Source organism: Ambystoma mexicanum, chromosome 3p (assembly GCF_040938575.1).
Source record: "Ambystoma mexicanum isolate Mex_15411 chromosome 3p, UKY_AmexF1_1, whole genome shotgun sequence".
In the NCBI taxonomy this organism is placed as follows: Eukaryota; Metazoa; Chordata; class Amphibia; order Caudata; family Ambystomatidae; genus Ambystoma; species Ambystoma mexicanum.
The window spans coordinates 653,711,843-654,000,200 of NC_090925.1; positions in this window are offsets into that span (position 1 = coordinate 653,711,843).

The following is a 288,358-nucleotide window of genomic DNA, read 5'->3' on the forward strand; positions in this document are numbered from 1 at the left end:
ACTTGTGTTTTAAGCTTTCCCCTTGGCGGCCAGGTAGGTGCACCCACACATGTGATGTACCGTTTTCATCGGGACACCTGTGGGAACGTGTGACAGTAGGACATGTGTTGTTGGGGGCGTGTTTCGATGGGTGCATCGAGCAAAATGTGCGGAAAAAGCGTTTTTTTCACCCACATTTCGGACTTTGAGGGGCATTTTTTTCACCACATTTCTGAATTTGCGGGGCTGTCTGGGTAATACATTCTAGGGCGATGTGCGCAAATCATACCTCTGCGGATTCCCACGGGTGTCCTCTTTTTGGAAATGCATGGGGTTCCCTGTTTTCCTCGGTGGCTTGGACACCCGAGGCCCATATCTGTATGTTGTGCCGGTGGGCAGAATGTCTGAGATTTCGCTCTGAAAACAGACTTGGGGTTATTTGTGTTTTAAGCTTTCCCCTTGGCGGCCAGGTAGGTGCACCCACACATGTGAGGTACTGTTTTCATCGGGACACATGTGGGTACGTGTGACGGTAGGCCATTTGTTGTTGGGGGCGTGTTTCGATGGTGCACCGAGCGAAATGTGCGGAAAAAGTTTTTTTTTCACCACATTTCGGACTTTGCAGGCCTGTCTGGGTAATAAAATCTGGGCCAATGTGCGCAAATCATACCTCTGCGGATTCCCACGGGTGTCCTCTTTTCGGAAATGCATGGGGTTCCCTGTTTTCCTCGGTGGCTTGGACACCCGAGGCCCATATCTTCATGTTGTGCCGGTCAGCAGAATGTCTGAGATTTCGCTCTGAAAACAGACTTGGGGTTACTTGTGTTTTAGGCTTTCCCCTTGGTGGCCAGGTAGGTGCACCCACAAATGTGAGGTACCGTTTTCATTGGGACACCTGTGGGAACGCGGGACGGTAGGCCATGTGTTGTTGGGGGCGTGCTTCGATGAGTGCGCCGAGAGAAATATACGGAAAAAGCGTTTTTTTCACCACATTTCAGAATTTGCGGGGCGGTCTGGTTAATAAATTCTGGGGCGATGTGCGCAAATCATACCTCTGCAGATTCCCACGGGTGTCCTCTTTTTGGAAATTCATGGGGTTCCCTGTTTTCCTCGGTGGCTTGGACACCCGAGGCCCATATCTGTATGTTGTGCCGGTTGGCAGAATGTCTGAGATTTCGCTCTGAAAACAGACTTGGGGTTACTTGTGTTTTAGGCTTTCCCCTTGACGGCCAGGTAGGTGCACCCACACATGTGAGGTACCATTTTCATTGGGACACCAGTGGGAACATGTGACGGTAGGCCATGTGTTGTTGGGGGCGTGTTTCGATGGGTGCGTCGAGCGAAATGTGCGGAAAAAGCGTTTTTTCCCCCCACATTTCAGAATTTTTGGGGCTGTCTGGGTAATAAATTCTGGGGCGATGTGCGCAAATCATACCTCTGCGGATTCCCGTGGGTGTCCTCTTTTCGGAAATGCATGGGGTTCCCTGTTTTCCTCGTTGGCTTGGACACCCGAGGCCCATATCTGTATGTTGTGCAGGTCGGCAGAATGTCTGAGATTTCGCTCTGAAAACAGACTTGGGGTTACTTGTGTTTTAGGCTTTCCCCTTGGCGGCCAGGTAGGTGCACCCACACATGTGAGGTACCGTTTTCATTGGGACACCTGGTGGAACGCGATACAGTAGGCCATGTATTGTTAGGGGCGTGTTTCGATGGGTGCGTCAAGTGAAATGTTCGGAAAAAGCATTTTTTTCCCCCACATTTCAGACTTTGCGGGGCTGTCTGGGTAATAAATTCTGGGGCGATGTGCGCAAATCATACCTCTGCGGATTCCCAGTGGTGTCCTCTTTTCGGAAATGCATGGGGTTCCATGTTTTCCTCAGTGGCTTGGACACCCGAGGCCCATATCTGTATGTTGTGCCGGTCGGCAGAATGTCTGAGATTTCGCTCTCAAAACAGACTTGGGGTTACTTGTGTTTTAGGCTTTCCCCTTGGCGGCCAGGTAGGTGCACCCACACATGTAAGGTACCGTTTTCATCGGGACACCTGTGGGAACGCGGGACGGTAGGCCATGTGTTGTTGGGGGCGTGTTTATGATGGGTGCGCCGAGCGAAATGTGCGGAAAAAGCGTTTTTTCCCCCCACATTTCGGATTTTGCGGGCCTGTCTGGGTAATAAATTCTGGGGCGATGTGCGCAAATCATACCTCTGCGGATTCCCACGGGTGTCCTCTTTTCGGAAATGCATGGGGTTCCCTGTTTTCCTCAGTGGCTTGGACACCCGAGGCCCATATCTGTATCTTGTGCCCGTCGGCAGAATGTCTGAGATTTCGCTCTGAAAACAGACTTGGGGTTACTTGTGTTTTAGGCTTTCCCCTTGGCGGCCAGGTAGGTGCACCCACACATGTGAGGTACCGTTTTCATCGGGACACCAGTGGGAACGCGGGACAGTAGGCCATGTGTTGTTGGGGGCGTGTTTCAATGGGTTCGCTGAGCGAAATGTGCGGAAAAAGCATTTTTTTCACCACATTTCAGACTTTGCAGGACTGTCTGGGTTATAAATTCTGGGGCGATTTGCGCAAATCATACCTCTGCGGATTCCCACGGGTGTCCTCTTTTTGGAAATGCATGGGGTTCCCTGTTTTCCTCGGTGGCTTGGACACCCGAGGCCCATATCTGTATGTTATGCCGGTCGGCAGAATGTCTGAGATTTCGCTCTGAAAACAGACTTGGGGTTACTTGTGTTTTAGGCTTGCCCCTTGGCACCCAGGTAGGTGCACCCACACATGTGAGGTACCGTTTTCATCGGGACACCTGTGGGAATGGGGGACGGTAGGCCATGTGTTGTTGGGGGTGTGTTTCGATGGGTGCGCTGAGCGAAATGTGCGGAAAAAGCATTTTTTTCCCCACATTTTGGAATTTGCGGGGCTTTCTGGGTAATAAAATCTGGGCCGATGTGCGCAAATCATACCTCTACGGATTCCCACGGGTGTCCTCAATTTGGAAATGCATGGGGTTCCCTGTTTTCCTTGGTGGCTTGGACACCCGAGGCCCATATATGTATGTTGTGCCGGTCGGCAGAATGTCTGAGATTTCGCTCTGAAAACAGACTTGGGGTTACTTGTGTTTTAGGCTTTCCCCTTGGCGGCCAGGTAGGTGCACCCACACATGTGAGGTACCGTTTTCATCGGGACACCTGTGGGAACGCGTGACAGTAGGCCATGTGTTGTTGGGGGCGTGTTTCGATGGGTGCGTCAAGTGAAATGTGCGGAAAAAACGTTTTTTTCCCCCACATTTCGGACTTTGCGGGGCTGTCTGGGTAATACATTCTGGGGCGATGTGCGTAAATCATACCTCTGCGGATTCCCACGGGTGTCCTCTTTTCGGAAATGCATGGGGGTTCCTGTTTTTCTTGGTGGCTGAAACACCCCAGGCCTAAATCTGTCGGTTGCCTCCCCAAACCCTCTGTGGGTGATAGCAGTGGTTTAGCCTTATTCCTTCACAACCAGGTAGGTCCACCCACACATGTGAGGTACCGTTTTCATCGGGACACCAGTGGGAACGCAGGACGGTAGGCCATGTGTTGTTGGGGGCGTGTTTCGATGGGTGCGCCAAGCGAAATGTGCCGAAAAAGCCTTTTTTTCACCACATTTCGGAATTTGCGGGGCTGTCTGGGTAATAAATTCTGGGCCGATGTGCACAAATCATACCTCTGCGGATTCCCACGGGTGTCCTTTTTTTGGAAATGCAAGGGGTTCCCTGTTTTCCTTGGTGGCTTGGACACCCGAGGCCTATATCTGTATGTTGTGCCGGTCGGCAGAATGTCTGAGATTCCGCTCTGAAAACAGACTTGGGGTTACTTGTGTTTTAGGCTTTCCCCTTGGCGCCCAGGTAGGTGCACCCACACATGTGAGGTACCGTTTTCATCAGGACACCTGTGGGAATGCGGGACTGTAGGCCATGTGTTGTTGGGGGCGTTTTTCGATGGGTGCGCTGAGCGAAATGTGCGGAAAAAGCATTTTTTCCCCCACATTTTGGAATTTGCGGGTCTGTCTGGGTAATAAAATCTGGGCCGATGTACGCAAATCATACCTCTGCGGATTCCCACGGGTGTCCTCTTTTCAGAAATGCATGGGGTTCCCTATTTTCCTCAGTGGCTTGGACACCCGAGGCCCATATCTGTATGTTGTGCCAGTCGGCAGAATGTCTGAGACTTCGCTCTGAAAACAGACTTGGGGTTACTTGTGTTTTAGGCTTTCCCCTTGGCGGCCAGGTAGGTGCACCCATACATGTGAGGTACCGTTTTCATCGGGATACCTGTGGGAACGCGGGACGGTAGGCCATGTGTTGTTGGGGGCATGTTTATGATGGGTGCGCCGAGCGAAATGTGCGGAAAAAGCATTTTTTTCACCCACATTTCGGATTTTGCGGGCCTGTCTGGGTAATTAATTCTGGGGCGATGTGCGTAAATCATACCTCTGTGGATTCCCACGGGTGTCTTCTTTTTGGAAATGCATGGGGGTTCCTATTTTTCTTGGTGGCTGAAACACCCCAGGCCTAAATCTGTCGGTTGCCTCCCCAAACCCTCTGGGGGGGATAGCAGTGGTTTAGCCTTATTCCTTCACAACCAGGTAGGTGCACCCGCACATGTGAGGTACAGTTTTCATCGGGACACCAGTGGGAACGCGGGACAGTAAGCCATGTGTTGTTGGGGGCGTGTTTCGATGGGTGCGCCGAGCGAAATGTGCGGAAAGTGCATTTTTTTCACCACATTTCGGACTTTGCGGGGCTGTCTGGGTAATAAATTCTGGGGCGATGTGCGCAAATCATACCTCTGCAGATTCCCACGGGTGTCATCTTTTTGGAAATGCATGGGGTTCCCTGTTTTCCTCGGTGGCTTGGACATCCGAGGCCCATATCTGTATGTTGTGCCGGTCGGCAGAATGTCTGAGATTCCGTTCTGAAAACAGACTTGGGGTTCCTTGTGTTTTAGGCTTTCCCCTTAGCGGCCAGGTAGGTGTACCCACACATGTGAGGTACCGTTTTCATCGGGACACCTGTGGGAATGCGTGACAGTAGGCCATGTGTTGTTGGGGCCGTGTTTTGATGGGTGCGTCGCGCGAAATGTGCGGAAAAAGCATTTTTTTCACCCACATTTCGGATTTTGCGGGGCTCTCTGGGTAATAAATTCTGGGGCGATGTGCTCAAATCATACCTCTGCAGATTCCCACGGGTGTCATCTTTTTGGAAATGCACGGGGTTCCCTGTTTTCCTCGGTGGTTTGGACACCCGAGGCCCATATCTGTATGTTGTGCCGGTCGGCAGAATGTCTGAGATTTCGCTCTGAAAACAGACTTGGGGTTACTTGTGTTTTAGGCTTTCCCCTTGGCGGCCAGGTAGGTGCACCCACACATGTGAGGTACCGTTTTCATCGGGACACCTGTGGGAACGCGGGACGGTAGGCCATGTGTTGTTGGGGGCGTGTTTATGATGGGTGCGCCGAGCGAAATATGCAGAAAAAGCGTTTTTTTCTCCCACATTTCGGACTTTGCGGTGCTGCCTGGGTAATACATTCTGGGCCGATGTGCGCAAATCATACCTCAGCGGATTCCCACTGGTGTCCTCTTTTCAGAAATGCATGGGGTTCCCTGTTTTTCTCGGTGGCTTGGACACCCGAGGCCCATATCTGTATGTTGTGCCGGTCGGCAGAATGTCTGAGATTTCGCTCTGAAAACAGACTTGGGGTTACTTGTGTTTTAAGCTTTCCCCTTGGCGGCCAGGTAGGTGCACCCACACATGTGATGTACCGTTTTCATCGGGACACCTGTGGGAACGTGTGACAGTAGGACATGTGTTGTTGGGGGCGTGTTTCGATGGGTGCATCGAGCAAAATGTGCGGAAAAAGCGTTTTTTTCACCCACATTTCGGACTTTGTGGGGCATTTTTTTCACCACATTTCTGAATTTGCGGGGCTGTCTGGGTAATACATTCTAGGGCGATGTGCGCAAATCATACCTCTGCGGATTCCCACGGGTGTCCTCTTTTTGGAAATGCATGGGGTTCCCTGTTTTCCTCGGTGGCTTGGACACCCGAGGCCCATATCTGTATGTTGTGCCGGTGGGCAGAATGTCTGAGATTTCGCTCTGAAAACAGACTTGGGGTTATTTGTGTTTTAAGCTTTCCCCTTGGCGGCCAGGTAGGTGCACCCACACATGTGAGGTACTGTTTTCATCGGGACACATGTGGGTACGTGTGACGGTAGGCCATTTGTTGTTGGGGGCGTGTTTCGATGGTGCACCGAGCGAAATGTGCGGAAAAAGTTTTTTTTTCACCACATTTCGGACTTTGCAGGCCTGTCTGGGTAATAAAATCTGGGCCAATGTGCGCAAATCATACCTCTGCGGATTCCCACGGGTGTCCTCTTTTCGGAAATGCATGGGGTTCCCTGTTTTCCTCGGTGGCTTGGACACCCGAGGCCCATATCTTCATGTTGTGCCGGTCGGCAGAATGTCTGAGATTTCGCTCTGAAAACAGACTTGGGGTTACTTGTGTTTTAGGCTTTCCCCTTGGTGGCCAGGTAGGTGCACCCACAAATGTGAGGTACCGTTTTCATTGGGACACCTGTGGGAACGCGGGACGGTAGGCCATGTGTTGTTGGGGGCGTGCTTCGATGAGTGCGCCGAGAGAAATATACGGAAAAAGCGTTTTTTTCACCACATTTCAGAATTTGCGGGGCTGTCTGGTTAATAAATTCTGGGGCGATGTGCGCAAATCATACCTCTGCAGATTCCCACGGGTGTCCTCTTTTTGGAAATTCATGGGGTTCCCTGTTTTCCTCGGTGGCTTGGACACCCGAGGCCCATATCTGTATGTTGTGCCGGTTGGCAGAATGTCTGAGATTTCGCTCTGAAAACAGACTTGGGGTTACTTGTGTTTTAGGCTTTCCCCTTGACGGCCAGGTAGGTGCACCCACACATGTGAGGTACCATTTTCATTGGGACACCAGTGGGAACATGTGACGGTAGGCCATGTGTTGTTGGGGGCGTGTTTCGATGGGTGCGTCGAGCGAAATGTGCGGAAAAAGCGTTTTTTCCCCCCACATTTCAGAATTTTTGGGGCTGTCTGGGTAATAAATTCTGGGGCGATGTGCGCAAATCATACCTCTGCGGATTCCCGTGGGTGTCCTCTTTTCGGAAATGCATGGGGTTCCCTGTTTTCCTCGTTGGCTTGGACACCCGAGGCCCATATCTGTATGTTGTGCAGGTCGGCAGAATGTCTGAGATTTCGCTCTGAAAACAGACTTGGGGTTACTTGTGTTTTAGGCTTTCTCCTTGGCGGCCAGGTAGGTGCACCCACACATGTGAGGTACCGTTTTCATTGGGACACCTGGTGGAACGCGAGACAGTAGGCCATGTATTGTTAGGGGCGTGTTTCGATGGGTGCGTCAAGTGAAATGTTCGGAAAAAGCATTTTTTTCCCCCACATTTCAGACTTTGCGGGGCTGTCTGGGTAATAAATTCTGGGGCGATGTGCGCAAATCATACCTCTGCGGATTCCCAGTGGTGTCCTCTTTTCGGAAATGCATGGGGTTCCCTGTTTTCCTCAGTGGCTTGGACACCCGAGGCCCATATCTGTATGTTGTGCCGGTCGGCAGAATGTCTGAGATTTCGCTCTCAAAACAGACTTGGGGTTACTTGTGTTTTAGGCTTTCCCCTTGGCGGCCAGGTAGGTGCACCCACACATGTAAGGTACCGTTTTCATCGGGACACCTGTGGGAACGCGGGACGGTAGGCCATGTGTTGTTGGGGGCGTGTTTATGATGGGTGTGCCGAGCGAAATGTGCGGAAAAAGCATTTTTTCCCCCCACATTTCGGATTTTGCGGGCCTGTCTGGGTAATAAATTCTGGGGCGATGTGCGTAAATCATACCTCTGCGGATTTCCACGGGTGTCTTCTTTTTGGAAATGCATGGGGGTTCCTGTTTTTCTTGGTGGCTGAAACACCCCAGGCCTAAATCTGTCGGTTGCCTCCCCAAACCCTCTGGGGGGGATAGCAGTGGTTTAGCCTTATTCCTTCACAACCAGGTAGGTGCACCCACACATGTGAGGTACCGTTTTCATCGGGACACCAGTGGGAACGCGGGACAGTAGGCCATGTGTTGTTGGGGGCGTGTTTCGATGGGTGCGCCGAGCGAAATGTGCCGAAAAAGCATTTTTTTCACCACATTTCGGATTTTGCGGGGCTGTCTGGGTAATAAATTCTGGGCCGATGTGCACAAATCATACCTATGCGGATTCCCACGGGTGTCCTCTTTTTGGAAATGCAAGGGGTTCCCTGTTTTCCTCGGTGGCTTGGACACCCGAGGCCTATATCTGTATGTTGTGCCGGTCGGCAGTATGTCTGAGATTCCGCTCTGAAAACAGACTTGGGGTTACTTGTGTTTTAGGCTTTCCCTTTGGCGCCCAGGTAGGTGCACCCACACATGTGAGGTACCGTTTTCATCGGGACACCTGTGGGAATGCGGGACTGTAGGCCATGTGTTGTTGGGGGCGTTTTTCGATGGGTGCACTGAGCGAAATGTGCGGAAAAAGCGTTTTTTCCCCCACATTTTGGAATTTGCGGGGCTGTCTGGGTAATAAAATCTGGGCCGATGTACGCAAATCATACCTCTGCGGATTCCCACGGGTGTCCTCTTTTCGGAAATGCATGGGGTTCCCAGTTTTCCTTGGTGGCTTGGACTCCCGAGGCCCATATCTGTATGTTGTGCCGGTCGGCAGAATGTCTGATATTTCGCTCTGAAAAAAGACTTGGGGTTACTTGTGTTTTAGGCTTTCCCCTTAGCGGCCTGGTAGGTGCACCCACACATGTGAGGTACCGTTTTCATCGGGACACCTGTGGGAACGCGAGACAGTAGGCCATGTATTGTTAGGGGCGTGTTTCGATGGGTGGGTCAAGTGAAATATGCAGAAAAAGCATTTTTTTCCCCCACATTTCGGACTTTGAGGGGCTGTCTGGGTAATAAATTCTGGGGCGATGTACGCAAATCATACCTCTGCGGATTCCCACGGGTGTCCTCTTTTCAGAAATGCATGGGGTTCCCTATTTTCCTCAGTGGCTTGGACACCCGAGGCCCATATCTGTATGTTGTGCCAGTCGGCAGAATGTCTGAGATTTCTCTCTGAAAACAGACTTGGGGTTACTTGTGTTTTAGGCTTTCCCCTTGGCGGCCAGATAGGTGCACCCATACATGTGAGGTACCGTTTTCATCGGGATACCTGTGGGAACGTGGGACAGTAGGCCATGTGTTGTTGGGGGCGTGTTTATGATGGGTGCGCCGAGCGAATTGTGCTGAAAAAGCGTTTTTTCCCCCCACATTTCGGAATTTGCGGGCCTGTCTGGGTAATAAATTCTGGGGCGATGTGCGTAAATCATACCTCTGCGGATTCCCACGGGTGTCTTCTTTTTGGAAATGCATGGGGGTTCCTGTTTTTCTTGGTGGCTGAAACACCCCTGGCCTAAATCTGTCGGTTGCCTCCCCTAACCCTCTGGTGGGGAGAGCAGTGGTTTAGCCTTATTCCTTCACAACCAGGTAGGTGCACCCACACATGTGAGGTACCGTTTTCATTGGGACACCAGTGGGAACGCGGGACAGTAGGCCATGTGTTGTTGGGGGCGTGTTTCGATGGGTGCGCCGAGCGAAATGTGCCGAAAAAGCATTTTTTTCACCACATTTCGGATTTTGCGGGGCTGTCTGGGTAATAAATTCTGGGCCGATGTGCACAAATCATACCTCTGCGGATTCCCACGGGTGTCCTCTTTTTGGAAATGCATGGGGTTCCCTGTTTTCCTCTGTGGCTTGGACACCCGAGGCCTATATCTGTATGTTGTGCCGGTCGGCAGAATGTCTGAGATTTCGCTCTGAAAACAGACTTGGGGTTACTTGTGTTTTAGGCTTTCCCCTTGGCGGCCAGGTAGGTGCATGTTAGGGAGAATTCTCTGTTTAGGCTGAATTTCCCTACCTAGTGAGTCCCCCAGCAGCTTTGCTGGATTTCTGGGGTTTAATTTTTTTCTCCTGCCAAGAGTGAGACTCTTTTACCCTCACTCTTGGACATGTTGAAGTGTGTTTTCTTGGTTAAACCTTGTGTTGAATGGGCTATGGGGTCTTTTACTCCATAGGGCCTCATGTATTTTTGTGATGTGGGTCACACAGCACCCTCTGTGCCGTGACCCAGGGGTGTCCTAGGGACTCCCCAACATAGACTCCATACCCTGGGACTGACTACTGTCTCCCAGGGCATGTAAAGTCACCAAAGACTTTGCTAGTCTTGAATCCTGAACAGAACCAGTACAAACCATCATATTGTGGACGTACTGGCTGGGGCAATTCGATTGCCCCAGGGTCTGTTAGTCGAGGGGGCACGTCTCCGTCCCCCCTGATCGAGTTTTGGCTGGTGGCAGTGGAAACTACTTTTTATATTCGACCGCGAATATTTTCCTATGGGATTTCCCATTGTTTTAGGCTAACACATTTAATTATTTATTTACGGTAGCCTTAAACATACCGCCGGTTTATATATTTATTTTTATAACTCCGGTTGGGACTTTTTGCCAAAACTTGATTCTAAAATGGCGTTGGTGTTCGCCTCTGTAACTCTGACCCAAAGTGGAGCCCTTTGTTCCACTTTTGGCGGGCTTCTCCACAGAAGCCCTCCAAAGTGGTGCCACTCTGTCTGGGGTACTTAGGAGGGGTGGAGGGGGATTTAGGCACCCTGGACTGAGTTACCTTGGTAACTCAAGTCGCACTCCGTCCTGATTGGCCCAAGTGGTGAGCCGCCCGGCTCACCACTTAGCATGTTTGAGTGACAGCTAGGCTGGGTGAATGGGGGCTTGCTGCATAAAAGCAGGGCTTTGGGGACTGGGACTTCAGAAGTCGCCACAGGACCAAGAATCCGACGAGGGAAGAGCTGAGCCGACCTGCTTCGACGACACCACCCGGTGGAGCCCTGCTGAACCGTCTCACCACTTTTTCCCGACGACCGAGGAGAACTCTTAACGGAGTGGCTCCTTCCCTTGACTGGTGGGGACAACCAGTTTTCGCCTTCTTTCCGTTCTTTGAGGTATCTCGTGGCCGCCTTGCCTGTGCCAAGCACCCCGGCAACCGGAATACCACACTTTACCCCCATACCGCGAAAGTCGGTACCAACCCTTTAACCGGAGGACTCCGCGGCTGGTTTCTTCCCGGGCAGTGCAACGACCCTCCTCTTCTGCGCTTCAGCGAGAACTTCTTCTCCCCTGACCGACGTCGAGCCCTGCTGCCACTGCCTGGAACAACTGCCCCCGCTGGAGGATCCTTTCCGCTTAAGGTACTGTGTTCCGCCTGGCTTCCCTTGCTACCGACTGTACGGGGTAGATTTAGTCCCCGGCTTTCGAACCTGGGAGTGCCTGGGACACTTTTGCTAAACTTTCTGAGCCACTCTAAACTCTTTTTGACTCTTTGCAAGACTTTGAATCTCTAACTAACAGTGTGATCTTGAGCACATTTTCGCTCCGGCTACTCTAAGAGTGGGCCCTGCCTAGTGACTTTTGCTCACCTGTGACTTTGTGCTTCTTTAAGCCTATTGCAAGTGTTCTGGACCTGAGAGTGGTGTGTTTAACCCATTTCTGCTTTTTCTCTCCCTTTCTTGGAAACTACTAGAGTGTCATCTAACGTTAAGCACTCACCTCTGTTTTAATTAAGTGGTGTTAACCTAGAGTTGTCTAGATAGGAGAAAGGATTGAATCTACTTTCAGTATAACTGTGTTTGAAGTTTTTACTATATTTTTTGCTAGAGTGTTTTTAACTTATGTGTATTTTAAATAAATAACTATATACTTTTGAAACCAAGCTCTGGTCAGTGTTTGCTTGTGCTATTGTATTTTGGTACATATTGTGTATACTTTACATACTGCCTAACTCTTCTTGAGAGAAGTCTGACTGCTCAGCCACAGCTACCAGGTAAATCTGGGTGGTACAGACTGCTACCAAAGGGGTTTACTGCTCTACCTGTAGTCTTAAATCTTTTGCAGTGTTCCCCAAGGGAACTGCACAGGTTTCTGCCTAACACTGGTGTACAGCGGTGGGATTTGTATTGAGTATACATTTTATTGTGCTTTAGATACCTTAGTGCAACTAACCACAAAGCTTAGCACTGAAAAAGTAAAACCTCTAACATGTCAGTTATAGAAAGCTATAGTCAAGAGTCCCTTGCAGCCAAAACTGCTGATTGTTTAAGAGTGCTCTGTAAACATAAGGATCTCCTGACTAAGGGCAAGAAAATGGAGCTGATTGAAAGATTGTTAGCTAACCAAAGTCTGGGTGATGGTTCAGAGGAACCTACCACTCCAGCAACTGTAGATGACAGTATTGAAGTTAACATGGAGCAAAATGTTGATGATTCTGAGGAAGAGTCAGAAGAGGAGGGTGAGGCTGTTGTAACTGTCCCCCCTAGGCCTCTGCCTGCTCTACCTGCTGTACCTACTGGACCTTTACCAGGTCCCACATTTAGTCCTCAGTACTTTGAACTGGAGAAAATGAAGCTAGAATTAGAGTATAAGAAACTTAATGCTCAAACTGACAAAGAACTAAGGCTAAGGGAAATGGAGCTCAAGTATGACTTAGAAATGAAGAAATTATCTGTTGAGAATGTTTCTCTCTCTGGCTCCTCTAGAAGTTCCAGTCCTAAAAGACCCCGGATGCCTAAAGAATTGGTTGGTATGTATGAGCCTAAGTTGGATGTGTTGGATTGGTTGTCTCTGTTTGAATATAATCATGGGCTCCAGAACATCACAGGAAATGACTTACTCACCTGGTTGTTCTCTAGGCTTCCCCCTGTTGCAACTGATGTGGTAATGGAGATGGGGGAGGAGGATAGGAAGGACTATGAATGTGTGAAACTAGCTTTAATAGCTAGGTTTGGGAAGACCCCTTCCCAGTATCTTAAGAGGTTTAGGAACCTCAAAAAGCATGATGGTACCCCTTGGGCTACCTGGGTGAGTGACTGTTTGAAAAACTTAGAGGGATGGATTAAGGGTTACAAGGTGAACACTTATGAAGGTATGAAGAATTTGTTTATGTTGGAGACTATTTATGATGCCTGCTCTCCTGAGCTCAGACAGCACTTGGCTGATTCCAGGGAATTAGATTCCCGGAAACTAGCTAAGGCTGCTGACTTGTGGGTTGCCAACAGGGCCACTCACAAAGATTCTGGGGTAACTCAGAAGAAGGATGGGGAGAAACAGCCTAAAAAAAACTCCAAAGAGAATTCTAATAATTCCTATCCCAAAGAGGGCCCCAAACCACAAAATAACCAGGGTAAGCCACATGGGAAACCTAGTCAGGCTACTGTACCTTCTGGCCACAAGCCAGAAGGAGGTCAGAACAAGCCACCCTTCCAGAGAGCATTTGGACAATGCTATGTCTGTCAGGGTACTGACCATATCAAAGGAGATCCCAAGTGCAAGGGTAAACCTGCAGGGATCAGCACAGTCTCCTTAGCCTTCACTCCTGAGGATGAAGTACAGATGGCTAGTGCCCACTTTGAACTCTTTGCTGAAGAACCCTTGGGTCTTCAAGCAACTGTAAACTTAGAGCCTATGGGTCTGGTTAGTCCCCAGAATAGGGTTGTGTATAACTCCCTACCTGTTAACTCTAAGGTGTATTATGTGGACAGTGTTCTTGTCAATGGCCAGGATACTCCTGCCAGGAGAGACACTGGGGCCAGCAGAACAGTAGTGGATGAAAGCTTCTTTCAACCTGAGGATGTGGCCAAAGCACCCAAAGGTCCCACTAAGATGTCTGGAGGCCCTGTCCAAATGGTTCCTATTCTACCAGCCCTCATTCAATGTAACAACATGACAGTAAGGATCCCTGTCAGTGTTCAGACTGAGGTACCTGGGAAGGCCCTGTTAGGGAATGACCTAAGCACTCTAGGAGTAGTGTCACATACCCCCAGGCCTCCCAGTATGGAGAAGCAGAACTTAACCAAATTGGCTAGACAGGCTACCTTGAAGGACCCTTCTAAGCCTGTGGGACCCTCTACTGAGAACCCCACTACAAGCCCTGGTGTTAGTAAGTTGACCTCTAACCCAGGCACATTTCCGGATAGTATGCTAGGAACATGGGCGCCCCAACCAAGCTCCAACATTGTTCCCCTAGTCTCAGAGTCTCTGACTCCCCCTGCTTCTGAGGAAGAGGTGGATAGACCAACTAGGCCCCTATCTGGACCTGAGAGAACTGGTAATTCTCAGTGCTGGTGGAAAACCAGAAAAGAAAAGTCTAAGGCCAAAAACCTTCAGACTGTTGGACCTTCTACTGAAGACCCCAACTCAAATCCTAATATTAGGGGGGAAACTCCTAAAATAGGTAAGGGTAGATCTAAGAGGAAGGGGAAGCAGGTACCTTGCCTAACCCCAACCCCTCCAACCAAGAGGCCTAAGACCCAACCTGCTCCCACAAGAGAGGTGGTGAGGAACCTTGGAGGCCCCTCTAGATCTAAGGGAATCCTTTATAAGGACCCCTTGAAAAAGCCTAACATAGGTTCAGAAGTTGTACCAACTTCTGAGGGACTGGTCAACCAGATCCCCTATAACAAAAAGACTGATGTTCCTCAAAGGGTCTGTAGGTCCTTTAGCTTACAAAAGAAAACCTTTGAGTTCTCCATTGAACATAGGTCAAGGTGTCACCATCAAAATGCTGATGGACTCTCTAGGATGTATATCATCGACTAGAGGTATGAGGTTCATCCAGGAGTGGATTAAATCCTCCTGTCCCTTAGTCTGGGGGGGGCGAGTGTTAGGGAGAATTCTCTGTTTAGGCTGAATTTCCCTACCTAGTGAGTCCCCCAGCAGCTTTGCTGGATTTCTGGGGTTTAATTTTTTTCTCCTGCCAAGAGTGAGACTCTTTTACCCTCACTCTTGGACATGTTGAAGTGTGTTTTCTTGGTTAAACCTTGTGTTGAATGGGCTATGGGGTCTTTTACTCCATAGGGCCTCATGTATTTTTGTGATGTGGGTCACACAGCACCCTCTGTGCCGTGACCCAGGGGTGTCCTAGGGACTCCCCAACATAGACTCCATACCCTGGGACTGACTACTGTCTCCCAGGGCATGTAAAGTCACCAAAGACTTTGCTAGTCTTGAATCCTGAACAGAACCAGTACAAACCATCATATTGTGGACGTACTGGCTGGGGCAATTCGATTGCCCCAGGGTCTGTTAGTCGAGGGGGCACGTCTCCGTCCCCCCTGATCGAGTTTTGGCTGGTGGCAGTGGAAACTACTTTTTATATTCGACCGCGAATATTTTCCTATGGGATTTCCCATTGTTTTAGGCTAACACATTTAATTATTTATTTACGGTAGCCTTAAACATACCGCCGGTTTATATATTTATTTTTATAACTCCGGTTGGGACTTTTTGCCAAAACTTGATTCTAAAATGGCGTTGGTGTTCGCCTCTGTAACTCTGACCCAAAGTGGAGCCCTTTGTTCCACTTTTGGCGGGCTTCTCCACAGAAGCCCTCCAAAGTGGTGCCACTCTGTCTGGGGTACTTAGGAGGGGTGGAGGGGGATTTAGGCACCCTGGACTGAGTTACCTTGGTAACTCAAGTCGCACTCCGTCCTGATTGGCCCAAGTGGTGAGCCGCCCGGCTCACCACTTAGCATGTTTGAGTGACAGCTAGGCTGGGTGAATGGGGGCTTGCTGCATAAAAGCAGGGCTTTGGGGACTGGGACTTCAGAAGTCGCCACAGGACCAAGAATCCGACGAGGGAAGAGCTGAGCCGACCTGCTTCGACGACACCACCCGGTGGAGCCCTGCTGAACCGTCTCACCACTTTTTCCCGACGACCGAGGAGAACTCTTAACGGAGTGGCTCCTTCCCTTGACTGGTGGGGACAACCAGTTTTCGCCTTCTTTCCGTTCTTTGAGGTATCTCGTGGCCGCCTTGCCTGTGCCAAGCACCCCGGCAACCGGAATACCACACTTTACCCCCATACCGCGAAAGTCGGTACCAACCCTTTAACCGGAGGACTCCGCGGCTGGTTTCTTCCCGGGCAGTGCAACGACCCTCCTCTTCTGCGCTTCAGCGAGAACTTCTTCTCCCCTGACCGACGTCGAGCCCTGCTGCCACTGCCTGGAACAACTGCCCCCGCTGGAGGATCCTTTCCGCTTAAGGTACTGTGTTCCGCCTGGCTTCCCTTGCTACCGACTGTACGGGGTAGATTTAGTCCCCGGCTTTCGAACCTGGGAGTGCCTGGGACACTTTTGCTAAACTTTCTGAGCCACTCTAAACTCTTTTTGACTCTTTGCAAGACTTTGAATCTCTAACTAACAGTGTGATCTTGAGCACATTTTCGCTCCGGCTACTCTAAGAGTGGGCCCTGCCTAGTGACTTTTGCTCACCTGTGACTTTGTGCTTCTTTAAGCCTATTGCAAGTGTTCTGGACCTGAGAGTGGTGTGTTTAACCCATTTCTGCTTTTTCTCTCCCTTTCTTGGAAACTACTAGAGTGTCATCTAACGTTAAGCACTCACCTCTGTTTTAATTAAGTGGTGTTAACCTAGAGTTGTCTAGATAGGAGAAAGGATTGAATCTACTTTCAGTATAACTGTGTTTGAAGTTTTTACTATATTTTTTGCTAGAGTGTTTTTAACTTATGTGTATTTTAAATAAATAACTATATACTTTTGAAACCAAGCTCTGGTCAGTGTTTGCTTGTGCTATTGTATTTTGGTACATATTGTGTATACTTTACATACTGCCTAACTCTTCTTGAGAGAAGTCTGACTGCTCAGCCACAGCTACCAGGTAAATCTGGGTGGTACAGACTGCTACCAAAGGGGTTTACTGCTCTACCTGTAGTCTTAAATCTTTTGCAGTGTTCCCCAAGGGAACTGCACAGGTTTCTGCCTAACAGTGCACCCATACATGTGAGGTACCGTTTTCATCGGGATACCTGTGGGAACGCGGGATGGTAGGCCATGTGTTGTTGGGGGCATGTTTATGATGGGTGCGCCGAGCGAAATGTGCGGAAAAAGCATTTTTTTCCCCCACATTTCGGATTTTGCGGGCCTGTCTGGGTAATAAATTCTGGGGCGATGTGCGTAAATCATACCTCTGCGGATTCCCACGGGTGTCTTCTCTTTGGAAATGCATGGGGGTTCCTGTTTTTCTTGGTGGCTGAAACACCCCAGGCCTAAATCTGTCGGTTGCCTCCCCAAACCCTCTGGGGGGGATAGCAGTGGTTTAGCCTTATTCCTTCACAACCAGGTAGGTGCACCCACACATGTGAGGTACAGTTTTCATCGGGACACCAGTGGGAACGCGGGACAGTAAGCCATGTGTTGTTGGGGGCGTGTTTCGATGGGTGCGCCGAGCGAAATGTGCGGAAAAAGCATTTTTTTCACCACATTTCGGACTTTGCGGGGCTGTCTGGGTAATAAATTCTGGGGCGATGTGTGCAAATTATACCTCTGCAGATTCCCACGGGTGTCATCTTTTTGGAAATGCATGGGGTTCCCTGTTTTCCTCGGTGGCTTGGACATCCGAGGCCCATATCTGTATGTTGTGCCGGTCGGCAGAATGTCTGAGATTCCGCTCTGAAAACAGACTTGGGGTTCCTTGTGTTTTAGGCTTACCCCTTAGCGGCCAGGTAGGTGTACCCACACATGTGAGGTACCGTTTTCATCGGGACACCTGTGGGAATGCGTGACAGTAGGCCATGTGTTGTTGGGGCCGTGGTTTGATGGGTGCGTCGCGCGAAATGTGCGGAAAAAGCATTTTTTTCACACACATTTCGGATTTTGCGGGGCTCTCTGGGTAATAAATTCTGGGGCGATGTGCTCAAATCATACCTCTGCAGATTCCCACGGGTGTCATCTTTTTGGAAATGCATGGGGTTCCCTGTTTTCCTCAGTGGCTTGGACACCCGAGGCCCATATCTGTATGTTGTGCCGGTCGGCAGAATGTCTGAGATTTCGCTCTGAAAACAGACTTGGGGTTACTTGTGTTTTAGGCTTTCCCCTTGGCGGCCAGGTAGGTGCACCCACACATGTGAGGTACCGTTTTCATCGGGACACCTGTGGGAACGCGGGACGGTAGGCCATGTGTTGTTGGGGGCGTGTTTATGATGGGTGCGCCGAGCGAAATATGCAGAAAAAGCGTTTTTTTCTCCCACATTTCGGACTTTGCGGTGCTGCCTGGGTAATACATTCTGGGCCGATGTGCGCAAATCATACCTCAGCGGATTCCCACTGGTGTCCTCTTTTCAGAAATGCATGGGGTTCCCTGTTTTCCTCGGTGGCTTGGACACCCGAGGCCCATATCTGTATGTTGTGCCGGTCGGCAGAATGTCTGAGATTTCGCTCTGAAAACAGACTTGGGGTTACTTGTGTTTTAAGCTTTCCCCTTGGCGGCCAGGTAGGTGCACCCACACATGTGATGTACCGTTTTCATCGGGACACCTGTGGGAATGTGTGACAGTAGGCCATGTGTTGTTGGGGGCGTGTTTTGATGGGTGCGTCGAGCAAAATGGTCGGAAAAAGCGTTTTTTTCCCCCACATTTCGGACTTTGCAGAGCTGTCTGGGTAATAAATTCTGGGGCGATGTGCGTAAATCATATCTCTGCGGATTCCCACGGGTGTCCTCTTTTTGGAAATGCATGGGGTTCCCTGTTTTCCTCGGTGGCTTGGACACCCGAGGCCCATATCTGTATGTTGTGCCGGTCGGCAGAATGTCTGAGATTTCACTCTGAAAACAGACTTGGGGTTACTTGTGTTTTAGGCTTTCCCCTTGGCGGCCAGGTAGGTGCACCCACACATGTGAGGTACTGTTTTCATCGGGACACATGTGGGAACGTGTGACGGTAGGCCATGTGTTGTTGGGGGCGTGTTTTGATGGTGCACCGAGCGAAATGTGCGGAAAAAGCTTTTTTTTCACCACATTTCGGACTTTGCAGGCCTGTCTGGGTAATAAAATCTGGGCCAATGTGCGCAAATCATACCTCTGCGGATTCCCACGGGTGTCTTCTTTTCGGAAATGCATGGGGTTCCCTGTTTTCCTCGGTGGCTTGGACACCCGAGGCCCATATCTGTATGTTGTGCCGGTGGGTAGAATGTCTGAGATTTCGCTCTGAAAACAGACTTGGGGTTATTTGTGTTTTAAGCTTTCCCCTTGGCGGCCAGGTAGGTGCACCCACACATGTGAGGTACTGTTTTCATCGGGACACATGTGGGAACGTGTGACGGTAGGCCATGTGTTGTTGGGGGCGTGTTTCGATGGTGCACCGAGCGAAATGTGCGGAAAAAGCTTTTTTTTCACCACATTTCGGACTTTGCAGGCCTGTCTGGGTAATAAAATCTGGGCCAATGTGCGCAAATCATACCTCTGCGGATTCCCACGGGTGTCCTCTTTTCGGAAATGCATGGGGTTCCCTGTTTTCCTCGGTGGCTTGGACACCCGAGGCGCATATCTGTATGTTGTGCCGGTCGGCAGAATGTCTGAGATTTCGCTCTGAAAACAGACTTGGGGTTACTTGTGTTTTAGGCTTTCCCCTTGGCGGCCAGGTAGGTGCACCCACACATGTGAGGTACCGTTTTCATCGGGACACCTGTGGGAACGCGGGACCGTAGGCCATGTGTTGTTGGGGGCGTGTTTATGATGGGTGCGCCGAGCGAAATATGCAGAAAAAGCGTTTTTTTCTCCCACATTTCGGACTTTGCGGGGCTGCCTGGGTAATACATTCTGGGCCGATGTGCGCAAATCATACCTCAGCGGATTCCCACTGGTGTCCTCTTTTCAGAAATGCATGGGATTCCCTGTTTTCCTCGGTGGCTTGGACACCCGAGGCCCATATCTGTATGTTGTGCCGGTCAGCAGAATGTCTGAGATTTCGCTCTGAAAACAGACTTGGGGTTACTTGTGTTTTAGGCTTTCCCCTTGGCGGCCAGGTAGGTGCACCCACACATGTGAGGTACCGTTTTCATCGGGACACCTGTGGGAACGCGGGACGGTAGGCCATGTGTTGTTGGGGGCGTGTTTATGATGGGTGCGCCGAGCGAAATATGCAGAAAAAGCGTTTTTTTCTCCCACATTTCGGACTTTGCGGTGCTGCCTGGGTAATACATTCTGGGCCGATGTGCGCAAATCATACCTCAGCGGATTCCCACTGGTGTCCTCTTTTCAGAAATGCATGGGGTTCCCTGTTTTCCTCGGTGGCTTGGACACCCGAGGCCCATATCTGTATGTTGTGCCGGTCGGCAGAATGTCTGAGATTTCGCTCTGAAAACAGACTTGGGGTTACTTGTGTTTTAAGCTTTCCCCTTGGCGGCCAGGTAGGTGCACCCACACATGTGATGTACCGTTTTCATCGGGACACCTGTGGGAATGTGTGACAGTAGGCCATGTGTTGTTGGGGGCGTGTTTCGATGGGTGCGTCGAGCAAAATGGTCGGAAAAAGCGTTTTTTTCCCCCACATTTCGGACTTTGCAGAGCTGTCTGGGTAATAAATTCTGGGGCGATGTGCGTAAATCATAGCTCTGCGGATTCCCACGGGTGTCCTCTTTTTGGAAATGCATGGGGTTCCCTGTTTTCCTCGGTGGCTTGGACACCCGAGGCCCATATCTGTATGTTGTGCCGGTCGGCAGAATGTCTGAGATTTCACTCTGAAAACAGACTTGGGGTTACTTGTGTTTTAGGCTTTCCCCTTGGCGGCCAGGTAGGTGCACCCACACATGTGAGGTACTGTTTTCATCGGGACACATGTGGGAACGTGTGACGGTAGGCCATGTGTTGTTGGGGGCGTGTTTCGATGGTGCACCGAGCGAAATGTGCGGAAAAAGCTTTTTTTTCACCACATTTCGGACTTTGCAGGCCTGTCTGGGTAATAAAATCTGGGCCAATGTGCGCAAATCATACCTCTGCGGATTCCCACGGGTGTCTTCTTTTCGGAAATGCATGGGGTTCCCTGTTTTCCTCGGTGGCTTGGACACCCGAGGCCCATATCTGTATGTTGTGCCGGTGGGCAGAATGTCTGAGATTTCGCTCTGAAAACAGACTTGGGGTTATTTGTGTTTTAAGCTTTCCCCTTGGCGGCCAGGTAGGTGCACCCACACATGTGAGGTACTGTTTTCATCGGGACACATGTGGGAACGTGTGACGGTAGGCCATGTGTTGTTGGGGGCGTGTTTCGATGGTGCACCGAGCGAAATGTGCGGAAAAAGCTTTTTTTCCCCCACATTTCCGACTTTGCGAGGCTGTCTGGGTAGTAAAATCTGGGCCGATGTGCGCAAATCATACGTCTGCGGATTCCCACGGGTGTCCTCTTTTCGGAAATGCATGGGGTTCCCTGTTTTCCTCGGTGGCTTGGACACCCGAGGCCCATATCTGTATGTTGTGCCGGTCGGCAGAATGTCTGATATTTCGCTCTGAAAAAAGACTTGGGGTTACTGGTGTTTTAGGCTTTCCCCTTAGCGGCCAGGTAGGTGCACCCACACATGTGAGGTACCGTTTTCATCGGGACACCTGTGGGAAAGCGAGACAGTAGGCCATGTGTTGTTAGGGGCGTGTTTTGATGGGTGCGTCAAGTGAAATGTGCGGAAAAAGCATTTTTTTCCCCCACATTTTGGACTTTGCGGAGCTGTCTGGGTAATAAATTCTGGGGCGATGTGCGCAAATCATACCTCTGCGGATTCCCACGGGTGTCCTCTTTTCAGAAATGCATGGGGTTACCTGTTTTCCTCAGTGGCTTGGTCACCCGAGGCCCATATCTGTATGTTGTGCCTGTCGGCAGAATGTCTGAGATTTCGCTCTGAAAACAGACTTGGTGTTACTTGTGTTTTAGGCTTTCCCCTTGGCGGCCAGGTAGGTGCACCCACACATGTAAGGTACCGTTTTCATCGGGACACCTGTGGGAACGCGGGACGGTAGGCCATGTATTGTTGGGGGCGTGTTTATGATGGGTGCGCAGAGCGAAATGTGCGGAAAAAGCATTTTTTTGCCCCCACATTTCAGATTTTGCGGGCCTGTCTGGGTAATAAATTCTGGGGCGATGTGCATAAAACATACCTCTGCGGATTCCCACGGGTGTCTTCTTTTTGGAAATGCATGGGGGTTCCTGTTTTTCTTGGTGGCTGAAACACCCCAGGCCTAAATCTGTCGGTTGCCTCCCCAAACCCTCTGGGGGGGATAGCAGTGGTTTAGCCTTATTCCTTCATAACCAGGCAGGTGCACCTACACATGTGAGGTACCGTTTTCATCGGGACACCAATGGGAACGCGGGACAGTAGGCCATGTGTTGTTGGGGGCGTGTTTCGATGGGTGCGCCGAGCGAAATGTGCGGAAAAAGTATTTTGTTCACCACATTTCGGACTTTGCGGGGCTGTCTGGGTAATAAATTGTGGGCCGATGTGCACAAATCATACCTCTGCGGATTCCCACGCGTGTCCTCTTTTTGGAAATGCATGGGGTTCCCTGTTTTCCTCTGTGGCTTGGACACCCGAGGCCTATATCTGTATGTTGTGGCGGTCGGCAGAATGTCTGAGATTTCGCTCTGAAAACAGACTTGGGGTTACTTGTGTTTTAGGCTTTCCCCTTGGCGCCCAGGTAGGTGCACCCACACATGTGAGGTACCGTTTTCATCGGGACACCTGTGGGAATGCGGGACGGTAGGCCATGTGTTGTTGGGGGCGTTTTTCGATGGGTGCGCTGAGCGAAATGTGCGGAAAAAGCTTTTTTTTCCCCACATTTTGGAATTTGCTGGGCTGTCTGGGTAATAAAATCTGGGCCGATGTACGCAAATCATACCTCTGCGGATTCCCACGGGTGTCCTCTTTTCGGAACTGCATGGGGTTCCCAGTTTTCCTTGGTGGCTTGGACTCCCGAGGCCCATATCTGTATGTTGTGCCGGTCGGCAGAATGTCTGATATTTCGCTCTGAAAAAAGACTTGGGGTTACTTGTGTTTTAGGCTTTCCCCTTAGCGGCCAGGTAGGTGCACCCACACATGTGAGGTACCGTTTTCATCGGGACACCTGTGGGAACGCGAGACAGTAGGCCATGTATTGTTACCGGTGTGTTTTGATGGGTGCGTCAAGTGAAATGTGCGGAAAAAGCATTTTTTTCCCCCACATTTCGGACTTTGCGGGGCTGTCTGGGTAATAAATTCTGGGGCGATGTGCGCAAATCATACCTCTGCGGATTCCCACGGGTGTCCTCTTTCCAGAAATGCATGGGGTTCCCTATTTTCCTCAGTGGCTTGGACACCCGAGGTCCATATCTGTATGTTGTGCTGGTCGGCAGAATGTCTGAGATTTCGCTCTGAAAACAGACTTGGGGTTACTTGTGTTTTGGGCTTTCCCCTTGGCGGCCAGGTAGGTGCACCCATACATGTGAGGTACCGTTTTCATCGGGACACCTGTGGGAACGCGGGACGGTAGACCATGTGTTGTTGGGGGTGTGTTTATGATGGGTGCGCCGAGCGAAATGTGCGGAAAAAGCATTTTTTTCCCCCACATTTCGGATTTTGCGGGCCTGTCTGGGTAATAAATTCTGGGGCGATGTGCGTAAATTATACCTCTGCGGATTCCCACGGGTGTCTTCTTTTTGGAAATGCATGGGAGTTCCTGTTTTTCTTGGTGGCTGAAACACCCCAGGCCTAAATCTGTCAGTTGCCTCCCCAAACCCTCTCAGGGGGATAGCAGTGGTTTAGCCTTATTCCTTCACAACCAGGGAGGTGCACCCACACATGTGAGGTACCGTTTTCATCGGGTGACCAGTGGTAACGCGGGACAGTAAGCCATGTGTTGTTAGGGGCGTGTTTCGATGGATGCGCCGAGCGAAATGTGCGGAAAAAGCATTTTTTTCACCACATTTCGGACTTTGGGGGGCTGTCTGGGTAATAAATTCTGGGGTGATGTGCTCAAATCATACCTCTGCGGATTCCCACGGGTGTCCTCTTTTTGGAAATGCATGGGGTTCCCTGTTTTCCTCGGTGGCTTGGACACCCGAGGCCCATATCTGTATGTTGTGCCGGTCGGCAGAATGTCTGAGATTCCGCTCTGAAATCAGAGTTGGGGTTCCTTGTGTTTTAGGCTTTCCCCTTAGCGGCCAGGTAGGTGCACCCACACATGTGAGGTACCGTTTTCATCGGGACACAGCGGGGAATGCGTGACAGTAGGCCATATGTTGTTGGGGCCGTGTTTTGATGGGTGCGTCGCGCAAAATGTGCGGAAAAAGCATTTTTTTCACCCACATTTCGTATTTTGCGGGGCTGTCTGGGTAATAAATTCAGGGCCGATGTGCACAAATCATACCTCTGCGGATTCCCACAGGTGTCCTCTTTTGGGAAATGCATGGGGTTCCCTGTTTTCCTCGGTGGCTTGGACACCCGAGGCCTATATCTGTATGTTGTGCCGGTCGGCAGAATGTCTGAGATTTCGCTCTGAAAACAGACTTAGGGTTACTTGTGTTTTAGGCTTTCCCCTTGGCGCCCAGGTAGGTGCACCCACACATGTGAGGTACCGTTTTCATCGGGACACCTGTGGGAATGCGGGACGGTAGGCCATGTGTTGTTGGGGGTGTGTTTCGATGGGTGCGCTGAGCGAAATGTGCGGAAAAAGCATTTATTTCCCCACATTTTGGAATTTGCGGGGCTTTCTGGGTAATAAAATCTGGGCCGATGTGCGCAAATCATACCTCTGTGGATTCCCACGGGTGTCCTCTTTTCGGAAATGAATGGGGTTCCCAGTTTTCCTTGGTGGCTTGGACTCCCAAGGCCCATATCTGTAGGTTGTGCCGGTCGGCAGAATGTCTGATATTTCGCTCTGAAAAAAGACTTGGGGTTACTTGTGTTTTAGGCTTTCCACTTAGCGGCCAGGTAGGTGCACCCACACATGTTAGGTACCGTTTTCATCAGGACACATGTGGGAACGCGGGACAGTAGGCCATGTGTTGTTGGGGGCGTGTTTCAATGGGTGCGTCAAGTGAAATGTGCGGAAAAAGCGTTTTTCCCCCCACATTTCGGACTTTGCGGGGCTGTCTGGGTAATACATTCTGGGGCGATGTGCGCAAATCATACCTCTGCGGATTCCCACAGGTGTCCTCTTTTCGGAAATGCATGGGGTTCCCTGTTTTCCTCGGTGGCTTGGACACCCGAGGCCCATATCTGTATGTTGTGCCGGTCGGCAGAATGTCTGAGATTCCGCTCTGAAAACAGACTTGGGGTTACTTGTGTTTTAGGCTTTCCCCTTGGCGCCCAGGTACGTGCACCCACACATGTGAGGTACCATTTTCATCGGGACACCTGTGGGAATGCGGGACGGTAGGCCATGTGTTGTTGGGGGCGTTTTTCGTTGGGTGCGCTGAGCGAAATGTGCGGAAAAAGCGTTTTTTTCCCCACATTTTGGAATTTGCAGGGCTGTCTGGGTAATAAAATCTGGGCCGATGTACGCAAATCATACCTCTGCGGATTCCCACGGGTGTCCTCTTTTCGGAAATGCATGGGGTTCCCAGTTTTCCTTGGTGGCTTGGACTCCCGAGGCCCATATCTGTATGTTGTGCCGGTCGGCAGAATGTCTGATATTTCGCTCTGAAAAAAGACTTGGGGTTACTTGTGTTTTAGGCTTTCCCCTTAGTGGCCAGGTAGGTGCACCCACACATGTGAGGTACCGTTTTCATCGGGACACCTGTGGGAAAGCGAGACAGTAGGCCATGTATTGTTAGGGGCGTGTTTTGATGGGTGCGTCAAGTGAAATGTGCGGAAAAAGCGTTTTTTTCCCCCACATTTCGGACTTTGCGGGGCTGTCTGGGTAATAAATTCTGGGGCGATGTGCGCAAATCATACCTATGCGGATTCCCACGGGTGTCCTATTTTCAGAAATGCATGGGGTTCCCTATTTTCCTCAGTGGCTCGGACACCCGAGGTCCATATCTGTATGTTGTGCCGGTCGGCAGAATGTCTGAGATTTCGCTCTGAAAACAGACTTGGGGTTACTTGTGTTTTAGGCTTTCCCCTTGGCGGCCAGGTAGGTGCACCCATACATGTGAGGTACCGTTTTCATCGGGACACCTGTGGGAATGCGGGACGGTAGGCCATGTGTTGTTGGGGGCGTGTTTATGATGGGTGCGCCGAGCGAAATGTGCGGAAAAAGCATTTTTTCCCCCACATTTCGGATTTTGCGGGCCTGTCTGGGTAATAAATTCTGGGGCGATGTGCGTAAATTATACCTCTGCGGATTCCCACGGGTGTCTTCTTTTTGGAAATGCATGGGAGTTCCTGTTTTTCTTGGTGGCTGAAACACCCGAGGCCTAAATCTGTCGGTTGCCTCCCCAAACCCTCTGGGGGGGATAGCAGTGGTTTAGCCTTATTCCTTCACAACCAGGGAGGTGCACCCACACATTTGAGGTACCGTTTTCATAGGGACACCAGTGGGAACGCGGGACAGTAAGCCATGTGTTTTTAGGGGCGTGTTTCGATGGATGCGCCGAGCGAAATGTGCGGAAAAAGCATTTTTTTCACCACATTTTGGACTTTGGGGGGCTGTCTGGGTAATAAATTCTGTGGCGATGTGCGCAAATCATACCTCTGTGGATTCCCACGGGTGTCCTCTTTTTGGAAATGCATGGGGTTCCCTGTTTTCCTCGGTGGCTTGGACACCCGAGGCCCATATCTGTATGTTGTGCCGGTCGGCAGAATGTCTGAGATTTCGCTCTGAAAACAGACTTGGGGTTACTTGAGTTTTAGGCTTTCCCCTTGGCGCCCAGGTAGGTGCACCCACACATGTGAGGTACCGTTTCATCGGGACACCTGTGGGAATGCGGGACGGTAGGCCATGTGTTGTTGGGGGTGTGTTTCGATGGGTGCGCTGAGCGAAATGTGCGGAAAAAACGTTTTTTTCCCCACATTTTGGAATTTGCGGGGCTGTCTGGGTAATAAAATCTGGGCCGATGTGCGCAAATCATACCTCTGTGGATTCCCACGGGTGTCCTCTTTTCGGAAATGAATGGGGTTCCCAGTTTTCCTTGGTGGCTTGGACTCCCAAGGCCCATATCTGTATGTTGTGCCGGTCGGCAGAATGTCTGATATTTCGCTCTGAAAAAAGACTTGGGGTTACTTGTGTTTTAGGCTTTCCCCTTAGCGGCCAGGTAGGTGCACCCACACATGTGAGGTACCGTTTTCATCAGGACACCTGTGGGAACGCGGGACAGTAGGCCATGTGTTGTTGGGGGCGTGTTTCGATGGGTGCGTCAAGTGAAATGTGCGGAAAAAGCGTTTTCCCCCCACATTTTGGACTTTGCGGGGCTGTCTGGGTAATACATTCTGGGGCGATGTGCGCAAATCATACCTCTGCGGATTCCCACGGGTGTCCTCTTTTCGGAAATGCATGGGGTTCCCTGTTTTCCTCGGTGGCTTGGACACCCGAGGCCCATATCTGTATGTTGTGCCGGTCGGCAGAATGTCTGAGATTTCGCTCTGAAAACAGACTTGGGGTTACTTGTGTTTTAGGCTTTCCCCTTGGCGCCCAGGTAGGTGCACCCACACATGTGAGGTACCGTTTCATCGGGACACCTGTGGGAATGCGGGACGGTAGGCCATGTGTTGTTGGGGGTGTGTTTCGATGGGTGCGCTGAGCGAAATGTGCGGAAAAAACGTTTTTTTCCCCACATTTTGGAATTTGCGGGGCTGTCTGGGTAATAAAATCTGGGCCGATGTGCGCAAATCATACCTCTGTGGATTCCCACGGGTGTCCTCTTTTCGGAAATGAATGGGGTTCCCAGTTTTCCTTGGTGGCTTGGACTCCCAAGGCCCATATCTGTATGTTGTGCCGGTCGGCAGAATGTCTGATATTTCGCTCTGAAAAAAGACTTGGGGTTACTTGTGTTTTAGGCTTTCCCCTTAGCGGCCAGGTAGGTGCACCCACACATGTGAGGTACCGTTTTCATCAGGACACCTGTGGGAACGCGGGACAGTAGGCCATGTGTTGTTGGGGGCGTGTTTCGATGGGTGCGTCAAGTGAAATGTGCGGAAAAAGCGTTTTCCCCCCACATTTTGGACTTTGCGGGGCTGTCTGGGTAATACATTCTGGGGCGATGTGCGCAAATCATACCTCTGCGGATTCCCACGGGTGTCCTCTTTTCGGAAATGCATGGGGTTCCCTGTTTTCCTCGGTGGCTTGGACACCCGAGGCCCATATCTGTATGTTGTGCCGGTCGGCAGAATGTCTGAGATTTCGCTCTGAAAACAGACTTGGGGTTACTTGTGTTTTAGGCTTTCCCCTTGGCGCCCAGGTACGTGCACCCACACATGTGAGGTACCGTTTTCATCGGGACCCCTGTGGGAATGCGGGACGGTAGGCCATGTGTTGTTGGGGGCGTTTTTTGTTGGGTGCGCTGAGCGAAATGTGCGGAAAAAGCGTTTTTTTCCCCACATTTTGGAATTTGCGGGGCTGTCTAGGTAATAAAATCTGGGCCGATGTACGCAAATCATACCTCTGCGGATTCCCACGGGTGTCCTCTTTTCGGAAATGCATGGGGTTCCCAGTTTTCCTTGGTGGCTTGGACTCCCGAGGCCCATATCTGTATGTTGTGCCGGTCGGCAGAATGTCTGATATTTGGCTCTGAAAAAAGACTTGTGGTTACTTGTGTTTTAGGCTTTCCCCTTAGCGGCCAGGTAGGTGCACCCACACATGTGAGGTACCGTTTTCATCGGGACACCTGTGGGAACGCGAGACAGTAGGCCATGTATTGTTAGGGGCGTGTTTTGATGGGTGCGTCAAGTGAAATGTGCGGAAAAAGCGTTTTTTTCCCCCACATTTCGGACTTTGCGGGGCTGTCTGGGTAATAAATTCTGGGGCGATGTGCGCAAATCATACCTCTGCGGATTCCCACGGGTGTCCTCTTTTCAGAAATGCATGGGGTTCCCTATTTTCCTCAGTGGCTCGGACACCCGAGGTCCATATCTGTATGTTGTGCCGGTCGGCAGAATGTCTGAGATTTCGCTCTGAAAACAGACTTGGGGTTACTTGTGTTTTAGGCTTTCCCCTTGGCGGCCAGGTAGGTGCACCCATACATGTGAGGTACCGTTTTCATCGGGACACTTGTGGGAACGCGGGACGGTAGGCCATGTGTTGTTGGGGGCGTGTTTATGATGGGTGCGCCGAGCGAAATGTGCGGAAAAAGCATTTTTTCCCCCACATTTCGGATTTTGCGGGCCTGTCTGGGTAATAAATTCTGGGGCGATGTGCGTAAATTATACCTCTGCGGATTCCCACGGGTGTCTTCTTTTTGGAAATGCATGGGAGTTCCTGTTTTTCTTGGTGGCTGAAACACCCGAGGCCTAAATCTGTCGGTTGCCTCCCCAAACCCTCTGGGGGGATAGCAGTGGTTTAGCCTTATTCCTTCACAACCAGGGAGGTGCACCCACACATATGAGGTACCGTTTTCATAGGGACACCAGTGGGAACGCGGGACAGTAAGCCATGTGTTTTTAGGGGCGTGTTTCGATGGATGCGCCGAGCGAAATGTGCGGAAAAAGCATTTTTTTCACCACATTTTGGACTTTGGGGGGCTGTCTGGGTAATAAATTCTGGGGCGATGTGTGCAAATCATACCTCTGCGGATTCCCATGGGTGTCCTCTTTTTGGAAATGCATGGGGTTCCCTGTTTTCCTCAGTGGCTTGGACACCCGAGGCCCATATCTGTATGTTGTGCCGGTCGGCAGAATGTCTGAGATTCCGCTCTGAAAACAGACTTGGGGTTCCTTGTGTTTTAGGCTTTCCCCTTAGCGGCCAGGTAGGTGCACCCACACATGTGAGGTACCGTTTTCATCGGGACACCGGTGGGAATGCGTGACAGTAGGCCATGTGTTGTTGGGACCGTGTTTTGATGGGTGCGTCACGCAAAATGTGCGGAAAAAACATTTTTTTCACCCACATTTCGGATTTTGCGGGGCTGTCTGAGTAATAAATTCTGGGCCGATGTGCACAAATCATACCTCTGCGGATTCCCACGGGGGTCCTCTTTTTGGAAATGCATGGGGTTCCCTGTTTTCCTCAGTGGCTTGGACACCCGAGGCCTATATCTGTATGTTGTGCCGGTCGGCAGAATGTCTGAGATTTCGCTCTGAAAACAGACTTGGGGTTACTTGTGTTTTAGGCTTTCCCCTTGGCGCCCAGGTAGGTGCACCCACACATGTGAGGTACCGTTTTCATCGGGACACCTGTGGGAATGCGGGATGGTAGGCCATGTGTTGTTGGGGGTGTGTTTCGATGGGTGCGCTGAGCGAAATGTGCGGAAAAAGCGTTTTTTTCCCCACATTTTGGAATTTGCGGGGCTGTCTGGGTAATAAAATCTGGGCCGATGTGCGCAAATCATACCTCTGTGGATTACCACGGGTGTCCTCTTTTCGGAAATGAATGGGGTTCCCAGTTTTCCTTGGTGGCTTGGACTCCCGAGGCCCATATCTGTATGTTGTGCCGGTCGGCAGAATGTCTGATATTTCGCTCTATAAAAAGACTTGGGGTTACTTGTGTTTTAGGCTTTCCCCTTAGCGGCCAGGTGGGTGCACCCACACATGTGAGGTACTGTTTTCATCAGGACACCTGTGGGAACGCGGGACAGTAGGCCATGTGTTGTTGGGGGAGTGTTTCGATGGGTGCGCTTAGCAATATGTTTGCAAAAAGCGTTTTTTTCCCCCACATTTCCACTTTGCGGGGCTGTCTGGGTAATAAATTCTGGGCCGATGTGCGGAAATCATACCTCTACGGATTCCCACGGATGTCCTCATTTTGGAAATGCATGGGGTTCCCTGTTTTCCTTGGTGGGTTGGACACCCGAGGCCCATATATGTATGTTGTGTCGGTCGGCAGAATGTCTGAGATTTCGCTCTGAAAACAGACTTGGGGTTACTTGTGTTTTAGGCTTTCCCCTTGGCGGCCAGGTAGGTGCACCCACACATGTGAGGTACCGTTTTCATCGGGACACCTGTGGGAACGCGTGACAATAGGCCATGTGTTGTTGGGGGCGTGTTTCGATGGGTGCGTCAAGTGAAATGTGCGGAAAAAGCGTTTTTTCCCCCACATTTCGGACTTTGCGGGGCTGTCTGGGTAATACATTCTGGGGCGATGTGCGCAAATCATACCTCTGCGGATTCACACGGGTGTCCTCTTTTCAGAAATGCATGGGGTTCCCTGTTTCCCTCGGTGGCTTGGACACCCGAGGCCCATATCTGTATGTTGTGCCGGTCGGCAGAATGTCTGAGATTTCGCTCTGAAAACAGACTTGGGGTTACTTGTGTTCTAGGCTTTCCCCTTGGCGGCCAGGTAGGTGCACCCACACATGTGAGGTACCGTTTTCATCGGGACACATGTAGGAACGTGTGACAGTAGGCAATGTGTTGTTGGGGGCGTGTTTCGATGGGTGCGTCAAGTGAAATGTGCGGAAAAAGCATTTTTTTCCTCCACATTTCGGACTTTGCGGGGCTGTCTAGGTAATAAATTCTGGGGCATGCTAAGTGCATCTGGTCAGGCCGTGAGCGTAAAACTCCTGTGTATCATGGCTCAGTGTTTGGCTTTTGGTATTGCTTGTTTTGTAAAACACTACAAAAAATGTATGCTCTCCTAACTGCAAGAGTCGGGGGAATGTAGCGGAGCATTGCTTTTCTCAAAATTCATAGAAGCCAGTGCGGTACCAAGCCAACCATGTCCAACACATACCTTTTTTTTCAGTCATTTTCCCGCTTTTCCCCCATTCGATGGCAGTTTCCCCTACCTAGTTGTTGCCTGACCTATGCAAATCACCCCTTCCTAAACTTGGAATTTTGTCTACTTTTCAGAAATATATGCCATTTTGTCCTCCAATTGGGCTTTCCTGCGCTTTTCTTCCATTCCGTCCATTCATGTCCAATTGGCAAAAATGGCCAAAATCGCCTACCTCTCACAAAATGGTTGATAACCACATCAAAATATTTTTTTGCCATTTCCACTCAACCTGTTTCTGAAAGCCAGGGAATTGGGGAACTCTGCACAGCAAACCATTTGTTCCTAGCTCTTACAAGGAAAAAACCACAGGCTTCTTTGTACATCAGTTATTTGGCATTTTTTGAAAAAACCCAAAATTTTCGCCCTTTTTGCTTATTTTCTCTCGCCCCTCTACAGTGTTACGACTGCCTACATGTGGGAAAAAAAGGAGCCAAATTTGGCCGAGATATCTCATGTAACAAAAAAGTTACAAGCCATTGAATGGCCACATACCAAAATCACCAAAAAAGGCCCTGGCACTGGGGAGAAATACCCATGGCACTTAAAGGGTTAAGGTGGTAGTGACAGGATTTTGAGACGTTGTTGACTTGGCGTGAGAGAGTTAGGTCAGAATCTAGGACACATCCAAGATTTTTTATATTGTATATTGTGTGTTTAATTAAAGTATAAATATTTTTGTAGAGTCTTGATTGGACATTTCTTTATTTTGTACTGTTATACATCGCTGTTTGGATTGCTACTGAACAACATTCACACTCCACTCCTCTTGAGAGTATAGCCTCCCCTTAGCACATATTCCCACAAAAGGCAAATGAGGTATATGTCTTAATTGTGCCTGTTTTATCTTTATGTTTGTGTTGGCTCTTGGTTTGTAGAAATCTGAGGAATGAGTAGGTGCTTTAGCCCCTACTCATCCTTGTACTCCTGCGTTGTAGAAGTCAGTTTTACAAAGCTCCATCTCAGACTCCGGTGCCAGGTCTTGTAACACAGCAAAGGTGCATAGAGTTGGAATTGGTTATTATTACAATGCACCATATACAATGATATTGTTGGGAGCCTGGGAACATTTTATGGCAATAATTTAGGTTAGCTGAGTTGTTTTCCAGGTCATTGCCAACAACCAACAGGCATTGTGACCTTTCATGAAAGTGACATTTTTCTATGGCTTGAAGGAAAGGTAGCAGACCATTCAACAAGACAGACATTTAGATTCCCTTTTGTATGACAGTACCAGCAGAATTCAAACATCCACCTTGCCTCCAGAGCACACCAAAATCTTGCACATACAATGAGTGTTCCTTCAAACAGAATACATTGTAGCAGTTGTTGGGATGCAGGGGCAACACCCAAAGCATGCAGGGAAGTAAAAGTTGCAGGAATTCTATTAGCATGAAGATTTGGTAATTTCTATAGTCTTTCTGTTATTTGTTGCAGCATCTCTGTCCACTTTTGAATTGCATTTGGTTTTACCACATTTTGGCGAGCACTAGGTTATCGAGTACATGGTGGAATGATGGTCAGCAACAGATATTTTTAACTATATCTAGAATGCACCTCCTCCATCACCAGAGGAGATTTTAGCCAGCATCATTAAGTGTGTTTTGTTTTTGTGCATTTAAGAGAGATTTGTAAGCTGTTGAAGTGCATGGCAAAATGGTCAGGCATTGCTAATATGAAGTTGGCATGGTAGTGGTTTAAATTAGCATAAGGGCTTTTTGCATCAGTAGCTAGAGTTGTGCCTTCTTAAAATTAGGCCCTGTTAAAATTAGTAGGTCTTTGTATGTGTGGCATTTGGCCACAGTTCTGAGCTAAGGTCTTTTCATTTAATTAAATTGTATTCCTGATTCCCCCATCAAGCGTTCAGCATGCGAAGGTCTCTGGAGGAAGGGTGAGATGCATTGCACACATATTAGTTATTTTATTTTGGAACCATTTTATTCAATGTTTCCATCAAACAAGTATACACACAATAACTTCAACATAAACAACCGAAACCTCCATAAATTCAACAATGATTAAACCTACCCACCACCCCCAATCAAACAAATTACAATATAAACTCCATATCTAAGAACTAGCAGGGAAAAAATAATAAAACATACTTCCTCATACCTTATAGAATTTATAGAACACAATAATCTGATATAAATAATTTCAGTTAATATATACATACATACGCATATGTTATGTTATCTTATGTTATTTTGCATTTATATAGCACCTTATGTACCATTGGTATGGTCTCAAGGTGCTCTTGGGTTGAACGCCCTCGGGTCCGAAGTTCAAGTCTGTAAAGAGAGGTAGAGGGAGTCAAAAGGCACGTGTGAGCACCAGTTATGTGTGCAGCTGGTGAGGTATTCGTGTTATAGCTGCTTCTTAATGGAAGGTGTGGTGGTTGAGGGATCAACAGTATGTGTTTGTTCTGGCAGGTTGTTATCCAGACCCATACTGGCTGCATTAGGCCTGAGGAGAACACCTAGGCAGGAAGGTATATAACCAGCAGTGTTTAGATAGGGTGATGGGAAGTATGAGGCAGAATGATCATATGAGAACAGCTATACTGAATGGTGTCATAGTATCACTGTGTTCTAGATCAGTGGTGGTGTAAGGAAGAGAGTAAGCATGGAGATTTGATAAGGTGGTTTATCTTAGGTGCTTGCGGTCGGCTCCAAAGGTTCCATGTATGCTCACTCCAAAGGTTCCATGTATGCCATCCGTTCCATGTACTCAGACTGTTCTATGCGTTTACGACCGTTTCAGGCGCTTAAAGCCATTCGTATGAGTCAACCGCAAAACGCGCTCATCCGGACTACACACTCATCCACTCAATATACTTGTCCGTTCTACGCACTCATCACTCTACGCATTCATCCGCTCTACGCACTCATCGCTTTACACATTCACCTGCTCTGTGCACTGACCCGCTCTATTTAATCACACGCTCTATTTACTCATCAGCTCTATGCACTCACCGGTACTATACAATCCTACTCTCTAGGCACTCATTCCCTCTAGGCACTCATCCCCTCTAGGCACTCATCCCCTCAAGGCAATCATCCCCTCAAGGCACTCATCCACTCTACGCACTCATCCACTCTACACACTCATCCACTCTGTGCATTCATCCACTCTGTGCATTCGTCCACTCTGTGCATTTGTCCACTCTGTGCATTCATTCACTCTGTGCATTCATTCACTCTGTGCCTTCATCCACTCTGTGCACTCGTCGGCTCTAGGCACTCATCCGCTTTACACACTCATCCGCTCCATGCATTCACCCTCTGTACGCACTCTACGCACTCACCCTCTCTACGCACTCATCATCTCTACGCACTCACCCTCTCCAGACTCATCCGTTCTAGGGACTCTTCAGCTCTACACATTCACCCGCTCCACGCAATCATCGGCTTTATAGACTCATCCATTCTACGCAATCATCCGTTCTACACAATCATCCGCTCAATGCAATCATCCGTTTTTTTACACACTCATCCGCTCTCCGCATTCATCCGCTCTACGCACTCATCTGCTCTCCGCACTCATTAGTTCTAGGGACTTATCCGCTCTGAGCATTCACCTAGTCTTTTGCACTCAACCATTCTACGCAATCATCTGATATACACAATCATCCGTTCTATGCAGTCATCCGTTCAACGCACTCATCTGCTCTAGGCGCTCAACCGTTCTGTGCAATCTTCCTCTCAATGCGCTCATCCGTTCTAGGCACTCAACTGCTCTACGGCTTCATTCATTATACGCATTAACCCGCTCTACGTACTCATTCGCTCTACGCACTCATCACCTCTACGCACTCATCACCTCTATGCTCTTATCACCTCTACGCACTCATCACTTCTGCGCACTCATCCCCTCTGCGCACTCATCACCTCTACGCACTCATCACCTCTACGCACTCCTCACCTCTACACACTCATCACCTCTACGCATTCCTCACCTCTACACACTCATCACCTCTACGCATTGATTCAATCTACGCACTCACTGACTCAACGCACCCATTTGCTCTATGCACCCATCCGTTCAAGCACTGATCCGCACTAGACACTCATTCGCTCAATGAGTTCGCAAATTCACTCTACACACACATTGGTTGCACCCACACATCCGCTCTACATACTCATCCGCTCTACACACTCATCCGCTCTACACACTCATCCGCTCTACACACACATCCGCTCTACACACTCATCCGCTCTGCACACTCATCCGTTCTACAAACTCATCAGATCTACACATTCATCCGCTCTACACACTCATCCGCTCTACACACTCATCCGCTCTACACACTCATCTGCTCTGCACACTCATCTGCTCTGCACAATCATCCGCTCTGCACACTCATCCACTCTACACACTCATCCGCTCTGCACACTCATCCGCTCCGCACACTCATCTGCTCTGTATGCTCATCCGCTCTGCAAACTCATCCGTTCTACACACTCATCTGCACAGCGCAGCGTTCAATGCACTCATCCACTCCACCTACTTCATCCGCTCCATTCACTTCATTCAGTAATCCTACATTATCGGTTCAGTCGATGTCACTTGTTGTACCCATTCAATTTCTTTGAGTTCTCGATCATTCCCATGCCCTACACCTATCTCATCCATTCGAATGGTCTATTTTCTACTTTCCTTTCATATCATTCACTCACAGAAGCCTTGCCATCTGTCTCTCCACTGATCTCTCTTTACAATTTATCTTATTTTTTTTATTTGTTTTTACCCTTTCATTGCTTTGATCTGGTTTATTTATTGCATTCTGTGTGTCCTTTTTACATTACATTAGAGGTTATTAGTTTTTGATTTCTCACTTTGTTCGTGATGTTGTATTGCGATTTGTTTTAGTGTTAATTAAATCTAGTCGTCTGGGTTAGTTGACAAGTTGATCTCTGCTTTATTCCTCACGTCCACAGTGATCCTTTTGTACATTACATTTGTTTGTTTATTTCATTAATTTCAGCTGCATTGCTGTCTTCATACAACTTATTCTTTTTGTTTACTTTACAGGTATGATCGTTTTTACTCAATCTATTTGGTTTGTCCTTTTTAGCTAATCGGTAGAGGTTATTAGTTTACGATTTCTTGCTCGGAATCTTGATACCGCATTGATATTTATGGTCAAGTATTTTGGAAGCGTCATTGAGGTACTGTTATCGAGTTGAGTGAGATTGAGTTTGGGGTCGAGTTTAGGGGAAAAGCCAGGTTTTCGCAATTTGCGGAAAGACATAAGGTCTTCAGTGAGTCGGATGTGGCGCGGGAGTGCGTTCCACAGCGTGGGGGCCAAGGCCGAGAAAGATGATCCACCTAACCTGACTGTGTATGACTAGGAGGCCTGCTGTGCTAGATCTTAGAGTACGTGCAGGGTGATAGGGTTTTGGGTTGTCTTGAAGATATTGTGGTCTGGTTTTGTGCAGTGCTCAGTGAGAAATGCATAAGGTTTTGAAAGTCACCCTTCGGGCGACCGGAAGCCAATGCAGGGTTTTGAGGGCTGGGGAAATGTGGCCTCTCGGGCCAAGCGCTAGTAGCAATTTGGCTGCAGCGTTTTGTGCTCTTTGTAGTTTAGTCAGTTGGTATGCATGGACTCCAAGTTAGAGGGGGTTAGCGTAGTCCAGTCTTGATATAACAATTGACTGGACAGCAGAGTGTCGGTTTTGAAAGGAGAGGTACGGAAAAAAGCGCTTAAGAGTCTTAAGGTGGTAGTGACAGGACTTTGAGATGTTGTTAACTTGGCGCAAGCATGTTAGGTCAGAATCTCGGACACATCCACGGTTTTTTATATTGTATATTGTGTGTTTAATTAAAGTATACCTATTTTTGTAGAGTCTTGATTGGACATTTCTTTATTTTGTACTGTTATACTTCGTTGTTTGGATTGCTACTGAACAACATTCACACTCCTCTTGAGTGTATAGCCTCCCCTTAGCGCATATTCCCACAAAAGACAAAGGAGGTATATGTCTTAACTGTTCCTGTTTTATCGAAATGTTTGTGTTGGCTCTTGGTTTGTTGAAATGTGAGAAATGAGTAGGTGCTTTAGTCCCTACTCATCCTTGTACTCCTGCAGGGTAGAAGTCAGTTTTACAAAGGTCCATCTCAGACTCCGGTGCCAGGTCTTGTAGCACAGCTAAGGAGCATAGAGTTGGAATTGGTTATTATTACACTGCACCATATACAATGATATTGTTGGGAGCCTGGGAACATTTTATGGCAATAATTTAGGTTTGCTGAGTTGTTTGCCAGGTCATTGCCAACAACCATCAGACGTTGTGACCTTTCATGATAGTGACATTTTTCTATGGCTTGAAGGGAGGGTAGCAGAGCATTCAACAAGACAGACATTTAGATTCCCTTTTGTATGGCAGTACCAGCAGAATTCAAACATCCACTTTGCCTCCAGAGCACACCAAAATCTTGCACATACCATGAGTGTTCCTTGAAACAGAATGCATTGTAGCAATTGTTGGGATGCAGGGGCAACACCCAAAGCATGCAGGGAAGTAAAAGTTGCAGGAATTCTATTAGCATGAAGATTTGGTAATTTCTATAGTCTTTCTGTTATTTGTTGCAGCATCTCTGTCCACTTTTGAATTGCATTTGGTTTTACCACATTTTGGCGAGCACTAGGTTATCGAGTACATGGTGGAATGATGGTCAGCAACAGATATTTTTAACTATATCTAGAATGCACCTCCTCCATCACCAGAGGAGATTTTAGCCAGCATCATTAAGTGTGTTTTGTTTTTGTGCATTTAAGAGAGATTTGTAAGCTGTTGAAGTGCATGGCAAAATGGTCAGGCATTGCTAATATGAAGTTGGCATGGTAGTGGTTTAAATTAGCATAAGGGCTTTTTGCATCAGTAGCTAGAGTTGTGCCTTCTTAAAATTAGGCCCTGTTAAAATTAGTAGGTCTTTGTATGTGTGGCATTTGGCCACAGTTCTGAGCTAAGGTCTTTTCATTTAATTAAATTGTATTCCTGATTCCCCCATCAAGCGTTCAGCATGCCAAGGTCTCTGGAGGAAGGGTGAGATGCATTGCACACGTATTAGTTATTTTGTTTTGGAACCATTTTATTCCATTTTTCCATCAAACAAGTATACACAGAATAACTTCAACATAAACAACCGAAACCTCCATAAATTCAACAATGATTAAACCTACCCACCACCCCCAATCAAACAAATTACAATATAAACTCCATATCTGAGAACTAGGAGGGAAAAATTAATAAAACATACTTCCTTATACCTTGTAGAATTTATAGAACACAATAATCTGATAAAAATAATTTCAGTTAATATATACATACATACGCATATGTTATGTTATTTAGCATTTATATAGCGCCTTATGTACCATTGGTATGGTCTCAAGGCGCTGGTAGGTTGAACGCCCTCGGGAACCGAAGTTCAAGTCAGTAAAGAGAGGTAGAGGGGGTCAAAAGGCATGTGTGAGCACCAGTTATGTGTGCAGCTGGTGAGGTATTTGTGTGACAGCTGCTTCTTAGCGGTAGGTGTGGTGGTTGAGGGATCAATAGTATGTGTTTGTTCTGGCAGGTTGTTATCCAGACCGATACTGGCTGTGTTATGCCTGATGAGAACACCTAGGCTGGAAGGTGTATTATCAGCAGTGTTTAGATAGGGTAATGGGAAGTATGAGGTAGAATGATGGTATGAGAACAGCTATACCGAATGGTGTCATAGTATCACTGAGTTCTAGGTGAGTGGTGGTGTAAGGAAGAGAGTAAGCGTGGAGATGTGGTAAGGTGGGTTATCTTAGGTGCTTGCAGTCACCTCCAAAGGTTCCATGTATGCTCACTCCATAGGTTCCATGTATGCCATCCGTTCCATGTACACAGACTTTTCTATGCGTTTATGACCGTTTCAGGCGCTTAAAGCCATTCGTATCAGTCAACCGCATTACGCGCTCATCCGGACTACACACTCATCCACTCACAATATACTCGTCTGCTCTACGCACTCATCACTCTACGCATTCACCTGCACTATGCACTGACCCACTCTATTTACTCACACGCTCTATTTACTCATCAGTTCTATGCACTCACCGGTACTATGCAATCCTATGCTGTAGGCACTCATTCCCTTTCAAGCACTCATCCCCTCTAGGCACTCATCCCCTCAAGGCACTCATCCACTCTACGCACTCATCCACTCTACACACTCATCCACTCTGTGCATTCATCCACTCTGTGCATTCATCCATTCTGTGCATTCTTCCACTCTGTGCATTCATTTATTCTGTGCATTCATTGACTCTGTGCCTTCATCCACTCTGTGCATTCATTTATTCTGTGCATTCATTGACTCTGTGCCTTCATCCACTCTGTGCACTCGTCGGCTCTAAGCACTCATCCGCTTTACACACTCATCCGCCTTACGTATTCACCCTCTCTATGCACTCTATGCACACTCCCTCTCTACGCACTCATCGTCTCTATGCACTCACCCTCTGTTAGGGAGAATTCTCTGGTTAGGCTGAATTTCCCTACCTAGTGAGTCCCCCAGCAGCTTTGCTGGATTTCTGGGGTTTAATTTTTTTCTCCTGCCAAGAGTGAGACTCTTTTACCCTCACTCTTGGACATGTTGAAGTGTGTTTTCTTGGTTAAACCTTGTGTTGAATGGGCTATGGGGTCTTTTACTCCATAGGGCCTCATGTATTTTTGTGATGTGGGTCACACAGCACCCTCTGTGCCGTGACCCAGGGGTGTCCTAGGGACTCCCCAACATAGACTCCATACCCTGGGACTGACTACTGTCTCCCAGGGCATGTAAAGTCACCAAAGACTTTGCTAGTCTTGAATCCTGAACAGAACCAGTACAAACCATCATATTGTGGACGTACTGGCTGGGGCAATTCGATTGCCCCAGGGTCTGTTAGTCGAGGGGGCACGTCTCCGTCCCCCCTGATCGAGTTTTGGCTGGTGGCAGTGGAAACTACTTTTTATATTCGACCGCGAATATTTCCCTATGGGATTTCCCATTGTTTTAGGCTAACACATTTAATTATTTATTTACGGTAGCCTTAAACATACCGCCGGTTTATATATTTATTTTTATAACTCCGGTTGGGACTTTTTGCCAAAACTTGATTCTAAAATGGCGTTGGTGTTCGCCTCTGTAACTCTGACCCAAAGTGGAGCCCTTTGTTCCACTTTTGGCGGGCTTCTCCACAGAAGCCCTCCAAAGTGGTGCCACTCTGTCTGGGGTACTTAGGAGGGGTGGAGGGGGATTTAGGCACCCTGGACTGAGTTACCTTGGTAACTCAAGTCGCACTCCGTCCTGATTGGCCCAAGTGGTGAGCCGCCCGGCTCACCACTTAGCATGTTTGAGTGACAGCTAGGCTGGGTGAATGGGGGTTTGCTGCATAAAAGCAGGGCTTTGGGGACTGGGACTTCAGAAGTCGCCACAGGACCAAGAATCCGACGAGGGAAGAGCTGAGCCGACCTGCTTCGACGACACCACCCGGTGGAGCCCTGCTGAACCGTCTCACCACTTTTTCCCGACGACCGAGGAGAACTCTTAACGGAGTGGCTCCTTCCCTTGACTGGTGGGGACAACCAGTTTTCGCCTTCTTTCCGTCCTTTTGAGGTATCTCGTGGCCGCCTTGCCTGTGCCAAGCACCCCGGCATCCGGAATACCACACTTTACCCCCATACCGCGAAAGTCGGTACCAACCCTTTAACCGGAGGACTCCGCGGCTGGTTTCTTCCCGGGCAGTGCTACGACCTTTCTCTTCTGCTCTTCAGCGAGATATTCTTCTCCCCTGACCGACGTCGAGCCTTGCTGTCGCTGCCTGGAACAACTGCCCCCGCTGGAGGATCCTTTCCGCTTAAGGTACTGTGTTCCGCCTGGCTTCCCTTGCTACCGACTGTACGGGGTAGATTTAGTCCCCGGCTTTCGAACCTGGGAGTGCCTGGGACACTTTGGCTAAACTTTCTGAGCCACTCTAAACTCTTTTTGACTCTTTGCAAGACTTTGAATCTCTAACTAACAGTGTGATCTTGGGCACATTTTCGCTCCGGCTACTCTAAGAGTGGGCCCTGCCTAGTGACTTTTGCTCACCTGTGACTTTATTCTTCTTTAAGCCTATTGCAAGTGTTCTGGACCTTAGAGTGGTGTGTCTAACCTATTTCTGCTTTTTCTCTCCCTTTCTTGGAAACTACTAGAGTGTCATCTAACGTTAAGCACTCACCTCTGTTTTAATTAAGTGGTGTTAACCTAGAGTTGTCTAGATAGGAGAAAGGATTGAATTTACTTTCAGTATAACTGTGTTGAAGTGCTTTTACTATATCTTTGCTAGAGTGTTTTTAACTTATGTGTATTTTAAATAAATAACTATATACTTTTGAAACCAAGCTCTGGTCAGTGTTTGCTTGTGCTATTGTGTTTTGGTACATATTGTGTATACTTTACATACTGCCTAACTCTTCTTGAGAGAAGTCTGACTGCTCAGCCACAGCTACCAGGTAAATCTGGGTGGTACAGACTGCTACCAAAGGGGTTTACTGCTCTACCTGTAGTCTTAAATCTTTTGCAGTGTTCCCCAAGGGAACTGCACAGGTTTCTGCCTAACACTGGTTGCAACTGATGTGGTAATGGAGATGGGGGAGGAGGATAGGAAGGACTATGAATGTGTGAAACTAGCTTTGATAGCTAGGTTTGGGAAGACCCCTTCCCAGTATCTTAAGAGGTTTAGGAGCCTCAAAAAGCATGATGGTACCCCTTGGGCTACCTGGGTGAATGAATGTTTGAAAAACTTAGAGGGATGGATTAAGGGTTACAAGGTGAACACTTATGAAGGTATGAAGAATTTGTTTATGTTGGAGACTATTTATGATGCCTGCTCTCCTGAGCTCAGACAACACTTGGCTGATTCCAGGGAATTAGATTCCCGGAAGCTAGCTAAGGCTGCTGACTTGTGGGTTGCCAACAGGGCCACTCACAAGGATTCTGGGGTAACTCAGAAGAAGGATGGGGAAAAACAGTCTAAGAAGGACTCCAAAGAGAATTCTAATACTACAAATTCCAAAGAGGGCCCCAAACAAAACTATAAGGGTAAGCCACAAGGGAAACCAAATCAGGCTAGTGTACCTTCTGGTCCCAGACCAGAAGGAGGTCAGAACAAGCCTCCATTCCAGCGAGCCTTTGGCTCATGCTTTGTTTGTAAGGCTACTGACCATGTGAAAGGAGATCCCAGATGTAAGGGTAAACCTTCAGGGGTCCAGCTTGCCTCCTTAGCCTTCGCTCCAGAAGAGGAAGTACATATGGCAAGTGGAAACTTTCTATTACTAGCTGATGAACCCACTGGAGTCTCAGCTAGTGTTTCTTTAGTCTCTCTGGGGTTGTGGGAGCAACAGAATTTAGATGTCTATAACTCTATCCCAGATAATACTAAAGAGTATTATAAGGACAGTGTCCAGGTGAATGGTCAGGAGACTCCTGCCATTAGGGACACTGGAGCCAGCATAACTGTGGTGGATGAATCATTTTTCAAGGCAGAGGATGTTGCTAAGGCACCCAAATGCCTCACCAAGTTAGCTGGTGGGCCTGTGCAGATGTGTCCCCAGTTACCAGTTCTCATCCAATGTAATGATATGGCTGTAAAAATACCTGTCAGTGTACAATGTGAAGTGCCAGGTAGGGTTCTGTTGGGTAATGACCTCAAAGCTCTTGGAGTTGTATCTCATACCCCCAGACCCCCTAGCAAAAGGTTTCAGGAACTCACAAAACCTGCAAGGGAGAAAACCCTGAGAGGGTTATCTCAGGAGATGATGACAGAAATCACTCCTCTACCACTGGAGCAACTTACTGCAGTAACTACCAGATCAGGAGCAAAGGGGCAACCCAAGACTCCTAGGAAAAAGCCAGCAGCAAGCACTCCAGTGCTTCCAACAAGGACTTCCCCTAGGTTGTCCAAAGTTACACCTGTAACTCCCCCTCCAGCTGAGGCTGAGAGAGAGGTACAACCCTGTGTGGTTGAGCTAGACTCTGAGGAAGAGCTAGAAGGAGGCCCCAACCTTATTGGAGATTTGGACCCTGAGGACCATCCTGAGCTGCAGTCTTTACTGGCAGAAGGTGGGCCTAGCAGGGCAGCTTTTCGTAAGGGGCAAAGAGAATGTCCAACTCTGGAGGGTCTCCGCCACCAGGCAGCTTCTCAAGCTGATGGGCAAGAGCCTGGGAAGTATAGGTTGCACTGGGAAGATGGCCTCTTCTACAGTGAACCCACTGAGTCTGAACCTGGAGACTACAAACGCCTTGTAGTCCCACAAGAAAACAGACAACAGTTCTTACAACTAGCCCATGAGATACCTTTGGCTGGCCACTTGAGTTTCAAGAAGACCAAGGAAAGGCTCTCACTCTACTTTTATTGGCCAAAGATGGGGGCTGAAGTAGATAGATATTGTAAGAGCTGCCATACCTGCCAGACTTCTGGTAAGGTTGGTTCCAAGAATGTGGCACCTTTAGTGCCTCTCCCAGTTGTGGGAGTCCCATTTGAGAGGGTAGGGATTGACATTGTTGGTCCCCTTGATCCTCCAACCTCCTCAGGCAACAGGTTTATCCTTGTTGTAGTAGACCATGCTACTAGATACCCTGAGGCCATTCCTATGAGGACTGTTACAGCTCCGGCTGTGGCTAAGGCCCTCCTTGGTATTTTTACCAGGGTTGGGTTTCCTAAGGAGGTAATCTCTGACAGGGGGTCAAACTTTATGTCCCACTACATGAAGGCCATGTGGAAAACCTGTGGAGTTACCTACAAGTTCTCAACCGCCTACCACCCTCAGACAAACGGGTTGGTTGAAAGGTTTAACAGAACCATGAAGAGCATGATAGGTGCTTTAGAAGAACCCCTTAAGAAAAAGTGGGACCTTCTACTGCCATGCCTTCTCTTTGCTTATAGAGAAGTCCCTCAGGAGGGAGTAGGTTATTCTCCCTTTGAGCTTCTCTATGGCCATCCAGTCAGAGGTCCATTGGCCCTGATTAAGGAGGGGTTGGAAGGTGCTCCTCCCCTCAAGCCAGTCAGAGTGACTGACTATGTGATAGGTCTCCGGAGGAGAATGTCACACATGATGGCAGAAGCAAGTGACAACTTGAAAGCTGGTCAAGCCCTGGTCAAACATTGGCACGACCAGAAGGCTAACATGGTTGAGTTTACTCAAGACCAGCTAGTTCTAGTTATGCTCCCAACAAGGCAGAGGGCCTTGCAAGACAAATGGATGGGACCCTTCAAGGTTGTGGGAAAACTTGGAGAGGTCAACTATCTGGTGGATCTGGGCAGACCCAGGGAAGCTCCTAGAGTCTTCCACACCAACCGACTAAAAGCCTACATCTCCAGACCTGATGTAGGAGCCTTGCTCCTAGCTTCAGCTGCAGAGGAGGAAGAGAGTGAATCTCTCCCTGATCTCCTCAGAGGTGTACCTTTAGATGAAAAAGTTGAAGGAGTCAATCTCTCTTCAGACCTGACACCTGAGCAACAAGAGGAGTGCAAATCTATGTTAAATCAGTTTGCCTCCCTGTTCTCACTGTCACCAGGCTTGACCCCTTGGGGCCAGCATGAGATACTCACTGGTGACTGTCTGCCAGTCAAAAGCAGAGGATACAGAATGTCGGAACATATCAGAGCCCACATCAAAGGAGAGGTCAAGAAGATGCTTGATCTCGGGGTAATAGAGCCCTCTACTAGTCCATGGTCTAGCCCAGTTGTGTTAGTACCAAAGGCAGGATCCAAAGACTTGAGATTCTGTGTGGACTATAGAGCTCTAAATGCAGTCACCAAGACTGATGCCCACCCTTTGCCCAGGACAGATGAGTTGGTGGATAAACTTGGTGCAGCCAAGTACCTCAGCACATTTGACCTGACGTCAGGCTATTGGCAAATAGCCCTGACAGACCATGCCAAGGAGAAAACTGCATTTTCGACCCCAGTTGGCTTGTACCAGTTTAAGGTCATGCCTTTTGGACTAAAAAATGCACCTGCCACATTCCAAAGGATGGTGAACCAGGTTCTGGCTGGGATGGAAGATTTCTGCATGGCATACTTGGATGACATTGCAGTCTTCAGCCACTCCTGGGAAGAACATGTAAACCACCTAGGACATGTGTTGCAGGCTCTGAAACAGGCCCATTTGACAATCAAAGCCAGTAAGTGCCAGATTGGTCAAAGTAAAGTGGTCTACCTTGGACATGAGGTAGGAGGTGGAGAAATAAGGCCTTTGCCCAGCAAGATTGAAGCTGTGCAAAATTGGACAACACCAACTACTCAAACCCAAGTGAGAGCTTTTCTAGGCCTCACTGGGTATTACAGGAATTTCATTGAGAACTATGGGACCATAGCTTCTCCACTGAATGTAATCTCCTCTCCCAAATTCCCTAAGAAGGTAAAATGGAATGAGGAGTGCAATCAGGCCTTTGAAAAACTGAAGAGAGCTCTTTGCCAGGCTCCAGTATTGAGAGCTCCTGACTACCACCAACCTTTCATTGTACAAACTGATGCTTCCAATGTAGGTATAGGTGCAGTTCTAAGCCAACTGGATGAGAAGGGTAGGGAGCACCCCATTTGCTTCATCAGTAGGAAACTGAAGGATCCTGAGACAAGGTGGGCAACTATCGAAAGAGAATGCTTTGCTATTGTGTGGGCACTGAAGAAGTTTAGGCCATACTTGTATGGTTCTACTTTTGTTATTCAGACTGACCACCAACCCTTGAGATGGTTAATGCAAATGAAAGGGGAAAATCCAAAACTATTGAGATGGTCAATCTGCCTGCAAGGGTTTGATTTCACCATTGAGCACAGGTCAGGGTGTCACCATCAAAATGCTGATGGACTCTCTAGGATGTATATCATCGACTAGAGGTATGAGGTTCATCCAGGAGTGGATTAAATCCTCCTGTCCCTTAGTCTGGGGGGGGCGAGTGTTAGGGAGAATTCTCTGGTTAGGCTGAATTTCCCTACCTAGTGAGTCCCCCAGCAGCTTTGCTGGATTTCTGGGGTTTAATTTTTTTCTCCTGCCAAGAGTGAGACTCTTTTACCCTCACTCTTGGACATGTTGAAGTGTGTTTTCTTGGTTAAACCTTGTGTTGAATGGGCTATGGGGTCTTTTACTCCATAGGGCCTCATGTATTTTTGTGATGTGGGTCACACAGCACCCTCTGTGCCGTGACCCAGGGGTGTCCTAGGGACTCCCCAACATAGACTCCATACCCTGGGACTGACTACTGTCTCCCAGGGCATGTAAAGTCACCAAAGACTTTGCTAGTCTTGAATCCTGAACAGAACCAGTACAAACCATCATATTGTGGACGTACTGGCTGGGGCAATTCGATTGCCCCAGGGTCTGTTAGTCGAGGGGGCACGTCTCCGTCCCCCCTGATCGAGTTTTGGCTGGTGGCAGTGGAAACTACTTTTTATATTCGACCGCGAATATTTCCCTATGGGATTTCCCATTGTTTTAGGCTAACACATTTAATTATTTATTTACGGTAGCCTTAAACATACCGCCGGTTTATATATTTATTTTTATAACTCCGGTTGGGACTTTTTGCCAAAACTTGATTCTAAAATGGCGTTGGTGTTCGCCTCTGTAACTCTGACCCAAAGTGGAGCCCTTTGTTCCACTTTTGGCGGGCTTCTCCACAGAAGCCCTCCAAAGTGGTGCCACTCTGTCTGGGGTACTTAGGAGGGGTGGAGGGGGATTTAGGCACCCTGGACTGAGTTACCTTGGTAACTCAAGTCGCACTCCGTCCTGATTGGCCCAAGTGGTGAGCCGCCCGGCTCACCACTTAGCATGTTTGAGTGACAGCTAGGCTGGGTGAATGGGGGTTTGCTGCATAAAAGCAGGGCTTTGGGGACTGGGACTTCAGAAGTCGCCACAGGACCAAGAATCCGACGAGGGAAGAGCTGAGCCGACCTGCTTCGACGACACCACCCGGTGGAGCCCTGCTGAACCGTCTCACCACTTTTTCCCGACGACCGAGGAGAACTCTTAACGGAGTGGCTCCTTCCCTTGACTGGTGGGGACAACCAGTTTTCGCCTTCTTTCCGTCCTTTTGAGGTATCTCGTGGCCGCCTTGCCTGTGCCAAGCACCCCGGCATCCGGAATACCACACTTTACCCCCATACCGCGAAAGTCGGTACCAACCCTTTAACCGGAGGACTCCGCGGCTGGTTTCTTCCCGGGCAGTGCTACGACCTTTCTCTTCTGCTCTTCAGCGAGATATTCTTCTCCCCTGACCGACGTCGAGCCTTGCTGTCGCTGCCTGGAACAACTGCCCCCGCTGGAGGATCCTTTCCGCTTAAGGTACTGTGTTCCGCCTGGCTTCCCTTGCTACCGACTGTACGGGGTAGATTTAGTCCCCGGCTTTCGAACCTGGGAGTGCCTGGGACACTTTGGCTAAACTTTCTGAGCCACTCTAAACTCTTTTTGACTCTTTGCAAGACTTTGAATCTCTAACTAACAGTGTGATCTTGGGCACATTTTCGCTCCGGCTACTCTAAGAGTGGGCCCTGCCTAGTGACTTTTGCTCACCTGTGACTTTATTCTTCTTTAAGCCTATTGCAAGTGTTCTGGACCTTAGAGTGGTGTGTCTAACCTATTTCTGCTTTTTCTCTCCCTTTCTTGGAAACTACTAGAGTGTCATCTAACGTTAAGCACTCACCTCTGTTTTAATTAAGTGGTGTTAACCTAGAGTTGTCTAGATAGGAGAAAGGATTGAATTTACTTTCAGTATAACTGTGTTGAAGTGCTTTTACTATATCTTTGCTAGAGTGTTTTTAACTTATGTGTATTTTAAATAAATAACTATATACTTTTGAAACCAAGCTCTGGTCAGTGTTTGCTTGTGCTATTGTGTTTTGGTACATATTGTGTATACTTTACATACTGCCTAACTCTTCTTGAGAGAAGTCTGACTGCTCAGCCACAGCTACCAGGTAAATCTGGGTGGTACAGACTGCTACCAAAGGGGTTTACTGCTCTACCTGTAGTCTTAAATCTTTTGCAGTGTTCCCCAAGGGAACTGCACAGGTTTCTGCCTAACACCCTCTCTATGCACTCACCCTCTCTATGCACTCACCCTCTCCAGACTCATCCGTTCTAGGGACTCTTCCGCTCTACACATTCACCTGCGCCACGCAATCATCGACTTTACAGATTCATCCGTTCTATGCAATCATCCGTTCTACACAATCATCCGCTCTATGCAATCGACCGTTTTACGCACTCATCCGCTCTCCGCATTCATCCGCTCTACGCACTCATCTGCTCTCCGCACTCATTCGTTCTAGGGACTTATCCGCTCTGCGCATTCACCCGCTCTTACGCACTGAACCATTCTACGCAATCATCTGCTCTACGCAATCATCCGTTCTATTCAGTCATCCGTTCAATGCACTCATCTGCTCTAGGCGCTCAACCGTTCTGCGCAATCTTCCTCTCTACGCGCTGATCCATTCTAGGCACTCAACTGCTCTACGGCTTCATCCGTTTTATGCATTAACCTGCTCTACGTACTCATTCGCTGTACACACTCATCTGCTCCCGGCACTCATCGCCTCTATGCACTCATCATCTCTACGCACTCATCACCTCTATGCACTCATCACTTCTGCGTACTCATCACCTCTGCACACTCATCACCTCTATGCACTCCTCACCTCTACGCACACCTCACCTCTACACACTCATCACGTCTACGCATTAATTCAATCTACGCACTCGTCGGCTCTATGCACCCATTTTCTCCATGCACCCCTTCATTCTGGCACTGATCCGCACTAGACAGTCATTCGCTCAAAGCGCTCAACCACTCTACACACCCACCCGCTCTACACACACACATCGGTTCCACACACACATCTGCTCTACATACTCATCCGCTCTACACACTCATCCGCTCTACACACACATCCGCTCTACACACACATCCGCTCTACACACTCATCCGCTCTGCACACTCATCTGCTCTTCACACACATCCGCTCTACACACACATCCGCTCTACACACTCATCCACTCTGCACACTCATCCGTTCTACACACTCATCTGCACAGCGCAGCGTTCAATCCACTGATCTGATCCACCTACTTCATCCACTCTATTCACTTCATTCAGTAATCCTACATTATCGATTCAGTCGATGTCACTTGTTGTATCCATTCAATTCGTTTCGAGTTCTCGATCAGTCCCATGCCCTAAACCCGTCTCATCCATTCGAATCGTCTATTTTCTACTTTCCATTCATATCATTCACTCACAAAAGCCATGCCATCTGACACTCCACTGATCTCTCTTTACAATTTATCTTATTTTTTTTTTTTTTTTACCCTTTCATTGCTTTGATCTGGTTTATTTATTGCATTCTGTGTGTCCTTTTTAGATTACATTAGAGGTTATTAGTTTTTGATTTCTCACTTTGTTCGTGATATTGTATTGCTCTTTGTTTTAGTGTTAATTAAATCTAGTCATCTGGGTTAGTTGACAAGTTGATCTCTACTTTATTCCTCACGTCCCAGTGATCCTTTTGTCCATTACATTTATTTATTTATTTCATTAATTTCAGCCGCATTGCTGTCTTCATACAACTTATTCTTTTTGTTTACTTTAAAGATATGATCGTTTTTACTCAATCTATTTGGTTTGTCCTTTTTTAGCTAATCAGTAGAGATTATTCGTTTACGATTTCTTGCTCGGAATCATGATACCGCATTGGTATTTATGGTCAAGTATTTTGGCAGCGTTATTGAGTTTGGTTAGATTGAGTTCGGGGTCGAGTTTAGGGGAAAAGCCAGGTTTTCAGCAATTTGCTGAAAGACATAAGGTCTTCAGTGAGTTGGATGTGAGGCGTGAGTGCGTTCCACAGCGTGGGAGCCAAGGCTGAGAAAGATGATCTGCCTAACCTGACTGACTATGACTAGGAGGCCTGCTGTGCTAGATCTTAGAGTATGTTCAGGGTGATAGGGTTTTAGGTTGTCTTGAAGATATTGTGGTCTGGTTTTGTGCAGTGCTCGGTGGGAATTGCATAAGGTTTTGAAATTCACCCTTCAGGCGACCGGAAGCCAGTGCAGGGTTTTGAGGGAAATGTGCTCTCTCGGGCCAAGCGCTGGTAGCTGTTTGGCTGCAGCGTTTTGTGCTCTTTGTAGTTTAGTCCGTTGGTATGCGTGGACTCCAAGGTAGAGGGCGTTAGCATAGTCCAGTCTTGATATAACAACTGACTGGACAGCGGAGTGTCGGTTTGGAAAGGAGAGGTACGGAAAAATGCGCTTAAGAGTCTTAAGGTGGTAGTGACAGGACTTTGAGATGTTGTTGACTTGGCGCGAGAGTGTTACGTTAGAATCTAGGACACATCCAAGGTTTTTTACTGATTTGGATGGGGTCAGTGAGTTGCCCATGGCCGATGGCCAGGGTAGTGGGTGTGGAAGAAGTTTGGTGTTGCCACATATCATGATTTTGGTTTTCGATGGGTTTAGCAAGAGGTGGTTTGTGGTCATCCAGAGCTCCATGTCGAGGAGGCAGGAAGCGAGGTCAGGTCGGCAGTTGGGGTTTGACTTCAGGAGTTTCAGAATTAGCTGAGTGTCATCGGCGTAGTTGTAGCACAGGATGTTATGCATGCAAATTATTCGTGGGAGGGTGGCCATGTAGGGATTGAACAGGAGGGAGAATAGGCATGCTTCTTGTGGAACTCCGGTTTAGACTGGTCGGGGTTGGGAGGAATAGGTTGAGAGTAGGGTTATTTGATTCCTCTTTTTGAGGAAAGATGCTATCCATTTGAGTGTGGTTCCACGGATTCCTAGGGAGTGGAGGTGGTCAAGAAGGATTGAGTGATTGATTGTGATGAAAGCGGCGGATAGGTCAAGGAGGATTAATGCGGCGCATCCCGCAGAGTCTGCTGTGTTTTTGAGGTCATCCCAGATTGAGGTTACTGTGGTTTCAGTTCCGTGTCGGGCTCTGAAACCTGAATGAGCGGGGTCTAGGAGATTATTGACTTCGACAAATGCATTTAGTTGGGAGTAGGCGGTTCGGTCGATGAGTTTGGCAAGGAACCTGGTGTTAGAGATGGGGCAGTAGTTTTTGGGCTCAAGGGGGATGAGGGAGGGTTTTTTTTATTAGAGGTTTGACATGAACTGTTTTGAATACCTCAGGGAAAATTCCTGAGGATAGGGAGTCATTTATGATGGTTCTCACATGTTCTCCTGCGCAGGTCGAAGCAAAGATTTCTTTGAGGGTTGTGGCCGGGCAAGGGTCAAACGGAGAGCTGGATGGTTTGGAGTCGAACGTTGGTTGGGTAGTGGTCACAGGCAGTGGGTAGGTTGGTAAGGAGTGTGGTTTGACTTGTGGGTGTAAGAGAGCTAGTTTTTTGGTTAGAGTGTTTGTTCTTTCAAGAACTGTAGTGTAAAAGTGGAGAGAGAGTGAGTCGCACAGAGATTGTGAGGCGGTCGTTGTGGTGGTGATGCATGAAGGATTGGTGAATTCAGTGATGATTTTGTGAAGTTCTTTGCTGGGATTTTTACAGTTTAGGATTCGGGAGTTGTAATGGGCTTTTTTGCTTTACCGATTTCGGCCTTGTACTGATGAAGGTGCCGGGCTAAGGTGGATCTGTTCAGGGGAGTTTTGTCTTTCTGCCATTTGCGTTCTAGGTATTTATAAAGTTGTTTAATGGTCTTCAACTCAGGTGTGAACTATCTAGGAAAGATGCCACGGCGGGCAGATGGTTTACAAGAGGGTGTGAGCCACATTAGTGCCATGTTGAGCCTGAGTCAAAGGCGTTGGGCCTTAATTGATTATTTAGTAGGCAGGTAGGCGGGGGAGACTGGAGGAGTGCCTCGGCTAGGTCGGGAACGATTATTAGTTTCTTCCAGCATTTGCGCAGATTAGGAGGTTCAGGTTTGGGTACGGGAAGTGGGTTGGGTGAGCGAATCGTGAAAGAAACAATAAAATGATCGGACCAGATGATAGGGATGGAGGGTTTAGCTGTATCCGGTTGTGGGAGCTGAAGATGGCATCAAGAGTGTGTCCTTTATAGTGAGTCGGGCCATTTGTGTGGGGTTGGAGGTTAATTGCGTCTAGGCCGTCCACCAGCGAGTGAGTCATAGGGTTGGTGGGAAGGTCCAGCCATATGTTGAAATCACCTAGAAGGGTGAGGTTGGGATGGTTTAGTTGGAGGGTGGCAATAGAGTTGCAGAGGTTGTTTGAGAATTGTCTGTCATAGCTAGGGGGTCTGTAGATTATCAGAAAGCTGTGAGAGGATGAAAGGGAAAGGGATAGTTTAATGAGGTGTGCCTTGCAGGAAGGAATGGAAGGTTGGTTGTCAATGATTGATGCGTGGAAGTGAGACTTGAAGGCGAAAGCTATTCCTCCTCCTCTAGAGGGGCGGTTTAATGGGAAGAGGGAGTAGCGGGGGGGCTTCATTTGCGATAGGGGCGAAGTCGTCAGAGAACCAGGCTTTGGTGATGAAGACCAGGTCTGGTTTGTCAGAGGCGAGGAGGTCAAAGATGTTGTAAAAATGTTGTGTCTATTTTTTGCTACGGATCGAGCATTAAATATGATACAATTCACTTTGGTAGAAGAGGATGATGTCAGAGCTGCAGAGATAGGGGTGGGGTGGGAGAGGGTGGAGACTGGAGAGCGAGAGGGGAGGGGTGGATGATGGCTGATGGAAAGAGTGGGCGGGCAGTAGAGTTGGTGGGTTTCGGGTGGGAGTGGTTGGACGCGTGTGTTGGGATGATTGGGTTTGGCAAGGGGATTTGGAAGTGGGGTGTGTGTGGGTAGGAGTTTCAGTTTGGTCGGTGAGAAGTCAAGGGCGAGGGGATTTAGGTAAGGTGAGGCATGGAGGGAGGGTGGTGAGAAGGGGGATGAGGTGGTGGGTCGAGACAGGGGAGGTGATGAGTGCTGACAGATTGGGGGGGACGAGCTATGTTTCCTCTTTAGTGTCTTTGTTGTGACTGGTGTGTGTGAGAGGGTAGGGGGGTCCGAGGGGAAGAGGGATGAGGCTTCGGTTCTTGCTAGGGCTCTGTGTGCAGTTTTAAAGGAGGAGAAGGAGGGTGGTCGGTGTGGGATGACGGTGGGGGTTGATGGGAAAAGCGTGGGGTTCACGATTGCTGGGCAGTGGGTGCCGGTGAGGCTAGTGAGGCGAGCGAGTATGTTCATAGCAGGCTGTTCGGTGGAGAGGATCAGGGGAGCAGTCGTCTTAAGGTGGTTGGCTCTCCATCGTGCCCCTCTGGCTTGGTGTTTGGAAAGGGTAGGGTGGGGAATGTAGTGGTGGCAGGGAAAATTTGGGAAGGTTGGGATGGGAGGAAGGGTTGGCCAGACAGGGGGGGGGCGGTGCACGGCGGTCGTTTCCGCTAGTCCTCTGTGGATCGGGTGCACTCATGGTAAGTAACTGTGACATTATTGAAGCTTTCTGGGTTCAAATTAATAGTTATACTTCTAAGATTGGGCAGGGTACACAAATTAGGCACACTTTTAGATTCACCTTTGCACAGAGAGGATATTAGGCACACTCCTAAGTTCAGTTATGCACAGGGAGGATATTAGGCACAAATCTAAGTTCAGTTTTGCACCTGGAGGATAATTAGGCACACTTCTAAATTCAACCAGGGCAGGCTATTAGGCACACTTCTGAGTTAAACTTTGCACAGAGAGGATATTAGGCACACTTCTAAGTTCAGATTTGCACAGGGAGGATATTAGGGACAGTTTTGTTCAGTTTTGTACAGGGAGGATATTAGGAACACTTCTAAGTTCAGATTTGCAGAGGGAGGATATTAGGAACACTTCTAAGTTCAGTTTTGCATGGAGAGGATATTTAGGTAACCAGATTCAATTTTGCACAGAGAGGATATTAGCCAAACTTCAAAATTCAACTCTCTACAGAGGGTATTTAGGCACACTTCTAAATGCAACTTTGCACAGAGAAAATAATAGGCACGTTTCTAAGTTCAACTTTCCACAGGGAGGATATTAGGCACACTTCTTAAATCAACTTTCTACAGGGAGGATATTAGGCACACTTCTTAATTTGACTTTTACAGAGAGGATATTGGGCACACTTCTCAAATTCAACTTTTCACAGAGAGGATATTAGGCACACTTCTTAATTTAACTTTCACAGCGAGGATATTAGATATACTTCAGAATTCCACTTTTCACAGAGAGGATATTTGGCCCACTTCTAAGTTCAACTTTGCATAGAGAGGATATTGGGCACACTTCTGCATTCAACCAGGGTGTGTTATTAGGCAGATTTCTAAGTTCGAGCAAGGCACACTTCTCAATTCAGCTTTGCATAGAGATATTGATATATAAAAATATAGAGGACTTTGAAAATGTACTTATCTTATCTTCTAACAACTGCTTGTGACATATGCTCAGTCCAGATCTGAATTCAAAAAGGCCTCCCCAAATTTTGTGAAACAGGGTTTCTTTTTTCTGCATTGTTAGAATCAGTTTTTCAAAATTGCAAATTGAGAACATTTCTTCCACCCAAGCTCAATGTCAGATTACGTCAAATGTCAAAGCCAATTACGCAAAATTTGTTTTTTTGCCACTAAAACCCCCTTTAAAATCCAGGTTATGTGATGGTGACATAAGTCCTCCAATATCTTTTCTTCTCCCAGGATCAATGTCTCGAAGTCAATATCCAAATCTTCATTCACTACTCTATTCATCAATCCAGTAATTCCTCTCCAAATGTCTCTCACCTTGTAACATTCCCAGAACATATGCTCCATTGTACTTCGAGCATGGCCTCACCCCCAAAAAGTGTCTGTCAGAATCAAATCCTGCTTATGCATTTGGACCTGTGTCCAAAATACTCTGTTCAAAATCTTTACTTGGCATGCTCTCTCTCTCTATTTAATGACATCCTCTTGATGTTTCCACATAGTGCTTCCCATCTCCTTGCGTCATTTCCTCATTTAGACACACTGACCATGCTGTATGGATCTTATTATTTCCTTCTGAGTTCCTACTTAACAGGTTGTACAACTTTGATGCCATGTTCTCTTGACTGCCTATTATCTTAATAATGTTCATTAAATTTGAATTGTCTAATTTTGTCAGATTCACTGCACATTTCAAACTCCTATATTCACCATAAGTGCAGTCAGAAAAGTTGTATTCTGCTTTTAATTCTTGAAATGTTTTCCACCTTTCTCCTTCAAATAAATCTTTGATTTTCGTTATTCCTGCTACATACCAATTTATCCAGAATATTGTGTTGTTCTTTATTTTAATAACTGGATTGGATCATATTGAAGAAGTGTTTATTAGACGTGGCCTTACTTTCTATGCCACTTCAAATGCCCCCCATGTAGTTCTCAAAAATTCAGTCAAAGCAGAGCGATTTCCACAAACCGCACTGGAGGTTGATAGGACTGCCCATGTGTTCAGCAGCCTACCATGCTAGCCTATGTGATCGCCCATTCATCTGCTTCTTCTACAATGACCGGCATAGTATGTTGCAGCGTGAATGCTTGATGATAACGCTCAAAGTTTGGGATGTTTAGACCCCACTATCGTTCTGAAGTTGTATCTTCCACAGCTTCAGACTGTATCTTTTTATCCGACAACAATTATTGGATTAGGCTATCCAACTTTTTTAACGTCGATTTCTTCACTGGTAGAGGGGTCATACTCATGACATAGGTTATCTTTGGTGTTATCATCATCTTAATAGCATTTACTTTGCCTCCCAATGACAGCTTGAGCGAATCCCAATGCTCTATTTCCAATATTATTATTTGTATTATCAAGTCCATGTTTAGGCTCATCAATTCGTTGATATTCTTTGTGATCCAAATTCCCAAGTATTTCATCTTAACTGGGCAGCATCTGAAGTCATAGCTCTTTAGCAGCATTCTGCTGGTCAGACTTCTCAGCCTCTGCATCTGTTAAATGTGTCTCTTGTAATAAAATAATATCTGCTTTTAAATGTTTTAAATGTGACACTATTTTTTTCCTTTTCATTGGGTTATTGAAGCCATTTATGTTCCAGGACACAATAAGCAAAAAATCAATCATATTTTTTCCAGGAACTGCCATAACCACAGTAATGTCCCTGGCAGAACTTAAACCAAATAGTGATAGAAAAAGGAAACAAAATAAAAATATTAATGAAAGCAAAACATGTGTAAAATTAGAATTAACTAGACTTAACTTAAAAAGCATGCTCTAACTCGGGGTTGAACTGAGATTGAGAACCGATATTATAACTCTATACACCTTTACCTCACTGAGTTTACCTCACCAAATCCCTAAAACAATTATCATAATTTCAAAATCTATTCCAAAAACGATTATTTTATTATCTGTACTTAGAAATTCCTCTTTTCCAGATTCCTATTTTTGTAAATGAAAATGCTAAATCCATTAAGTACAAACAAATGTGTTATGTTTGCACACCTCATGGTCACCCTAGTTATCTTCTTATAACTCTGGCCAAATATTATTCTCTTCTCTACTTATGGAATTGTTTGCTTTGCTTAGTTGGAAAATGTAATAAATCTACTAGGTCTATAATCCCTTAACCCCACAGGCAATCATCTAAAATAATCGACACGTCAATATCAAACCCAGAATGTGTAACAGACCATCGTTCAAAATTGTTCTGATGGACCCAAAACGCATATAATATTCTGATTGGATTTAAATATATCCAATCAGACACAACCACATATGGGTACACATGTTGACCTATGTAGGTTGCTGTGTATAGATGTATCAAACTGCTTGTCTATTATTCATGCTTAGTGAATTCCAGAGCATATATTTTCCAACAAAGCTTTAAAATAATTGATGAAAGTCTTCAATAATGTAACACAATCTCCTGATATCCACCTCTCCCCTCACTTTGTTGGTTCATCTTGAACAATGGCCATGAGGTATCACACCCCTTAGTTTTTTATGTATAAAAAAGGTTCAATCTTCTGCATAAAACGGAGTGAAATAATAGGGGGGCCCTCTTGGACTCACATATTTAGAAACTCACCAACTTTTTTATGGGTGACAACCCCCATAGACTTTGGAGACTCATTTGCTAATCCCCTTGCCACCTACTGATGTGAACGTAGCTCTCATACATAAAAATGAAAACCTCTGTTCTAAACCCCCTTGGCAAATAAAATGATTTATAGGTATGGACCTACACATTCCAAAAGCGAGGCAAAGCTGCAATGCAACCAGGGGCTCCAAAATCAAAAAGCAAAAGGGTATATATGGGCAGGAACGTGTTACTCCATTCTAAAAAGGGTGTGGTACAGTCAAACACCTGTGGTATAAATCAGAGAACCGGGACGGAGCGGGCCAACACTACCTGAACCGAAGCTTCAAAACTACTAAGCCTCTTTTATGTACCATACCAGACCCAGGACAGCTCCTACATTATGGGAAGGATGGTTTTGCTGGAGTGCCTTAATGGAGGAGCATACAGCTACCACTTAGCACAAAACAAGCCTGCCCACAGTCCTTTCTCCAGTGTCACCCAAAGGCACCCACCCAGCCACCCCAACTATCATCAGGGCATCGGGCCTCAAGCAACACAATAAAGCTGACATCAAAACCGCTCCAGGGTTTACCCTTTTCTTCACTTAGTCAAGAAGGAGCATTGGTTACCAACAAAGTAACTTGTAACCAAACAGTTTCCCCTTTTGCCTCTTGTTCATGTCTATCCCTCAATGATTGTGTGTTGAACACTCTGTTTCATGCAGCAAAGAGTTTTGAAATGCCAACCCAGATACCTTATAATTAGGGTTCATGAGAAGCCACCAAACCTATGTCCCCATTGCTAAAAAAGTAATTTCCAATGGGCCTTGCAGTAGTGGTCAGCATCATAATCCAAACATCTAAGAAAACAGGAACATCTGGAAGAACAGGGAATGCCACAGCGAGCGGAGACATTATTTAGCACTCATTCTAAACGTGGTGACAAGGGTGTCGTGGAGCAATCGTATGGAGTAACTGCGACTACTAAGAGGATGATTTTACTGGAACTGGCTTTGAATCACTGTTCATACCCAGAAAGAATGTATTACCATGGCAAACTGCTTTTGGGAATCGTGTTGCAGAATTTGGTCTCTGAACAGTTTATCCCAAGAAATATTTTATCACTCCACTGTTTCTCCTTTAAAAGCTGTGTGTCATCAGAGGAACAATTACAAGTGGCTCTGCAACCTTTCTTTTTATCTGTCATAGATTTACTTGGTGGAGAGTTTAACAGATTTTGTGGAGTCACTAAGTCCATTAATCTACTTTGTTTCTTAATAAAATAGGTTCTTCAGAAATAAATACACATGCAAAAGTAACCTGCACAGAATTCCCTTGAAAAACGAAGATCTACTGGGATCAGGAATATGAGGAGGGAATGTGCATAGTTTCTTAGTGACATTCGAGGTCCCTGTAACAGGATAGGCCAATACAGTACTTAACCTGCTAAACCATCCCGCCATAAAGCATCTGAACATATTTGGACATTATGGTTCATTGACTGCCATCCACCTCCAAGCGTAACACCATGGCTCACAACCACCATCCAGACACAGGAATGCATCTAGTGAGAGATGCAGAAATGACCGGTGTGCGGCTCGGAAACTTTCCCAGGGCACTAAAAATGAACTACGGTTGCATTCACTTCAAGCTGGCCCCCAGTGGCGTCATTACAACCACCCTGTCTCCTCAAATGCGGCACCCGATGCTGCCGCATCATCATGGCCACTCAGCCCCTCTATCCAACATTAAGGATATGGTGATATTTTGGCCACGTGTCCCGAATATGCCCCAATGACCCAATACTCACACCATCTTTTATATAATACCTGTTTGTGTGATGTCGCAAATTTTCATACGCCATGCCTCCGGTAACTACCACTACACCAGTGCTGTTATCGCATCTGACCAGCATGTCTAAAATATGTAATCTGATCTCCGACCTCACGTTCTACATCCTCCATCTTGTCTAAACCACTAGCCTCCCACCGATCACTTCCTGAAAGCTAGAAGAAGGGAATGTGTGCTATGTTAATCTCATGATTTTTATTTGTGATTGTGTTTTAACTACGAGTTGTTCAACTTATTCTTATTAATTCTTATTTTCTTTGTTGTACTGATTGCTCTTGTATTGGATGTTTAATGGATTGTGACAAATCCAAATAAACTTACTTACTTACTAAATAGTTGTAGGCCACATTTCACAACATGCCAGTGTTGCAAAAAATCTGTGTATGATATGATATGATATGATATGGCATTTATAACATGCCTATACCAAGTGTTTCAAGGCGCACTAATGCCCACTCACTCTTCATTCCTTCTGTAACACATTCAATTTGTTGCAAGACACCAGCAACTTGAAGGTAGACAAACTTGTGCAGAAGAACCTATACAGTCACGTTCTGGAAGGAAGCACATGCAGACATTGATGGCTATATTCAGTTTATCTGACAGTGCAAGCCTAGCAGAAGGAAAGCTCACACTGCCTCTATCATCCCCTCAACACATCACAGTCCCAACCCCTTCTGACAGGGGATGAAGATGAAGCCTCTAAGCCACCAGAAACAAGGATAGCTCTACATATGCGAAGCCACGTGCAATAGTGGATGAAGGATACATGGTCGTACCTAATAGGGAGTCTGTGCAGTAAGGCTAACTTCCATCCCACACACAGGGAGCAGAAGATAGATTGTCACAAATGCTGGTGGTCAAGCAGTCCATCAACAATGCGATTGAGACTCTTGCCAAGGAAATTGACATTGTAGGCTCCCATCTGCAACAGATACATGAGTCCATAGTAGAGAACAACATATGTGCTGGGGTGTGGCCACTATAGGCAATAATGCAATCTAGCCCCAGGCAATTGTGACCAGACGAAAATACATAAAAGGAGGGCACCATGGGGCCACACTCCTCCACACACTGGGTCAAGGCAGTATAGTGAGGTGGCCATCATTGTGGCCCATGCTTAAGACCCCTGTCCCGAGCCTGTCGGGGCTGGGAGCAGCCTGCAGACGTGCCACTGAAATCTGCAAAATGGCGTTCACATCATTTGAATCACCCCTCTGGTAAGCATGTATCATTCCCCTTTTGTTGCTGATGATCATCATAAAGCAACCTTCTATATCACCCGTGAATCCCTAAGGGCGTTGCAATGTCCTTTCACTAAGAACTACCGAACTTCCACTAACAGCGTGCTCCTGCACCTACTGACATATCACTCTGTTTTGATCTCACGCTCCCCCTCCATCCGACTTGATCAGCCCCACATATACTGCTAAGTCAATCCACTTATGCTCACAGCACACCTGTATCTCAGGCCTCACTTTGTCTTGGACCAACGGCACTCCCATCGTAAGCGTTCTTCTCAAAAGGAGCATGCTGAACTAGCCCGCTGGAGCCCCAACACAACAGCCCCTTGCAGACTCTGACTGCCTGCCTTGATGAACTCCTCACCGTGTTAAGACACGTTGTACTCGATGATTGTGACATTGTTTCACCCGTATCCTCGTTCTCCTCGTCCCCACTCTGGCCAGCATCATCCACTAGATTTAATATCCCTCAAGGGCTCCTCTGTTGTTTACACTCTGCCAATACTGCACAGTGCCTAGCGCAATTAATACCTACATTGTATATGCATATCTCTCCAATTACTACTGTGTCGATATGTGACCTATATTGTACACACTATTTATCCAAATATCATATAAATGGCAATGTTACAGTTTCACATCAGCTACTATATTTTCATATTGTTTATCCACACCAGCACCACAGATCACCATATGTCACTAACAGATGGTATCATGTTTCCACAGGAAAGTATTGTGGCACTTTCCAGACACTGCTCTGGTGTCCTAGACATCACCCACTCCCCTGCCCTACTCCCTTCCTTCCCAAAGCTGCATCCTCCCCCCTCATAGATACACAACGCCCTATCATTCCACCAAACTCTTTTAAACATATAGAAGCTATAGAAGATACAGAGCCCCCTCTTCCCACAAACCCCACCAATATAGCAAGCCTCACTAACCTCTCCTCAAACATTAGACCGGCTATCCCTTGCTTAGGAGACTAACGTCAGATTCACCTTAGGGCAAGAACTCTTGCCCATATTCCCTCCACTACGGGATCCATACAGGGGACTACCATGAGGCTAAGACTTTCCACACGCACCCACCGGTACCACCCACTTTATTGGATTCAGAGTAGATCACCACCCACCTTCCCCACCTCTTCCAAACACAACATTTCCCAGATGGATACACCACAGACCTAAAAACAGACTACTACTGCCACTGTACAACAGCGTAAACTCCAGAACCCCCAGTCGAAAGCGCAAATATTTGACATGGTCCTCACTGACATGCTCCCCACATCCAAGCCAGCCTACACTCCACCCAACCCACTCCTCAAAGGCGCCTTACTAAATGTGCACTCATTAGGTGCACACGCCAATGACACTCATAATCTCATTCATGAGCAACAACTTGATTTTATAGTAGTGACCGAAACCTGGCCCCATCCAGATTCCGGTCCCCTTCTGACATTGGCCATCCAACTCGATTACATCATCTTGAGGGCCGACTGAAGAGATGCAATGGGAGGAGGAGTAGCTATTATCGCTAAAACCTCATTACAATTCAGATCCTGTAAAGCAGAATCAGTAGACGGCTATGAGCTTCTCTCTCTCAAACTTTCCACTGACCCAAAACAACTATCAACTTCCTCATTGTTTACAGACCACCTAATTTCACCAATCACCCACACATAGACATTCCCCTTCTCAACACCCCCTCCTCAAGCCTAATACCAGATTCATCATCCTAAGGGACATCAACATGGGATTTAATGACCCCCAAAGACCACAAAGCCACAGATTTTCACACAGCACTACAAGAAATGCAGTTTACTCAACTATTCAATACACCCACTACCGCCAAAGGCAGAATCCTAGATTGGATTTTATCCTTAAATGCCAAGCTATCTCTGGACAGTATTTTGGAAATTACATGGTCAGATCACCATCTAGTTCGCTTTTACGTAGTTATACCAAAAGCTCAAGAGACACCTTTGCCACCACCCATCCCTATCATGGTGAGAAACATGCGTAAGCTCACTCTAGAAAACCTAGCCCACCTACTGTACAAAGGGCTCAAAACATAGCCCATCACGATCACCAATCCAGACGGCATCTCCCTCATCTTATACTCCTGCCTGAAATCAGCTATAGATGAAGTAACTCCAGGTGATTCAAAATTCCCCAGATCCTCTAAACGAAGCAACTGCTGGTTCAATGAAGAGCTCATAATTCTGAGATGAAAATAAAGAGCATTAGAACACCTAATACAAAAAAAAAAATTATCTATTAAATCTAACAAATCAGCTTCAGGAAGCTACCAAGATCTACAAATCTGCTGTCATTGCCCACAAAGCAAACGTCTTGAACATGCGCATCAACAAGTAAAAAAAGAGGGGTGAGGTGCGCACTCCAATTCCTGATTTCACTACAGCTCCCATAATTCTTAGAGACTGCATTAGCAATTTAATTGGATTCGCCTGAAGTGAAAGGCAATACAGCCTCCCTGAATAGTGTTGGGACACAAAAGCACTAGGAGGAGGAGAACACCAGCCCAAATGCAGAATAAGGGATCTAACCCTGTGAATATTTTTGCAACAAGTGGGATCTAACCCTGTGAATATTTTTGCAACAATTGGGATCTAACCCAGTGAATTGGACACTTTGGGATTTAACCCATTTATTCTTTTTCTTTTTTCAGGTAGTATATTGGCCAGGAATTGGAGTACGCGCCTCACCCCTCTTTTTCTACATGTGCATCAACAATGTTGCCTCCAAGAGAAAGTATTAATGAAAAGAAACTTATTGGCTAACACAACTGAGGCCCCTCTCAACTTTACGGTCAACAATAAAGATACCCAGTTCAATTTCACTATGGTTTCACAAGACCAAGTTCTCAAAACCATCGCTTCACTAAAACCATCTAATTGTAAAGGTCGATAGCTTCCCCGCCAAATTAGTCAAGCTCTGTGCCCCCACCTTAGCACCTATTATTACTAAATTCATCAATGCCTCCTTCAGTTTCAATTCCATCCCTGTTAATATTAAAGAAGCATGGGTCAATCCTCTTCTTAAAAAAATCTACTTGGGATCCCACTATACCTACTAATTACAAACCCACAACTACCCTTCCTCCTCAAAATAATGGACAACATTGCATGCTCTGAAATCCAATCACATCTAGAAAATAACTATCTGTTAGGTGATAGACAATCTGGTTTTCGTCCCAAACACAGTACAGAGACAGCCTTATTAGATCTCAAAAACCAGGTGGACTCAATTAGCGATTCACGGAAATTAGGTATCCTTCTTTTACTTGATCTGTCTGCCATGTTTTATTTGGTGCACCATGAAACAAGATGTGTACCTTTACTATGTTCTAGTAACCACTAGATATTTAGAAAAAACAGGCCGGGCCAAAGGCTGGGCCTGTCTTCTTGATTTATTTTGTGAAGGCAGAGGATGTGTTGCCTAATCTTTGGCAATCACAGAGTAAATCTGCATGTGGGTATAGATGATTACAATCTCAAAAAAACAAAGTTAAAGATACGACGGTACATAAAAAGTGTTTTACTGTTTTGTAAAGTAAATATCAAAAGAAAGTGAATGCAGAGAAAACAAAGTAACATGTAACTTTTCTGGATGGTTATTTTGTAGTTATCCAAAGACAATAGACAGGTTTGTGAGTACAGTTTTTAGAACAATACCTATGTACAAAACATTGAAACAATTGAAATATATACATTCGGTAGGTATAGAATATTTCAAGTCCAGTACTTCTGGGCGGGAGAAATTAGAAATTTCAAGAGTCTTTTCATATTAGATATCTGGTCGTTAGCCACAAAACATTGAAACAATTGAAATATATACATTCAGGTAAGTATAGAATATTTCAAGTCCAGTACTTCTGAGCGGGAGAAATTAGAAATTTCAAGGGTCTTTTCATTTTAGATATCTGGTCGTTAGCCAACGTGATCCCAAGTTGGTTGATAACAAAGGTTGGTTTCAACTTGGTTTGGTACAGGTATGTTGTTAATTCCTGTATTTGTCACGTTTCGGCGGTAAAGGTTTGAGGTTCGATCCGCCTTCATCAGGGCTGAGAATCAGAGACCCTGTGGGGGGGTGACAGAGATGGTAATGAGATTCGTTATAATACCCTAGGGGTCCCTGTTAATGGGTCCGGGGTTGCATTAGAATTTAATCTCATGGCGACCGGATTTCAAACTTACATGCCGATACGCCTTGCTCAAGCGTTTGGTGTGATCACGTGTCGTGGATAGGAGAGGGGAGGACCGTCTAGTCCTGGGACCCGGAATGTAGTTGCCTGGATCAGGTTTGCAGGTTTCCCAATGTGTCAAAGTTTTCATGGACGGTCTTCAAACTGTTAAATATGAATAGGAATTGCCATCAGGTCATGTTCGATCCTGAGTGTTCAGTAAATCATATGCTGCAGAGTACAGCATTTAGGAATTCTAGCATGCAAAAAATAAGTGGTGGTATATCTATTTATTGTTGTATTTTTTATGTTGAGTTCATTAGTTTGTGATCTGACTAAGTGAGAGTGCAGCTGTTAAAGCTCCTGGTTTGAGAGGAGTATATATCTTTTTCTCTCTCGTGGCTCTTGGGGTAATTTGTATGTGCACAAAGACATGTTAGGTAAACCTTTCCGCCATGAAACATTTTCTATTTAGTGGCAGATGCAGTGAGTAGCGTGAAAGCCCATGTGTCGGCATTCGTGCGTGGATATAAATGCTCGCTGGCTTATGCCTGCATCTCGATTTATTAGCAGCAAGTGAAAGCTCAAATATTCCCGTGAAACAGGGTGGTTGTTAAGCAATACTCATGCGTTTGTGAGATTAGTCAGAGGAGCACAGAGGGGAAAGGAGGGGGGGGGGATGGGGGTTTTGTGGGGGGGGGACCGCGGAGGTAAGATGATTCAGCGGCCTCTGGCTCACCTCGTTGGTTGCTTAACTGGCGCTGAGTCATGCTTTCTTGAAGCCTTCGTCTGCGAGGTCTCTGCCGTGAGTTGAATCGGCAGGGCACATAATCGCTAGAATGCGAAACAAAGCTAGCACTCGCTAAGTGAACGAACGCGTAACTATGGGCGCCCACGCATGCATACTGGGAATGTTTGTTCTAAATGACAAAGTAAGCGTTTTCAGGGTGCGCATGCTCCCTTGCTGCCAGAAAGGACTACAGGCTAGTAGTTCATTGTAATACTGAGTTGCATTGCTCACATTTGTTGGGCGAGTGCTCACTGCCATATGTATTTGGACATGCTATTAGTTTTCTTTTATATGTTAGGCGTGTTTCGCCATAGGATTGTGGTGGTGCGTTAGGGGGTTGGTGAACGGATTGGCTTAATGGTCTTCCAGCCCGGAGTCGCGCAAACCATGTTTGGAGATTGCATGTATATAGTGGCGCATTGAGAGAGTATACGATCAGCATCATTTGTTGTTAGATGATAGGTTGGAAGACTTCGTTGAGGCCATGGTGATAGGTATCCAACCTATGGATCCATAGGGCTTCCTTTTTGTTGAGGCTATGGTTGATGTCTGGTCCGCCTTTTACTTTTTCAATTACCCACCACAGAATTTCATTGGGGGTGTGATTGAAGTTTAAAAAGTGTTCAACCAATGGTGCAGTGATGGTTTTGCACCTAATTTTGGATCTATTTTCAGATATTCTTGTGTTGACAGCTCGTGAAGTTTGGCCGACAGACTGTGCACAGCGCTATCAAAAAACTTCCACCTCTCATCAGAAGCAACCAATTGGGTAAAATTATTTTTTATCTGAACACACATCCAGAGTAGCCATTGGTGAGGAGGTGGCTGACTCTATACCAGTACCACTAGGAGTACCCCAACGTTTGTGTCTCTCCCCCACTCTATACAATGCTTACACTAAACTCTTTGCAGCATCAGATGCCATGGGAGTTATCTACACAAATTTTGCAGATTACACTCAGATCCTCAACCCAATCACTGGCGATCATGAGCAAGACTCCTCCAACATTAATAAAAATCTACTCCCTCATCCAAAACTGGATGGCCACAAATAGTCTATGCCTCAATGGCAAAAAGACTGAGATCCTCATAAAAGGATCTCCTGCTCGATTAAAAAGGTTGCACCCTGAATACCCCTCTATTGTCATAGATGGTACTCCTATTCCAATATCTAAGCAGGTCAACACACTAGGCATTTATTTGGACTCTAACCTCACTATGAACAAACATATCAACTCGCTTGCATCCTCTACAGCCTAGAAGGCCAAACTTATTGCCCTTAGTAGACAATTTCTCACTCCCAGATTTGCATCACGCTAGCAAGAGCCCTTATACTTTTAAAACTGGGCTATTGCAATGTACTTCTGTTAGGTACCACAAAGAAGAATCTAGTTAAATTACAGCTATTGCAAAACATAGCCCTAAGAGCAGCTCTTGGAATAAAAAAGAGAGACCCCATTTTGCAGACCAGGAGAGAGGTACACTGGCTAACTATTCAAGAAAGAATACTTCAGAAAACCCTCACCATCATGCATAAATGCATCGCCCAAGAGGCACCTACCTATCTCAATCACTGTGATGCCTGTAAAATCCCCACTAGATTACTAAAATCCAGCGCTAGCATTAAGCTACTCACCCTCATTCAAGAACTCCAGAGTGGGGGGAGCTAGCTTTCCAGTATCAGCATCAGGAATCTGGAATTTGCTCCCGCTGAACATAAGCAATGAAACCTCCCACCCACGTTTCCAGAAACTTGGCTATTCAACACGTTCTAATATCTGCTACCAACGCAAACAATGTTTAGGGTACATGAGCACCAATGTTGCTCTACAATCTTATGTTTTGCCATGACTGATACAACTGTCTATGTACTTGGATAAGCTGCTGATTATTTTATGTTTATCTTACATTTATTTCGCCCTTTGTAACCAGAAACATACCACTGTATGTTTGTAATCTATGCCGTGATAACCATGGGTTTGTGCGTACAACAAATGCAATAAATAAATTGAGGTCAAGTACTCAATGCACTTGAAGGGGTTTTAGAGTTCATGTTTCAATTTCCACAAAGACGTCTTTCTTTTGCAGATGTCACAACTGTTGATACTAGCACAAACCTTTACTTGGAGTACATTTGAACACATTTGAGAAGCTGAATGTGTGTGACTGCATGAAAGGAACACACTAAGACAAATATGTAATGCATGCCATTTACCAATGCCGCAGGCATCAGAATTATCACAGGGGATACACACCACTCCTTTTACCCTACGATGTGAAGCACACACATGCAGACAGAGGTTTAGTGGTAGTGGACTTATCACTAATCAGTGGATATCATGAATTACAGGTGTAGTGAGGATGTGGCATGCAAAACACTGGACAGTGTTTTGAAAGGGGATGTTTTTCGTATCCTTTTTGCAGTATATTTTCCATGTAACAAATGAGTCATATGTGACCCATACAATGTGCCCTTGATCAAAAGAGCTGTCGCTCCATTGTATCTGCCCCATTCACATTACAGTGAGTCTACCGGTTGTCTGGACCCACCAGCCGCCCCGCCCTCCAAAGAGAACAGGACAGGAGTGTGGTTCCCATCATGGCATTAGTAATGCAGAAACAGGCAAAATCCATTGCCTCCTCTCTCATAGCTTTGGCCTTGGCATACCTCTATATTTTTTTCATGTGATCCTCAATAATTTGTTCATGGCGCTTCTGATGAAATGACTGCTGTCCTGCAAGAGTAGAAGGATGGGTAGTGACTAAACTGCCTACTCAGCCCTCACTCTACAACAAAACAGCAGTGATCCCAATCATAAAGATGGAACAGGCACAGTCAAGAGATGTACCTCATTATCCTGTTTGGTAACATTGGCTCAGTACATACTTAAGAGTGGTGTGACTGAGATGACAGTAGCAACCCAAGCAGCAATATTACAACAGTCCAGAATAATATCCAATCCAAGTTCTATAAAAACGTATATACTTCAATTAAACACACCAAGATGCAATACCTGTATTATAAAACCACTATCAAAAAACACCTGTGGCAAGAAAACAGAATACCCAGACTGTAAATGATGCAAGCACTTTGGCTAATGTAACAGGGGTGAAGGCAATACATCTTTTTTCATTTATTATTGTGATTTGGTTTAATAAAAAAAGACCTTTTACACATTTCCATTTCCTCTTATTTCACATTTGCTGTTTATCAAATTCTCTTTAGTTTCGTGTCGTATCAATCTGGTTCATATCTTCAAAATAAGAAAGCATCCCAAAATTTGAGTCGCTTCACTCTGTTAGCTTTTCGTTTTATTCAGTTGTTCCTTCTGTTATTCCTTCTTTTCAATTCATTAGCTTGTCTAGTAGGTTTATGCAAGGCATGAGTTGTTTCCTTGCAGGAACTCACTCCACCAATCTTCGTTCGATCTTGTAAAATGTTTCAGAAACCTGTTTAAGAATGCTGCCCTGTCCGCTTCACAGCTGTACAGAATTGGAACAAATGCTTTACAGTTTCTAGTGTTCCTTGTAGTTGGCAGAATGTACATAGTTTGTTATTTACACCCTGGTGTCCTCTTGTGTGTAGGTATTCATTTGTTGGATATACATCCAGCCTTATTTGCAGCAACTCTGCTCAATGATACTTCTGGGAAATTTCGCCAGATATTGTGGCATTGTATCTCTTTTCCTATGTTCATTAGCTGCATTTTTTGTGTTTTATAGGCTAGTTTTGTTGCACGTGTGTTAATCCAATCTTCTCTCTTTAATTATTCCTTTACTTTTTCAGAGTTCTCGATTAGCTTGTCTATCGAGGAATCTAGAAATCCAAGATGTTGACTCCATTTGTCCTTCCAGCTATTCAAAATCACTGCACTCTTTCTGTTCCCTTTTACTGAGAGGATTTCATATCCGATCACCGGCTCATTTAATGTGATTTTCCTCAAAAGCGCTAGTGATTTCCATCATATTGTCGAATTCCGGGATTTTAGCCCTAGCTCTGCTCCTATGGTGGCTATTGGAAGGCTTCTTGGTAGCTTTAAAATTGGTTTCCCAAACCTATTTTCGAGCCATGACCAGATATTCCACAACAAATTTAGAGCTGCTTCCCCTCCATACGTGGTAATCAGTGTCACTTTCTGGAAATAGAATGTCCACAAGGGGATTACGGAAAATTTCCCATAACATCCATTTAATATCGCTCCTTGTGAACATAGCACTTTTATATTGGACTGAAGCTCTTTTCCCAAGTTTGTTTGGCTATTGACTGATTGAAATGTATTCCTAGGTAGTGAATTTCTTTTACCGTTTCCAGTTTTTCTGTGCTGATTTTCCATCTAAATGGGTTTTGCTCTTGTCTTTTAGTTCCCTCCAATCATTATGATTTTAGATTTGTCGGCGTTAATGACAAGATTGTTTAACTTCATGTATTTTTGGAGATGATCCTGTAAGTGCTGTAGTCCAATTAGCGTCTAGTCTAACAGGACCCCCCTTTTTTGAATCACGGTCCTGATGAAGATGGCCCTAATTATGAGTGCCATTGAAACCGGTCTACCCCACAGGTCATGAGGGCTCTCATGACCTACACCAAATATCTTTACGGAAAGGAATAAGATATTGCGAGTGAACAACTGTTCCTGCGCACACTCAGATGGAAAGAGTGTGCAATTTTTAGAAGAGCTTTCCCTCACCATTTTGGCCCCTTGGCCATTTTTAATTTGTGCATTTCCAATCGTTGAATCTCAAGTATTCCTGACTCCCTGTGACCTACGGGAACCATTAACATAACATCACAGGAAAACAGAATATGAACAGTTGACCTTATCCAGGTCGGATTACCACCACACAGCTACAGAATCTAATCTTCAGTTCTGGACAGCCATGTACCAACCCTATTGGATTTGCCACTCTGTTGTCACCCCTTGCACTTGAGTTCGAGGATATGAACCACCAATTTTTGGCTTCAGAAGCTCTGAGTAATTAAATACATTTTCCTACAAAACCGTTGTTTTTGTGCTACAACGTCTGACCCTTTTAACGGTTAAAAGGAAACCAATGGCTTGCCCGTGCCCTCCCTTGTTTTTTCTACAACAAAGCAACCCTGTTTGTTGTTATATGAGCTTTAATTTGTTGCAGGACCTCCTTGGGGCAGTGCCACTTCTCTAGTTTTGAGAATAGTTTTTGTTGGTTCACCCCATTAAAGGATTGCCTTAGATCTATAAAGGCTAGATATAGTTTGCCTTTTGTTTGCATGGTATTCAGCTTCAATAGTGATAGGATGAACAGATTTAGCTCCGTCCCTCCCCCTTCGTAAATACCGTCTGTCTGGGATCAGTGATTTGTTTTTTTCTGCCCAATTTGAGAGATTATTTTGTAGGATTGACACAAACATTTTCCAATTACATCAAGTAACGCTATCGGCCAGTAGTTTGATGGATCTTCTCACCGGCCCTTTTTGAAAATTGGGACTGTTACATTTGTTGTCCATGCTACTGGTATTTGTCTGCGTTCCTCAATGACTTCGAATATTTTTGCAATCAGCAATGCCTAGCTTGTGGGATCCTTTTTTAGGTCCAAGCTTGTTGAACCATCAGGTCCTGCCGCAGAAAAATTTATTAACCGTTTTATAATGTTTTCAAGTTAGTTGTCTTTAATATTCAGGGTTCAATGGTGTCTGCTCATGTTATTTTGGTCTATTTCTTCTTTGTTCTTACTGCCAAAGACTTCGGAATAATGGCCAATGCAGTTTTTTTCCAGGACACTACTATTTATTCGATTCTGCTGGTTTAGAGTCAAGTTATTTATGAGGACCCACAAGTCTTGGGTTGTCGCAAGTCTCATAGCACTCAGCATCATTTCTCCTTGCTCTTGGTCTCGTTATTGTTTAAACCATGGTAACCAGTTTTTTATAATGTTGATTCTTTTTTTTAATTTTATTTAGTTGGTCATCTCTGTTGCCAAAATCTTTCTTTATGTGTGCTATTTCCTGCCGTAGTTGCTTACTTCCTGTGACAACCAGTTTACTATACTGATGTTTTGGCTACAGTAAAGGCAACTTCATTCCAGTTTTCTTTTTTCTATAAGCGCTTAGTAAAGCATTGTAGGAAGTATCATTGATCTCATTTGTTGTTTGTTTTCTATAGTTATCTGTTAATGTCAAAATGTGTGATTTTGTTCACCTTAATCGATTTCCACCATGATTTATCTCCAGTGGTTCGGTTTTACCCATTACCTCATTTACGTTTTTCCTGATCCATGTTAGCCTTAGTATGTTGTGATCACTAACGTGTTGCGGAAGTATGTTTAGTCATTCAACTTTATGTATTTGATTTTTGGATATCCATATGTAGTCGATCGCAATACATCACCAACAATGCTACCAAAAAAGATATGTCTTTGTTGAAGTTTTCTAATGGGTCGCACAGCATTCCCTATTGTCCCAAAAGTGGACCACTGGGACTCGTGCCTTGCAATCGTACCTGTCTCAGTTCTTGCTAGCACAAAAGTATTGAATCAGGCTTCAAGATGCTGTCTAAGCGGGTTGAAAAGGGTTTGGATGTGGCCGAATTTTGCTGATCCAAGCGGAAAGCTGGTGTTCAGTCAGTTGGAAACTGTGGCTCTGTGCGGTTTGAAGGCAGCATTAAGTTTTTGCATTTTGAATGGTTCTACAGGGTTGGTTCAAAAGTCAAGTCGGTGTGAAACATTAGCAACCACTGGTTTGGGCTGCCAAGTGACACAATGATTCCAGATGTTCAAGCCAAAGTGCACCAAGTGACCTTGATGGTCTGATTTTCAAAGAGGCAGCCGCAGCAGCAAGCGGGTAATTTGAGCTGAACAGATGACAAACTCTGCTCGGTTCAATGCGTCTTCAAGTCGGCCCAATGAGTGCAGCAACAGAAGTTTAAAGTAGTTGGCAAGAAAACGAGCCAATTGCAGCACTGCGGATCCTGCTAGTTCGAAGGTGGTCAAGCAAGTTTTAATCAGAGTTCAATGTAGTTCAAAGCTGTAGAATGCAATAAAACAGCTGCTTTACTTTTTCAGATGCTGTGAGTCTCAATCCAGGGGCTCACCCCCACCTGGGAAAGGGAAAGGGATGATAGAGAGGCTGGATAGCACCTTCTGGAGACTTGCCCTGGTGCCAGTACAGCTGGCAGAGAGTCAGACCTTGCTCCAACAGCAGTTCACTCCCAATGTGCCCTCGTATAAGTAGGGGACAGAGCTTGCCGCTGCCATAGAACACCTGCCTTCACTCCTTCCAATCCCTGCAGCCTCAAAGGCTCTTTGGTATGCTCTTTGGTGTGCTTTTTGGTATGCTCTTTGTAATGCTCTTTGTTATGCTCTTTGGTGTGCTCTTTGGTATGCTCTTTGGTGTGCTCTTTGGTGTGTGGCCAGCCCTTTGGTTTAGTGTGTGACCTTTGAATCTCATTTCACAAGAATCCCATGCTGGTCATTTCCTAGGCTGGAGAAACGGGTTACTCAATGTCACAAAGGATCAACAAGAGTCACAGTCCTCCTATCCATTGCTCTGCTGTGTAGGGATGGCAGTCATACTACAATACACACAGCCCTTCGAAAGCAGACCTAGACTCATAGTGTTGAATAATTATATGACCTTTCCACCATTGTACCAAAACTCAGGAAAGGCTTATATTTCAGATGACTCTGCCATCGGGCAATAGTTAATCATACTGATTATGGTTTTCAATCAGATGAGAACACGTAAATAAAATCTCTGCATTGCAGTAACTTTGCTGTCACTGCAGCTGTCAAGCAGGGCAATTATGACCTCAGAAGCTGGCAGGAGCTGCATATCAGGAGACCGATGCAGTAGGACACTGGTGTTTGCCCTCGAGTCTACTGACAGGTGTCTCTGAACAGCAGACCAGCCTTTCTGATATAGATTGCCTGCATCATTTTATTATTAAGGAAGACGAAATAAACAGGGCTTCTACATCCTTGAAATATGGCAGACCTTCACTGCACCGACTAAACTCACTACATAATGGCCCCTATAGAGTCATTGTACTCCTTTTTCTCCATGAGAAATTGTGCCATCATACCTACTGCGTCTTTCACCTTTGCTGCACCCCACGCTTTCTTATAAAACGCTACCCCTTATAACACTCCAAAGTCGTCAGACTGTCCTGTCTCCTGTTGGTGGAACAGCTTTGCTTCCCAATGTTGCATGGTCTGTGGAAGGTATGCATCATGAATGTGCCCCCACCACCCATTTGCAGAGTGTGCAGAAACATGTGGGATAGTAGGAACATGGGTCACGGGAATGTCTGTGTGTGAGTTGGACACTCTGTGGTGACTGTCTGAGGCATCAGTGGAGGCATCCATCCCCTGTGCATGATGTCTGCCTCTTCATATCTCTCCTATGTGGCTGGGGCAAGAACGCATGGAAGTTCCTGAAGTAGGATTCGTTGCAAGGCAATCATCCAGCTGATGTCCTCCTAATTTCATGTTTCGGAATGTAAACGCTGTGAACAAAGCATGGAATTAAAGAAAGGCAGCCATGAAGGTCACACCCCCCCCCGCCCCCAAAACCAGTTCCATCCCCTGTCCGTTTCTCGGGACCCCATCTCCACCCCTGCACCTCCGCTCCAGCTGCTTGGCTGGCCGCCACATTCACCCCAGTCCCACCACTTACCTTCAACGGCTCTGGCATCCTCATCCAATGGTCTCTGAGCTGCTAATATGGAAACCCAAATCACTGAGCGGTGCACAACATGAAACAGAATTTAGTGCATCACTGTCCAGGAAGGCGGCCTATAGGCCACAGTCTACTTTTGCAGCTCAGGTGCATTGGTGATGCCAGAGCAGGATTGGTGCAATGTCTGATGCTGCAATGGAGATGCGGCATGGCTTGCATGTCCCTACTTTTCTTTGGAGAGCCTGGTCGTCTTCAGGTTCCACTTGATTTACTTGACCTTCAGGTTTTCCTACTGCTGCTGGATGTGTGTCACCTGGTCCTTCTTGTCCCACACCTGCATCAATGTGACAGAGTAAAATGGTAAAATGGCAGGATCAAAACTGAACACTAACATACTATGGCAATATAAAATGAAATCAAAATGAATCTTGTGCAGTCCACCTTTGCAATATGTCCCATTGGCCACGTTGGCTGGCTAGCTGTTGTGAGTGTAAAGGAGTGCGCTATCTTTCACTGTGTACCTCTTCACTAGAGTGGGGTACTTCTCCAGAGGGGAGGCGGAAATGAGCACATGTTCATCCCTGTACAAAGTGTGATACCATGGAAAAAAGGCCTGCTCTGTTCCAAGGCCTATGTTTGTGAATGCTATGTCATAAATGACATGGTGCTCATGACATGTACACAGGGCAGTGAAGGATGTATGGATGTTGCAATACATGAAGCTACTTTTCTGTGCTGAGTCATGTGCACAGAACATTTACAATCTGTAACATACGTGTTAAGCCTGTGCAGCATCTCTGATTCTGAAGATGATGACATGGGTGATAAATCTCTGAGGTGTTTCAGGACCATATCTCTCTCTAATGTTTTCCATAGGGAGCTGTTGTCTAGAATGTGACCACATAAAAACATGTCTATGGCTATAAAGCAGAGGGCAGCGGTAATGTTTTGCCTGACGTACCTCGTTTTGACATGGCTGTTGTGGAGTAAACCGACGGGTTCACCTTAAAAAGTGGACGATCTTCAGGGAAGGGTTACAGGTGGGAGGAAAGGAAAAGGAGGGGCGAGGCAAGGAAATGGGGCAGTTGGAGGAGAAGAAAGAAAGGGAAGGTCGCACTTCAGCTGGGCTCCGTTTCTCTGTGAGTGAATGCGAGAGTGCATGTATACGGGTTGTGAGTACCGGCCAAAACATCTGGCAACAAAGCAGAGATGGGACCCACACGCCATTACAGTGGGAGAACTCCACCACTACAATTGACACTTGCTGGCAGACCACTGTTCCAGAGGGCTCTCCGCCACTATCATAGACATCAGTCTGCCTCACGACTAAAGATGGCAGTCTTAGGCAGAATTATATGCATTGCTCTTTGGGAACACCACACACAATTAAGACTACAAGTGACAGTACAAATTCACCTTTGGTACAAGCCTATACTACACAGTAAAGTGGTAGCGATGGCTGAGCAGCCAGACTTATCTCAAGAGCAAGTGAGCAGTATCAATAGTTACAAAAGGACAGCAATACCTATGATTCAAACAAACACTGACTAAAGTTTTATGAGTAAAAGAATATACATTTATTTACACATCAGTTGTATAACATCTCACTAAAGTAAAGCAGTTGAAAAATCACACTCTTAATACACCAGACCACTCCCAATAGATTCTGGACAAGTTAAGCTAAAAAATGAAGTGTGAGCAAAATGGCACTCCAACAATTTACAAAGGGAGGAAAAGACAAAGTTAGATATAAATTGCGCAGCAACAACAGGTAAATAAGCAGGGCAATCTAGGAAGAGGAACTACAGTGATGGAATCAAATCAAAAAGGCTTAGGGCCAAAGTCAATAGGACAAAAGTCTTTTGCTCAAGATCACACAGTTCAGGGTAGTTGTCCGGTTAAGTCTTTGCCAAGAGTTCCAGACGAAGTTGGTCAGCAGAAAAGTTAGTTTAAAGAGTAGAGAAGGATAAGCCCTCAGATTTGCAAAGCGTTTCACACACCTTCACCGCGGATGGACGAACAACCGGATTTGCACAGTACCTTTAAATGGAGAAGAAGCTGTAGCTGAGCGGACGTTCCTGGCAGGTCCTGGAGGCTCACGGTTCCTGAAGCGACTGTCAGACTGACATGAAGTAGGAAGACTGAAGGGTCCTGCACTACCCGGGGAAGAAACCAGCATCAGAGCAAAGCAACAAATAAAAGGTGCGTTCCTTAAAACCCAAGCAGGGTCCGACCTTCCTGGCTATCCGGTTCACTGTAGCTTTGTACAGCAATTCGACCAGAGGAGGGAGTCCTGGCTTGCAGTTTAGGTGCACTGGTTGGTCCCACCAGCTCAGGGGAAGAAGATTCGTGGTAGATCTTCTCTGTCGGAATCTGAAGATTCGTACCTGCAGCAGGGCTTCACAGGGCTGTTCAGTTATTGTAGGGGTCCTCTTCTGTCAGCTCCTTGTCGTTTTTTTCATTCCAGTGGCGACTCTGCCTTTCCAATCCCAGAGACCTGCTTTTTATGCAGTTTTCCCCCATTCACACAGCCTGGCTGTCAATCACACAGCAGGGTGGCTGTCCTGGCAGGACAGTCTCCTAGCCAATCAAACAGGAATGCGACTTGAGTTACCAAGGGAACCCATGGCAGGGGTCCTAAAACCCCTCCCTCACATCCTGCCTACCCAGACATTCAGGCGCCTAAGGAGGTCTTCTCTGGAGAAGCCCGCAAAAAGACGGTGAACAAAGGAACCAAACCTGGTTTGGTGCGCAGAGTAAAACACAAGAAAGACAGTTTCAAAAAGAAATGGCGAATAAACCCAGCCGGAAGAGTATAACAACATATATGGTCCAGCGGGTTTAAGATCGAGGCTACCAAGATAGCATATAACAATACCAAGGTTATTTAACATAAACACGGTATGGAAAATAGGGAAGTTACCACTGCCACCAGCCAGGTCTTTATGTAAAGGGAGCGAAACAAGGCTCCAAGAGAAACAGACAAAAAAGGATAATTATTAACTCTTTCCAGTACTCTATGTAAGATAGTTTGCACTGGGTCTGTGGATTTTAAGTAGACTAATAAAGTCAATGGCAACTTTACAAGTTCTGGGAGACAGTAGACAGTCCCAGAAAATGGAGTCTGAGTTGGTAAGTCTAAAATACAACCCTGTGTCACTGCACTGAAGGTGCTGTGTAACACACAGTAAAAAGATGATGCCTATGGAGTAGGTGAGGCTCCACAGTCTATGAAGACAAGAATGTTGAAACACACACAGCAAAACACATGTAAGAGTGGGAAAAAGGCTCACACTCTTACCAGATGAAAAAATAAATCCTAGAAATCCAGTGACTCAGTAGGTAAGGGAAATTAGCCATTCTGGAGAATTCTCCCTAACAGGCAGTATTCCACGGGAAACCCAATTGGGCACCGCTGTTCCAGCAGGCTGTACATCACAATTATAGACAGCAATCCACTGCATAGGTGAAGATTGCAGCAAGGCAACCCGCCACTGTTAGGGAGAATTTTCTTCTAAGGCTAATTTCCCCTACTTATAAAGTCCCCCAGCAGCTTCACTGGATTTGAAGTGTTTATTTGTTCTCCTGCTAAGAGTGAGACTCTTTTCTCACACTCTTAGACATATTGCTAATGTGTGTTTCAGGCTATTTTTGTGATTATGGTCTATGGGTTTTTTTCTCACCCTCATAGGTATCATCTTTTTTACATGTGTGTTACACAGCACCCCCAGTGCAGTAACACATGGGTGTCATAGTGACCCCCAAACACAGACTCTATACCCTGGGACTGACTACTGTCTCCCAGGGCATGTAAAGTCTTCATTGACTTTACTAGTCAGTAATTATGAACAAAACCAATACAACCCATCTTTTAGGAAGTACTGGAGAGGGTTAATAGTGTTTCCCTAGTGTTCATTTTTCGAGAGGGTACTGTCCAGTCCCTCTCTCCAAAGTTTCTGGCTGGTGGCAGTGGTTACTACCATAAATATCCGACTGCAAATATTTTCCTATGGGATTTTCCGATTGTTCGAGTCTACCACTTTTACTGACAGCCTCTAACAAACCACAGGTTTATTTTATTATTAACTTTACTCCGGTAGGTTTTTATTGCCAGATCTTTGATATTATTTCTTTCTCTGTCTTTCTCTGAAATCCTAACCTGGGTCGGGGATCCTGTGCTCTTCCTTTTGGCGGGCTTCTGCACAGAAGCCCTCCTCTCGGCGCCACTGAGTCTGGGGTAGACAGGATGTGTGGGAGGGGAAATAGGCACCCTGGACAGGGTTAACTAGGCAACCCAAGTCACACTCTGCCCTGATAGGCTGGGGGCTTATCCCGCCAGGATAACCACCCCGCTGTGTGAGTGACAGCTATGCTGTATGAATGGGGGTTTTTCTGCATAAAAGCAGGGCTCTGAGGACTGGAGGACAAGACGTCACCACTGGAACTAAGAAACATGAAAGGAGAGAAGCTGAAGACATCTGCAACGACTGAACCACCAGTGAAGCCCTGCTGCAGATCCTCACCACTTTTCTCCAATGACTCCAGAAGATCTTCACCTGCAAGAGTCTTCTTACGTGGAGTTGGTGAGGCCAACCAGTTCACCAATTGCCCTCCAGGACCTGCCTTGGTCGAATCGCCAGTGCCCTCCACTCGGAGACCGTATAGCCAGGCACCCGTCCACCACGACCGCGATTTAAAGGAGCGTACCTTTTATTTCGTTTTGGCAGCACCGCGGCTGGCTTCATCCCTGGGCAGTGCAGTAACTCGAACCTTCCTCCAAGACGAGAGCCTCTCTTCCTCTGCTGGATCTCCCGAACTGCAGGAACTGCCAGGGACTACCGCCACTGCAGGAGCCTCTTCCACTTTCAAGATACATTGTTCTGCCAGGCCTCCCGTTTCGTTGGGTACTGCTAAAGGTGTTTTAAATCCTTTACTTACCTTCTGGGTTGGCCGCCCCTATCGTCTAACATTGTCTTTTACCTTCTGCAACCGCATTTTCAAATCGTTAAACAAAGACTTGAATGCAGCTACTAGAACAGTTTGATCCTGGGCACTTTGCCTTGTACCACTGCCTCTGGCACAGGCCTTTTGACTCTGGCTAAATCTGTTACAACTGCCTTCTCTAGATTGCTTTTCACCAAGAAATGTGTTGGTGCACCTAAACTCTTATAACCACTTTTCCTTCCCCTTTTTAATATTGTGAAGTGCCATTTTGCTCGGTTTTCACCTAAGTATTGCCTATGCTAAAGTACCGCCTTGCCTAACTTGTTCACAATCCAAATGGGAAGTGTTGCTGGTGTGTTTTAGAGTCCAAACCTGTAGAACTTGTACTTTCCCTCCCTTTTGAAAAATTGTTAGAGTGCCATTTCTGCTTGGTTTACACTGTGCCGCTTTGCTCAGTTTTCACTCTTGCTCAAACTTGTCTACAATTTAAATAGGGAGTTGTGTATACTTTTCCTGACTGTTTTAACTTGCTTTAATGATAGTGATTTGTGTGATGAACTTAAGAGTGTGTAAAATAAATATATTTTATTTTTGATACAAAGCTTTGGTCAGCGTTTCCTTGTCCCATAGTACTGTAGTCCTATTGTGTAAAGCCTGTATACTGCTCATCTCCCTCTTGAGATTGATTGATTGATAGATTGATATTTTATTTCTATCGCGCTCGTACATGAGTGTTTCAGAGCGCGACAAGGCAAGGGAGAGGAACAGGGGAGAACAAAACAGCGATCTTACTAGGCCCAGTGACATTGAGAACGCGCAAGTGCATGGGAGAGGGGGGAGGGGAAAAGTGCATGGAAGGGGGAGAGGTGGAAAGTGCGAAGCAGAGGAGAAACAGATAAATAACAATAAATAAATAATAAAGGTAACAAACAGTGGTAAAGCAGCCAGCAATTTGCAAGTGCTAGGTTTAAGGCAGCAGACAGGGTAGGTCCGATAAGTGTAGGAAGAAAAAGGGGGGGCTGTATAGGCACAGATACAGAACCCAGTGCAAGGGGTGGCCCGGAGGCAGTGCGGGAGGGTGGCAGGATGAGCAGGTACCTGGGCCCAAAAGACAGAGGGTGGCCAGGTGCACGGTGCCAAGAGAGAACAGATCAGCAGGGGAGAGGGAGAGCGAAGGCAGAAGAAAAGAGGAAGGTCTTGAGGAGCTTCCGGAAGGGGAGATGTTTCTCATCAAGTTTTAGAGTGGCACGGAGGCTGTTCCAGAGGGAGGCCCCAGCCGAAGACAGAGATCTACCCCAGCTCGTTTCTTAGAAAAACGACTGACCCTGAGTGAGTTGGAAGTAGAGGAGCGAAGAGTTCGAGAGGGGAGGTATTTGCAGAGGGATAGCTGAAGGTATTTTGGACCCAGGCCCCAGAAAGCCTTGTGGACAATGCTAAGATAAGTCTGACTGCTCAGACACAGCTACCAACTAAATCTTTGTGGTACAGACTGATACCAAAGGGGATTTATTGCATATACCTGTAGTCCTAATCTTCTGTAGTGCTCCCTAAGGGAACTGCGTAGGATTCTGCCTAACAGCCACTCAGGAAGACTGTCCGCCATCAAAACTGCAGGTTTCCCACCACTGCAGGGAACTCCAGGGTGTGACAAACGGACCCTGTATGCCATAGGTACACTGTGCTTCCAGCAAACGCAGGGCCCACTGCAGTCTGGCTCACACAGCACCTACAGTGCAAGCAGAGTGCCAGAGGCCCAGCGCCAGCAAGCGCAGGAGGAGGATCCTGGGATCACGCGTGCACAGAGAAAGTCGCTTAGCATAGACCTGGGCCCATCCACTCCTGATACTGCATTCTGCCTCTGTCCATCGCAGCCAGGTACTAGGAAATGCCTGAGATCTGGGAATAAGACAGGGAAAGGTGTACAATGGAGGCTCGATGCACACAGAGCAGGGTGAGGCCCCGTGGCCCACATGCTACCAGGAAGCCACCCTAGAGTTGCTGGTATGCCCACAGGTCAAGTATGCATGCCACACCTACGTCCATCAAGAATACAGTGAGAGTTGTCTCAAATATGAGGCATGCAATAGCACCGGTTGTGACACCTGAGGACAAGACAGACCCACAACTTAATAACAATAGAAGAGGATGAAGCGAAAGAGGTGGAGGACCAAAAAACAGCCTATGCATCCAGAGCAGCGTTTTTGAGAAGGCATCAGCCATTTCAAATTCAGCCACAACTGGACCGGGGCACCAGATTGGAAAAGTGGCTGGAGGAGTTTACAGATTTTATGAAGGCAATCATAGACAGTACGTTACCAGCACTCCTAGACATATTTACTAACCTGGTGGGGAAAGAAGTAAAAGGGATACTGATGCCCATGCCAACACATGAGAGGTCAACATGTGAGCTGGCCATCGCAGCTCTGAATAAGAAGTTATTAGCCCAGCCAGACAAAGTCTAAGAGAGATACACCTTCAACAAGTGTGCCCAACTACCACCCAAGACAGTGGAGGAGATTGTCATAAGACTGCAGAAGAACACAGCACACTGTGAATTTGGCAAATACTCAGACAGGGAAGCGATAAGTCTGAGAATTATAGAGGGCTGAACATCAGCGGCTACAAGGAAGCATCTCCTAAGAAAAACCCTCCTGAGAAGAGATTTTAGAGCTGGGGTGCATCCATGAAAGGGGGCAGACCCAACCAACCACCATCGAGAAGCCAACAGAAGGTGAAAGCGTGGCAGTAATGCATGCAAAACGCACTGGAATGACAGAAGAGCAAAGTGGCATGGACGGAAGGCCTTTGCAATGCAACACACAACAGATCTGAGGGGAGCGCAGGTATTACAGGTGTTGTGGGTCTTTCCCGCACAGGGGACTGTGCCCAACGATGGGGCAGTGGTGCACGAGATATGGAAGGCAGAATCACCTCCAGGAAGTTTGTCAGGAATGAGTCCTTCACCCAACAACGCTAACACCGCCTGAACAAAGGAGGGTGATCCACGAATTAGAGGGGCTCCATCTCCATGATCATGAGAGCCAAGAAAAAACACTGGATGGGTTACTACAGGGGGTATGCCAGTAGGCCAGGAAAATGAGGGGGTGGAGTTGCCTGGTGCTAGAGGGACCAACACCCACAAGCGCCAGAGAATGACTGGACATACACGTGTGTGGCTTGACAGTAAAATGAGGGGAAGGTGTTGTGGAGTAACCCAATGGGTCAACCTTAAAAAGTGGACGACCTTAAGGGAAGAGACACTGGTGGGAGGAAATGAAAAGGAGGGTCAAGGGAAGGAAACAGGGCAGTTGGAGGAGGGGAAATGAAGGGAAGTTTGCACTCCTGCTGGGCTCTATTTCTCTGTGAGTGAATGTGAAAGTGCATGTTTACGGGGTGTGAGTACGGCCCAACGCAATAGCCACAGTCTCCACATGGGAATCTGCAGCAGTTGGTGCAGGAGCTTTGTCTATTGAATTGTAGCTTTGTCAGGAAATCATGCCCATAGTGTGCCGTCATTCTGTCATTGTGAGGAACGCATGCTTGAGAGACTCCTTGTTTTTCACACTTGCTGTTCACAGTTTTTTCACCTACCATCAGTGGACCTATCATGAGACTACTTCTCGTTCATTCATCATGTGGTGTGCGGCCACAGCTGTTGTTTCTGAATTGTCCTGTTAATTAGGTGCCATTTTTCAAACGGAGACAAACCTCTAGTTTCGGCATGTGCGGCCTTGGGGCGTGCACATGGAGAGCTTGGTGATTTGACTTCTTAAAGTGCATAGGCATGCGTGTATACATCAAAGACCTGGTGTTTGGCAAATTACCATTAGGTACTGTGGACAATATCCTTCTGTTCTGCGGATGGTTGTAGATAGGTAGTGAATGTATCCATATTCACATTGAAGGTTGCATACTCTGGACAGCCACACTTTCATGATTATGGTTAAAAGAATGACTTTTGGTCACAACTATTCAATCAAGAACATGGTGGCAGGGGTCTGAGATGGGCACCCTGGATTGTTTGTTTAGGCATCTTACAGCCAACACCTGAGTCCAATGTGACTACACATGTTTCCATGGAAGATGAAGTGAGCCTGGGTGTGCAGTTGTAAAGCAATTTATTGAGTATGCAAATTGTATGTCCATTTTTTGTCTTTCACATAACGTCAGGACAACTAATTTGGACAATTGACAGGCAGGAACAGAGCTACAAGACACTACACCTTGTGAAAAGCGTTATCTTTATTTTATGGCTGTATGACTTAATCGGATGATGTGTGCCATGTGTCTTGCCTCATTCCACAACCTGACTGGCATTCTCATGTCATTGGGCTTCATTACAAGTTTGCCGTCCGGAAATAAGGGTGCCGGTAAGCTCACAGGCACCCTTGTTTCAGGACCGGCAAAGTACGGGTTTGCCTGCTGGAGCCACTGTGCCAGACAGGTCTGACCCTTCCGGGCACAGCGGTCAAGGTAGGCAAAGCTGTCACAGAAGCACTGCCACCGTTAACAATGGTGCCACTGCTTCCGTGTGCCCACTCCCATAAAGTCCTATTGGACTGTCAGGGAATGGGGAGTAACAAAATGACCAGCGCCTGACTGCCCATCTGCAGCACTTGTAATAGCACCGGGAAGTCAGGCGCTGGTAACATTTTATGGGTCCGGCGGCAACCCACTGCTAGCACCAGCAGGGTTACCGCCAGACCCATAATGAGGCCCATTGTCTATGGTTATGTAGTGCTGGTGTGTGCCTGTTGGGCCATACTGATGCCAAGGGGTGGCACCTTCTGCTATGCAACAGCCATGCAATTGCCCAGTGGAGCTACTTTGCTGATCCTTTGCAGTGATGGCACCGATTGAATTTGCCCTTGCACTCCGATGTCAATCATTACAGATTGCACTGTTCAGCACCTAAGATGTTTTTCGGCACATGTGATTAAAGTCAAGCCAGCAAGCCACATTCTTCTGCATTGAGTGTGCAATGTACTGAATGCTGTGTTTATGTACTGATTCTGTGCACTTTGGAAGTGGGTTTGGAGTGTATGTATGTTGGCAAATGGGGATTATGATGCAAGGTATTTGCGGGAATGCCTAGGCGTTAGTAGTACACTGTTTCAACTGTGTTTTGATTTGTGGCTATATGCGATACATCTCGGTATAGGCCATCTTATTAGAAGAGTAAAATGAGACAATTTGGCTTTTCGCAGAGTCACTGTATAAATATGTGTTCATTTTGTAAATCTGCTGTCATTCCATTTCCCTTGTTCTTTGGGTCAGCTGCCTGCCTCCACATTAGTTGTTAGTATATTTTGAAGGCCACAGGTATATGTCTCAGGTGGTCTCAGAATGTCTGCTGCTCAACCTTACCACATCGAATTGCTGCCAAAGGGATGTGATTTTCAGTTCTGCCTATAGTACATGGATGTATACTAAATGCAATGTGCATTCTCACAAATTAATGTTCCACTTTATATGTTTCAAGGTATTTGATTTCACTCATGTGTATTTGTGATTTGAATGGGCTGACTTATTATCCCTTGCGGCATGCATCATATTGGCCATTTCTGTTCGAAAAGTGTATGTGCTGTGTCTCTTCACTGTGCTGTACACTGTTGTAGAGTTTTCAATTTCATCTGCATTGCTGGTGTTGTGCTGTCAATGTCTTCCTCTGGCTTTTCCTATCCAATTGTAGGCCCAACCATTCACATTCCTATATGGTACATGTGTGCACCCGGCTTCACCCATATTGTTGGTTCGGTGGAATTGTGCTTTGTGTTTTGAATCCCAGGATGCTGTCAATGCTTTGATGGGGGAATCCCCATCCCATGAGGCCAGGGAGCTGAGTCTGCTTCCCGATAATCGCCCTTGGGGTGGTACTCAGCAGGTGGATTTTATGGGGAGGGAAACCCCCTATGGTACGAAGGATGACACCTTGGCCAATATGCAGCATTTCTTCTGTAAACCACAGCCTCCCTCACCGTGTTACCCTGTACAAGATATCAGCACACACACTTCCATATATGTACGCAGAGTAAACAATGTCACTTCCCAAGAAATACTGGGACGAGGAAGAGTGACAACAACACAGTGTGGAATCACAACCTAAAAACTGGGACGAGGAAGAGCAACAACAACATAGTGAGGAATAAAGACCTCACTACTGGGACGAGGAGGAGCAACAACAACATAGTAAGGAATACAGATCTCACACAGATCTCACTGCTGGGATGAGGAAGAGCAACAACAACATAGTGAGGAATACAGACCTCACTACTGGAATGACGAAAAACATTAGCAACCTATGCTGGACCTAAGAAAGGACCGCTCAATGGATTCGAAAAAGAGGAAAATACACAAAACAAAATAAAAATAATGGCAATGATCCACAGTGACAGTAGAGAGCAACACATAAAGTCGCCTGGGCGGGTGATGCCCACAACAAACGGGAAAAGGTTGCTCAACAACAGCAAAAATATTATAGAGATTTCCGGAAATGACACGGACACGGAAAGGGAAAAGGAGGGTGAAGCTGAAGAGGTGGATATTGACCCAGAAAGTATAACGGAAGATGAGCCCGAAGACCCCAATAAGGAGACTGACGGGGAACTACTAACGACGATGTCCAGAGGAAGGAAAAAAACCAGAAACAAAACAAAAATGGAGGCCAAACCAACAAAATCAGGGGCGAACAATTCCCCAAGAACGAGATCAACAAACAAACTCCTGTTGATGGAAAAGAATGGAAAAAAGCCAATATCAAAACAAAATGGGGGTTTAAAGGTGACCAAAAGGCAAGGTCGCATGTCAAAAGGCTTGCCAAACCCTCTCTTATCATGCCCGTTAAAAGTGTTCTTTATGCACCAATACAAAAGAAAGATAAACACAGAGACAGAAGTATCAGATGCGGAGATGCTAGAAGTGGCTCAAGAAACGCCGTCAGTGTCTAAACAGAGGAAAACGGACATGGTCGGTTTATTAAAAGCCACACCAGCTGGTGAAGAGGCCAGACCTCAAGAAAGTCAAGACAACAGTAACCAGGAAGGTAGTAGAACTCAAGAAGACCCGAAGGGGGTAGAGAAGCTATCTACCAACCAATCAGACACAAGGAGCGACCCCCGATTCAAAACGTACAACAAGCAGATTCAACAACTAAAGAAAGGGGCGCAACCCAATCTGGCCGAAACAGAGGAAAAAATGGAGGGGCAAACGCTGGAGACAGCACAGGTGGAGAAACTACGCTAAAGGCGCAACAGAGGGACCATATTCAGGTCGAAAGAGAGCAGCGCTTTGCCTGGACTAAGCCCCATTTGACCAAATGTCATTCAAAAATGACACCCCTGAAAAAAGCAGATGAGGAAACAAGAAATCGGGACGACTATCAGATGACCAAAAGGCCATTGAGGTGTCAAGCACCAAGAGAGCAGGACCAAATATCGTCTATGGAGCGCTCATCAATGGAATCACTAGGTGTTACTAAGAGAACTGAAAAAATCCAAGTATCACTGAAAAACCGAAGGCTAAGTGACATCGCAGTAGCAATGCAAAAAGAATCACCTAATAAAAATCCGGACATGTTAGCAATCATGTCCGCGATGACTATAGCCATTAAGGAGGAGATCCAAGATAATACAGAGATTCTCACAAATATGATAACAAAAATGTCACACGTGGAAAGCTATATAATGGCTGTGGAAGACAGAACTAACAGTCAGCAGAAGAACTGGGAAAGTAAAATTGAATTCTTAGAAAAAAAGATCGAAACCATGGAATTAATAAATAGAAAACTAACAGAGTCAAAGACAATTCTGAAGCCTAAAAATACAGACTCGCAGATGCAGAGTATGGATTTAGATAAAATCATGTCTTCAACGGCAGTAAGACATAACGAAGATTCGCACCAACCAAAACACAAAAGGGACCCAAGAAAAATAGTAATGCAGATAGCTGCTAAAAAGGAGCCAAACGAGGAAAAAAAGGCGACCATTGAAGCATCAGTATCAACACACAGCAAAACTGGACCTCAAACAAGGGAGCACCAATAGAGCACTACCAAACGGCCGACAGAAATTGACACAGCAAGATCGCCAAGAACGGCAGAGGAATTTATGAGTAATTCCGACCTAATTAACTTATCACAACACGTGGAAAAAAACGAAATTGAGATAAAGAAGGATGGCATAAAGATATCCAAAAGCATGGAGAACAGTAACCATAGAAAAGAAGCAAACAAGGTAGGAAAAGTAAGAAAAGAAGAGGAACTTTTTGAAAATGATCTAAGCTGCCCAATACTGATGAAAAAAAAGGACTCACAAGATGAATCCCAACGACACCTAAGTGAAGAACGAGAAAAGGAGAAAAATAAAAGAACCCGAACCAGAGGGAGTACACAGCAGTATCGAGCAACAAGAGATGAGGTTGAAAGGCAAACAAAAACAAAAGAAGAGACACGCGTATTTAAGTTAGAACAAGTGGAAGTAAAAGATGAAGATCTAATACTAAATCGGCCAACAGTATTGCAGATAACAAAGAAAATCAAAACTTTATGGAAAATCAGAACAGAAGATCTCAAACTAGTGGAACCGTACCATAGCGGAAGAAAGGCCAAAGCATATCTTCATGTTAAAGCAGCCAGAATCAAATATATTGACCACTCCGCGTTTAAAGAAATTAAGCAAATGGGCTTTTGCCTAACAGAGATAAAAAGGAAGGGACAAATGGAGCAGGAGTATGAAAAGAAAGAAATGATAAAGTACTCAAAGCATTACCAATCGTTTAAAGAGGACCTATACCGACACAATTGCTGGAAGAATCCCAAGGCAAAAGAGGAAGCTTGGCGGGCAAACCAACATATGCAAAGAAATGAAAAGCAACAAAGCGACAAAACCGGGAGGGTGGAAGAGTTAAAAAACAGACAACAAAGCCACTATAACAGGGAATACCCAGAGTACGGACAGGGCTTATTGAGAAGATGAAGAGAGGAACAAAATGAACATCGGACTCATACCGAGTCTAGCTCCAAAGCGCAATAGCCGAAGAAAAAGTTAAAGGAGACACAATCGGCGAAAAGGACAGGATTTCCCCAATTGAAAGGCCCTTGGAAGTGGTTAACATCGACTTGGAACAAGGACTCCGCAAAATAGCAATGACTAGGGCCTGCCCTTGACCAGCCCAACGACGCAACAAGTGGAGTGGAGTGGCCTGAAAATGAAAAATATAGTTTGGGATCTTGGAACACGAGAGGCCATGCGCATCTAACAACAGTCGGAGACGTGAATCTGGGCCCCTATGACATAGTCTGCTTGCAAGAGACTTGGCTGATGGAGAAGCCCATGCTTGATGGGTTTATGGTGGAAATATCGCCAGCAGTTAAGAGCCTTTTAGGCCGACCTTTGTCAGGTCTTTTAATGGCAATCAAAACGGGCCTGGGCTTAATGGAACCCAGAAAATGGAAAGAAGCATATGAAATGCTTGTTATTCTGACAACATGGTCACAACGGTGCACGAAGAAGCGAAATGTCCAACTAAACTATCTAGCAATAATAAATTGCTACTGGAATCCGCAACGCATGTCAACAGCAACCTTTTGCTCCAACATGGGAGCTGTGATAGACCAGCTTTATGAAGATTTCGAAAAAATAGAAATCATTATATGTGGTGACTTCAATGCCAAATGTAATGACACATCAGAGGCAAAGCCGAGTGATGCACAGGGGCCCGATGGTACTGAAGCAACTAAAGACCGAGGGAAAGCATGGAAAGAAGTTATCAAATCGAGAAATATTCAAAATATTGACTTGTTGTTCCCAGAACAAATCAACATCCCGACTTGGGAGCGAATGTCCTCAAAAGCAACACTTGACTATATATTCATAACAGAAGGTCTAATACCGAGCATTGAGAGCTTTAAAGTGCAAAGAACAACGCACAGCGACCACAATCTACTTTCCTGTACTTGGCAAGGAAAGAGACCTGAAAAATTGAACTATCACTTGGTTACCGAAGTAAATACACAACAAACACGACTCTGAATATCGGAAGCGGACATCCAGAAAATCAAGAAGTCTTGGGACCTGACAGTGGCTAGCAATCCGTCTAACATGGCCGATGAAAGCCCAAACTACTTACCACTATTACTGGCTTACCAAAAGCCAGGGTCAAGAAAAACCACCAAACCGGATCATACAAAGCACGCCTACGACATAGCAGTAGTCGAAAAAAGAAAAGTGGGCCGGAGATTGCGAAGAATAGCGAAGAAATCAAACACCAAAGTAGATTGGGAGAATTGGTAGTTAGAAGTGAAAAGCTATAACAGCTGGCTGAAAAAACATAGAGCTGTCCAATACCAAAATGATGCCGAAGAGATGATGAGAACAATCTCGACAAAAAAAGCAAGTAAATTCTGGGCGTTGATAAGAACCATGAACAGTACAACAAGCGTGACACAGGGCAACACAGTGTCGGAAGCAAAGTGGATACACTACTTAACGATGGAATTTGAATGCTTGGAGTTAAATACACCCGTGACGGAATGTGACCTCAACTTAGCTTGGGTTGACGTAACAAATCCTGAGGATATAGAAATGTCAATCGAGAAGCTAAAAACATCTAGAGCACCTGGTCCTGATGGACTGACAAATGTAGATCTAAAGCAGTTCCCGAAAGAGTGGTCTGAAGTGATCAGCAAGATATTTGCGGAATGTGGCAAAAAAACTGATTCCTGAAATATGACTGAAAGCAGTCTTAGTACCGGTGTACAAAAAAGGAAGTAGAGAGGACCCCCAGACCTACAGGCCGATAGCATTACTGGATATTATAGGAAAAATATTTGCAACACTCCTGCTCGACCACTTCAGGACCTGGGAAAGAAATGGTCCATCCAAAGACATCCTACAAACAGGCTTGATGAAAAACAGCAGCACAGTGATCAACATCATGTTATTAAACATCCTAAAAGCAAAAGTGAAGGAAGGAGCGCCCATGGTCTACTTAGCAATCGTGGACCTCTAGAAAGCCTTCGATAAGATCGATCGGATCAAACTATGGTCGAAACTACGCAGCTGGAACTGTCCCACAAAGGTGCTTGACCCTATAAAAGCTCTTCACTCTCAAACGAAGATAAGAGTTAAGCTGAAACAGCAAGGCACACTATTAGAAGAGATCAGGGTGAACAGGGGTGTGAAACAGGGATGCCCTCTGGCCCCGGCCCTATTCATTGCATTTTTAGGTGATTACCAACATACCTAGAAAAAATTAGGGCATTCCCTCCTAAAATCGGAAAAACCATCATCACGAGACTGCTGTACGCCGATGATGTTATCTTAATAGACCAGATGAAAATTGGGCTACAACGCAAATTAAATAACCTGACAAAATATATGGAGGACAACCATTTAGATATAAACAAAACGAAATAAAAAATAATGGTAATTGAGAAGGCACAGAGAAAAGTAACTAAACAGCTGAACTGGTTTCTTGTTAATACAGAAATCGAAACGGTAAAGAACATCAAATATCTCGGAGTACAAATGGACAGCTCAGGAACTGATATGGCGATGCAAGACATGCTGTGGGATAAAGCTAAATGACTAACTTCGCAAACAAGAGCAGTAGACAACAAGTTCGAGAAGTTCTCATTAATCCCTACGATAAACTTTTACAAGACCAAAGTGGTTCCACCACTGGTGCACAGAATGGGAGCCTCGTTGAATATCCCACGTCCGCTCTGGGATAAGTTGGAAGGTCTTGTTTGGAAAGCAGTCTTGGGCGTATCAAAATCGACCACCATGCCTGCCATTAGACGAGAATTGGGCTTAGTATCACTAGTCTCTATGGTCGACCAAAGTGCAATGAGACTTTATAGGAAAATCAGCATGGACGACACTCTACCGGCATATCACATCATTATGGAAGAAATCGAGATTGGAAAATGTGAAGCCCTAAAAAAATGGGTACACAACAGAAAAGTGAAGCTAATAGAAATAGCCTGTACAGAAAAGGAGCTAAAGGAAAACCCTGACAGAATCAAACAAAAAATGCAAGAGATGGATTGGATACAGACGATTGAGAAAGCAGCAGGGAACAAACTCTTAAATCATCTTCCTCCGACCTTTAACAAGAGGAAATGTCCCCTAAACTATTGTGCCAAATTTCCTGAAAAAAAAGAAGAGAAATCTCTTCATGAAAGCCAGACTCAATCTATTAATAACACAAGAAATCATAACTATCCGGGGATCGAAGAATGATAATGAAAATGTTTGCCGCCTTTGCAAAAAGCCAGCAGTGATCAAAACCCTGAGACATCTGGTATAGACTGCCTCAAAACCACAAAAAAAACGAAATACTTATCTCCTACCGTTGACAACAAACCCTTGGATGATGCAAGAAGATGATCTGTGGAACAGATTAATCTCGGGAGAAACAACGAGATGGACAGTGGCCATGGTAATATTAATAGAACTAGCATTCCAGCAGATCAACCAGGTATCAAAGTCGTCTAGTCCACTGTCGAACCAAAACTCTGTTAACGGACAAAAGTGAGGAGGGAATTTCGGGACAATTCTTTGCATGACTAACCAGATAGACTCTACAGTGAACGGGTCGACAAGTTGAAACAAAGTGTATTCGAAAGTTTGATAAAATTCAAGATTCCCTGAATAAAATTCAATTAAAAAAAAAAAATTAGCAACCTATTCAGGGGTGAGACCATCATTACTGGGACAAGGAAGAGGCATTGATCCATATGACATGTTCTGCAGAACCAAAGATGTGTGTATTCAATGCCATTGAATGGCTAATGCTGTTTGTCTAATAAAAAAGTAAGAAGCACTGTCAAAGTAGAGATTCCCTCCCAGGAGGAAGCTGGAGAATCAAACGCTGACAGCTGTGCAGGAGACAGGCTGCCGAGAGCACTGAGAATGGGACCCTTAACTGCTGGTGAAGGCATCTCTAGAGGTTCCTTGCAGATGAAACACTGCAAGTGGCAGGACCAGAGCTCCCATCCGGCCAGGAATCCAGGAGCACATGGGGAAGCCAAGATGCACAGCTCAGAGGCTGGGAGTCAGCTTGTAGTGGCTGCAAGCCATGGAAGCAGCGAGAGAAGAAACCATAGAAGCCCAAGGCACCCGCGAGCAACAGAAAGAACCGGTAAGCTCTCCAAAGAGGTCCGGGAGACCAGGCCAGTTGGCCGGAAGCCTAGAAGAAGACAAGATCACAAATACAAGTCTGGGACCTGCACCAATTTACTGATTTAAAGCATCCACACCAACCTTCATAGTTACTGTACCTGGTAGGAGTGTACACCAGGTTGGCTGTGACCAATGGAGGAGGAGTAGTAATAGTAGAAGTAGATCAAAACGACCATAGCACATGAAGAGAGAGTCAAAGCAATCTTCAGGTACACAGTACCTGGCAGGAGAGTATGCCAGGTTGGCTGCGACTAACGAAGGAGGTGTGGTAGTGGTAGAAGTGCAACAAGAAGACCATACCACAAGAAGAGAGAACCTAGGCAATTTTCATGTGCACGATACTTGGCAGGAGAGTACACCAGGTTGGCTGTGACCAATGGGGGAGTAGTAGTTTTAGTAGAAGTAGAACAAAAGAGAGAGCAAAAGCAATATTCATGTATGCAGACCTGGTAGGAGAGTACACAAGCTTGGCTGTGACCAACAGAGGATTAGTAGTAGAAGTAGAAACAAAACAACATTACAATTCAAAGGAGAGTTTGGTATTTGAACCCCAAACGAAGAGAGAGCCAAAGCAATCTTCATGCCCACAGTGCCTTGCAGGAGAGTATACCAGGTTGGCTATGAACAACAGAGTAGTAGTAGTAGTAGTAGTAGAAACAAAACAAGAGTACAGTTCAAAGGCAAGTCTGGGATTCATACCCACATGAAGAGAGAGCTGAAGCAAACTTCATTCCCACAATTCTGGGCAGGAGAGTATACCAGGTTGGCTGTGAACAATGGAATAGTAGTAGTATGGAGCACAGGGTAAGGTTGTATACCTATGCCGATGAGACACAGATTCTTTTTCGGCTAGACTATACAGAAAGTGACCCCTTGTTTCAACTGTGGAACTGCCTTATAGAAGTAGGGGAGTGGATGGCCAAAAACTGGCTGAAGTTAAACAGTGCAAAGACTGAGATTATGGTGACAGGTGCTGCAGAATCTAAGGCAACCTGGACCACTGACTTCTGGCCAGTTTCTTTGGGTCCCTGCCCGGTCCCTATCAATTCCGTTAAAAGTTTGCACATTAATGTCCAGGCCTCAGGCACCCGGGAGTAGCAAATTGCATCAGTATCCAAGTTTGAAGCAAAAAATCTTAAGGACGACATTGCCATTTATCCTGCCTGAGACTTCAGCAAAGGTGGCTGCAGCTTCAATTCTTGAGTCCATTGATTATTGCAACAGAATTTGCTTTGGCCAACCTGATTTTCTGGTCCTTAGACTTCTGCTTCTACAGAATGCTGCTACTCATTTGGCTCTAGGAGTGGGTCCAATATTCCACGCTCTCAATCTTCTTCAACTACACTGGCTTCCTATGCGTAGCCATATCGAGTTTAAGACCCTGTGTATTACCCATCAGGTCTTTTATCAGCTTGTTGCTGAGAATTTCCAGACAAAACTCATTCCCTACACCAACTCTAGGAGTCTCTGCTCAGAATCTCAGAAACTCTTGCTAGTTCCTTGTTTCTGAAAAACTCAGGTGGAAGGCTGTGCTTTCTCAAACCATACGACTGGAATGTGGAACTTGCTACCAAATCACCTGTGAAGCATTGATGACCATTTAGTGTTTTGGAAAACTCTAAATATTTGTATAGGAGGTAGACCCCACCCTCCCTCAAACTGAATGCAGATAACTTGTCTGGTTTATCCAGTAGTGGGAAAATATGAATTGTAGTGTTGAAAAGGCCATCCATGCACATTGTAGGTCGACATACATTTTTAGGGTCAGAATGCCTCGCGCAGCGGAGGGCATGTTGGATAGCATACATTTATCATAGTTTTTGAAAATCTAGGCGTAAAACTGAACAGGAACTAAATTCTGATTAAAAACAGATTGTTCAATCATTTTGTAACTTGATCAGCCATTTTGTTTGGGACAAGGTCAGGCAGATCCTAAGAGGGTTGCCGGAATACAAAATGGTTGAATTTCACATAGTCATGATGATATAATTAAATTATTCTTTCATATTGACTTTGATATTGATATTCTATTTCTATCGTGCTCGTACACAAGTGTTTTCATAGCAGTTCAGTAAGAGTTCATTGCAGAAGGACATATCTAGACATTTTGTTCAGACTTCTTGGCAGTTTTTTTTTTATTGAATGATTTTGTTTTTGATGCTTACGCATCTTTACAAAATTGCATCACAGTTCTGTACAAAACGTATGAATTCATTTCTTTACAACGAATGTTCATACAATTTAAAAACAAATAATTATAAAAATATTTTTCCACATTTGATTAAAAAAAAGAAAAAAGAGAGAAAGAAAACAAGAAGGACAAACATAACAATTATATATACAAATACATTCATAGTAGATTCTTGGTTCATAATAGGTCCTCAAACCAGAATTGACAATTAATAGAGAAGCAGGGAACAACACATATAACAAATATATCTACAAATTCATTCAAACAAGCCATTTTCTGCAAAACAGATCTTCATACAGGATTTAAACAAATAGTCCTTATAGAAATCATAGACTAGATCATCTGAACAGTACACATAAGCTCTAAATCTCTAAGTGCATAGAAATTGCTGCATCAATGATTTTCACTAAACATACAGTTGCCAGAATTATCAAATTGCAAGATGCCCACATACAGCGAGTCCTAATTAATTCTCTTCCATATTTAGTGTTAGTAGGACTAAAAGAGGTAATGATTTTTAGTCTTTCGGCTTCAAAAGCTGGACATGTGATAAAAAGATGTTTTAAGGTTTCACTGTATTCTGGAATTTTACAGAATCTACAGATAGTATCATAAGAGTTGTTACAATTGTTAAACCAATGTTTCATTCTTGATTTGGTGTGCAAAAGGTCTAAGCGGAAGCGCATATATATTGCTCGGGTTTCAACACTGGGGCAAAGCATAATATATTGTAAGCGGGGCACTTGTGAGTGTCTGTATAATGCGAATTCTGTGAAAGATGGATTTTGCGATATTTGTAAGCAAGCTGCCGCCCAATCATTCTGGAATAAGCGTTTGTGGGCAATACTTAGCTTTAGTTGTAAGTCCTGCGGGAACATTGATATCAGATAAAAGGATAAGTATTCGCTGTTGAAAGCATGCAATCGTAGCAGTAATTTTGACATTGATGAGCCAGGGGCAGCCATGTAGTGCTCAAGGGAAAGCAGTAATTAGTGCAGGCAGCTGCTCAAACTAGCAGCAATTGCTGGGTTCACAGGGAGTCCACTGCAGCTGTACACTTTTAGGTAAGGAAGGATGCTATTGCCAGCCAAAATTACCTCAAGGATGACACCAAGGGTTTTCTCTCTAAAGGCATCAGAGGATTCATATTAAAGATCAAGAGCATCTCACTCACTCAAATGTAATTAGCCTATATGCCAATTGATATCATAGGGGCCTGTGAGTGGCAGTTAAGCCATGAAATCACAGGTGCATGTGGGTTTGTCTTTAATTACAAGGGCCAATAGAAATGTTTTATATATTAATTATTAAATTATACCAGCTTTCAAACAGTATAAAAAGAGCTGAATTCAGAGCTCAGATTGATTGTTTTTAGTGTTCCTGCTGTATGTTGTTTGCTGTCTCTTGGTTTGCTGTGAAGAATAAAAGATGACTTTGAAATTCAGCCTAAGTGTCTTGACTCCTTCCTGCCTTGTGTCCAGCCTGCCTTCCTTGGTCCAGGGGTATCAAAAGCCCAAAGAGGGTGTTGGGACCTTCTCTTCACATGACTGACCATGAAGAGGGACCCTGTGATGAGGACTGACCAGACCTTCTCCCCAGAGTCACGAGCCAGACACAGGTATATGCTGAAAGGCTGGGAGAGGAGAGCTGGCAGGGATGAGGGGGCAAGCTGCAGTATGCTCACACAACATTGCCAGAAGGGTGCTCCCAGAACTGATAGCATTGCAGGGAGCAGAGCGTTTTTGACACCTGTGGATTGGGGTATGTACGGGGAGGGCAGTAGGAAGGAAGAAAATTAGGGGATGCATTTTTTAGAGTTAATTTAGACGTCATTTAGAAGTAATTTAGAGGTAATCAATGGGTTTCTTTTTTGTATTTGTTTTAGAAATGTAACAGGAAGGGTTGTTTTAGTGTTTGATTATATAAGTAGTGATGTTAGACTGTAAGATGGGGAAACTCACTGTTAATTTGAGCCCAGAGTCCTTCGCCAAGGGGCGTCAAGAAGGAACTTGTACTAAAGTCCAAGTGGACATATCTAGGCTGCAAACAATCATGGTATTGTTAAAGAGGACAGTTCATATTCTGTTGAAGTCATTTTTAGGGGCAGAGAAGACACAAGGAGCTCTGGCTAGAGATATATGTTTGGCCGGCCAGTATTGTCTATGTGGATTGTGTGTTATGTGTTATATATTGCATGTATATTTATGTTGAGGAGAAAAAATGAGGAGTCAAGAAAATATATTGATTTATTTACGAAAAAGTTGGCAACAATCCAAAATATAAAGTGAGGAAAAAATTAAGGAAAAATATCAAAGAGTAAGCTAGTGGTGAAAATGCACTTATGTGCATGATTTAAATTGTGATAAATGAAACACTAGGCGAGATAATGTAAAAAAAAGTCAGAAAATGTGGTTATTTTTTAACCCTTGTAGCATCTAAACCATTGTAACTACAGGGTTAAATGTAGTCTTCCTACACAGTACACATTCCTGGCTAGAATGTTGAACGATATAAATTAGCATTTTCCTTTCACAGGAATGAAGGACACAGAATTTTTGACAATAATGACAATGATAAAAACGAAAAAATGTTGACTTGGCTTTATCCCCTTATGTGCCAGGTATGAGTATGCTTGTCCTTTTTGCATAGACTTGCATAATAGCGTGCCACTTAAGTGGTTAAACAGCTGCATAGTTACAGCGGGAAGGGTTGTAAATCTCTCAGTACAGTCCTTTCTTGTTTACAAAAGCAGAGCTAATGAAGACACAGTATATGTCTTGAAAGTAAAACTTTGCAGAAATAGAGATATTTTCTTAAACTGCTGTGCACCCCGACTGAACACAGTCACAGTGTTTTTTTTTTAAGGAATGAAAGTTCACTTGGCAGAGCTACAAAGGAGTTATTCACAGAAAGACACAGGGTTTGTGTCAGAGGAACAGCAAAAGCGCTTGTTTTGGAATTGAGATGTGCAAAGCAATTCAATTTTAACCCCTTGGTGGTGGGCATTTGGAAGAGAAGGTGCTTTAGACTGGACGGTTGCATGGTTGAGATTTTGTTTTAAAGTGTAATTTTGTTGTGCTTCAGGTCCACGGCAATGGAGCATGTGTAAGCTGGAGAAAGTCTTACTGAGACACTGTTTAGAGATTGCATGAGCTGTTTCTCACTGTGAAAAAAGTTGGCTAGTAATTTAATGAAATAATGATGTAAGCTCTATGCGTGGGAACATGTTAAGAATGCCCCTGATTCTTTGTTTTTATGTGCAGCAAATAGCTGTCCCTTATGAAAGAAAGGAATGGGATATTTAGAATGGACATGGGTTGTTGAAATATGCACAGGTTAATTGTGCAAATGAGAAAAAGAGAGGAAAGAATATTCTTTTTGATAAAATAGCCTTCAGTGTGCTATGAAAAAAGGAAGAAAGATTGCCAAATGAAATTAGTGTTTTAGGTAACCAAAATGATGAAAATGCTGGGAATTCACTGTATATCATGTATGTAAAATATGGATATAATGTGTCAAGGGTCACAAGTGCTGCCGAGATTCAAAATGTAATTTCAAATTTTAAATTGCAGCAACAAGTGGGCTAATATATTGGTGGACATTATTTAACTAGGCACAGTGAATATCCATAGGGGTCCACAAGGATAAATATGTTGACAAAACATGAGAAATGTATGTGGAAATAAAATGTTTTATTTAGCATAAAGGAAGCATTGTGCATTGAAGGAAAGCATTCATGCATATTCATGCAGGGAGATGCATGCAAATATGAATGCATGCATGCAGGTGCATGCACATGGGAAAGCATGCACGCAGAAGCTTGCACATGGGAAGTCATGCATACAGATGCATGCACTGAGAAGGTGTGCATACAGATGCATGCACTGAGAAAGCATGCATGCCGATGCATGCATTGAGAAAGCATGCACACAGATGCATGCACCGAGAAATCATTCATGCAGATGCATGTAACATGGAAAAGCATGCACACACACACAGTCAAGCACACATGCAAGCACACACACACATGTGCACATGTGATTTCATGAAAGTGTAAGCGATCAATGAACTATAGACAACCCATTTAAAAATCAATACACACACTCTCGCACACATGTATCCACACACAAACACACACACACACACAGGATGCTTTTTTTGCTTTACAGCTAGAATGATAGCTGACACAGAAAAGAAAAGAATAGCTGGTTCTTTTTGAAGAAATAGAAAGGGCAGAGATTGAGAGTTTATATTTAAGAATACTGACATTCTTTCACCACTGTTTATGGCAGAGATTGTTTGAAGAAGACATGGAGGTGTTTGGGAAACTGGTGGGAGTAGAAGGCATGGTCACAAGGAAGGAATGAAGCAACTACTGCACACTTTGTGTAGACTGCTGCCAAAAAAAACTAATAATAATAACAAGGAAAGCTTGCGAAAGCCAAGCTGGTTCAAACAAGAAAATATCAAGGTATGCCGTGGGAAGGGCAATGCTGATGAGTAAAGGGGGAAGTTGGGAATGCAGCAAATAAGTGAGTGAATCGCTGGCAAATAATTAAGCGCCAAATGTATCAAGGACAGAATGGGTACATGCCAGGAGGCAGGTGAAAACATTTCAGAGGAAGAGGTGGTTTGTAGAAAAAACAAGATAGATTTCAGAATATGCAGAAGGGCAAACATGCCAAGGGGCTAGTCCAAAGAGCTCCTCCTGTGCATTAAATATATGAGAAGACAGCGCGCATTGTATACACATAAAACAAACAAATGGGACATTTAGAATGTGTCAACGGTCAATATGGCAGGCGAGAAGAAAGATCTTTGTTTTATTAATGGACATGGGGATTGCATTTTTATGCAACAAAGGCAGAACGGTGGTGGGTGATGGTAATTAATCAGAAGATTGAGGGTTCTTTTGAAGACTATAAATGGAGTTTCCTTTCTCACTGATGAATTATCAGTCTCAGAAGGAGAGTGTGTTATGATGGATCTTTGTTATATTTGCAACAGGCACTTGTAAATGATTTGAGAAGGGATTAGATGACAAAGCTTAACATGATGATTCCATTTAGGTGATTAAGGGATAGTGTGGTCCATTTTTGGAATGCACCATTTTAGCACAAATTAATCTATAGAAGTATGTATAGGACAAGGAGATCTGCAAGGTGTTTCGGGTAAAACCAGAGGTTTTTGTTGTTGTGAGGTGAGCATTATGATAAATATGGCTATGTGGCCTGGTGGAGAGAAATGCTGAGAAAATTTGATTAATTCAGTTTCAGACCACAGATCACTATGGATAAAGAGGGGGATGGATAACCCCATAACATTAAAAGCAGCCATAGCATAAGAGAAAAGGGAAACATCTTATTGCATGTAGCTATAATATAATGGAGCTTAGTATAATTTCAGGAAAACTTGGAGAGAGAGCCAAATGTTTGGTGGACTACAGGCCCTCACGGCATGTGTCTGGAAAATGAATAGGGGAGGATGAAAATAAATGTTTGACCTTAAACAGTATAGAAGTAAGAAACTCAAAAAGGGAATGTTTAAAGATAAAATTGAAAAAGCCCAAAAAAAACATGAATGAATGAATGAATAAAACAATGATTGGATGAACGAATGGTTGGATATTAAAGCAGTAAGAAAGCATAAATAATTTTAAAAAATCTGAATTGGAAAAATAAATAGCATCATTGAAGGTTATTGGCTGTAACCGAAATGTTTTGTGTATTGTAATAAAAAAAAGATAATAGGATTAATAAAGGACCAAAAGGGGTATGGTTTACTAAAATTCAGTTAATCATACAAGAAAACACTTTTACAAAACTGATTCAAAGAACATATAAGAGTAAGTAAAACAATATTAATTGAATTTATATAATGGTGTTGGTTTATATTTTATAGATGAACATCATTGACCTTTTTTGAATACGGGAGGAATGTCTACATGGCCTTGATAGGGGTAGAGACATTATACCACGATAAAGGTAAGTATTAGTAAATAGGGAGAGAAGAAGAGGTGAGTACTGGTTCACACCACAGTGTCTGGACACCATGTTAATCATATTAGGAAGTAAGAGGACCCAGGTGAGTACAGAAAAAAGGCAGTAAGGGATACACAGGGCATTTCATAGAATTCAGCGCAGAAGTAGCGCACGTGGGCAGCACAGAGAGGGAGTGTGTGCCAGCGTGTGCCAGTCTAGTGCACCAAACAGCATTCTGGCGCACCGTATATTCATGGATTTCCCCAGCCATTGGCAGCCGTGGCGCCGCCAACATCCAGCTGAGCCAGTTATGCCCCCAAGAAGGCCCCTTACGCAAGAAAAAGCCATACAAATCCCCAATATGGTGCAAAGGTTCCATGCTAACCCTGTACCAGCTTACAGGCCCCCTGGCGGTGGCATCCCTGCTGCTGTGCTCCACAGCACCATCTCCGCCCTCTTCATCAGTCGAAGCTGCACACAGGGAGAGATAGAACACAGGCATCAGGGCATTGTACAATGGTTTGATACACACATGACAGTTGCACATGAGTGGCAGTATCAGACATCACAGATGGCATAATACTCCCAAACACTCATATCATTTGAACCCCCACACATACAAATGAACTGATTTTGTGAAACAGGCATCAGCATCCATACAGACGTAACTGCATGAACAACCAAAGGTTGGCATGATGTCACAAGCAACATGGGGAATGCCAATCACATGCACACACGCCACCAGACAGACATGCATCTGTATATCTCTACCACCTGTCACAGTGCAATCATCGGCAACTAAGTCACATCTGCCAATAAGGTACCCACATGTCCGGTTCACATGCATCCATGGCCTCTCACTGTCACACAAATGCCAAACACACACACGCACATGTACACTTTGCACATACATGAAGGTGGGACCAGCATCCATGTGTCACACCCCAAACATGGCATACTACATACACAGAAAATGCAAACATGTGTGCATCTTCACACGACTGGACTCACATGCAGCCCGTGCATGTCCCTGAACACACACATCCATACATGGGCCATGTCAGACATATGTCCAAGCTGCACACTCCTGCCACACATCAACATGCTCTGTGTGGCATGGGATAGCCCAGACACTCACAGCTCGACACCAGATGTGTCTGCCTCTCTAGGACCTGGTGGTGAAGCACTGGGTTGATGCGTTTCAGGATCCTCATCTGGTCGATGGTAAATTGGACCTGGTGCCCCCCTGCATCCATTGCACGCAAGAGGTGCCAGGCCTTCATGAGGGTCCTGGACCTGAAGTCCTCTCAGCGCTTTTGGATGTGTTTCAAGTCCCGGGTTGTCACCCCCTCCACGTTGATGGCAACTACGATGTCCGACCAGGTCCTCTTCCGTCTATCCTTGTCAGGGCACGGTCATCTGAAGAGGGCATCATAATATCCCAGGACTTGCTCCAACTGGATGCCAACTTCTGAGGCTGAGAAACTGATAGCCCTCTGCCTCTCTGTCTAGGGGTTGCCAGTGGTCTTAGATGGTATTTGCCCCGACATGGCAACCCCCAAGGCGGTGTGGGTGGACAACTGGGTCCTGAGGCTTGGCTGTGGAGCGATTGAACAGCAGTCAGGAGTCTTCTGTTCCAGCAGGGGTGGTCGCAGCTACTGGACCCCTGCAGGTGGCTGATGTGCAGGCACCAAATAGCAGGGCACGTGGACATCAGGCAGGCAGGCAGCAGCGGATGGCTCAAGGGAGGCTGCTCAGAGCTCTGGGGGATAGGAAGAGGGCCTCATGGCAGGAGCGTGGTCTTCCGTGTGTTGTCATGTGGCCAGCTTGATGCAGAGTGAATCTGCACGCGAAAATCAGCACATTTGCATGAAAATCGAGGAAAGGCCCTTAGCGCGTAAGCGCGTAAGTGATGTGGAACGCGTTGGCATTGCTATGCGCAGGGGTTAAAGGTCTGTGTAAGATGCCATTTTCTTGTATGTGCTTTTTATGGAGAGCGAGTGTGTGATTCTTGTACTTCTTGTGGGTTGACATGCGATTACTTCACAACGGTTGCAGTGCGTACTCCTTGTTTCGTGCGGCAGAGCTCAATTCTTCTTTTGACGGGGGTGTTGCCAACGCACACATGCATGTGTTTTTTCCATTCATTTTCCAGACAGACCGTGAGTCACGCACATATTTTTCCACTGTGGTTGCCCCCGTGTGTCGCGTACCCATTCAGAGGTCGTTGTAACCTGCGTGTACCACACATACGCATTTTTTGTGTTTCTGGTTGCCACATCGTACTGTGGGTCATTCATTCCATGCACGTGGGCTACCGAGGGGTCGCGGGCACATTTGTTTTTGTTCTTGGGGTGCCTGAGCATTGCGTGCCCCATCATTATTCCCTAGGGGCCACAGACAGCCTTGCAAGAGCACAGGGGTACCTATTCCATCTAGTACCCTGCGCCCTTCACCCCAATTGCCCAGGACAATTGTTTTTTGCACCTCCCATTCGTACAAGTAAATCAGTGCCATGGTTGGGAGGCGACCAAGCGGTAAGGGAAGCAAAAGTGGCTGACCTCCAAGAGGTGTCTGCAGTAGGGGAGGTGGCCAGGATGAGCAGGTTGGCCAGGGTGGCCGAGGTGGCAGTGGTGGGCAACATAGGCAGGGTGGCCCAAGAGGGCAGTGTGTCCAGGACCATTCAGGGACACCTATGCCCCCCCCGAGTGGGTCAGGGAGATGCAGCTGACACCATCCCAGCTCAGGCCCTGCTCGCCCCGGCCCGGATTGGTCAGCGAACAGGCACATGATGACTCACAGGCCAACTTCCGTGTCACGAAGTCCAAGCCATGTGTGGTGGTGAAAGATGCTGTCACCAGGCCACGTGGATCTCGGGCATCAATGTCATCTGCTGCCCCGAGGAGAAGGGTGAGGAGGCTGCAGGGGCAGCTGCAGCTCACTAACCCAGCTCTGAGTCACCCAGAAGGGACAGTGTTGGTCCCGGCCCCTCACACCAAGGCAGTTGTGCTGCTTGGCCTTGGCAACAGCACCCAGCAGCCAATGCCTGCAGTGAGACCTTTGGTCATCGTGCCATTGATTGCTTCCAGTGGCCAGTCCACCTTCGCTTCAGCCCCTAAAAACCAGTGCGGCGTAAGCCACTCAGGGTCTGCACCACCTCTCAAGAGGAAGAAGCGTGCTCTTGCGGAACAGGCTTGACCCCAGACACGGCTCTGGAACTAGACGCACTTGTGGGTTACGTGTCGGAACATGGCCGCGACATGCTGGTGACGGCAGGGTGCAAGACTACAGCTGCTCAGTGTAGGGCCCACTGGCCGTGCATAGAGGACCACATTAGTTCCTTGGGATTTGTGAAGCACACAGCTGATGATTGCTCAAAGCATTGGAATGACCACAAAACACTGAGCAAAAAACAAGCTGGCTTCTAATTACGCCTCTACTCTGGTGACTGGCAGTGGGTCACCACCAGAGGAGGATGAACTCACAGAACATGAGGCAATCGCTGGTGGGAGGATCAGATCCAAGGCGTGGGAGACCTATCAGATCTTGAGACAATGTCCGATGAGTGCCCATGCGTGTGTGTCCAGACCATGTAAATGTTGCTAGGTTGATATGTTGTGATTGAGTGCCAGGTCAGGCTGTGTAGTCATAACTGCCATATGTGACCCATGTAGTGCCTCCAAGCCAGCCCCCGCCCTTGGGTTAGGGGTTCAATGTATCCCTACTGACCACTGCAAAAACATTGCACATGATGACTGCACTTTCCCTTAAACTGCCATCATGCCATGACAATGTGATTACAGTGTTTTCTCTTAATTCTGCCTGATTGATGGAATCATTTGCATGAAAAATGCAGATTTGTTTGGCTTTGTGTCCGAAAATCACCATACTTTAGACAGGGATTTTCACCCAGAAATGCCACAAATGGTTTGCTTTTCATGCAAATGATTCCATCAATCAGGCAGATTGACTGGTGCGCACCTACACATGTACTGCACCTGCTCACTTCTGAGCCCTGTTTGAACCTTCAACATGACAAATGACTTGTGTCATATCCAAGTGACCTACCATTGATGTATCCATGTGCCTCCCACCACTGCATTTGAACACACTGGCGTTGTTGCAGCGTGTGACACATGTGTGTTTTGTCAAACTCTTTTGCATGTTCTGTTTGATGATATGCGTTTTACATGGATGGGGGACAGTAGTGATTAACTCCCATCTGGGTGTCCTTGCCAGTTCTGCCATGGCTATGCCACGTGTCATCTGTGTGATGGCATGTGTCATGTTTGTGGATGGTACATGCCACTCACAGGCTTATGTGTGATGCAGGTGCTATGCACCATGCAGCACATGTGTTGCTTTTCCATTTTGGAGTCATTATGTCTGCTTTCAGGGTCCACCTTCCACTTCATTGCCACTGCATGCATGGCTGAGTTTGTGTCATATGTGACATGTCTGGTTAATGTATTGGATGTGTACATTGTGAGGCCTATGTGTGTCGGCTATGCTGTTCATGCGTGTCTTCATGACTTCTAGGAGGAGGAGATGGTGCAGGGGCAGGAGTACTCAGAGCCCCAACCAAGCACCAATGCAGGGTGAAGGGTGGTATAACAGGAAAATCCATTGGTCCTACAAACCATCCTGTCCACTGGTGCCTCTGGGTACACCTCCGGGGATCTCTATGGCTCAGGTGCTGAATCAGACATTGACACAAATGTCCCGTCGCACATGAGTGTTTCTGGCAGGGATGCTGTTCAGTCCAATGCACCTGCACTCGGGGTAGACCCCTCAATTGCCCATTCAGTGTTGGAATGGCCACCTGTGGTGGTTACGGATGCAGGATCACACTCCACAATATTTTATCCTGTTCCTGGGGAAGCAGATCAAAGGAGGAATGCAGTCCTGCAGCCTCAGGCAGCGCCAGCACAGCAAGGTGCACATCACCTTGGGGCCGACAGGTGTCGTGTTCGGCAACGCGGTGGGCGTGCGGCACCGGGCAATACTGTGTGGGAGAACTCTGTGTATGCAATGGCACAAGAACAGGGGCATCATGTGAGATGATGGCTCAGGCCGTGGATAAGGTGGCCACTTCCATTGTCCCCCCGAAAGGCAGGTGGAGCTCCAGCTGCAGGCAATGCGGTCCACGTGCCGCTCACAGAGGCAGGACATGTTGGCTGCCAATAGGGACCGACGGGCTGAACTGGGGGCTCCGCGCAAAGCCATATCTGCAGAGGCACGGGCCCACGGGGATGCCCTGAGGGAAGATAAAACCTCCCTCAAAGCTACTCTAAGTTCACTTGAGGTTTCCCGGAGTTGACATTCAGAACAGCAGATGGAGCAGCTAACACGCACAATCTCAGCTGAGCTCCAGGCAACCCATGAGGAGATCTGTGCATCACGTGAGGCCTTGCAGGCAGAACTCTGTGCTACCCATGAGGTGCTGCATGGGGACCTCCGGACCATCATTCTGCAGAACCAAACCTTTCAAACCTGCATGCTTGCTGACATGGAGAAGCATGCCAGGGCTTTGCGTAGTCTGCCTCCCATACCATGTACACTTTCTCATGTAGCAACAGAGGGTGACGACAGCAACGGCAGTTCTCCCACTATCGGGTAGCCGTGCAGGTCATGAGCCCATGGAGGGAATTTTTTTATTTCTCAACCTCCACGCATGTGTGTGTTGGGGTGCACCCTGCACCTCCTCCCTCCTGGATGCCCCCCCTGGTCGACCCATGTGCATTTTTGATTTTTTTCTTTTTTTTTCTATTTACCATTTTTTTTTGTCTATTGTGCATTCATGTTACAGTGTGTTGCTTTGTGTGGTGCACGTAGGCAACTACTGTGTGTTCCAGCTGGGCCCATACAGGCTTGTCTTGTGTTTGTGTGTGAGGCTTGGTTCCAGACAAATATGCCACTGCTTCCCCTTTCCATGGGCTTGCAAGGGTGGCACCGTGTGAAGTAACTTACATAGAGGCATTGGGCTTCCATCAGTTGTGTGCCCAGTCTGTAGTGCAAACTGTCTATACACCATTGGTGGGGATTAGTGATGATTTCTTCACTGCATGGTTGATTACTATATTGTATTCAATATTGCTCATTATGCATATTTACAATACCCTGCCACATTTACCTGACAGCAAAACACTGAATATGGGAGGGGTCCATGTGCTCGGTTTGTCAGGTTGTCACACTTGAACTATTATGATTGGTCACTGTCAGACGTTGCCACTGTTGGCTCCTGTATTCATGTTTTTTTATGCTGGTAAGTATATGTTCATGTGTGCAGTTTGTTTTTCATATGTCAGAGGGAATTCTCTGTGACCTGTTTCCATTTGTGACGGTGCACTTTGTGACAGTTGTGTCATGTGTTGTGCATTCATTTGGTTGCTTTCACATTGCATGCCATGCCATGGTGTCTCGGGTGGGTGACATGGGGTTTGGGAGGGGTTGGGTGGCATACCAGTATTTGGGTGTGCTGTTTTGCAAGGGGCTAGTCCTTTATGCAGCATGATTGTGTGCCTTTTACTGGCACAGCATTGGCTCTGTTTAAGTAGCTAGGGATGGACACAATGGAGCACTTCCAGGGAAACAATCTAAGGGTGGTATGTTTGTGAGAGTTGACTGTCCCTTTGTCATCATCGATTGTCACCTGGTATGTGCCAGGCCTGTGTGCAGAGGTGGGATTTTAGGTGACAAATGTTGCCACGAGCTGGGTAGGGGCTGCCTCGGCACATGCCCTTTCCCCTCCCATGTGGAGTGGTTGTACATGTGGTTGGGGATGTGGGGGCACCACCATGTCCACGGGCACGCCCTGCCGGGTTTCAACATTGTGCAGGACACATGCTGCCACAATGATCCTGCACACCACTGGGGGTGCATATAGCAGCTGGCCGCCAGGAAGCGGAAACATAACTTCAGCACTCTGAATGTGTGCTCCACTATGCCCCGGTTTGCAATATGGGCTGCGCTGTATCTTACCTCGGGTGGTGTGGTGGGGTTCCGTATTGGCGTCATCATATAGGTACTCACAGGGTAGGCACTGTCCCCTGGGAGGTGATTATGGTTGTCATTAGTTGAGGATTGCCATTTCTCTGTGTGTGACATGCATGCATGTGCAGATGCATTTGTACTCACCAATGAGCCATGTGTCGCCATGCCTCGCAGCTTCCAGGTCATGGTTTAGGGGTGGCATTCTGAATATGAAACTATCATGGCTGGACCCCGGATAGTTGGCATATACAGAGGTGATGATTCCCTTGGAATCACATACAATCTGCACGTTGATGGAATGCCAGTGCTTGCGGTTGCGATAGATGTGCTCAGTGGCCCTAGGAGGACGTAGAGCCACATGTGTACAATCAATGGCACCTAGCACTATGGGGAAGTGTGGCGCCCCGTAAATGTCCTGGACAACAGCCTGCCTTTCTGCGGGTGTTCTGGGCATGTATATGTGCCTGCGGACTGAGGGGAGTGCAGTTATGATCGCCAACAACTGGTGTAGGCAGTGTTACTGTGTGGGCTGTGAGACGCCCCCAACTAGGGCATTTGTTCTGGTAAAATGACTGATAAAAATGCAATACATTGAGCACCTTTTCCAAGGGGCTCATTGCTTGGGAGGACAGGGTGGGTGATGTGAGGACATCCTCCCACTCAGAGACCAGGTTTAGGATAATATGGGGTGGAAACCTCTACCTGCCATAGACCTGGTCATCAGGCATCCCAAAAAGGCTGGTCCTGGGTAAAGAAATGCGGGGCCTGGCTATCCTCCTCCTGCGGTGTCCCACGACCACTGCTGCAAGGAACGGTATATTCATCGTAGCGGTATAAGCTTGTTTGTTGTTTGTGCGCACTTTTATGCTGCGTGGGGGCGCTTACAGCAGCTTACGCCTTGTGTACGTGTTTCCAGATTAGCACGGCTTTTGTAGCGCTTGTTCGATTCCATGAATACGTGTTGTTAGCGTGCGTGTGGGAGTTGCCAGGATTTGGCAGCGGTACTTCCCCTGTAACACCCACATTTTCATGTGTTGTTCCCCATTCCGTGTGTTCTGCCCCCTTTTTAGGTGTATGCGCTGGCCTGTGTGCGCCTTCACTGGCCATCTCGCGCAAAGCCTTCAGGATGTTGCAATGACGTGTGCACCACACGTGGATTCAGCACAGATCACAGGTAAGCCACGCACAGCCTGCACTGCGACTTTCACACTTGCGCCCCCGTTTTCAACGTACATTAATTCCATGAATTACCCTGACAGTCTTTCAATTATGTAGTATTTTTCCAAAGATAAGGGCAAACAGGTGTGCGCATAGAGTAGCATATAGATGCAAGCATGGCTACTTCTGACAAAGTGGGATATAGAAAACTGCAAATAAAAGGGAGTAACTTTCTTTAAATTTTGACAATTGGCAGGATGCCAAAAGGGGTAGATTTGGCAGAAGAATAGGAAATGTTTAGAATAGGCAAACAATGAGTTTTGTATGATAAATCTTGAAGGCACTTAATAGAATCAGTATCAGATTCCAGAAAAACAGGGGTAGGCTAGATTAGTATCGGGTGAGCAATGAGCGATAAGCATTAAACGATAATGCAGTGTGTGATAATGCATTGTGCAACGCGCAGCGAAATAGCTATTGTTTAAAACAGGATGAAAAAACAGTACAGAAAGGAAAAGACAGCAGTCCTACGTGGCCAAAAGGAAGACAACGAAAGAAAATAGAAGAACGTTCAGCTAAGCAGGAGAAGAACATTCAACTAAGCAGGAAAAAGCGAAGTATAGGGCTGGGTGTGACACACATTTGTGTAATATTTTATTTAAATGTGCACCAATGACCCACAAAAAAGCTAGCCTGTAGTTCAGGGGGCTAAGAAATCCAAAATAAATGGTCTTAGTAGACATCTTTTTATTAGCAGCAAGGAGAAAGGGTCTAGGCTAGGGAGAAACTTGACCCCCTTGCCAGTATCCGAATGACTTTTGCCTCTATTTTGGTTTTCTGCAGAAAGTAAGATCCTGCACCAGCATGGTCCTTTCCAGCTACGGATGCACCAAGAAGACAGAATGAGAGCAACCTCACGAAGAACATACGTCCCTTTTTTTATGTTTTCTTTTTATTTGTCATGTTTGTTTGTTGTTTGTTCTTTTTTGAATCCCTAGTCTGAGGATATCGACCTTAAGGGAAATGTGTCCTTTGAAAGGACATATATGTTTGTGAAAAAACGAAAAGCCAATAGAAAAGAAGGGCAAATACTATACACAGGTGAATGTGTTTGTTGTATACAAACAAGGTCCCAGTACCAGGCAGCAGGAATTTGAGAAATAGTAAGAATACACACAAAAAAGGAGAGGATCAGTAGCTTTGATGTATTAGGAACCAAAGGGAAAACATGATGTAGATTGTTTAGGAGGCAGGAATGTTTGAAAGATCCACATGAGGGTTTTTTAAGGGTTGTGGTTTGAGGAGGAAGTGTTGATGATAGAGACATATGTATTTTTCAAAGGAAATTAATTCTGTTTTTTATTACAGGTGAACAGAAGAGATGTGGTATACATCAGGAGATTGACGGCAAACAACCCTATGAGCAAAGATAAAGAATCGAGGAACCCCACCAAATGACCTGTTATAATAGAAAAACTGTTTCTGTAAAAAAACTCCCCCATCCTTGTGTTCCCCAGCTAAATTCCCCTTTGTGTTGACTTTTGAACTGAAAAATGAACTAAGAGTTCTGGCCTTTGAAAAAAGGGCCCAGGAACTTTCTACAAGGCAGCCCAAAAAAGGACACATTCAACTGGACAAAGGGGGTCCATGGATACCAAACCAAGATGAGTCAGATGGAAGATGTGGTGATAAAAGATGAATGAAGAAGAAAAGAAAAATGAACTTGAGAAAATGTGCATGGGGCAGACAATGGGGAACCAGGAAAATGTTATGGAATGAGAGTAAGGAAAAAGTGTGGAGTAAAAGCCACACACAAATAATTGTGGAAAGACAGGCTGGTGGGTTCCCTCAAAGTATAACTTTATCTCGATTCTCATAGTGACCTTAATTACCTGATGTATAGGTAGTATAAAATTAAACTTGGTAATAGAGGTGGAACTCAAATGAAAATAAAGAAAGGTGTTCTTGAGGGATGCACACATGTTTAGACTAGGAGAATATAATGTGTTAGTACTGACTCTGTAGACATGTTTTTAGGATACCACCCATAGTGAAATAAATCACCTCACAGAAAAGGGTGATTAGGACAGAGATGTGTAGGTACACTGAATATGGAGGAGGGTGGACATTGGGTGTAGTGGTATGTATTGAGTATGTATTGAGTAGGTGTCTAAATACAAGCCAGAGGTGGGAGTGTATAGGAGGTAGACCCCACCACTCTTCAAACTGAATGCAGATAACTTGTTGGGTTGATCCAGGAGTGTGAAAATCTGAATTGTAGTGCTTAAAAGGCCAAACAGGCACATTGTAGGGTGACATACAATTTTACGGTCAGAATGCTTCACACAGCAGAGGGCATGTTGGGTTGCATACATTCATCATAGTTCTCAAAAATCTAGTCTTAAAACTGAGCAGGAACTAAGTTCTGATTAAAAACAGATTGATCAGTTATTTTGGTTGGGACAGGATCAGCCAGATCCTAAGAGGGTTGCCGGAATACAAAATGGTTGAATTTCACAAAGTCATGATGATCTAATTAAATAATTCTCTCATAGCAGTTCAGTAAGAGTTCATTGGAGAAGGCCCGATCTAGACATTTTGGTCTAACTTCTTGGCAGTAATGTTGTCATTCAGCCATGTAGTGTTCAAGGGAAGGTAGCAATTAGTGCAGGAAGCTGTTCAAACTGGCAACAATTGCTGGGTTCACGGGGAGTCCACTACAGATGTAGACTTTTTGGAAAGGAAGCATGCTATCACCTGCCAAAATTACCTCGAGGATGAATTCAAGGATGTTCAATCTAAAGTCATCAAATAATTCATATTAAATGTCAAGAGCATCTCGCACAAATTTCATTAGCCAGTATGCCAAATGATGTCATAGGAGCCTGTGAGTGGCAGGTAAACCAGAAAATCATAGGCACATGTGGGTTCTTCTTTAATTATGAGGAACAATAGAAATGTTTTGTGTATAATTATTAAATTACAACAGCGTTGAAACAGTATAAAAAGAGCTTAATTCAGGGCTCAGAATGATTGTTGTTAGTGTTCCTGCTGTATGCTGCCTGCTGTCTCCTGGTTTGGGGTGAAGAATAAAAGATGACTTTGAAATTGAGCCTAAGTGTCTTGATGCCTTCCTGACTTGTGTCCAGCCTGTCATCCTTTGTCCAGTGATGTCAGAAGCCCAGAGAGGGTGTTGGGACCTTCTCTTCAAATGTTTCCTTTTTAGTTCTTGCATTAGTTGAAGCTTCCGGAGTGATTTCTCCCCCATTCTATTTCTTAGCACAGATTCCTTTGGCCATAGCTTGCGCTTTATAAATGTTATTACATTTCTTCACATTACAGTAGTATTAGAAACAAAGCAAGAAGAACACTATTAAAAGGCGATTAGGAGATTTACACCCACATAAAGAGAATGCCAAAAGAATCTTTATACACACAGCACATGGCAGGAGAGTATACCAGGTCGGCTGTGACCAGCAAAGCAGAAGCAGCTAAACAAGAAAAACACACATTTGAAAAATACCCTTGAATGCTAAAGACCCTCATTGAACATTCAAAGAGCATGGCAATCTGGAGTAAGGTTGTCCTTGAACATTAAAGACCCTCATTGAACATTTGTTGGGAACTACAATCTGGTAGTAAGGTTGTCCTTGACATTTAGGAACCTCGATGAACATTCAGAGGGCACAACAACCAGGGAGTAAGGTTGTCCTTCCTTTTGGAGTTTATTTCATTGCTCCATTTTGGAACACTGTTTTTGGTAAGCAAAAGAGAACTTTGAGACTAAAGAAAGACCCCCTTTTACATTAGTAAAAATAAGTTCTTCTTAGTGAAAGGGCTGGATATAGGATTATTGGCATGATGGTGGACTGGTTTATTTTTTACTATCCTGATAAACTCCTTAGAATATTATTTCAAGGCAGGGAAACCCCTCATCATATTATGCCAGGAAGATATTTCCCACCCCTTACATTGTTTAATAAAATTCTCTGCCAACAATCTTACCACATGTGTGTCAATCTCTTCCTTCCACACCATTACCATTGTTTCACTTACACATCAACTCACAGGTAGATGGTGATTGACACGTTACACTCACGAGAGAGGGGACATAACAAATGTCTTTGATCATCATATGTGGTATCATTGATGTCATTTTAGTGAGTGTTTTGTTTAGGGTAGGTTGATTTCTGCATTTTAAATTTGAAGGGGTGTTGTCCTTTGTGCATGTGAATAGAAAATGTTTGGTGTAGGCTGAGGAGGTGGAATTCTTTTGAAGACTTGATGATAAAATCACTAAAGGTGAAGTGGAGGTGGATGCAGATTTCGTGGTGAATTTTACTCTATTGCATGTCAAGGTGCAGGAGTTGGAGATAGCAATGCCTCATTTGGCACCTATACTCTCACATTTGAAAAACTGTTGAGGAATGTGGCGGTGAACCAACAGCAGACAGCATTGCTCATATTGAGATCCAGACAGTTACACATGTCTCACATGGTTGACTTGTTGAGTTTGCCGATGTGGATATGTTGTGCACTTTGTCAGGTAGCCATATTGGCTTGTGAGTTTGACAATGCTGAGGGGATTAGATTTCAAGGTATTGATGGTGTCTGTGCTGCTAGCACTGAAGGTACATTTAACAGAGTGGTGTAGCATTGTATTGCTCTCAGGAATAGCACCTGTTTGTGTGGCAGTGATGTAGAGGTTCCTCAATGATTGGTTGGTGTTGGTGTGTTAGGTTGGTGCAGGTTTGTGACAGTGTTAAGCACAGTGCTCGTGAGGGAGGCATTGGTTGGCCTATCTGTGTTTATACAACATATAGGTGCATGACATCGTGTTTCACAACAGCTAGCATGTGCTTTAATCTGCATGTGCATTTCAGTAGTGCCACATCCATACATTTGAGGAGAGATGTAGGACCATTTTCAGCAACAGAATAACAGCTCCATTCTCCAAAAATAACAGCAGCAAGATCAATATAGAGATACAATGCCACACAGCCGCCATCCGTGATGTGTGCCTCTTTTAGTGAACATAACCTTACAAAGACATACAACACAAAAAGAATGCTTTTTCCAGGAACCACCCACAAGGCCTGCCAAAGTCAACAAATGAATGTTGCTGCATGAAGCAAAGACCACTCTACATTCACAGCAGAGCAAGAGATGCAAACTATAGGCCTGCCTATGAATTGCAGTTTGATGTTTGGCCTGGATGTAGTCTTTACTACCCAGCCCATGAATTAGCAAATCAAATATTTCTACTACAAAGTTAATATTGTGTTTAATCAATTTCCCACAACCTATACCTAGACACACACATAAATGGTTGACAGAAGGAGATGATTATATAGGAAACATGATGAATATATGAAATTCCACAGTTGTCTTCCTGAAAACACAATTCTCCTTGCAAAAAAAGAACATTATATGAGGGTTGTGGCCAAGCGCTGTAGCGGATGGCTGCCTGATTTAAGCTCCTTGCCCGGCATCACATTTTATTTAATTGTATGCGGTATAAATGGTGTCATTCACTAAAAGAATGTACCAGCTCCCTCTGCATGCATGCTAAAGAAGATTGTGCGGCTTGCCGAGTGGTCTCTTTCTCTCGCAGATGAAGAGGTAAAATTGTGATGCACATCCGGAGGTACGACCTGCTGACAGCGGAGTCGCGTAGAAAGAAGGCTGTAGCTTTCTGTCAGCTGCTCGGTTGATGCGGCAAGGATGCGCTGCTAAACCCAAGGAAGCAAGTTTCTTCAGAACAAAGGCCACGCTTACACACCCAGCAAACCTTATAATGAAAGGTACTTTTGGCACATTGCTGGCAGGATATTTTGAATAAAATATGTCTCCTTAATAATTGAAGCTTATTATAGATGCCATGAAGACTCGGAGGAAAACAAACTATTTTGTTACATATTATTCAGAATTTAAGTTGAAATGCTCCTTTTGGCACATGGCTAACTTTTAATAGAAGCTGTGAGGCTCTAAGGAGAACAAAGCTCTTTTGGCATATATCATTCAGTACTGGGCTGCAGGGTTTTCCTTGACACATGGCTGTCAGGATACTTTAACAAGAGCATGTTTTAAATCTATAATTAGAACTGACAACAGGTGTTGGGAGGCCCTGATGTGAACTAAGCCCATGGGGTTTAAACTATCTTAAACATGCCATATACTGCCCGAACTGCTAAACCTGCTTTGTTGATGCTTGCATTTCACATAGATCCTTGCAGAGAAAAGCTGCTTATCTCCTTTTAAGGCATATCATTGTGCACCAAGCACAGCCATTGAAGGGAAATTGTCTTAAATGGTAGCATAGAATAGTTTTACCCAGTGTTACATAAACTGCCTTAGTATGGCTTCAAAGAAGGGGCAACCTAAGGAAATGCCATCAACATCTACCAGTAATGCTGCCAAAAGACAGAAAAGTTACTCTCCCACACCTAAAGAAGATATGCATGATCCGGTTATGCGAGATATTTTAACTGAAATTAAATCCTTTAAACCCTTTATGGAACCCACAACAGATAAATAGCAAATGCTGGATGACAAGTGGTCCACATTTGAACCAAGAATAAATGAAGTGGAAAGAAGGGTCAGCGACGCTGAAGATGTTGCAGGAAAGGTGATGTCACTTGAAAATACAGTTTTATCCCTGCAGAAAAAAGCAGAACATTTAAAAAATAGAAATAGGTTGAATAATATACAAATTGTTGTTCTTCCTGAGATCATTGAAAGAGACAATCCTAATTATTGTTTATACTATATGCTCCCTCTACTTCTGGATCTTCCCACGCACTTACAATTTAACATCCAGAGGGCTCATCGTGCGGGACCTAGAAACCCATATCGGAATGCTCCACAAACTCTAATCTTTGCCTTATTTGACTATACTCATGTTTGTTTGTTTATGTTTGTTTATATATTTGGTAATGTGCACCAAACCATGGGTAGCTGGGCGCAGCAGTTACAAGTATACTTGAAGCTTAGTTACAACGTGGTAAATGTACAGTAATTACATTGGGAATATTAAGGGGACAAGGTGTCATACAATGGGCAAATGCAATGGCTGATACAGTCACCTGTTACAGTAGATGAATGAAGAGATAAGAGAATATTCAAATAGTCACAAATGCATATGGGTACAACAAAAGCAAGCAAATATTAGTTATCATTTGCTCAAAGCCAGTTTAACATATTGCATCTGAATCTAAGGTATGGTTGCTCAGTTCTAAAGGCTAAAGGGAGTGTGTTCCAGGATAAAGCTGCTTGAACTGGGAAGCTAGCTCCCACAGATTTGGCAAGTTTAAATCTGGGTATTATTAAGCACTGGGAGTTGGATGATCTCGTAAGGCGGGTCGAGGTTCTTCTGATAATTCTATCTGAAAAATAGGGAGGTGCTGCATTGTTCAGATATTTAAAAGTGAGGGATACAGTTTTAAGACGGATCCTGTCACTGATTTTTAGCCAGTGCTGATCTCTTCTAATGTTAGATATGTGCTTACAGGGTATGTTCAGAGCTGTTCTGAGGGCATTATTTTGAAGTATTGGTATTTTGTCTATGATGTATGTGTTAGCCCCTATGTATAAAGTGTTACAGTAGTCTAATTTAGACATTATTATAGCGGTTTGGCGAGTGTGATGCAGCTGGCTTTGGAAAGGAAGGGTCTGCAGGCTCCAATTAGTTTGCAAGTTTAGGTTGTTGAGGATGCCATGGCACCAACCTGTTTTTTCAGTGATAGTGTATAGTCTAGGTAAAATCCTAATGTTTTACCTTAGTTACTGTTTTAATTACATTACAGTCAATATTGAGTGAGGCGTAGCTAGGACTGCGTTTTTTTAGGTTGGCATCCAAGCCCAGACCAGTATTACAGAAACTTAATGCCAGATATGGGAGCATCCATGCATCATCTCTAAAGGATACTCTCAATGGTAACATGTTCACATTTCAAAATCCAATCGACTTGCACAATTTCATCCAGAGCCACGGAAGGGATGACATGGACACCACCAGAACACCACCTGTATGAATTGGACTATATACACAAAATGGTTTCTCCATAACACAATATTCTTGCTGGAATGGGGTGTGGAGTAGGCCCATCCAGATCTGGCTCTCCACCCGTACTACTTATTGACTTCACCTAGACATGGTTTGGAGTGGTTGTTTCCCGTTAGCCACTGATCCTTTCTGTACTAGTTGGTTTGTATAGAAATTGCAAAATTCCATGTTATTTTTGTTTGTCTTTTCCTCTCCCTTATGTCTCTTTCCCTTACATGTTTCAACACACCAGTATATTATTATGGACTATAAATTTGTATATACTACCTTCACTGTTACCCAAGTCACTTAGCATAGCCCCTTGTAAGGTCAAAGGGCTGTATAATACTATTAAATGGCAGAAAATCCTCTCGCACCTCAATAGGGCCAAACCATCAATTGCATGCCTACAAGAATCTCATCTCTCACAGGCAGAAGATGTCAAATTGAAATGCTACTGGGTGGGTCACGTTTTTTCTAGTGCGACAGATGTAAAGAAGAATGGAGACATCACCCTTATCAATAATCATATTCAATGCAAGGTCTTATCCTAATAGTCAGATGATGTAGGGAGATGGGTTGTATTTTAACTTCTTATTGATTGTATAGAATATTCTATTTTAAATGTATATGGCCCCAGTAATGCTGACCCTGCTTTCTGGACTCTGCTAAGAAATCATATCTCCAAATCTTACCCTAATAACCTCATTGCGTGTGAAGATTGTAATGAGATCATGGATCCCCTTCTTGACAAAAAGTCTAATGTATGTTTTACAACTACTAAGTCCCACATACAATTTGCCAACTTTCTGTTTGAATTAGGTCTCATTGATGCGTGGCGTATCACCCATCCTTCGGATTTGGACTCTACCTTCTATTCCCCTCCTCATAACTCTTTCTCAAGCATTGGTTATGTCTTTATATCCACATCCTTGACTAGTCACTTATTAGATGTAGTGATAGAATCTATTACCTTGTCAGATCAAGCCTCTGTTTATATCAAACTATCCAATGCACAGGATTTACATCAATATAATAGATGGAGATTCAATTCAGCTCTTCCAAAAGATTAACAATTTGTGAGATTCATACATCAACAACATACACATTTTTGTTGCAGAAAACTCTCCTGCTGATAAATCCGTATATGATAACTGGGATTGATATAAACAATATTAAGAGGACACATTATATCTTATACGGCCACTAAAAAGAAAGAAATCAAAAGAGAAACAGAAGATATTCTCAAACAAATAATATATAAGTACTAATTCCACCCCTACTATTCAAAAAATCGTTAAACTTAGAATGCAGTACAATAACTTAGCTACAGAGTACTCATGTTCCAATATTTTAAACTATACATCCAAGATGTATCTGTTTTCTAATACATCTGGTAAATCATTAGCATCATATCTCAAAGTGAAAAAAGATAAAGCAAAAATTACTGTAATTAAAGATCATGATGGTAATAGAGTAATTACTGACAAGGACATCTTACAAGTCTTCTCAAAATGTTATCAAAAGCTATACTCGTCTGAGGCACTGCCTAATAGTACCCATGAGTCAGATTTCCTTAAGCATATACATTGCATCTCATATGTAGATTCCAACCTCCAATTGTTAAATACTCCCATATCTTCAAGTGGAATCTACAGAGCTATTAAAGACCTCGAAAAGGGTAAAGCCCCAGTCCCAGATGGATTCTCTATTGATTATCTTGCCCACTTTAAGATATATTGGTTCCTAAGCTTAATGAATGATATACCTCCTTCATTACTAACGAAAGAGCCACTGGATCTTTCTCTGAAGCAATGCTTATTGTATTCCCTAAACCAAACAAAGACCTTGGATTAGCTCAACATTATAGACCCAATTCCTTGATTAATACTGATTGTAAAGTTTTTGCCAAAATGTTAGCCAATAGACTTATCCCCTTCCTTCCAGATTTGATTATAAATTACCAGGTGGGTTATATTAAAGGCAGAATGTCCTCAGCCAATATTAGATTATTTACAAACATTCTTAGCATCATTCAAAATTCTGCTGATCCATAAGCAGCAATAGCACTTGATGCCGAAAAGGCATTTGATAGGGTTGAATGGAACTGTTTGTTTGAAGGTCTTGCTTGGCATCGAATTCCTGATCCACATATATCTATGGTCAAAGTACTGTATTCTAATCCCACAACATCAATATTTATTAATAATCATATGTCCTCCATTTTCCTCCTCATAGATGTCCTCTCTTCCCCGTTCTGTTTATCCTGGATTTAGAACCCTTAGAAGCAATAAGAAAGGATGATAATATACATAGTATTCAATATAAATGTGTTAAGATTAAAATAGCTGCTTATGCAGATGATGTACTACATTTATTGAATGTAACAGATAATTGTCTATACCATCTGACTTGTATTATCGCACAATTATCTTATCAAGCTTAACACAGATAAGTCGATACGTCTGAAATTCTACCACTTAACATACATTGCACCAAACACCACACTTCAAGATCTGGAATGAGATGGTGCCCAGCAGGTATTAAGTATCTAGGCAATCATATAACGTACTCAACCAAAAATATTATTAAACAAAATACAACAAATATCCTAACCAGGGTAAAAGAACTAACAAATACATGGTCACCCTTTTTCCTATCTTGGTGAGGTAGACTTGAAGCTGTTAAAATGATGATCTCACCTAATACCTTATTCTCTATATATGTTCACGATCCCAATTCCTGCTCATTCTTTAAATCATTAGAATCTTGAGTTCTCTAATTTCTCTGGGGGTAAAAGAAACAGAGAATCTCATTTGGGGTAATTCATAGAATAAAGGTGCGCTGAAATTAGTGGCACAAGCTGGTGCAAGCGCGAAAAAGCCGGCACACGCGTGTTATTCATGGAAGGCCCTGCACATGTTTTTCCTGGGATGTGCGCCAAATCTGCGAGTGGCGCACACAGGCGCACACGTCACTGCAACATCCCGAACGCTGTGCGTGGCACACACAGCAAAAGCGTACAACGTTATCGCACACACCAAAAAAAGGGTGGAACACGGGGCGGAACACGCGGAATGGGGAACAATGCATGAAAATAAGGGCGTAACTGGGGAAGTACTGCTGGGAAGTATACGGAACATCCACACGCATGCGAACTACACGTATTTATGGAATCGAATAGGGAAAACCCATGCACGTCAAAGCACACACACACGCACAATTACGTCCGCTACACGAAAGTAGGTGGAAGTGCCCCCGCGGAGCATAAAAGTGCACGCAAACAACAAACAAGCATATACAGCTACGATGAATGTCCCGTTCCTCGCAGCAGTGATCGTGGGACACCGCAGGAGGAGGAGAATAGCCAAGCCCCACATTTTTTTGCCTAGGACCAGCCTTTTTGGGATGCCTGATGACCAGGTCTATGGCAGGTATAGGTTTTCACCTCATATCATCCTAGAGCTGGTCAGGGAGTGGGAGGATGAAATCACATCACCCACCCTGTGCTCCCAAGCATTGAGCCCCTTGGAGAATATGCTCAATGTACTGCATTTTTTGGTCACTGGGTGATTTCAGTGGACAACTGCCATAGTTTCATATTCAGAATGTCTGCCCTGAGCCGGGCCCTGGAAGATGTGAAGCATGGTGACACATGGCTCCTAGGTGAGTACAAATGCCTGTGCACATGCATGTAAGTCACACACAGACAAATACACAACCCAAACTAATGACAACCATTATCACCTTACCAGGGGACAGTACCTACGCTCTGAGCACCTATATGATGACGCCAATGTGGAATCCCACCACACCACCCGAGGTAAGATACAACACAGCCCATATTGCAAACAGGGCCATAGTGGAGTGCACATTCCAAGTGCTCAAGTCACGCTTCCGCTCCCTTGACCGCTCTGGTGGACAGCTACTATATGCACCCCCAGAAGTATGCAGGATCATTGTGGCAGCATGCGTCCTGGACAACGTTGCAACATGGCATGGCGTACCGGTGAACATGGTGGTGCCCCCACATCCCCAACCACACGCACAGCCACTGCGCATGGGTGTGGAAAGGGCATGTGGCGAGGCAACCCGTACCCAGCTTTTGGCCACATTTTTCACCTAAACTCCAACCCCTGCAGAGTGCACACAGGCCTGGCACATACCAGTTCACAATCAATGATGACAAAGGGACAGTTAACTGTCCCTACCTTACCACCTGAGAATGTGTCCACGGAAGTGCCACATTGTGTGCATCCCTAGCTAATTAAACACAACCAATCCCATGTGACCAAAGGGAACACATGCAAGGTGCTTCCCCCCCTCCCCTTGGTAAACAGGGCATGAAAGTACTTTTATGCCATCCAAACCCTCCCAAAACCCCTGAACCCTGTCTTCCACACCATACCATGGCATGCAACGGTAAAACATCAAACCATATGCACAACACATGACACAGTAGTCATGAAGTGCCACACGAGAAATGTAAATAGGCACCAGCCAATTACACCTGACATGGAATCTGAAGAAATGACTGACCAAAACCTCAAACCATGAAAATGGTGGCACAAATGCATGCCACCAGTGGTGCAAGCAACAAAAGTCAGATTGCCTGTTGCCATGCACATTGGACTTTTGAAAATTGGCATTTCAAACACCACTCACTGGACAGCACAGTGAGTGTGCATTGCATTGGGGAAACCCCTTGAGCATCATTTGAAAAAAGGGCATTCAACCAAATAGTACCCTGTCATGCATGTACACGATCAATGACTTGGAAGTGAACATGGATTGTCGGGACACAGCATGCCTGAGAAGGCAATCTGGGCGCACGTGTGCGCATGGTGTCAATGTAGTTGGAGGGGGCGTTGCCTAAGTGTATTTGTCAGTAGGGACATGAATCGAATGCATGCATGTGAAATGAAGTGAGTCCCAGTGTCCTGTACACAGCACATGTGAACATTGCACTCAAAGACCCCCCTGTGTGTTAAACCACACCCATCCCATGACACCTCAAAATAAAGCACAACATTGCATCAGCCATTGACCAGCAGAACATATCATGTACAGAGTACCCCACATCGACAATGGCAGACAGTGACCCATCACTGAATCATAGAAAATCATAATACGACCTACACACAAAGTCCATTAAAGTGCATCAATGAGGGAGGTAACAAGGGAGAAGAACAGTACATTCATCCATGTCCTTCAAACAGTCCACAATGTGAAAATGAACTATCAAATCGAAGTAGATATTACAGGTGCCTGGAACAATAAGGGAGAGTCTAGGGAGGGAATGTTGGAAAACAAAACTTGCATCAACATTGCTATGCCTGACAACAATAGTTGCGGTGCAGGAGTCACATTAGGAGGGGAGTGAGGGAAGAGGAGGGAAGAGGTGAGGAGAGTCACAAAACAAGTGACAAACTGTGGTAGGTCGACAAAGAATCAAGATAGTGCTGGGGAGGGCTAGAATTAACACAGAAGGGAATGGGGGAACAGCCGACCTGTAATCAGTGGTGGAGGGACTAATGATAAAAGTAAGTGGCAAAATAATACTAAAAAAGGTGATGGTGGGGGCTGGATCGACGGAGGCAGAAGGGCAAATGTCTGCAAAGAACAAGCGGCTACATATCACCATGGCTGATGGCAATTGGGGTAGTGGTGGAAATTGACAGACAGAAGACAAGGAGGAAGGTAAAGGATGGTGGAGAAAGAGAGGGAGGAGAGAAGGGAGGAGGGGGCCAAGGTCAAAATGCATAAAGGGGCAGATGGGGAAAGAGAGCACACACAGGGTACAGAGGGAAACCAGACGGTGCAGAAGTGTAGGGGATGTGATGATGAAGGGGGGGCAGAGGGAGACTGGCAGGGGCAGGGGAGACAGGGGGGCAATCAAGTGACCCAGAAGGCTGGTGGACAGGGCTAGACAGGGCCTCCATTGTGGGCATTTGGTAGTGGTGGCAGGCTCCAGCATCCTGGTTGACCGGATTGTCACAAGGGCCAAGTGCAAACAATGGGAGGGGGGAGCAGGTCCAGAACACAACCATGACAATCAAATCAAGAGCAATGCGGTCATACCTCAAATGGCACATCAAAACACCAGCAAGGGCTGCAATATGGCCAAAGTGGTGCAAGCAAGGAATGGGTGGTCGTTGAAATGCGTGGTGACATGGGTAACTCAGCGTGCAGCCTTCATGTGGCATATCAAAATCAGAGTGGGGAAAGTGTCCCAATTTAACATTGTCAGCACATGGACCCCTCCCACCATCAGTGTGTTGTACACGGCCAAAGGGTGCATGGTACCATCTACTGCAGGAAGTGCATGAACATAGACAGTCAATACATAACAGCTATCATAAGCAACATGATGAAATGCACATTCAACATAATACTCACCAATGTGAAGTGCAGACATGCATTGGAGAAACCATCCGGAATACCCACTAGGGGTGTACACACAAGTAGGACTGGAGGCTGGCCACAGATATGACGGATGTGCAATGCCCATGTGTGATATGCTGTTACACTGAGCCATCCTTGCAAGCCCATGGAAAGGGGAAGCAGGAGTAGCATATGTGTCAGGACCACAAGCAAAACACATACACAAGACAAGACTGAATGGGCCCAGCTGGAACACACAGTGGATGCCTTCCTATGCCACAAAACACCACACTGTCACATGTATGCACACTAGACAAAAGAAAATGCAATAAATAAAAAATCTGAAGAAAATAAAAATCAAATAAAAAAAGATTCTAAATAAAAAATGAAAATGAATAATAAAAAAAAATCATTTCTTGTCAAAAAAGTAATAAAGTTAAAAAAATAATAGAAAAAAAATTGAAGAAAAAAAACATGCCAGAAGCTATCAAATTTGGATGAAAAAAATCTATTTTTGCAGGACAAAAAAAACTGCTGAAAAAAAATTACAGGAAAAATCAAAAATGTCCATATATGACCCAGGGGGTGGGGGCACCCAGGAGGGGGGAGGTACAGGGTGCACCTCAACACCCACATGTGTAGATGTTGACATTAAAAAAAAAATCACTGGGCTCAGCGCCTGCATGGCCCAACCTATGTGAGAGATAGGTTGTCATCATCACCCTCTGGATGGAAATCAGAAGGTGGACGTGGCTCAGTTGACTCACCACACCTAGCCGTGCCTTGCCTCTCAATGGCAGCAAGCATGCGGGTCTGGTAAGACAGGTCCTGGCTGGCAATGAGACTGAGGTCAGCATGCATTACCTCACGTGTCACACATGCTTCCTCCTGCAAGGACTGACGTGTGTTCTGCCTGCATGGCCTCACATGACAAACGGAGCGACTCCCGGCTTGCATGGAGTTCAGCTGATATGGTTCTTTCAAGCTGCTCCATCCTGTCTTCTGCCCGCCTACTCTTGTCCATCCAGAGGGCAGCCAGAGTACATCTGAGGGATTGGTGTTCCACCCTCAGGGCCTCACGGTGTGCCTCTGCTTGAGCATCAAGTGCTTGACGCAGAGCCACCATTTCTGCCTGGCGCGCCCTGTCAGACAACACCATGCCCAGCCTGAGTGAGCGGCACGTGGACTGCCCAGCCTGCTGCTGGAGCACTATTTGCCTTACAGAGGGGAGGATGGAATGGGCCACACTTTCCATACCTTGAGCAATCATCTCAACTGCTCCCCCCTGTTGCTGTGCTATGGCAATCATGGAACGCTCCCACTTAGTTGACCCCCGTGGCATATGGCCACCACATTGCCGGACACCAAATCTGCTGACCGAAGGACCCGTGGTCCCTGCTGGGTTGGTGCCACCGCGGCTGCAGGACTGCATCCCTCTGTCAACCTGATGCCCCAGGAACATGGCCAACTGGTGTTGAGTGTGACCGTGCACCCGCAACCACCACAGGCGGACATTCCAACCCTGCCTGGCCCCCTACTGCAGGTGTTGCGGACTGAAGATCATCCAACACAGGATCACTTGCCGGCGACGACACGTCATGATGCAGATCCGGCTCAACATAGTGGTCAGAGGATACATCAGAGCATGACTCAGAATCAGCTCTGGACACGATGGCCTGGAGCACCTGTGGGTTCTTGTGGGCTGCCACCCCATGACCACCACTGGTGCCTGGTTGGTCTTGTGAACTGACCACTGTGTCTGGGATGACATCTTCATCCTCTGCCGCCAGTGCGTCATCACCTGCAACATAAAGAATTTAAACAAGGACATGCATGTCAGTAGCACATACCCTGCACATACAATTCACAACATTGACAACCAAATAATGAAACAGCCATGTCACAGGTAACTCAAACCCCAACATGCATCCAGTGGCATTGCAATGCAAGGGTATCCCAAAAGCAGAAAATGATGTGTGCAAAATGTGAAGGCAACACATGTATTGCATGCTGCACATCACCTGCATCACACACAACCTCTAGCAGCCACATATCCAATGCAGAAATGAGAGACGGCAACAAAGAGATGGCACCTAGCATAAGCATGTGGGAAGACACAAATAGCCACAGCTAGAAATCAAACCAAACACACCATGGTACATGTAACATGCATGTTAATGTGCAGCACTTAACTACCATCAACTATGCAGAGTACATGTGTCACAGGAGGCACCACGCTAGTGCCTTTCTAAACAGTGAAAGGGGGGACATGGTTACATACATGTGAAGTCACCATCACACAGCAGCATTGTGTTTGCAAGTTGAAGGGCTGAACTTGGCACAGGAGTGGGTGTGTGAGGTGCAGTGCATGTGTAGCCCCTCAAATTCCAACATTCCCACAAACGTAGTGATGACAATCTCCAAACATGACGGCAGAGTAAGGGCAATTGCAGCCATCATGTGCACATGGCATGCACCATGTAGCATGGATTCTGTGAAACACCCACCCTCTGGGCAATAGCAGGGAGGCACTGCATGGCAATAAAATATTCCCCAAAGAACTGTGCATTGGCAGACAGTGTTGGCATGCATCTGTTGCATTTCATCATTCAAATGTCACTACAGCCGATGAGAAGTGGACATGATGGAGGACAGATGAGGAACCATCAATAGTACACCCATGCAGGTATGAGACAAAACCAGTTGAAAATAGGCAGTGGGCCTGTAACAGGGGGAGCCATGTGCATGATACAGATGTGGACAGCCTGAAGTTGTGCGTGATGACACACAGACCTACAGTGAGCATGACGTGGCTGTGCAAATGAGATGACACTTGGATCATCCTGGACACATACTACAATGAGCAGGTGGTCAAGGACACCTAGGGGCATACATGGAATGCACATGGAACATGATTGTGCAAACATGTGCATGGGGAGCCACTGCCATCAGCACAGTTAGAGTGAGACACACTGCACCAAGGACAAAGGATGTATATGACATGATATGACATCTCATCAAGATTGCACTCGTACACAAGTGGCTCAGAGCGCAAACAAGCTAAGGGAGTGGAACAAGGGAGAACATGAATTCAAAACAAATATTGATACCTGGCACAGTCACATTGAGAACACGCAAACGCATGGAGAAGGAATAAAGGGTTGAAGACCCCGGAGGGTGGAGAAGGGGAACGTGCCAAACAGAGGAGACAAAAGATGGAAAATGTAGTACAATGATAGAATAGGCATTCAAAAGGTGGCAGTGCAGCCAGCAATTGGCAAGTTCAAGATAATTTGGATAGTGCAAATCTGATGAATGCAGAAGAACAGTGAGGGACAGTATGGGTACATGCACAGGACCCATAGCAATTGGAGGCATGAGGCAGTGCAGCAGTGAGGCAGGGTGAGCAGGTACCTGGGACTGACGGACAGAGTGTGTACAGGGTCACAGTGTCAACAGAGAAAACTGTTCAGCTGGGGAGAAGAGGGGCTAATGCAGGAGCAAATAGGAAGGTCTTGAGTTGCTACCGGAAGGTGTGATGTTTCTCCTCAAGTTTCAACATGCCCAGTTGGCTGTTCCAAAGGGAGTACCCAGCCATACACACATATCTGCCCCCAGCTAATCTATTCAATTAACTGACCTGGAGGGAGTGTGAGGTGGAGGAGCAAAGGACTCAAGAGGGGATGAATTTGCAGAAGGATTGTTGCAGCTATTTTGCACCCAGTCCCATAAAAATCATTGTGCACAATGCAGAGGGTCTGAAGTATCATCCTTGCATCAACTGGTAGGCAATAAAGGGATTACAGAGCTGGAAAGGTAGGATCCAAGGGAATGAGGCCAAGTACAAGTCTCGCAGTCCTGTACTGGATTAGTGGTAGAGGGTGGATTGTGGAGGCAGTTGGAATATTTGAAGAGCCTGTCACAGTACTCCAACCTTGAGTAAAACCTAGCCTGAGAGACTGTGAGCATGTAGTTGAACGATAGGGAAGGCACAGTACCCCTGAGGATGTGAAGAAGGTAATCTATCTCAAGATACATCAGAAATGTGTGTGGAAAAGGAATGTGTTGAGTCAAAACAGACCCCGAGGTTGTTGGCCTTGCAGGTGGACGTAAGAGGAGGGCCAAGTGGGGCTGGCCAAAGAGTGAGGGGAAAGGATGGTGAAGGTGTACTGATGAGGAGGATGTCAGTCTCGTTGGCATTTAGACAGAGATTGTTTGCAGTACACCACTTGCAAATGGCAATGAGGCTATCAGAAAGAAGGGAGGGAGAAGAGTTGCCCAAGGGCAGCCTGGAAAGGAGTTGGTTGTCTTAAGCATAGCACTGGAAGTGGTAGCAGAAAATGAAAATGCAATAGGTGAGATGTGACAGGTGCTGTTTGTATAGTCATGCCAAGAGGTCAGACCCATAGTGCACACCACAGGTAGAGAGGGAGATTGAAGAAAGGAAGGAGCCAAGTTGTAGCTGGGAGGGACACACATGCCAAACACACATGTCAGTGAGACACATGCATCAATGCTCACCAGATGACACATCATAATCCATCCTCTCTCCCACCCCATGGATTTGTTCTTCCGGGATGAACTCTGAAGCAATCGCCTCATGCTGAGTGAGTTCATCCTCCTCTGGTGGTGGCCCTTCACCAGTCACCAGAGACATGGAATAATTTGAGACACGCTTTTGTTTTGCACTGCGTCGGAGGTCATTCCAACACTTTTAGCAGTCCTGAGCCGTGCACAACTGGAATCCCATGGCTGTCAAACCATATGTCAAACCATCTGCAACATGCTGCCAGTGGACCCAATGCTGGTGATGTTGTATGGCACTGTGGGTCCACAAGCATATCGCTTTGGTGTTCTGACATGCAGTCCACAAGGAAGTCCAATTCCTGCTTGCAGAAAGGCTTCTTCCTTGACGTGCTGGAGGCCGGAGCTGTGTCTGGGGTCCCAGCCTCTTGTGCAGGAGCACGCTTCCTCCTTTTGTCTGGTGGTACTGAACCTGAGTGAGCAATGTGGCCCTGATCAGTGGGGGCAGTGGCGCTCGTGGACTGGACCAAGGCAGTGGGTTTGGGATGAGAACAGAAGGTCTGGCTTGGGTCTGACTCACTGCCACGGTGGTGTTGGCTGCATCTGCACATGCAGTTACCACCAACAGGCTGCTTGGGGCAGCAGATGTCATAACTGCCCCAGATACATATGCCACAGTCACAGCTACAGTGGACACCCAGGACCCCAACTTCCGGTCAAGATGGAAATCGTCCTGGGAGTCCTCGTCGCACAACGCAACATGCGCTGCCTGACCCAGAGCCCGGGTGGAGGTGCCCACAGCTGCACCTGCAACTACCACCACTGGTGGGCCCACGACAGCAGATGTTGCTGTTGGGTGATATGGGCGCCAGGTTGTGATGCAACAGCTCCATCACCAGGAGCCACAGGGGGTGATGGCATGTCTGCACGAGCATGTGGCTGGGCATCCTGCAACAGAGGGGTGCCCTGCCTCTTCCCCCCTGTAGCCACCCTGGCCACCCTGGACTCCTCGTCCTCCCTGATCTCTGCGCCCACGTGCCCGACCACACCCAGCCCTTGGAGGACGCCCAGCTTTGCCACCCTTAGCCTTTGGTGGCCTCCCAACCATGGCGATGGAAAATAGGCTATGGGAGGTTCACTCAACAATTTTCCTGGGCAATTGGCTAGAAGGGGGCAGGGTACTGGATGGAATAGGTACCCCAGTGCTCCTGCAAGGCTGTCTGTGACCCCTGGGGAAAATGACGGGTCATGAAACGCTCAGGCACCCCCCAAAAAAAGAAAACATATATAATTAAAACATTGACAAAATATAAGAACAATAAATTGAAAATTTTTAAAAAAATGTGCACAAGACCCCGGTAGCCCATCTGCATGGATTTCACCTCCAGCAGTACGGTGTGGCACCCAGGGACACAAAAAACACATACGTGTGGAACACACGGGCTACTATGATCTCAAAAACAGTACACATGCACAGGGGCAACCACAGTGGGAAAAATAGCGTACGCGACTCACCACCTGCCTTGCGTGAAAAAAAATCAAAAACACACGCACTTGAATTTAGATTGAAGTTGTGGCAAATAAAACCTACCCGAGTAAAGATAATAATAAATAAACCGGCGGTATGTTAGAGGCTGTCAGTATAAGTGTTAGCCTCGATAAATGGGAAAATCCCATAGGAAATATTTGCAGTTGAATATTTATGGTAGTAACCACTGCCACCAGCCAGAAACCTTATAGAGCGGGACTTTAAGGTACCCCCTCGAAAATGAACCTAAGGGAAAAACTATTAACCCTTTCCAGTACCTCCATAGTAAGATGGGTTGGACTGGTTAAGTTCATAAGATTTGACTAGTATAGTCAATGGGGACTTTACATGCCCTGGGAGACAGTAGTCAGATCCAGGGTATGGAGTCCATGTTTGGGGGTCGCTACGACACCCCTGTGTCACTGCACGGAGGGTGCTGTGTAACACATGTGAATAAAGATGGTTCCTATGGGTGAGAGAAAATCCTATAGGCATTAAACACAAAAATAGTCTAGAACACACATAGCAAAAATTCCTAAGAGAGGGAAAAAGAGTCTCACTCTTAGCAGGTAAAAAGAAACAAACCCTTCAAATCCAGCAAAGCTGCTGGGGGACTCTATAGGTAAGGGAAATTAGCCATAGAATGAGAATTCTCCCTAACAGAGATGCACACATGTTAGTATTTCTGTCTATGTACTATGGCATGGTTGGGGTGTGACACATGGATGCTGGTTCCACCTTCATGTATGTGCACGGTATACATGTGCGCGTGTGTGTTTCACATGTGTGCGACAGTGAATCACCATGGATGCATTGCATGTGACACAGACATGTAGGAACCTGATTGCCAGATGTGACATAGTTGCCGATGATTGCACTGTGACAGGTGGTGGAGATGTACAGATACATGTCTGTCTGTTGGCATGTGTGCATGTGTTCGGCCACCCCCCCATGTTGCTTGTGATGTCATGCCAACCTTCGGATGTTCATGCTGGTCTGTGTGTATGGATGCTGCTGCCTGCTGCACGATTCCTGTCTATTTGTGCATGTGTGTGGGTTTGAATGATATGAGTGTTGGGGAGTATGATGCCATGTGTGAAGTTTGACACTGCCACTCATGTGCAGCTGTCACATGTCTATCCGACCATTGTACAGTGCCCTGATGCCTGTGTTCTGCCTCTCCCTGTCTGCAGCGTCGACTGATGAAGAGGGCGGAGACGGTGCTATGGAGTACAGAGGGAGGGATCCCACCGCCAGCCGGAGACGCAAGGCCCAGCTCTCCTCCCACGTAGACATCTCTTCCGGGAGTGAGGAGTCTGGTGCCGCGTCCATGGCCACAGCTGCCGTGGGAAGGTCCAAGAGGCGGAGGTTGGAGGTGGACTCCTCGGTAGCAGTAGGGGCAGCTGTGCCCCCACAGGGGCCTATGGAGGAAGATGGCACGGATTCATCCAGGTTGGTGGGGGGTTCGGTTAAGGAGGAGGCCGTGGAAGGCCCACGCACGGGGCCTGGAGGGGGATTCCACTGGTGCTAGTGGTGCAGTCCAGGGGCAGGGACAGGGGGCAGCACAGGCCGCCGCAGAGGTGCCTGTGTGTAATCCTGTCCCCGATCCTGTGACTGCATCATCCCGCACCAGCAGGGATGCCTTCGACCAGACCCGTTTTCAGGGAGGGGATTTGCAGACAACAACTGGCCTTCCTCTCCCTGCAGACATGGCAATCCGTGACCGTGTTGAGCCTGTCCTACTTGGGATGGCATTGTATCAACGTTGTATTCAGGATGATGTGCACAGTTCTCATGGGGACAATGCACGTCAGTTCGAATACATCATTGAGTGCATCAGCCTACAAGGACAGGTCACCGGCGCTGGGTTCTTCAATGTGCTGGATCTTTTAGCGACCCCCTTCTCAACTGAACCCCCTATGCACCAGTCATCCTCCGCGCCATCTTCCTGCCCAAGTATCACGTGGGCACCCTGTGGAGCTGCCCCTGACCCAGCGGCCAGGCTGGAGGAGGACACATCCCTGCCACAGTCGGGAGTCGGAGGTCCATCAGGGGTGGCCACCCCACCAACTGGACCCCAGCAAGAGGAGGATTTGCAGGCATCGACAAGCAGGACACATGCATGGTAGCAGCAGGCTCAGGGTGGGAGCGATGATGGCTCGGGGCCATCAACATCACAGGAGCAGGCATCGGCCAGAGGGCAGGAGGACCCTGGATTCGGAGTGTCTTCCGTGTGGCAGCAGTTGGCCCAGCAGATAGATGAGGAACGGTGGCAGGCGGAGGAGGCACGGCTCACTATGGTCAGGGCAGAGAACTCTATGCGCAAGGCATTGAGGTGGGCTGAGTGCCTTGAGGCAACTCACAGGGAGTTGGAGGAGGCCATGGCTGCATCCCTGCGAGACACCTCGAGGCCAGGGAAGAGGCCTGCCTCTGGAACATCGATGTGGAGTTTGATGATGCCCTGGCCCGGAAGATCAACAAGTGAACAGTAGGACTTGCCCGCCGCCTTTGTACATAGTTCTTTAGGGTTAGGTTTCCTTTGTTTTTTCTTTTTTTCGGAGTTCATGGACTTTGCTTCACTTTATGTATATAGATTTTTTATTCATATGCCTTTTTTGTAGGTGTCCTTTTGTTTTGGGATCATGGACCCTTTGGACTTGGATTGTATATAGTTCAAGACATGTACATACTTTCTTTTTTTACAATTCCCATGGATCAATGATTTTCTTTTTTTGGGATTATTTAATTCATATTGACATTGGCGATGGACCACTTTTCTTTTTTCATGCCATGCCGGGGATTTTGTTTTTCATTGGATTTTCTTTTTTTTTTGGTAAGAGCTTTCATTATTTATTGATTTGCAACTTTGATTTTCATTATGTTATTTTTTTTTTGAAAATCGATTTTATTAGGTTTCCTTTGTGCATTGCGTGATTACATTATTACATTGCACTTATTAATGTAAGTTAACATATAGAAAAAACCAAACGCAACACACCCCTTACCCCTCCCTCCTTTTCCCTCCCCCCACCCCCCTTCAGTTCGAGCGTTCATGGCATAGGTAGTTACTTGCGCAACGGGCTCTCTTAGCAATAGAGGCGTCAGTGCATTGTGCGTGTGGCACGTCAAAGTCATGCTGATCAAACGGGTTCGGTTAACAACCAGGTCCTTGGGCCATGGTCCCGTGTCCTTGGAGAGGAGGGGGATCCCTCAGCTCAACCACCAGGTCCTAGACCACTCGGCCGTATTTGTCAAAAAAGGGGAGCCAGATTTCCTCGATGTTGGACTTGGACTCATCAAGCAGGTGTGTGAGGAACTCCATGTCGTAGATGGCTCTTACTTTGGTCACCCAGGTTTTTTCCCCTGGCATTTTCGGGTGTTTCCATTTCTGTGCCAGGCAGCATCTAGCTGCTACCAGCATCACCTGGAGCATGTGGTCTTGAGTGCTATCCCGGTCCTCCCCGTTGCTAATCCCGAAAAGGAGGAGCCAAGGACAGGAAGCCCGTTCGATCCCATCCACCCCTTTGATCCAGGCCCGCACCTTGTACCAGTATTTCTGAACCACTGGGCATCCCCACCACATGTGGATATAGTCACCTCTTTCTGTCTTACATTTCCAACAGTGTGGGTCATATCCTGGCCGCATTCTAGCTATCCTTTGCGGGGGGTAGTGCCATCTGTGTAGTATCTTGAGGGCCTGATGGCGATATTGGAGGGAGGATGTGGACCGATTAGCCCATCTACACATCTCTGTCCATCTCTCGTCATCGATTTCCTCGCCTAGGTCCCTACCCCATTGCGTGCGTGCCGGTGGTGGGTCTCGGGGGATAGAGAATTGAAAGAGCTTGTATAGGCGAGAGATTGTCCCCTTAGAACCCTTTGCGGTCAGAAGGAGCTTTTCAAAGTCTGTGAGTTCCCTCCTGAGGGTATCGCCCCAAGATGGCTCGGTGAGGACACCCTTGAGCTGAAGATATCGAAACGGGGAAAGCGTACCTATTCCCAGGGCTTCCTCGAGGTCTTTTAAGGGGAGGAAGGAGCCCCCCACCCACAATTGGCCGGTCCTACTAAGGCCCGCCTCGAACCACGTCTGGTAAGCTGCTGGTTCCGCTATTTTGGCCAGGAAAGGGGGGGCCCATATACAGCTCAAGGGGGAGGGCCATGTCGTGAGCCATCTGTAATAACCTCCCTCCTTCCATAGAGACCACAATACTTTCAGGATCGGGTGGTTCAAGACTGTTCTAGGGATCGTACTCCTTGGGACCCAGAGCCATTCCTCTAGTGTGACGGGCGCCAGGGGCCTATTATCCATGGCTACCCACTGTTTTTTCGTTCCCGGTGTGAAGTGATCAACCAGGATCCTCAACTGGGATGCCCTATAGTACGTCTCGAGGTCGGGGTAGCCCACCCCCCCATCCTCCTTGGTCCTAGTCAATACCTCATACGAAATCCTGTGTTTTTTGCCCTGCCAGAGGAATCTAAGGAGGATTCGTTTTGTTTCATCGAAAAAGGCCTTAGGGACCTGCACCGGGAGCATTTGGAAGAGAAACAGGAATTTTGGGAGAATCACCATTTTTATGAGATTAAGGCGTGCCATCCATGAGAGACCCGTTCCCGCCCACCTTTCTATGTCTCTCCTGATTGCTGACCAGAGGGGGGGGAAGTTGGCCCCATACAGGTCTTCGAGGCTACGTGTGATTTGGACTCCCAAGTAACGGAACCCCTCATCGTTCCGCTTGAAGGGGAGGCCCTCCACAAAGGCCACCTCTATGTCCGGCAGGTTCACTCCCATAAATGCCACCGATTTGTCCAGGTTGACTTTGTACCCCGATAGTTCTCCATACCTTGTGAGGCCCTGCAGTAGCCGAGGGATTGTATGGGACGGTCTAGTAACGTAGAGCAGGGCGTCGTCCGCAAAGAGGCAGATTTTGCAGTGCATATCCCCCATCTGCACACCACTGATGGCCATGTCATTGCGGATCGAGATTGCCCACGGTTCCATCACCAATGCGTAGATTAACGGGGACAGGGGGCATCCCTGCCTCGTACCACGCTCAAGGGGAAATTCTCTAGATTCAATCCCATTTGCCACCACTCTGGCCGAAGGGGAGGAGTAGAGCGCGGATATCCATCCCAACCACCTTGGCCCCATCCCCACCGACATGAGAACCTCCCTCATGAAAGCCCAACTGACCCTGTCAAAGGCCTTCTCCGCATCGAGAGCCAGTAGGAGTGTGCCTTCGTTTCTGGCCTCGGTTGTGGCTAGTATATGAAGAGTTTTCCTTAGATTATCGGAACCCTGTCTATTAAGGATAAATCCCGCCTGGTCTGGATGTATCAGGCGTGGGAGGGAATTTTCCAGTCTGGAGGCCAGGATCCTAGCAAAAATCTTGGCGTCTACGTTGAGAAGTGAGATGGGTCTGTAGGACCCACAGACCGCCCGGTCCTTACCAGGTTTGGGTATGACAGTGATGAGGGCCTGTAAGAAAGTCGGTGGGATTGTGTCGTTGCCCCTAATTTGATTGAACAATTTAGTCAGGGGCTTCACTAGGGTGGATTGGGTCTGTTTATAAAAATCCGCTGTGTAGCCGTCAAGGCCTGGAGCTTTCCCGGCCTTCAGTCTCTTAATGGCTCCCTCCACCTCCTCCTCTAGGATTTCCCCCTCGAGGGCCTCTAAGTCTTGGTCGGTCAGTTTGGGGAGGGGATGTTCTGCCAGGTAGGAGGCAATATCCTCCTGTGATTCACCCACTTTCCTGGAATAGAGTTTGCTGTAGTAATCAGCAAAACATTCCGTCACTTCCTGCCGGTTCCCATGAATTCTGCCTTCCTCGTCGGCTAGCTGGGTAATCCCTCTCTCCGCTCTACACCCCCTCGACCTCTGTGCCAGTAGAGTGCCTACCCTGTCGCCCTGTTCATAGTATCTCTGTCTGGTATATCGCATCCTCTTAACCACCTCACCTATGAGAACCGTGTGGAGCTCCTGTCTTTTGCCCTGCATCTCGTCCAATAGTGCCCTCCGGTCTACCCCCGGGACGCCCAGTCTGGCCCGCAGGATCTGTAACTCCGCTCGGAGTCTGCTCTCGATCAGGCCCCTTTCCCTTTTACGCCTCGAGCCCTCCGCTATGAGGAGACCTCTGAAGGTGGCCTTCCCCGCTTCCCATACCGTGGACATGTCCGTCTCCCCGGTGTCGTTTATCTCGAAGTAGGCCAGCATTTCTTGTTTCATGAAATCCCGGAATACTGGGTCCCTAAGGAGCGTGTCGTTACACCGCCATCGAGCCGATCTCGGGGCGATGGGCAGGGACCAGTTAGCTACAAGTAGTTCGTGGTCCGACCACGTTATGGTCTCGACCTTTGGTTGGGTTACCGCCCCATCCCCCTCCTCTGAGGCAAGCAGAAGGTCAATTCTGGTGTAGGTGCAGTGTGGGGGAGAAAAGAATGTGTAACCACCCTGGGCCGGGTACGCCTTGCGCCAAACGTCTACCCAGTAGTGATCCCTCAGGAGGTTTTGCAAAGCCAGGTTGTCCTTAGTGATCCCCTTGGGTGTCCCACCTCTAGCGGACCACCAATCCAGTTGGGGGTCGGCTATGAGATTAAAATCCCCCCCGAGAATCATGGCCCCCTCGGCCCATTCATCCATGACGCCAAAGATCCGTGTGAGGAACTCTACTTGACCCGAGTTGGGTGCGTATACAGTGGCAAAAGTGACTCGTTGCCCCTCGCAAAGCCCCTTAACGCCTAGGAATCGACCCCCAAATCCTCTCTTGGTTTCCACCCCCGTGAGTTGGAGAGCCCTTCCCAGGAGAATGCCCACCCCCTCCTTCTTGGAGGTCGGATGTGAAGCCCAGTAATTGCTGCCAATATCTTTCCCCTTGATTCTGGACTCTCTCCCACGCTTGTAATGTGTTTCCTGTAGGAATAGGACCGTCAGGTGTTGTTTACGGAACATATTACCCGTGAGGGACCTTTTATTTTGAGAGTTTAGACCCTTGACATTCAACGTGCCCACCTTCCCTTCAATCATTGTCATCATTCCGGGCGTGCATTTTGAACCCCTCGTGGTGATTGAATTTTAGAGCCCATTGCCAAGCGTATTCCTGTGGTTTGAACTGAATTTCCCCCTGAACCCCTCTAACTACCCCGTTGTCCCTCCTACACCCTTCCCCCTTATTCCAAACCCCCCTCCCTATGCCCTCCCTCCCCCCGCCCCTCCCTTGAAACATAAGGCGTCCGTCCACTTTCCCCAACATATGTTGGGGTTGGTCAACGAACCACCAAGGACTCTAACCCCAGCCCCGGGGTTTTCGTGTGTTTGGAGAGTCCCAGATCGCAAAGTTGATTCAGGTCGGCCCCTGCAGGCCTTCGGTAGACATGGCCGAGATAGAATTCTGGGACCCGGAGCCCCCCCCCGGCCACCAACCCATAACCCGAACCTCAGACATGGGGCAACACAAATAAACAGTTAACTATTTAACAAAACGCTCTGCCGTCCCATAGTCCAGCGGGCTAATCACAGCGCCGCCGCGGCGTCCATTCAGGGCAATTTGTGGGCCCAGGGCCTCCATCGCCCGCACCCCGAATCATCTCTCACCTCGTGATTTTCTCCACCTCCAATCGAACGCTATTATCATGAATTTGGGTGGTCTTCCAGATCCGTCGACGGGTGTCTGGTTTTCCGAAACTTTCGGGCCCCCTTGACCTTAGATTTCCCGCTGTGATTTCCTAGTCTGTCGGGGCCCCTGGGGGGGTCCCGTGGTCCTCCTTCCTGGGCGCCCGAGTGGCACGCCTGGTCGCTCACCAGATCCTCCGTGGCTCTCCGTATGTCTTCCTCCGACACCAGGTGGTGCTTCTCACCTAGCCACTCAAACTCCAGGTAGAAGGGGTGCCCCCACCGATATCGAACCCCTTTTCCCTGCAACCATCTTGTAAGTGTGCCACATTTCCTCCTCATTGACAGGGTTAGGGCCGATAGATCTTGAAAGATGGATACCTTCGAGTCGCCGTACTGTATGATGCCAAGATGTCTCGCCTTCTCCAGGATTCTGACCTTGTCCCTGTAGTAGTGCAGCCGAACCAGGACCGAGCGTGGGCCTCTGCCTCCCCCCCCCTGCTCGGTGCACCCTGTCGAAATTGATCGTCCCCACGCCCTCTGTTCCCAGGGCGATCCTCACGATGTCGTGCACTTTGCCTTCGAGAGCTTGTGTGGACTCGCCCTCGGATTCCACCAGGCCAAAAATTCGGAGGTTGTTCCTCCTCTCCCTGTTCTCCATGTCATCAACCTTAAGCCTAAGCTCTTCTTCACGCCTTTCCATGTCTCGGAGTCTCATGTCCATTTGGGTTTCGAGGAGTGTTACTGAGAGTTGATTATTTTCGACACCCTCCACGCGGTCTTCTAGGGTGGTGACTTTGGTGGTGAGGTCGGCCAGTTTGGCCCCCATGTCTGTCCTCATCCCTCGTATCTCCTCCAGAATCGTTTGGATGTTGTTCTGGATAGCCCCCAGGTCTGGGGGTGGGGGAGTGGGGCTACCGGTGGCCATGGCACTTTCTTTGGCAACAAACTGGTATTTCTGCAGGTTTTCTTTCCAGTGCATGGAAGGTTCGTACCGGCCACTTATCAGCGGGCGCCGCCTTTTCGTCGACTGGGGAGCCGGGAAGGGGCGGTTGAGTTGGTCCTTTAGTGGAGGGTTCCCGGCAAGTCAACTGGGGGGTCCCCAAGGTCTTACAACGCTGTCGGTGTATTCCACGTAGTCCTTGGTGTCCTTGGTGCCCTTATTCCGGCCCCGTCGTTGCTCCGCGGGTGAGTGGGTGGCCCTCAACAGATCGAGTTCTGAGGCCGTGGAGGGGGCTGGTGGACTTGGGCCTCCCTGTGTGTCTCTTTAGGCGTGGGGCCCCCGAGCACCGCGGGCCATCTCGGCGAGTGTTGTGATGGTGGGGGGGGCGTGCTCCCGTGTCGGCCCCCTTGCAGTACCGTAGCTCCCAGGACCGGCGGATGGTCCTCTCCAGGTCGGGCCGGGCTTCGGGTATCGGAAGCGCCTGGGCGCAGAGGGCCGCCCCGGCGTGTGCTCCCTGGGCGAGCGTACGGCTTTCCTCGGGTCGGGGCCCTGGGTCAAGCGGTGGGCCGTGGAAGATGTCCAGGGGAGGAAGCGCCGTGGGCCCTCCTTCTCGGGCCTATTCGTGGGCGGCGCGGCTCGCGCTGCTTCGTGCGTTGCTCCGCGCCAGGTCGTGGGGGAGGGGCAGCTGATGCCGCCTCGGTCCGTGTAACTCCTCACAGGAGCGTCGGATCGGGACCAGAGTTGGGTCCAGGTGGGGGCTACAGGCTCCAACGTCTTTTGGTGGGGGTCGCGTAGCATGGGACCCTCGTTCCGCCGGTAAATCGCAGTTCACCCGGGGCTGGGTGCAGAGCTCGACGTTCAGGCGTCCATCCTGCCCGCGCCCCCTGGTGGCCTCCCCCCATTATGTTATTTCATTATGTTTTTTAATACATTTATTTTAACTTCATGATTGTTGTGTACTATCATTGGTTTTGTGCATGTCTCAATGAGCATTGCCTCAGTCATGTGTTGCCACTGTGTGGCTCTGTTGTGCATTTATGCATGGCCATGGTGGTTCTTTTAAGACTCTCATGGCATGGGTAATTTGGGAGTGGGTGCAGTGGATGGTTGCCTGCTTGTACTGGGGGGCAGGGAGGATTTGGGTTAGCATTAGGGCCATGGGTCTGTTTTGTTAGGACATGTTGTTTGGTAGGCCTTGTGTAGGGGCCTGCTGGCAGGTGCCCGTCAATTGGGGTGGGTGGGGGGCTTCATGAGTCGGGGCCTGCTGGCAGGTGCCCATTAATGGGGGTGGGTGGGGGGGTTCGGGGACATGAGTTGGGGCATGCTGGCAGGTGCCCGTCAATGAGGCTGGGTGGTGGGGTGGGGGGACATGAGTCGGGCCTGCTGGCAGGTGCCCGTCAATGGGGGTTGGTGAGGGTTGGGGGGACATGAGTCGGGGCCTGCTGGCAGGTGCTCGTCAATAGGGGTGGGTGGGGGGGTGGGGGGACATGAGTCAGGGCCTGCTGGCAGGTGCTCATCAATGGGGGTGGGTGGGGGGGTGGGGGGACATGAGTCAGGGCCTGCTGGCAGGTGCCCATCAATGGAGGTGGGTGGGGGAAATGTGTCGGGCTCCCAAGTGCATGGTGCCATGTGACCTGCTTGCGGGGCATGGACTGGGGTGATGTGCTGCCCGCGGGCCATGGACTCGGGTGATGGGCTGCTTGCGGGCCATGGATGGGGTGATGGGCTGCCTGCAGGGCATGGGGAGGTGGGGGGACACCTGGGAGGGCACAGACTGCCAAATAGCGTGTGAAAGTCCAGGCGCACCCCAGGAATATGTGTACCCCACTCACGCCAGCAAAATCGCGTCTAAAGGTCCACGCACATCCCCGGAAAACGCGTACCCGGCATGCGACAGCAAAATCGTGTGTGAAAGTACACGCGCACCCCCAGAATACACGTACCCCGCTTGCACCAGCAAAAACGTGTGTGAAAGTCCATGCTCACCCCTGGAATATATACGTACCCTGCTCGCGCCAGCAAATTTGCATGTGAAAGTCCACGCGCACCCCCGGAATACACGTACCCTGCTCGCGCCAGAAAAATCGCATGTGAAAGTCTACGTGCACCCCCGGAATACACATACCCCATTCGTGCCAGCAAAATCACATGTGAAAGTCCACGCGCACCCCCGGAGTACACGTACCCCGCTTGCACCAGCAAAATTGCGTGGGAAAGTCCACACATACCCCCGGAACACTCGTACTATGCTTGCACCAGGCCTATCACGTGTACAACTCCCCACACACCACCAGAATACACCCAGGCAGCCCATCCACCCTCCCCATGCCCCGCAGGCAGCCTATCACCCCAGTCCATGGCCCGCAGGAAGCCCATCACCCAGTCAATGCCCACAGGCAGCCCACACTACAGGAGGGACTTTTTCCACACATTTAACCTGATGCAGCCCGGTATGCGTGTTCCGAGGGGTGCGCAGGGTGTTTTACACGCGATTTCGCTAGCGCGAGCGGGGTACGCGTATTCAGAGGTGTGCACAGGAAGTTTTACATGCGAGTTCGCTGGCGCGAGCGGGGTACGCGTATTCTGAGGGGTTCGCGGGGAGTTTTACACGCAATTTCGCTAGCGCGAGAGGGGTAGGCGTGTTCCGAGGGAAGCGTGGGGAGTTTTATCAAGTCAATCTAATACATCCAACTTAGGTTCATACATACCCACAATCTCTTTAGGCATCCGGGGTCTTTTTGGACTGGAAGATATAGAGAATCCGGGGAGAGAAGCATTTTCCAAAGACAATTTCTTCATCTCAAGCTCAAGGTTGAGCTCCATTTCTTTGAGCCTTAGTTCCTGATGTCTCTGTTCAGTTTGGGCTCTAATTCATTTGAATTCAAGCTCAAGTCTCATTTTTTCTACAGATATAAATTCAGGACTTAATGTGGGACGTGGTAAGGGTCCAGTAGCTACAGGTTGAGGCCCTTGAGCAGGCAGAGGACCAGAGGGGGTGACATTGTTATCTTGCTCTTCCTCATCTGACTCAACAATAACATTTTTAACAGTATCCTCATTACTGTTTGCCACATTTGCTGGAGTAGTAGGGCCTACAGCACCACTATCCAGACTTTGTTTCTCTAACAGTCTATCAATCATTTCTGTTTTCTTGCCTTTGACAGGAAGACAAACCTGTCTGCACAAACCTTTAAGATAATCAGCAGTTTTTGCAAGGAGTGTCTCCTGACTATAACTTTCCATCTTTGACTTTGTTAAAATAACCTTTTGAGATTGTTAACCTTGTGGCTAATTGAACCAAGGTACTAGTAGCACACTGAAATGTAAATCCAATACCTTTAATCTCACCGCTGTACACCAGTGTTAGGCAGAATCCTGTGCAGTTCCCTCAGGGAACACTACCCAGGATTAGGACTACAGGTGAGAGCAATACATCCCTTTTGGTATCAGTCTGTACCACAAAGATTTAGTTGGTAGCTGTGGCTAAGCAGTCAGACTTATCTCAAGAGGGAGATGAGCAGTATTCAAGGTTTACACAATAGGTATCACGGTACTATGGAACAAGGAAACACTGACTAAAGCTTTGTATCAAAAAGAGAATATATATTTATTTTATACACATCTAGTTCAACACATGAATCACAGTTAATAAAGCAAGTTAAATTCAGTCAAGGAAAAGTATATACAACTCCTTATTCAATTGGAGACAAGTTTGTTGTAGAGTGAAAACTGAGCAAAACGTCACAGTGAAAACCAACTATAAATGGCACTCTACCAATTTAACGAAAGGGAGGGAAGCACAAGTTAAACCGAAACACCTTCAGACACCCCCTAGCAACACTTCCCTGAAGTTTTGTGAACAAGTAATGCACAGTAACACTTTTGCAGAAAGATAAGTGAATGAAAACTGAGCAAAAAGGCACCCCACAAGTCAAGACAGTAGGAAGGAAGAGGGGTTTAGAAGATCCAGGTGCATCAACACATTTCTCATTGAAAATCAATCTAGTGAGAGTAGATCTAACAAATCAGCCAGAGTCAGTAGGCCTGAGCCAGAGTCAGTGGTACAGGACCAAGAGCTTTGGAGCAAACATGTTCTTGTAGCTGCAGTCATGTCTTTGGTAAACGAATATTGAAAAGGTAGATGCTAGGTGAAAGACAATGTTAAGAGAAGAGGGCGGCCAACCCAACAAGTAGATAAAGGATTTAAAACACCTGTAGGGCTATCTCAGGGAAAGGGAGGCCTGGCGGAACAATGCACCTTAAACTTGAAGAAGTGGCTCCTGCGGTGGCGGTTGTTCCTGGTAGTTCCTACAGGTCGAGGGGTGGAGGAAGAGGAAGGTTCGAGACACTGCACTACCCAGGGATGAAACCAACCACAGTGCTGCCAAACAAAGTTTAAAAGGTACGCTCCTTTTAATGGCGGTCCGGGTCGATAGCTGGCTGGCTATCCGGTTTCAAAGTGCTGGGCACTGTCGATTCGACCAAGGCAGGTCTGGGGAACGATGGGTGAACTGGTTGTTTCCACCAGCTCAAGGGAAGAAGGCCCTTTCGATGAAGATCTCCTCTCGTCGTGTGGAAGAAAAATGGTGAGACGATCCGGCAGGGCTTCACCGGTGGTGTAGATGCTGAAGATGTCTTTGGCTTCTCTCCCCTTCGGTTCTGTAGTTCCAGTGGCGACGTCTTGCTCTTTCAGTCCTCAGAACCCTGCTTTTATGCAGAAAGAGACCCATTCATACAGCCTAGCTGTCACTCACACAGTGGAGTGGTCGTCTTAGCGGGAGACCCTCCAGCCTATCAGGTTAAAGTGCGACCTGAGTTGCTGCAGCAACTCTGTCCAGGGGTTCTACTACCCCTCCCAAGCAACAGACCCACCCCAGACTCAGAGTCGCCGAAAGGAGGGCTTCTTGGCAGAAGCCCGTCAAAAGAGCGAACAAAGGATCCCCAACCTGGGTTAGGAGTTTAGAGTAAGACATGAGAAAGAATTTAGATTAAAGTTCTGGTAAATAAAATCTGCCGGAGTAAAGTTAATAATAAAATAAACCGGCGGTATGTTAGAGGCTGTCAGTAAAAGTGTTAGCCTCGAACAATGGAAAAATCCCATAGGAAAATATTTGCGGTTGAAAATGTATGGTTGTAACCACTGCCACCAGCCAGAAACTTTATAGAGCGGGTCTTTAAGGTACCCCCTCGAAAATGAACCTAAGGGAAAAACTATTAACCTTTTCCAGTACCTCCATAGTAAGATGGGTTGGACTGGTTAAGTTCATAAGATTTGACTAGTAAAGTCAATGGGGACTTTACATGCCTTGGGAGACAGTACTCAGTCCCAGGGTATGGAGTCTATGTTTGGGGGTCGCTACGACACCCCTGTGTCACTGCACGGAGGGTGCTGTGTAACATGTGTGAAAAAAGATGATTCCTATGGGTGAGAAAAAATCCCATAGGCATTAAACACAAAAACAGCTTAGAACACACATAGCAAAAATACCTAAGAGAGGGGAAAAGAGTCTCACTCTTAGCAGGTAAAAAGAAACAAACCCTTCAAAATCCAGCAAAGCTGCTGGGGGACTCTATAGGTAAGGGAAATTAGCCATAGAATGAGAATTCTCCCTAACAGAGATGCACACATGTTAGTATTTCTGTCTATGTACTATGGCATGGTTGGGGTGTGACACATGGATGCTGGTTCCACCTTCATGTATGTGCACGGTATACATGTGCGTGTGTGTGTTTCACATGTGTGCGACAGTGAATCACCATGGATGCATGTGACACAGACATGTAGGAACCCGATTGCTAGATGTGACATAGTTGCCGATGATTGCACTGTGACAGGTGGTGGAGATGTACAGATACATGTCTGTCTGTTGGCATGTGTGCATGTGTTCGGCACTCCCCATGTTGCTTGCGACGTCATGCCAACCTTTGGATGTTCATGCTGGTGTGTGTGTATGGATGCTGCTGCCTGCTGCACGATTCCTGTCAATTTGTGCATGTGTGTGGGTTCAAATGATATGAGTGTTGGGGAGTATGATGCCATGTGTGAAGTTTGACACTGCCACTCATGTGCAAATGTCATGTGTATATCCGACCATATGTACAGTGCCCTGATGCCTGTGTTTTGCCTCTCCCTGTCTTCAGCTTCGACTGATGAAGAGGGCAGAGACGGTGCTGTGGAGAACAGAGGCAGGGATCCCACCGCCACCCGGAGACGCAAGGCCCAGCTCTCCTTCCACGTAGACATCTCTTCCGGGATTGAGGAGTCTGGTGCCGCGTCCATGGCCACAGCTGCTGATGGAAGGTCCAAGAGGCGGAGGTTGGAGGTGGACTCCTCGGCAGCAGTAAGGGCAGCTGTGCACCCGCAGGGGCCTATGGAGGAAGATGGCACGGATTCATCCAGGTTGATGGGGGGTTCAGTTGAGGAGGAGGCCGTGGAATGCCCTCACACGGGGCCTGGAGGGGGATTCCACTGGTGATAGTGGTGCAGTCCAGGAACAGGGACAGGAGGCAGCAAAGGCCGCCACAGAGGTTCTGTGTGTAATCCTGTCCCCAATCCTGTGACTGCATCATCCCGCACCAGCACGGAAGCCTTTGTCCAGACCCGTTTTCAGGGAGGGGATGTGCAGACAACAACTGGCTTTCCTCTCCATGCGGACGTGGCAATCCGTGACCGTGATGAGCCTGTCCTACTTGGGATGGTGTTGCATCAACATGGTATTCGGGATGATGTGCACAGTTCTCATGAGGACAATGCAAGTCAGTTCGAATACCTCATTGACCGTGTCAGCCTACTAGGACAGGTCAGCGGTGCTGGGCTCCTCCATGTGCTGGATCTTCTAGCGACCCCCTCCTCAACTGAACCCCCTATGCGCCAGTCATCCTCTGTGCCATCTTCCTGCCCATGTATCACCTGGGTACCCTGTGAAGCTGCCCCAGACCCAACGACCAGGCTGGTGGAGGACACATCCCTGCCACAGTCGGGAGTCGGAGGTCCATCAGGGATGGCCACCCCACCAACTGGACCCCAGCAAGAGGAGGATTTGCAGGCATCGACAAGCAGGACACATGCATGGTAGCAGCAGGCTCAGTGTGGGAGCGATGATGGCTCGGGGCCATCAACATCACAGGGGCAGGCATCAGCCAGAGGGCAGGAGGACCCTGGAATCGGAGTGTCGTCCGTGTGGCAGCAGTTGGGCCAGCAGATAGATGAGGAGAGGCGGCGGGTGGAGGAGGCACGGCTCACTATGGTCAGGACGGAGACCTCCATGCGCAAGACATTGAGGTGGGCTGATTGCCTCGAGGCAACTCGCAGGGAGTTGGAGGAGGCCATGGCTGCATCCCTGCGAGACCTCGAGGCCAGGGAAGAGGCACGCATCCGGAACATCAATGTGGAGTTCGATGATGCCCTGGCCCGGAACATCAACAAGTGAGCGGTAGGACTTGCCCACCACCTTTGTACATTGTTCTTTAGGGTTAGGTTTTCTTAGTTTTTTCTTTTTTTTTGGAGTTCATGGACTTTGCCCCACTTCATGTGTATAGTTTTTCATTCATAGTACTTTTTTGTAGGTTTCCTTTTGTTTTGGGATAATGGACTCTTTGGACTTGGATTGTATATAGTTCAAGACTTGTACATACTTTCCCATGGATCAATGGTTTTCTTTTTTTTTGATTATTTAATTCATATTGACATTGGCGATTGACCACTTTTCTTTTTTCATGCCATGCCGTGGATTTTGTTTTTCATTGGATTATCTTTTATTTTTTTGGTAATAGCTTTCATTATTTATTAATTTGCAACTTTGATTTTCATTATGTTATTTCATTATGTGTTTTAATACATTTATTTTAACTTCATGATTGTTGTTGTGTACTATCATTGGTTTTGTGCATGTCTCAATGAACATTGCCTCAGTCATGTGTTGCCACTGCTTGGCTCTGTTGTGCATTTATGCATGGCCATGGTGGTTCTTTTAAGACTCTCATGGCATGGGTAATTTGGGAGTGGGTGCAGTGGATGGTTGCATGCTTGCACTGGGGGGCAGGGAGGATTTGGGATAGCATTAGGGCCATGGGTCTGCTTTATTAGGACATGTTGTTTGGTGGGCCATGTGTCGGGCCTGCTGGCAGGTGCCCGTCAATGGGGGTGGGTGGGGGGACATAGGTCGTGCCTGCTGGCAGGAGCCCATCAATGGGGGTTTGGGACATGAGTCAGGGCATGCTGGCAGGTGCCCGTCAATGGGGGTGGATGGGGGACATGAGTCGGGGCCTGCTGGCAGGTGCCCGTCAATAGTGGTGTAGGGGGACATGAGTCTTGGCCTGCTGGCAGGTGCCCGTCAATGGGGGTGGGTGGGGAGTGGGGGGACATGATTCGGGGCCTGCTGACAGGTGCCCCTCAATGGGGGTGGGTGGGGGACATGTTTCGGGGCTCCCAAGTGCATGGTGCCATGTGGCCTGCCTGCCGGGCATGGACTGGGGTGATGTGCTGCCTGCGGGCCATGGTCTGGGGTGATGAGCTGTCTGTGGGACATAGGGAGGTGGGGGGGCACACCCGGGAGGGCACATACTGCCAAATCACGTCTGAAAGTCCAGGTGCACCCCGGGAATATGCATACCCCACTCGTGCCAGCAAAATCGCATGTGAAAGTCCAAGTACATCCCTGCCAGAATATGTGTACCCCGCTCGTGCCAGCAAAATCGCGTGTGAAAATCCACGCGCACCCCCGGAATACACGTACCCCGCTCGCACCAGCAAAATCGCGTGCAAAAGTCCACACGCACCCCCGGAATACACGTACCCCGCTCTCACCAGCAAAATCACGTGTGAAAGTCAACGTGCACCCCCAGAATACATGTACCCCGCTCGTGCCAGCAAAATCATGTGTGAAAGTCCACACGCACCCCCGGAATACATGTACCCTGCTCGCGCCAGCAAAATCGCATGTGAAAGTCTCTGCGCACCCCCGGAATACATGTACCCCACTCGCGCCAGCAAAATCAAATGTGAAAGTCCACGCGCACCCCGGAATAAATGTATCCCGCTCGTGCCAGCAAAATCGCGTGTGAACGTCCACGGACAGCCCCGGAACACACGTACCACGCTTGCGCCAGGTCTATCGCATGTAAAACTCCCCGCACACCCCCAGAATACACCTAGGCAGCACATCCAACCTCCCCATGCCCCGCAGGCATCCCATCACCCCAGTCCATGGCCCGCAGGCAGCCCATCCCTCCTGGGCATGCCCCGCAGGCAGCCCATCACCTCTGGGCATGCCCCGCAGGCAGCCCATCCACCCTACCCATGCCCTGCAGGCAGCCCATCCACCCTACCCATGCCCTGCAGGCAGCCCATCACCCTTGGGCATGCCCCGCAGGCAGCCCTTCACCCCAGTCCATGGCCCGCAGGCAGCCCATCACCCCTGGGCATGCCCCGCAGGCAGCCCATCCACCCTCCCCATGCCCCACAAGCATACCATCACCCCTGGGCATGCCCCGCAGGCAGCCCATCACCCCAGTCCATGGCCCACAGAAAGCCCATCACCCCTGGGCATGCCCCGCAGGCAGCCCATCAACCAGTCAATGCCCGCCCACACCAGAGGGGGACTTTTTCCACACATTTAACCTGACACAGCGGGGTATGCGTGTTCCGAGGGGTGCACAGGGAGTTTTAAATGCAATTTCACTGGTGAGAGTGGGGTACGCATATTCTGCGGGGTGTGCACATAGTTCTACGTGCAATTTCGCTAGTGGGAGCGGGGTAGGCATGTTCCGAGGGGTGCGTGGGGACTTTTGCACGCGATTTCGCTAGCGCGAGCAGATTACATGTTGTTAGGGAGAATTCTCATTCTATGGCTAATTTCCCTTACCTATAGAGTCCCCAGCAGCTTTGCTGGATTTGAAGGGTTTGTTTCCTTTTACCTGCTAAGAGTGAGACTCTTTTTCCCACTCTTAGGCATTTTTGCTATTTGTGTTCTAGGCTATTTTTGTGTTTAATGCCTATGGGATCTTTCTCAACCCCATAGGAACCATCTTTATTCACATGTGTTACACAGCACCCTCAGTGCAGTGACACAGGGGTGCCGTAACGACCCCCAAACATAAACTCCATACCCTGGGACTGCCTACTGTCTCCCAGGGCATGTAAAGTCCCCATTGACTTTACTAGTCAAATCCTATGAACTAAACCAGTACAACTCATCTTACTATGGAGGTACTAGAAGGGGTTAATAGTTTTTCTCCTAGGTTTATTTTCGGGAGGATACCGTGAAGACCCTCTCTCAAAAGTTTCTGGCTGGTGGCATTGGTTACTACCAGAAATATTCGACCGCAAATATTTCCCTCAGGGATTTTCCCATTGTTCGATGATACCACTTTTTCTGACAGCCTCTAACATACCGCTAGTGTATTTTAATATTAACTTTACTCCGGTAGGTTTTAATTGCCAGAACTTTATTATAACTTCTTTCTCGTGTCTTCCTCTAAACTCCTAACCCAGTTCGGGGATCCTTTGTTCGTCCTTTTGGCGGGCTTCTGCTGTGAGCCTCCTTTCGGCACCACTGAGTCTGGGGTGGGTCCATTGTGTGGGAGGGGGAGTAGGACTCCTGGACAGGGTCGCCTCAGCAACCCATGTCGCACTCTATCCTGATAGGCTGGAGGGTCTCCCGCCAAGATGACCACTCCACTGTGTGAGTTACAACTAGGCTGTATGAATGGGGATCTTTTTGCATAAAAGCAGGGTCCTGAGGACTGGAAGAACAAGACGTCGCCACTGGAACTAAGAAGCTGAAGAGGAGAGAAGCCAAAGACATCTGCAACGACTTAACCACTGGTGAAGCCCTGCTGCAACGTCTCACCACTTTTCTCTACGCGACGAGAGAAGACCTTCACCTGCAAGAGCCTTCTTCCCTTGAGCTGGTGAGGCCAACCAGTTTGCCAATCGCCTTCCCGGACCTGCCTTGGTCGAATCTCCTGTACCCAGTACTCGGAGACTGGATAGCCAGGCACCAGTCCACCCAGACCACGATTTAAATGAGCGTACCTTTTATTCATCGGACAGCATCCCGGCTGATTTCGTCCCTGGGTAGTGCAGTAACTCGAACCTTCCTCACGACGAGAGCCTCTCTTCCTCTGCTGGATCACCCGAACTGCAGGGACTACCAGGAACAACCGCCACCGCAGGAGCTCCTTCTTCATTTAAAGCTACATTTTTCCGCCACGCCACCTTTTCCACTTTGTTAACCAAATACTTGACTGCAGCTACAAGAACATTTTGTTCCTGGGCCCTTGCCCTGTACCAACTGACAATGGCACAGGCCTACTGACTCCGGTCACATTTGTTAGATCTGCCTTCTTTAGATTGATTCTCCGCTAGAACTGTGAGGTGCACCTATTTCTTTTAACTACCCTTTCCTTCCCAATTTTAAACCTTGTGAAATGCCATTTTGCTCAGTTTTCATTGAAGTATTGCCTCTACTGATGCACTTTCTTGCTTAAACTGGTCCACAAATTTATGGGAAGTGTTGCTAGGGTGTGTAAGAACCTATTTCTATATAACGTGTGCTGTCCTTCCCTTGTGAGGAATTGTTAGAGGATCCCTTGTGTGTAGTTGTCACTGTGCCATTTTGCTCAGTTTTCACTCTGGTTCATTTGGTCTACAATTTAACTTGGGAGTGTGTATATTTTTCCTTTGACTTAATCTAACTTGCTTGATCACTGTGATACATGTGTTTTATTAGAAGTGTATTAAATAAATATATATATATATATACTTTTTAAATACAATGCTTTGGTCAGTGGTTCCTTGTTCCATAGTCTAGTGGACCTATTGTGTAAACCCTGAATACTGCTCATCTCCCTCTTCAGATAAGTCTGACTGCTCAGCCACAGCTACCAACAGACTGACACCAAAGGGGATTTATTGCTCTCACCTGTAGTCCTAATCTTGAGTAGTGCTCCCTAAGGGAACTGCACAGGATTCTGCCTAACACGCGTATTCCGACGGGTGTGCGGGGAGTTTTACAAGCGATTTCGCTAGCGCAAGCAGGGTAGGCATGTTCTGAGGGGTGCATGGGGAGTTTTACACTCGATTTTGCTGGTGCAAGTGGGGTAAGCATATTCTGAGGGGTGCGCAGGAGTTTTCCATGCGTTTTCGTGGTTGGGGAGCTCTATGCTGGTACACTGGCCTTTGCGCCATGTACTGGATTTGGGCGATGTTTTTGGCCCACGGGGCATAACTGGCGCTGCTGCAGGGTTGCTGCACCACTCTGCGCCACGGCTGGTTATGGATGTAAGTATCCATGAATACGCTGTGCGCTGAAATGACCATCACGACCACAACTTGGGTCCAATAACGTCCCACTCCGGTACCGTGAGACTCTGAACCACATCGGCCTTTAGGAAACTACAGCCGATCCACCAAGTGCTAACATAGCACCGGTTATCCTGCACTCTTCGTGGATTTCCCGACAGCACCCCTCTGCTACCCAAGCAGTAGACACCACGGACAGCACCGCCACTGGTGCCATTTCCTGACGAAGGCCAGCACAAAGACGGCTACAACCAAGCCACTTTCTTTGGCCGAAACACACCCTGTGTCACACCCTGTGTCGAACTACGTGACATAACTGTATCACTACCCTGTACTTGTCAAATTCAAAGATTGTTATGTGCACTTTTGTTGTTTTTTAGTATGGTTGTTAATTAGCTGCCAAAGGGACCTAGAATGTTTTTTTTTCCCATTTCTTGCAGCATAGCTTCTGCATCACCCTGTATTATAGCGGCCTTATACACCAGTAGCCATTTTCTTTTATTTTTGCTTTCTTCTCCAGGTCAATTCACCACTTTCTTTGTTACATGATAGCTTAAGTTTACGGAGATCCCTTTGTAATTTTTTTTTTTCTAACGTAATTTGCTTATCATTATGTGTGGTTTGGTAATCCAATTGATTTTAAAGCCTTGTTAGGTCCGACCCTAAATTCTCATAAGAGTGGGATATAGTTTATCTCTTTCAGATTAATTTGCACCTTCTAATTAAATCCAGCCATTGCCTGTTTATGTCTGCCACCTCCACTAGCCAAACACTGCTGTTTTATTTACACTCAAGAATATTACATTTTTACCAATTCATGATCGCTATTCCTTTTTGGTATTCTTCTTAAAGATTTACAGGGTAATTCATGGAATAAATGTGCGCCGAAAAGGGGAGCTCAAGCGTCAAAAACACAGCGCACGCATGCTAAAGCCGCGCACGCAGCCGTTCATCGATTCCTGGAATGCGCTGCGCTTGTAAAACCTGGGATATGCGCCAAATCCGTGGGTGGCGCATGCGGGCACACATGTCACTAAACGGCTTGCGCGACATGCACAAGGAAAGCGCACAATGTGTAGCGCCCACAAGAAAAGTGGGCAGAACACGGGGCAGAACACAAGGAATGGGGAACAACGCGTGAAAATGTGGGCGTTACGGGGAAGTACGGGAGGTAAATGCTCACAACACCCACAGGCACGCTAACAACTCGTATTCATGGAATCGAACAGGGGAGACCCGTGCGCCAAAAAAGATGCACTAATCCGGAAACACATACGCCAGCAGGAAGCAGGCGTAAGCAGCCCAGCGCAGCATAAAAGTGCACGCAAACAACAAACAAGCTCATACGCTACGATGAATATACCATTCCTCGAAGCAGTGGTTGTGGGACACCGCAGGAGGAGGAGGATAGCCAGGCCCCACATTTTTTTAGCCAGGACCAGCCTTTTTGGGATGCCTGATGACCAGGTGTATGAGAGGTACAGGTATCCACCACTAATAATCCAAGAACTTGTCAGGGAGTGGGAGGATGACCTCACATTAACCACCCTGTGCTTCCAAGCACTGGCCCCTTGGAAAAGGTGCTCAATGTACTGCACTTCTTGGCTACTGGGTCCTTTCAGCGGACAAGTGCCATAGTTGGGGGTGTCTCACAGGCCACGCAGTCACGCTGCCTACACCAGGTGTTGGCCATCATGACTGCATGCCCCTCAGTCCGCAGGCACATATACATGGCCAGAACACCTGCAGAAAGGCAGGCTGTCGTCCAGTACTTTTACGGGGTGGCACACTTCCCCAAAGTGCTTGGTGCCATTGATGGCACCCATGTGGCTCTACGTCCTCCCAGGGCCACTGAGCACATCTATCGAAACCGCAAGCACTGGCATTCCATCAACGTGCATGTTGTATGTGATGCCAAGGGAATCATCACCTCAGTATATGCCAACTATCTGGGGTCCAGCCATGATAGTTTCATATTCAGAATGTCACCCCTAAACCAGGACCTGCAAGCTGTGCGGCATGGTGACACATGGCTAATTGGTGAGTATAAATGCCTCTGCACATGCATGCATGTCAGACACAGAGAAATGTGAAAACCCTACTAATGACAACCATTATCACCTCCCCAGGGGACAGTGCCTACCCTCTGAGCACCTACATGATGACGCCAATACGAAACCCCAACACACCACCCGAGGTAAGATACAACACAGCCCATATTGCATCCCGGGGCATAGTGGAGCGCACATTAGGAGTGCTGAAGTCACGCTTTCGCTCCCTTGACCGCTCTGGTGGGCAGCTGCTATATGCGCCCCCAGTCGTGTGCAGGATCATAGTGGGAGCATCTGTCCTGCACAACGTTGCAATCCGGCGGGGCATGCCGGTGGACATGGTGGTGCCCCCACATCCCCAACCACATGCACGGCCACTGTGCATGGGAGGTGAAAGGGCACGTGGTGAGGCAGCCCGTACCCAGCTTGTGGCAAATTACTTCACCTAAAATTCCACTCCTGCGGCGTGCATACAGGCCTGGCACATACCAGCTGACAATTTATGATGATGACAAAAAGGACAGTCAACTGTCACAACCATACCACCCTGAGATTGTTTACCTGGAAGTGCTACATTGTGTGCATCCCTAGCTACTTAAACACACCCAATGCTGTGTCAGTAAAAGGCACACATTCATGCAGCATGAAGGACTACCCCGTTGCAAAACACTACAAACAAATAGTGGCGTGTCACCCAACCCCTCTCTAACCCCATCTCAGCTACCCAACACACCATGGCATGGCATGCGATGTGAAAGCAACCAAATGAATGCACATCACATGACATAAGTGGCACAAACTGCACCGTCCCAAATGGAAACAGGCCACTGACAATTGGCTCTCACCAAAGAAAAAAAAATCAGCACACATTAACAAATACTTACCAGCAAGACAAAACATTAGTACAGGATCCAACAGTGGCAACACATGACAGTAAAAAATGTAAGTAGTGCAAGTGTCACAACCTGACCAAGGCAGCATATTGACCCCTTCCAACTGCAGAGTGTTGTTGGTAGGCAAATGTGGCAGTGCACTGCATACAACTTGAACTGCATCTGCAAAGGAAACGGGCTTGTTAAGACATGAAGAAGCTACATGTATATAAGCAATACGTCCTGTATGTAAAACTATATAGAAATCCACCATGCAGTGGAGAAATGAACAACAATCCCCACTAGGGATGTATACACAGTTTGGACTACAGACTGCCCACACAATTTATGGGAGCCCAATGCCTCTGTGTAAGTTACTGTCACTTGGTCACACCCTTTGCAAGCTCATGGAAAGGGGAAGCAGGAGGGGTGTGTGTGTCAGGAACCCAAGTTTCTAACCCAAAGACAGGACAAGCCTGCATGTGCCCAGCTGGAATACACAGTGGATGCCTACGGGAGCCACACAAAGCAACACACTGTAACGTAAAATCACAATCTGAAAGAAAATGTTTATGAACAAAAATGTAAATGCAAATGAAATATAGAAAAAGCAAAAGTAAATGTAAAGTAAAAGAAACAAATTAAATAATAAATTGAAAATCAGAAGCATAACCAAATAAAAATAAATGTATGAACATCAAAATAAGAAATCAAGATTTAAAATAAAAAGAAAATTATAAACAGAAAAAAGAAGAAGAAATAAAGATAACAAATGAATTAAATACCATTTTCATTTAGCAACTCGGAATGAAATGTGAAAAAAACGAAAAAAAATAAATAAATACAAAATGGCCATGTGGGGACCGGGGGGGGCACCCAGGAGGGACGAGGCACAGGGTGCACCCCAACACCCACATGCATGGATGTTGAGAAAAAAAAAACCCTCCATGGGCTCATGGCCTGCACGGCTACCCTACATTGGGAGAACTGCCGTTGCTGTCATCACCCTCTGGTGGTACATCAGAAGGTGTGCGTGATATGGGAGGCAGACCACACAAAGCCCTGGCATGCTCCTCCATGGCAGAAAGCATGCAGGTCTGAAAGGTTTGGTTCTGCAGGATGATGGTACGGAGATCCCCATGCAGCACCTCATGGGTAGCACGCATTTCTGCCTGCAAGGCCTCGCGTGATGCCCGGATCTTCTCACGGGTTGCCTGGAGCTCAGCTGAGAGCGTGCGTGTCAGCTGCTCCAGCTGCTGCTCTGAACTTGTACTCCGGGACACCTCAAGTTCTCCTAGAGTATCTCTGAGGGACCTGTGTTCTAACCTCAGGGCATCCCTGTGGGCCTGTGACTCTGCTGATATGCTGTGTGCAGAATCTCCAGTCCAGCCCATCTGTCCCTGTTGGACGCCAATATGTCCTCTTTGTGTGAGTGGCAAATACGCTCTGTTGCGTGCTGCTGGAGCTCCATCTGCCTTTCAGGGGGAGAATGAAAGTGGCCACCCTATCCACGGCCTGAGCTATCATCTCACATGATGCCCCCTGTTGTGGTGCTATAGTGTACATGGAGTTCTCCCACACAGTAATGCCTGGTGGTGCATGGCTACCGCGTTGGGGGGCACCACACCTGTTTGAGGCAAGCTGATGTGCACCTTGCTGTCCTGGTACTGCCTGAGGCTGCAGGACTGCATTCCTCCTTTGATCTGCTGGCCCAGGAACAGGAGCAAATATTGTGGAGTGTGACCCTGCATCCGTAACCAACACTGAATGCCCCATAGAGTGGTCTACCCCCAGTGCAGGTGGGCTGGACAGAACAGCATCCCTGCCTGAAACACTCACCTGCGACGGGACATAAGTCTCAATGTCCGATTCAGCACCTGATTCATAGAGGTCTCCGGAGGTGTACCCAGAGACACCCGTGGACAGTATGGTCTGTAGGAGTAATGGGTTTTCATCCACCACTACCCTGTGTCCTCCACTGGTGCCTGGTTGTGGCTGTGAGTACTCCTGCCTCTGCGCCATCTCCTCCTCCACAACAGCATCTAGTGCCTCATCATCTGCAAAAACATAAAAGAAAAGTAAAGAATACAGGCATTAGCAGCATAGCACACACACATAGGCATCATGAGGTACACATCAAATACATAAATGACACATGTCACACATGACAATAACTCTGGCGTGCATGCACTGGCAATGGGTTGGATGGGGAGGCAAAAAGCAGACACTGAGGACTCCAACATGGAAAAGAAATACATGTTCTGCATGCTGGATAGCACTGGCATCATACATTAGCCTATGAGTGGCATGGACAATCCACATACATGACACATGCCAGCACACAGATAAAATGTATCATAGCCATGGCAGATTTGACAAGGAAACCCAGATGGTAGCAAATCAGTACTGTCACCCATCCATGTGAGATGAACATCATGAAATAGAACATGCAAAATAGTGTGACAAAACACGCATGTGCCACACGCTGCAACAAAGCCAGTGTTGACTAATGCAGTGATGGCAGGCACATGGATACATCAATGGTTGGTCACTTCGACATGACAGAAGACAATTGTCATGTTCAACATTCAAACAGGGCCCGAAGTGATTGTGTGCAGGCCATGTGTATGTGCACATTACTCAGTCAGCCTGATTGATGAAATCATTCCCATAATAAGGAAACATAAGTGGGCCATTGTGAGGCGTAATCTATGTCAGAAGTATGTTACAGTTGGGGCATAAGGGCACAAAAATGTGTGATAAACATGCAAAGGATTTCATCAATCAGGAAGAATGAACAGAAAAACAGTATGAACAATGTATTGGCAAGATGGCCGTTAAGGGCAAGTGCAGTAATCAGGTGCAAATTGTCAACTGTGGTCAGAAGGGATACTTGAAAACCCAAACCCAAGGCCGGGCTATGGTTTGGAGGCACCACATGGCTGACCGATAGCAGTCATAGCTACACAGCCTCACCTGGCACTCCATCAGAACACATCACCCAAGCAACATAAACATGGTTTGCACACACTTGCATGGCCACTCACTGAACATTGCCTCAAGATCTGGTAGGTCTCCCACGCCTTGGATCTGATCCTCTGTGATGAAGGCTCCAGCGATAGACTCATGTTCTGTGAGTACTTCCTCCTCTGGTGGAGACCCGCTGCCAGTCACCAGAGTAGAGGCATGATTGGAAGCCAGCTTGTTCTTTGCTCTGCATTTGAGGTCATTCCACCGCTTAGAGCAATCATCAGCGGTGCGCCTGACAAATCCAAGGGCACTAATATGGACGTGATGCACTGCCAGTGGGCCCTACGTTGAGCAGTCGTAGTCTTGCACCCTGCAGTCACCAGCATTTTGCAGCCATTGGCCGACACGTAGCCCACAGGTGCATCTAGTTCCATATCATTGACGTGCCGGAGTGGGGAGCCGTCTCTGGGGTCCCAGCCTGTACCGCAAGGGCACCCTTCTTCCTCTTGGGAGGTGGTGCGGACCCTGAGTGGCTTACGCCGCTCTGGTTGGTAGGGGCTGAAGCGCAGGTGGACTGGGCACTGGAAGCAGCCAAAGGCACGATGACCAAAGGTCTCAATGCAGGCTTTGGCTGCTGGGTGATGTTGGCAGGATCAACCTCGGTGTGATGGACTTGGACCAATACTGTCCCGGCTGGGAGACTCAGAGCTGGGGTGGATTGAGCTGCAGCTGCCCCTGCAGCCTCCTCACCCTTCCTACTTGGGGCAGCAGATGACATTGCTGCCCCAGATCCACGGGGCCTGGTGACAGCAACTTTCACCACCACACGTGGCTTTGACTTGGTGACACAGAAGTCAGCCCGGGAGTCATCCTGTGCCGGTTCGGTTGACAATATGGGCCGAGTTAACAAGGCCTGAGCTGGGATGGTATCAGCTGCATCTCCCTGACCCATTGGGGGTGGGGAGGCATAGGTGTCCTGATTGGTCCTCCACACATTGGCCTCTTGGGCCACCCTGCATATGCTGGCCACTTCCCTTACCGCGCCTGACTCTTGGAGGTTGGCCACCTTTGCCTCCCTTACAGCTTTTTCACCTCCCAACCATGGCACTGATGTTTTTGTGCAAATGGGAGGTGCAGTAAACAATTGTCCTGGGCAATTGGGGTGAAAGGGGCAGGTTACTAGAAGGAATACGTACCCTAGTGCTCTAGCAAGGCTGTCTGTGACCTCTGGGGGAATATGACAGGTCACGCAACGCTCAGCCACCCCGAAAACAAAATTACAAAAATAACATGCATGCGACCCCTGTTAGCCCACGTGCGTTGAATACAGAACCTGCACTACGCTGTGGCACCCAGAACACAAAAAGAAGCATACGCGTGGTACACGCAGGCTACAATGACCTCTGAATGGGTACGCGACACACGGGGGCAATCACAGTTGAAAAATACGTGCGCGACTCACTGTCTGCCTGGAAAAAGAATGTGAAAAAGACACGCGTGTGCGCATTGGCAACACCCCCGCCAAAAAAAGAATTGAACGATGTCTGAGTATACAGGAGTACGAACTGTAACCGTTGTGAAGTAATCGCGTGTGAACCGCCAAAGAGTACAAGAATCACCCGCTCGCTCTCCACAAAAAGCACGTACAAGAAAATGGCATTCTACGCGTACCTTTTAACCCAGCCCTCACGTGCGACATCACTTACGCACGCACGCGCTAAGGGCCTTTCCTCCAATTACACGCAGTGACACCCGGACATGTAGTTTTTGCACGTGTACAATCAACATTCACCTGTGTGGAGGGAAACGCCCGCGCGGGTTACGTCACACGTCACAGACACGCTTACGCGCTAAGGGCCTTTCTTCAAATTACACTCTGACAAGCACTTTTTTCACGTGCCAAATCACTCTGTATCAAGCTGGCCACGCAACAACACACATAAAACAACGCTCCTGCCCAGAAGGCCCTTTTCCTGCCCCCCAGATCCCCGAGCACACTCCCACCTGCCATCTGCTGCTGCCTGCCTGCTGGCCACGTGCCCTGCTGTTTGGTGCCTGCACGTCAGCCATCTGCAGGGGTCCAGTTGCTGTGACCACCCCTGCTGGTACAAAAGACTCCTGACTGGCATTCCATCGCTCCACAGCCCAGCCCCAGGACCCAGTTGCCCACCCACACCTGCCTCAGGGGTTGCCAAGTCCGACACAACACCATCTGATATCAGTGGCAACCCCCCAGCAGAGAGGCAGAGGGCTGGCAGCTTCAGTGCCAATGAAGTTGGCATCCTGGTGGAGCAAGTCTTGGGGCATTATGATGCCATCGTTGGAAGTTCACGCGCTGACAATGAAGGACGGAAGAGGATCTGGAAGGACATCGTGGCTGCCATCAACGTGGAGGGGGTGGCCTGCAGCACGTCCGGAAGCGCTCTTGAAGGCAAAGCATGCAGAGGGGTGTCGGCCCGCCTTACCAACATCCAGATGAGGGTCCTGGAACGCACACACCCAACGTTCCACCTCCAGATCCTTCAGAGGCAGACCCGTTCGGAGTCGAGCGGTAAGTGTACATGCATACTGATTGGATGCTGTGCATGTTGAGGTGTGGCAGGAGTGTGCAGGTTGGACATATGTCTTGGTAGGCCCATGTATGGATGTGTATGTACAGGGACATGAGCCTGCCGCATGTGAGTCCAGTCATGTGTGAGGCACATCAATGGTGTATGTGTTCAAATGTATGGTGCCCAAATGCATGTGTGGGTTCACACATGTTTACATTTCTGTGTATGTACTGTGGCATGGTTGTGCTGTGACACATGGATGCTGGTTCCACCTTCATGTATGTGCACAATGTACACGTGCATGTGTGTGTATTTGACATGTGTGCCACTGTGATACACCATGGATGCATGTGACACTGACATGTAGGAGGCTGATTGGCAGATGTGACATGGATGGCGATGATATCACTGCGACAGGTGGTGGAGATGTACAGATATATGTATGTCTGGTGGCGTGTGTGCATGTGTTCTGCACTCCCCGTGCTGCATGTGACGTCAGGCTAACCTTCGGATGCTCATGCTGTTGTATGTGTATGGATGGTGCTGCCTTGTGCAACATTTCTGTTAATTGCGCATGTGTGTGGGGTGAAATGATATGTGTGTTGGGGAGTGTGATGCCATGTGTGAAGTTTGACACTGCCACTCATGTGCAACTGCCGTGTGTGTATCAGACCATTGTACAGTGCCCTGAGGCCTGTGTTCTGTCTCTCTCTGTCTGCAGCGTCAACTGATGAAGAGGGCGAGACGGTACTGTGGAGCACAGCAGCAGGGATCGCACCGCCAGCCGGAGACGCAAGGCCCAGCTCCCCTCCCAGGTTGTCATCTCATTGGGGAGTGAGGAGTTTGGTGCCGCGTCCGTGGCCGCAGCTGCCGAGGGTAGACCCAAGAGGCAGAGGTCGGAGGTGGACTCCTCGGCTGCAGAAGGGGCAGCTGAGACCCCACAGGGACCTATGGAGGAAGATGGAACGGAGTCATCCAGGTTGGTGGGGGGTTTGGTTGAGGAGGAGGCCGTGGAAGGGCCACACACAGGGTCTGGAGGGGGGATTCCACTGGTGCTAGTGGTGCAGTCCAGGGGCAGGGACAGGAGGCAGTAAAGGCGGCTGCGGAGGTGCCTGTGTGTAATCCTGTCCCCGATCCTGTGACTGCATCATCCCAAACCGGCACGGATGCCTTCGTCCAGACCTGTTCTCAGGGAGGGGATGTGCGAACAACAACTGGCCTTCCTCTCTGTTAGGGAGAATTCTCTGTTTAGGCTGAATTTCCTAACCTAGTGAGTCCCCCAGCAGCTTTGCTGGATTTTTGGGGTTTATTTTTTTCTCCTGCCTCTTTTACCCTCACTCTTTGACATGATTTGAGTGTGTTCCTTTGACTCTAGATGCGTTTAATGGGCTATGGAGTCTTTTACTCCATAGGGCTTCATGTGTTCTTGTGATGTGTGTTACACAGCACCCTCAGTGCAGTAACACAGGGGTGTCATAGTGACCCCCCAGTATGGACTCCATACCCTAGGACTGACTACTGTCTCCCAGGGCATGTAAAGTCACCATTGACTTTACTAGTCTTGAATTCTGAACAGAACAGTACAAACCATCATATTGTGGACGTACTGGCTAGGGCAATTCGATTGCCCCGGGGTCTGTTCTCCGTCCCCCCTGATCAAGTTTTGGCTGGTGGCAGTGGATACTACTTTTTATATTCAACCGTGAATATTACTCTATGGGATTTTCCCATTGTTCGAGGCTACTATCTTTATTTATTTAATTACAATAGCCTCGAACATACCGCCGGTTTATTTAATTATTATTAATTCTCCGGTTGGTATTTTTTGCCAAAACTCAGTTCTAAAATGGCGTTTGTGTTCTCTTCTGTGACTCCAACACAAGTTGAGCCCTTTGTTCCACTTTTTGGCGGGCTTCTCCACAGAAGCCCTCCAAAGTGGTGCCACTCTGTCTGGGGTACTTAGGAAGGGTGGAGGGGGATTTAGGCACCCTGGACTTAGTTACCTAGGCAACTCAAGTCGCACTCCGTACTGATTCGCCCAAGTGGTGAGCCGGCCGGCTCACCACTTAGCATGTTTGAGTGACAGCTAGGCTGAGTGAATGGGGGTTTTCTGCATAAAAGCAGGGCTTTGGGGACTGGAACTTCAGAAGTCGCACACAGGACCTAAGAATCCAACGCCCGCCGGAGAGTCTTCTTCCTTTGACTTGTGGGGATAACCAGTTTCATCGTCTTTTCGCCTTCCCGATGCATCTCGTGGCCACCTTGCCTGTGCCAAGCACCCAGGCAACCGGAATACCACGTTTTACCACGACCGCGAAATAAAGGGTAATGCCTTTAACCGGAAAACTCTGCGGCTGGTTTCTTCCCTGGCAGTGCAAAAACCTTCATCTTTCCTCCAAGTCGAGATCTTCTCTTCCCCTGGACGACGCTGAGAATTGCACCCGCTGCCAGGAACAACTGCCACCGCTGGAGGATCCTTCCCACTTAAGGTACCGTGTTCCGCCTGGCTTCCCTTGCCACCGACTGTACGGGGTAGATTTGGCCCCCGGCTTTCGAACCTGGGTTAGCATGGGACACCCTGGCTAAACTTTTCTGAGCATCTCTAAACTCCTTTCGAACCCTCTGCAAGAATTTCAAAGCCTAGTGTAACTGTGTGATCTTGGGCGCATTTGTGCTCTGCTCTCTCTAAGCGTGGGCCCAGCCTATGGACTTTGGCTCACCAGTGACTTTTGCTCTTCTGCCTTGCTAAAAGTGTTCCTAAATCTTAGAGTGGTGTATCTTCACATATTCTGTCTTTTTCCTTCCCTTCTTCATGAACTTATTGGAGTGCCATCTATAGTTAAGCGCTCACCTCTGTCTGGAAATAAGTGGTTTTAACTAAGACTTGTCTGAGAAGGAATAAGGGTTGTATATATTATAATAGTAACTATGTTTAGAGTGTTTTACAATAAGAGTGCTGGAGTGTTTCAAACAGTGTGTTTTTAAATAAATAATTATATACTTTGATACCAAAGCTCTGGTCAGTGTTTGCTTGTGTCATTGTGTCTGAGTGCCTATTGTGTATACTTTGCATACTGCCTAACTCTTCTTGAGGGAAGTCTGACTACTCAGCCACAGCTACCAGGTAAATCTGGGTGGTACAGACTGCTACCAAGTGGGTTTACTGCTAACACCTGTAGTCCTAAATCTTTTGCAGTGTTCTCAAAGGGAACTCCACAGGTTTCTGCCTAACACTCTCCGAGCGGACGTGGCAATCCGGGATCGTGTTGAGCCTGTCCTGGCTGGGGTGGCGTTGTGTCAACGTGGCATCCAGGATGACGTGCAGGGTTTTCGTGAGGACTCTGCACGTTATTTGGGATGCCTCATGGACCGCGTCGAGCTACTAGGACGGATCACCAGTGCTGGGTTCCTTCATCTGCTGGACCTTGTACCGACCCCTTCCTCAACTGAACCCCCTATGCGCCAGTCGTCCCCCGTGTCATCTTCCGCCCCAAGTATCACCTGGGCACCCTGTGGAGCTGCCTCTGACCCAGCGGCAAGGCTGGTGGAGGACACATCCCTGCCACAGTCGGGAGTCGGAGGTCTAGCAGGGGTGGCATCCCCAACAACTGGACCACAGCAGGAGGAGGACGTGCAGGCATCAACAGGCAGGGCTCATGCACGGCAGCAGCAGCCTCAAGGTGGGAGCGATGATGGCTCGGGCCATCAACATCAGAGAGGCGGGCATCGGCCGGAGTGTAGGAGGACCCTGGATTGGGAGCGTCTTCCCTGTGGCAGCGGTTGGGCCAGCAAATAGATGCGAAGCAGCGGCATACGGAAGAGGTACGGCTCACTGTGGTCAGGGTGGAGAACTCCATGTGCAGGGCGCTGAGGCAGGCTGAGTACCTCGAGGAAATTCGCATGGAGTTGGAGGTGGACATGGAGTTATCCCTGCGAGACCTCTGGGCCAGGGAACAGGCCTGCCTCCAGGACGTTGAACAGGATTTCGATGATGCCCTGGCCCAGGAAATCAACAAGTGAGCCGTAGGACTTGCCCACCGCCATTGTATATAGTTCATTAGTGTTAGGTTTCCTTTCTATTTTTATTTCATTTGGGGTGCATGGACTATGCCCCACCTTTTTGTGTATAGTTATTTGTTAGGTAGGGTATTTTGTAGGTTTCCTTTGGATTGTTGGGCTCATGGACCCTGGATTTTATATATTTCTGGACTGCATTTGACTTCATTGATATTTTTTTTACCCTTGGAGCAATGGTTTTCTTTTTTGTGTACCTTTGGATTTGGTTTGATGGACGAATGCTTTGGAGCCATTTTTAATTTGGATTTAATTTGAATCAGCATTCATATTTTTGGGACATGCAGCCTTTTGTTTATTATTTCTTTTATTGTGTGATTTTCTTTCATTCCCTTGCTTTTGTATTTAATACATTTTGGTTTCATACTTCATTTGTGTGGTATTCTCTCATTGGTTTCATGCACGTCACAATGTGGGTTTTCTCATTCACTTGAACCCGTTGTGTGTTTGTGACGGACATGTATTGATGTGCATACTTGTCATTTGGGATCTATCATGACATGGGTATTTCAATGTGAGGCGGATTGACTACTTGGTTGGGTGTTTGTACTGGGGTGGCGTGGGGTGGGTTTTGGGTGCTCATAAGGCCCATGAGTGTGGATACGAATCGGGCCCTGCTGGCAGGTACCTGTCAATGGTGGGTGGGTGGGTGAGTGAGTGGGGGACATGAGTCGGGGCCTGCTGGCAGGTGCCCGTCAATGGTGGGTGGGTGAGTGGGTGGGGGGACATGAGTCGGGGCCTGCTGGCAGGTGCCCGTCACTAGGGGTGGGTGGATGTGTGTGGGACATGAATCGGGGCTTGCTGGCAGGTGCCCATCACTAGGGGTGGGTGGATGGGTGGGGGACATGAGGCAGGGCTCACAAGTGTGCTCACAAGTGCATGCTGCCATGTGGGCTGCCTGCAGGGCATGGTGAGGGTTGAAGGGTAGTCCTCTGTGGTGTGGGCTGCCTGCAGGGCATAGGGAGGGTTGTAGGGTAGTCCCCTGTGGTGTGGGCTGCCTGCAGGACATGGGGAGGGGGGAAAACACACACCCGGGAGGGCCCACGATGCCAAATAGTGTGTGAAACTTCCCGCACACCCCCGAAATACACGTACCCTGCTCACACAAGGCATATCGCGTGTGAAACTTCACATGCACGCCCGAAATACATGTACCCCACTCTCGCCTGGAGTATCGTGTGTGAAACTTCCCACGCACCCCCAAGATACACGTACCCCGCTCGCACAAGGCCTATCGCGTGTGAAACTCCCCGCGTACCCCCCAAATACACGTACCCCACTCGCACAAGCCCTATCACGTGTGAAACTTCCTGCACACCCACAAAATACACGTACCCCACTCTCGTCTGGAGTATCACGTGTGAAACTTCCCACGCACCCCAAAATACACGTACCCCGCTCTGCCTGGAGTATCGCATGTGAAACTTCCCGTGCACACCCAAGATACACGTACCCCGCTTGCGAAAGGCTTATGGTGTGTGAAACTCCCTGTGTACGCCCCAAATACACGTACCACGCTGGCACAAACCCTATCGCATGTGAAACTTCCCACGCACCCACAAAATACACGTACCCCGCTCTCGCCTGGAGTATCGCATGTGAAACTTCCCACGCACCACCGAAATACACGTACCCTGCTCGCACAAGGCATATCGCGTGTGAAACTTCATGTGCACTCCCGAAATACACGTACCCCACTCTCTCCTGGAGTATCCTGTGTGAAACTTCCCGCGCACCCCCAAGATAAACGTACCCCGCTCGCACAAGGCCTATCGCGTGTGAAACTCCTGCGTACCCCCCAAATACACGTACCCCACTCGCACAAGCCCTATCACGTGTGAAACTTCCCGCACACCCACAAAATACACGTACCCCACTCTCACCTGGAGTATCACGTGTGAAACTTCCCGCGCACACCCAAGATACATGTACCCCGCTCGCGAAAGGCTTATGGCGTGTGAAACTCCCTGTGTACGCCCCAAATACACGTACCCCGCGGGCACAAGCCCTATCATGTGTGAAACTTCCCGCGCACCCACAAAATACACGTACCCCCTTTCGCCTGGAGTATCGCATGTGAAACTTCCCACGCACCACCGAAATACACGTACCCCGCTCTCGCCTGGAGTATCACGTGTGAAACTTCCCGCACACCCCCAAGATACACGTACCCCGCTCGCACAAGGCCTATTGCATGTGAATCTCCCTGCGTACCCCCCAAATACACATACCCCGCTCGCACAAGCACTATTGCATGTGAAACATCCCGCGCACCCACAAAATACATGTTCCCCGCTCTCGCCTGGAGTACCGCATGTGAACCTTCTGCGCGCCCCCCAAAATACATGTATCCCATTCTCGCCTGGGGTATCGCATGTGAAACTTCCCGCACACCCCCAAAATACACGTACCCCACTCGCACAAGCCCTATCATGTGTGAAACTTCCTGCGCAACCCCAAAATACATGTACCCCACTCACACAAGGCATATCACGTGTGAAACTTCCCGCACAACCGCAAAATACACGTACCCCACTCTCGCCTGGAGTATCGCGTGTGAAACTTCCCGCGCACCCCGAAATACACGTACCCCGCTCTCGCCTGGAGTATCACATGTGAAACTTCCCGCGCACACCCAAGATACACGTACCCCTCTCGCGAAAAGCCTATGGTGTGTGAAACTCCCTGTGTATGCCCCAAATACACGTACCCCGCTGGCACAAGCCCTATTGCGTGTGAAATGTCCCGTGCACGCACAAAATACACATACCCTGCTCTCGCCTGGAGTATCGCATGTGAAATTTCCCGCACACCACCGAAATACACATACCCCGCTCTCGTCTGGAGTATCACGTGTGAAACTTCCCGCACACCCCCAAGATACACGTACCCCGCTCGCACAAGGCCTATTGCATGTGAAACTCCCTGCGTACCCCCCAAATACACGTACCCCGCTCGCACAAGCACTATTGCATGTGAAACATCCCACGCACCCCCCAAAATACATGTATCCCATTCTCGCCTGGAGTATCGCGTGTGAAACTTCCCACGCACCCCCAAAATACACATACCCCGCTCGCACAAGCCCTATCATGTGTGAAACTTCCTGCGCAACCCCAAAATACACGTACCCCACTCACACAAGGCCTATCGCATGTGAAACTCCCCGCGCAACCCTGAAATACCCATACCCCGCTTGCACAAGGCCTATCGCGTGTGAAACTTCCTGCGCACCCCCGAAATACACGTACCCCGCTCTCACCTGAAGTATCGCGTGTGAAACTTCCTGCGCACCCCCGAAATACACGCAGGCACCCATCCACCCTGGCCATGCCCCACAGGCAGCCCGCTCACCCTCCCCATGCCCCGCAGGAAGCCCATCCACCCTGGCATGCCCCGCAGGCAGCCCACGCCAAACGGGGGTGCTTTTTCTACGCAATTCACCTGGCACGAGCGGGGTATGTGTATTCCAAGGGGTGCACCAATACATTTTCACACTTTTGGGTGCCGGGAGCGGGATGCGCATAGTATTTTTACGCAATTTCATTGTACCGGCCTTGTAAGCTGGTGCAGGGTTAGCGTGGCCTTTTGCGCTGCATTGGGGATTTCAATGCCTTTTCAATGCGCAAGGGTCGTTCTTGGGGGCATAATTGGCACTGAAGGATGTTCTCTGCGCCAGCGCTCAAAATGGTTTGGGAATTCCATGAAAACGCAGTGCGCCAAAATGCTGTTTAGCGCACATGGCTGGTGCACGCTGGCACACGCTCCCTCTCTGCGCATAAAAAATTGTTCAATAATATAGATGATAGTCCGTTCGACCAAGTTGGTCTACTTGGACTGTCGCTAGGAGTTTGGCCATTCAAAATATCCAGTTCTCTCATAAACATTGTGTCACAACACTGCTTCAATCTTTCTTGTTCATAGCCTATAGGGTCATTCAAATCATCTGTTATTTTAGGTGTATTATCAATGAAGCCCATGTTTAAATTGCTGCAGATGATTATAAATACATTATTAAATAGTTAGGAAAAGAAGTCAATGACTTTCATCATTGATTCAATCATAAGGTTGCTACTGATACATTTAGGATTCCAATATATATTCAAAATCAGTAGCCAGTTGACTTCATTCTCTTCCTCATCATTCATTCTGCAGAATAAAATCTCTGTCAACAGATTTACATTTTTGGTTTCTATTACAGTAAGGACAGATCTGTTCTTTATCAAAGTCATAAGACCTGCTGAGGGCCAACCCTTATCTCCCTTATATGCCAGGTTCAGGTTAGGCACTGTAACCATCAAGTACAAGAGATTCTTAGAGCCAAGTCTCTTGAAAGCATAGTATATCAAACTTTCCCGAATAAATGTCAGTTTCATGAAATAAGTGGCGGCATCCGGTGGTCTTCCAAGATTCAATCCTCCATTTATCGTCTTATCGTCGATGTTACCTTATTTTGTTATTTCCTCGGAAGAGATTTATGGATATTTGTTGTTGGAACAGTGTTAATCATATGTGGTTTCTGCTTTACTAATAATGCATCCATCACTGTCCAATGTTGTTGGTTGGCAGCACTAAATGTCATTGAAGGGTCGTATTGTCCTTTTGATAGCCAAACTTCAGGGGCGATCAGGGAGACAGGATGTCCAAATCTAGTTGGTGTGATTTCACTTGCGAGTCATGACCCTCGGGAAACCTAGAGGGAATTCTCCACGATTAAAGATTTTTTTCCCCAAATTCCTGGAAGGATTTGCTCCCATTGTTGGCCGTTAAAACATTCCCAGGGATTATATCTCGGGATTGCCACCCTACGAGCAGTTAACAATGCTTTTGGTATTGCAATAGATCAGTGGAATCTTCTAACGCCAATCCTCTACGTTGTTTGTCGAGGTTTTTCATGAGTTACGAACTTCATTGGTCGAGACTTCCGAGAGATCAAATCCCAAAGGTATTAGGGTATTAGCAGCCTCCTTCAGAGCGGATAGATATATAATCACTCTATGCACACAAAGTTCAGATACAAATTCAATGATCTTAATGTCTTCTGTAGATAAGAAATCTGAGCATTGGTATATGGTGGAATAGTTTGAGGACATTGAAGCGGTTTAGAATGAAACCATCCTTAGATTAAATCAATCGTACAAAAGCAGCAAAGGCACATGTAAGTCTTGTCTAGGGAATGTGACTGTGTGTCTTGGAGAGTGACGTCCCTGAAGATTTCAATCCAGTACCTACATCCGGACTGATGTCTGCATTTCGTTTAGGCATTTGGAATTCAGAAGTTTGGAAACTTTTCTCATTTGGCTTTGTAGATCTGGTATGAACCAGCCAGTGTCTGTCATGATGCCTACCCCCGGGCATCCAGACCAATTCCATCAACTCCGGAAGCAGGCATCATGTTACCCAGAGAAAGCCCATCAACCCCTGTTAGGGGCTATATGGCAACAGTCCTGGCACCATAGGCGCCAGGCTCATATGTTAAAACTTACCTGATGCAGACCATGCTGCAAGAGATCCAAGCCCATGTGTGGCTTGGAAGAGACTACTTTAGGGACTATTTTGTTACTCGGGTGTGGTTGTGGAGGAATACTTACCTGGGACTACTTTGGAGGCTATTTAAACCACGCCTGAAGAGCAGCACACGCTTCGCGTTATTCTGCATCCTGCAGCGTAACGCTCACCGTGCCTGCAGTCAGCATCCAGCCTCTTGCCACGGCCGCCTCGAGTCCAGAGCGCCTAGAAAGAAGGGAAAGAAGAAGAAAGGTTAGAACAAGAACATTATTGGGTTTCTTACCTGATTCCGGATTCATCACACCTCTGAACTTGAAAAAGACGTTATTTTAAACACGTTGCATCGCCAGCAGCAGCGCCGCGCCATACTCACCGTTCCTCGCAGCATCTCTACGATCCGGCGCTGTCTCCATCATTATGTTGCCACATTCAAGCACATAAAGGGGACAAGAAAACAACAAGGTGAGCTGAGGGGAACAAACAAGGACAATCTCTTGCCACCATATACTTAACTGATTTAACCGCTGGAGGTATTATTCACCAGCACGCCAAATCTTCTTACGCCGCACCTGTAAGAAAAGAGAAAGCAGCGAGTTAAACCTTGGCATCATTTAACGGACAGTGTGGGATAGCACAGGCTTTTACCTGAACGCTTTCAGCTGCCACAGGACTATCTTCTTTTGGGTCTAAGCTGCAAGATAAACAAAGGAATTGGACAAGAGTGATTATTCAGACATTTTTGACCTCTTAAGAACTATATACTTACAGTCCTTCGCCAGGAGTCTTGGAGACAAGATTTGTCTAGAACTCTTTCAATATCCTCAAGCCAGTGAAGTAACTGGCCATCAACGCACCCCTGCGTTCCTCGCAGGATGGAGAGCTCATCATTTAAAACTATAAGGTGAGCTTTGTGAACAGGAATATCAGAGGTGATAAATGGGGACGCAGTGAGGGGCTATTACTCAAATCCACGGGTGGCTAATTCCCTTTCTCTGCCTTTAGGAGACTACTTCTATGGGTCAAGCAAACGAAGCTAGGTGGGCCAGTCCAGTCAGTCATCTCTGCACTACACATCACTTTGGTGGAGACCGTGGCTGTCCAGTTCCACCCGACACCCCTGTTGGAACAAGGTGAGCGTAACAGTGTCTCTCTTATAACGTGAGGAAGAGAGGGGTATGTGGGTCCAAGGAAACAGGCATAACCCGCAGATTATTATCATCCATAGGAAATTACACTTCGTATCCGATTCTGGAGAGTATGCTTCCTCTATTCCATCTTCTATCATGTAGGTAGACCGATTTAGGAGCTCTTGAATGTTTGACTGGTCTTTAGAAATTTCTAGAGATCTTGTAGAAGTATCTATAGTGTCATCATTCCTGTCCATTTATCAGATACTCTCTCCCCCCCTGGTTGGAACTTAAATTTAGAAAAAAAAACTGTTTTGGATGGGGCTGACAGGTTACCTATAAACAATTTGGCCTCGTTAGAGTAACATTTTGGAGATCTCTTGATGTTTTTGTTTTTTCTCTTGAGAAGATTATTTTTCCCTCTTGATTCCAATTTTCATTTCTTCCTCTTTTGGAAGATAGGGAAATGTGAGAAATATGAAGGTGTCTCACTTGCTAGTCGCCGGGGATCTGTCATCCAGGTGGCCAGGACACGGCCATCGCTATTGGATCCAGTTCCTGGGGGTGGACAGTGGGGGAGGGTCACCAGGATGAGGGGTACTCGGGTGTGGATGTGGTACACCGAAGGTTGAGACACTGTACCCTCTACCTTGCCATTTACCTGATATGTCCAACACAAGGGTCAGGAAGAGTTAGGCAATTGATAATAATCACACACACCTGATGGCCCTTTTCCTTCCTCACCGGCATATAAGGCAGAGCACAAGTGCACACTTTGAGCAAGGCCGAACGCACGAGGAAACAGCTACAGCAAACTGACAGTTCAATCAGAGGAGAAAGGCGTTGAGACCTGGAAGGACAACAAAGGGGTAACTGCCCTTGCCCTTTTCACCTCAGACCTGGGAAGCCTTCGAAAAGGGAATGACAAGACCGAGAAATACAGTTGATGTCTGGTGGAACACATTTCAGCGGTGCATGGGGCCTCCCGCATTGATAATACAGGCGGGGAGGCACGCTGGCTACAATAGTACTGTCCTTGAATCCAGAAGCAAGCCAAGCCAGCAGACCTGACACAATTGGTGAGTCGGAGGAAGCTGATAGCAAACAGAATCATATTGAGCCCAAGGATTCAAGTGGCAACTTTAGATGAATTCAAGAATTTGAGAACAGAGAACTTGTGTGTGTTTGAACTTTTAGGGGAAGCTCAGAGTAGGGCCAGCTGCAGAGTGGTCAGGCACTGCAGGAGTGCTCATTCAAAGGACTCTCCCTAGCCCCTTCCACAGTGAAACTACAAGTACCAGAAGGCCGTAGGAAAGGGCGGTGTGAGGTGTTGAAGTGGTCCTAAAAGGGTCACGTCAAATTTTTGTACACTCAAAAGTCTCTGACCTATTGTTAAGAGAAAGCTAAAGGAGAGTGAATCCTGCATTGTGATAATGCAAAGTGAACTGTATATTTGGCAAACATGAACCCGGTTTGAGGGATGTCTGTGAGTTGAGGTGAACAGTAATACACCAGTTGACACTGAGTAGACAAGAGTGAACCCGACCGAGGTTGTCCGCAGAGGGAAGCTGCAAGCTGCATTTGAGAGGCCATAGTGAACCTGACGGAGAGAGGCCCAAGTTGCAAGAATGATCCAAGCCCGGCAAAGGGAGATCATTGGGAGAAGAACAATTGTCCAAGGTGCAAGACCACAAAAGGAACTTTTGTTTGTTTGAATGTTGGAAGGAGTGGGTGGTTTGGATTGCTACAGGGCGCTGATTCCCAATATAATACAGGAGTTTTATTCTCATTTGAAATGCATTTTGCTTTTCACTATATTTAAGTGGCAATTCTGATTTCCTTTCAAGTAAAAGAACTGTATTTTCGTGTTGTGTGCGCAGTGTCAAACTGATAACCCTATCGTGCAGCCTAAGTGTAGGTTCTTTTAGTAAATCATGTTCAATCAAATTGAACACTACTTGTTTCCACAGGTATAGTTGGCAGTTCAGATGGGTAACCAAGAGCACGCCCTGCCGAGCCTCACATAGAATATAATGATAATTTGCAACTTATGGCTGCCCTCGATATTTAACAAGATACATAGGATTGGAAGGGAGCTTGAAGGAGTAATTTCCATTCCCATACAAATAGTGTGAATATGAATTTCATGAAACCCCTCATTCTGGAATTGCACAGTAATATTCATATGAGAAGGGAAAGGGACGGGATACTTACATTTGTTTAATGGAATCTGAAAACAATTATCCAGGTTTGGATGGGTTAGCTGAAATTATAAAACAGTAGCCCTGCTTCCCCTACGTGTAACCTGAAAGGTTCTGATTCAATTCACTATGAGTACACTTTAAAAGATAAACACATACTGGTAATCCTCACACCATATTTACATGGGAAAGTGGGAGCATACAATAATTCTCTGATAACAGTATTTGTTGGTAACAGTTGGGAAAAGCAAACGTCCTAATTTTTAGATGCAGTTTAATGATGCTAGCATATTAAAGAAACTACAATGTTTTGAAGAATCCTTTTTCGATTATGACCCATTTGCATTTAAACCCAATGTCCGGTAAGTGGTAGAGTAAAAACTAGAACATTTCAGTTATTCAGGCTTCAATGTGTATACCGAATTGTTTATGGAAATGAATGCTTTTGTCTGAAAAATAGTGAGATAAAGGGTGTTAGGTCATTTTTGTTTTTATGGACATACTTTCTGTGGTTAAGTAACATTGTGGTGACTTCCCCTGCGTACAAATGGGGACCTCATTTGTCCTAATTTCACCTTTAATATGTTCATTTAAATACATTTGAGTTTTTATCAAACTACCTGTTTCTTGTCTATAATTATAGGGTGGAGCTGTTTAACTAGGAGGTATTAGATCAAAGTGTCTACTTGATGTAGTATACATTAGTTAACATATGTCTTACCATGTGAGGGATTGCCATCTGGCAGGGTGAAGGGCAAGCCTGTGCCCAGTTGCCTCAATATACTGCTCTGCAGCACCTGTTCTCCAGTGGCACCTAGCAGAATCAGAGGTCACAGGCTCCGTCTCTTCAGCACAGGAGCTGCATTTTAAATATGCACCCATGTTATGAAAGGTACATGCTTATGAGTGTTTATATTTTGTTTCCAGATATATCTTTAAATATAAGCCAGACTTGAGCTAGTGTATGGTGGATGGAATTTTTCATAATTATTGCAGCCACTAGAAAATGATATCACACATATGTCAGCCCTGGGAGCCCAGCTAAGCTGGGAAGTGAATATGTGTATTCTTCCAGGACAGGCTAGAGCTTGCCACTGCTGGCAGTAGTCATGATTGCCTATCTTTGTTCCTTTGCGGGGGCAGACTCAGCCATTCCACCGGAGGCTGCCATGGGAACACAAATCAGAGGGCACACCCATTCACAACAGGAGTAGCCTTTTACCACAGTGCTTCATATCTAAGGGTCTTTGGGCCTCATTACAACTCAGGCGTTAAGGGTTAACGCCACCGTGAACCCTTAACGCCTGATTCTGATTTTAACGCCTGCTAAAAGCAGGCGTTAAAATCCATGGCGCTAACCTGCCATGGTGCTAATTACGCCGCCGTAATTTACGGCGGCGTAATTAGCGCCTTCCCCACTCCCATTATGCCCTATGGGGCAAAAATGGGAATGGGGAAGGGAAAATGGGAAATGGGGATTTACCGCCCCACTCACCTTGGAATGGGGCGGTAAATCCACCATCCACCATGGTGTAAACAGAGTTTACACCATGGTGGTAAAGTTGGTGCACTTAGCACCAAGGTTGTAATGAGGACCTTTGACTCTATTGAGAATGGAAGGGGGGGGGGGTTAGTGTAAACAGAGTGAGCTCTTCACAGCTGGCGGGAGATTCTACCATCTAATTTCTCTCTGCCTCTATATTCCCTTCCTATCCCCGCCACTTCCTGTCACACAAAGCACTTTGGGTGGGATGTCAGAAGGCAAAGTCCACTTGTTCCAAGAACAGGGGTTGGGCCCCTAAAGAATACTATCTTTAGTCCGATCAACCTGGGATTTGTTCTTTAAAGGAAGGGGTCTCCCACCAATTATTTGAATCATCTCTGGACTCCAAACCTTCAAGAAGATTTTGTTGGACCCAGTTGGGAGAACAGTATTTTCCAAAGACCCCCAATTGTGAGGTGAAGAGGTGATTCAAGTCAGAAACAATTCTGAACTATCCCTATGGGCCATTGACGGAGAACTGTTGCTGGAATAAGACCTGCATCTATGCCAGCCACACTGCTGCCCAGGATATCAGCATGTTGAAGTACCACTGAATAGTGTGGCCAGCCTCCCCCATGTTGGAGCTTGAGAAAATGACTCATCTTGCACCTGAGCCCCTGGATTGGGACTTTTGAGAGCAAATTTAAAGGATTCATGCCAGTTCACTGTCAAACTGCAGGGAGCCATGATGTGAGCATTTTCACCCAGATCGAACCACCAAAACCCTCGGGAGCTGCCATTGGCTATCGCTGAACTTCGAATCGCTGTCCTGCATGTTCAAATCCATTCACCACCCCACCACGCCATCTGAAAGTGTGGCATAGCCTTTGCTCGAAGGACTGCTGGCTTTCCACTGCTCGAACTGTGGTTCGGACCTCCAGCTTCATCATTGCAGACAGAGTCACTAATCAAATCGAGCAGTGGTGTTCTTCCCGAACTGCGTCCTTTGAGCTCCCACATCAAGCCGACTCACATGTGCATCTCATCATCTATGCATCTGCCATTGAACCTCAAATATGGAACAGAACCTGATGACATAGACGATCCACAGTGCTTCTGTAATGTTTTGAACCATTGCCCGTTTCAGTTTTACCCCGCTTCAACACCAGGTTGCCGTTGAACCTGCGTGACTGTCGCATTTCGTACCACATCGAACCGCCAAACAGCACCAAGATGCCTGTTTTGCCCTTGTGGAACCACCAAGACACTGAAAAAGTATTATTGACTGACATCTGCCCCTCTGGTTCCATTTTGGGCCGTAGATGATGGCTAGTTCACATTAATCTGTTTTGCAAAACTAGAACATAACCTTTGACCATCATAGTTTTATTGCCCCCTTCACTGCCCCCATCTCATCACCCCATATTCTGAATTCTTTCTACATGAGTAGGCTTTTACACTGCTTTCCGGTTAGTTTTCATTGTACATTGGGTGACATTACAACCCTGGCGGTAGCCATGCCTGTAAAACAGGCACAGCGGCCACCGGAGTTGCATTTTTCCAGCCCCTGGCAATGGCGGCATACAGGGCTATTTCCACCCTAGCGGACCCTGTATGTCCCCATTGGCAGGGGCCTGAATGCATTACTCCCCATTCCCATTTGAGCCCCATAGGGCTGTTTGTAATTGTGCCGGTGCGTCCTACTGGCTGTGCTCGCAGGTGCCTTTCTGCCCGCCAGGTCAGACCTGGCCGGCAGAAAGGCACCTGCATGCACAACTCGTAGTTTGCTGGTGTGGGAACTGCGGTACCGGCAATCTTACCAGTACAGTAGTTCTTGGACAGGAAAACGTTTACCGAGGCCCAATTGTGTTTTAATGAAAGTGTACATATTTGTATATAACCTTGATTAAACATTCCTTTATTTTGGAATATTTTACTTTTCTGTTTGGGTTGCTACTATTTCACATTTACACCAGTATTAAGAGTATAGCCTTCCCTCAGGTCATGTTACCACAAAAGGATAAGGAGGTGTTTTACCTTTATGATTCTTAGACTCTTGGTTGTAGACGTGTGAGGGCTGAGTAGGTGCTTTAGCCTCTACTCATTCTAGTACTCCTGCCAGGCAGAAGTCAATTTGTCACACACATATTGATGTAGATACTGTCTACGGTACATCCTAACAGTTATATGTAGCTTGTGTATTTAGTAAAGGCTGCTATTATTTTTGAAGAGCCTTTCAGCGCCATCATTTTATTTTAATACTAACCAATATGTTGTGGGTTCAACATTTCTGCCTCTCACTTACCTCGATGGTGGTTTCAGCCTGCCTTAGGCCCACGCTACCAAAAGTGCAGGAAAATAACATCTACCTCTGAGCCAAGTTCTTGTACAAGTTTGAGAATTGTATATAGAAATCTTTGCCCATCCTCATTGTACTTCTTTTGGCTAAAATAAGATTGATTTTGTATTCATTAATTGGATATTTAATAGGTGCTTGTAAAACAAGAATAGTGTTTGAAAGTGCCACAAGGCAGAAGGGATTGGAGCAAGGGAATGAAAACACAATGTAAATGACAGTAAATAAATAATGAAACAAAAAGCAGTCCAACTAGGCTGTGTGACATTCGGAACTTGCAAGTACAGTGAAAAAGAATGGGGGAAGAGGGCAGGTGTGTACGTGCTATAGAGTCCACCAATGGGAAAAGTGCCAAAGGTGTCTGTTGGGGAGGCAATAGGTAAGTGCAAGGGTGGAGAAGTCCCAAGCAAAGAGTGAGTTCTACCCCCCAACAGGTAAGTGCAGGGCTGGTACACCACCTGACAGGTGGGTGTGGGTCAGAGGAAAGTGTAGGTTGGCTCGGTGCTGGAGGCAAGGGGGCAGAAGGCCAGGAATCTACTGGACTCTTGAGGGGCCAGGCCACTAATCTTAGGGACTGTGGGGATATTAGCACAGGAGGGAGAGAGGAAAGGAGGAGAAAAGAAAAGGCTTGAGTTGTTTGCAGATTTTGAGGTGGTTTGGTTCAAGACAGAGAGGCAGAGGGAGACTGCTTGAGAGGAGGGAGCCAGCCGATGAGAGAGAACTGCCACCAACTCTCTGCTTGGAGAAACATCTGATCAACAGAGAGTAGGAGCCAAAAGATCGAAGGGATCTGCAAGGAGGGTGTTTAGTAAGAGAGAGCTGCCAGTTGTGTGGTCCCAGGTCCCAAAAAGCCTTGTGGATGATTCAAAGGGTCTTGAATTTGATCCTTAAAGCAACCGGGAGCCAGTGGAGAGATTCTTTATGGCTGTAGAGATACAGTCCCTGGGCTTGATGCCAAACATAAATCTTGCAGCCCTATTCTGGATTAGATGAAGAGGGCGTAGGGAAGAAAGAGGCAGTCTGAGAAAGAGGCTGTTGCAGTAATCTAGCCTGGAGAGGACCGGAGCTCTAGAGACATTGAGCCTTGCGGGGAAGGTGAGAAAAGGAAGAATGCTTCTAAGGAGGTGAAGTTGAAACTGGGCCTTCTTGGCAAGGTTCAAGATATGAGGAAAAAAGGAGAGAGAGGAGTCGCAGATCACCCTGAGGTTTCTGTCTTCAGTGGAAGGAGAGGGATGAGAGCCCATAGAGGGTGGCCAGAGTACAGGAGGGAAACAGGGAACAGGTCCCCGATAGAATTAATCTCAGTCTTATTGGCATTAAGACAGAGATTGTTGGAAGTGCACCAGAACTAAACGGCAGACAGGCAGTCAGCAGGGATGATAGAGGAGGAAGAAGAGGAGGGAATCTTGAAGAAGAGTTGTGTGGTGTCTGCGTAACACTGGAAATGAGGAGAGAAGGTAGAGATCAGGTGAGTAAGAGATGCAAGGTAGATTTTCCAAAGCCAAGGTGAGCGGATATAGACCTGGGGAGCACCAAATGTAGATAGAGTGGTAGCGGAGGTGAAAGAAGCCAGGAGCACATGGGAGGGGCGGTCAGTAAGGAAGCAGGTCAACCAATCCAATGCCCTGTCTGAGATACTAAGGGTATCCTGGATTTTGTCAAACATTGCCTTGTGTGAAACATTTCCTTATCCTTTAGAGCTCTTAGGGTTTCCAGAAAGAATGCAACTAGGTTCAAGTCAAAGAATGCCCTAAATTTTCATCCAGAAATATGTTCACTACTCTGAAAAATATATGCTACTTAATTATGCCTAACATTTGACTATTTGTTAACACTCTAAAAAACTGAAAAAGGAAAAGTCAGCTTTATTACCAAAGGAACATTATTTAAGTATGTGTTTATTGTTTATTTTGTGGATATTTATGAGCACTGACCTACCTTTAAGGAAGCGTTAAGTGCTTTACATGTGTGGGTTGCTGGGATTACAGATAAGGGGTCAAATTAGAACAGGAAATGTTACTTTATATTTTAGCAAAATGAGCAGTTATTAGGGTTGAGGTGGGAGTCGGCCGGTGTATGAAACTGGCGCGGCATACATTGCGTGCAGAAAGAGATCCTTGAAGAAGAGCATGTTTAGCACTTTTATGAATAGGATGAGGTTTGATAAGAGTCTAATGCTATTGGGTACGAGGTTCCAGAGATCAATAATGGGTGTATTTTGAGGTGTTTTGTATGTTTTTTGTATGCATTCTTACAGCTTGGTGGTGGGAGTATGCAAATAGGCTACTTTCTAAGTGGTGCAGCTGTTCCCGAACTTGATGTGTGCTCGTAGGGGCCACCATTCGAGTTCAATCAATGTGGATGTAATGTGGTCAAATTTAAAGAACCCTTTGATGATGTGGGCTGTGGTTTGGAGAATACTTGTCATTGGGGGCCGGGTTTAGGGGGATAGGCCTGTGAATGAACATTTCTAAATTGCATCTGTTAAAGAACTAGGGTCTGTACTGTGGATCGGCAATCATTATCTGCATGGAAGCATTTCATTTTTTACAAAGGCGAGTGCTGGTACCAAGTTGTCTGGATTTTGCTATGCGTGAGATGGATGTCAATGCAGAATCACACGTATTTAACATATAGGCCCTCATTACGACCCAGGTGTTGGACCATGGTGCTAATAGCACCATGGTCCATGCCGGTAACTTACCGACTCCGCCATGGCGGAATGGGGAATTACCGCCCCATTCCGAGGTTGGCTGGGCGGTAATTCCCCATGCCGCCATGGCCCTTCCCCATTCCCATTTTTGCCCCATAGGGCTCAATGGGACTGAGGAAGGCGCTAATTACGGCACCGTAAATTACGGTGCCGTAATTAGCTCCTAGGTCCCTTTGCGGGTTGGTTTTTTAACGCCTGCTAAAAGCAGGTGTTAAAGTGCTACCCGCAAAGGGACCTCGTAATCAGGCGTTAAGGGTATAACGGCGCCGCCACCTTTTAGGGCGCCATTAACCCCTTAACGCCTGGGTTGTAATGAGGGCCATAGTGTCAATAGGTGGTTGGAACCCTCTAGGTTCATGGCAGAGAGCCAGGTCTGGATGTGGATGTGATACTCGTGAGGAAGATGAATTCTGGTGGATGTCTTTGTTGAGTAGATTTTTATTAAAATTAGAGAGTCATCTTAGTGTTGATTTGTGGATGTTGTGGCTGACATGGGGAGACTCCCTGGTCTCTATTTGAAGATTGAAGATCAAAGGTGAAAGGATGACTCTTTGTGGCAAAGTGGATAGATGGGAGGGAGGCTATCTCAGGGGCAACTACTTTTTCAGGAAAGCAAGACAATGCACAGCAACACAGGCTTGAATCCCGGTCTTGCGCTTAGAAAATGGTCTCCGGTTTTAAGTGAGTTATAAAACAATTATAATTATAATTTTGGTGGGTGATCTGGAACTATCCACCTGGACAAACTGATATCAGTCTTTCTAGGTATAAGGTTAACATCTGCAGTCTGTCTAGGTATGAGGTGAATCTCTAGAGAACAGTCTTCACAATAATAATAAATATAGTATATAGCATGTCAAAGAAGGCTTTATGTCTGCTGTTTTAAAGGCTGAGAAAAGGAGTACGACTACTATCATTAAGCATAGAGAGAGCATTACCTACCCCTTTGAAGCTGGACATCTCAGTGCTGAACCATGGTCTGAGCCATATTGGTCAGTATGTAAAAGGTGACTGGTGTTGATGTGTTCTTGAGGATGAGTGGCTACAGCTTATTTGAATATCTTTCCAAAGCGTTATGGGGCGATATTTTCTGAGGTAATGAGCATCCAGTGTTGTTATTTTCAGGATTCTTACTATTTGTTCATCTTTGAGGGTCATGGGAATTGTTCCTAGGATGAGGAATACATTGGCCCTCATTACGACCCTGGCGGATTTTTTCCGCCATCGACGGACTTTTCCGCCATGGCGTAAAGTCCGTTTACGCCATGGCGGATGGCGGACTTACCGCCCCATTCCGAGGTTGGCGGGGCGGTAAGTCCCCATTGACCCATTTACCCTTCCCCATTCCCATTTCGGCCCCATAGGGCTCAATGGGAGTGGGGAAGGCGTTAATTACGCCACCGTACATTACGGTGGCGTAATTAACACCAAGGTCCCATAGCGCCATGGATTTTTACGCCCGCAAAAGCGGGCGTAAAAGTGACCATGGCGCTTTGGGAACTCGTAGTTGGCGGTAAGGGGTCGGCGCAGCTAACGCTGGCGTAAACCCCTTACCGCCAGGGTCCTAATGAGGGCCATTGACAATTTCCAGAATGGATTGTCAGGGGAATCTGTGATGAATTGGATTCTGTCTCACAGGAGTACAAGGGTGTGCAAGGACAAAATGTCTCGCTCAGCCCTCACACGTCTACAAACCAAAACAATGCAATCTTAAAGGTAACACAAGGACAGTTAAGAGATATACCTCGTATGCCTTTTGTGGTAATGTGGGCGAGGGGCAGGCTATATTCCTAAGAGAGGTGTGAAAGTGAACCAATAGTGACCCAAGCAACACAGCATAACACAGTATAACAGTCCAAAACGAAAGGCAATGTCAAATCAAGGCTCTATAAAAATAAAAAAGACTTTAATGAAACACAACATCTGCAAGAGGAGCAGAAGAGATTACTATATAAAAACCCACCCAAAGGAAAGAACACAAGTGATGCAACAGATTGGAGAAAGTAAAACTCTGAGAATAGTTCCAAGGGTGTTGGTAAGGAACTACCAAAAAGGATATCTTGGTGAAGACAGGGATGATCGTGACCTAACCAGGCTCAAGGGCGCAAGTGGACCTAGGGTGAAGTTCAGTGTCAAAGTTCTTGAATTTGCTTCTTGGTGGGCTGACACATCAGACTCGGGTATGAACAATGATGTAATCTGATCATTGTCAGTTGAACTTGTAGGATCATGGAGTCCTTGTCAACAAGCGGGCATCGAGCATTGGGAAATGCTTGTGGTCTGTGCATTTGCACAGCAGCGGTTCATGTTATGCAGGTTGGGGTGGTCCAAAGAACGATTCAACTTTGCCCATTCCAGCCCGACGGGTGTCGATCATGAAGTGGTGTTCGAGGGAGCATTGATATGCGAAAATGAGACAGCAGTTCACTTTGGGCCTGGCAAGCGACTTGCTTGGTGAGGACACAATGCTGTGTCGAGCTGACATTAATAAAGTGCACTAGTTCAAATGGTTGGAGGAACTTAGATACCAGCACCAGCGCCTTCCCTCTTGTTCAGGATACAAGGAACATGGAGCAAGCAGTTTGGTGTGGGTGAGTTTGGAGCTGCAGCTGAGCTGTGAGGTCTTCACAAAGGACTGAAGGGCAGGATACTCCAGTTCAGGATCTGCTGTTGCAGATTGTTGGTCCTTATCCACAGCACTGGTCACTCCCTTTGTTCCCTGGGAGTGCTTCAGGAACAGAGCCTTCTTCTGTCCTTGACATTTTTGTCTTCAACTCCGGTGAAGGACTATGGCCAGTGCAACTGTCCCAAAAGATGTCCAGGTGACAGTGATCAGACCATCTCTTCAGCCTTCAAGGATCCTTGAGGTGGTGTTCTGTTGAAGGGGTGCAAGACCACCTCTTTGAAGGACCAAAGTATTCAGAGGATTGGACTAAAGCTATTCTGCTTTAGGGGACCAATCCCTGCACCTGGCTGGAATGGACTTTGCCCTCTTGATATACCACCCAGGGTGCTTTGCTGCAGAGGAAATGGGGAGGACAGTAAAAGGAAAGTTAGACAGCGAGAGACGAAATGGTGGAAGGTGTCAAGGCGAGTTCCGTTCCACACAGGAGCAGCACAAACTCCTACCTCCTCCTGGTCTTGGTGCCTGGATTAGGCAAACGCAGGTCACTGCGACAGCCACGGGGAAAGATGGTTGGGGTCCTTGGATTGGATGGGTAGAGGGTTGTTAGTTACACCGGGTTGAGGTTTTACGGAACGGTTATGGATAGGCAGGGGATCTCTAGGAAAGGCATGCTCCTTGGCTCTGTCCTTGGACAATCTGTTTCAATAGGCAGTGGTACTGAAGTCTTCACAGTAATTTCCACATCACATGCATTCCCTCATACATGCGTTACCCTTTTTGAGGTCAAAACATACATTCAACATTCATGCATGCGTTACCCCCCTGTGTTGTAGCTTCACACTCCAATATTAACCAGCACAGAGGTGGAATTTGAATTGCAGGTTAGAGACAAGGTATAACATTAACAGTATTCTATTCACGTTGTTATCTGTTCTCTAAGGTGTCTTAAGTTGTTCAAAAAAAATACCGGATTGGAACGAGCACTCCAGCGAGGGCCCCGCAGTGCTCAAACTAGACAGACAGTTGTCATGCATAGACAAATAACTTATAGGCACGTAGCTCTGGCTTCGCCAAGCGTCTTGCTCCCTTGCGGTTTTGGGCGGGTTCTGTAGGCTGCAAGGGCCGAGGCATTTTCGTTCCTGACAAAAAAGAAAACTGTTAGTGCATGCTCCCTAGAGGTGTGTGGATCCTGTTTTCTCCCAATCAACCCAAACAATGCCCGCAACTGGCGAGCATAAAGTAGCATGCAGTTAGGAGTTAGTGTGGGCCTCATTACGACCCTCTCGATAAGTTACCGCCTGGGTCGTACCCTTACCACCATGGTGTAAACTAGCTTTACACCATGGTGGATGTTAGGGAGAATTCTCTGTTTAGGCTGAATTTCCCTACCTAGTGAGTCCCCCAGCAGCTTTGCTGGATTTCTGGGGTTTAATTTTTTTCTCCTGCCAAGAGTGAGACTCTTTTACCCTCACTCTTGGACATGTTGAAGTGTGTTTTCTTGGTTAAACCTTGTGTTGAATGGGCTATGGGGTCTTTTACTCCATAGGGCCTCATGTATTTTTGTGATGTGGGTCACACAGCACCCTCGGTGCCGTGACCCAGGGGTGTCCTAGGGACTCCCCAACATAGACTCCATACCCTGGGACTGACTACTGTCTCCCAGGGCATGTAAAGTCACCAAAGACTTTGCTAGTCTTGAATCCTGAACAGAACCAGTACAAACCATCATATTGTGGACGTACTGGCTGGGGCAATTCGATTGCCCCAGGGTCTGTTACGGTGGCGTAATTAGCACCATGGTCCCTTAGCGCCATGGATTTTAACGCCTGCAAAAAGCAGGCGTTAAAATCACCATGGCGCTAAGGGACCTTGTAATCAGGCGTTAAGGGTCGGCGCCGTTTACGGCGCCGTTAACCCCTTAACGCCTGACTCGTAATGAGGCCCAGTATGTTGAAGCGTTCCGCAATACTCTCGTGGTTGCTTCCCAGAAGTTAGTATTTCGAAACGTATCAGAAACACGCTCCAGAAACATCTGCAGCATTAACACTAGAGCGGCACTTATCTTATGATGTGCGGGGCCAAAGAAGGTGTTTTCCAGCAAGGACGGGCCCCGCGAGTGGTTTTGCCGGAGCTCTGCTGAATGCGTCCTGTCCGATGCAATCTCAAGCGCGAACAAGCGTTCACGGGTTGCGCATGCGCGGTAGCTCTTTCGCGCATGCGCAATACCTTGGGCATGTGCTTGGGCGTTGCCTGGGCCATTCGCAGGCCCCGTGTGCCTGGCTTATTCCAGAGAGTCGTCTGGGCAGCTGGGGCTGTAGTCCTATGCCCGGAGGCTGATGGGATTTGAAGTCCTGCAAGCCTCTTCTTGCTTCCGGCTGTTCTGCTGTCACACAAAGCACATCTGCAACCTGGACACAAATGACATCTGCTTAATGGATTTCCCATACCTGTTCCAGCAGCAACCTTATGCTTTCCTTCATTAGTGCTTGACTTTACGACAGAAGGTTTATTCCACTGCGCAGAGCAATCCTGCCTATCCTAATCCTCCTAAATAGGTGTGCCCTTTTGATACTTGTGCCTGTGACAGCTGCTTGCTGTGCAGCTGTCTGCAGGGAAGGGGGTTACCAGCCCCCACAAGAGAATCAAAGAGATACCAGGGGCTTGGGGTTTCCGTCCTGCCGTGTGGCAGTATCAGCCTGTCTGACCCGAATACACAATCCCTCCCGCAGTAGGGCTGGCTCACAGAAGCTGACAAATGGCCAATATCAACTTGGATATGGAAGCCATGATTTTAAGTGTTGCCATTCACTATGCCTACACCCAGGCATAGCTTATTCTTATAAAGGAATAAGCCTCCAGCCACCAGCATGGGGTAATCATGATCATCATGATTTGGGTACATATTTGGGTACATAGTGACTGATATGATGACCAAATAATAACAGCATGGAAAAGAAGAAGAAACTCTATAACACAAGAATGCCATAACAAGAAGAAATCACGATAATCCAATAGTCTGTAAAAATGTAACTCAAGCAAAACGTATGCAATTAGCAAGACATTGTTGTAGCCAACTGTATTATTTGTTTCCCCTAGGCACCATGGGAACAGCAACATTGCAGGCAATGATGACTAGATGATGCAGTGAGAAGTCTAAACCTTCCTAAACCTTGCTATGCAGCTATGATATTGGTTTCTGCTCTCCATGCTGTTATACCAAGTCATGCATGAGACATCAACTATGAAGGAAAGGTTTTCTCACCTGAGAACAGAATAGTTATAACCTGGGTATTCCAATCAGATCCGGATGTCTGTAAGTGTAAAGGTCTGCATGCAGCCAGAGGTTGGGTCACGTGGTTAGGCTGTATAGAATTGCCAGTTTGTGTGTGTTGCAGTTAAGCCATTCACCCCAATGGCAAGAGGAGGTTCATTGGAAAAGTAATCTAAACATTGTTTTGCTTTTCTAAATGTGCACAGATATTGTAATTATTTGTCTCCCCACTTTTCTGAACAGAAAATCATAGTACACTTGAAAGGCAAGAAATCACACACAAACATTCAGCCCGATAATAGAATGGCTCTTAATAGCCATTTGCTACATATAAACGTCAGGAATAGATCACTGTTAAAGTGCCCTTTCTTCATCTCTTCATCTCTGCCAAAATCTGCACCAGGGAACTCCAGACCAGGCGAACAGAGAGATTTGTGCGTAATGGGCAATTAGGAAGCGCAACGTCTATCCTTCCCCTGAAGCTCCATCTGATCTCCTGTAACACTGCAGACTGGAACAATATACGTTTCAAGTGATTGAAAGAATGCAGACAGTATCCAGAGCTCACATTAAACTGCAGCCTTTACTGAGTCTTGAGGAAAATGTCCACTACAGCTCGCAGAATGCATTTATATCCCAAAGGAGTTACACAATGGCCCTTTTTAGTACAGCTCAGACCCATACACCCTCTGTTAAAAAATGACCATCATATGGGAGAAATGAGGTTGCATTTGTGGGCACTGCTGAGATTAGGTAAACTGTGTTGACTGTCACTAGTTTTATGCTGTAAGTCACATCATGGGACAGACAGGACCAAGAGTATGGCAATATTAGAAGGGATAAACATAGATTGAAATGCAAACAGATGAAGCATTACTTGTAAAATAATCCCTAGAAAATATTGCAGGAAGGTCAAATGTTTTGGAAGGAAACTGCATACTCCACACCACTGACTGCTGAACTTTGCAATGGGGACCAAGTTTAATTTTTTTCTGATTAACGCTCAGATGCAAAATAAACTGACACAAAGTGAAATCTCCAATATCACACTTGGGATCATGGAACTCCCCCCAACTAACCCAAATCACCCATTGATGTTGCTGGAGAGTTGGGCCAAGAGAGAGATGCTGCCATTATTGCCACCTCTGTAGCAGGCAGTGGCAAGCATTCAATGAAAGATGTCATGCACAATCTTACAGAACATGAAAGATTCAATAGGGTGCAACATATATACTGAAGATAGACATATAAGTGATTCTTAAAGGGCCTGTCCTCAAAGTCATACAATCACTGAAAGCTACACATATATACATTTTCACCCACTAAAAAAAGTCTCCACCATTCATCCGCCCCATAAGAAGGGTATCTTTCGATGAATTTGCCTCCGTATGTGGTTTGCTTGTTGGTTAAGCAGGGGCAATGAATTGTGATATGTTTTAGGGTCTATATCACTCCGACATTCTGACAGACTCTGCAGAAGAGTTTTCCATCACCTGTCTTATGGATCGACATTATTTGCTTAGTGGGTAAATATTTAAAAGGAATCTCATGAAGCGGTTTCTCATGTTTTGACACAGAAACTGTGCTAGATATTTAGGTATGATGTTGAGTGCCTTAACAGCTATTCCAGGATCTACATATAATCGATGTTCATTTTTTCGCTTCACTGTCTGGATCCAGTCGTGTTTCCACAGTTTCTTTTTCACATAGTTTGGCATCTCTAATAAGGTTACTTTGTCTATTCCTAGATTGTTTAAGAGGGGCCAACACTGTTCTCTCCAGATATTTAACAGTGAGGAGCTTGTTCCATCCATTCCAATGAACACAATCAGATACGGGACCACCCGAGGGGAAATTAAGCATTTTTGCGAAAAACGCTCAAGGTTTTCCATACGGTTCTTGCATACAATGAGGTTAAGCCAAATCTTATCATGACTATTGAGAAGCCAGTGGTTAAAGGTAAGGTCCTTCTCCAAAAGACACCCTCCAGGGAGGCCCATATCAACCACAGAGTGAAAAGAAAAGCCTCTGCTGCATAAGTTATTGTAGGCGTGACTTCTGATTTGAAAAAGGTTATCAACGGGTTGATCGAGAATTTTCCGTATTATTTTTGGATCAAAGAGCCTTGTATTGCAAGGCTCTGCATTTTCCCATGCAATTATATGCAATCACACTGCAATTTAAATGGGCCCCTAAATCTGGTTTCGAAGAGACTTTGGTCAGCCTCTGGCTTCTCAAATACCATTTATATATGTTAAATTTTGGTCCCTTAATCGATTTCAAGACAAGAACATCCGTTTTTGCACCATTTATCTCCAGACAGTTTTTATTCATATATTAATTTAGGGCATTGAAACTGAGTTGAATGCCTATAGGAGTCTGGTTAATCAAGACCAGATCACCCGCAATAAGCATCCACCCATTATAGGGGGAAATTAACTAATGAAATGTATACGTTCAGCCAGGTCCGACAAAAAGAAATTGAAAAGAGTCAGAGCCAGCGGACACCCTTGCTTCAACCCCTTAAACGTGGATATTTTCCTGGTGAGGAAGCCCCATGAGTTGAGTCTTATCTAGATGTTAATATCTGTATATAAGGATTTCATTGCTGACAATAAATTGGCTGGGCATCGCCCTGATTCGAGCTTTGCCCATAAAAGTTCTCTGTTTATACTGTCAAATGCCGTTTGAGGTATATAAAGGCCAAATAGATCTTAGTTTTGACCTTCAAGACCCAACCTTTCAAGGCGTTGAGAAGAAACAGGTAAAGATCAGTTTTGACACTCTTCACAAAGCCCATCTGCCGTGGGTTGAATATTTTCGAATCTTTAATCCAGGTTTGAAGATAGGATAAGAGCAAAGCTACAAATAATTTCCCCAATACATCTAGGGGTGCAATTGGTCAGTAATTTGCTGGTTCAGTTCTATAGCCTCTTTTAAATATAGGTACTATGATGGCACATCTCCAAGAATCAGGCACTTCTCCCTGCTTCATTATCTGAGTGAAGAGGTTGACAATGAAAAGACTCCAGATTTCCAGGTATTTCTTTATCATATCATTGGTCAGGCCACCAGGGCAAGGGGGCCTAGATGGATTGGCCTTCCCGATCAATATTTCTAGGTCAAGTTGATCGAATTTAAATAACCATGATTTATTTTTATTTTTGTGGGAGCAATATCATTACCCATTCCTGATTTAGCATAAAGGTTTCCATAAAATGTTACCCATGCATCTTATGTCACCACATTGGTCAAAGCCGCAGCTTGGAAATTAGTATGGTTGTTATTTAGCTGCCAAAGGGACCTAGAATCTTTTTTCCTGCATTTCTTGCAGCATAGCTTCTGCATCACCCTGTATTATAGCGGCCTTATGCGCCAGTAGCTAATTTTTTTATTTTTGCTTTCTTTTCCTGATTAATTCACCACTTTCTTTGTTACATGGTAGCTTAAGTTTACGGGGATCCCTTTGTTATTGTTGTTTTTTTTTCTAGCGTAATTTGCTTATCATATGTGTGGTTTGGTAATCCGATTGATTTTAAAGCCTTGTTAGGTCTGACCCTTAATTCTCATAAGAGGGGGATATAGTTTATCTCTTTCAGATTAATTTGCACCTTCTAATTAAATCCAGCCATTGCCTGTTTATGTCTGCCACCTCCACTAGCCAAACACTGCTGTTTTATTTACACTCAAGAATATTACATTTTTACCAATTCATGATCGCTATTCCTTTTTGGTATTATTCTTAAAGATTTAACCTTATTCAGCATATTTCATGACACAAAGAATTGTTCAATAATATAGATGATAGTCCGTTTGACCAAGTTGGTCTACTTGGAATGTCGCTAGGAGTTTGGCCATTCAAAGTATACAGTTTTCTCATAAACATTGCGTCACACCACTGCTTCAGTCTTTCTTGTTCATAGCCTATAGGGTCATTCAAATCATCTGTTATTTTACGTGTATTATCAATGCAGCCCATGTTTAAATTGTTGCAGATGATTATAAATACATTATTGAATAGTTAGGAAAAGAAGTCAATGACTTTCATCATTGAATCAATCATAAGGTTGTTACTGATACATTTAGGATTCCAATATATATTCAAAATCAGTCGCAAGTTGACATTGTTCCATTCATCATCATTCATTCTGCAGAATAAAATCTCTGTCAACAGATTTACATTTCTGGTTTCTATTACAGTAAGGACAGATCTGTTCTTTATCAAAGTCATAAGACTGGCTCAGGGCCGATCCTTATCCCCCTTATGCGCCGGGTTCAGGTAGGCACTGTAACCATCAAGTACAAGAGATTCTTAGAGCCAAGTCTCTTGAAGATTTATGGATATTTGTTGTTGGAACAGTGTTAACCATATGTGGTTTCTGCTTTACTAATGATGCACCCATCACTGTCCAATGTTGTTGGTTGGCAGCACTAAAAGTCATTGAAGGGTCGAATTGTCCTTTTGATAGCCAAACTTCGGGGGCGATCAGGGAAACAGGATGTACAAATCTAGTTGATGTTTTTTCTCTTGTGAGTCATGACCCTCGGGAATCCTTGAGGGAATTCTCCATGATGAAAGATTTTTTTCCCCAAATTCCCAGAAGGATTTGCTCCCATTGTTGGCCATTAAAACATTCCCAGAGATTATATTTCGGCATTGCAGCCCTACGAGCAGTTAACAATGCTTTTGGTATTGCAATAGATCAGGGGAAATCTTCTAACGCCAGTCCTCTATGTTGTTTGTCGAAGTTTTTGATGAAATTCGAACTTCATTGGTCGAGACATCAGAGAGATCAAATCCTAAAGATAGTAGGGTATTAGCAGCCTCCTTCAGAGCGGATAGATATATAATCACTCTATGCACACAAAGTTCAGATACAAATTCAATGATCTTAATGTCTTCTGTACATAAGATTTATGAGCATTGGTATATGGTGGAATAGTTTGAGGACATTGAAGCGGTTTAGAATGAAACCATCCTTAGATAAAATCAATCGTACAAAAGCAGCAAAGGCACATATAAGTCTTGTCTAGGGAATGTGACTTTGTGTCTTGTAGAGTAATGTCCCTGAGAATTTAAATCCAGTACCTACATACGGAAGGATGTCTGCATTTCGTTTAGGCATTTTGCATTCAGAAGTTTGGAAACATTTGTCATTTGGCTTTGTAGATCTGGTAGGAACCAGCCAGTGTCTCTCTTCCAACGCGAGGAAGGGAGGGGTATGTGGGTCGAAGGACACAGGCATAACCCACAGATTAGTATGATCCCTAGGCAAATTGTACATTGTTTCCGATTCTGGAGAGTATGCTTCCTCTGTTCCATCTTCTATCGTGTAGGTAGGCAGATTTAGGAGCTCTTGGATGTTTGACTGGTCTTTAGAAATGTCTAGAGATCTTGTAGCAGTATCTCTAGTGTCATCATTCCTGTCCATTTTATCAGGTACTCTCGGCCCCCTGGTTGGGACTTAAATTTAGAAAAAAAACTGTTTTGGAGGGGGCTGACAGGTTACCTATAAATGATTTGGCCTCGTCAGATTAACATTTTGGAGATCTCTTGATGTTTTTGTTTTTTTCTCTTGAGAAGATTCATTTTCCCTCTTGATTACAATTTTCCTGTCTTCCTCTTTTGGAAGATTGGGAAATGTGAGAAATCTGAAGGTGCCTCACTTGCTAGACGCGGGGATCTTTCATCCAGGTGGCCAGGACACGGCCATCGCTATTGGATCCAGTTCCTGGGGGTGGACAGTGGGGTAGGGTCACCAGGATGAGGGATCCTTGGGCCGTGGATGTGGTACATCAAAGGTTGAGACGCTGTACCCCCTACCTTGCCATTTACCTGACATGTCCAACACAAGGGTCAGGACGAGTCAGGCAATTGATTATAATCACAAACACCTGATGGCCCTTTTCCTTCCTCACCGGCATATATGGCAGAGCACAATTGCACACTATGAGCAAGGCCGAACGCACGAGGAAACAACTCCACCAAACCAACAGTTCAAACAGAGGAGAAAGGTGGCGAGACCTGGAAGGACAACAAAGGGGTAACTGCCCTTGCCCTTTTCGACTCAGACCTGGGAAGCCTCTGAAAAGGGAATTACAAGACTGGGAAGTACAGTTGATGTGTGGAGGAACACATTTCAACGGTGCATGTGGGCCTCCCGCATTGATAATACAGGCGTGGAGGCACGCTGGCTGCAATAGTATTATCCTTGAATCCAGAAGCAAGCCAAGCCAGCAGACCTGACACAATTGGTGAGTCAGAGGAAGCTGATAGCAAACAGAATCGTATTGAGCCCAGGTTTCAAGTGGCAACATTAGATGAATTCAAGTACTTGAGAACAAAAAACTTGTGCGTGTTTGAACTTTTAGGGGAAGCCCAGAGTAGGGCCAGTTGCAGAGTTTTCAGTCACTTCAGGAGTGCACATTCAAAGGACTCTCACTAGCCCCTTCCACAGTGAAACTACAAGTACCAGAATGCCCTAGGAAAGGACAGTGTGAGGTGTTGAAGTGGTCCTAAAAGGGTCAAGTAAAATCCTTGTACACTCAAAAGTCTCTGACCTATTGTTAAGAGAAAGCTAAAGGAGAATGAACCCTGCATTGTGATAATGTAAAGTGAACTGTATATTTGGCAAACATGAACCCGGTTTGAGGGATGTCTGTGAGTTGAGGTGAACAGTAATACACCAGTTGAAACTGTGTAGACAAGAGTGAACCCGGCCAAGGGTTGTCCGCAGTGGGAAGTTGCAAGCTGCATTTGAGAGGCCATAGTGAACCCGACAAAGGGAGGCCCAAGTTGTAAGAATGATCCAAGCCCGGCGAAGGGAGATCCTAGGGGAGAAGAACAATCATCCAAGGTGCAAGGCCACCAAAGGAACTTTTGTTTGTTTGTATGTTGTTTCGATCCAGCAGGCCTTCTAAGGCAAGAGACTTTGTACGAAATAGACTTGGTCCTTGAAGATTCTGGTATCACTGAATGAACTTGCAAGCCTCGTACTGGAAAGGCTCAGGAGTGTCCTGAGCTCAGGAGTTGCGCATTGTCCCCTGCTTAAAACATGGGGAAGGGAGACCATGCCACCCCAGCCTGACTTATCATTTTGTGAACACTTCTTTCTTTTCTTAAGAACATTATCCCACACTATTTTTGCCGTATTATTATTTGATGGTCGTAACTTGCTCCAATCTTATATTTAGGTTTAGATTAGGCATTTATCTCACCCATTATAAAGTTCAATAAACACCCTTGAACTGTGATCACTTGTGTCTTTCGTTACTGTTGCCACTATGAGTTCCTTACAGAAAGGACTGGGAGAAGGTGATGGTAGGGCCTTGGTGAGTCGAGCTGTTTGAGAGGTAATGCCTAAGGCCTTTAACGTTTCTTCCTCCGGTAGGTTTTTTTGTTTAGTACTGTCATAAGTGAGGGTTTGTCTGTTGATGACCTTGATGATATGCATGGTCTCAGCCTTCTGTACTGGAGTCTCAGTTTCTTTGGTATGACTCCGACCTCTTATAGTGGGGTGGTGCAACCTTTTTTGTAAGTAGACGCTTGTGACCGCCTCATTGTCAACCCTAGTTTGTAGCAAAGGTATAAAAGACTATATGAAATTGCTGTTGAAAAACTGAAGTGTGCATGGCTGCTTTTAGAATGAATTGGATTAATAGGACCTTGCAGCGTATTCCGCAATGAGATATCATCTTCCAATGATGAAATTGAAAGTACTGCCTCACCAGGGGGATGTGTAGAAAAAGATAGCAAACACGAATGGCATTTCAGATTTGAGGGATTGGACTTCAATTCCTGCAAAAACAAGTCTCTTACGGTGTTACCGTCTTTATTTAAGACATTTTGGACAGCTAGTGATTCTGCGTCTTTCCCAATTTCATTTAGCCTTGAAGATTGATTATTAGCCTCTTTCGATTCAGAATGCTTATTGGCAAGCTTTTGCGTTGACTGTTCATAGGTGGCATCACTCCTTCTAGGTACAGTTGGAGGCAATTCTGAAGCAGCCATTTCGATCTTAGCATGCACGACTTCATTATAAGTTAAACATGGAGCGTTATTATCTTGGCAGACTCTGTCCATCCTTCAAATGCATCCTGATCTAAAGGCAGGATTGAGCTGCCACTTTGGAGATCCTTTTCCTTCCTAATAAAGATTATTTGATTAATATCAAATTTAGTCAGATGATCACGTGAAATATCATTGGGATCTTAGTAGTGTTTGGTTTTTGGCTTTGGCGATACTCTTTAGACTTCATGTTATCAGAAGGAACTACGGTTGTCAAGTCCGAATTGGCTTCTAATATGTTAGTGTCCATCAGATCGTTTAGGTCTTTTGTTATTGACACGTCCAGTAGTCGGGAATCCTTAATATTTAAAATCCACGATGTAATGATGTTGGTCAGTAGAGAAAAAGCTGCTCTTTGATTTTTAAGGGGCTTCTTAGCTTTCATGGACTTTGATAAGTTGTCACATTGAGTGCCCAGGGAGATTCCTTCTTCCATAAATTTGCATCTTTCCAAGAGGTTTCATCTATTTTGGTCGGCAAAACATGAATTACAATTTTGAGGTAGTCTCTGATGAATCCGAAATTAACAAATACCTAAAGTACATACAGCATCTTTTGCGGCAACTGGATCAAGACCAAGAGATAGCCAGAGCCACCACTGTCTATAGTTCAGGCAGTAATAAAATATACTACAATTAGAAGATGCACTGCAGGCTTTGCAGACTTGAAATCATGAAAACATCCTTACTTTGCAATGAAGATGAAGAATAAATCTCGGACGGAAATAGGAGACCATACTATTCTTATGTTATTTATTTTGTGTGTTTTATTTATTTGTAACACGCCCAATGGCCCAGAAGCATAGGGGTGCACATAAGCACAAAGACATAATCAATGATGCTAGGACTGGAATACATGCCAAAATCAAAGAAGCACAGAGTAAACAATCAAAATCAATAAACATAAGGACTTTATGCAAAAAGATGTGTTTTCAGCACGCGTTTAAACTCATCCAGCGATCTCGTAAGTCTTAAGTCAGGTGGTAATGTATTCCAAAGAACAGGATCTGAGTATTCAAAGGCCTTGTGGCCAAGCTGCTGCAAACTGAATCGAAGAGCAAGCAACAGGCACGAATGATTTGACCTCAGAATCCTTTGTTCTGGTAGAAAGCACTCTCTCTCCCTCAGGCACTTTGGGCTTGCACCATAGAGTCACTTATGGGTCATAACCAGAATCCTAATGGGGATAGGTGATCCAACCGTAAGCCAAAAGATCTGTCTCTGCAGCTCTGAAACAAGACCTGGTACAACTCGGACAGCTCCGTTTTGTATGGTTTGCAGTCTGGGTCTTGACTAGCTCCCTGGGCCAGACTACAACCGTAGTCCAGTTTCAAGTCAATAGTTGCCTGGGCAATCAGGTCACAGCTCTGCTTAGATACAAAAGGATTAATCTGTCTGAACAGTCTGAGATGGTATGAAAAACTAGGCACAATGCTGCTGACATAAGGTATGATAGCCACATGTGCATCTATCTATACCCCAAAAGTACCAGCAATATCAAATGTATTAGAGTCAAGGCCAGTTTTACAGACGGGACAAAGTCCAAACTAGCAGCAGCTCTGTTTTTGTGTCATTCAATGACAGAATGATGCACCATCCAACCATATATGAGTGTGTATGTTTGATTAATCATAACTACATCTGCGGCATAGTCACCTGAATTATGTAGGACGACTTGTGTGTCATCAGCATTGATTGTGTACACGATCAAACACAGGTTTATTGAATAGATTGTGTAAGGTGTGCCAGAGGCAAGAGCCCTGTGGCACCCCACACTTTATTTTCACTGGGTCAGCAGTGTCCTCATTGCTGAAGACTCTAGCTTGCCAACCTGACAAGAAGGAACAGGTCCAGGTTGCTCATACATAGGAGAACACAAGTTACCCAACATCCAGGTTTATAGATTCTGTGAATAAAGGACGTTTCACATATGCATGACTCTAAACAGAAATCATTTGTTATCTCTGGGAGTGACAGAATACATAAAGACAGTTTGCCAACCCCCTGGAAGGTAGCTCAGATTAAATTACCAATAATGGAGAAATAAAGTGCACATTCCCCAAGTAATGCCATGTACAAACCAAAAGAGAGCATGAAGCAGAGAACAACTATGCATTCAATGTAGATGGAGACTGCTTCTCTGTGTTGGATACGGGAGAAAAATAAAGACAGCTGCCCACTACCAAGATATCATTGGTGATGCTGATAATGATGCTTGAAAAGAAAGTAATTGCACAATGCCCAAGTAATCCCATGTACAAACCAAAGGAGAGCATGAAGTAGAGTACAACAGTGCATCCAGTGTGGCTAGAGACTACTCTGTGCTGGGTTGAGCGATTGAGGCTGAAGTATCTGATTCCGAGTGTTGGCCCTGTTGGAAGAACATTCTACTCGAGAAGTATCTCTGAGCCCGCTCTGAAGATGTTTTAGGGATAGCCACCCAGTACATAGATTTAAATACGCAAAAAGGTCCAGAGTGGTATGCTCTTGAGTGTGGCATCCTGTTAGGGGCAATTCTCCAGAATGGCTAATTTCCCTTACCTACTGAGTCCCTCAGCAGCTTTGCTGGATTTCTGGGATTTATTTTTTCACCTGGTAGGAGTGTGAGCCTTTTTTTCCTACTCTTACATGTGTTTTTGGCTATGTGTTGTAAATGTGTATGTGTTCATGGTCTGTGGAGCCTCACCTATTCATTAGGGATCATCTTTTTACTGTGTGTCACACAGCACCTTTAGTGCAGTGGCACAGGGTTGTCTTTTTCAGACTTCCCACCTTAAACTCCATTGACTAGTGTCCCCCAGAACATGTAAAGTTGACATTGGCTTTTTTTGTCTTTTTAAATTCACAGACCCAATACAAACTATCTCACATAGAGTACTGGAAAGGGTTAATAGTTATGCTTTTTTTGTCTGTCTCTCATGGGACATTATTTCGTTCCCCTTTCTTTAAGAGTTGGCTGGTGGCAGTGGTATCTATAATTGTTTTCCTACCACAGACTTTGAAAATAGCCCTGGTACTGTTTTAGGCTGAGTTAGTAGCCTCAAACTTTAAAACCGCTGGACCCCATTTATTTTATTTCGCTTCTGGCTGGGTTTATTCGCCATTTCTTTATGTAAGGGTCTTTCTCCTGTTTTACTCTGTGTGCCAAACCAGGTTTGGTTCATTTGTTTGCCGTCCTTTGGCGGGCTTCTGCACAAAAGCCCTCCTTAGGCACCTGAATGAGTGAGGGGGACAGGATGTGAGGAAGGGGTTTGAGACTCCCTGCACAGTGTCTCCTTGGAGACCCATGTTGCACTCTGTATGATTGGCTGTGGTGACTGTCCCGCCAGGACATCCACCCTGCTGTGTGATTGACAGCCAGGCTGTGTGAATGGGGGAAAACTGCATAAAAAGCAGGTCTCTGCGACTTGGAAGGCAGACTCGCCACTGGATCGAGAGAACCGAAGAGAAGCTGAAAGAAGAGGACTATTACCATGACTTAACCTCCCGGTGAAGCCCTGCTGCGGGTCCGAATCTCCAAACTTCGGCGACATGGACGATCTGCAAGGAATGTCCTCCCCTTGAGCTGGTGGGACCAAACAGTTCACCAATCTCCAAGCTAGGCCCCCCTCTTCTGGTCACATTTGCTGTGCACAGCTAGAGTGAACCGGATAGCCATGAGGACCAGACCCTGCTTGGGTTTTAAGGAGCGCACCTTTTATTTGCCACTTTGGTCCGCTGCAGGTTTCTTCCCTGGGCAGTGCAGGACCCTCCAGTCTTCCTCCTTCATGTCAGTCTGACAGTCACTTCAGGAACCATGAGCTTGCAGGATCTGCCAGGAATGTCTGCTTCAGCTACAGCAGTCTTCTGCTCTAAAGGTACTGTGCTAACCCAGTTGTTCGTTCCGTCCGATCGTGGTGCAAGTGTTTGAAATCTTTTGCCAATCTGAGGGCTTGTCCTTCTCTATTCTTTAAAGTAACTTTTCTTCCGACCAACTTCGATTCAAATTCTTGGAAAAGACCGAACCGTGAACTAATTGTGTGATCCTCTGCAAAGATTCTGGTCCATTGACTTTGGCTCAGGTCTCTTGATTTGGTTTCCTCACTGTATTAGCCTTTTCTATATTGCCCTGCCTACTTACTTGTTGGTGCTGCTTAACTGTGAATAACCTTGTCTTTCCCTCCCTTTTAATTGCTGGAGTGCCATTTTGCTCACACTTTATTTTGAGCTTAACTTGTCCAGAATCTATTGGGTGGTGTGTAGTATATTAAGAGTGTGATTTTTCTACTGCTTTACTTGAGTGATTTTTTTACAAATGATGTGTAAATAAATGTATAATCTTTTACTCAGAAACCATGAGTCAGTGTTTGCTTGAACCATAGTAAATTGCTGTCCTTTGTGTAACTTCTGATACTGCTCACTTTACTCTTCAGAAACGTCTGGCTGCTCAGCCATGGCTACCAATTTACTGTGTAGTACAGGCTTGTGCCAAAGGTGAAATTCTACTGTCACTTGTAGTCTTAATTGTGTGTGGTGTTCCCAAAGGGTACTGTATACGATTCTGCCTAACACATCCTGTTTCCCTTCAGAAAAAAAAATCACTGATTCAAAACACAGACACACAGGCACACACACACACACATATCATGTGGTATTTATGCCATCATTAGTCTATGAGCAAAGCACATGACACCAATACACCGTAACCACTAATTTATCCTCTGGATCACCAGGTCTGACCTGCCGAGGGCACTGGCCCCTGCAGGCAAACAGGCCGATTCATGGAATAATTAGCATGGCGCAAGTGGGCAAAAATGTGCAAATCGCAGTGGAATTGCGAAAATCGCAGTGCAAGTGCGAAAATCGCACAAAAAGCAGCGCACATCGATTCATGGAAGGACGTGCGCGAAAAAAGCATCTGATGTGTGATAAAAAAGTGCGCGGCGCACGTTGGCGCACAGGCCATCTAACGGCATGCGCCAGGTCACAGCGAAAATCGCACAGGCCACAGCGAAAATCACACATAGCGCGGCGCACGCAAGAAAAGTAGGCAGAACACAGGGCGTAACACTCGGAATGGGGAACAACTTGCCAAAATGTGGGCGTCATGGGGGAGGTACAGGGTGCAAGTGCGCGGAACGCCCACACGCTCGCCTACAACACGTATTCATGGAATCGAATAGGGCAAAACAGCGCACGGTCAAACCAGCGCACAGGCACAAACACGACCGCCACAAGAAAGCAGGCGGTAGCGTCCCTGCGCCTGTAAAAAATGTGCGCCAACAAATAGCACCTATATACAGCTATGATGAATGTCCTATACTGTGGCCCTCCAGGACAAATGACGTGCAAAGGGGTACCCACAAACACGGACACCCGCTGACTGAAAAATAACGTGTGCGTGTATTTCGGGGTGCGCGGGAAGTTTCACACGCGAATTGGCTGGGTATGTGGATTCCAGGGGTGCGCGGGAAGTTCCACATGCGATTTGGCTGGGTACGTGGATTTCAGGGGTGCGCGGGAAGTTCCACACGTGATTTGGCCGGGTATGTGTATTTCGGGGTGCGCGGGAAGTTTCACACGCGAATTGGCTGGGTACGTGGATTCCAGGGGTGCGCGGGAAGTTCCACAGGCGATTTGGCTGGGTACGTGGTTTTCAGGGGTGCGTGGGAAGTTCCACACGCGATTTGGCCGGGTACATGGATTTCAGGGGTGCGCAGGAAGTTCAACACGCGATTTGGCTGGGTACGTGATTTCAGGGGTGCGCGGGAAGTTCCACACGCGATTTGGCTGGGTACGTGGATTGCAGGGGTGCGCGGGAAGTTCAACACGCGATTTGGCCGGGTACGTCGATTTCAGGGGTGCGCGGGAAGTTCAACACGCGATTTGGCTGGATACGTGGATTTCAGGGGTGCGCGGGAAGTTCCACACGCGATTAGGCGGGGTACGTGGATTTCAGGGGTGCGCGCGAAGTTTCACACGCGATTTGGCTGGTTACGTGGATTCCAGGGGTGCGCGGGAAGTTTCACACGCGATTTGGCTAGGTACGTGTATTTCGGTGTTGCGGGGGAATGCTACACGTGATATGGCCATGTGGGTCCCCCCAGGTGTTCCCTCTACACCCTCCACAGCCCCTGCAGGCAGCCCACACCACAGGGCACTACCCTGCACCCCTGCTCATGTCCCACAGGCAACCCATCCACCATGGCCATGCCCACCAGCCAACCCACATGTCACCTTGCACCTCTGATCACCAAAACATGTCTCCCACCACCCCCACCCCCCAGCCACCAGGGGCAGCCTCCACCAGGCCCCCACTCATGTCTCCCACCACCCCCACCCCCCAGACACCAGGGGCAGCCTCCACCAGGCCCCCACTCATGTCCCCTATTACCCGCACCCCCCAGCCACCAGGGGCGGCCTCCACCAGGCCCCCACCCATGTCCCCTATTACCCCCACCCCCAGCAGTGCAGGGGCACCCTCCACCAGGCCCCCACTCATGTCTCCCACCACCCCCACCCCCCAGCAGTCAGGGGCAGCCTCCACCAGGCTCCCACTCATGTCTCCCACCACCCCCCACCCCCCAGCCACCAGGGGCACCCTCCACCAGGCCCCCACAGATGTCTCCCACCACCCCCACCCCCCAGCCACCAGGGGCAGCCTCCACCAGGCCCCCACTCATGTCCCCTATTACCCCCCACCCCTCAGCCACCAGGGGCACCCTCCACCAGGCCCCCACCCATGTCTCCCACCACCCCTTACCCCCCAGCAGTCAGGGGCAGCCTCCACCAGGCCCTCACTCATGTCTCCCACCACCCCCACCACCCCAGCCACCAGGGGCAGCCTCCACCAGGCCCCCACTCATGTCTCCCACCAACCCTCACCCCCCAGCGACCAGGGGCAGCCTCCACCAGGCCCCCACTCATGTCTCCCACCACCCCCACCCCCCAGCCACCAGGGCAGCCTCCACCAGGCCCCCACTCATGTCCCCTATTACCCCCACCCCCCCGCAGTGCAGGGGCAGCCTCCACCAGGCCCCCACCCATGTCTCCCACCACCCCCCACCCCCCAGCAGTCAGGGGCAGCCTCCACCAGGCCCCCACCCATGTCTCCCACCACCCCTACCCCCCAGCAGTCAGGGGCACCCTCCACCAGGCCCCCACCCATGTCTCCCACCACCACCTACCCCCCAGCAGTCAGGGGCAGCCTCCACCAGGCCCCCACTCCTGTCTCCCACCACCCCCCAAGCCCCAGCCACCAGGGGCACCCTCCACCAGGCCCCCACTACCCCCACCCCCCAGCCACCAAGGGCAGCCTCCACCAGGCCCCCACCCATGTCTCCCACCAACCCCTACCCCCCAGCAGTCAGGGGCAGCCTCCACCAGGCCCCCACTCATGTCTCCCACCACCCTCCACCCCCAGCCACCAGGGGCACCCTCCACCAGGCCCCCACTCATGTCTCCCACCACCCCCACCCCCCAGCCACCAGGGGCAGCCTCCACCAGGCCCCCACTCATGTCCCCTATTACCCCCACCCCCCCGCAGTGCAGGGGCAGCCTCCACCAGGCCCTGTAAGGATATTTGGCGTGTTACAGCACAGAGTACAGCACTACTGCACAGGTAGACATTTTTTTTATGCAGCACCACCACATGGGTGTGGTGCGTTGCTCTATGTGTTACCAGATTAACATGGACATATAAGTAAATACAGGCTATTCAGTCAAAAACGATTTTAACATATAAGATGCAAATCTATTTTTACAGTTAAAAGCACATGTGCACATTCAAAGAGGCACGCTAATTTTCACCTGAAATGCCTATGGTGCAAGAGACACATTTGAAAATTAATAACTAACATTATTAATAACTAACCTGACTAATACAACTGCATTTAACATAACCCACTAATAAAAATGTGTCTCCACTGCAGAAATAGGCCTACTCTGAAAGTGAACTTTTAAACGCACATTCATTTTTTTTTTTTCTTTTTCTCTGCTGCTCTGTCCACATAACTACAGGAAGCCAAGGACTCGAAGGTACAGGAAATCAGTTGGTTACAAATGGTTACTGTAAAAAGGAGCCATTGTGTAGAGAGGGAGGAGATGGCATGATTAATTTCTGATTGGAGCAGCATCATAGCAAGTATCATGCTAGAGGCAGTGATGAGAGATTTGCTGGGGGGAGTTTGAACAGAGGGGGAGGACAGTCGGGATTTGGAGAGCTGGGAGAAGGACCTGTTTTCCTGGCTGGAGCATTCCTGCTGCAAAAGCTGAGAATTCCAGGCAATAACCCCGGTTTGAGAACGAAAGACGCTTGTTTTCACCTGGGTTAATCTTCAAGGGAGCCACATTCAGAAAGAGAACAGCTGAAGAAAACTCAGGCTGAACAGATAAGGTAATTACAGAAGTGTGGGGGCTGAGCGTGTACGAGAATATTCAGTCAGTGTAGGAAAGGACATTCCTGTGCTTTAATCACATGTTAATGTTGCAAATTGAGTTCTTGTCTCCGCCACTCTCTTTTCAGTGTATCACAGATAATGCTGTTACTGTGGTATTTTATTTATTTCTGTAAAGAGTGAGATCGTGTTTAAATGCAACTTTTATAATACACAAAAATATTTGAAAGCAGACGGGTGGTGTGTTTTATATTTACCAAAGCAGTGCTGATGATGTGGGGAGATGTTTAGTCAGTGCAATTGTCATTTTCAAGGTAGCTAAACATCAAATTTGGTTGCAGCCGTGTGCACAATGTAATTCAGTATGAGCAGTTATAACTAACTGTGTGTGTTGTAGTTTGTCGGAGGTCTATGAGTCGGCAAAAAGGGAGGCCCGGGACATAGTTCACTACCGTATATAAGATAGTGAAAATACCACATAATAGCTCGCTGCCGTAGATAAGACAGAGAGAAATTGCCCATGGTGGCACACTAAAAATGAAAATGTGGTGTTCCAGAAATGCAAGCCTGAGGTCTCTCTAGTGATTACACAAAAAATCTAAGCAAAAATAAGGGATTCTGGATATTGGGGCCACAAATAAAACAAGGGAATTATGCTCACCAAAATACCACCAGCCACGCATACCAACCACGCATACCAAATACGCATGTCAGGGTGCTGAAACAATGCATGTCCACTGTATTATTGTTGTACATGGCCCAATCTGAATACAAGGAGTGATTGTTACTAAGTTATTTTTCGGCGGTAAGAAAATACCGTCAGGCCCCAAATCTCCACAAAATACCCTACATATTTATGGTGCATTGCAGGCCGGGAAAGTGATCATAGAGTACCTACTGGGCGTGGCAAGCGTGTCTCACACTGCCATTTGCACATTAAAGGGAACCCATTTTATAATAGCAGTGTGCCACTAAAAACGAATTTCAGAATGTCACAAAGGGAAACCACATTCTCAGATCTAGTGCAATATTTAGAGGCAAAGTTGTTTGCACATGGAAATTGGTCGTTGAATAGCACGTTAGAATGGCCTGAACGCATTCAGCATGAGGTGCAGAAAGAAAAACTAAACAATATTTTTGCAGAAGGCAGCATAATTCAGGTCTGCCTTACAAGATTATTGAATGCAGCCGATAAAAGTGCCGAGAAAGACTGTTTAATACGGCTATGCGGCAAAATATGGTTTATTTTAAATAAGTCCCTGCGAATGCAGGAGAATGATACTCAGCTAATTAACAGGTTAAAGACTGAATTAGATGGGGCAAGTAAAAATCAGGAAATGTTGAGAGCAGAATTGGATGTATGCCAAAAAGACATGCAATTAAAATGCAGAGACTTTGATACTCAGTTATCCAAAAGCAAGAAACAATTTGAGGATAGTGAGCAAGAATTGGTACACTTAAAAGCCTTAGTGGACCACATTAGAGAGGATAAAGATGAGGTTGTTTCAGAAATGCAGATTTTACAAAAAGAACATTGTGAAAAAGAATGTGATCTCCAGAGCGCAGAACAAGAAATGATTAAAATGATTCAAGAAAGAGACAGGAGAAATAAAGAGTTCAATGAATGCCAAATGCAAATGTGTGACATGCAGGAGGTGATTAATAAGATGAGTGATGAAAACAACTATTTGCAAAATGAAGCCAACAGACTCCTTAAAAAGTGTAAGGACTTAGAACAGCAAATGTGCATTCCCAGGTCCCAGGAGAGGCGGCAGGGTACCACATTCAATGGAGTGGAGGTGAATTCTAGCTCTGCCCAAAGAGCTAGTGCTCCAGTGACTGGGCCGGTGACTGAACTTGGTTGCAGCGCCCTTGGGGGATTTGATACTCCCATTGGGGGCAGCCACCAATTTCATACACCTGAAAACAGGATTGAATCACAAAATAGTGCAATTCCATGCATTGCAACAAGTAGCCCCATACAAATAATGAAATCCATTAAAGCCCTGATCAAACCATTTAAAAAGGGAGGTGAATGCTGCATTGAGGATCACTTAGAAGCGGTGCAGGACATTTTTAAAGCACTCCAGATACCTAAGGAACAGTACAGACAATATTTTCATTTAACTTTAGATGCCCCGACGGCCAGCATCATAAGGGGATTAAATGAACAGCAGAATATGACCTGGTTGGAGTTTGAAAAAGAAATTAGGCGTCATTTTTCTCCTTTTCAGTCATTGCAGGAGGCAAAGAAAGTCGCTTACACAATTACTGCTGGACCTAATACATCCCCTCGCCAATTTTTACAAGACTTAAAAAGAGCATTTTCTTGCTTTGATGTATCTTTTGACTCAAATTCCAATGAGTTTAAAACTGCATACTTCTATGGGCTACAGAAAGACATCATATCCCAATTGGTCCGTGAATTTGACCGTGACAAGTCCCTTGAATGGATTGTACATCAAAGCACAAAACTATATGAGGTACCCTATTGTCAGGGCAGAGAAAGTGATAAAATGAAAGATACTAGACCTAAATCTAAAGAACCCTCAGCCACAGTAATGGAAATCAGGTCAGCCAAAATGTCCCTTGAGTCTGCTCAAAGCCAAGGTAAAAATAATGTCACACCTGAACAAAGGGGTAATCAACAAAGATCGCCATTTCCTGTACCAATGTTCCAATCACATGATCCTAGTAATAGAGAGAGCTACATCAGCCCTAGGTATTTAGGGGACAGACCCCGGGTAGGATATTGGCCTGATATGGCAGGTATGAACAATAACCAGAGACAAAATCAAGATCAAAGAAATGATGGTCCCTACCAGTCATTGGGGACACAGAGCAGATTTGATCCCAACACCATGATATATGGTAATCAGGATAGGCCCCGATATGTGGATCGATTTCCTGATAATGGAAATCAACCTAGGGGCCAGTACCCACAATCTGAGAGACAGGACATGAGGCAAAACGTGAACTACAATCCACGCCAGTACAATGATTCCCCACCAGGGGACTATAATCAAAGGATGGGTGCAACCCGCTCCCCTCCACAAATGAATCAAGAGTTCAGAAACCATCCCAACCGACATCATTCACCTGAGAGGTATCAGAATAGATCCAATCAGGGGGAAAACAACCAATATCGACCTAGACCACAGAAAGAGGATCCTAGAGAGATGGAAAGGTTCCAGTGCCTTGAGGCCCAAGTGAAAATGTTAGCTGAGCAAATAGGAAAGCTCTGTACAGCGCAAAAACAACCTTCCAAAGAGGGGGCTGATGGCCATAGCAATGAATTACTCATGATAACTGCAGTGCCAAAATGACAGATTGCTCTGATATAATTTTGCATAACGACTCTGAGATGCCTAATGGATTAAATGTGAAAGTGCCAGTAAATGAGCTTGTGACAGAAAGTGCAAATACTTCTAAAAAAGAGGTACGGTTTAACCTAGAGCTAAATAAAACAGTAAAGATTTGTACAAATGAAAAAGAAACATTAGGAATTCCAAAAGAACAAAGGGACAGACTTAAGAAAAATGACTCATGCATGGGGAATACCAGTGGACAGGGAGTAAGTGGGGATGCTATAGCTCCTTCCCTGGGCAAGCAAAACAATGACCAAACACAGACAGAAAAAGGAAATACTCACAAGGAGGGTACAAGTCAATCACCTGAAGAATTATTTGAGCCACATATTTTTGAAGAGGCTGAAAGGGCTGGTATCACACTAAATGATCACAAATGCACAGAATTAAAAAATGACAAATTGCTGAATGATGTTGTTACACATGTTCAGTTGGAAGGTTGTAGTGTGGTCTCTGATGTTACCCAGATGGATGGGCGAACAGTGGCCACACTCCAAAAAACCTCTGATCATGGAGAAATGAATAAAGTCTCTCGCGCAGAAATGGGTAAAAAGGAGGGAAAAATGTCTTTCCATTTACCAATGTGTTTAGCCAAAAGTGAAAAAGACCTGAGAAAGGTGAGCCCTGAAATCAGTAAGAATTCACATTTCCTATGTGTATTAGAGGAAGTTGAGGACAGATATTATGCACCCATCACTGTAGAAGAAAAATGCCACACCTTTGCTATGATTGACACTGGCGCACAGGCCACAATTATGTCCAAGGAGCTGGTAAAGAGTATCAATGAAGGGAGACCCCCACGGAGTCAGATCACAGTGAAGGAAAATCAAGGCCCAGTGCATAACTTTAATGGGGAGGAGGTGCCCATCATAGGTGTAACTGAGGTTGACATAAAAATAGGAAAGCACAGAATGAAACAAGAGGTAATGATCACATCTATATGTGAAATTCCATTTCTGATGGGGACAGATTGTCTGAAAAGATTGTCTCCTCTAATAGATGGGGTGAATGGAGTGCTGTGGTCCTTAACCAAAAAACCATTGAGGCCTAAGAAACTAAAATCACAAAACAGCAATATAAATGAATGTCACACCGTTGCCAAAACAAATGATGCTGTGGAGGTATATCTCCAGAATAGCTGCATACCTAGTGTCACTGTTATATTAATGTGTCAAGACAAAATGCAGAGCGACAATGAAAAACTACCTGTACAAATATACTTGGACCCAAGGAAAAATTGGCAGACTGCCATAGATGAGCACACATTACGTTTTTATTTAAAAGAGAAAACATGCAAACAGAATATTGCTCCTAAAACAGATTCAGAAAAACACATTACCACTCTGGCAGAAATACACATGGAAGATGAGCAACCATGGGTTCATGTTGGTATAAATGACTATTTTAAAACAATAAAAGCCACTTTAGCGCTTGAACATGAAAGGAGTTTCATTAATGAGAAATTGTTGCAAAAAATAATGGAGAGGGAAGAAATCGCGAGATTTGGGATTAAAAACCAATATGTTTCTGGGTTGGACAGTCCAGACTTTGAAAACCGAATTGCAGGCAGATGCATGCTTAAAATTAGCATTGGGCAGAAAACAATTTACCATAATGTATGGATCGTGAGTGGAGCACAAAATGAATTTTACATCGGCAATGACATCATGCACAGAATGTGTATGGTGTTAGATTTCCTTAATCAAAAAATATGGTCACGCCTAGGTGGTCCGGCACCAGAATTTGAAGACAAAAGAAGGGCTTATCATTGTGCACAACTGGTTCCTTATGCAATCGAATTACAAATGAGGAAAGATACTATTATTCCTGCATTTACAAAACAGTTTGCAATAACACTGAAATGCAAAAATGGACAGCAGATGAAAGGCTCTGATGCATTTGTATGCCTGAATGAATCCATAAAACAGCAGGGCCTGGATTATGAATACATTCCATTGGTAGATATTGGTGAAGGATCTGTAAAAATTATGGTAAATAATAAAGGTTGTCAGGATATTCATTTAGAGGAAAACTCCCCATTAGGAATGGCCATACAAAAATCACATTATACGGCAGATTTAAATAACATGGTGATTGGAAATATTCCTGAAAAGTATGTAGATGCCAGGGGTGAGTTGCCAGAACACCTGGACTCTCAGCCCAAAGGAATATTTAAAATTCATTCTGTGTATCCTTATGATTCAAATGAGACAGTGTGCTGCCATCAAGAGGATCGCATAATATTTAATTTAAATGAAAATGAAACAGAAAATCAGCCCATTGAAGTGGAAGCTGATATGCCAAAATATTTAAAAGTGGCAGCTTTACAAAAAGACACAGCCACACAGTTAGAGGAAAGCGCCGAGATTCCCTTACCAGAAGATTTTCCAGAATTTTCCAAAATGGTAGAAGAGCAGATGTCCTTAGCGAATGCGTGTGAAAGCAATGAAGATAGGGACAATCTGAGGGAGATATTTATGGAGTTTAAGGATGTATTTGCAAAAGATGCTTATGATTGTAGTTTAACTGATTTACATGTGGCCACACTACCAGAAGGGTGTAGCAGAAATCCAGTGTTTGTACGCCAGTATAGACTACTGCTGGCATGTTTAGAATCATTGGCAGAGATTATTAAAAATTTGGAATCGCGGGGAATCATCAGGCCCATTCATAGCACATCCAATACACCTATTTTATGTGTCTTAAAGCCAAATGGTCAATGGCGGCTGTGTGCAGACTTGAGAGAGTTAAATAAAAGAGTACCAGTATCTAGATGGCCACTGCCATTCACTGATCAGGGCCTAGCTCAGATACATGGTTCAAATGTATTTACCACATTAGATCTCACCTCTGGATATTGGTGCGTGCCATTGGCAGAGGAGATACAACATTTATTTTCCTTTACATTTGACAGGACTCAATATGCCTGGCTTAGAGCTCCGTTCGGGTACATCAATAGTGGGAGTGAATTTGGCATATTTTTGAGAAAGGCCATGCCGGATGCAGCAGAAAGAGGAACAATAGTTTATGTGGACGATGTCCTGATAAAAAATAAAAGCCTTCAAAGCCATTTTGATGAAATAAGACATGTACTTGGCCAATTGCAGAAAGCAGGCGCCAAAGTATCTTTGCAAAAAGCACAATGGTGCAAGAAAAAAGTGAACTTTCTAGGGCATGAAGTGACTGAACATGGGCTAAATCCGCAAAAGAAGAAAATAGAGGCCATACAAAGATTAAAAGATCCTAAAAATGGGAAAGGAGTAAAAAGTTTATTAGGGATGACAGGCTATAACAGAAAGTTCATTGAAAATTATGCAGAAATCACTCAACCATTGACTAAACTGCTTAAACTGAATACTCCCTGGAAATGGGAAAAAGAGCAGTCTGATGCAGTGGCTAAATTAAAGGAATGTCTTGTAAAGGCACCATGTTTAGCATACCCCATAAAGGACAGGGATTTCTTTATAGAAATAGGTTTTTCTGAACATTGTATGTCAGCAGTGTTATCACAAAAACACAATTTGAATCACAAAACCATTGCATATGCAAGTAAGGCATTTTCCCAAGTTGAAATTAAATTTAATGAATGTGAAAAGGCCCTATTAACCACTGTGTGGGCGCTCCAACATTTCCGCCCCATTGTTCAGGGAGAAAAGGTGATTATTGAAACAAATCACCAACCTTTGCAATTTTTAGAGAGTAAAAGAATTAGATCAGGTAATCTAGCGCAATCCAGAATCACTTCATGGACGCTGGCATTACAAGGTTTTCCCGTAGAAGTGAGATATGGACAAAATAAAAAGAACCCAATTGCTCAAGGGTTAGCTGACTTACATGACTGTGCAGCTGAACAAATACCAAATGAAATGGAAGTGGAAACTAGTTTGCAGGAATTTGAACAATCACCACACAAAGCTTTTGATGAAAAAACATGCAAGGATTTGCCAACTGTATATGTGGATGGTTGTGCTTTTCACATTGAAAATGACAGTAATAAACAGTTAGTGGCAGGAATAGGAAATGTCTGGTTGAAATGTGAAGGTGTCCGCAGTATAGGGATGAGGATTGGAGATAGGAGCAGTCAGGTGGCGGAATTGGCAGCCATTTATAAAGCAATTGCTACTGCAGTTGATAAAAAGTTCAGTGAAATTGTCCTGGTGACTGATTCTGACTATGCACGGAATAGCTTTGTGGAGTATTTGCCTGGTTGGAAAGCAAGAGGCATGGTTACATACAACAAAAAGCCACTTAAGCATGGAAAAATGATACAAGCCATAGACAAATTGGTGTCAGAGAATAAGTTAACAATATACTGGAGAAAAATGTGTGGGCATTTAAAAACACCAGGAGAGGATAAGGAGGGAAATGATAAAGCAGAACACCTGGCTAAGATTGGGACTGTGATGGGAGAATTGCTACCTATTGATTATTTAATAGGTGAAATACAAATTGATGCAGTCACACGTTCTAAAGCACCAAAGGAGGTAGCTCAACCGGTGGTGCAGTGGAGTCATGACATGCCAGACCAAGATTTGATTGAGGCACAAAAGAATGATCAAATTTTGGGAATCTATTATAATCATTTGATAGATCCCGAACAAAATTCTTTAACAGAAAATGATTGTATGGGAAAAGAAGAGTTGAGGGTGCTATTAAAGAACAAAACACGAATTAGATTACAGGATGGACTCATGATTAGAGAGTCCATAACAGGACAAATACAGTGGGTAGTACCCCTTTCATTCAGAGGACTAATGCTACACCATGCACATGATGCCATAACTGCAGGCCATAGAGGTTCACAAAAAACATTAGAAATACTAAAAGATTATGCTTACTGGCCACATATGTCCCAAGATGTGGAATTATATACTAGAGGATGTCTAGTATGCGCCCAATTTAAACCTGCTTCACCAATGCATAGAGCACCATTGATGAAAAGAGGCCTAACTCTCCCATGGTCAGATTTGCAAATAGACTATGTAGGTCCTTTAAAAAGGTCGAGCAGGGGACACCGTTATATTTTGAGTGTGGTATGTTTGATGTCGAAGTGGATTGAATGCATTCCTGCACCAGATTGTAGTGCGCAAACAGCAGCCACATTGCTGGTGAACCATGTGTTCTCAAGGTTTGGGTTGCCACAAAGAATTGAGTCAGACAGAGGAAGTCATTTCACAAGTACTCTAATGAGTAAGGTATGGCAAATACTAGATGTGAAAAGGAAACTACATATTGCATATCGGGCGGCGTCTTCAGGTACAGTTGAAAGAAGCAATAGGTCTGTTGTGGATATTTTAAAGAAATTTGTGGCAGATGCAGGTTCCAGCTGGGATTTACGTTTACCGTTGGTTTTGATGGCAATCAGATCAACTCCTGCCAAAGCAACAGGTGTTAGCCCCCATGAGGTCTTGACAGGTAGGAAAATGGTGTTACCACAACACCTACTATACAGAACACATGAGCAGACACTTGTGAGTGCATCCACAGTTCATGAATATATTGATGAACTGAGGAGGCATTTGCAACATGCCTTTGCTTTTGTGCAGAGAAATCTGGAAAGAGCTGCTGACAGTGCAAAGTCTTATCATGACAAAAAGAAATCAGTAAAGAAATACAGTGTAGGGGATCAGGTGTACAAGTTTCATTTTGGAAAAAGTAAACAGAAAAATTCTAAATTTCTAGCAGCCTGGCAGGGGCCATTTCGAATTATAGATAAGGTCTCTCCTGTAGTTTATAAAATGTTGAAAAATGAAGGTGAAACGGCAATAGAGCAGTTTGTCCATGTAAATCAAATCAAACCATGCCATCCCAGACATGAGATCAGGCAGCTTGAGCATGTAGAAACAGATAAAGTCCCTTGAACACAAAAAGAGAAAATAAATGGGTACAATCAGGAGGCAGTGACAAAGAAGTTAAAGAGTTGATTGTTATAATGGCACATAAACACTGTAATATATAAAAAATATATAATATAAAATAAATAAATAAATAAATATATATAATGGAAGCTCATGGTTGGTGTGCAGAGAGAAAATGTATTAAATATTGAATGCTGTTTTATATGTACTTGTTTTCTTTTAACTTGTGTTTAATTTCAGAAAAAAAAAAAAAAAACGAAATATTTTACCAAGCATGTTTTATTTTTGGCAAAAGGGTGAAGTTAGTATTGTGCTATGTGCTTAATTTGTTTATTTTCTATTTGATTTAGAAAATTAACATTATTTGGTCGGAGGTTCCGGGATCAGAGCCCACGGGAGACGATGGAGTCCTGGAGCCCACGTGGACGGATTCCGGGAAAGCCCCAAAGAGGGGTGAAGACCAAGGCTGCAAAGCGATCAGCATTGAAGATGATACCGATGATATAGTTAATGATGATGATATTTGGAGGGATCTTCAAGAATTCAGAAGCACAGGTTGTCATTGAACCTGGACCAGCATCTGGTATCGCGGTGGAAGAGGCACCAGGATTCATCATGAGTGATAGAAGGATGATTTTCCAAAATATATACATACCATTGAATCCTGAGATTTTGATTGAAAAACACTTGAACAATACCGGAATTAAGATTGAACAGACTAAAGAGTGGCTGGAAATAAGAAAAGAGGACACTAAGCAGTCAATAAGAGATATATTAATGCAAGTGGAAAAAACATTCGTGAATTCAGCAGACATTAAGAAGAAGAGAGGAAAGAGAGGTGCGGTGATGCTCGCGATATCATTGGTAATGTCTATAGTTGGAGCCATAATAGGTACCACAATATCAACAGCCAATTCTATTTCGGTAGGAACACTGAGTACTAAAGCGCAACAACTGAGTATTGACCTAGAAATAATACAAAAAACATTAGATGGAATTAGAGGGGGACTGGATGAACAAGTAAGATTCATAAATGAAACTGCAATCATTCTAAATGAACAAGCGGATGTAATGCAACGGGCGACTAAAATAATACTTAAGCATGACAGAACTTTAAATGAAATATTGAACATAATGAGTCCTGTTGATAGACTATTATATGAGAGAAGTTCAAACTGCAGTTTCACAATTGATTCAAGGACATATCCCCTTGTATTTTGTTTCGCAGGATATTATTCGTCAAATGATAGAAAGATTGACCAGGAGGGAAATTGATATAATACAGGTAAAAATTGCATTCGAAATGGGTAATGCAATGCCGTTATATGTGGACTTGGAAAGACTAGAGATCGGATTTTTGCTATGCATCCCATATGTAGCCCCTGAACTTATTTATCAAACGAAGTGGGTACACAACGTGGGATTTTGGCAAGAGGACAAATTTATTAAGATTAAGACTCCAGAAGTGGTGGAATTTCAGTCATGGGAACCTGAAGTTTATTTAATACCAAGCCTGGAAACATGTGTAAAATTTATAGAACAAAATTATATGTGTCCAGGTAAACCGTTTGTTCCTGATGCCACAGATGCTATTTGTGGTTTGAAATCTGACCCAAGTATATCAGAGGGATGTGAAGTGATTATTAGCAATATGGGGAGTGAAGAAATGGCACAGGCTAAGATGGTCAGAGGTAAATGGTTGATCAGCACCTGTTTAAAGAACATGACGGTAGTACATTTAAACCATGGAACATACGTGGTTATACAGGTGACATATAATGTTTTTTATTTACAGGTTCCAAAGAATACAATTGTGTCAATTGGGGGGTTAACATTGTTTCATGTAACAAATGATGTTTGGGAAAGCCAAGTGGAAAATATCGATTTTTTTCAAAGGGATACTTTTCCAATAGATCCGGATGTGGAATATTTATTGAATCACAAAGAAAGACATGTTATAAAAATGAATTTGAGAAAAAACAATATTACAATTAGTAATCTGGGGATAATAGAAGTGGAAAGATTTAATTGGGGAACCTGGGGGGAACGCTCAATAGTGGGTTTGGCTGTCCTGGTGCTAATAATGGGTGGATGGTTGATTGTGCTGTCAGTAAAAATGAAAATGTTACTGATTTTACTAGCTACGTCAGGAAGAGAAAGATATCCCAATACACATGCATTTAAAAAAAAAAAAAAGAACAAGTTGTTTTTAGGAATTGGCTTGGATTGTAGCCAAGTTCTAAAAACAAAAGGAGGGTATGTAAGGATATTTGGCGTGTTACAGCACAGAGTACAGCCCTACTGCACAGGTAGCAATTTTTTTTTATGCAGCACCACCACATGGGTGTGGTGCATTGCTATATGTGTTACCAGATTAACATGGACATATAAGTAAATACAGGCTATTCAGTCAAAAACGATTTTAACATATAAGATGCAAATCTATTTTTACAGTTAAAAGCACACGTGCACATTCAAAAATGCACACTATTTTTCACCTGAAATGTCTATGGTGCAAGAGACACATTTGAAAATTAATAACTAACATTATTAATAACTAACCTGACTAATAAAACTGCATTTAACATAACCCACTAATAAAAATGTGTCTCCACTGCAGAAATAGGCCTACTCTGAAAGTGAACTTTTAAACGCACATTCATTTTTTTTTTCTTTTTCTCTGCTGCTCTGTCCACATAACTACAGGAAGCCAAGGACTCGAAGGTACAGGAAATCAGTTGGTTACAAATGGTTACTGTAAAAAGGAGCCATTGTGTAGAGAGGGAGGAGATGGCATGATTAATTTCTGATTGGAGCAGCGTCATAGCAAGTATCATGCTAGAGGCAGTGATGAGAGTTTTGCTGGGGGGAGTTTGAAGAGAGGGGGAGGACAGTCGGGATTTGGAGAGCTGGGAGAAGGACCTGTTTTCCTGGCTGGAGCATTCCTGCTGCAAAAGGTGAGAATTCCAGGCAATAACCCCGGTTTGAGAACGAAAGACGCTTGTTTTCACCGGGGTTAATCTTCAAGGGAGCCACATTCAGAAAGAGAACAGCTGAAGAAAACTCAGGCTGAACAGATAAGGTAATTACCGAAGTGTGGGGGCTGAGTGTGTACGAGAATATTCAGTCAGTGGCCCTCATTACGACCCTGGCGGAAATCGGAAAACGATGGCGGAGATGCAATACCGCCATCGAATAGCGCTCGGTGCGACTATGACCCGCCACCGCAAAGTACGAAGTCATTAGCGACACCGTAGTGAACGCCAACGCTAACTGCACCAAGTACGCGCGCGCGCGCCATGCCAAACCGTAAATACCACCATGGCGCAAGGGTACGCGAATTCCGACCCTAGCGGACATGTACCTAACGCCATCAAGCATGGCGGAAAGCACCATTCCGCCATGGTGAGAAGTACGGCATCGCGAATCAACCGTAAACGGCCCCACTGAGTGCCTGTACACCGCTCCCTGCCCACAAAGCACAACTCCTCGTAGGTGCAATGAAGCCACAATGCTACCAGTGAAATGTACAAGTCACCCATGCATGCCAACGAACAAAAGATCCACAAGAGGGGCCAATGGGAGCTGCAGGGCACAGATGGCACGAATACAGAAGCCATTCCAATGGACATGACCACATTCCCCCCCCGAAACGCACGCAAACACAGGCACCTGTGACCAGCAATATTCCGAAAATCACAACATTCCACCAGTCCACCTGGCTGACCGTCGTCTGTTACACAAAACCCAATCCCCCGCCCCTGAGCATGACAACATCCAAACAGTCATATTGGCATCCCCCATCCCTGACCTCACTGGGCTCCGTAGGCAAACGCGCCCAGCACAGTACCACGCGACTATACTCCGAAACCGGAACCCAATGCAGATCTCCTCACAAAACATCGCTCCCCAAATAGGAATATGCCACATCACTCGCAAAGAAGAACGCTACACGGGCCATATCAGAATAGAAATTTAATGCACAACTAAATCACCAAGCTCATACAGCCATCAGTCCATGAACTCCAAAACACATATCACCATTGTGGGCTGCATCCGCAAGGAATGACCAGCTACTACTTGTGTGACGCCCTGTCCCATCATGGTACACAGAGCCACATTCACGTACGAAAAGGCAACATGGAAGCGCACAGAACCGCAGGCCCGTCCCAATGGGGAGGCACTAGTCCAACTGAAAGGCCGAAATGTTGCTCCGAGCCACTAGTACTGCGTAAGGGCATGTGGCCCATTGGCGATCGTCCCATAAGATCGTAATGCTGCTCCACTGATTAACACGAAGCAGCAGGTGTCGTGAGTAAACGCCATCTGCAGGAGTGGCATACAGATGGCAGTGGCAAAGGGGTAGGAGATACCTGTCAACAAAAAGAAAAGAAAAAGAACAGAATGGCCATCAGAAGTACATTCGAACAACTCACTCCAATGACCACACTAAATCCACAGCCATATGCATGCTAGCCCACTCCAAAGGATCATCACCACCCCAAAACCACTTGCCACTCATAACTATCTATATCGAGGTGTAAACACCATCCCAAACGAGTGTACCTGTGCATGCGTCTGTCAAAACAGATTCCATCAGATGGGAATGTCAACGTGCATGGACACAAGTGTCTGAAGGCGCGTCGAGACAGGGAGGGCTCAACAAGGCCAGATAGACGATGGTGCCACTATGGCAGCCCTGCATCACATAGCGCAGGGGAGGCGGATAGATTCCAACAAGCCCTGTACATGGCAAACCATGCATCAAATCAGCTGGCCATGCATCCATTCATCATTCCCTCATCCTGTTATAAATACACCGGAATATTTACTCACAAGACATTCGGGATTTCCATTGAGTCTGTGCGTTATGCAGCCTGCAAAATCCACAGTGTCCCAGCCCGTAATTTCTGTGTTGTGAAGTTACATGATTTTGGGAACGTCCGGCCTCATCGCCCACGTCAATATAGCGCATCCCAAACTATTCATATCAATCATTGCTTCCTCGCCATGGCCTCTGTCTCAAGGACATCGAACAATAGAACATTATACTTGCAGTCAGACCTGTGGGCATCTCCTCTCAGCTAGCCGAAGACCGAAAGCGCCGGCCTTCGAATTCCTCATTTGCAACATCACGTCGAAAAGGCATCTGTGGCCGTTTGAAATCACAAATTAATCCAGCTAGTGCAGCTGTGTGTGAAAATGTCAACTGCCATCACCCACTAATGGGACGCCCCGCCCGTCGTTGCAACCCTGTACAGTGATGCATGAGGGCCCACCGTTACTCGAGTACTACGTTCCACTGACCCATCACAAGTCTGTTCGCGACTGCAAAGATTGTATGTGAAACAATGGGACCATAGCCGAATGTACATATCAACAAATGTTACACGGCCATCGGGTACAAATACATGATTGCAATAGAAAGATGCCGTTCCTCGATTAGCAGCGTTGTGTGCGGGACGTGCTCGCCCAAAGGGGAGAGCAGCTTGCACAGGTGGAATGAATCACCACAGGTGGAGGCCATACAGCCTGAAAACACATAAAGTGCACACCCAGTCTCCTCCCACAACCACACCCACTCCGAAATGCTACCGGCAGGACTCGCGATGTTGGCCCTGGGGGACCTGATAGCACTGCAAGTACTCCAACTCCAAGAAGAAGACGAACACCAACTACAACCGGCCGCACGGAGGAGACGCAGGAGGAGGAGGAGGCCAAGGCAGGGCCCGCAAGGGCCGCCAGCACAGCCACTACCACCACGCAGGCAGCCCGCAATCCCACGCCTCCGAGCACATCCGTTCAACCTCACTGATGAGCAGATCCACACCCTCTACCGTTTGGACCGGAACACCATAGCCGCAATAGTGGACATGACACAGGCTGACCTTGTCAGCATGATAGACAGCCCAACCGCCATCCCACCCCTACTGAAGGTGGTGTCTGTACTCCACTTCCTGGCCACGGGCACCTACCAGCACACAGTCGGACAGTTGCATGGCATTTCTCAGCCACTGTTCTCACGGACACTATTGCAAGTGCTCGATGCCCTCCTGCAGCACGCAGACGACTACATCTCCCTACCACGCTCGGAGCAGGACATTACCAACACTAAAGTGGGATTCCATGCACTTGCCGGCATACCGGGTTGCATTGGTGCCATCGACTGCACCCATGTGGAATTGGTCGTCCCACATGCCATGGAGGCCCAGTACCGCAACCGAAAACAATATCATTCCCTGAATGTACAGATGGTGTGTGACTCCAACAGGATCATTACACATTGTTGTGCCAGATTCCCTGGATCAACCCATGATTCTATGGTCTTGAGGAACTCTACTATACCACGCTACATGGAGCGACACGCAGGGAACAGATCCTGGCTACTCGGTGAGTCTCTTTTCATGCATGATGATGTGGGGTATGTGATGCGGCAATGACCTGGCAGGAAGGGGGGGGTGTGTGCGTACGTAGCAATGGCATTCCACATCATACGTTTATCGTCCACATACAGGTGATGCTGGGTATCCACTGAAGAGATGGCTCCTCACACCAGTCCGGAACCCACGGGACCAGCATGAGGAGGACTACAACCATGCCCACTCACGTACCCGTGTAGTCATAGAACAGGCATTCGGCCTACTGAAGACTCGTTTCCGCTGCCTCAGCAGGTCTGGCGGGGCACTCCTGTACCGCCATGAGAAGGTTGCAAAGATGGTGATGGCATGTGTCATGCTCCACAACATGTGCGTACGTAGAAATGTGCCCATGCCCCCAGACGCAGAACTGCAAGCACCTGATGATGGTCATGATGAGGGTGGGGATGTGGCAGCACCTCAAGGAGTCTGCGAGGCACCGGAGGGCCGTGACATTCGTCAGCATGTCATTGATGCATGCTTCTAGCACTCACGCCTGGTGGCTGATACATGGACACGGGACTCGTGGCACTGTGTGTGTCTGGTACATGCACAATATGGACTATACGCCTAGGATGGCCTAGTACATAATGATCATTGTCGACACATCTCATTGGTTGATCGTGCACTTGTTTATGGCATATGTGATATCATGTTGAACACCCTATCGACCCGCCACCCAAGTGAGCCCAACACACCCCCTCCACCCTCCTACCTCCCCCCCGAACACCAGTGTCCAAAGATGCTCATTGTCAGTGGACTGTCGCTATTGCAAGCCCCCTCTGCGGGTGTCAGGGGCACCCCTGCCTGTGGAGCGCAGGTTCCTCCCAGATCTACGTTGGGGGCTGCCCTGGACAGAACTAGCAACGGAAGATGTCTCTGCCTGCTCACGTCCATGCATGTCCCTAAGGGTTTGTGAGAGCTCCGTGAGCACACGGCGCACTGCAGCAAGTTCGGCACATACGTCTTTGGACGTCGCATGCAGTTCCCCCCTCAGGCTCTCGGTGCTTCTCTCCATTTGGACTCTCAGGCTCTCGGTGCTACTCTCCATTTGGACTCTCAGGCTCTCGGTGCTACTCTCCATTTGTGCCCTTAGTGTCTCTGTACCTCTCTCCATTTCTGCCCTGAGTGTCTCAGTTGATGTTTCTATGTCTGCCTTAGTGCCCCCACATTCATCGGCATGGTCCTTGAGGAGCGTGGCCAGTTGCTGCTGTTGCCCGATTAACTTGTCGAGGGACTGTTGCCTCTGCTGGGCCATGGCCATTTGCGGGGGGGTCACAGAGGGGCTGTTGACCTCATGTTGCCTTGCCACAGGGCTTGGGGGGGATGGCCAGTCGTCATCTTGTGGGTGCCCCTGCGTGGTATTCTCATGTTGTACGGGATGGGACAGACAGGGGGATTGGGACAGGTCATGGATGGATCTGACTTCCACATCTCCGTCTTCTGTGTCGGAGCATGCTGCCATCATTGGGGTGTCACCTATGGTGCTGCTGCCACCAGAGCCAGTGCCTTCTGTGGCATCCGTTGGGGGGACCTGTGGTGGTGGTGTAGTGGGCATGCTGGCTGCTGGGGTGCCTGTTGATGTTCCCTCCTCTGTGCTGCCACCTGATTTGTGCTGCTGCCGTGTCTTGATGCGTGCAGCTGAGGTGGAGGGTCTTTGGCCGTTGGTCTTGGCCCTCTTTGCAGGTGTGCTGGTAGGGGTGTCCTGATGCTCGTCGTTTGGATCGGACCCTGTGGTGGAGTAAAGGAGGGCGAGGGTTATTAATGGGTCTGTGGGTATTGGAATGGCATTGTATCACATGCATTGGGGTGGTACATGAGGGTGTTTTGGGGGTTTTTAATTATTTATGTATTTATTGTGGTTTTAAGGTGCGCTATGAGGGCGATGTGTGTGGACGTTCTCCTGGACATGTGTTTCCTGTTGCACTATGTGGACACATGGTACTTCACATGATTGGACATTGTGGTTTTAGCATTATTTTATCTGGCCCACCTACCTGATTCTTCGGATGTCTGCACTCCTTTCTCCATCCCTCCGACTCCCTCAATGCTCTCCATTCCGATGGTGGAGGCACAGATTTCTTCCCAGGGGGTCAACTTGATGGGTGATTCAGGACCTCCCCCGGTGGCTGTGGCAATGTTGCGGTTGGCAGAGAGTATGCTGCGGACGCGTATCCGCAGGTCGTCCCACCGCTTTCGGCATTGTTGTGGTGTGCGGGGTGCGGTCCCCACCGCGCTTACCCGCTGTGCTACCAGAGCCCATATGGCCTTCTTGTTCGCAAGTGCCGTCCTGGTCATTTGCGTGGAGAAGACGACGGCAGCATTCTCCTGGAGGGTCTCTGTTAGCACGGTGAGTTCCTCGCGGGAGAAGTGGACCTGCCGCTTGCGGTCGCACGCTTTCTTCGCTGCTTTTCCCATTTTTCTTGGTTTCGCTAGGGTGGATGACGGGTTGGGGTGTGTCTCAGGGTTGTGTTTTTAGTGGTAGTGTGGTTTTAGTGGTTTTATAGGTGTACGGCGGGTTGTTTCCCGTTCCGGGCCCATGTTTTTACTTCCGTTTCCGTATATTTCCGGTCACCGTACTTTCCGGTAGGCGCACTCTGCGGTGTCCGCTGTGATGGGTGGCGGTATTGCACCTAGGGCGACGTACGGCGGCGGTGTGGGCCGTTTTGGGGCCATTTGCGCCATCGCGGACTTTGCACTTCCGCCATGGCGTGGTGCTCGTGCCCGATGGGTCGGAATGGACCGCTCTTTGCTCCTTCGTGCAATGGCGGAAACGCTATTTACGCTGTTGCGGTCCGGTCAGTCACTTTCCGCCAGGGTCGTAATGAGGGCCAGTGTAGGGAAGGAGATTCATGTGCTTTAATCACATGTTAATGTTGCAAATTGAGTTCTTGTCTCCGCCACTCTCTTTTCAGAGTATCACAGACAATGCTGTTACTGTGCTATTTTATTTATTTCTGTACAGAGTGAGATTGTGTTTAAATGCAACTTTTATAATACACAAAAATATTTGAAAGCAGATGGGTGGTGTGTTTTATATTTACCAAAGCAGTGCTGATGATGTGGGGAGATGTTTAGACAGTGCAATTGTAATTTTCAAGGTAGCTAAACATCAAATTTGGTTGCAGCCGTGTGCACAATGTAATTCAGTATGAGCAGTTATAACTAACTGTGTGTGTTGTAGTTTGTCGGAGGTCTATGAGTCGGCAAAAAGGGAGGCCCGGGACATAGTTCACTACCGTATATAAGATAGTGAAAATACCACATGATAGCTCGCTGCTGTAGATAGGACAGAGAGAAATTGCCCATTGTGGCACACTAAAAATGAAAATTTGGTGTTCCAGAAATGCAAGCCTGAGGTCTCTCTAGTGATTACACGAAAAATCTAAGCAAAAATAAGGGATTCTGGATTTTGGGGCCACAAGTAAAACAAGGGAATTATGCTCACCAAAATACCACCAACCACGCATACCAAATACGCATGTCTGGGTGCTGAAACAATGCATGTCCACTGTATTATTGTTGTACATGGCCCAATCTGAATACAAGGAGTGATTGTTACTAAGTTATTTTACAGCCCCCACCCATGTCTCCCACCACCCCCTACCCCCCAGCAGTCAGGGGCAGCCTCCACCAGGCCCCCACCCATGTCTCCCACCACCCCCTACCCCCAGCAGTCAGGGGCAGCCTCCACCAGGCCCCCACTCATGTCTCCCACCACCCCCACCCCCCAGCCACCAGGGGCAGCCTCCACCAGGCCCCCACTCATGTCCCCTATTACCCCCGGCCCCCCGCAGTGCAGGGGCAGCCTCCACCAGGCCCCCACCCATGTCTCCCACCACCCCCTACCCCCCAGCAGTCAGGGGCAGCCTCCACCAGGCCCCCACCCATGTCTCCCACCACCCCCTACCCCCAGCAGTCAGGGGCAGCCTCCACCAGGCCCCCACTCATGTCTCCCACCACCCCCACCCCCCAGCCACCAGGGGCAGCCTCCACCAGGCCCCCACTCATGTCCCCTATTACACCCACCCCCCCGCAGTGCAGGGGCAGCCTCCACCAGGCCCCCACCCATGTCTCCCACCACCCCCTACCCCCCAGCAGTCAGGGGCAGCCTCCACCAGGCCCCCACCCATGTCTCCCACCACCCCCTACCCCCCAGCAGTCAGGGGCAGCCTGCACCAGGCCCCCACCCATGTCTCCCACCACCCCTGTTAGGGAGAATTCTCTGTTTAGGCTGAATTTCCTAACCTAGTGAGTCCCCCAGCAGCTTTGCTGGATTTCTGGAGTTGTTTTTTTTTCCATCCTGCCAAGAGTGAGACTCTTTTCTCCCACTCTTGGGCATGTATGTGTGTAATTCCTTTGAAGTATCAATGTGTTCGATGGGCTATGGGGTCTTTTACTCCATAGGGTCTCATATGTTTTTCTATGTGTGTTACACCGCACCCTACGTGCCGTAACACGGGGGTGCCCTAGAGGGTCCCCCACCATAGACTCCATACCCGGGGACTGACTACTGTCTCCCCGGGCATGTAAAGTCACCATTGGCTTTACTAGACCTAAATCTACTAACAGAACTAGTACCAACCATCTTATTGTAGACGTACTAGTAGGGGTAATTCGATTACTCCTGCATCTGTTACTCGAGGGGGCACTGTCCCGTCCCCCCTCGTCGAGTTTTGGCTGGTGGCAGTGGAAACTACTTGTTATGTTCGACCCCGAACATAACCCTATGGGATTCGTCCCATTGTTGGAGATTGATACTTTTTCTCATTAATCTCTGACGTACCAACGATCTACTTATCTTAAATAAGTTTATCGAGTGGTATTTTCTGCAAGAACTCGGTTTTTAAAATGGCGTCTGTGTTCGTCTCTGTGACTCCTAAACCAAAGGTTGAGCCCTTTGTTCCATTTTTGGCAGGCTCTGTACAGAGACCCTCCAAAGTGGTGCCATTCTGTCTGGGTTACCACAGGGGTGTGGGAGGGGGTTAAGGCACCCTGGACCGAGTTGCCTTGCCAACTCAGGTCGCACTCTGGAGTGATTGGCCCAGGTGGTGAGCCTTCCCGCTCACCACTTAGCATGTGTTGATTGACAGCTAGGCTGAATGAATGGGGGTCTTCTGCATAAAAGTAGGGCTTTTGGGACTGGATTTTCAGAAGTCGTCACAGGACCTAAGAATCTGATGAGGGTAACGCTGAGCCGACCTGCAACGACGACACCTCCGGTGGAGCCCTGCTGAACCGACTCACCACTTCCCAACGACAGAGGAGATCTCCCTGCCGGAGAGTCTCTTCCCCTGACTGATGGGAACAACCAGTCCCCTTTGCTTTTTATTCGCCTCAGGATGCAGTGGTCGAATTGCCCGTGCAGAGCACCTCAGCAACCGGATAGCCACTATCCCTGTACCAAGACCAAAAGGTGGTGCCTTGTGACGGAGCACTCCGCGGCTGGTCTCTTCCCTGGTGGTGCACCGGACTTTACTTTCCTTCGACGACGAGATCATCTCTACTCTTGGCCAAGACCCAACGTGCATCCACCACCAGGAACAACTGCCCCCGCCGGAGCTGCCCTCCACAACAAGGTACCGTGTCCGCCTGGCTTCCCTTTCGTTCGGTTCGAGTGAGGTGTCTTAATCCTCTCCGTTCCGCTGGGTCGCCTGAAAGCTTTGCTCATTCTTTGTTCTGAACTGGTTCAATCTGCCGATAACAATTTGCTATAAAGACTTGAATGCATCTCCACTAGAGACTTTTTTGGGACATCGCGCCTTGCCTCTCTCCGAGTGGGCCTGGCCTCTGAACTTTATGATCTATTGTGATTCTTGCCTTCCTGCCTTGCATTTTATCCGCGTAGGATTGAACTGTGTTGATTTCATAACCGGCCTAACTTTCGTTCTCTCCCTTCCTAACTAATATTCGAGTGTCATCTAGGTTGAGGTATACACCTCTGTCTGAAAATAAGTGATACCAGTAGAACCTAGAGTTGTCGATATTTTGCTAGGGGGATTGATCGTAGAGTAATTGTGTTTGATTTGTTTGCCGTGATTTGCCTTAGTGTTTTTCATAGACGTTTCTTTACACTAAGCCTCGTTGCGTGTTTGCTTGTCTTGCTGTGAAGAATTGCCCTGTTTTGTATACTCCACATACTGCTCAACTTTTCTTGAGAGAAGTCTGACTGCTCAGCCACAGCTACCAAGTGAATCTGTATGGTGCAGGCTGCTACCAAGTGGGTTCACCGCCAACGCCTGTAGTCCTAAATCTTTTGCAGTGGTCCCAGAGGGAACTGCACAGGTTTCCGCCTAACACTGGTGTACAGCGGTGGGATTTGTATCGAGTATACAGTTTAGAGTGCTTTTCGACACTGTAGGATAACTAACCACAAAACTTTGCACAAAAAGCAACTTTCAAAAAACATGTCTACGATGGAAACTTACAGTCAAGAGTCTTTGTCAGGTGAAAATACTGAGAGTTTGCGAGTTCTCTGTAGGCAAGCGAATCTTTCTGTAAGAGGCAAGAAGTTAGAACAAATAGAGAGATTGCTGGCGAACCAAAGTCTGGGTACTGGTTCAGAGGAACCAATCTCCCCAGCGAATGTAGACGACAGTAATGGTGTTGATCTGAATCGTAATTCTGATGATAGCGATGAAGAGGCTGACGAGGACGGAGAGGCTAACGAAACTGTCTCCCCCGCTCCTCTACCTGCCTTACCAGCTGTGCCTACGGGGCCCATACCAGGTCCCACAAGTAACCCTGCTTATTTTGAACTTGAAAAAATGAAGCTCGAACTAGAATATAAACGGTTCTTGGCTCAATCTGAACGAAACCAAGAGCTTGAGTTCAGACGGATGAATGCCCAGGCTGAGCAGAAGCAAGCTGAGTTAAGACTCAGGGAAATAGAACTTAATCACGAGTTAGAGATGAAAAAGTTGTCTATGGAAAATGCTTCTCTCTCCTCTGGTTCCTCTTGGAGCTCTAGTCCCAAAAGACCCCGGGTGCCGAAGGAATTAGTGGGTATGTATGAACCGAGATTGGATGTGTTAGATTGGTTGAAACTGTTTGAATACAATCATGGGCTCCAGGACATCACTGGGAATGCGTTGCTTCCCTGGTTGTTCTCTAGGCTCCCTCCTGTTGCGACTGATGTGGTAATGGATTTGGGGGAGGCGGATAAGACGGATTACGAAAGTGTGAAACTAGCTTTGATAGCTAGATTCGGGAAGACCCCTTCCCAGTATCTTAAGAGGTTTAGAACCCTCAAAAAGCATGATGGTACCCATTGGGCTACCTGGGTGAGTGAAGGGTTAAAAAACTTAGAGGGATGGATTAGGGGTTACAAAGTGAACACTTATGAGGGTATGAGAAATCTTTTTATGTTGGAGTCTATTTATGATGCCTGTTCTCCTGAGCTCAGACAGCACTTGGTTGATTCAAAGGAATTGGATTCCAGGGCACTAGCTAAGGCTGCTGACTTATGGGTTGCCAACAGGGCTACTCATAAGGATTCTGGGGCAACTCAGAAAAAGGATGAGGGAAAACAGCCAAAAAAAGACTCAAAAGAGAATTCGAATAACTCACATTCCAAAGAGGGCCCCAAACAAAACCAGAAGGGTAAGCCACCGGGAAAACCACAGCAGAATAGTGTGTCTTCTGGTGCCAAACCAGAAGGAGGTCAGAATAAGCAACCATTCCAGAAAGCATTCGGTAAATGCTTTGTTTGTGGCTCGACTGACCACGTGAGAGGAGATCCCAGATGTAAGGGTAAACCTTCAGGGGTCCAGCTTGTCTGCTTAGCCTTCGCTCCAGAGGAGGAAGTCCAAATGGCAAGTGGAAACTTTCTACTGCTAGCTGACGAACCCATTGGAGTCTCAGCCAGAGTTTCTTTAGTATCTCTGGGGTTGTGGTAACAACAGAATTTAGATGTCTATAATTCTATCCCCGATAATACTAAACAGTATTATAAGGACAGAGTCCAGGTGAATGGTCAGGAGACTCCTGCAATTAGGGACACTGGGGCCAGCATAACTGTGGTGGATAAATCGTTTTTTCAGGCTGAGGATGTTGCTAAGGCACCCAAATGCCTCACCAAGTTAGCTGGAGGACCTGTGCAGATGCTTCCCCAATTACCAGTTCTCATCCAGTGTAACGACATGACTGTGAAGATACCTGTCAGCATACAGAGTGAGGTACCAGGACGTGTACTGTTGGGTAACAATTTGAAAACTCTCGGAGTTGTATCGCATACTCCCAGACCTCCTAGTAAACGGTTACAGGAGCTAACCAAACCCGCACGAGAGAGGACCATGCGCGGTACTCTCCAGGAGATGATGAAGAAAGAAATCACTCCTGCTCCACTGGAATTGTCGGCCGCTGTCTCCAAGAAATCAGAAGCGAAGGGGAAACCTAAGACTTCTATCCCGAAACCAGCCGCCAGCATTCCAGTGCAGCCGACACGGACTTCCCCGCGGTTGTCCAACGTCACACCCATAACTCCACCTCCAGCCGAGGCTGAGAGGGAGGTACAACCTGCGTGGTAGAATTAGACTCTGAGGAAGAGCTAATGGAAGGCCAGGAACTCATTGGAGATCTGGATCCTGTTGACCATCCTGAGCTGCAGTCTTTACTGACAGAAGGTGGACCCAGCAGGGCGGACTTCAGTAAGGGACAGAGAGAATGTCCAACTCTGGAAGGTCTTCGCCATCAGGCAGAAGCTCAGGCTGAAGGGCAAGAGCCTGGGAAATACAGGTTGCACTTGGAAGATGGCCTCTTCTACAGTGAACCGACCGAGTCTGCACCTGGAGACTACAAACCACGTGTAGTACCCCAAGAGAACAGACCACAGTTCTTGCAGTTAGTCCACGAGATTCCTTTGGCTGGTCACTTGAGTTTCAAGAAGACTAAGGAAAGGCTCTTGCTCTACTTCTATTGGCCAAAGATGGGGGCTGAAGTAGAAAAACACTGCAGGAGCTGCCACACCTGCCAGCTCTCTGGTAAGGTTGGATCCAATAACGTGGCACCGTTAGTGCCTCTCCCGGTTGTGGGAGTCCCATTTGAGAGAGTAGGGATTGACATCTTTGGTCCCCTTGATCCTCCAACCTCCTCAGGCAACAGGTTTATACTTGTTGTAGTACTCCATGCTACTAGGTATCCTGAGGCAATTCCTATGAGGACTGTTACAGCTCCGGCTGTGGCTAAGGCCCTCCTTGGTATTTTTACCAGGGTCGGGTTTCCTAACGAAGTAATCTCTGACAGGGGGTCAAACTTTATGTCCCACTACATGAAAGCCATGTGGAAAACCTGCGGAGTAACTTACAAGTTCTCAACGGCTTACCACCCACAAACCAATGGGTTGGTAGAACGGTTCAACCGAACCATGAAGAGCATGATAGGTGCTTTAGAAGAACCCCTTAAGCGTAAGTGGGACCTTCTATTGCCATGCCTTCTCTTTGCTTATAGAGAAGTCCCGCAGGAGGGAGTAGGTTACTCTCCATTCGAACTACTCTATGGTCATCCCGTCAGAGGCCCATTGGCCCTGATTAAGGAGGGGTTGGAGAGTGCTCCTTCCCCCAAGCCAGCCAGAGTGACTGACTACGTGATAGGTCTCCGGAGGAGAATGTTGCACATGATGACGGAAGCAAGTGATAACTTGAAAGCTGGACAAGCATTGGTCAAGCACTGGCACGATCAAAAGGCTAACATGGTTGAGTTCGCTCAAAACCAGCTTGTTCTCGTTATGATCCCAACAAGGCAAAGGGCCTTGCAAGATAAGTGGATGGGACCCTACCGAGTAGTGGGTAAACTCAGAGAGGTTAACTATCTGGTGGACTTGGGCAATACCAAGGAGGCTCCGACAGTCTTTCACACCAACCGACTTAAAGAGTATGTCTCGCGACCTGATGTAGGAGTGTTGCTTCTAGCATCATCCGAGGAAGAAGAAGAGAGTGAAGCTCTTCTGGATCTCCTCAGAGGCTTGCCTTTAGATGAAAAAATTGAAGGAGTGAATCTCTCCTCCAATCTGACACCCGAGCAACAAGAAGAGTGCAAATCTATGTTGAATCAGTTTGCCTCTCTGTTCTCGCTTTCACCAGGCTTGACCCCTTGGGGCCAGCACGACATACTCACTGGTGACTGTCTGCCGGTCAAAAGCAGAGGATACCGCATGTCAGAAAACGTACGAACCCACATCAAAGGTGAGGTCAGCAAGATGCTTGATCTCGGGGTAATAGAGCCCTCTACTAGTCCATGGTCTAGCCCAGTTGTGTTAGTACCAAAGGCCGGATCTAAAGGACTTAGATTCTGCGTGGATTATCGAGCTCTTAATGCAGTCACCACGACTGATGCCCACCCTTTGCCAAGAACAGATGAGCTGGTGGATAGACTCGGCGCCGCCAAGTTCCTCAGCACATTGGCAAATAGCCCTGACAGACCATGCCAAGGAGAAAACTGCATTTTCTACCCCCGTTGGCTTATACCAGTTTAAGGTAATGCCTTTCGGACTGAAGAATGCACCTGCTACATTTCAGCATATGGTAAACCAGGTTCTGAATAATGGGATGGAGGACTTCTGCATGGCATACTTGGATGACATCGCAGTGTTCAGCAATTCCTGGGAGGAACATGTAATCCACCTGAGAGATGTTTTGCAGGCTCTTGGACGAGCCAATCTGACCATAAAGGCAAGTAAATGCCAAATTGGACAGAGTAAGGTAGTCTATCTTGGGCATCAGGTAGGCAGTGGAGAAATAAGGCCTTTGCTCAGTAAGATTGAAGCTGTGAAAAATTGGACAACACCGACTACTCAAACCCAGGTGAGAGCCTTCCTAGGCCTCACTGGGTATTACAGGAATTTCATAGAGAACTATGGGACCATAGCTTCTCCACTGAATGTCATCTCCTCGCCCAAATTTCCTAAAAAGGTTAAATGGAACGAGGAGTGCAATCAGGCTTTTGAAAACCTGAAACAGGCTCTTTGCCAAGCACCAGTACTCAGAGCTCCTGATTACCGCCAACACATCATTGTGCAGACAGACGCTTCCAATGTAGGGATAGGTGCCGTACTCAGTCAACTGGATGGGAAAGGTAGGGAGCACCCCGTTTGCTTCATCAGCCGCAAGCTGAAGGATCCTGAAACAAGGTGGGCAACAATCGAAAGAGAGTGCTTTGCTATCGTGTGGGCTCTGAAAAAGTTTAGGCCGTACTTGTATGGTTCTACTTTTGTTATTCAGACTGACCACCAACCCTTCAGATGGTTAATGCAAATGAAAGGGGAAATCCCAAAACTATTGAGATGGTCGATCTGCCTGCAAGGGTTTGATTTCACCATTGAGCACAGGTCAGGGTGTCACCACCAAAATGCTGATGGTCTCTCTAGGATGTATGTCATCGACTAGAGGTATGAGATTCATCCAGGAGTGGATTAAAACCTCCTGTCCCTTAGTCTGGGGGGGGGGGTGAGTGTTAGGGAGAATTCTCTGTTTAGGCTGAATTTCCTAACCTAGTGAGTCCCCCAGCAGCTTTGCTGGATTTCTGGAGTTGTTTTTTTCCATCCTGCCAAGAGTGAGACTCTTTTCTCCCACTCTTGGGCATGTATGTGTGTAATTCCTTTGAAGTATCAATGTGTTCGATGGGCTATGGGTTTTTTTACTCATTAGGGTCTCATATGTTTTTCTATGTGTGTTACACCGCACCCTACGTGCCGTAACACGGGGGCGCCCTAGCGGGTCCCCCACCATAAACTCCATACCCGGGGACTGACTACTGTCTCCCCGGGCATGTAAAGTCACCATTGGCTTTACTAGACCTAAATTTACTAACAGAACTAGTACCAACCATCTCATTGTGGACGTACTAGTAGGGGTAATTCGATTACTCCTGGATCTGTTACTCGAGGGGGCACTGTCCCATCCCCCCTCGTCGAGTTTTGGCTGGTGGCAGTGGAAACTACTTGTTATGTTCGACCCCGAACATAACCCTATGGGATTCGTCCCATTGTTGGAGATTGATACTTTTTCTCATTAATCTCTGACATACCAACGATCTACTTATCTTAAATAAGTTTATCGAGTGGTATTTTCTGCCAGAACTCGGTTTTTAAAATGGCGTCTGTGTTCGTCTCTGTGACTCCTAAACCAAAGGTTGAGCCCTTTGTTCCACTTTTGGCGGGCTCTGTACAGAGACCCTCCAAAGTGGTGCCATTCTGTCTGGGTTACCACAGGGGTGTGGGAGGGGGTTTAGGCACCCTGGACCGAGTTGCCTTGCCAACTCCGGTCGCACTCTGGAGTGATTGGCCCAGGTGGTGAGCCTTCCCGCTCACCACTTAGCATGTGTTGATTGACAGCTAGGCTGAATGAATGGGGGTCTTCTGCATAAAAGCAGGGCTTTTGGGACTGGGTCTTCAGAAGTCGCCACAGGACCTAAGAATCCGACAAGGGTAACGCTGAGCCGACCTGCAACGACGACACCTCCGGTGGAGCCCTGCTGAACCGACTCACCACTTCCCGACGACAGAGGAGATCTCCCTGCCGGAGAGTCTCTTACCCTGACTGGTGGGAACAACCAGTCCCCTTTGCTTTTTATTCGCCTCAGGACGCAGTGGTCGAATTGCCCATGCAGAGCACCTCGGCAACCGGATAGCCACTACCCCTGTACCGAGACCAAAAGGTGGTGCCTTGTGACGGAGCACTCCGCGGCTGGTCTCTTCCCTGGTGGTGCACCGGACTTTTCTTTCCTTCGACGATGATATCATCTCTACTCTTGGCCAAGACCCAACGTGCAACCACCACCAGGAACAACTGCCCCCGCCGGAGCTGCCCTCCACAACAAGGTACCGTGTCCGCCTCGCTTCCCTTTCGTTCGGTTCGAGTGAGGTGTCTTAATCCTCTCCGTTCCGCTGGGTCGCGTCCAAGCTTTGCTCATTCTTTGTTCTGAACTGGTTCAATCTGCCGATAACAATTTGCTATAAAGACTTGAATGCATCTCCACTAGAGACTTTTTTGGGACATCGCGCCTTGCCTCTCTCCAAGTGGGCCTGGCCTCTGAACTTTATGATCTATTGTGATTCTTGCCTTCCTGCCTTGCAATTTATCGCGTAGGATTGAACTGTGTTGATTTCATAACCTGCCTATCTTTCTTTCTCTCCCTTCCTAACTAATATTTGAGTGTCATCTAGGTTGAGGTATACACCTCTGTCTGAAAATAAGTGATACCAGTAGAACCTAGAGTTGTCGATATTTTGCTAGGGGGATTGATCGTTTTCTACTTCGTAGAGTAATTGTGTTTGATTTGTTTGCCGTGATTTGCCTTAGTGTTTTTCATAGACGTTTTGTTATAAATAAATACCTTGACATCTTTACACTAGCCTCGTTGCATGTTTGCTTGTCCTGCTGTGAAGAATTGCCCTATTTTTTATACTCCACATACTGCTCAACTTTTCTTGAGAGAAGTCTTTTTTTTTTTTTTTTTTTTATTTTTAATTTTTTTTTTTTTTTAATTTTTATTTGTATATGGTTTTATTAAACCTTTACAAAAAGCATCAACACATAGAATCAACACATAGAAAGAATAAATACACAATTTACAGATTTACACAAATACATATTTAGAGTATTACAGAAGCTTGGAAGTATTTTGCAATGAAGAAATCCAAGAGACATCATAACAGCATAAAATTACAGGAACAAACAAGAACAAGAGCAAGCGCAGTAGCAGCAGATTAACCCATATCTTTAACCTTTAACCTATATCTTGAAACAACATGGTAACAACAGGTATATCTATTCAAGATAGAGGTTACGAATAAAGCTAGATAGAGCCAGACCCTCCCTACTTGTTCCAATACACAGGCAGCGTTGCCATACTAGGTCAGTCGGGAGACCTCGGAATTGTAATTTCAAGACATTCAAACAAGAGTCTCTCAACACATTGAGATGACTACAGAACAGAATGAGGTGTTTAGCCGTTTCAGGGACTAAGCCGCAGAATCTGCAGAGACTGTTAGCCGCTGTAATCTGTTTCCACCTCAGTTTAGTATCCAGAGTAGGTAGAATATTCCACCGTAGTCTGAGAAGTGTATGTCTGTGATCCCGATTTGGGAAGATCTTAAGTATTGAAGATAGAATTCCTCTTTTTTTATGTTCATGAGCCAAGTGTGACATAGAAGTATATGCATGAAAGGCATCCACAGTCCGGCACCAATCAAAGTCCCACAACTTCACTTTAGTTTTAGTGGGATTACTGATTAGTTCCTCTAAATCTGAGCCGATATTGGCCAGAATATCTTCGCAGAGCATAGCAAATTTGTATAGGAATCCAGATCGGTATATGTTGTTGCCAACCAGTTCATATAACGTGTTGGCAGTAGGGGCCTTAAGTTTAGCATAAAGCAGCAGCTTCCTCCAATCAACTCGTGCAGTTAAAGAGATATAGCCCAGCTCAAAGCGAATGGCGGCCAGGGGTACTGCATTGGGGACGAGTAAGACCCGTCTCCATATGTCCCCTTCAATACCATCCAATTTGGCGCTGGTTAGCCGAGTACCGAGCTCTAGGCCATATGTCAATTTCGGTGCGATTTTCCCCTCAAAAAAAAGTAAAGCAGGTCTAATAGAAAATCGGCCATATTTACGGTCAATTTTAAGGACCTGACTGGCCAATACCTTAGCTTTATTCAGGAGAAGAAGGTTCTGCCCTTTTGAGCCTCTACTTGCTCCCAGATAATAGCCCAGATAAGTAAGACAAGTGGAGCAGGTTATAGTTGCCCCTCCTAGCTTCCAGAGGTTTGTTTTCTTCCTAACAACCCCTTTAGATAAGGCAAGGATTTTGGTTTTCGCAGGATTAATATTCAAGCCATTGAGTTGAGCATAGTTGGCGAATGCGTCCAGCAACCGCTGTAACCCCACCTTAGTTAAATCAAATAGAACAAAATCGTCAGCGTAAGCCAACCAAATAAGCTTCAAAGTGCCAATACTCTGCGCTAGTAGCCCCTCTTTCACAAGGTGCTCTGCTACATCTGAAACATATTGATTAAACACCCAGGGGGCTAGCACGCAACCCTGTCTAACCCCACGATGAGTACGAACAGCATCTGACATGTCCCCCTTTTTGTTTAACCGGATACGAACAGTAGAATTGTTATATACCCCCTCCAATAGGCCAATTAAGCCCCTTGGCAGACCCCAGGCATAAAGTTTTTGCCAAAGCCTATTTCGGTCAACACAATCAAAGGCTGCCGAGAGATCCACTGAGGCCATAAAAATAGGTCCCCTAGATGAGCTCCAAGCAGTCTCTTGAATACACTTAACTACCAGTCCATTGATGTTAGTGGAGTGGTTTTTACGGAAGCCCGTTTGAAAGGGGCTCAAAGGATGGCTAGTTTTTTCCCAATCCCTTAGATGTGAAAGAAGAAAAGCAGAGAAGATTTTACAGTCCGCATCTATCAAAGCGATAGGCCGATAGTTTTTGGGATCGGACCTACTACCGCATTTAAAGATCGGGATAACATATGCAGTGGACCAAGAGCTAGGACATGTCCCAGTTTGCAAGATATCCCGGAACTCAATACATAAGAGATTGGCCCAAAGATTCGGGTCTGCTTTAAAGGTATTGTTCGTTAGCCCATTCGGGCCAGGGGCTCTTGATCTCTTACATCTGTGGATTAACTCCAGGATCGTAACAATCTCTAACGGTGGATCCCATTTAGGATGGGGGACTAATGGGTCGTAGTCAGTAAAACTGGCCATTGCCGCTAGGGGGCTAGGAGCAAATCTATTTGAGTAAAACTCCAGCCACCCTTGTTCCGCAATCGGATTAAGTTCAGCAATGGCCTGATTACCATCCTGTCCATTAACGATCTGCCAGAAGGTTCCCACATTTGCCTTCAAGATAACCTGTAACATAAGTTCCGAGTCCTGTTGTACTAGCTGATGTTTAATTGTTTTGCAGTAATTCTTGTAGGCTTGTTTAACCTTCTTAATAAGGATTAGGCGAGTGGACAAGTCGCTTATTACAGTTTGTAGTTTCCTAATATTTTTGTTCTTGATAGTTTTTGCTGCTGCCACCTGAGAGTTATATTGATGTAAATGCCTAGTGACTGGAATTCGGCTTACAAGACTAGTGCCAATATCATCTACTGCCACTTGTATCAGGGTAGTGACCATTGCAGAATTAAAAGTTGCCAATTTCCAGTCAAGAGTAGTCTTATTAAGCATGTCCCATAGTTTACCATTCAGAGTTTCAATGTTTTTAGGGGACCACCGAATAGCAGATCCTGATAAATTTGGAGAGACCACGGTCGGATGGCACAGCCGCCCCTTTGTCAGGCAGATGTTAAAAGTTGCCGTTAATATACCATGGTCACTCCATGGGTTCAGGAAGATTTCAAACTTCGAGCATCTTGTAAGTAGATAATCATCCACAAAGATGTAGTCGAGCATAGAGATGGAAGACCCCCGCCGCCAGGTATAACTACTAGGATATGAAAAGGGTTGTGAGAGGTCACGGAGAGGTTGCAAGCCTAGATTGCCCAATTCAGTGTACCAAGTTTGACCAGCCAGTTTTTTCCTTTTATCACATCGATCAAGGGGAGACAGCTCACATAATACCCATGGAGAAAAGTTGAATAAACAGTCACAGTTCAAGTCCCCAGCTAGTAATACATGACCTGAATCATTAGCCAGCATCCACTCCAAAATAATCTGCGAGATAAGAGACACAAACAGCTTAACTTCACCAACCCCTGTGTGCCAATAGATGTTGATAATTAGTAATTTTAGTTGGCCAATACTTGAATTCAGAACTACCCCCAGAGCCCCATAGGGGAGACCCAATAGAACCTTGCCGGCTAGCCCAAGACAGTTATCCACTGCCACCAATAAGCCACCCGAAGGTCTACCCCTCAAATTATGTAGGGCCGGCTGATCGAAAATTTGGAAGCCATCTAAGCAAGGGGTTGAGGTCATCCAAGTCTCTTGAATACATATAACATTTGCATCTCTCAACAATTGTAGGCACTCCAAATTCGAGAATAGATGTTGATTGCCTCTGGAGTTCCAAGATTTTATGCAGAGGTTCGACTGAGTATCTGAAGTCAGATTTGGGGGGGTAAGCCTAAGGCACAAGTTTTTGCCACATGGTGGAGATGATGGCGGCCCAGTCAAGGTCTTTGTTTTGTTGATTCGATGAGGTTATTGGTATGGGTAGAGAATCCTGGCCACCTGCATGGGCCCCTATTGGTTTAACTGCTGAATGTGAAGAAGAGGGCCCATTGGACGACAATTCCCAAGCTGCAGCCGCTTCAACTCTGAATCCCAATTCCTTCAGAGAGTCTTTTTGGGTAAGAATCAGTTCCTTGACAAGTGGTGACGCAAGGAGAATCATGCTCATATCCAAAGAATTACAGTCCAGGAAGGCCACTCTATCAATATCCTTAGAGGAGATGAGAGCGAGGGCTGGGATTTCAGAAAAAATAGATAATACATTATGCCGATTCAAACAAACAGGCTCTTCCAAATTCAGCAGGCTTTGAATCTTTATCAAGTGTAAAGAATTAGGTTTCTTATTGTTCGAAAGTTCTGGGCGTGTTAAAGTGCCCGCTGATAGATTTTGAGAACCCTTCATGGTTAGATCAAGATGTTTGACAGCAGCAGGGGGCAGAGGTCTGGCCTGTGGTTTATATAGGCGATCCACCAGGTTACGGATACCAGCAGAGATTGTGGGGTGGGTAGAGGCAGGCTGGTAGTTGGTATCCTGAAAGAAACCCCTCTCCAATCCCCGATCCAAGGGGAAAGCAGGGAACCGGGGCTGGTTAGGTATTGTGTTCGTAAGAGGTTGCAGTTGAATGGGGCCCCAATTTGCCGGGATTTGATTAGGCCTTAAGGCCAACGAGCTCTGTAAGAAATTTAGATCGGTAGCTTGAGTCTTAACATAAGATAGAGGAGTTACTTCGAAGTTAGTAAATTTTCCAGTACCACACCCCTGTTGTAATATGGTATGTTTTACACCTTGTGGAATCGAAGGAATAATAGGAAGTTCTTCTTGGATCTTAAAATTTCCAGAACCCCTAGCTAGAGCCACGCCAGGAGCCAACAGAGCTGCTTCGTAGGTTTTAAGTTTACTAGTATCAGCTCCAGGTTGTAATTTGCTGGGATTTGCAGCTTGTGCAACCATTGGAACCATTAGAGTTTGCTCACTGGACCTAAATTTGCCTGTACCACAACCCTGTTGAGATGGTAACGAAGGGCACAGTTTTGGAGTAGGGGAGGCATGTGGAGTTTCACTTATAGACTGTTTAGGTGGGGCCAAGCAGAATTTTGGAGGGTTTCCTGACCACATGTCTGAAACGTAAGTAACTGAAGGGTTACAACTATCGGTTTGAGCCATGGAATCAACCAATTTGGTCATTGGAGGCTTAAAAACATTCGGTGAATTACCCTTAGAGATAGAGGCAGTGTACAAAGAAGTAGAGACCTTTGCAGTGGGTTTAGTGAAGAGAAAGTTGGTTTGCTTTGTAGCCAATTTCCGCTTGATAAGGCGCGTTTTACGTGGGGCCGACATTTTCTTGAGGACTGGGTGCTTAGTAGCATTGTCTTGTGTACGTTTAAACACTTGAATTGGGATCAAGCTTGTTATAGGACTGGGCTCAGTCGGCTGAGTAAGTTTTAAGGTATTAAATAGGTCCTCAGCAGTATTGCGGGGAATAGCCGATGAAGTGGGCTTAGTTTGTTCAGAAAGAATTTCTTTACTAGTGGCATTTACTATAGTAACTGGGGACCAAATAGAGTTAGATTGACCCAGGTTGGGGATCAAAATAGGCAAACTTTGGATAGGGTCGGCCAATAAGCCTGTAGAAATGGCAGGAGTGTCAAGACCAGCAGGAATTGCTGGTACATCCTGATCATGAGCAGTAGCAATATTAGAGGGTTCCACTGGCAAGTTGTTATCCGATATCTCTATAATTTGGGTATTGACAATGGGTGTTTGACTAAGGGGGGTTGGAGAACTTTCGCCCTGTGGAACTTGCACCGGCCACCTCTGAGAAATCTCAGTGCCGATCCAGTCCACTTTATTATTAAGATCCACTAGATATCTGTACCAATACAGTCAATTTTCAGATTAAGTTCTGTCATTGCAATTTTGACAGATTTAAGCTCGGACCAAACATTGTCATAAAGCTCAACAAAGGAGCTCAGAACAACGTTGAGGGCTGAGACTGTCGGATGCGTCAATCGAATCCGTTCATCCACGTCTTTTAATGTATGGTGTAATTGTGGAGAATTTACTTGGTTCTGATTGGTAGACACAGGAGCCAAGTCCGAATCATAGTCCGCTATGTTGTTTTCAATGTCTTCAATAATGTTAGTTAGGGCGGTGGGTGTATTATCGGCCACTGGCTCTTGAGAAGAGGATCTAGAGATTTCCGGAATTCCAGTAGTCAATGGCGGATTCATCGCTTTATCCGCACACTCAATTATGCTAAGATCAGTGATATTATTATTTCCACCAAAAAAAGCTTGTGTAGACATTGCTGAGTGATCTAGCATAGCGTTGCCTCTGAAAACTTTAGGAAGTTTTACTTCTGTACTGGTAGAGGTTGCTTTTAAGATATATTTGTCCATGTATGTCTGCCCAAGTACTTGTTGGTATAGTTTAGGCTTTCTAGGAGTTTTATGTACTTCAATATCACCTGCTGCAGAAACACTGGTAGCAACTTCTGTAGTCTCAGGGTTATGGATCATAGCTTTATGAGTGGCTAATGGAATACTAGGTTCCAGGGTGTTTAAAATAATAGGCTTTATTGAAGTGAGGCTACAGGACATGGCATTATTTAAAAGAGGGGTAGATTCCACCGGGAATGAAGCAATGCACAGAGACTTAGAAGTGATTGAGGACACAGTATTAGATAATCTACACTTAGCCATGAAGCAAGTAGAGTCAACCTGTACAGCCGGATCAACTAAAATAGCGTCTGATAAGAGTAGAGGGCCTTTTTGGCTGCGCAAACCAGATCTCATCATAGGGTTAAATAAAATCAGTGTTTAAACAATGAGATAGGGTTGTAAAAATAGAACTTTGTCACCAGCTACCCCCAAAAATAGAATACTGAGTTAATCTTAAATCTGGGGAACCAGAGAATGAGTGTGGCCAGATGTAAAAAATAGCAGTCAGTGTGTGTGTTATTGGTTTCCAGTTCTGCTGTCTCTAAAAACACAATTTCCTACTATGAAAAGATAAAAATAGTCAATGACGGTAACTTTATAGTTGATATTATGTCGATGCGAAAAAAGCAGCCAGACAGATTAATAAGTCTTGAAGAAGAAGGGTCTTACTAGTTGGAAATCGCCGTCCACGCCGAACAGCAGAACAGCGTCTCCAGCCCTTACAGCCTCCAGGGCTTAACGCCACAAGGGTGGATATGCCGGCAGTAAATGCTGGGATCAAGTCACGTGATCGCCCACGTGCACGCAACAGGCCCCGCCTCCTCCAGGAAGCAGGGGAGCAGCAAGAGCTCAGCTCGCAGTGCTGCTGGGCTCGAAATGGGCTGCAAGCTGTAGAAATGCTTCGTTCGTGAAGCGCACCTCCAGATAATAGAAGACACACGCCACTCGGGCGGATATGCCGGCAGTAAATGCTGGGATCAAGTCACGTGATCGCCCACGTGCACGCAACAGGCCCCGCCTCCTCCAGGAAGCAGGGGAGCAGCAAGAGCTCAGCTCGCAGTGCTGCTGGGCTCGAAATGGGCTGCAAGCTGTAGAAATGCTTCGTTCGTGAAGCGCACCTCCAGATAATAGAAGACACACGCCACTCGGGCGGATATGCCGGCAGTAAATGCTGGGATCAAGACACGTGATCGCCCACGTGCACGCAACAGGCCCCGCCTCCTCCAGGAAGCAGGGGAGCAGCAAGAGCTCAGCTCGCAGTGCTGCTGGGCTCGAAATGGACTGCAAGCTGTAGAAATGCTTCGTTCGTGAAGCGCACCTCCAGATAATAGAAGTCTGACTGCTCAGCCACAGCTACCAAGTGAATCTGTGTGGTGCAGGCTGCTACCAAGTGGGTTCACCGCCAACGCCTGTAGTCCTAAATCTTTTGCAGTTGTCCCAGAGGGAACTGCACAGGTTTCCGGCTAACAACCCCCTACCCCCCAGCAGTCAGGGGCAGCCTCCACCAGGCCCCCACTCATGTCTCCCACCACCCCCCACCCCCCAGCAGTCAGGGGCAGCCTCCACCAGGCCCCCACTCATGTCCCCCACCACCCCCATCCTCCAGCCACCAGGGGCAGCTTTCCACCAGGTCCCCACAAATGTCTACCACCACCCACTACCCCCCAGCAGTCAGGGGCAGCCTCCACCAGGCCCCCACTCATGTCTCCCACCACCCCCACCCCCAGCCACCAGGGGCAGCCTCCACCAGGCCCCCACTCATGTCCCCTATTACCCCCCCCAGTGCAGGGGCAGCCTCCACCAGGCCCCCACCCATGTCTCCAACCACCTCCTACCCCCCAGCAGTCAGGGGCAGCCTGCACCAGGCCCCCGCCCATGTCTCCCACCACCTCCTACACCCCAGCAGTCAGGGGCAGCCTCCACCAGGCCCCCACCCATGTCTCCAACCACCCCCTACCCCCCAGCAGACAGGGGCAGCCTCCACCAGGCCCCCACTCATGTCTCCCACCACCCCCACCCCCCAGCCAGCAGTGACAGCCTCCACCAGGCCCCCATTCATGTCCCATATTACCCCCTACCCCCAGCAGTCAGGGGAAGCCTCCACCAGGTCCCCACTCATGTCTCCCACCACCCCCTACCCCCCAGCAGTCAGGGCCAGCCTCCACCAGGCCCCCACTCATGTCTCCCACCACCCCCCACCCTCCAGCAGTCAGGGGCAGCCTCCACCAGGCCCCCACTCATGTCTCCCAACACCCCCACCCCCCAGCCACCAGGGGCAGCCTCCACCAGGCCCCCACCCATGTCGCCCACCACCCCCTACCCCCCAGCAGTCAGGGGCAGCCTCCACCAGGCTCCCATTCATGTCTCCCACCACCCCCACCCACCCAGCCACCAGGGACAGCCTCCACCAGGCCCCCACCCATGTCCCCTATTACCCCCACCCCCCGTAGTGCAGGGGCACCCTCCACCAGGCCCCCACTCATGTCTCCCACCACCCCCTACCCCCCAGCAGTCAGGGGCAGCCTCCACCAGGCTCCCATTCATGTCTCCCACCACCCCCACCCACCCAGCCACCAGGGACAGCCTCCACCAGGCCCCCACCCATGTCCCCTATTACCCCCACCCCCCGTAGTGCAGGGGCACCCTCCACCAGGCCCCCACTCATGTCTCCCATCACCCCCCACCCCCCAGCCACCAGGGGCACCCTCCACCAGGCCCCCACTCATGTCTCCCACCACCCCCACCCCCCAGCCACCGAGGGCAGCCTCCACCAGGCCCCCACTCATGTCCCCTATTACCCCCCACCCCCCAGCCACCAGGGGCACCCTCCACCAGGCCCCCACCCATGTCTCCCACCACCCCCTACCCCCCAGCAGTCAGGGGCAGCCTCCACCAGGACCCCACTCATGTCTCCCACCACCCCCCACCCCCCAGCCACCAGGGGCACCCTCCACCAGGCCCCCACTCATGTCTCCCACCACCCCCACCCACAGCCACCAGGGGCAGCCTCCACCAGGCCCCCACTCATGTCCCCTATTACCCCCACCCCCCGTAGTGCATTGTCAGCCTCCAAAAGGCCCCCACCCATGTCTCCCACCACCCCCTACCCCCCAGCAGTCAGGGGCAGCCTCCACCAGGCCCCCACCCATGTCTACCACCACCCCCACCCCCCAGCAGTCAGGGGCAGCCTCCACCAGGCCCCCACTCATGTCTCCCACCAGCCCCCACCCCCCAGCCACCAGGGGCACCCTCCACCAGGCCCCCACTCATGTCTCCCACCACCCCCACCCCCCAGCCACCAGGGGCAGCCTCCACCAGGCCCGCACGCATGTCCCCTATTACCCCCACCCCCCCCGCAGTGCAGGGGCAGCCTCCACCAGGCCCCCACCCATGTCTCCCACCACCCCTACCCCCCAGCAGTCAGGGGCAGCCTCCACCAAGCCCCCATCCATGTCTCCCACCACCCCCTACCCCCCAGCAGTCAGGGGCACCTTCCACCAGCCCCCACCCATGTCTCCCACCACCCCCTACCCCCCAGCAGTCAGGGGAAGCCTCCACCAGGCCCCCATTCATGTCTCCCACCACCCCCCACTCCCCAGCCACCAGGGGCACCCTCCACCAGGCCCCCACTCATGTCTCACACCACCCCCACCCCCCAGCCACCAGGGGCAGCCTCCACCAGGCCCCCAGTCATGCCCCCTATTACCCCCCAACCCCCAGCCACCAGGGGCACCCTCCACCAGGCCCCCACCCATGTCTCCCACCACCCCCTACACCCCAGCAGTCAGGGGCAGCCTCCACCAGGCCCCCACTCATGTCTCCCACCACCCCCCACCCCCCAGCCACCAGGGGCACCCTCCACCAGGCCCCCACTCATGTCTCGCACCACCCCCCCCAGCCACCAGGGGCAGCCTCCACCAGGCCCCCACTCATGTCCCCTATTACCCCCACCCCCCCACAGTGCAGGGGCAGCCTCCACCAGGCCCCCACCCATGTCTCCCACCACCCCCTCCCCCCCAGCAGTCAGGGGCAGCCTCCACCAGGCCCCCACCCATGTCTCCCACCACCCCCTACCCCCCAGCAGTCAGGGGCAGCCTCCACCAGGCCCCCACTCAAGTATCCCACCATCCCCACCCCCCAGCCACCAGGGGCAGCCTCCACCAGGCCCACACTCATGTCCCCTATTACCCCCACCCCCAGCCACCAGTGGCAGCCTCCACCAGGCCCCCACCCATGTCTCCCACCACCCCCTACCCCCAGCAGTCAGGGGCAGCCTCCACCAGGCCCCCACCCATGTCTCCCACCACCCCCTACCCCCCAGCAGTCAGGGGCAACCTCCACCAGGCCCCCACCCATGTCTCCCACCACCCCCTACCTCCCAGCAGTCAGCGGCAGCCTCCACCAGGCCCCCACCCATGTCTCCCACCACCCCCTACCCCCCAGCAGTCAGGGGCAGCCTCCACCAGGCCCCAACTCATGTCTCCCACCACCCCTACCCCCCAGCAGTCAGGGGCAGCCTCCACCAGGCCCCCACTCATGTCTCCCACAACCCCCACCCCCCAGCCACCAGGGGCAGCCTCCACCAGGCCCCCACCCATGTCTCCCACCACCCCCTACCCCCCAGCAGTCAGGGGCAGCCTCCACCAGGCCCCCACTCATGTCTCCCACCACCCCCAACCCCCAGCCACCAGGGGCAGCCTCCACCAGGCCCCCACTCATGTCCCCTATTACCCCCACCCCCCGCAGTGCAGGGGCAGCCTCCACCAGGCCCCTACCCATGTCTCCCACCACCCATTACCCCCCAGCAATCAGGGGCAGCCTCCACCAGGCCCCCACCAATGTCTCCCACCACCCCCTACCCCCCAGCAGTCAGGGGCAGCCTCCACCAGGCACCCACCCATGTCTCCCACCACCCAATACCCCCCAGCAGTCAGGGGCAGCCTCCACCAGGCCCCCACTCATGTCTCCCACAACCCCCACCCCCCATCCACCAGGGACAGCCTCCACCAGGCCCCCGCTCATGTCTCCCATCACCCCCACCCCCCAGCCACCAGGGGCACCCTCCACCAGGCCCCCACTCATGTCTCCCACCACCCCCACCCACAGCCACCAGGGGCAGCCTCCACCAGGCCCCCACTCATGTCCCCCACCACCCCCATCCTCCAGCCACCAGGGGCAGCTTTCCACCAGGTCCCCACAAATGTCTACCACCACCCACTACCCCCCAGCAGTCAGGGGCAGCCTCCACCAGGCCCCCACTCATGTCTCCCACCACCCCCACCCCCAGCCACCAGGGGCAGCCTCCACCAGGCCCCCACTCATGTCCCCTATTACCCCCCCCCCAGTGCAGGGGCAGCCTCCACCAGGCCCCCACCCATGTCTCCAACCACCTCCTACCCCCCAGCAGTCAGGGGCAGCCTGCACCAGGCCCCCGCCCATGTCTCCCACCACCTCCTACACCCCAGCAGTCAGGGGCAGCCTCCACCAGGCCCCCACCCATGTCTCCAACCACCCCCTACCCCCCAGCAGACAGGGGCAGCCTCCACCAGGCCCCCACTCATGTCTCCCACCACCCCCACCCCCCAGCCAGCAGTGACAGCCTCCACCAGGCCCCCATTCATGTCCCATATTACCCCCTACCCCCAGCAGTCAGGGGAAGCCTCCACCAGGTCCCCACTCATGTCTCCCACCACCCCCTACCCCCCAGCAGTCAGGGCCAGCCTCCACCAGGCCCCCACTCATGTCTCCCACCACCCCCCACCCTCCAGCAGTCAGGGGCAGCCTCCACCAGGCCCCCACTCATGTCTCCCACCACCCCCACCCCCCAGCCACCAGGGGCAGCCTCCACCAGGCCCCCACCCATGTCGCCCACCACCCCCTACCCCCCAGCAGTCAGGGGCAGCCTCCACCAGGCTCCCATTCATGTCTCCCACCACCCCCACCCACCCAGCCACCAGGGACAGCCTCCACCAGGCCCCCACCCATGTCCCCTATTACCCCCACCCCCCGTAGTGCAGGGGCACCCTCCACCAGGCCCCCACTCATGTCTCCCACCACCCCCTACCCCCCAGCAGTCAGGGGCAGCCTCCACCAGGCTCCCATTCATGTCTCCCACCACCCCCACCCACCCAGCCACCAGGGACAGCCTCCACCAGGCCCCCACCCATGTCCCCTATTACCCCCACCCCCCGTAGTGCAGGGGCACCCTCCACCAGGCCCCCACTCATGTCTCCCATCACCCCCCACCCCCCAGCCACCAGGGGCACCCTCCACCAGGCCCCCACTCATGTCTCCCACCACCCCCACCCCCCAGCCACCGAGGGCAGCCTCCACCAGGCCCCCACTCATGTCCCCTATTACCCCCCACCCCCCAGCCACCAGGGGCACCCTCCACCAGGCCCCCACCCATGTCTCCCACCACCCCCTACCCCCCAGCAGTCAGGGGCAGCCTCCACCAGGACCCCACTCATGTCTCCCACCACCCCCCACCCCCCAGCCACCAGGGGCACCCTCCACCAGGCCCCCACTCATGTCTCCCACCACCCCCACCCACAGCCACCAGGGGCAGCCTCCACCAGGCCCCCACTCATGTCCCCTATTACCCCCACCCCCCGTAGTGCATTGTCAGCCTCCAAAAGGCCCCCACCCATGTCTCCCACCACCCCCTACCCCCCAGCAGTCAGGGGCAGCCTCCACCAGGCCCCCACCCATGTCTACCACCACCCCCACCCCCCAGCAGTCAGGGGCAGCCTCCACCAGGCCCCCACTCATGTCTCCCACCAGCCCCCACCCCCCAGCCACCAGGGGCACCCTCCACAAGGCCCCCACTCATGTCTCCCACCACCCCCACCCCCCAGCCACCAGGGGCAGCCTCCACCAGGCCCGCACGCATGTCCCCTATTACCCCCACCCCCCCGCAGTGCAGGGGCAGCCTCCACCAGGCCCCCACCCATGTCTCCCACCACCCCTACCCCCCAGCAGTCAGGGGCAGCCTCCACCAAGCCCCCATCCATGTCTCCCACCACCCCCTACCCCCCAGCAGTCAGGGGCACCTTCCACCAGCCCCCACCCATGTCTCCCACCACCCCCTACCCCCCAGCAGTCAGGGGAAGCCTCCACCAGGCCCAAAATTCATGTCTCCCACCACCCCCCACTCCCCAGCCACCAGGGGCACCCTCCACCAGGCCCCCACTCATGTCTCACACCACCCCCACCCCCCAGCCACCAGGGGCAGCCTCCACCAGGCCCCCAGTCATGCCCCCTATTACCCCCCAACCCCCAGCCACCAGGGGCACCCTCCACCAGGCCCCCACCCATGTCTCCCACCACCCCCTACACCCCAGCAGTCAGGGGCAGCCTCCACCAGGCCCCCACTCATGTCTCCCACCACCCCCCACCCCCCAGCCACCAGGGGCACCCTCCACCAGGCCCCCACTCATGTCTCGCACCACCCCCCCAGCCACCAGGGGCAGCCTCCACCAGGCCCCCACTCATGTCCCCTATTACCCCCACCCCCCCACAGTGCAGGGGCAGCCTCCACCAGGCCCCCACCCATGTCTCCCACCACCCCCTCCCCCCCAGCAGTCAGGGGCAGCCTCCACCAGGCCCCCACCCATGTCTCCCACCACCCCCTACCCCCCAGCAGTCAGGGGCAGCCTCCACCAGGCCCCCACTCAAGTATCCCACCATCCCCACCCCCCAGCCACCAGGGGCAGCCTCCACCAGGCCCCCACTCATGTCCCCTATTACCCCCACCCCCAGCCACCAGTGGCAGCCTCCACCAGGCCCCCACCCATGTCTCCCACCACCCCCTACCCCCAGCAGTCAGGGGCAGCCTCCACCAGGCCCCCACCCATGTCTCCCACCACCCCCTACCCCCCAGCAGTCAGGGGCAACCTCCACCAGGCCCCCACCCATGTCTCCCACCACCCCCTACCTCCCAGCCGTCAGCGGCAGCCTCCACCAGGCCCCCACCCATGTCTCCCACCACCCCCTACACCCCAGCAGTCAGGGGCAGCCTCCACCAGGCCCCAACTCATGTCTCCCACCACCCCTACCCCCCAGCAGTCAGGGGCAGCCTCCACCAGGCCCCCACTCATGTCTCCCACCACCCCCACCCCCCAGCCACCAGGGGCAGCCTCCACCAGGCCCCCACTCATGTCTCCCACCACCCCCAACCCCCAGCCACCAGGGGCAGCCTCCACCAGGCCCCCACTCATGTCCCCTATTACCCCCACCCCCCGCAGTGCAGGGGCAGCCTCCACCAGGCCCCTACCCATGTCTCCCACCACCCATTACCCCCCAGCAGTCAGGGGCAGCCTCCACCAGGCCCCCACCAATGTCTCCCACCACCCCCTACCCCCCAGCAGTCAGGGGCAGCCTCCACCAGGCACCCACCCATGTCTCCCACCACCCAATACCCCCCAGCAGTCAGGGGCAGCCTCCACCAGGCCCCCACTCATGTCTCCCACAACCCCCACCCCCCATCCACCAGGGACAGCCTCCACCAGGCCCCCGCTCATGTCTCCCATCACCCCCACCCCCCAGCCACCAGGGGCAGCCTCCACCAGGCCCCCACACATGTCCCCTATTACCCCCACCCCCCGCAGTGCAGGGGCAGCCTCCACCAGGCCCCCACCCATGTCTCCCACCACCCCCACCCCCCAGCCACCAGGGGCAGCCTCCACCAGGCCCCCACTCATGTCCCCTATTACCCCCACCCCCCGCAGTGCAGAGGCAGCCTCCACCAGGCCTCCACCCATGTCTCCCACCACCTCTACCCCCCAGCAGTCAGGGGCAGCGTCCACCAGGACCCCACCCATGTCTCCCACCACCCCCTACCCCCCAGCAGTCAGGGGCAGCCTCCACCAGGCCCCCACTCATGTCTCCCACCACCCCCCACCCTCCAGCAGTCATGGGCAGCCTCCACCAGGCCCCCACTCATGTCTCCCAACACCCCCACCCCCCAGCCACCAGGGGCAGCCTCCACCAGGCCTCCACCCATGTCTCCCACCACCCCCTACCCCCCAGCAGTCAGGGGCAGCCTCCACCAGGCTCCCATTCATGTCTCCCACCACCCCCACCCCCCAGCCACCAGGGACAGCCTCCACCAGGCCCCCACCCATGTCCCCTATTACCCCCACCCCCCGTAGTGCAGGGGCACCCTCCACCAGGCCCCCACTCATGTCTCCCACCACCCCCACCCCCCAGCAGTAAGGGGCAGCCTCCACCAGGCCCCCACTCATGTCTCCCACCACCCCCCACCCCCCAGCCACCAGGGGCACCCTCCACCAGGCCCCCACTCATGTCTCCCACCACCCCCACCCCCCAGCCACCAGGGGCAGCCTCCACCAGGCCCCCACTCATGTCCCCTCTTACCCCCCACCCCCCAGCCACCAGGGGCACCTTCCACCAGGCCCCCACCCATGTCTCCCACCACCCCCTACCCCCCAGCAGTCAGGGGCAGCCTCCACCAGGACCCCACTCATGTCTCCCACCACCCCCCACCCCCCAGCCACCAGGGGCACCCTCCACCAGGCCCCCACTCATGTCTCCCACCACCCCCACCCACAGCCACCAGGGGCAGCCTCCACCAGGCCCCCTACTCATGTCCCCTATTACCCCCACCCCCCCGTAGTGCATTGTAAGCCTCCAAAAGGCCCCCACCCATGTCTCCCACCACCCCCTACCCCCCAGCAGTCAGGGGCAGCCTCCACCAGGCCCCCACCCATGTCTCCCACCACCCCCACCCCCACCCCCCAGCAGTCAGGGGCAGCCTCCACCAGGCCCCCACTCATGTCCCCTCTTACCCCCCACCCCCCAGCCACCAGGGGCACCTTCCACCAGGCCCCCAACCATGTCTCCCACCACCCCCTACCCCCCAGCAGTCAGGGGCAGCCTCCACCAGGACCCCACTCATGTCTCCCACCACCCCCCACCCCCCAGCCACCAGGGGCACCCTCCACCAGGCCCCCACTCATGTCTCCCACCACCCCCACCCACAGCCACCAGGGGCAGCCTCCACCAGGCCCCCTACTCATGTCCCCTATTACCCCCACCCCCCGTAGTGCATTGTCAGCCTCCAAAAGGCCCCCACCCATGTCTCCCACCACCCCCTACCCCCCAGCAGTCAGGGGCAGCCTCCACCAGGCCCCCACCCATGTCTCCCACCACCCCCACCCCCACCCCCCAGCAGTCAGGGGCAGCCTCCACCAGACCCCCACTCATGTCTCCCACCACCCCCCACCCCCCAGCCACCAGGGGCACCCTCCACCAGGCCCCCACTCATGTCTCCCACCACCCCCACCCCTCAGCCACCAGGGGCAGCCTCCACCAGGCCCCCACTCATGTCCCCTATTACCCCCACCCCCCCACAGTGCAGGGGCAGCCTCCACCAGGCCCCCACCCATGTCTCCCACCACCCCTACCCCCAGCAGTCAGGGGCAGCCTCCACCAAGCCCCCATCCAAGTCTCCCACCACCCCCTACCCCCCAGCAGTCAGGGGCACCCTCCAACAGGCCCCCACCCATGTCTCCCACCACCCCCCACTCCCCAGCCACCAGGGGCACCCTCCACCAGGCCCCCACTCATGTCTCACACCACCCCCACCCCCAGCCACCAGGGGCAGCCTCCACCAGGCCCCCACTCATGTCCTCTATTACCCCCACCCCCCTGCAGTGCAGTGGCAGCCTCCACCAGGCCCCCACCCATGTCTCCCACCACCCCTACCCCCCAGCAGTCAGGGGCAGCCTCCACCAAGCCCCCATCCAAGTCTCCCACCACCCCCTACCCCCCAGCAGTCAGGGGAAGCCTCCACCAGGCCCCCATTCATGTCTCCCACCACCCCCCACTCCCCAGCCACCAGGGGCACCCTCCACCAGGCCCCCACTCATGTCTCACACCACCCCCACCCCCCAGCCACCAGGGGCAGCCTCCACCAGGTCCCCAGTCATGCCCCCTATTACTCCCCAACCCCCAGCCACCAGGGGCACCCTCCACCAGGCCCCCACCCATGTCTCCCACCACCCCCTACCCCCCAGCAGTCAGGGGCAGCGTCCACCAGGCCCCCACTCCTGTCTCCCACCACCCCCCAACCCCCAGCCACCAGGGGCACCCTCCACCAGGCCCCCACTCATGTCTCCCACCACCCCCCCAGCCACCAGGGGCAGCCTCCACCAGGCCCCCACTCATGTCCCCTATTACCCCCACGCCCCCACAGTGCAGGGGCAGCCTCCACCAGGCCCCCACTCATGTATCCCACCATCCCCACCCCCCAGCCACCAGGGGCAGCCTCCACCAGGCCCCCACTCATGTCCCCTATTACCCCCACCCCCCGCAGTGCAGGGGCAGCCTCCACCAGGCCCCCACCCATGTCTCCCACCACCCCCTAACCCCCAGCAGTCAGGGGCAGCCTCCACCAGGCCCCCACCCATGTCTCCCACCACCCCCTACCCCCCAGCAGTCAGGGGCAACCTCCACCAGGCCCCCACCCATGTCTCCCACCACCCCCTACCCCCCAGCAGTCAGGGGCAGCCTCCACCAGGCCCCCACCCATGTCTCCCACCACCCCCACCCCCCAGCCACCAGGGGCAGCCTCCACCAGGCCCCCACTCATGTCCCCTATTACCCCCACCCCCCGCAGTGCAGGGGCAGCCTCCACCAGGCCCCCACCCATGTCTCCCACCACCCCCTACCCCCCAGAAGTCAGGGGCAGCCTCCACCAGGCCCCCACCCATGTCTCCCACCACCCCTTACCCCCCAGCAGTCAGGGGCAGCCTCCACCAGGCCCCCACTCATGTCGCCCACCACCCCCCACCCTCCAGCAGTCAGGGGCAGCCTCCACCAGGCCCCCACTCATGTCTCCCACCACCCCCATCCCCCAGCCACCAGGGGCAGCCTCCACCAGGCCCCCAACCATGTCTCCCACCACCCCCTACCCCCCAGCAGTCAGGGGCAGCCTCCACCAGGCTCCCATTCATGTCTCCCACCACCCCCACGCCCCCAGCCACCAGGGACAGCCTCCACCAGGCCCCCACCCATGTCCCCTATTACCCCCACCCCCGTAGTGCAGGGGCACCCTCCACCAGGCCCCTACTCATGTCTCCCACCACCCCCACCCCCCAGCAGTAAGGGGCAGCCTCCACCAGGCCCCCACTCATGTCTCCCACCACCCCCCACCCCCCAGCCACCAGGGGCACCCTCCACCAGGCCCCCACTCATGTCTCCCACCACCCCCACCCCCCAGCCACCAGGGGCAGCCTCCACCAGGCCCCCACTCATGTCCCCTATTACCCCCCACCCCCCAGCCACCAGGGGAACCCTCCACCAGGCCCCCACCCATGTCTCCCACTACCCCCTAACCCCCAGCAGTCAGGGGCAGCCTATACCAGGACCCCACTCATGTCTCCCACCACCCCCACCCCCCAGCCACCAGGGGCACCCTCCACCAGGCCTCCACTCATGTCTCCCACCATCCCCACCCACAGCCACCAGGGGCAGCCTCCACCAGGCCCCCACTCATGTCCCCTATTACCCCCACCCCCCGTAGTGCATTGTCAGCCTCCAAAAGGCCCCCACCCATGTCTCCCACCACCCCCTACCCCCCAGCAGTCAGGGGCAGCCTCCACCAGGCCCCCATCCATGTCTCCCACCACCCCCACCCCCCAGCAGTCAGGGGCAGCCTCCACCAGGCCCCCACTCATGTCTCCCACCACACCCCACCCCCCAGCCACCAGGGGCACCCTCCACCAGGCCCCCACTCATGTCTCCCACCACCCCCACCCCCCAGCCACCAGGGGCAGCCTCCACCAGGCCCCCACTAATGTCCCCTATTACCCCCACCCCCCCGCAGTGCAGGGGCAGCCTCCACTAGGCCCCCACCCATGTCTCCCACCACCTCTACCCCCCAGCAGTCAGGGGCAGCCTCCACCAAGCCCCCATCCATGTCTCCCACCACCCCCTACCCCCCAGCAGTCAGGGGCACCCTCCACCAGGCCCCCACCCATGTCTCCCATCACCCCCTACCCCCCAGCAGTCAGGGGAAGCCTCCACCAGGCCCCCATTCATGTCTCCCACCACCCCCAACTCCCCAGCCACCAGGGGCACCCTCCACCAGGCCCCCAACGATGTCTCCCACCACCCCCTACCCCCCAGCAGTCAGGGGCAGCCTCCACCAGGCTCCCATTCATGTCTCCCACCACCCCCACCCCCCCAGCCACCAGGGACAGCCTCCACCAGGCCCCCACCCATTTCCCCTATTACCCCCACCCCCGTAGTGCAGGGGCACCCTCCACCAGGCCCCTACTCATGTCTCCCACCACCCCCACCCCCCAGCAGTAAGGGGCAGCCTCCACCAGGCCCCCACTCATGTCTCCCACCACCCCCACCCCCCAGCCACCAGGGGCACCCTCCACCAGGCCCCCACTCATGTCTCCCACCACCCCCACCCCCCAGCCACCAGGGGCAGCTTCCACCAGGCCCCCACTCATGTCCCCTAGTACCCCCCACCCCCCAGCCACCAGGGGAACCCTCCACCAGGCCCCCACCCATGTCTCCCACTACCCCCTAGCCCCCAGCAGTCAGGGGCAGCCTCCACCAGGACCCCACTCATGTCTCCCACCACCCCCACCCCCCAGCCACCAGGGGCACCCTCCACCAGGCCTCCACTCATGTCTCCCACCATCCCCACCCACAGCCACCAGGGGCAGCCTCCACCAGGCCCCCACTTATGTCCCCTATTACCCCCACCCCCCGTAGTGCATTGTCAGCCTTCAAAAGACCCCCACCCATGTCTCCCACCACCCCCTACCCCCCAGCAGTCAGGGGCAGCCTCCACCAGGCCCCCACCCATGTCTCCCACCACCACCACCCCCCAGCCGTCAGGGGCAGCCTCCACCAGGCCCCCACTCATGTCTCCCACCACACCCCACCCCCCAGCCACCAGGGGCACCCTCCACCAGGCCCCCACTCATGTCTCCCACCACCCCCACCCCCCAGCCACCAGGGGCAGCCTCCACCAGGCCCCCACTAATGTCCCCTATTACCCCCACCCCCCCGCAGTGCAGGGGCAGCCTCCACTAGGCCCCCACCCATGTCTCCCACCACCCCTACCCCCCAGCAGTCAGGGGCAGCCTCCACCAAGCCCCCATCCATGTCTCCCACCACCCCCTACCCCCCAGCAGTCAGGGGCACCCTCCACCAGGCCCCCACCCATGTCTCCCACCACCCCCTACCCCCCAGCAGTCAGGGGATGCCTCCACCAGGCCCCCATTCATGTCTCCCACCACCCCCAACTCCCCAGCCACCAGGGGCACCCTCCACCAGGCCCCCACTCATGTCTCACACCACCCCCACCCCCAGCCACCAGGGGCACCCTCCACCAGGCCCCCACCCATGTCTCCCACCACCCCCTACCCCCCAGCAGTCAGGGGCAGCCTCCACCAGGCCCCCACTCATGTCTCCCACCACCCCCCACCCCCCAGCCACCAGGGGCACCCTCCACCAGGCCCCCACTCATGTCTCCCACCACCCCCCAGCCACCAGGGGCAGCCTCCACCAGGCCCCCACTCATATCCCCTATTACCCCCACCCCCCCACAGTGCAGGAGAAGCCTCCACCAGGCCCCCACCCATGTCTCCCACCACCCCCTACCCCCCAGCCGTCAGGGGCAGCCTCCACCAGGCCCCCACCCATGTCTCCCACCACCCCCTACCCCCCAGCAGTCAGGGGCAGCCTCCACCAGGCCCCCACTCATGTATCCCACCATCCCCACCCCCCAGCCACCAGGGGCAGCCTCCACCAGGTCCCCACTCATGTCCCCTATTACCCCCACCCCCCGCAGTGCAGGGGCAGCCTCCACCAGGCCCCCACCCATGTCTCCCACCACCCCCTACCCCCCAGCAGTCAGGGGCAGCCTACACCAGGCCCCCACCCATGTCTCCCACCACCCCCTACCCCCCAGCAGTCAGGGGCAACCACCACCAGGCCCCCACCCATGTCTCCCACCACCCCCTACCTCCCAGCAGTCAGCGGCAGCCTCCACCAGGCCCCACCCATGTCTCCCACCACCCCCTACCCCCCAGCAGTCAGGGGCAGCCTCCACCAGGCCCCAACTCATGTCTCCCACCACCCCGCACCCCCCAGTAGTCAGGGGCAGCCTCCACCAGGCCCCCACTCATGTCTCCCACCACCCCCACCCCCCAGCCACCAGGGGCAGCCTCCACCAGGCCCCCACCCATGTCTCCCACCACCCCCTACCCCCCAGCAGTCAGGGGCAGCCTCCACCAGGCCCCCACTCATGTCTTCCACCACCCCCAACCCCCAGCCACCAGGGGCAGCCTCCACCAGGCCCCCACTCATGTCCCCTATTACCCCCACCCCCCCGCAGTGCAGGGGCAGCCTCCACCAGGCCCCTACCCATGTCTCCCACCACCCATTACCCCCCAGCAGTCAGGGGCAGCCTCCACCAGGCCCCCACCAATGTCTCCCACCACCCCCTACCCCCCAGCAGTCAGGGGCAGCCTCCACCAGGCACCCACCCATGTCTCCCACCACCCCCTACCTCCCAGCAGTCAGGGGCAGCCTCCACCAGGCCCCCAATCATGTCTCCCACTACCCCCACCCCCCAGCCACCAAGGGCAGCCTCCACCAGGCCCCCGCTCATGCCTCCCACCACCCCCACTCCCCAGCCACCAGGGGCAGCCTCCACCAGGCCCCCACACATGTCCCCTATTACCCCCACCCCCCCGCAATGCAGGGGCAGCCTCCACCAGTCCCCCACCCATGTCTCCCACCACCCCTACCCCCCAGCAGTCAGGGGCAGCCTCCACCAGGCCCCCACCCATGTCTCCCACCACCCCCTACCCCTCAGCAGACAGAGGCAGCCTCCACCAGGCCCCCACCCATGTCTCCCACCACCCCCTACCCCCCAGCAGTCAGGGGCAGCCTCCACCAGGCCCCCACTCATGTCTCCAACCACCCCCAACCCCCAGCCACCAAGGGCAGCCTCCACCAGGCCCCCACTCATGTCCCCTATTACTCCCCCCCCCGCAGTGCAGGGGCAGCCTCCACCAGGCCCCCACCCATGTCTCCCACCACCCCCTACCCCCCAGCAGTCAGGGGCAGCCTCCACCAGGCCCCCACCCATGTCTACCACCACCCCCTACCCCCCCAGCAGTCAGGGGCAGCCTCCACCAGGCCCCCACCCATGTCTACCACCACCCCCTACCCCCCCCAGCAGTCAGGGGCAGCCTCCACCAGGCCCCCACCCATGTCTCCCACCCCCCTAACCCCTGCAGTCAGGGGCAGCCTCCACCAGGCCCCCACCCATGTCTCCCACCACCCCTACCCCCCAGCAGTCAGGGGCAGCCTCCACCAAGCCCCCATCCATGTCTCCCACCACCCCCTACCCCCCAGCAGTCAGGGGCACCCTCCACCAGGCCCCCACCCATGTCTCCCACCACCCCCTACCCCCCAGCAGTCAGGGGATGCCTCCACCAGGCCCCCATTCATGTCTCCCACCACCCCCAACTCCCCAGCCACCAGGGGCACCCTCCACCAGGCCCCCACTCATGTCTCACACCACCCCCACCCCCAGCCACCAGGGGCACCCTCCACCAGGCCCCCACCCATGTCTCCCACCACCCCCTACCCCCCAGCAGTCAGGGGCAGCCTCCACCAGGCCCCCACTCATGTCTCCCACCACCCCCCACCCCCCAGCCACCAGGGGCACCCTCCACCAGGCCCCCACTCATGTCTCCCACCACCCCCCCAGCCACCAGGGGCAGCCTCCACCAGGCCCCCACTCATATCCCCTATTACCCCCACCCCCCCACAGTGCAGGAGAAGCCTCCACCAGGCCCCCACCCATGTCTCCCACCACCCCCTACCCCCCAGCCGTCAGGGGCAGCCTCCACCAGGCCCCCACCCATGTCTCCCACCACCCCCTACCCCCCAGCAGTCAGGGGCAGCCTCCACCAGGCCCCCACTCATGTATCCCACCATCCCCACCCCCCAGCCACCAGGGGCAGCCTCCACCAGGTCCCCACTCATGTCCCCTATTACCCCCACCCCCCGCAGTGCAGGGGCAGCCTCCACCAGGCCCCCACCCATGTCTCCCACCACCCCCTACCCCCCAGCAGTCAGGGGCAGCCTACACCAGGCCCCCACCCATGTCTCCCACCACCCCCTACCCCCCAGCAGTCAGGGGCAACCACCACCAGGCCCCCACCCATGTCTCCCACCACCCCCTACCTCCCAGCAGTCAGCGGCAGCCTCCACCAGGCCCCACCCATGTCTCCCACCACCCCCTACCCCCCAGCAGTCAGGGGCAGCCTCCACCAGGCCCCAACTCATGTCTCCCACCACCCCGCACCCCCCAGTAGTCAGGGGCAGCCTCCACCAGGCCCCCACTCATGTCTCCCACCACCCCCACCCCCCAGCCACCAGGGGCAGCCTCCACCAGGCCCCCACCCATGTCTCCCACCACCCCCTACCCCCCAGCAGTCAGGGGCAGCCTCCACCAGGCCCCCACTCATGTCTTCCACCACCCCCAACCCCCAGCCACCAGGGGCAGCCTCCACCAGGCCCCCACTCATGTCCCCTATTACCCCCACCCCCCCGCAGTGCAGGGGCAGCCTCCACCAGGCCCCTACCCATGTCTCCCACCACCCATTACCCCCCAGCAGTCAGGGGCAGCCTCCACCAGGCCCCCACCAATGTCTCCCACCACCCCCTACCCCCCAGCAGTCAGGGGCAGCCTCCACCAGGCACCCACCCATGTCTCCCACCACCCCCTACCTCCCAGCAGTCAGGGGCAGCCTCCACCAGGCCCCCAATCATGTCTCCCACTACCCCCACCCCCCAGCCACCAAGGGCAGCCTCCACCAGGCCCCCGCTCATGCCTCCCACCACCCCCACTCCCCAGCCACCAGGGGCAGCCTCCACCAGGCCCCCACACATGTCCCCTATTACCCCCACCCCCCCGCAATGCAGGGGCAGCCTCCACCAGTCCCCCACCCATGTCTCCCACCACCCCTACCCCCCAGCAGTCAGGGGCAGCCTCCACCAGGCCCCCACCCATGTCTCCCACCACCCCCTACCCCTCAGCAGACAGAGGCAGCCTCCACCAGGCCCCCACCCATGTCTCCCACCACCCCCTACCCCCCAGCAGTCAGGGGCAGCCTCCACCAGGCCCCCACTCATGTCTCCAACCACCCCCAACCCCCAGCCACCAAGGGCAGCCTCCACCAGGCCCCCACTCATGTCCCCTATTACTCCCCCCCCGCAGTGCAGGGGCAGCCTCCACCAGGCCCCCACCCATGTCTCCCACCACCCCCTACCCCCCAGCAGTCAGGGGCAGCCTCCACCAGGCCCCCACCCATGTCTACCACCACCCCCTACCCCCCCAGCAGTCAGGGGCAGCCTCCACCAGGCCCCCACCCATGTCTCCCACCCCCCTAACCCCTGCAGTCAGGGGCAGCCTCCACCAGGCCCCCACCCATGTCTCCCACCACCCCCTACCCCCCAGTAGTCAGGGGCAGCCTCCACCAGGCCCCCACTCATGTCTCCCACCCCCCACCCCCCAGCAGTCAGGGGCAGCCTCCACCAGGCCCCCACTCATGTCTCCCACCACCCCCTACCCCCCAGCAGTCAGGGGCAGCCTCCACCAGGCCCCCACTCATGTCTCCCACCACCCCCACCCCCCAGCCACCAGGGGCAGCCTCCACCAGGCCCCCACTAATGTCCCCTATTACCCCCACCCCCCGCAGTGCAGGGGCAGCCTCCACCAGGCCCCCACCCATGTCTCCCACCACCCCATACCCCCCAGCAGTCAGGGGCAGCCTCCACCAGGCCCCCACCCATGTCTACCACCACCCCCTACCCCCCCAGCAGTCAGGGGCAGCCTCCACCAGGCCCCCACCCATGTCTCCCACCACCCCCTACCCCCCAGCAGTCAGGGGCAGCCTCCACCAGGCCCCCAATCATGTCTCCCACCACCCCCACCCCCCAGCCACCAAGGGCAGCCTCCACCAGGCCCCCGCTCATGTCTCCCACCACCCCCACTCCCCAGCCACCAGGGGCAGCCTCCACCAGGCCCCCACACATGTCCCCTATTACCCCCACCCCCCGCAATGCAGGGGCAGCCTCCACCAGTCCCCCACCCATGTCTCCCACCACCCCCTACCCCCCAGCAGTCAGGGGCAGCCTCCACCAGGCCCCCACCCATGTCTCCCACCACCCTCTACCCCCCAGCAGACAGGGGCAGCCTCCACCAGGCCCCCACCCATGTCTCCCACCACCCCCTACCCCCCAGCAGTCAGGGGCAGCCTCCACCAGGCCCCCACTCATGTCTCCAACCACCCCCAACCCCCAGCCACCAAGGGCAGCCTCCACCAGGCCCCCACTCATGTCCCCTATTACTCCCCCCCCCGCAGTGCAGGGGCAGCCTCCACCAGGCCCCCACCCATGTCTCCCACCACCCCCTACCCCCCAGCAGTCAGGGGCAGCCTCCACCAGGCCCCCACCCATGTCTACCACCACCCCCTACCCCCCCAGCAGTCAGGGGCAGCCTCCACCAGGCCCCCACCCATGTCTCCCACCCCCCTAACCCCTGCAGTCAGGGGCAGCCTCCACCAGGCCCCCACCCATGTCTCCCACCACCCCCTACCCCCCAGCAGTCAGGGGCAGCCTCCACCAGGCCCCCACTCATGTCTCCCACCCCCCACCCCCCAGCATTCAGAGGCAGCCTCCACCAGGCCCCCACTCATGTCTCCCACCACCCCCTAACCCCCAGCAGTCAGGGGCAGCCTCCACCAGGCCCCCACTCATGTCTCCCACCACCCCCACCCCCCAGCCACCAGGGGCAGCCTCCACCAGGCCCCCACTAATGTCCCCTATTACCCCCACCCCCCGCAGTGCAGGGGCAGCCTCCACCAGGCCCCCACCCATGTCTCCCACCACCCCATACCCCCCAGCAGTCAGGGGCAGCCTCCACCAGGCCCCCACCCATGTCTACCACCACCCCCTACCCCCCCAGCAGTCAGGGGCAGCCTCCACCAGGCCCCCACCCATGTCTCCCACCACCCCCTACCCCCCAGCAGTCAGGGGCAGCCTCCACCAGGCCCCCACTCATGTCTCCTACCACCCCCCACCCCCCAGCAGTCAGGGGCAGCCTCCACCAGGCCCCCACTCATGTCTCCCACCACCCCCAGCCCGCAGCCACCAGGGGCAGCCTCCACCAGGCCCCCACCCATGTCTCCCACCACCCCCTACCCCCAGCAGTCAGGGGCAGCCTCCACCAGGCCCCCACTCATGTCTCCCACCACCCCACCCCCCAGCCACCAGGGGCAGCCTCCACCAGGCCCCCACCCATGTCCCCTATTACCCCCACCGCCCCGCAGTGCAGGGGCACCCTCCACCAAGTCCCCACTCATGTCTCCCACCATCCCCACCCCCCAGCAGTCAGGGGCAGCCTCCACCAGGCCCCCACTCATGTCTACCACCACCCCCAACCCCCCAGCCACCAGGGGCAGCCTCCACCAGGCCCCCACTCATGTCTCCCACCACCCCCACCCCCCAGCCACCAGGGGCAGCCTCCACCAGGCCCCCACTCATGTCCCCTATTACCCCCACACCCCAGCCACCAGGGGCACCCTCCACCAGGCCCCCACCCATGTCTCCCACCACCCCCTACCCCCCAGCAGTCAGGGGCAGCCTCCACCAGGCCCCCACTCATGTCTCCCACCACCCCCACCCCCCAGCCACCAGGGGCACCCTCCACCAGGCCCCCACTCATGTCTCCCAACACCCCCACCCACAGCCACCAGGGGCAGCCTCCACCAGGCCCCCACCCATGTCTCCCACCACCCCCTACCCCCCAGCAGTCAGGGGCAGCCTCCACCAGGCCCCCACTCATGTCTCCAACCACCCCCAACCCCCAGCCACCAGGGGCAGCCTCCACCAGGCCCCCACTCATGTCCCCTATTACTCCCACCCCCCCGCAGTGCAGGGGCAGCCTCCACCAGGCCCCCACCCATGTCTCCCACCACCCCCTACCCCCCAGCAGTCAGGGGCAGCCTCCACCAGCCCCCACCCATGTCTACCACCACCCCCTACCCCCCCAGCAGTCAGGGGCAGCCTCCACCAGGCCCCCACCCATGTCTCCCACCCCCCCTACCCCCTGCAGTCAGGGCCAGCCTCCACCAGGCCCCCACCCATGTCTCCCACCACCCCCTACCCCCCAGCAGTCAGGGGCAGCCTCCACCAGGCCCCCACTCATGTCTCCCACCCCCCACCCCCCAGCAGTCAGGGGCAGCCTCCACCAGGCCCCCACTCATGTCTCCCACCACCCCCTACCCCCCAGCAGTCAGGGGCAGCCTCCACCAGGCCCCCACTCATGTCTCCCACCACCCCCACCCCCCAGCCACCAGGGGCAGCCTCCACCAGGCCCCCACTCATGTCCCCTATTACCCCCACCCCCCGCAGTGCAGGGGCAGCCTCCACCAGGCCCCCACCCATGTCTCCCACCACCCCATACCCCCCAGCAGTCAGGGGCAGCCTCCACCAGGCCCCCACCCATGTCTCCCACCACCCCCTACCCCCCAGCAGTCAGGGGCAGCCTCCACCAGGCCCCCACCCATGTCTCCCACCACCCCCTACCCCCCAGCAGTCAGGGGCAGCCTCCACCAGGCCCCCACTCATGTCTCCCACCCCCACCCCCCAGCCACCAGGGGCAGCCTCCACCAGGCCCCCACTCATGTCCCCTATTACCCCCACCCTCCCGCAGTGCAGAGGCAGCCTCCACCAGGCCCCCACCCATGTCTCCCACCACCCCCTACCCTGCAGCAGTCAGGGGCAGCCTCCACCTGGCCCCCACCCATGTCTCCCACCACCCCCTACCCCCCAGCAGTCAGGGGCAGCCTCCACCAGGCCCCCACTCATGTCTCCCACCACCCCCCACCCCCCAGCAGTCAGGGGCAGACTCCACCAGGCCCCCACTCATGTCTCCCTCCACCCCCAGCCCGCAGCCACCAGGGGCAGCCTCCACCAGGCCCCCACCCATGTCTCCCACCACCCCCTACCCCCAGCAGTCAGGGGCAGCCTCCACCAGGCCCCCACTCATGTCCCCTATTACCCCCACCGCCCCGCAGTGCAGGGGCACCCTCCACCAAGTCCCCACTCATGTCTCCCACCACCCCCACCCCCCAGCAGTCAGGGGCAGCCTCCACCAGGGCCCCCACTCATGTCTCCCACCACACCCACCCCCCAGCCACCAGGGGCAGCCTCCACCAGGCCCCCACTCATGTCCCCTATTACCCCCACCCCCCAGCCACCAGGGGCACCCTCCACCAGGCCCCCACCCATGTCTCCCACCACCCCCTACCCCCAGCAGTCAGGGGCAGCCTCCACCAGGCCCCCACTCATGTCTCCCACCACCCCCCCCCCCCAGCCACCAGGGGCACCCTCCACCAGGCCCCCACTCATGTCTCCCAACACCCCCACCCACAGCCACCTGGGGCAGCCTCCACCAGGCCCCCACTCATGTCCCCTATTACCCCCACCCCCCGCAGTGCAGGGGCAGCCTCCACCAGGCCCCCACCCATGTCTCCCACCACCCCCTACACCCCAGCAGTCAGGGGCAGCCTCCACCAGGCCCCCACCCATGTCTCCCACCACCCCCATCCCCCAGCAGTCAGGGGCAGCCTCCACCAGGCCCCCACTCATGTCTCCCACCACCCCCCACCCCCCAGCCACCAGGTGCACCCTCCATCAGGCCCCCACTCATGTCTCCCACCACCCCCACCCCCCAGCAACCAGGGGCAGCCTCCACCAGGCCCCCACTCATGTCCCCTATTACCCCCACCCCCCCGCAGTGCAGGGGCAGCCTCCACCAGGCCCCCACCCATGTCTCCCACCACCCCCTACCCCCCAGCAGTCAGGGGCAGCCTCCACCAGGCCCCCACCCATGTCTCCCACCACCCCCTACCACCCATCAGTCAGGGGCAGCCTCCACCAGGCCCCCACTCATGTCTCCCACCACCCCCCACCCCCCAGCAGTCAGGGGCAGCCTCCACCAGGCCCCCACTCATGTCTCCCACCACCCCCACCCTCCAGCCACCAGGGGCAGCCTACACCAGGCCCCCACCCATGTCTCCCACCACCCCCTACCCCCCAGGTGTCAGGGGCAGCCTCCACCAGGTCCCCACCCATGTCTCCCACCACCCCCACCCCCCAGCCACCAGGGGCAGCCTCCACCAGGCCCCCACTCATGTCCCCTATTACCCCTACCCCCCGCAGTGCAGGGGCAGCCTCCATCAGGCCCCCACCCATGTCTCGAACCACCCCCTACCCCCCAGCAGTCAGTGGAAGCCTCCACCAGGCCCCCACCCATGTCTCCCACCACCCCCTACCCCCCAGCAGTCAGGGGCAGCCTCTACCAGGCCCCCACCCATGTCTCCCACCACCCCCTACCCCCAGCAGTCAGGGGCAGCCTCCACCAGGCCCCCACTCATGTCTCCCACCACCCCCACCCCCCAGCCACCAGGGGCAGCCTCCACCAGGCCCCCACTCATGTCCCCTATTCCCCCCACGCCCCCGCAGTGCAGGGGCAGCCTCCACCAGGCCCCCACCCATGTCTCCCACCACCCCCTACCCCCCAGCAGTCAGGGGCAGCCTCCACCAGGCCCCCACCCATGTCTCCCACCACCCACTACCCCCCAGCAGTCAGGGGCAACCTCCACCAGGCCCCCACTCATGTCTCCCACCACCCCCCACCCTCCAGCAGTCAGGGGTGGCCTCCACCAGGCCCCCACTCATGTCTCCCGCCACCCTCACCCCCCAGCCACCAGGGGCAGCCTCCACCAGGCCCCCACCCATGTCTCCCACCACCCCCTACCCCCCAGCAGTGAGGGGCAGCCTCCACCAGGCCCCCACCCATGTCTCCCACCACCCCCACCCCCCAGCCACCAGGGGCAGCCTCCACCAGGCCCCCACCCATGTCCCCTATTACCCCCACCCCCCGCAGTGCAGGGGCACCCTCCACCAGGCCCCCACTCATGTCTCCCACCACCCCCACCCCCCAGCAGTCAGGGGCAGCCTTCACCAGGCCCCCACTCATGTCTCCCACCACCCCCCACCCCCCAGCCACCAGGGGCACCCTCCACCAGGCCCCCACTCATGTCTCCCACCACCCCCAACCCCAGCCACCTGGGGCAGCCTCCACCAGGCCCCCACTCATGTTCCCTATTACCCCCACCCCCCGCAGTGCAGGGGCAGCCTCCACCAGGCCCCCACCCATGTCTCCCACCACCCCCTACCCCCCAGCAGTCAGGAGCAGCCTCCACCAGGCCCCCACCCATGTCTCCCACCACCCCCTACCCCCCAGCAATCAGGGGCAGCCTCTACCAGGCCCCCACTCATGTCTCCCACCACCCCCACCCCCAGGAGTGCAATTTGCCTGGGTACGTGTACTTTGTGGTGCGCGTGAAGTTCCACACGCGATTGTACATGTACTTCGGGGTGCGCGTGAACTTCCACACGCGATTTGCCTGGGTACGTGTATTACTGGGGGTGCGCATGAACTTCCACACGCGATTTGCCTGGGTACGTGTACTTCGGGGTGCGCGTGAACTTCCACACGCAATTGGGCCTGTGAGAGTGGGTCACATGTATTACAGGGGTGGGCGGGAATATTTACCCGCGACTGTGCCTGTGAGAGCGTGCTACGTGTATTCCTGGTGTGTGCGGGAAGATTCACACGTTCGCCTACGACGTGCCGAAAAAGGGTACACTCCTGACACACGTACGCCAGCATGAATCAGGCGTACGTCGACCCGCGCAGCATAAAAGTGCGCAAAAACCACAAACAAGCTCATACGCCAGGATGAATATACCATTCCTAGCAGCAGTGGCCGTGGGTTACCAAAGGAGAAGGATAATACTGGACCTGGTCAGTGAGTGGGAGGATGACCTCACATCACCCACCCTGTGCTCCCAAGCACTCAGCCCCCTGGAGAAGGTCTTCAATGTACTGCACTTCTTGGCCACAGGATCATTTCAGCGGACAAGTGCCATAGTGGGTGGGGTGTCACAGGCCACGCAGTCCCGCTGCCTACACCAGGTCTTGAACATCATCACTGCATGCCCATCAGTCCGTAGGCACATATACCTGCCCAGGACACCTTCAGAAAGGCAGGCTGCCATCCTTGATTTCTACGGTGTGGCACAATTTCCAAAAGTGCTAGGTGCCATTGACTGCACCCATGTGGCACTACGTCCCCCCAGGGCATCTGAGCACATCTATAGGAACCGCAAGCACTGGCATTCCATCAAAGTGCAGGTAGTATGTAATGCTAAGGGAATCATCACCTCAGTATATGCAAACTATCCAGGGTCCACCCACGACAGCTTCATTTACCGAATGTCTACCCTAAGCCGGGACCTCGAAGCTGGGCGGCATGGTGATACATGGCTGCTTGGTGAGTATGAATGCCACTGCACATGCATGCATGTCAGATGCAGAGTTATGTCACTACCCCACTAATGATACCCATCACCTCCTCACCAGGGGACAGTGCCTACCCTCTGAGCACCCACATGATGACACCAATTCGGAACCTCATCACGCCTCTAGAGGTAAGATACAATACAGCCCATATTGCAACCCGGGGAATAGTGGAGCGCACATTCGTAGTGCTCAAGTCACGCTTTCGCTCCTTGACCGGTCTGGCTGGCAGCTGTTATATGCGTCCCCAATAGTGTGCAGGATCATAGTGGCAGCATGTGTCCTGCACAATGTTGCAACACGCCGGGGCCTGGCCGTGGACATGGTGGTGCCCCCACATCCCCAACCACATGCACGCCCGCTGCGCATTGGAGGGGAGAGGGCATGGGGTGAGGCAGCCATTACGCAGCTGGTGGCTAATTACTTCACATAGAAATCACACCCCAGTGGAGTGCACACAGGCCTGGCACATACCATCTGATAAGCAATGATGACTCGACCTGACAATTAAGACGAACAAAGGGACTGTCAACTGTCAGAACCATAGCAGCCTGAGATTGTTCATGTGGAAGTGTCACAATGTATGCATCCCTACCTACACAAACACCACCAATGCACTGTCATGAAAATACACTTCCATGCTGCAGAAATGAATACCCACTTGCAAAATACTACATGAAAACAGTGCCATGTCACCTACCCCCTCCACGGCACGGCCACACAACACACCATGGCATGTCATGCAATGTGAGAGGAAAGAAATGAATCCCCACAACATGCCCCAAGTGTCAGCAGCTACAGTGTCCCTAATGGAAACCTGTCCACACATGAAATGCTCACAGTAATGCAGGACCTACTGCCCACATTACCAAATACTTACCAATAATACCAATCACCTACACTACCTCCAACCCACCTTAAACATGACATTACAGACTTAAAAATTATCTAGCCTCACCACCTGATGATGACAGCCCTCCGAACACTTGCAAGTATACAGTGTTAGCGCCACGCAATAGTATAGGTGCACTGCTTACAACATGGACTCCAGTTCCAAGGTGGACCACATTGTGAAGACATGAGGAATGGACCTGCAAATATGGAGGATGAGATGGCTGCAGAGGCACATATCAATACACCACGCAGTGTACAATACAACAACAATATGCACTATGAATGTATACACAGTATTGACTACAGACTGCCCACACAGCTCATGGGAGTCCAATGTCACCATGTATGTCAATGTCACTTGGGCACACCCTTTGCAAGCCCATGGAAACGGGAAGCAGGAGGGGTGTGTGTGACAAAAACCCAAGCATCTGAACCAAATCCATGACAAGCCTGCATGTGCCCAGCCACAATGCAGCGTATGCCCACGGGAGCCACACAAGGCAACACACTGTCCCAAAAAAAATTAAAAAAAATAAAATAAAAAAAAAATTTAAAAAAATTAAAAATGGCCATTAATGGGCTGGGGGGGGGTTGGGTAGGCCACCCAGGAGGTCCGAGGACAGGGTGCACACCAAAACCCACCTGTGTGGATCTTGCGAAAAATAAACACCTCCATGGGCTCATGGCCCACACGGCTACCCTATTGTGGGAGTATCACTGCTGTCGCTATTCTCACCCTGTGCAGCTGCATCCGGAGGTGGTGGCATTATGGGAGGCAGCCCATGCAAGGCCCTAGTCTGTCCCTCCATGGCTGCAAGCATGCGGGTGTGGTAGGTCTCGTTCTGGAGGATGAGTGTGCGGAGGTCCCCATGCAACAACTCACGGGATGCCCGGACCTCCGCCCTAGTTGCCTGCATCTCAGCTGAGAGCATACGGGTGAGACGCTCCAGATGCTGTTCTGTCCTTCGGTCTGTTGAAGCCTCAAGCTCAACAAGAGTCGTCCTGAGGTGAAGGAGTTCCAGCCTCAGGGCTTCCCTGTGGCCCTGGGACTCTATGGAGATGGCTTCCTGCAGAGTCGCCAGTGCCGCCCACCTGTCCCTGTTGGACGCCAACATGTCCTCCCTGTGTGACTGGCAGATGGAGTCGGTTGCCTGCTGTAGTCGCTCCATCAGCCTTTTGGGGGGGACAATGGAAGTGGCCACCCTATCCATGGCCTGAGCCATCATCTCTGATGATGCTGCCTGTTGGGTTGCCACACCGTAAATGGATTGCTCCCATGTGGTATTGCCAGGTGGCGTACGGCCACCACGTCGGCGGGAACCACACCTGTCTGGGGCAAGGCGACCTGCGCCTTGCTGTGCCGGCGCTGCCTGAGGCTGCAGGACTGCATTCCCCCTCTGATCTGCTGGCCCAGGAACAGGATCAGATGTCGCATAGTGTGACCCTGCATCCGTAACCACCAAAGGCGTACCTGCGAACACTTACATCCCCATTGAGGGTTCTAACCCTGGTGCAGGTGGGTCGGACAGAACAGAATCCCTCCCAGAAACACTCACCTGCTACGGCAAGTAGGTCTCATCATCCGAATCAACACCTGAGTACAGCTCGGGGGAGGTGCAGCCAGAGACACCCCTTGAGAGCACGACCTGCAGCAGTTGTGGGTTCTCACCCCCCACCACACCACGTCCGTCACTGGTGGTCGGTCGGCCCTCAGACCCCCCGCTGGGTCTGCACCATCTCCACAACCCCAGCAGTATCAGGTGCGTCTTCCACTGCAAAGACATAAAAGAAAACAAATGGAAACAGGCATTAGCACCATGGCACACTGTTAGGCGGAAACCTGTGCAGTTCCCTCTGGGACCACTGCAAAAGATTTAGGACTACAGGCGTTGGCGGTGAACCCACTTGGTAGCAGTCTGCACCACACAGATTCACTTGGTAGCTGTGGCTGAGCAGTCAGACCTCTCTCAAGAAAAGTTAGTCAGTATGTGGAGTATAAAAAATAGGGCAATTCTTCACAGCAAGACAAGCAAACACGTAACAAGGCTTAGTGTAAAGATAGTAAGGTATTTATTTATAACATAATATCTATGAAAAACACTAAAGCAAATCACGGCAAACAAATCAAACACAATTAATCTACGAAGTAGAAAACGATCAATCCCCCTAGCAAAATATCGACAACTCTAGGTTCTACCGGTACCACTTATTTTCAGACAGAGGTGTATACCTCAACCTAGATGACACTCAAATATTGGTTAGGAAGGGAGAGAAAAAGATAGGCAGGTCATGAAATCAACACAGTTCAAACCCTACGCAGATAAAATGCAAGGCGGGAAGGCAAGAATCACAATAGGTCATAAAGTTCAGAGGCCAGGCCTTCTCGGAGAGAGGCAAGGCGCGATGTCCCAAAAAGTCTCTAGTGGAGATGCATTCAAGTCTTTGTAGCAAATGTTATCGGCAGATTGAACCAGTTCAGAACAAAGAATGAGCAAAGCTTGGAGGCGACCCAGCGGAACGGAGAGGATTAAGACACCTCACTCGAACCGATCGAAAGGGAAGCCAGGCGGACACGGTACCTTGTTGTGGAGGGCAGCTCCGGCGGGGGCAGTTGTTCCTAGTGGTGGATGCAAGTCGGGTCTTGGCTAAGTGTAGAGATGATCTCGTCGTCGAAGGAAAGTGAAGTCCGGTGCACCACCAGGGAAGAGACCAGCCGCGGAGTGCTCCGTCACAAGGCACCACCTTTTGGTCGCGGTACAGGGGTAGTGGCTATCCGGTTGCCGAGGTGCTCTGCACGGGCAATTCGACCACTGCGTCCTGAGGCGAATAAAAAAGCAAAGGGGACTGGTTGTTCCCACCAGTCAGGGGAAGAGACTCTCCGGCAGGGAGATCTCCTCTGTCGTCGGGAAGTGGTGAGTTGGTTCCGCAGGGCTCCACCGGAGGTGTCATCGTGCAGGTCGGCTCAGCGTTACCCTCATCGGATTCTTAGGTCCTGTGGCGACTTCTGAAGATCCAGTCCCAAAAGCCCTGCTTTTATGCAGAAAACCCCCATTCATTCAGCCTAGCTGTCAATCAACACATGCTAAGTGATGAGCGGGAAGGCTCACCACCTGGGCCAATCACTCCAGAGTGAGACCTGAGTTGGCAAGGCAACTCGGTCCAGGGTGCCTAAACCCCCTCCCACACCCCTGAGGTAACCCAGACAGAATGGCACCACTTTGGAGGGTCTCTGTACAGAGGCCCGCCAAAAGTGGAACAAAGGGCTCAACCTTTGGTTTAGGAGTCACAGAGACGAACACAGACGCCATTTTAAAACCGAGTTCTGGCAGAAAATACCACTCGATAAACCTATTTAAGATAAGTAGATCGGTGGTACGTCAGAGATTAATGAGAAAATGAGTCAATCTCCAACAATGGGACGAATCCCATAGGGTTATGTTTGGGATCGAACATAACAAGTAGTTTCCACTGCCACCAGCCAAAACTCGACGAGGGGGGACGGGACAGTGCCCCCTCGAGTAACAGATCCAGGAGTAATCGAATTACCCCTACTAGTACGTCCACAATAAGATGGTGGGTACTAGTTCTGTTAGTAAATTTAGGTCTAGTAAAGCCAATGGTGACTTTACATGCCCGGGGAGACAGTAGTCAGTCCCCGGGTATGGAGTCTATGGTGGGGGACCCGCTAGGGCGCCCCCGTGTTACGACACGTAGGGTGCGGTGTAACACACATAGAAAAACATATGAGACCCTATGGAGTAAAAGACCCCATAGCCCATCGAACACATTGACATTTCAAAGGAATTACACACATACATGTCCAAGAGTGGGAGAAAAGAGTCTCACTCTTGGCAGGATGGAAAAAATACAAACTCCAGAAAACCAGCAAAGCTGCTGGGGGACTCACTGGGTTAGGAAATTCAGCCTAAACAGAGAATTCTCCCTAACACTCGTCCCCCCCAGACTAAGGGACAGGAGGATTTAATCCACTCCTGGATGAATCTCATACCTCTAGTCGATGACATACATCCTAGAGAGACCATCAGCTTTTTGGTGGTGACACCCTGACCTGTGTTCAATGGGTTTCCAGGTTTTCCTTTGTAAGCCATATGACCTACAAACCTTCCTAGGAACATCAGTCTTTTTAAGTTTTTAGGGGATCTGGTTGACCAGTCCCTCAGAAGTTGTTACAACTTCTGAACCTGTCTTAGGCTTTTTCAAGGGGTCCTTGTAAAGGATTCCCTTAGATCTCGAGAGGCCTCCAGAGGTCTTCCCCACCTCTCTGGTGAGAGAAGGTTGAGTTTTAGGCCTCTTGGTTGGAGGGGATAGAGATAAGCAAGGTACATGCTTCTCCTTCCTCTGAGATCTTACCTTACCTACTTTAGGAGTTTCCCCCTTAAGTCTAGGAATTGGGTTGGAGTCTTCTGTGGAAGGTCCAACAGTCTGAAGGTTTTTGGCCTTAGACTTTTCTTTACTGGTTTTCCACCAGCACCGAGAATCACCAGTTCTCTTAGGCCTAGTTAGGGTTCCAGTAGGTCTATCCACCTCTTCCTTAGAAGCAGGGGGAGTCACAGACTCTATAGCTGGGGGAATAATGATGGAGCTTGGTTGGGGCTTCCATTTCCCTAACATGTTAGCCTGAAATTTGCCTGGGTCAGAGGTCAATTTACCAACACCAGGGCTTGGAGTGGGGTTCTCAGTAGAGGTTCCCACAGGCTTAGAGTGGCTCCTTAAGGTGGCCTCTCTAGCCAATTTGGTTTGGTTCTGGGTCTCCATACTGGGCGGCCTGGCGGTACTGGATACTACTCCTAGAGTTTTGAGATCATTCCCCAACAGGACTCTCCCAGGCACCTCAGTCTGAACACTGACAGGAATCAACACTGTCATGTCATTACACTGAATGAGGGCTGGTAGAATTGGAACCATCTGGACAGGGCCTCCAGACATCTTAGCGGGACTTTTGGGTGCCTTAGCAACATCCTCAGGCCTGAAAAAGCTTTCGTCCACTACTGTTCTGCTGGCCCCAGAGTCTCGGCTGGCAGGGGTATCCTGGCCATTGACAAGAACACTGTCCACATAATAACATTTAGAGTTTTCTGGTATAGAGTCATATACACTCCTATTCTGATTACCCACCGGATCCATTGACTCTACCGATACACTTGCTTGAAGAACCCAAGGTTCTTCAGCAAAGACTTCAAAGTGAGCACTAGTCATTTGGACTTCCTCCTCAGGAGTGAAGGCTAAGGAGACTGTGCAGATCCCAGTAGGTTTACCCGTACATTTGGGATCTCCTTTGATATGGTCAGTTGCCCCACAGAGATAGCATGTTCCAAATGCTCTCTGGAAGGGTGGCTTGTTCTGACCTCCTTCTGGTTTGTGGCCAGAAGGGACACTATTCTGTTGTGGTTTTCCCTGTGGCTTACCCTTCTGGTTTTGTTTGGCGCCCTATTTGGAATGTGAGTTATTAGATACCTCTTCTGAGTCTTTTTTATGCCGTTTTCCCTCATCCTTTTTCTGAGTTGCCCCAGAATCCTTATGAGTAGCCCTGTTGGCAACCCACAAGTCAGCAGCCTTAGCTAGTGCCCTGGAATCCAATTCCTTCGAATCAGCCAAGTGCTGTCTGAGCTCAGGAGAACAGGCATCATAAATAGACTCCAACATAAAAAGATTTCTCATACCCTCATAAGTGTTCACTTTGTAACCCTTAATCCATGCCTCTAAGTTTTTCAACCCTTCACTCACCCAGATAGCCCAAGGGGTACCATCATGCTTTTTGAGGGTTCTAAACCTCTTAAGATACTGGGAAGGGGTCTTCCCGAATCTAGCTATCAAAGCTAGTTTCACACTCTCGTAATCCGTCTTATCCGCCTCCCCCAACTCCATTCCCACATCAGTCGCAACAGGAGGGAGCCTAGAGAACAACCAGGGAAGCAACGCATTCCCGGTGATGTCCTGGAGCCCATGATTGTATTCAAACAGTTTCAACCAATCCAACACAACCAATCTCGGTTCACACATACCCACTAATTCCTTCGGCATCCGGGGTCTTTTGGGACTGGAGCTCCTAGAGGAACCAGAGGAGAGAGAAGCATTTTCCATAGACAATTTTTTCATCTCTAATTCGTGATTAAATTCTATTTCTCTGAGTCTCAACTCAGCTTGCTTCTGCTCAGCCTGGGCATTCATCCGTCTGAACTCGAGCTCTTGGTTTCGTTCAGATTGAGCTAAGAACCGTTTATATTCTAATTCGAGCTTCATTTTTTCAAGTTCAAAATAAGCAGGGTTACTTGTGGGACCTGGTATGGGCCCCCTAGGCACAGCTGGTAAGGCAGGTAGAGGAGCGGGGGAGACAGTTTCGTTAGCCTCTCCGTCCTCGTCAGCCTCTTCATCGCTATCATCATAATTACGATTCAGATCAACACCATTACTGTTATCTACAGTTGCTGGAGAGATTGGTTCCTCTGAACCAGTACCCAGACTTTGGTTCGCCAGCAATCTCTCTATTAGTTCTAACTTCTTGCCTCTTACAGAAAGATTCTCTTGCCTACAGAGAGCTCGCAAACTCTCAGTATTTTCACCTGACAAAGACTCTTGACTGTAAGTTTCCATCGTAGACATGTTTGTGAAAGTTGCTTTTTAGTGCTAAGTTTTGTGGTTAGTTATCCTACAGTGTCGAAAAGCACTCTAAACTGGATACTCGATACTAATCCCACCGCTGTACACCAGTGTTAGGCGGAAACCTGTGCAGTTCCCTCTGGGACCACTGCAAAAGATTTAGGACTACAGGCGTTGGCGGTGAACCCACTTGGTAGCAGTCTGCACCACACAGATTCACTTGGTAGCTGTGGCTGAGCAGTCAGACCTCTCTCAAGAAAAGTTGGTCAGTATCTGGAGTATAAAAAATAGGGCAATTCTTCACAGCAAGACAAGCAAACACGTAACGAGGCTTAGTGTAAAGATAGTAAAGTATTTATTTATAACATAATATCTATGAAAAACACTAAAGCAAATCACGGCAAACAAATCAAACACAATTAATCTACAAAGTAGAAAACGATCAATCCCCCTAGCAAAATATCGACAACTCTAGGTTCTACCGGTACCACTTATTTTCAGACAGAGGTGTATACCTCAACCTAGATGACACTCAAATATTGGTTAGGAAGGGAGAGAAAAAAATAGGCAGGTCATGAAATCAACACAGTTCAATCCTACGCAGATAAAATGCAAGGCGGGAAGGCAAGAATCACAATAGGTCATAAAGTTCAGAGGCCAGGCCTTCTCGGAGAGAGGCAAGGCGCGATGTCCCAAAAAGTCTCTAGTGGAGATGCATTCAAGTCTTTGTAGCAAATGTTATCGGCAGATTGAACCAGTTCAGAACAAAGAATGAGCAAAGCTTGGAGGCGACCCAGCGGAACGGAGAGGATTAAGACACCTCACTCGAACCGATCGAAAGGGAAGCCAGGCGGACACGGTACCTTGTTGTGGAGGGCAGCTCCGGCGGGGGCAGTTCTTCCTGGTGGTGGATGCAAGTCGGGTCTTGGCTAAGAGTAGAGATGATCTTGTCGTCGAAGGAAAGTGAAGTCCGGTGCACCACCAGGGAAGAGACCAGCCGCGGAGTGCTCCGTCACAAGGCACCACCTTTTGGTCGCGGTACAGTGGTAGTGGCTATCCGGTTGCCGAGGTGCTCTGCACGGGCAATTCAACCACTGCGTCCTGAGGCGAATAAAAAAGCAAAGGGGACTGGTTGTTCCCACCAGTCAGGGGAAGAGACTCTCCGGCAGGGAGCTCTCCTCTGTCGTCGGGAAGTGGTGAGTCGGTTCCGCAGGGCTCCACCGGAGGTGTCGTCGTGCAGGTCAGCTCAGCGTTACCCTCGTCGGATTCTTAGGTCCTGTGGCGACTTCTGAAGATCCAGTCCCAAAAGCCCTGCTTTTATGCAGAAGAACCCCATTCATTCAGCCTAGCTGTCAATCAACACATGCTAAGTGGTGAGCGGGAAGTCTCACCACCTGGGCCAATCACTCCAGAGTGCGACCTGAGTTGGCAAGGCAACTCGGTCCAGGGTGCCTAAACCCCCTCCCACACCCCTGAGGTAACCCAGACAGAATGGCACCACTTTGGAGGGTCTCTGTACAGAGGCCCGCCAAAAGTGGAACAAAGGGCTCAACCTTTGGTTTAGGAGTCACAGAGACGAACACAGACGCCATTTTAAAACCGAGTTCTGGCAGAAAATACCACTCGATAAACCTATTTAAGATAAGTAGATCGGTGGTACGTCAGAGATTAATGAGAAAAAGAGTCAATCTCCAACAATGGGACGAATCCCATAGGGTTATGTTCGGGATCGAACATAACAAGTAGTTTCCACTGCCACCAGCCAAAACTCGACGAGGGGGGACGGGACAGTGCCCCATCGAGTAACAGATCCAGGAGTAATCAAATTACCCCTACTAGTACGTCCACAATAAGATGGTTGGTACTAGTTCTGTTAGTAAATTTAGGTCTAGTAAAGCCAATGGTGACTTTACATGCCCGGGGAGACAGTAGTCAGTCCCCGGGTATGGAGTCTATGGTGGGGGACCCGCTAGGGCGCCCCCGTGTTATGACACGTAGGGTGCGGTGTAATACACATAGAAAAACATATGAGACCCTATGGAGTAAAAGACCCCATAGCCCATCGAACACATTGACATTTCAAAGGAATTACACACATACATGTCCAAGAGTGGGAGAAAAGAGTCTCACTCTTGGCAGGATGGAAAAAAAACAAACTCCAGAAATCCAGCAAAGCTGCTGGGGGACTCACTAGGTTAGGAAATTCAGCCTAAACAGAGAATTCTCCCTAACACACACAATGAGGCCTGAGAGGCTACAGAAACAGTACTTGATTGACACATGTCCCACATGACTAAAACACTCCCATGCATGCACCGTCACTGCGTGTGATGGGGAGGCAGATGCCACACATTGATGACACCAAGATGGAAGATGAACACATTTGCTGCATGCTGCCTAGCAGTGCCATCACACATTGGCCAGTGATTGGCAGGTCAAATACACATGCCATCACACAGATGGCATGTACCCTAGCCATGAAGTGAAGAGGGAGAGGAGGTCACCAATTGTTCATTCAGTCCAGTTTGTTCATATGATTGATTATTTTCATTGTAATGGTTCTAATGTTTAACATGCAGTTGCCAGTCAAAAATGGTCCTATAGCACAGGGACATGTCCAAACTAATCATGTCCACGAAACTGAGCCAGTCCACTGTACCATAGCCATGTCAGACATGTGACAATAGGACTGAGAAATCCCGAGTAAAAGTGGTGGTATGCAAACAATCTGCCTGAATAAGCAGAGGTAAATAAGCAACAGTGTAGTGGCAAGATGACACTCCAAGGGCACTTGGCGTGGTGTTGGGCTGGATGTCTAATGTTGGCCGAAGGGATGCTGCTATACACAAATGCTGGTGCCAAGAATGTTTAGGAAGAGGCACATGGGTGAGCCGAACCACTCAGGCACACACACCCTCCCCTGGCACACAAACAGAAGCCCTCCCACACACAACATGCACATGGATGACACACACATGCATGTGCACTCACCGGACAATGCCTCGTAACCTGCCACTACTCCCACGCCTTGGATCTGTTCCTCCGTGACGTAGGTCCCAGCAACCTGCTCATGTGGAGTGAGTTCTACGTCGTCTGCTGGAGACCCACCTCCAGTCACTAGAGTTGCGGCATGACTTGAGGCCAGCTTATTCTTTGCCCTGCGCTTCAGGTCATTCCAACGCTTGTAGTAATCATTAGCTGTGCGCCTCACGATTCCAAGGGCAATTATGATGTCCGCAATGGTCTGCCAGTGTGCCTGACGTTGTGCAGGTGTGGTCTTGGATCCTGCAACAATCACCATTTCGCGGTCATGTGCGGACACATACTCTACAAGTGCATTCAGTTCGGCCTCATTGAAGCTGGGCTTCCTTGATGGGCCGGACTGTGTAGCCGTGTCTGGGGCATCAGCCTCTACTGGACGAGCACTCTTCCTCTTCCGCTTGGAAGGTGGTGGGGATCCGGAGTGTCCTGCGCCGCTCTGGACACTAGGGGCAGGAGCGTGGGATTGCACACTTAGCATGGTAGTTGGTGCAGGCATTATCTCAAGTGTGATGGTGTCAGGGGGAATGTCAGCATGATGGACTTGGACCGACACTGTCCTGGCTGGGTGTGTGAGAGGTAGGGTGGATGGAGCCGCAGCTGCCCCTGCAGCCTCCCCAGCCTGCCTATGCGGGGCAGCAGATGACCTAGCTGCCCCTGATCCATGTGGCCTGATGCCACCAACGTTCACCGGCGCACGTGGCCTAGACCTGCTGACCTGGAAGTCAGCCATGGAGTCACCCTGTGCCAGGTCTGGTTCCACAGTGGGCTGGTCCAACAAGGGCTGAGCATGGATGGTGTCAGCCACGGTAACCTCAACCAGGGGGGGGGTATGGGTGTCCCTGACTGCTCCTCCACACATGGGGGGCTAGGGGCACCCTGCAAGTCACGGCCACGTCCCCTACCGGATCCACCGCAGCCACCACTTGGGGCTCGGCCACCTTTGCCACCCTTACGGCTTGTTCGCCTCCCAGCCATGGCACTGATGTTATTGTGCGTATGGGAGTTGATGTGAACTATTGTCCTGGGCAATTGGGGGTCAAAGGGCTTGGGTACCAGATGGTAATCGTACCCTAGTGCTCTAGCAAGGCTGTATGTCACCCCTGGGGAAAGATGACGGGTCACGCAACGCACAGGCAGCCCAAAAAAGGGAAGTAAGGTGCACGCAACCCCTCCTAGACCGTGGAAAAAAAAACCTGCACTACGCTGTGGCACCCAGGAACACAAGAATGAACGTATGCGTGTCATACGCAGCCTAGAATGACCTCTGAAGGGGTACGCGACACACGGGGCAAGCACAGATGTTAGATACGTGCGCGACTCACCGTCTGCCAGGAACAAAAGCGTGAAAAATATGCGCGTGTGCGCGTTGGCAACACCCCTGCCAAAAGAAGAATTGTACGCTGTCTGAGGAGACAGGACAACAGTAGTAGGGAAGCTGTTTGAGGAAACAGGCCCAGGAAAAAGAGGAAAAGAGAAAAAACTGTCAGAGGTAACAGGGAGTACGAACTGGAAACGCCGTGAAGTAAATCGCGTGTGAACCGACAAGAAGTACAGATTTCACCCATTCGCTCTCCACGAAAAGCACGTACAAGGAAATGGCGTCCTACACGTACCTTTTATACACACGTCACAGACGCGCATACGCAATGAGGCCATTTCCACCAATTACGCGCTTTGACACTCGGACGTGTATCTCTTCATTTTTACACGCGCCATTCTCTACGGCCATGCGCGTGACGTCACAGCTGCGCATGGTGGCCTTTGGGCCAATGAAATGAAACTGCACGTCCGAGTGTCATCGCGTGTAATCGGAGGGAAGTGAGCGTACACGCGATTGGCCTGGGTACGTGTATTTCTGGGGTGCGCAGGAAGTTCCACACGCGATTGGTGGAAATCCACGTGTGCTCTGTCATCACGTGTAATGAGGGAAACACCCGCGCGCCTCACGTCACAGACGCGCTCACGCGCTAAGGGCCTTTGGTCCAATGAAATCGCATATGCGTGCTGACGTGCATACGCGCTAAGGGCCTTTCCTCAATTTACATGCAGACGTGCAGGATTTTCACGTGCCAAATCACTCCGTATCAAGCTGGCCACGCGTAAGCACACGGAAGACCACGCTCCTGCCCAAAAGGCCGAATTACTGCCCCCCAGAGCCCCGAGCAGCCTCCCACGAGCCCTCTGCTGCTGCCTGCCTACCTGCCTGCCTGCTGCCACCGTGCCCTGCCATTTGGTGCCTGCACATCAGCCATCTGCAGGGGTCCATTTGCTGTGTCCACCCCTGCTGGAACAGAAGACTCCCGACAGGGATACCATCGCTCCACAGCCCAGCCCCAGGACCCAGTTGCCCACCCACTCCTGTCTCTGGGGTTGCCATGTCGGGCACTGTTACATCTGGCACCACTGGCAACCCCCGGCCAGAGAGGCAGAGGGGCACCAGCTTCAGTGCCACCGAAGTTGGTGTCCTGGTGGAGCAAGTCCTGGGGCAGTATGATGCCCTCTTTGGAAGTAAGCGCACCAACAAGGAAGGACGGACTCGGATCTGGACGGACATCGTGACTGCCATCAACGCGGAGGGGGTGGCAGTCCGCGACTACCAACATGTCAAGAAGCGCTGGGATGACTGCAGGTCCAGGACCCTCTTGAAGGCCCGGCGCCTCATGGAGGGGGCCGGGGCCGCATGAGTACCATCCAGATGAGGGTCCTGGAATGCGTAGGCCCAGCGCTCCACGGCCAGATCCTTGAGAGGCAGACCCGTCTGGAGTTGAGCGGTAAGTGGCCAAGCATTGCTGTGTGAGACAGGGCATGTCGCAGTGTGCTGGTTGTCTGATACTTGCCTGTATGTGTGACATAGCCCATGTATGCATGTGTGTGTGCAGGGACGTCATGCATGTGAGACCAGTAATGTGTGAACCACACGGTTGGTGCATGTGTTCAAATGCAACATGGGTTGCCCTATGCGGAATGGCCACATGAAAGCATGCCAGTCTCTGTTCCTGGACATGGGTGAGGGATGGGTGCTGATGCCATGTACATATATGCTGTCCATGTCTGTGTGTCTGACTAGCATGTCTGTGACTTGTGAATGCCTGGGATGCATGACACATGTCTGTGGCAATGTTCCGGTTCACTGATGCAGCCTAGTCATCCTTGTATCCACTGTGTCTGTGGTGTACGAGGCCAGATGGATTATACTAGGGTGAAGTATGTGCATGTGATAGGCATGGCACATGATGCATGTGAGTTCCAAAACAACAGTGTATGTTTAAAGAATAACTTGGACATGTATGCTAATGTTCATAGCATGCGCCATGCCTGTTACCGCATGTGTTTTACCTGCACTGAGCCATGTGTTGTGGAGGGACATGATGGAAGTGATCTTTGACAGTGCCACTCATCTGCTATTGCTTCCTGTCTAGGGGACCATTGTACAGTACCCTGATGCTTGTGTTCTATGTCTCCCTCTACACAGCATCACGTGAAGAAGAGGGCGAAGACGGCTCTGTGGAGCAAAGCGGCAGGGATGCCCCCACGGCTGCAGCGGAAGGGGTGGGTGGAGCCATCCAGGTTGGTAGTTTCCACAGAGGAGGAGGAGGCCGCTACTGAGGCGCACATGGGGCCTGGTGGGGGCATCCCTGCTGGTGCAAGTGTTGCATTCCAGGGGCAGGGGCAGGAGGCAGCACAGGTCGCTGTGGAGGGGCCTGTGCATCTCACTGTCCCTGACACTGTGACTGCACCACCATGCACCAGCAGGGATGCCCCATCCCAGGCCCGTCCGCAGGTAGGGGGGATGTCTATGTCATCTGACTCCCCTCCACCACCGTACGAGGGGACCCCTGGCCGTATGGAGAAGGTCCTGATTGGTGTCGGGTTGCGCACAGGTGCAATTCGTGATGAGGTGCGTGCTTCCCGGGAGGAGCATGCACGTCATCACAGAGAGCACCGTGCCGACGTGGCCCAGTTGGGAATGGCCATGGTCGGGGGTTTCCTACATGTGTCGGCCAATCTGGCGACCCTCTCCTCCTCTGTGGAGACTATGCACCAGTCGTTCTCCATGCCGTCTTCCGGCCCAGATGCCACCAGGGCCCCCTGTGGACCTGCCCCGACCAATGCAGCTGGCTCGGTGGGGATCCCATCCCTGCCACAGTTGGGAGTCGGAGGTCCAGCAGGGGTGGACACACCAGCAACTGGACCCCAGCAGATGGAGGATGTGACGGCATCATCGGGCAGGGCAGGTGCACGACGGCGTCGGTGGATACCATCAGCCTGGATGCCGTCGTGCTGGCACAGGCAGTTGCGTCGGAGGCAGCGGCAGGCTCGACGTGGGAGGCATCATGGCTCGGGGCCATCAACATCAGGGGTGCAGGCATCGGCCGGAGGGCAGGAGAACCCTGGAATGGGAGTGGCTTCCGTGTGGGAGCGGTTGGGCCAGCAGATAGGTGCGGAGCGGCAGCGGGAAGAACAGCTCACAATGGTCAGGGCGGAGAACTCCATGCGGAGGGCGCTGAGTGCCTCGAGGGTCTTCGCAGGGAGTTGGAGCTGGACACTGCTTTATCCCTGCGAGACCTCGGGGCCAGGGAACATGCCCGCCTCCAAGCCATTGAACAGGAGTTCGATGATGCCCTGGCCCATGACAACATCCAGAGAGCCGTTGGACTAGCCCGCTGCCCATGTAAATAGTTATGTAGTTAGTGTTAGGTTTCCTTTGTTTTTGCTTTTTCTTTGGACCTTTTGGACAATGGGCCACATTTTTGTATATAGTTATTTTTTATTAGGTAGTGTTGTTAGATAGGTTTCATTTCTTTTGTTGGGATCATGGACCCTGGCTTGTTCACCTGTACATAGTTCACTGTTGGATTTTCGTTTCTTTTTACCATTTACCCATGGAGCAATGGCTTTCTATTATAATTTCACATTGGATTTTCTTTTCTGGACTGTGACTTTGGACACCATTCCTTTGGATTCTGATTTTTGGTTTTGCATTTTTTCATGGACATGCTTCTTTTTACTTTTTTTAAATTCCCATTTCTGTTAGTTTATTTTGGATTCAATTCTTGTTTTCTTTAATACATATTTTAGATCAAACTTCAATGTGTAGTATCATCTCATTGGTTTCATGCATATCATGATACGGGTTTGGAGATTCACTGACACCCATTGGGTGTATGTGAGGGACATGTGTTCGTTTCAAAACTTGCAATTGCAGTTCTATCATGTTATTTCCATTTCTGAGTGGGTGGATGCAATACTTGAGTGGATGTTTTGCATTTGGAGGCTGACCATGGGGACCGGGGATCTAGATTGTGTTGACATGTTGGCTGGGGAACATGAGTTGGACATGAGTGGGGGCCTGCTGGCAGGTGCCCCATGGTGCTGGGGGGTGGGGGTGCAGGGGAACATGAGTTGGACATGAGTGGGGGCCTGCTGGCAGGTGCCCCATGGTGCTGGGGGGTGGGGGTGCAGGGGAACATGAGTTGGACATGAGTGGGGGTCTGCTGGCAGGTGCCCCACGGTGCTGGGGGGTGGGGGTGCAGGGGAACATGAGTTAGACATGAGTGGGGGCCTGCTGGCAGGTGCCCCACGGTGCTGGGGGGTGGGGGTGCAGGGGCACATGAGTTGGACATGAGTGGGGGCCTGCTGGCAGGTGCCCCACGGTGCTGGGGGGTGGGGGTGGTGGTAGACATGGGTGGGGGCCTGGTGTAGGCTGCCCCTGCACTGCTGGGGGGTGGGGGTGGTGGGAGACATGAGTGGGGGCCTGTTGGAGTCTGCCCCTGCACTGCTGGGGGGTGGGGGTAATAGGGGACATGAGTGGGGGCCTGTTGGAGGCTGCCCCTGCACTGCTGGGGGGTGGGGGTAATAGGGGACATGAGTGGGGTCCTGGTGGAGGCTGCCCTTGGTGGCTGGGGGGTGGGGGTGGTGGTAGACATGAGTGGGGGCCTGGTGGAATCTGCCCGTGGTGGCTGGGGGGTGGGGTGGTGGTAGACATGGGTGGGGGCCTGGTGGAGGCTGCCCCTGGTGGCTCGGGGGTGGTGGTGGTGGTGGACATGGGTGGGGGCCTGGTGGTGGCTACCCCTGCACTGCTGGGGGTGGGGGTGGTGGGAGACATGAGTGGGGGCCTGGTGGGGACTGCCCCTGGTGGCTGGGGGGTGGGGGTGGTTTTAGACATTAGTGGGGGCCTGGTGGAATCTGCCCCTGGTGGCTGGGGGGTGGGGGTGGTGGTAGACAATGGTATGGGCCTGGTGGAGGCTGCCCCTTGTGGCTGGTGGGTGGGGGTGGTGGTAGACATGGGTGAGGGCCTGGTGGAGGCTGCCCCTGCACTGCTGGGGGGTGGGGGTGGTGGGAGACATGCATGAGTGGGGGCCTGGTGGAGGCTGCCCCTGCACTGCTGGGGGGTGGGGGTGGTGGGAGACATGAGTGGGGGCCTGGTGGAGGCTGCCCCTGGTGGCTGGGGGGTGGGGGTGGTGGTAGACATGGGTTGGGGCCTGGTGGAGGCTGCCCCTGCACTGCTGGGCGGTGGGGGTGGTGGGAGACATGAGTGGGGGCCTGTTGGAGGCTGCCCTTGCACTGCTGGGGGGTGGGGGTAATAGGGGACATGAGTGGGGGCCTGTTGGAGGCTGCTCCTGGACTGCTGGGGGTGGGGGTGGTGGGAGACAAGAGTGGGGGCCTGGTGGAGGCTGCCCCTGGTGGCTGGGGGGTGGGGGTGGTGGTAGTCATGGGTGGGGGCCTGGTGGAGGCTGCCCCTGGTGGCTGGGGGTTGGGGGTGGTGGGAGACATGAGTGGGGGCCTGTTGGAGGCTGCCCCTGCACTGCTGGGGGGTGGGGGTAATAGGGGACATGCGTGGGGCCTGTTGGAGGCTGCCCCTGCACTGCTGGGGGGGGGTGGGGGTAATAGGGGACATGAGTGGGGGCCTGTTGCAGGCTGCCCCTGCACTGCTGGGAGGTGGGGGTGGTGGGAGACATGAGTGGGGGCCTGGTGGTATCTGCCCCTGGTGGCTGGGGGGTGGGGGTGGTGGGAGACATGAGTGGGGGCCTGGTGGAGGCTGCCCCTGGTGGCTGGGGGGTGGGGGTGGTGGTAGACATGGGTGGGGGCCTGGTGGAGGCTGCCCCTGGTGGCTGGGCGGTGGGGGTGTTGGGAGACATGAGGGGGGGCATGTTGGAGGCTGCCCCTGCACTGCTGGGGGGTGGGGGTAATAGGGGACATGAGTGGGGGCCTGTTGGAGGCTGCCCCTGCACTGCTGGGGGTGGGGGTGGTGGGAGTCATGAGTGGGGGCCTGGTGGAGGCTGCCCCTGGTGGCTGGGGGGTGGGGGTGGTGGTAGACATGGGTGGGGGCCCGGTGGAGGCTGCCCCTGGTGGCTGGGGGGTGGGGGTGGTGGTAGACATGAGTGGGGGCCTGGTGGAGGCTGCCCCTGCACTGCTGGGGGGTGGGGGTGGTGGGAAACATGAGTGGGGGCCTGGTGGAAGCTGCCCCTGGTGGCTGGGGGGTGGGGGTGGTGGTAGACATGGGTGGGGGCCTGGTGGAGGCTGCCCCTGCACTGCTGGGGGTGGGGGTGGTGGGAGACATGAGTGGGGGCCTGGTGGAGGCTGCCCCTGCACTGCTGGGGGGTGGGGGTGGTGGGAGACATGAGTGGGGGCCTGGTGGAGGCTGCCCCTGCACTGCTGGGGGGTGGGGGTGGTGGGAGACATGAGTGGGGGCCTGGTGGAGGCTGCCCCTGCACTGCTGGGGGGTGGGGGTGGTGGGAGACATGAGTGGGGGCCTGGTGGAGGCTGCCCCTGCACTGCTGGGGGGTGGGGGTGGTGGGAGACATGAGTGGGGGCCTGGTGGAGGCTGCCCCTGCACTGCTGGGGGGTGGGGGTGGTGGGAGACATGAGTGGGGGCCTGGTGGAGGCTGCCCCTGGTGGCTGGGGGGTGGGGGTGGTGGTAGACATGGGTGGGGGCCTGGTGGAGGCTGCCCCTGCACTGCTGGGGGGTGGGGGTGGTGGGAGACATGAGTGGGGGCCTGTTGGAGGCTGCCCCTGCACTGCTGGGGGGTGGGGGTAATAGGGGACATGAGTGGGGGTCTGTTGGAGGCTGCCCCTGCACTGCTGGGGGTGGGGGTGGTGGGAGACATGAGTGGGGGCCTGGTGGAGGCTGCCCCTGGTGGCTGGGGGGTGGTGGTAGACATGGGTGGGGTCCTGGTGGAGACTGCCCCTGCACTGCTGGGGGGTGGGGGTAATAGGGGACATGAGTGGGGGCCTGTTGGAGGCTGCCCCTGCACTGCTGGGGGGTGGGGGTGGTGGGAGACATGAGTGGGGGCCTGGTGGTATCTGCCCCTGGTGGCTGTGGGGTGGGGGTGGTGGGAGACATGAGTGGGGGCCTGGTGGAGGCTGCCCCTGCACTGCTGGGGGGTGGGGTTGCAGGGGGACATGATGGGGGCCTGGCGGAATCTGCCCTGGTGGCTGGGGGTGGGGGTGGTGGGAGACATGAGTGGGGGCCTGGTGGAATCTGCCCCTGGTGGCTGGGGGGTGGGGGTGGGGGGAGACATGAGTGGGGGCCTGGTGGAGGCTGCCCCTGGTTGCTGGGGGGTGGGGGTGGTGGTAGACATGGGTGGGGCCTGGTGGAGGCTGCCTCTGCACTGCTGGGGGGTGGGGGTGGTGGGAGACATGAGTGGGGGCCTGTTGGAGGCTGCCCCTGCACTGCTGGGGGGTGGGGGTAATAGGGGACATGAGTGAGGGCCTGGTGGAGGCTGCCCCTGCACTGCTGGGGGGTGGGGTGGTGGGAGACATGAGTGGGGGCCTGGTGGAGGCTGCTCCTGGTGGCTGGGGGGTGGGGGTGGTTGTAGACATGGGTGGGGGCCTGGTGGAGGCTGCCCCTGGTGGCTGGGGGGTGGGGGGGGTTTTAGACATGGGTGGGGGCCTGGTGAAGGCTGCCCCTGCACTGCTGGGGGGTGGGGGTGGTGGGAGACATGAGTGGGGGCCTGGTGGTATCTGCCCCTGGTGGCTGGGGGCTGGGGGTGGTGGGAGACATGAGTGGGGGCCTGGTGGAGGCTTCCCCTGCACTGCTGGGGGTTGGGGGTAATAGGGGACATGAGTGGGGGCCTGGTGGAGGCTGCCCCTGCACTGCTGGGGGGTGGGGGTGGTGGGAGACATGAGTGGGGGCCTGGTGGAGGCTGCCCCTGGTGGCGGGGGGGTGGGGGTGGTGGTGGACATGGGTGGGGGCCTGGTGGTGGCTGCCCCTGCACTGCTGGGGGGTGGGGGTGGTGGGAGACATGCATTGTTGATCAGTAGTGCAAGGTGACATGTGGGTTGGCTGGGGGGCATGCCCATGGTGGATGGGCTGCGTGCGGGACATGAGCAGGGGTGCAGGGTAGTCCCCCGTGGTGTGGGCTGCCTGCAGGGGCTGTGGAGGTTGTAGAGCGAACACCTGGGAGGACCCACACAGCCAATTCACGTGTAGTACTCCCCAGTACCCCTGAAATACACGTACCATGCTGAAATCGTGTGTGGAACTTCCCGCACACCCCTGAAATACGCGTACCCTGCTCGCACGGGGCCAATCGCGTGTGGAACTTCCCGCGCACCCCTGAAATACACGTACCCTGCTCGCACTGGGCCAATCGCGTGTGGAACTTCCCTCGCACCCCTGAAATACACGTACCCTGCTGAAATCGCATGTGGAACTTCCCGCGCACCCCTGAAATACACGTACCCTGCTCGCACGGGGCCAATCGCGTGTCGAACTTCCCTCGCACCCCTGAAATACACGTACCCTGCTGAAATCGCATGTGGAACTTCCCGCGCACCCCTGAAATACGCGTACCCTGCTCGCACGGGGCCAATCGCGTGTGGAACTTCCCGCGCACCCCTGAAATACACGTACCCTGCTCGCACGGGGCCAATCGCATGTGGAACTTCCCTCGCACCCCTGAAATACATGTACCCTGCTGAAATCGCGTGTGGAACTTCCCGCGCACCCCTGAAATACACGTACCCTGCTGGAATCGCGTGTGATACTTCCCACGAACCCCTGTAATACACGTTCCCCGCTTGGCGTTTGCTGTTTGCCAGCCCTGTGAACTGGTCGAGGGTTAGCGCAGCCCTTTGCGATTATTTGGGGTTTTTGAAGGCTTTTCCTTGCGCGAGGGCGTTCTTGGGGGCGTAACTGGCGCTGCTGCAGGGTCGCTGCGCCACGCTGCGCCACGGCTGGTTTTGGATGCGAAAATCCATGAATACGCTGTGCGCGGAAATCGATTTTAGCGCACGCGGCTGGCGCAGACATTCGCATGGGCATGCTGTGCGCCAGTCGCTTGCCCACTTTTGTGCGATTTTCTATGAATTACCATGTTAGTATCAGCTCTCCATTCCACTGAACCAATATGTCTAGTCTACAAATGGCTGTGCACATCAATGTTTAACATAGCCAAACAATCTTTCAAGTCTTTACGCCATTTCCTCAATCATTATGTGAAAGGCAAAGACAAATTCAAAATGGAACTACTACAAAATATGGACTCCTGTCCAGTGCGCAAATACACAGGACTACAAAGACATTCATTAGCCTGCATTTCTGGACGGATTTGCAAAAGCACATTCCACCATATCAAAATGATATCAACACAACATTCAACTATAAGAAATCTGGTTCATAAAAAGTACTATGCCAAAAGTCCTGCTTTAGCACTAGCCAATTTAAATATCACTCTTCTACATGGTTCAGCCAAAGAACTACTTGTAGAAATAGAGCATATCCAGAGAAAATATTCTGGAAATGAAAGCCACTTACAAAATGCAATAGCTTTACAACAGACTAGCAACAACTTTACAGATGGCAACCTTCTACTACACACATACAAAAAAGAAATACTAAAGTTTAAAAGTATATCTGCTGAAGTACCAAACCATGTGTGTGTGTGTTGCTGCCGGACTTTTTATATAAATAGCACAAAAACTATAGACATAAAGTACAAAATAGAAGACAATGAAGATTCCAAGTGGTTCCAATTAGCTCTCTATCTTATACCTGAAAACAAATACGAAATTACTGACCCCTTAATACTGCATTCACTGCACTGCAAAACTTGACAACAACCAAACACCTTCACGTGCTATCACAAATAACTTGGAATTCCCACTACCAAAACCCCTGCAACAACTTAACTTATATGAAAGCATCATAATTCAAACAGTGTACCCATTTTAAGCAATAATACGCCTTCAAACAAAAACAGCAAAATTACCTCACTCTGGATTAATGAAAGGCATATGTGGCAAACTAGTTTATTTGCCATTAGAGCTCAAAGAAAATGTACACACTCTGGGAGTGCAACGTCAAATAGATCAATCTTTAATTATATTAGTAAATGGCATACCAAAAAAAGCAGAAAAAAAATGGCAACATCTTGTGGACGTACATAAAACTAGACAAGCCCTGCAATATCTAAAAGACAGCAATGAATACTACAAAGACATTGATATTGAAGAAAACCTCAAGGAAACCACTGAAATAATTCAAGACTCATCAGAAACTGGTCAATTTCAACTTCTAGATCCTGCTACAGAATCCAATATTTTAGACCACTGTACAAATCACCCATTACACTCTAAAGACACCATAGATGATGCACTTGAGACGTATCAAATGTGCCAAGCCAATGGATCTCCAATCAGTATATGGGAAAAAAGTATATAAGCACGTGCCTTTCCTCTACTCTTTCCTACTGGAAAAGGAGGAAGGTATGATGATAGACCCACACAAATAACAGCATCAGAAACCTCTCTTTACAAATGTATTCTGAAGATCCAGGATTCAGACTAAACATGGAATATATATACCACCTTTTCTTTGAAAGTGAACTAGCAACTCTATGCTAGGGAGTTGCACATACATTGAAATCATGTACCCATTTTCTAAATATTTCAGCTACACAATTTCTACAAAAAGTGCAAGAAAAAGGTGAGGTTTTACAGTCAAGCATTACAAATCTTTTAGCAAAAATGCGTGGTACAAAAGAATACTGGTTCCAACGTCACAGAGATGTACGCTGTATGATAAGAAACCTTGGCCCACCCACTTGCTTTGTGACATTTAGTTGTGCAGAATATGCATGGGAAGATTTACACAAATTCCTAGCATAGCAAACAAACACAAAACAAACATAGATATAAAAAAACACCAGGAGAACTCTGTTCTCTAGATCCTGTAAATGTATCAAGAAATTTTCCATCATTGCTTCATTGCTATGCTACACTTCATTTGTAATAAAACTGTTCCTACCCTCGGAGAAGTGCAACACATAGCCAGGCCATAGGAGCACCACACATTCGCATGTTTTTGTGGATTAAAGATGCTCCTAAATTTGGTCAAAACAGTGATGCCACTGTTTTACAGTTCATCCAAATATCTTACCGCATGGCGCTAATACCACCATCGTGAACCACCCATTAAGAGAACTGAGCAGTGTTCCCACCTGCCACAGGTGGACACAATCAGCACAGGTGGAGGCAATGGAGACTCAGGCAGCACAAAAGGAGCACACCACACCCCTTCCCACACCAAGATGGTTTGAATACTAGCAGCATTACATGGGCTGGAGGACATGATCGCAGGCAGCACAGAGAGATGCAGGAGGGGGAGGAGGAGGGAAAGACAGGCACAGCAAGCACCACCACAGCACCTAATCATACCACAGAGGCACCCACCAATCCCCAGGATCAGAACCAATCCATTTAACCTAACCCCGGAGCAGATACACACCCTGTACCGTCGGGACCGGATACCATAACCAGCATTGTAGACATGATACACGACAGTGTGAGCCTCATAGACATCCAAACTGCCATCCCCCTCTACTCAAGGTGGTGACTGTGCTCCACTTCCTGGCCACAGGCACTTACCAGCATACGGTGGGGCAGATGCATGGCATCTCACAACCAGTATTCTCACGCACGTTGACCCAGGTGCTCGATGCCCTCCTGAAGCATGCACCTGAACACATATTCATGCCACGGACTGCCCAGGAGCTTGCAAACACCAAAGTTGGCTTCTATGCACTGGCAGGCATCCCAAGTTGCATCGGGGCAATCGACTGTACCCATGTGGAATTGGTGGTCCCACATCACAATGAAGTAGTGTACCGAAACAGGAAGCAATTCCACTCCATCAATGTCCAAATGGTATGTGACGCCAACAAGATAATCACTCATTGCTGTACCCGATTTCCTGGATCAACCCATGATTCCATGGTCCTGCGGAACTCAACTATCCCACGCTACATGGAGCGGCAAGCCGGACAACGTTCGTGGCTACTTGGTGAGTAGCAGGGCAAGCACATGGCAGTGTGATGGGGGGGAGAGATACATACTCCGATTGGGTGTAGCTTGTTGTCCGTTGGACAAATGCACATACAGATGTATGCCAACATCCATCTGGGTAGGCCCAAAATGTACCAGAGATGAAGGGACATGCAAGTGTGAGCTACATAACATAGATGACAATCCAGGTCTAGAAAAATCAAACCTCCATCCACATCCACATTGCACAACATTCTACACCTCAAAATACACAAATCTCATACATTTCCCACATAGTCCTAAAAAATGAGCGCAGCACAACAGCAATGATGCATTGTGGCCTTGAATGCATGCAAAGGGATCACCCCTAGCCATAGCATTACACCACTCACTTATAGCACAACTCAAGTGATGCCTCTCAGCATGGCAACATCAATGTTGGAATGGCAGTACACCAGCAGTGTGATACCAAATCTGCTTAGGACCAAGGAACCCCTGACACACGGCTTTAGCAAGGACATGTCCATTACTGTTGTAGGCATTGACGGGGCATGTGTACTTGCAGGGTCGCCCTTACCTTTGCACATTCCTGTCACACAGACATTCTGCATGTATGCTGTTAATTGTGCACTTCAATCACAATGGAAATTAAAAAAGCCTGAAATGAACTGGCCACACTTGTGCTGAACAATAACAGGTCCCCATTTGTCCCCCCATACAGGTGATGCTGGCTATCCCCTGAAGAGGTGGCTCCTTACCCCTGTACGGAACACACAGAACAGGCACAAAGAGGACTACAATCGTGCACATACCCGTACCTGCATCGTGATCGTGCAGACATTTGGCCTTTTGAAGACACGGTTTAGGTGCATAAGCAGGTCGGGTGGCGCTCTCCTGTATGGCCATGAGGAGGTGGCCAAGATCACCATGTCATGTGTCATGCTGCACAATATGTGTATCAGACGGAATGTGCCACTGCCCCCTGACGTTGAAATGGAAGCACCGATGAGGATGATGGTGGTGATGAGGACAGAGGTGAAGGGGATGCAGGACATGCAAGAGGGGATGGTCAAGAGGGACGTGCTGTGAGACAACATCTGATCAACCAAATATTCTGAGTAACGTGGTGTTTTACTGTCACGTGGATATGGGTATGAATGCACTGGTGTATGTTTGGAAGCATGCAATGGACCCTGTCGCCAATAAAGTACACAAACACAATGAAGATGTCCAAGCCTGTGTTTTGATCGGACACCAGTGTATTAAGTAACGGAAAGATGAAAAAGTTCATGTCCCCAAACACCCCACCACCCTTCAACCCACCCCTGACAACAGACCCATAACACCCTTCCACCCACCCCCCACAACAGACCCATAACACCCTTCCACCCACCCCCCACAACAGACCCATAACACCCTTCCACCCACCCCCACAACAGACCCATAACACCCTTACACCCACCCCCCACAACAGACCCATAACACCCTTTCCCCCACCCCCCACAACAGTTCCTCATGTGTCTGCCACTATGTTTGCATAGGGCCATGCGCAAAGAAGCTTCGCCATAAACTCCCTATTGGCCATTGTCTGCGCCAGCATTTGTAGGCTGGCTAGACATGCGCCTGGTGGTACGTGTGGAACGACAGAGGGGGCTTGCCTGCGTTGAACCGGCGGATGACGACGTGGCTGACTGTCCTGGTGGTGTGAACTGGCGGTCCATTGTGTCTGCTATTCGAGTGAGGACCTCCCTGAGTCTGCCTATCTCTTCACACAGCCTGTCTGTACAGGCCTCTATCCTCTCACTGGAGTGCCTTGCCGTCTCCACAAGCTCCTCCCTGAGATGGGCAGCCTCCTCCACAGCACAGTTAGTTCCTGTTGATGCTGGCTGATGGTGGCCAGGTCGAGGGCAGTGCTGGGTGCTGGTGGAGTGGCTGCTGTGCCCTCAGATGCATCCATGTCAGCAGATGAAGCCACCGTGGGGAACATTGAGCCTAAAATGTTGTCCTCGCCAGTGGCATCAGACCCAGGTGTCTGGAGTGGTGATGGCTCAGGGATTCCAGGGGGGGTTGGGGTGTGCATCTCCATTGTGACATCTGTTGTGTCCTCAACATCAGATAGTGGGGCAATGGCTGCTGCCTCTCCTGCGGAGCTTGGCACAGCTGATGGTGGGCCCTCCATGGCTGGGATTGGTGGTTGTGGGTTCACCTGCAGTGGTGGGTCTGTAGTTAGTGGTGTGGCTACTTCTATCTTGGCAGTGGCACTCCTCCGATGCTTGACACTCATCATGTGGAACCTTCCCCCCTTGCCCCTTGATGTCGTGGGGGTGTCCTCAGAGTCCTGTGCCCTTGGTCTCTTACTTGTAGGGGGTGCCCGGGATGCATTTCCGGCATCCTCACCGTCTGTATGTGAGCCTGTCAGGGACAAGAAGGGGGATGGCATTGGTTACTTTTCTATGTACTTTATGCAGAATACATCAATAATGCAGTTGTGGCCATTGGAATTTCATTGTTTGGGATGCAGGTGATGTGTCAGTTCAGTGCCTCATCCATGCATGGTTGTGTTTGGCACTTGTCTCTGGTGATGTGTGCATGTGTGTGTGTTTGGGTCTGACACGGACATTGGCAGGGATGGATGCATGTGTGGATGTTTGTCCATCCATGAGATGATTCTGGGCTCACATTTGGGGGGACCAGTACATTCACATAGCATCCTGTCATGTGTACACTCACCTCCATCTGAAGTGGTTGCCATGCCATGCTCCATAGTGCCGACTCCCTCAATGCATTCCAGTCCGATTAGGTTCGCACAGGTCTCCTCCCATTCCTTTAGTTTGATCTGTGAACCGGGTCCACCTGCAGTGGCTATTCTATGGTTTTCGGCAAGGATGCTCCTCACCCGCAGTCTGAGGTCGTCCCACCTTTTCCTGTACTCATGCACATTGCGGGTGGTGGTGCCCACTGCACTAACTTTCACCGCAACTTCATCCCAGAAGGCCTTTTTTTTTATAAGTGTCTCCCGCCGCATGTCGGTGGCAAAGACAACGGCGGCATTGTCAGCTAGGGTCTGGGTCAGCATGATCAGCTCCTCTGATGTAAATTTTTCTTTGAGCTGCCTGTCAGTGCTTTTTTTCAATGCCTTGGGCATGTTGTGGGTGTCCCTGATGATTTGCAACTGCAACCTACTCCAAACAGGTCCAGGGGGCAGA